Genomic DNA, 288,358 nt, shown 5'->3' with positions numbered 1-288,358 from the left:
CTTCTTTTTAATAAGGAAAGAATAACATCCGTTGAAACTAGATATAATGGAAACAATATGGTAATTGAATAAGTTATGTTTTACTCAACGTAGAAATCTTAGTCAAGAGATTTAAGACATGTGGCTATTGTACTTTTAATGACCATCAGTGTTAATATGAACTCCACCACTTGATATTTTAGATTTTGGAGGTACGTTGTAGAGACTCACATGTTCGAAATTTGTAAGAAAAACCGTTTATAAAATCACCGCTCTCTGATAAATATTAATGATTGCATATACCACCTTCTTCGTTTTCATAGTTTCACTTCTCTAATAAGTGTCACTGAAGTTTTTATCTCGTTTTCACTTAACATATTAAACAGGCAATAGCATCTCTTTTACCATCTCTCGTGAGCTGTATGCATTATTATCAAAAATAAAAAAAAAATGTTCTCCTTGGAGTGGATGCCAACTGACTTCCTTTGCATTTGTAATCTAGCACCTTAACCACTACACCAAAATTATTGCTTAGTAAAGATCTGGTTGTCGGCGTATTTGTTCATATTTGTATTTTATGTTTCCACGTCGACAATGTTTACTCCTTTATTTCCGTTTAGCAGCTGATTCTGGCTTCCTCTTCCCTTGACATCCTTTATTTGCACTATGTACTGTTTGTATTCACAGCTTGTGGTCCTGTGCAATGTCTTACTCAGGTAAGATTTTTTCCTTACCGTTACTACACATTTGATTGATTTAATTCCCATACTCTTCATGATTGGAGCCCAGGAGTGCCAGGCGCAATAAACAGATGTGCATTTACTTTCCTGACGGACGGTATATAAATATACACATTTGAAAATGTTGCAACATATGAAAACAATATTTCTTTGCTCATTTAAATGGCACAAAATTAAAAATTTATGTATGTCGCACAGTAACTAAATAACCCTTTGTAGTTTATTCAAATGGTAGAATTTCTTGTTAGTGGTATAACATGTATAAACATAGTAAAAATTTAAATTTAAAAATGTTGCACCATAACGAAATAAGCCACATATATTTATCCCTTAGTTTATTTGAATAGCGCAGAAAGATATAAAGTTCTGTGGTAATAAAAATGACTCTTCTTTGCTTGTTTAAATAATACATTTTTTCTTGTTGGTAAATAATTATACAAATTTCAAAATGTCACGCTACAACTAAATAGGACACCTGGATTTAAGAATGACTCTCCTCTGTTTATTTAAATGGTACAAAATTCAAATTTATAAATGTCGCGTTAAAAATATTCAAAGTAGCTATTTTTGTTTAAAAATATGATTCACCTTCGTTTTGTAAATAGTACATTCTCTTCGAATTACATAAGTTAATTACATTTTGGATTAAAAATTTGCACCACAAAATTTTGAGATATGGAAATTTTGAATTAGAACTTCGCACCTCAAAAATTGTTCTGCAAATTTTAAAATGCCCCATTGTCGTTTATTTAAATAATGCAATTTTTATTGGTTTGGTAGAAAAGGCCACCAATTTGAAAATGAGGCACCATAACTAAATTTTAAAATTAATTCTCCTCAGTTTATTTATGTTGTAGAAATTTTCATGGTAGCTCAAAATGCTGTAAAATTTAAAAATTTCGTTGTATAGGTAATTAAAGTGATTAATTTTAAAATGGGTCTCCTTCGTTTATTAAATAGTACAAAATTCCAAGCTAGTTAGAATTGTACAACAAAACTGAATGTTTCTCGTTGGTAGAAAAATGTACAAAATGGAAGAAAGAACTTTAAATTTGAAAATATAGGACTATTAATAAATGTTTTCATATTAACCCGTGAACGGTCGACTGTTGATTTGTAACGCGAGCGATCAACAGGTGAACGCGGCGCTCACTTACAATAAAATCGGTTCTATAGCTGTTTATGACTTTATACGAGATTTATTTTCAACACATTTCTAAATGTTGTCATTTTGTGATTTATTATTATTCTTATTATTAAAATAAAATCGCAAATAAAAGTATGATGCGTGTATATATAACCATTTCTTATTACCAATTATTCTTAAAGTTATATATATATTTATTATCAATGTTTTTTTTTATGAAATCAATATCTGTTATCCCATAAACAATACAATCAGTTGATTATCATTGTCGCATAAAATTATATTCTTATTATCATTATCACATATATCACATAAGGATTACATTTTCTCTAAAAAATTATTTAATTAATTAGAGCGAGTTTTCAGTACATGCTCTTCACATGTTCATACTATTCGCATTTTGAGTTGGAAATTTATAATGAAATTAAAGATATAAATAACTTAGTGTAAACACTGTATTTATGACTCTTGATACATATAGTAGGTATTTCAAAAAGCCGCTGTTCTATTGCATGTCTTATCACTGTACTGATGTCACCCATTAAACTTCCGGAAGATACTGACAGTGTGTTTTTTTACAGAATAGCACTTGACAGGAAGCATATCGTACCGTTTGCTTCTGTTTTTCGCAAGCCGTAGTTGAACCTGCTCCTTGTTTTTGTCACGAAAAAATCATGATCTCGAAAAAATTCACTCACGCCGTCGGTTGACAGCTGAGCGTGGCGCTCACAAATTACGCCAAGTCACATTTATAAAGCCAGTGCTACTCAAACAGAAGAGAATAAAAAGGTTACACTTGACTCTCAGACGCAAAACACATCAAGAGACAGCTAGACGGCGCCTCAAGTCTGTGAACCCACTAGGTCGGCTTTGAAACGAAAACATAATGGGTGTGTCTAATTTACTGACCACAACATTTTCTTGGCCACCGCCAAAACTATGAGGGCCACAAACTTCAAATTTTTACCAAATACATTATCCACCACCACCAATATATCCACCAATTTTCATTGAGATAATTCAATATTTACTTCATATCTATATAAAAATATTTAAAAGTTTGGTATAAAAAGGCCACCGCCAAAACTATGGGGGCCACCAACCTGAAACGTTTACCAAATACATCTCTCAACACCACCAATATATTCACCAAATATCATTGAGATATCTCAATATTTACTATACGATCTATATCAAAAAATGTTAAAATTTTGGTATAACTTGGCCACCGCCAAAACTAGACGGGCAACAAACTTGAAATTTTCACCAAATATATCTCTTAAAACCGGCAATATATATACCCAATATATACTTGAGATATCTCAGTATTTACTACATATCTATATCAAAAAAATATTCAACTGTTGGTATAAATTGGCCACCGCAAAAACTATGAATGTCACAAACTTGAACTGTTCACCAAATATATTCCTCAACACCACCAATATATCCTCCAACTTTCATTGTGATATTTAAACATTTACTATATATCTATATAAAAATTGTTACAATTTTGATTTAAAGAGGACACCGCCAAAACTATGAGGGCCACCAACTTGAAACTTTTACAAAATACATCTCTCAACACCTCTAATATATCCACCAAATATCATTGAGAAATTGCAATATTTACTACATATGTATATCAAAAATTGTTTAAATTTTGGTATAACTTCGCCACCACCAAAACTATCAGTGCCACAAACTTCAAATTTTCACCAAATATATCACTCAACACCACCAAAATATCCACCAAATTTCATTGAGATATCTCAGTATTTACTACATACCTATATCAAAAAATATATTAAAATTTGGCCACCGCAAAAACTATGAAAGTCACAAACTTGAACTTTCACCAAATATATTCGTCAACACCACCAATATATCCACCAACTTTCATTGAGATATTAAAACATTTACTATATATCTATATAAAAATTGTCAAAATTTTGGTGTAAATTAGGCACCACCAAAACTAAAAGGGCCACCAACTTGAAAACTTTACGAAATATATCTCTCAACACCACCATTATAACCACCATATACCATTGAGATATCTCAATATTTGCTATAGATCTAGATAAAAATGATAGAATTTTGTTATAACTTGGCCACCACCAAAACTATGATAGCCACCAACAAATTTTTAACAAATATACCACTCAACAACACCAATATATCCACCAAATATCATTGAGATATCTCAATTTACTATAGAACTATATAAACCAATTTTTAAAATTTTGGTATTACTCTGCCACCACCAAAATTATCAAGGTCGCCAATTTCAAACTTGTTAAGTGTTTGGTATAAACTGGACATCGCAATTACTATGATAGCCACCAACTTGAAGTTATCACCACATATATCTCTCAACACCAAAAATATATCCACCAACTTTCATTGAGATATCTCAATATATATTATATATCTATATAACAATTGTTAAAATTTTTGTATAAATAGCCCACCTCAAAAACTGTTAGGGCCACCAACTGAAAACTTTTACCAAAAATATCTCTCAACACCGCTAATATATCCACCAAATATCATTGAGATATTTCAATATTTACTACACATCTATATCAAAAAATGTTAAAATTTTCTTATAACGTGGCCAATGTCAAAATTATGAGGGCCACCAACTTGAAATTGTCACCAAATATATCTCTCAAAACCGCCAATATATCCACCAAATATAATTGAGATATATCAACATTGTTAACAGTTTGGTATAATTTCGGCACCGTCAAACATATGAGGGCCGCCAACTTGAAATGTTTACTGAAAATACAATTCAACACCACCAATATATTCCCCAACTTTCATTGAGATATTTCATTGTTTACTACACTTCTATATCAAAAATTGTTAAAAGTTTACTGTAAATTGGCCACCGCCAAAACTATGAGAGCCACCAACTTGAAATTTTCACCAAATATATCTCTCAACACCGCGAATATATCCGCCAAATATAGTTGACATATATACATTTTTGCTTTATATCTATATTAAAAATTTTTAACATTTTGGTATAAATTGGGCATCGCCAAACCTTGAGGGCCGCCAACTTCAAATTTTCAGCAAATATATCACTGAACACCACTAATATATCTACTATCTCTCATTGACATATCTCAATATTTACTACAAATCTCTATAAAAATGCTAAAATTTTGGTATAAATTGCCCACTGCCAAAACTATAACAGACAGCAACTTGAAATTTCCCCCAAATATATCTCTCAACACTGCCAATATATCCACCACATATAGTTGAGATATCTCGTTATTTACTATATATCTATATCAAAAATTGTTAAAATTCTGGTATAACTTGGCTATAGCCACAACTATGAGAGCAACCAACTTCAAATTTTCACGAAATAAATAACTTAATACTACCAGTACATCCTCCAGCTTTCATTGAGATATTTCATTATTTACTACATATCTATACAAAAATTGTTAAATATTGGTATAAATAGGTAACCACCAAATCTGCGAGCCCAAAAACTTGAAACTTTTATCAAATACGTCTCTCGACACTACTAATATATCCGCCACATATAGTTGAGATATCCCAATATTTACTATATATCTATAAAAAATTGAATTTTGGTTTAAGTAGGCCACCGCCAACACTATGACGGCCGCCAACTTAAAATTTTCACCAAATATATCACTCAACACCACCAATATATCCAACAACTTTCACTGGGATATTCAATATTTACTACATATCTAATTCAAAAAATTGTTAAAATTTTGGCATAACTTGGCCACCGTCAAATCTATGAGGGCGACAAACTTGAAATTTTCACCAAAAATATCTCTGAAGACCGCCAATATGTCCACCAATATAGTTGCGACATCTCAATATTTAATATATATCTAAATTTAAAAATGTTCAAATTTTGGTGTAACTTGGCCAACGCCGATATTATGAGGGCCGCCAATTTGAAATTCTCACGAAGTATATCTCTCAACACCAAAACTATATCCAACGACTTACATTGAGATATATCAATATTTACCAAATATCTATATTAAAAATGTTAAAATTTTGGTATAACTTGGCCACAAAGGTATATCAAAATTCTAAAAAGTTTTCTGATATAGATATATGTTAAATATCGAGATATGTGAATGAAAGTCAGTGGATATATTGGTGCTGTTGAGAGATATATTTGTTGAATTAATAAATTTGGTTGCCCTCATACTTCTGGCAATAGCCAAGTTATATAAAAATTTTAACCAATTTTTCATATAGATATATATTAAATATTGAGATATCACTATGAAAGTCGGTAGATGTATTAGCAGTGTTGAGAGATACATACGGTGAAAAATTGTAGTTTGTGGCCCTCGTAGTTTTGGCGGTGGGCTATTTATACCAAAATTTTAACAGTTTTTTATATAGATATATAGTAAATATTGACATATAGCAATGGAAGTCGGTGGATATATTGGTGGTTTCAAGTGATATATTTGGTCGAAATTTCAAGTTGGTGTCCCTCGTAGCTTTGGCAGTGTCCAAGTTACACCAAAATTTTAACGATTTTTTGATATAGATATATAACAAATATTGAAATATCACAACGAAAGTCGGTGTATATATCATAGGTGTTGTGAGCTATAATTGGTGGAAAATTCAAGTTGGTGGCCCTCGTAGTTTTGGCGGTGGCCAAGTTATAGTAATATTTTAACAGTTATTAGATATAGATAAGTAGTAAATATTGAGATTTCTCAACGAAATTTGTTTCCTATATAGGAAGTGCTCAGAGATATATTTGGTGAAACTTTCAAGTTTGTTGCCTTGATAGTTTTGGCGGTGGCCAAGTTATACCAAAATTTTAACAAATTTTGATATATTTATATAGTAAATGTTGAGATATCTCAATGAAAATGAGTGGATATATTGGCGGTGTTCATAGATTTATTTGGTGAAAATTTCGAGTTAGTGGCCCTCGTAGTTTTGGCGGTGGCCAAGTTATACCAATTTTTTAATAATTTTTTGATATAGATATATTGTAAATATTGAGATATCTCAATGAAATTCGGTCAATGTGTTGGTAGTTTGGACAGATATATTTGGTGAAAATTTGAAGTTGTTGGCCCCCACAGTTTTGGCGTTGGCCAAGTTATACCAAAATTTGAACAATATTGGATATGCATATATAGTAAATATTTGTTGTATCTCAATGAAAGTCGATGGATATATTAGTGGTGTCATGAGATATATTTGATGAAAATTTCAAGTTTGTGGCCCTCATACTTTAGGCGGTGCTCAATTTATACCAAAATGTTAAAATTTGTTTACAGATATGCAGTAAATATTGAGATATTTAACTGAAAGTCGGTGGATATATATTTGGTAAAATTTCTCTGTTGGTGGCCCTCATAATTTTGGCGGTGGCCAATTTATACCTAAATTATAATTTTTTTACAGATATATAGTAAATGTTGAGATATCTGAATGAAAGTCGGTCGATATATTGGGGGTGATGAGGGATATATTTTGTGATAATTTTAAGTTGATGGCCTTCATAGTTTTGGCGGTGTCCCATTAATACCAACATTTTAGCAATTTGTTTTATAGTTGTATAGTAAACATTGAGTCTTTTGATTTATTGGTGATGTTGAGTATAATTTCTTAAAATTTGAAGTTTGTGGCCCTCATAATTTGGCAGTGGCCAAGTTAAATCAAATTTGTAATAATTGTTTGATATAGATATATAGTAAATATTGAAGTATCTCAATGAAAGTCGTTGGATATCTTGGTGGTGTGGAGAGATATGTGAGGTGAAAATTTGAAGTTAGTGGTCCTCATAGTTTTTTGGGTTGGCCAATGTATACCAAAATTTATTTTTTATAAATATATAGTAGATATTGAGATATCTGAATGAAAGTTTGTGGATATATATGCGGTGTTGAGAGAGATATTTTGTAAAAATTTGAAGTTGGTGGTCCTCATAGTTTTGGCGGTGGCCAATTTTCACCTAAATGTTACACCTCCTTACAGATATATAGTAATAATTGAGATATCTGAATGAAATTCAGTCGATATATTGGTGGTGTTGTGAGATATATCTGGTGATAATTTCAAGTTGGTGGCTCTCATTGTTTTAGCGGTCCCAATTAATACCAAAATTTTAACAATTTTTTTATAGATGTATAGTAAATATTGAGATATCTAACCGAAATTGGGTGGATATATTGGTGGTGTTGGGAGCTATATTCGGTGGAAATTTCAAGTTGGTGGCCCTCATAGTTTTGGCGGTGGCAAAGTGATACCAGAATTTTATCAATTTGTATATATATATTTATAGTAAATATTGAAATATCTCAATGAAAGCCGCTGAATATAATGTTGGTGTTGAGAGATATATTTTCTGAAAAATTCAAGTTGGTGGCCCTCATAGTTTTGGCGGTGGCCAAGTTATACCAAAATTTTAACAATTATTTGATATAGATAAATAGTAAATATTGAGATATCTCACTGAAATTCGGTTCATATATTGTTGGTGTTGAGAGATATACTTCGTGAAAATTTGAAGATGCTTACCTGATAGTTTTGGCGGTGGTCAAGTTATACCAAATTTTAACAATGTTTGATATATATATATATATATAGTAAATGTTGAGGTATCTCAATTAAAGTCGGTGGATTTTATTGGTGGTGTTGAGAGATATATTTGGTGAAAATTTCAAGTTGATTTCCCTCATAGTTTTTGCGGTGTCCAATTTATACCAAAATTTAATGTTTTATAGATATATAGTAAATATTGAGATATCTGAATGAAAGTCGGTGGATATATTGGTGGTGTTGAGAGACATATTTGCTGAAAAATTCAAGTTGGTGGCCTTAACAGTTTCTTCGGTGGCCAATTTAATCCAAAATTTTAGCAATTTTTTATATAGATATGTAGTAAATATTAAGGTATCTTTATAAAAGATGGTGGATATTGTGGTGGTGTTGAGTTATATATTTGGTGAAAATTTGAAGTTTGTGGTCCTGATAGTTTTAGCAGTGTGTAAGTTATACCAAATTTTTAAAAAAATTTGATATAGATATGTAGTAAATATTGAGATATCTCAATGATATTTGGTGGATGTGTTGGTGGTGTTGCGAGATATATTTGGTTAATATTTCAAGTTGGTGGCTCTCATAGTTTTGCGGTGGCCAAGTAATATCAAAATTTTAACATTTTTTTATATAGATCTATAGTAACCGTGTAACATGGGTTCCTGTCACCACGGCATGGCGCGTCCTCAGATTGCGGTTCAAGAAGAAGGCCTCTAAATATAGAGGTTAGCTACGGATATACTGAATAAGCAGTCGCAGACAGCCGACTATGAGTGGTCCTCCAGCTTGGGGGTTTGGGTAGAGCTACCAACGTCATCCTGTAAACAAAAAGCACTTGTTCAGAAATATTCACAAAAGCCTCGAACAAGGACTGATAACTTGGCAGGACCTCAGCAAAACAAAATGGACATGAGATTTGGATTAGGAGTCTTTATACGGTAGGCGCGTTAAAATCCGTAACGAGTGAGTTAGAGAAATACAGAATGGACGTAGTAGAAGTTCAGGAAGTTATGTGGGAAGAAAATAGATCTGTAAATTCCGGAAATTTTATGTTCTTTCACGTTGAAGGAAATAAAAATCATCAGTTAGGAACAGGGTTTTTCGCTCATAAACGTATATTACCAGCAATTAAACGGGTTGAATTTGTTACTGACATACTTTCTTTTTTCTTTTTCTTTTCTTTTTTTTTTTTTAATCTTAAGGGACGGTGGTGTGATATTGTTCTAAATGTACATGCCTCAACTGAAGATAAGGATGACAATATAAAGACAGTTTTTACGAAGAAGTGGAACGGATATTTGACTAACTCCCGCGATACCGTATGAAAATTCTATTAGGGAATTTCAATGCCATGGGAGGACGAGAGGATGTTTTCAAACCGATTATAGGGAACGAAAGTCTGCATAAGGAAAGTAACGACAACGGTGTTAGACTCGTGAACTTTGCAAAACCCAAAAACATAATCATGAAGAGTACAAAATTCCCACATCGCGACGTTCATAAATACACTTGGACATCATCAGACGGGAAAACACATATTCAAATTGATCACGTTTTAGTAGATAGAAGAAGGCAATCTAGCATAATGGATGTCCGCTCGTTTAGAGGGGCCGATTGTGACACTGACCACTAACTGGTAGCTGCGATAATACGAGAGAGGTTATCGTTGAATAAAGTTAATATTCATTGTGCGAAATTAGAGAGATTCAATTTAAAGAAATTAGAAGAGAGCCAGATAAGAGAGAAATTCCAGATTGAAGTTTCGAATAGATTCTCGGCTTTAGAAGATTCGGAGTGCAATAGTGTTGTTGATGATACCTGGATTGAAATTACAGATAGCATTTAAATTTCAGCAAAAGGAAAATCGGGACACGAGGAAATACGTAGGAACAAACAATGGTTCGACGAGGAATGCATAAAACTAGCAGATAAAAAAATAGGCAAAATTAAGCTGGGTACAATATCCAAATGCATAAATACACAAAATTGCGCAGATATCAGGCGGGAAACTTCCAAAACTTTTAGAACAAAGAAACGCGATTTTCTAAAAGCTAAAATTAAGGAACTTGAAGATAATAGTAAAAGTAAAAACATCCGGGACATGTATAAGGGAATAAACGAATTTAAGAAAGGCTATCAACCTCCTGCTTATATATTAAAGAAATCTGACGGTACAGTTCTCACTGACATGTATAGCATCTTAAATAGATGGAAAGATTTCTTTGACAATTAGCTTAACACGCACCAAAAACTGTGGAGAAAAGGAGATACACACCGCAGAACCGTATATTCCAGAACCCAACCGAATAGAAGTAGAAACCGCTATAAAGAAATTAAAGAAACACAAATCTCCGGGTGTAGATGAAATTCCGGCTGAGTTAAATTTAGCTGGAGGCGAGAAATTGTAGAACAAGATACACAAACTCATTCTCCTTATCTGGAACAAGGAAGAATTGCCACAAGAGTGGAAGGAATCAATCCTTGTTCCAATTCACAAGAAAGGCGACAAAACTGCTGTAATAATTATCGAGGCATTTCTCTTCTGTTAACATCTTATGAAATCCTTTCAAATATTCTATTAGCAAGATTGACCCCATACGCAGATGAAATTATTGGAGATTATCAGTGCGGATTTAGACGAAATTTATCAACTATCGACCAAATATTTACCATTTGCCAAATACTCGAAAAAAATGGGAATACAATACCCCGGTACATCAACTATTTATTGATTTTAGAAAGGCGTACGACTTGGTTAGGAGAGAAACATTATAGAATGTTCTTACGGAACTTGGAATACCGAGAAAGCTAATTAGATTAAATAAGATATGTATAAATGAATTCCAAAGTAAAGTCCGGTTAGGAAAATTTTTGTCCACGAGCTTTCACGTCGAAAATGGCCTGAAAAAAGGAGATGAGTTGTCGCCATTATTATTTAACTTCATTCTTTAATACGCTATAAGGAAAATCAAAGATAGCAATCAGGACCTACAGTTGAACGGTATTCACCAGTAATGACATATGCTGATGATTTAAATTTAATAGGGGATGATACGAGAACAATAGAAAGAAATGCTGAGATCTTATGCTTCCAGGGACATGGGTTTAGTAGTAAATGCAGATAAAAATAAATACATGGAAGTGCTTCTGGACTGGAATACAGCAAATTATGGATGCGTTAGAAGAAAACTTTTGATAAAGTGAATAGTTTCTAATATCTAGAATCAATATTAACAGAGGAAAATCATATTCACGGAGAAATTAAATGTCGACTAAAAGCAGGGAATTCGTGTTACTATTTGGTTCAAAATCTATTGTCGTCGCGAATTCTGTCCAGGAATTTGAAGCTTAAAACATGCAAAACTATAATCATGCCTGTTATTCTATATGGCTGCGAAACATGGCCACTTACTTTGAGGGAAGAACATTGACTGAAAGTATTTGAGAACAAGAATATTCGGACCCAAGAGGAACGGGAATGGGGAATGTCGGTAACTTCATAACGAGGAACTACATAATTTATATGGTTTACACAACATTGTTAGGGTCATCAAATCTAGGAGGCTTAGGTAGACGGGTCATGTAGCTAGAATGGAAGAAAGTGGAAACGCTTTCAGTCTTGGCTTGAAGACCAATCGGAAAACGACCATTAGGAAGACCTAGGCGCAGATAGGAGAACAATATTAAGACGGATCTCGCAGAGGTTGGAATACTAAGTAGAAACTGTATACAGTTAGCTAAGGATAGAAGTCAGTGCAGAGCTTTTCTGAACGCAGTGTCGAACCTCCGGGTTCCATAGGCTATAGAGCTAGTTAGTTAGTTAGTCAGTTATAAATCTATAGTAAATATTGAGATATCTCAATGGTGTTTGGTGGATGTATTGGTGGTGTTGAGAGGTATAGTTGGTGAACATTTCAAGTTTCTGGCTTTAATAGTTTCTTCTGGTGGCCAAGTTATACCAAAATTTTAACAATTTTTGATATAGATATATAGTAAATATTGAGATATATTAATGAGTCGGTGGATGAATTGGTGGTGTTGAGTGACATATTTGGTGAAAATGTGAAGTTGGCGCCCTCATAGTTTTGGCGTTGGGCAAGAAAATGCTTTGGTCAATAAATTAGACACATCACCCATAAACCAGGGTGAGCGCTGCGCTCATGTGTCGACCGTTTTCGGGTTAAATGAATTTAAAATTACGTAATGTTAGGAAGCATAAGTAGCATTTGCTTTGTGGTTACCGTTTTTGTAAAGTGGTTTACTACGTTGGACCTTTTATCTTTGACCTATATAAAGCGTATCAAAATCTATAAAATACATTTTGTGGTGGTTAAGGAAAGAAGTCATGTTTTTTTATAATACTTACATAGGGATCAATCTTTCTTTTGTAATTCCCGATAGAATAAAAAAGTGAGATACACATACGACGTTCATGTAACCTTACTCTACGGTTCTGCTATGTTAGTTAACATTAAACAAAACTGCTATTCTCTTATAAATATTGCTCTTTTTTCACATATACTCTTTGCTGTCTTCATACTAGCAACTTCAAACAGAATTTTAATAAGTTGTTCTATTTACTGGTTATACATGGTTAAATATCTGAGTTTTGAAATTTTGATTACAAATATTATGGTATGTGGTAGTCAATGTTCCATTGCTAAATGTGACAACATAATTAAATATGTTTTGCGGTTTTCGAACTATGTATAAAACGCAATTAAAATACTTCAATTTTCGTAAAAGGGCGTATACCACATAATCTGTTCGGCGTACGTAAAAAAGATATGATATTCGTAATTAGAATGTCGGAAAGCCTCTGTATACCGACTTTCATCCAAATCGGTTAAAATGTTATAAAAGGGTGTATCATATATAAGCTACAGGACTTAGGTGAAAATGAGTAATATACTAGTAATTAGCATGTTCTAAAACCCCAATATACCGAGTTTTTATAATACTGCTTACTTGTTTTGTAAAAGGTCGTTTCCAACATAAACTATAAGGTTTAGATAAAAATATGCAAATTATTTTCCGAATGATCATTTCGGAAAACAGTTTTTTCAAGTTTTATGCGAATTAGTTAAAATTATTATAAAAGGGCGTATCCCACATAACGTATAGGACATAGGTAAGAACAAATGTATTCGTATTCATCATGTTCGAAAAACCCTATATACTGAGTTCTATGCAAGTTGGTTAAACTTATTATAAAGCACGTATTCCACATAAACTAATATAATATTCATAATTGTCATGTTTCAAAAACCTGTGTTCGAAGACCTGTGAAAACGAGATCTCATCTTCTATATTAAATAGGATTTAATAAACAGATCTTGTTGCCCTTGGCAATAGGGGTTAAAAAATCCTATAGTATTTTATAATATCTGCTATGTTTATTTGGGTTTGGAAAAAAAGGTGCCATAAGAGAGAACGAGTACACACTTATATGCTAAATAATAGTGTGAAGATATGTGTATTTGGACATATGGAAAAGTTTCTTATTTTGAACAATGGGACATTTTATTTTAAAAGAACATTTCAGTCAAAAGCATCATCATTCGTTTCAAATTAAATCACCTATCGACTTTTTTTTCTAACTTCATTTGCCTTTGCTGTCTGTCATTCATTTCTTACGTTGTACATTTTTCAATTAATAAAATAACAGATTGCTTCCCCGTCCGCATTCCTATCATCACTTTACCTTGGTTAATCTACGAGCATGCACTTTTTTCATCGAGACACAAATCAAAGTGAATAACCGAGGATATGAACCCGGAAGGAACGCCAGACAAAATGGATTGAGAGACTATTGGAAGGGACAGTCGACATGGAGCGAGAGACGAGTTAGAATGTAGACCGCTAGCTTCATTTGAAGTTTACGATTAATAGCCTTGCTCTGTCTTAGAGAGCACCTTTGATTCAACGACGATGTATTGCTTTTTAAGAAGAAGTTTTAAGTTTATCTAAAGTTGCGGACTTCGTGAAGTTGGTTACTCAGTCCGGGTTTCGCCAACTCTTAACCTTGGTTACTGGAACGACCAGCCAGCCAAACAGAGGGATGGACGGACGTCGGCCCGTTGGAGGAATCGTGGAGAGGACAACGATCAGACCTGCAAGTAAGTGCGAGTAGATTAACCTATCCCGAAAGTTACTCCCTTCTTGCCCCTTTTCACCCCCTTTAACATCACAGTCTGTTTCTTTTGTACGTGTTGGATTTCATTTAAATGCAATCCAGGTTAGATCCCGTACCTCATGTTTTGTTAAGTTCTATATTTACAAAATCCTGGGCGCAACTTGTCGGATCTGACATCCTCAAACACGTCAATTATTAACACATCATCTGAGCTCTCAGACCGACAAGGGGCGACTGCACATGGCGGAGATGTGGTTTTAACTTGTGTGAATGCACACATGTCAGCGACCCTCGATTCACTTTGCATTAATTTGTTTGCCGCCCACCGTTAGAATTTGATGAAATTCTATTTGGTTTACCACCCTCCCTCCACCCTCTCAATTTGTTGTGTTATTTTGTTTTATGGGCTTTTTAGTTACATTATTCAGATATATTTCGAGAAAATGGTGAATACTAACATTATGGCACAAGCTCGTCTTACGTCTCTAGATTCTATTGTGCGCCCCACATTTTTTCACGGCAAGTATGGGGAAGACGTCATTCGTTTTTTTGAGTATTTCGAATCTTACTCCGTCATTTATGAGTTCAATGCAGTAAAAAAGCGTCATTTGCTTCCATATTTATTACGGGACGGAGCCTTTGCGTGGTTTCTAGCCTTAACTAGGACAGACGAATTTGTGAACTTGTCGTATGTAGATATAAAGAGACGAATGATCACATTATTTGGTGGTTTTGTAGTTAAGAAGGTGACGGAACACACCATTCGTTCTAGAGATCAAAAAGAAGGGGAACCTATTATGACATATATTTATGAGAAGCTAGATCTCATACTTAGTTTTGATAAAGCCATGCCTATTCAACAACAAATTAATTTCCTTATTGAAGGGTTATTGCCTCAGTATTTTAAGCTTACATGCAACAAATCGTTTCCATCTGTTGATGCGTTATGTGAGTTTTTATTACAAGAACAGTCAGCTGAGTTAATAGTAAATTACAAGACGCTCATTAAATCTAATTCGAAAGAACAAATCTTGCAGTTTAGTACACCGGAATTTATCGCTAAGATAGCTGATGTTTCATTGCGCGATAATTCTCATGTTTCATTTCCACTCGAAGAACAACGGGAAAAAAGAGAAATGCTTGCACGTTTGCATTATGATATCTTATCCGCTGAGAAAGAATGCGGTGATCAACAGTCTGTAGATTCTATTCCGTCTCATCAACAGAAATGTAACTCTTTTTCTTCTTTTTGTTCCTCCGAATGTAAGAGTGCCAAGAATAATAATAATATGCATGATAGAATGGGCTCTGCGACGAATACCTCTGTTATGGTTAAGAACGAACAGAACAAGTGCAAACAGAATCATAGTACGTCTCCCGCGAATAATAAAATACACTGTCCGGCCAAAGCATTAGAGTGCAACATGGCGCAAGTCAGGAGAAGTAATAATTGTAATGGTTTACATAGCGGAAATAGTTCAGGGAATAGTGAAAGACCTGTTTTTAAGACCCACACGATTACTACGCCTATTGTTAGGGAGAGGATTCTGCCTTGTATCAAAATTAGTATTGGCAACAAAGAGTATAAAGCGTTGTTGGACTCTGGGACTCAAATTTCAATTTGTACTAGAGAGCTCCTTCCTCCGAACACTAGACTTGTTAAAAGATGTACTATTATCCGTGGCATCTCGGGTAAAGGACTTGAAACTAACACGTTAGCTGTGCTGAAGTTCAAAATTGACGGCTATTCATTTACACATACTTTTAGAGTTGTTGACAAATTTGCATCTTCTGTTTTGTTGGGAAATGATTGGTTACTTCATCAACATGTCACTATTAACCAGGATATTCACGTAGTTCACATAGTTAGGTTTGGAAAACCTACTGATCACGCGCTACCTGAAAGTCATGCTATAGGCACAATTTCTGAACAAACAGCGAACCTTATGCAAGCGTATTTCATAACGGCGAAATCTGTTACTTTGCCACCAAATTCCAGTGTTTCAGTACCTGTTCGTAAAATTAATGATTTAGTGGGACTTAAAAATGTTTTGCAACCCAATGAGAAAATCTGTTCTAAAGCCGAAATTTTTGTTAATGAGTCTAGAGTGGATCCTGTTAATCCTGTCATTAGAGTAGTCAACCCAACCAACAAGAAGTTGTGTTTAGAGAAAAATCTTCATTTAGGTGAAGCCATTGACATTAGGCCGGGTGCTCATTACCCAAATTATACAGATAGTGTTCAAAATAATGGTTTAGCCAGTAAACAAGACAGCAATAACTTTCCTGCTGGATTTGATGTCAAGCGTGTGGACATTATCCCTCAACTTTCGGACGATCAGAAGAAAATGTTTTATTCTGTTATAGAGGAGTATAAGGATTGTTTTTCTTGGTCAGAGGATGATTTTGGAGTGGCCAAGGGCTACGTACATGAAATTAAAATGCTAGATAACGTCCCAGTTCACACCAATCAGTTTCCTATCCCCTTCCATTTAAGAGAAGAAGTTAAAAAACAGATTGATACTTTGCTCAAACAAAAGGTTATTAGGAGGTGCATCTCGAGTTATAACTCGCCTATTCTTCTCGTGAAAAAGAAGTCTGGATCTTATAGATTTTGTTTGGATTGTAGAGCGATCAATTTACACATTGCACCAGACAGTTTTCCTGTACCGTCGATAGAAGACATTTTTTCGCGTCTTAGTAAGTGTCGCTACCTGTGCTGCTCGGACTTGCTCAGTGTTTTTTTCAAGTGAAAATCGCGGAAAAATACCAACACGTCACTGCCTTTTAAATCCCAGGAGCGGGTTCTTTTTGTTTTACAGCACTTCCTCAAGGCCTTATCACTAGTTCCGCTGGTTTAAACAGATTAGTAAAAATGACATTGGAAGGATTAGAATCTGAACAAATTTTCGGGTACCTTGATGATTTTTTTTGGGGTGGGAACACTTTTGAGGATGTTATCAATCTCACCAAGAAGTTATTTCAACGAATTAGAGAGCGTGGTCTTAAACTTGCACCAGAAAAAACGAAATTGGCTTATTTTTCATTAACAGTTTTGGGACACGATATTTCGTACGATGGCTTGCGAATTTCCAAGAAAATAACTGACTCCATTAGTAGTTATGAACGTCCGAAGACGAAAAAACATGTGAAAATTTTTCTAGGATTAGCTAGCTTTGTAAGACGATTCTTACCTAATTTTTCTGAAATTGCGGAGCCTTTGAATTCACTTCTCAGAAAGGATGTACCGTTTAAGTGGACACAAAAACAACAAGATGCTTTTGAGAAAATTAAAGATCTTATCATAAAATCGCCATATTTGATGCATTATAATCCGAAACACCCTGTATACTTGTTCTGTGATGCATCAACTCGCGGTCTGGCTGCCGTGCTCAAACAACCTATATCCTCTCCAGATGACCAAGAGTTAGCACCCATTGCTTATTGTAGCCGTAGCTTAAATAAAAGCGAGAAGTCTAGACACCCTTATGAACTTGAACTTTTGAGTATCATATATGCCTTTAGATCCTTTCGTTACTTTTTACTAGGACGTCATTTTTTTTGAAAGCCGATTGTAAGAGTCTTTTGTTTTTGAAGCAGACAAAAAATGTAGGTAAATTTGCTAGGTGGCTTAGTTTTATTGAACAGTATAACTTTACTGTGACACACATATCTGGGGTATCTAACATAGAAGCCGATGCACTTTCACGTTTTTCTCGTGCCCCCAGGGACATTTCTGATGAGCAACAAAATGAGGCAGACCCTCGAGTATTGTCTTCCACTGTTACAGAGTGTAACAATATGCTAAGTGACGAGCCTTCTCTTAGAGATGAACAAATGAAGGACCCGTTTTATAAGGATATTTTTGATTGGTTAGAAAACAAGGAAAAGAAAAATCCCAAAATTAAAAGACAGGCATTTTATTTTACGGTTAAAGAAGGAATATTGTATAGAAAACAAAAAACAACTAGTGGTATGAAATTTTTAGCTGCTGTACCTGTTTCATTACGCTATAAAGTTTTTGATGCGGCTCATACTTCTGCCATTGGTTCAAGTCACGGAGGCTTTTCTAAGACATATGATCTTTTAGTGAAATCTGTGTATTTTCCTAATATGAAACAATATATCTATCAGAAATGCCAAGAATGTTTAATTTGCCACTCCAGCAAAAATAAACCTGGTTCTGCTTATGGTACATTGCAAACGTATCCTCAAGTGCCGCCCTTCTATCGCATTTTTGTAGACATTGGAGGGGTGTACTCCTCGAGTAATATTTTGAGACACAAGTATTTGATTGTCGTAGTCGATGCAGCTACTCGGTATACTATTTGTGGTTCATTAGCAGATATAACAGCGTCTTCTGTAAGTAGTTTTCTTTATGAAAATGTAATTTTGAAATACGGTATTTTCAAAGAATTAGTCACAGACAAAGGTCCATGTTTTACAAGTAACCTATTCAAGGAGTTGTGTGCAATGATTGGAGCTAAGATTCGATTTGTAAATGTTCAAGCTCATTAAACTAACGGGACTGCTGAGATAGCTATCCGAAACATTGAACAGAGACTGAAAACTGCGTTGTGTAATAAAGATCAAAATAAAAGGGGTCGAACTGCTGCCATCTATTGTGTTAGCCCACAATTTAACTGTTAACTTATCATCTGGATACAGCCCCTTTGAACTTTTGCATGGATTCAGATGTAGAATGCTACAGGAAGCAATTTTGGACACCCCTTGTCAATTTCAGGACAATGCTGAACGTTTACAGCAACTTGGAGAAATACGAGACAAAGCCCATGATAAATGGTTCCAGAGACATAAGACGGCAACGAAATTTTATGACAAACGTCATTCGAAACCCAATTTCAAAGTCGGAGACAAGGTATGGATTTTGGACAGCACCATGAAGAAAGGATCCACCAGAGCTTTCAGTGGACGTTATTTTGGTCCAGGAATCATTCAAGATATTGACCACCCAAATTCCTATTTTGTTAAGTTCAAGGCTACGTGAGGAAGATTCAAGGTCGATTGCAGTACAAAGATTGAAGAAGTACTACGAGAGACAGGAGAAGGAAAACGAGGGAGAGGAAGAAGAAGATGATGTTGACTTGGATATACAAGACGTTGTCGAGGATGCTACTGCGAATGCCTGCTGTGCAGAAGAACAGGAAGGAAGAAATAAGAGAGAGAGAAAAAAAGAAGAACACTATGAGATTATTTTTAATCCTGCGGTGAACATGATAGAAAAAGAAGAAGATATTCCATCTGTGAATCTTCGTGAAGTTGTGATTGCCAACCAATTACCCACTTGGGCTAAAATAGGGAAGAATTGTTCTGGTTTGAAACCGAAGTTTGGTGCCAATTCTGCAATCAACAAGAAAATCAGTGTTTTTCGAGGAGATATCGCTATGATTAAAGCTGACGCCGTTGTTAACCCTACGAATGAATTACTTATTCCATTAGGAGGAGCAGATAGAAGTATCCAAGAAGCTGCAGGAGAAGAATTTCGTAAAGATTGTGAGAAAGTACGTTCTTTAAAACCAGGACAAGTGAAGATTGCTCCAGGCTATAATCTCCCCGCTGATCATGTATTATTGACGTGTGGTCCTAGAGATGTGAACAAGAAGACTTTGGAGAATTGTTATAACAATTGTTTTGATTTTGTGTTGAAAAATCAGTTTTCAACTGTGGCTTTTCCTTGCATCGCTGCTGGTGCATTTCATTTCCCTAAGGAACCTGCTGCGAGAATTGCATTGTTGAGTACACGAAAATTTTTAGAGGATCATGTGGACAACGTAGAACGTATTGTATTGTGTATTTTCGACAAGGAGAATTGGGATCTCTATCAGCGTTTTTTACCTGTGTATTTTCCCTTAGAAGAAGGAAAAGTAGCGGAAGCTGTTTCTCTGCTATGAAGTTTTTTTTTAAAAAAAAAAGAGGAAAAAAGAAGACGGTTCTCAAAGGAAGATTTGATGGATTAGGAACATCTGTGCAGTTGGTGACGAATTTTGTTTTGACACTGGCCATGTCATTATGGAATTTGTTTTGGTTTGTTTGTGTTTCTAAGTCTTGCCGGCAATAACAATTACAACGAAGATAAGGAGAAAAAGGAGTACTCATATAGACATCATTGTTTTTTCAGTTACTTAGAACTGTTGGTTAACCTTGTAGAACACGTTCTTTTTCCTAGTCATCTTATCAACAGCTTATAAACTGTATAAATTAGTATCTAGGCGCCAAATCAACATCTTATTGATACTTTGTTTTGTAGAAGAAAACTAGGGAGATAGACGCAACTATGAATTGATATGTGTTTACTATCTATGTTATGATAGTGATGAAGAAGGAATTCCTACCTTTTTTTTTGCATTTTTCAAGATGCATTTTATAACCCAAATGTGGATGTAAAGAAGAATGAAGTTTTTCTTTCCCTGGATTTTTGATTCGATACTACGATTTGTTATTAGTTATTGGGAACATACTCAGTCAATGTATTCTTTTCAAAGGAATATACACTGTTATAACCTCTTGTGTGATTTTAGTGATCTTTTGGAATGATCAATTTTTCATCGTCTGCAGTGTATATAGTAAACTTGCGTATTTCATCATGAAGATGACTTGGGATTTATTCATGACGAAGATTTGTACTTACTTGATATATACTTTTGTATATTTGTAGATTTGACTTAATTCCACATTTTCCTGTCGGTATACGTACTTTTACTTTCATATAAGAAGAAAGAAATTTCTTTTCTTTTAGCGCATAATTAGTTAGGGATTTAGGAATATGTTTGGTGATAGTCTGTCATGTTGATTTCTTTTGAGGTTTTAATAGCCAGTGCAGAGGGCTATAACTCTGCCAATACGTCGGTCATTGTGGAACTAAATTCTCCACAATTCGTTTTTCTAAAACCTGAAATCAACATTCTTTTGTGTTGTTTTATCTGTTCTCTCTATGGGTAGCTAGATTAATTTTTCTTCTACGGCGTAATGATTATTTTGATTATAGAGTTACAATTTTATTGGAATTGGAGTTTTTATTTACTATATATAGATATATACGTATGGATTATGGTTTAGTTATTACTTTTGCTTTTTTCCCCCTGATTTTTCGTCGATTTTTATTCATTCCATCATTTTATCCAATTATTGTCCCTATTCTCATATCTTACGTGTTTTGGGCAGTCATTGACTGTATCCCCTAAATTTTGTAATGTTACTATCATATACCTGTCTACCCTACTCCTATAATCTACTTGTACTCAATGAACTTTCCAGTTATGTGATGTGTAAGGACATTGTACCTGTGATTTCCAGATCTACATTTTGTGCTTAGTGATGCTGTGTTTACAACATCGACCTTGCTGTGCTTACGTCATTTGGCATTGACTGTTCTGCTGTCAACTGTGTTAGTGTGTGAACATTTCTGCTGTACTCATCATTTCTTATCATATGATTCTTTCCAGACTATATTTGCTGCTGTGTTTTTATCATGAACATTGAATGAAACTACAAAGATGCTTAAGTTTTTTTTAAACAGAAATTCTAAAAAGTGATTTTTTTGTTTGTCTCCGAAATGTTTTCATTCGGGACTTTGATTTCAGGGGGGGATGTGAAGATATGTGTATTTGGACATATGGAATAGTTTCTTATTTTGAACAATGGGACATTTTATTTTAAAAGAACATTTCAGTCAAAAGCATCATCATTCGTTTCAAATTAAATCACCTATCGACTTTTTTTTCTAACTTCATTTGCCTTTGCTGTCTGTCATTCATTTCTTACGTTGTAAATTTTTCAATTAATAAAATAACAGATTGCTTCCCCGTCCGCATTCATATCATCACTTTACCTTGGTTAATCTACGAGCATGCACCTTTTTCATCGAGACACAAATCAAAGTGAATAACCGAGGATATGAACCCGGAAGGAACGCCAGACAAAATGGATTGAGAGACTATTGGAAGGGACAGTCGACATGGAGCGAGAGACGAGTTAGAATGTAGACCGCTAGCTTCATTTGAAGTTTACGATTAATAGCCTTGCTCTGTCTTAGAGAGCACCTTTGATTCAACGACGATGTATTGCTTTTTAAGAAGAAGTTTTAAGTTTATCTAAAGTTGCGGACTTCGTGAAGTTGGTTACTCAGTCCGGGTTTCGCCAACTCTTAACCTTGGTTACTGGAACGACCAGCCAGCCAAACAGAGGGATGGACGGACGTCGGCCCGTTGGAGGAATCGTGGAGAGGACAACGATCAGACCTGCAAGTAAGTGCGAGTAGATTAACCTATCCCGAAAGTTACTCCCTTCTTGCCCCTTTTCACCCCCTTTAACATCACAGTCTGTTTCTTTTGTACGTGTTGGATTTCATTTAAATGCAACCCAGGTTAGATCCCGTACCTCATGTTTTGTTAAGTTCTATATTTACAAAATCCTGGGCGCAACTTGTCGGATCTGACATCCCCAAACACGACAATTATTAACACATCATCTGAGCTCTCAGACCGACAAGGGGCGACTGCACAATAGTTTAGAGTTTCGTACCCTTTAATCTCTGCGATGCTATATAGGGGTTTGAATTTCTAATTTATGTCATAACCTTATGTAATATCTGGTATGTTAAATAGTGGATGAGTTCAGAAATTGAGTACATTCTCATTATTCTTTACTATGTGTTCACAGTCTGTTGTTAGTAGCTTCTCTGATGTATTTGTTTTGCTATGTTACATAAGAGTTAAAATGGTGGTCATACTCTTTTATCAACTTTGCTGTGTTACATAAGTGTGCCGAAAATATGTTATAGTCTTATGCAATAGATGTTCGTAATCATTTATGTTCATAGTCTTGTGTAATTTCTGTTATGATAAATAGAGATTAAAAATGTGGTCGTAAAAGAGAACGAGTACCCCGTCCGTACTCTTTTATCAACATTTAAGAACGGGTTAAAAAAGAGAACGAGTTTCCGGGCTATTCAATTTTCCATAGCTGGCGATAGGTGTGACACGGTATATCTTGCGACACTGGAAAAACGAGTCCTTCGTACCAGCCGGGACTTGCGAAAAGTGGAAAATTCATCGCAAAGTGGGATCAAGTGACGGTATTATTACTCATATCCCAAACAAGAATAGTAGAATTAAAAATATTTGACATTAAACTGAGTAACCTGCAAATCTTTCATCACAGGAAGGTGAAGCGCAGCATAAAAACTTAATCATATATATTTATCCACTTGGTTCGCCGGTTTTGGGCGTTTCGCTTATAGCAGAAAATGAGGCAACTGCCACAGTATATTAATTTACCATTTTAATGCTTTCTTCTTATTCTTCCAGTTGAAAGATCAGAAATCTTAATCAGTTAGTGTTTTATAGATGTCCCAAGAAAATATTCTTAAACTAATTGTATATTATATTTCCTGATAATTAGAATACATTTAACAATATTTTAACCCCATATTAAAACCTTGATAAAACATATTGTTACAATTTTTGGTACCTAAAGATCAAAAGTTTAATTATGGCTCACAATGATTTAACGAGGTTTAGCCAGATTTGAGACTTTGATGTATTTTTGTGTTCATGTTGAAATTGTTCCATCGTGTTTCTTTAAAATAACTGAGACCCATCACAGATTATAAAATATAATTACTTGAAATCTATGAGCTACACAATTATGGGTTTGTTTTTTATTATGAGGAATCTATCTTCAGCTTACTTTAGATTCTGAAACAAATGGGGTTCCTTCAGAATCAATCTCTTGGTAGAATTCAATAAATAAAATTATCCGTTTCGTTTCTATTTCGCACGAATATCCTTAAACAGAATATAAAGTACCAGGGTATATACAGTCATCTACTGGGTAAGAACACTAGTTTATACTACATAATCTGATTAAAGAGTATAATATATATATATATATATATATATATATATATATATATATATATATATATATATATATATATATATTGAAACATCCAATAATAAGAATATAATATATTAATATTTTTCTTCACTCTTATCTTCACTTCTTAGCGCACACCATCAAATTAATTTATTCAGTGGAGTATTTTGTGTATGGTTTATTTGTGTAAGAAAAAATACCTAAAAATAGAATAATGAATCAGGGTATATTCAGACAGTGGAGGCGTGCATGTTCGCCACGCTACAAAAGAGGTCTATGAGCGGATCAATATGTTAAGCAATGACTATTGATTTCTACGATATCCGTGGCATTGTAAGCTATAATTGGTGCCTGAAGGTCAAACTCTAATATCGATCGATCGTTATATATTACTTTTATGTATCTCCTCCCATTCTCTATATGTGTGTTGCCCCTTTTCCACACTCTAAGTATCATGTATAGGAAGTTTGGTTAAAATTAATCCAAAATTACTTTAGTTATGTTGGAACACACACATTACTTTCATTGGAGCATGTACTCTAGATATAACCAAGCAGCAATGTGTACTATCTGACACATATGAGGGCAGTTTTTATCTTAATGTTAAGGCAAGGCCAAATTTGTTGGAATATGCGAGGGTACATCCAATGTTAGCAGATTCGAAACAACGATGGGTACACCTATAAAGTATGGCAATTTTGATAGGAACTCACTAACCTGTGCTATTTAGTAACTACGTTCTATATTTCGACATTTTCAGTTAACCCTTCGAGTATCAAGACTGGGTCAATTTTACCTAGACGATCTTTTATAAAGAAATGCTATAATTTCAAAGATACGTAATTGGCTAATATTTTAGGTGTTCCTCCATTAACAACCATTTTCACTTTTGGAAACCACTTCAGTAGAATTCATATACAAAATAAGCACAAAAAACAAAAAAATATGGCAGAAATTGTACTTGGTTCTATTTGAACCAGCCTTGGCACTCCGCGGCACGAAGCACCAAATGACATACTTATTATTATTATTATTATTATTATTATTATTATTATTATTATTATTATTATTATTATTATTATTATTACTATTATGCTGATTGTTTTTTTCTTTTACTTGCAACAATCACTTTCACGTCCTACCGAGCTTTGACTGAGGTGAGAATAATAGAAAGTATTATTTTAGCAAACTCATTTTACCCACCCTTTTCCTCCTCCACACTTAACGCTGTACATTTCTTTTTCAGCAATTGCTACATTGTTGTTCAGTTTCCTACAATATCTGACTTTATGTCCAGCAAGCCACGTGATTTTTCATCCCTCAAAATTATGCAATCTGTCACAAGTTTGTATGTAAAGGACACTCCCACAGCCAGTCGCTCTGTAAGAACTGTCAGGTGTAATCAAAATACCATGTGTGACAGGAATTACCTCTAAAAAAAGGTAGCGTACTTTTATGTATATTTTTTCATGTGACAGTACTATACTTCAGGTATTGTTTGAGAGTGTCACGAGCCGCCACTGTCAGTTTATGCAACGTACGAAGTTTACTGTAATATAAAGAATGAGCAGGTGCATTGTCCTTTTTATTGAACGTTGGAAATTTTAACTCCTTGAATCAAACTTGATATATTTTTAACAAAAATCTCGCCTGGGTCAAAATGACTGGTACTTTAAGTAATATTTTAGGATTGGTACTCTAAGGGTTAATCTCATGACGAAGGTGGGTAAATGAGCTGTTGAATACGTTTGATTGAATTCGGTGTTTGCTTTCGGAAGCTATTTGCTGTTTGCTTTGATGCCTACCTCTATTATACATTCTAATATCCCACGACTATGAACCGACGCTAAAAGTGGCCGTGCTAATTGGAGAAATGAAATAGTAGAAAGCAGCGGTATAAAACGTGAATACGCCGCTTGCGTGCAAACGATGATTGTCCATAAATAACTTGGAGTCGAACCGAACTCAGTTCCTCAACAATGAAGGGTATGAGAGCTTTGTTAGATATTAGGAAATGTCGGTTTACGAAACAACGAATCATGTGGCTCTCTTTCAGTCGGTCACTTTGAGCAAGTACATACTACTTTTTGTTCGAAAAATTTATATAGTTGTTAATGTGAACCTTATTATTCTTCGTGCAACCATATTTAATTTCATTTCGGAAAGACACACTGGAAAAAGGATTTATGTGCATCGCTGTGTTGGCCAAACGTAAGAGAAAAACAGCTAGAAAATTCAATTAATATTGTTTGTAATCGAGATCCGAACTCAAAACCCTTCCTTCTCCGACAGACAATAATGAGTTGTTTATTTGGTAGGTAAATTAATGACTAATAGTTTTAGGTTAAACATATCTGGATAGTTATAGTCACCTAATATAAGGATGATGTAAATTTAAGAAAGCTTAATTGCTAGCAATCAGAACGTATTATTATGAACGCTTGCATAAGGTAGCAGTAGGATTACAGACTTGCAGCATTCCTGGTGTTGTCAAGAATATAATTGTTCTCGGGTTAATGTACGATGATGTGAGAAAAGTGTTGTCATTTCTCGAAACGTAAGAAAAATTGGAATTCATGTGATTGTTAGACGAATAACAACTATAAGTATTAAATAGAAATACAGTTTCAAACTTTCTCGAACATTTCACTGATATGTAATGGAAATTATCCTGGAATGAAAGGGGTAGACGAATAAAAATATTATACAGTAAGATTGGATGAGACGTTTAAGAGATATGTTAAGCTTCTTCAACACTACTAGTTTCTACCTAGCTGAAACAAATTAGGGACTAGTTAGTTAATATTTGTTTTTTAAATAGGAAATAGTAAGGGTCCGTGTATTCGTTTTGCCGATGGTATGGCTCTTATATATGAATCTCATACGAAAAATGACAGTGTTGGAAAATGCAAGGCGAGGTTCAGAGCAATATGAGATGAAAGTAAATGTTACGTATGCTGGAGGGTCAAAGGAAAAGACTTGAAAAATTTTGTCTATCATTTCACTAAATCATGTTCCAGGCCAATACACACAGATTTATTACTATTACGTATACTAGTACTTTATATTCTCCATCATTCCATAAAGGTTATCTAGAACAACAATCTGCAAAATTTACTCTTTTTGAAGCCATGATATATAAAACATTTCTTCTTTTGTTCCATCTGTATTTGGCGGAAGCATAGGGAACATAATTAACCATAACATGCTTTGTTTCGGTTCTTGGGTACAGCATAGAACGGATAAACATCCGGAATCAATAACTCTTTGCGTTATGATTAAAAGTATATAAATAAATAAATTGTCCGTTTAAATACACAACGAGAAACAGAAAACCATAATTTAAAAGGTTGTATTACGTTTAAAAAAAGACTTGCAAAATTTAAAATTTCTTTTGTGCTGTGAAATAGTTGAGTTCAGTTACAAAGGAGTAGTCCTACTCATACAAGGAAAATTCTACTCGTGCAATGTTCGTTTGGCTATAACTGAAAATTCATCTAGTCATACTCGTATTAACAAATTGTAAGGGAAAATAGACTTTATCCTCTTGTAGTTACTATTCAAGATTGAAGACACAGAGACTGAGGGCCGAAAGATTTGCAGGCCTTATCCTATTCGTTAATATAAACAGATGAGGTTACTGTAGAAGAGAACAGTTCGAGATGATTGAATCAGCTCCTTGAGGATAAAGAACAACCAGTACCTCTAAAGACATAAGAAAGCTGTAATAACAGAGAAAGCGTTACTAACGAGAAAATACGTCAATAATCTGAAGTTTATTCTTAAAATGACATAATCATTTTTAGAGTTTACGATTGTTCCTGAACAACAAGTCTTATTAGTTTCAAGAACAAAGTTGTTTGTGTGAATTGAAAATCGAAGAAAGAAGTTTAGTTTACAAGCTGAGTACATGTCTGCAATTGTTGTTAACTATATAGAATTCAAATAGCGAAGGTTTTAAATTTCAACGCAGAATTCAAATTGTGAAGCAGATGTAAGTTTCAACGCTGGTCATAACTTGAAAAGATACTTGTTTTCTGTTGTAACTCAGAAAACACTAAAACGTGTGGCTGTTGGTTATAGTCTTGATACTATTTTTGACTGCATTGACAACAAACAAGTTGCTTCCACTGGCATTTCAAAAAATGATAATAAAGATAGAGTTTGATATTGCCCACCGAGGAATGAGATTGGTGATTTATAAGACGGCCGGTTAGTTTTCCGGTAACTTAATTGATAATTTTGTGCTGAATACATATTTTTGACATATATAACAAGTTTGTGTTTTGCAGATCTTTAAGTTTGCAGGATCAAACATGGTGTTCATTTTTGATGCGAAATGAATACTTTTTTTTCAACTCAAATCGGTCTCTTATATTATTTTGTTTTTATATTATAATAACATATTTTGAATAAATTTTCCTTTGTCGTGCTGCTGGATGTATAGGGGATTGATCTCCCTACTCATCTCATAGTTTACTCATAAATAAGTTCTTTGCTCTACAGGAGTTACAATAACAAATAAATAGCTTTTATCAAATTAAACCGAAGGGCCTATACACTCCAATTAAAAGTAACCTTTCTATGTGCAATTTAAGATGTCTTCTCAGCATTAAAGCTAACTACAAAAGTTCTGACATTTTAAAATTTTATCTCTGTTGCTCTCAAAGATAACAAAGCGATGAATCTCTTTTATATGGTGCTTGTGTGACGAAAGTGACAAATGTGTTGGACGTGTAGCGAAGGATAGATCAAAAGGTCTGAATTATGTAGGCGAAGATGTCGCCTATATTATGTAGGCGAAGAAGAACGGTGATAAGAAGAAAATTGTTAGTGATATATTCTGCGGACGACTAAAAAGGATTTCAACCTAACGGGGTACGACTGCGGTGTAAGTGACCTACAAACACATATCGAACAAATAATCAAAGTAACACTCCAGCTATATGGATTGGACATATCGTTATAATTCAATAGTAATATCACTGGCACTGGAACATTGTGCTTTAGCATAACAGCAATACCCCCAATAATGCAGTATTGATTGCTGATAACTGGGAATATGTGATATTGTCGAATAAGTCATCCTCGTCTTATTTGAAAGTAAGTACTGTGTTTTTGTGTGGCGAACACACACATAATCATGTTGTAATGATTTTATAGGTAGAGGGTAAATGACGGTCCGGACTAGTCTTTTCCCCTTCGCCAATTTATTATAAAAATGTTAAATATAAATGTCTTTGATCACAAAAAGTAAATTAGTGACTATCTTGTTATTGACCATATGAGAGGAAATAGGTGTTTTGCACGGTGCCCCTTCTCTTAAGGCAGTCTCCAGGGCACCTGCTGGTTCTGGTGAGTCTTGAAGGATAGTCCCCTCAGCCCAAGGCACCTTCGCGAGGCTTGGTTGTAGTAAGGACCCCTAGCCCAATGCGACCTCGGGTAAGAATAAGTGTACCCCTAGTTCAATGCGACCTGAGGGCAGGTGTTGGTCACTTGATCAGTTGGTCGACTGATGCCAGGTTCCTCGGTCGTCGGGCTTTTATCTGTCCTCTTCGGGTCCTTTCGTGAGGCCCGTTTCCTTTCGGCAATCCTATGTGTCTTTCGTGTCAGCTTCTCGTTTGCTACGCTGTTTACAATCAATATCACGTATTGTGTTGACATATGCATTTATCGTGATGTGGGGGTCCTTAAAATATGTTCCGTAGTGTCTCCACCCAATCATGGAACATTATAGTGGTTTTGTGATGTTGTGGTTGGAAATATCCTAGTTATTATTGGGTTACAATGACGCGTACTTTTCGCTCTTTCCATATGATTAAGTAACTAGTTTTTGGAAACTGTGTGACCCTATGATTCAGATGTTGTTTCGGGGTAATTGTGCCATTTGCCAGAATGATAGTCCGTCAATTCACATAGCTATAGCTGTTCCAGCGTGGTTTGATAAACATTATATTAAATTTGAATATTGTGAAGACACCTTTCACGAACTGAACGTCATTCAACATCTGTAGTCCGTTTTTTTCACACGAATACTTCATTCTGTCTCTCAAGATTTTTTTTATGTGGAATGCTCTAACCTCCCACTTGCTATCGTTCACAACTTCTATGACTCCATACTACGTTGAACCAGAGCAATTCTGAATGGGAGTCGGCCGCGGTGGCTCAGTGGTAGAGCGTCCACCTCTGATACATGGGATCACTGGTTCGATCCCAGCTCGCAACTAGTGAAATTTGTATTAGAAAAACACCATTGTGTTTGGGTTTCCTGGGGGTTCTTCCGTTTCCTCCCACTTTCTTCATTTCATTCATTTCTCATAATCACCGTCTCCTTTAGTCTAACGTGCATAAACATGGGACGTAAAACTCAAATATTTCTCAAATTCTGAATAGGAAAGGTGGTCTAACACTGAATTAATCTGGTAAGTATTTCTCAGGTGTTCATTTTGATTATTATACGCGCAGCAAAAGAATGAAAAAGAATACATCTTAATGATCGTCTGGTTGTCTGACAAATTAGTGAAGCCTAAACTCCAGGGGAGGTAATGAGAGCATACTACTTAATTTGTAATCGTTCGTCCCTATACTCTACAGTACAAATTGTGTCTATTTGTATGTATTCCAGTGGTACTATGTTTTCCACGTTTGATATCCTGCCTTGGCCAAAGTTACTTCTCACTTATGTGAAACCTTAATAGCTTTAATTTATTTACATTCACGTTAAATAAAACATGAGCCTTGTTAGAAATAGTAATATTAATTATAATATATGAATATTACATACAGAAATTTTCTTAACAAAAGCAGTCATTCTTTTTGCTAAGATTGGCACTAAGTACGGGTATTCAAGTGCATTAATACACTACAATTCCTCCATCAAGACATTTTTCTGAGTCATTTGATGTGATAGAGTGATCCTCAATCTTGTGCTTCAGTACAGAGCGAAGCTTTTCAATAGGGTTCAAAACCTCCGGCAACGAGGAGCTCAATCCAACGACCTGATCCTACTGCCTTTGAACCACAACATCACTCCGTCCTATCTATCAGCGTGTTGTCTTGCTGGAAACAGACGTTATCCCTATTGGTGTCACCAAACTTTTTATTGAAAGATGGTTCCAATTTTGTTTTCCGTAGCTTTATGCACTATTTTGTAATCTTCTGTACCCTTACCCACCACTATTTTGTCAACTGTATGTGCCAACATTGAACATATTATACATTCTCATCTATAGTTTAAGGTTTCTGCTGCATATTCAGGTTCATTTTTCTCCACTCTTTGTCTAATTCGTGACGAAAAAGCAGTTCTTAACACCTGAAAATATGACTAAAATCATATATGTTGCTGTTCAAAGTAAGATTTATAAAGTGTATAAACTAGGTATCACTGACTTTGATATTCTGTCAAAACCATATAATGACATTTCAACGTTTCGTACAAGCCTGTGTGTGGTATTATAAAATTATATATAACAACCAAGTTTTTTCTCCTCGTGGTTAACCCGCCATATTGAAATCCGCTTTTTATACTGGCATAATTCTTTCACTGTTTCGTATTAAGTAAACAGCCATTTCATAACACATCTTTAGTCGATTAAGTAATAAGCTACGTAACAACTTTTAGTCTTGTCAACCTGGTGCGATTTGCTTTCTCCCACTTCTTTCTAAATTTTCAAGATTTTACTTTGTTTTCAAATTATTTACTGTTCTATTGCTTAACACTATGAGAAAACTTTACCACTTTTGCGTTTTATATTTTATTTTGCTTCCTCTCATCAGGTAAAAGTGGATTTTTCTCTTTTCTGCCTAAATTTAATTCAACGTTTTGGGACTTCCTATAGATAAGTAATATATTTCATAGTTCAGCCTAATATAGGTTCCTGTCATCACGGCACAACGCATCCTCAAATTACGAATTGAGAAGAACCCATCTACATTAAGTTTTACGTCTTACACTTAGGCCGGTAAGTTTAAACGAGACGTGTACATGTTGATATCAGGCATGAATATAAGTAGTCGCAGACAGACGAGTATGAGTGGTCCTGCAGCTTGGGAGTTTGGCGTGAGGTTAACTTCATCCTGTAAAAAAAAATATGAGCTTGTTAAGAAAAAAATCACAAAAGCATTGGACTAGGGCCGATATCTCGGCACACGACCTAACAACGAAGTAAAAGGGACATGAAATTTGGATCATGGAATATTAGAAGTATTTATAGGAAGGCGAGTAAAAATATGTAAGGAGAGTTACAGAAATATACGATGGACCTAGTAAGAGTTCAGTAATTTTCTAGGGAAAGAAAGGGAGGAGTGATGCGCAGAAATGTCATGTTCATTTTCGTGCAAAGAAATAAAAATCACCAACCAAAAGCTTTTGTTCAGAAAGGAATAATACTAGCAATTAAACTGATTGAACGTATTAATGATAAGTTTTTTTAATTCTTTTAATTGTTGGTGATGTGTTATGATTTCTTTTTAATGTTAATCCCCGAACAGAAAATAGGCATGGTGATGTAAAAGTAATTTTTATGAAGAAACAGAGACTATTCTTTGATGTAGTATTTGACCAACTCACGAGATATCATATACAAATTGAATAAATGAATTAGGATTAGACTAGGCGAGAGGGGAATACATGATTGATATCCCAAAATAGGTTCTCGATTTCAGAGGGTTTAGTTTTCACTTGTGTGGATGATAGTTGGATTTAAATTACGAATGACATTCAAATCTGTAAACAAGCAAATGTGGGCACTCAGAGATACATAGGAACAAACTATAGTTTGATCACGAACGCACTAAAATAGTGAAGAAGCAAACATTTTCCAAACTGCAATGGCTGCAAAATCCGAATGATATAACACAACATTTTGTTGTTACCAGCAGAGAAACTTCCAGTTTTTAGAAAGAATCAGGGCTATTTTTTAAAGTAATGAATTTGTAGAAAATAATAACAACAAAAACATTCTTTGCATGTATAAGGCCGTCAAAGAATTTACAAAAGACTATCAACTCCGTTATTTGTATATGCGAGAACGAAGACGAGACAATCCTCACTGATAAAGATAGCATTTTGAAAAGATAGAAAGAATTGTTTAACGATTTGCTTAACATGCACTCAAAAACGGCTGTTCTTGGAAAAAGTGAAATGTACACCGTAGAAAACTATATTCCAGAGCCTAGCCAAGCAGAAGTTTAAATCGCTGTAAAGAAATGAAAGAAACATAAGAAAGTTAATTTTTGTTAAGGTCGAAAAATTGTGGGAAAATATACATTCCTTATCCTTATCTAGAACAAGCGGGAATTGCCTCAAGAGTGCAAAGTGTCAATCTTTGTTCCAGTTCACATCAAATTCGACAAAACGAGTTTAATAATTATTGAGAAATATTTCTTCTGTTGATTTCCTACAAAATCCAATTAAAATCCATTAGCAAGATTAATCCCATATGGAGATGAAATTATTGTAGATTACCAGTGTAGATTTAGTCAAATTTGATCAACCCCGATCAGATATTTACCATTAAATACTCGAAAAGGAATTTGAATAAAGGTACATTATACAATATTCCAGTACATCATCTATTTGTTGATTTTAGAAAGGCATATGACTTAGTTATTAGTGATCATTGTACATCGTTCTTACAAAATTTGGAATACCTCTAAACCTAGTTTGATTATTTAGTATGTGATTAAATGAATCCTAAACTAAACTTTGTTCAGAGCTTCAGGTTTGAGAATAGATCGAAACAACGGATTGCGATGTCGCCATTATTGTTCAACTTTGGTTCGGAGTATGTTATAAGGGAAGCCAAACATACGAACCAAGGCTGAAAGCTGAATGCTACTTATCAAATTCTGGCGGTTCCTGATTAGGTAAATTGGATAGAAGATGATAGAAGAACAACATAAAGAAATTCAGAGCTTTTACGAAACGCTTGCGGCGACATTGGATTAGAAGCTAACCCTGAGAAAACTAAATACATGGAAGTTCACCAGGATCTACAACAGCGTATTGTAGATGTATCAAAATAGCAAATAATATTTTCGACAAAGTAGATGTTTTCAAACATCTAGGATCAATATTAACAGGCAAAAATCATATAAAGAAACAAATTAAAAGTACATTAATACAGCATTTTTAAATTATTCTGTTCGAAATATTTTCAGCTGACGATTTCTATTGAGTTCTTTGAAGCCTAAAATGTACGAGATGATAATCATCCTTAGACGAATATTTGAATACAAGAGGAACGGGAAAGAGAAATAGTCGAAACTTCAAAAGCACAGCACAATAATTCATACTGTTTACCAGACATTGTTAGAATCATCAAATCCAGGAGGCTTTGATGGGCAGGTCATGTAATCAGAATATAAGAAAGTATGAACGCTGTCAGTGTTTTTACTATATTCAGCATTTCAATCTTGTTACCTTGAGACCAGCTACCACTCATCTTCTGAAATCATCTAGGATTTCCGTTAATTCCACTGCATCTTTTCTCTTAACGTGAACATTACGCTGTTGGTGCATCTGGGTCAATGTCATTGCAGAAAATAAGTTGCCGCCTTTGTTAGCAGTAAACGTCTCTGGTCCAAACTCCTCATTATTACTAAAGTTCATGTTTTGCAATATCTTAATGTCTCGCATGTGCAGTAGAAATCTCGCAGCATTGCTTTCGTGATTAAACGCAAGTTATCAGGAATGAAATCTTGTCAGAAAAATAATACAAGCTTAAAGTTGGAAATAAAGATTTATGTTAAGGTTCGTTCGTTAAGTGATTCTTCATGCTGCACTCCAGTACAATACTAGCACACAAAATGCTTCCCACAGTTCATTCTGCGTACACTCTTGAGCATCTAAGATCTCACAATGTACATTTTTGAGTCAACTTTTCTCTCTTGCCGTTGAAAAAGTTGATATGTACTGGCTCATTATGTTTGGCCATACTTGTTATATGCTAGTTTTAAAGACTGGTGTAATCATTATATAGCTTCCAGAAAGATCTCACACTCTTCTAGAACTTGAATCTTCTTTAAAAGTAGTATAATATTCCATTAATTTGCCTTTATCCTGTCCAAAATGTTGTTGGATTGAAATATCCGTCGTACGGAAAGAAGTAACAGATCTTGTGGATGAAAGACTGTGTTCTATAATATCAATATCACCTGATGCATTTATTCCTTTGTGAATATAAGGGGGACGAGTAATTCATATTTGTAAGAAGAAAGAAAAGAAAATAAGAGATAAGAAAAAAAAAGAAAGAAACTTTCGGTTTGCACTCAGCTATATGATTCTGATCGTATTAGACAATATGAAAAATTGAAAATTAAAAAAAAATTAAACTACTTTACGTAACAATTCCTGTTGAAGATAGTTGTTCTTGGTTTAGCCCTTCTAGCGTATATATGACATATTCAAAGTACCACTGATAATCAAAGTAGAGGTAATTTTTTAAACAGAATTTCCGAAATTACAAATAAATATGCTTTTACTATTTAAAATAAAAGATGGCGCCAATTATTCAGTATGGATGCTGAATTCTTTAGGTTCCATCTCCATATTTAGTTTAGCAATTGTAGACAAATATCCCTGAAGGTATCAATTTTTTCCAGAAGTGGATAGTTTTGATTCTAATATATTCGATATGTAGGGTCATTTTCTGTAAAGAATTGATCTGGAAATGCTACATGTTCATATGGGCATTAGAATCTGTTTTGTTTCGTTCGTGGTGCCTAGCCTAAGATATGATCCCCAGTAATTGTTCCAACAGTCCTTTGAAAATAGGTTATGATTCAAATTGACTGGACTTTACAAAATAACCTACATTTAAAATATTTGCACTCTATGTTTGCCAGAAATGTGAGAACTTTTAAATAATCAGAGAAAAAAAAATTAAAGAAAGAAAATGAGCGTTTAAAAGGATAGCTCTATTTATGACATACACATGAAGAAACAAAAAATAAAAGCAACAGTGATCAACTAGGGTTAAGAAACATTTTTACTTTGCTCCTTCTCTTTTCGTAGCGTCAATAATAACATTACAATAGCACGCAATCGGAATACTCAGTATGATATTGTAACGGCACTGAAAGAAAGAAAATGAGTAGGTTTAAATCGATAACTATATTGAAAAAAAAAACATACACGTAAAGAAACAAAAACTAAAATAACAGAGGTCGCACAGAGTTACGAAACATTTCTACCTTGCTCCTTCACTTTTTTATAGCGTCAATATCATTACCAATGCACGCAATCGAAATTCCCAATATCATACTGTCACGGCACAAAAGCAATAGTTGGTTCGATTATCTGGCTTTCACGCAACAAATCGAAAGGCTTCATGTAAATGTACTTGTCAAATTAATTTCAAAGGCAAATGCCACTTTTCTGTGAGCTAAGGTTTGTACTGTATGTACCATAATAGTGAGTTCTTCTCAGAGTTGTTTCTAGGTTTTCTCATTGAATTAAACGATTGGAGGAGAAGTGGCTTAAAGTATATTTTACAAGGCATTCTTGGATATACATAAGAATTACAGAAATGTAAGAACAGGTAATTCGTTTTCCCTTTTCTTCTGCAAACAAAACATTTCTACCTTACTCTATTTGAAATAAAATTAGGACTGACATGAATGTGATAAGGAAAAAGGAATATTTCCCAGGCTAGAGCTGTCAAAGTAAAAGTAATACTTACTTTTTGTTTATTAAGAGCTAAAATACGATAAGATTATTCCAATTTCACGTATTTTATTATAAATAAAATTAATAATATAATCTACATCTATATACAGAGTGGAACATTTCTCTTGCTACACTTTAATAACTTTTGAATTAATACAACCACTTAAGTCTTTCGCTATGCAAACCTAGGTAAGAGAACATTGCTTTCGGTGCACAATGATACCACCAACATCAAAAGATTTGAGAACCCTATATAAAGTTGTACTTTTCTCAAACACTGATAGGATTATTTCATATTTCAAATCAACGTATTCAACGGGAATTTACGTACACTGCGTGTCTAATTTATTGTTTTAACCTACGACCGGTATTTTATCACCGAGATCCCAGTTTTAGTCACCTCTACAACAATAATAAGGCGAATGAACAGCTGGGAAATATGGAAATAAAGTACTATAGTTTATTATCATGAACACACTATGACAGATTTCGAAATGATCCAAATAAATATAAAGTATATCCGAATTTTGTTTCTCTGCAAAATTCTTAATTCCAAAAAGACTGATTAGATAAGCATCTTACCTAATTGCATCGATGTCTTTCAATAGATATGAGGATTGATAATGCCCTTTACAGCAAACATGTTAAAGTTTGAAACAATGTCTAAAAAATTTAATGCCGAGAACTTATTCTAACCACATACTAAAAGCAAAGTAACTATTTTTCAATGAAACTTACCACAAATACTCTATTTCAAGCAATATATATTTACATCAGCTAATGATCATGAAACAAAACACTATTCGAAGCTTTCACGAACCCACTGGAAAACGTGAAGTATATTAATATTTATTTGCATATATTGTTATTGTAGACTGTTCCCATTATGCCCACCGACTTCGATTTCACAAAATTTGGGAAATAAATTACAGTTTTTATTTTGTGGACATTTTGAAGGCATTTTGTTATAGTACCATTATGAAAACCATATATATCCTATTACTAATAAATCATTATGTAACAATTTCATGTGTTAGACGCAGCAATGGTACAAATCTTTGAATGTTTCATTTACAACTTTTTTTCCTTTCTCTTTTTTAGTTGATTTTGTGAGTAATGGTGCATTCAGTAAAAAGGTACAACAACATTTTCTCTCTCTCTCTTTCTTTCTATATTTCCTTCTCTCTCACTCTTTCTCTCTGTCTGTCTGTCTCTGTGTGTGTGTGTGTGTTTCTAGTTTCCGGCGTAAGCGTGTGGATACTACCAGGTATACTCTCGTGTGTACATATGCTAATGTGTGTGTGTGGCGAGGGTATTTGAAGTATTACTTGGGATCGCGTAGTGGAATTTATCGATATTATTATGTGCATGAGAGCGGCCGTTACTTCACACGATAACTTTGGACGAATGCGATTTTTTAATTCTTCTTTTTGCAATAAATACGTAGAGTAATTCCTCTCGATGGAGTTCTTTAATGGAGGTGAATCGCCAACTGGCAGTGGTAGAAAAGGGTAATTTCCAATTTTAACGTTGATCACTATAGAGCTTACAAAATTCGTACGATCACTGTGTTAGAATTTCATCATAATCTTTGAGTCTACGTTTCATATAACCTCGATACAGAAAGGAAATCCTAAACTTAAATAATTAAATTACTCGAAACCGATGAGAGTACAAAATTCAAGGTTCCGGCAGAAAACTAGCACACAAATTTGGAATAGAAAATGCATCAAGTTTCCAGTTGGAGGGGGAGGAAAAGGATGGGAACACGGACATAAGACCATAAAACACACTATTGAAATGGCAGTCAGTGATGATTATAGACGTGGCTCTTGGACCTAGCGTTTCGAAATTCCCTCTATCGCATTTCCCGAGCGTGCACAATCTGCACACACCTACAGATTGCACACAGCGCGCAAACAACTACACAGCGCGCACACAGCACAATCTGCACACAGCGCGCACACAACTACAATTCTCACAGTACTATATTCAGCCATCGTTTATTCAATTCCCCACTCCCTTGAAAATCTAAAATGAAATGCCTCCTATCGTGCTCAATATGAATTACATGTATTTTTGCAGTATAGCTTTAGACAGTTCCCCTTCACATTTCAAGACTCAATTTGAAATGGTCTCAAACATTTGTACATCGTTTATACAGAAATGTGAAAGCGAAATCTTCGTTTGTACACAATTAGGGGCGCCGCGAGAATGAAAACAACGTGGAGGGCTGTCCAAATGGTAGCCCCTCCACCATGTCCAATTCAATCACAAATTGACGAAATCATTTGTACATCGTTTCTACAGAAACGTGCAGGCGAAATTTTCGTTTGTACACAATTGGGGGTGCCGCCAAAAAGAAAACAAAGTAGGGGGCTGTCTAAATGATAGCCACCCACCATGTACAATTCAATCACAAATTGTCGCAATCGTTTGAACATTGTTTGTACAGATATGTGCAGGTAAAAATTTCCTTTGTACACAATTAGGGGTGTTGCCAGACCGAGAACAAAGTGGGGGCTGTCTAAATGATAGACCCCTACATGTCCAATTCAATCTCATATTGTAGCAATCGTTTGTACATCGCTTGTGCAGAAATATACAGGCGAAATATTTGTTTGTACACAATTAGGGGCGCCGCCAGAACGAAAGCAAAGTGGGGGCTGTGTAAATGGTAGCCCCCACCATGTCCCATTCAATCACGAATTGTCGTAATCGTTTGTACAGAAATGTGCAGGCCAAATTTTCGTTTTATGTAATTAGGGGCGCCGCCAGAACGAAAATAAAGTGTGGGCTGTGCAAATGGTAGCCCACCACCATGTCCAATTCATTCAAAAATTATCTCAATCGTAGGGGCGCCACCAGAAGAAAAAAGTTGGGGCTGTGTAAGTGTCAGCCCAAACCATGTCCAATTCATTCACAAATTTTCGCAATTGTTGGTACATCGTTTGCACAGAAACGCGAAGGCGAAAGTTTCGCTTGTACACAATTAGGGGCGCCGTGAGAACGAAAACAAAACACGCAGCCTTTCTAAATTTTAGCCCCCCACCATGCAAATTCAATCACATATTATAGCAATCATTTGTACATCGCTTGAACAGAAATGTACAGACGAAATTTTCGTTTATACACATTTAATAACACCGCTAGAACGAAAACAAAACTGAGGCTGTTTAAGTGGTAGCCCCCACGATGTCCAATTCAATCAAAAATTGTCGCAATCGGTTATACAGAAATGTGCAGTCAAAATTTTCGTTTGTAGACAATTAGGGGAGCCGCCAGAACGAATCAAAGTGGGTGGCTGTCTAAGTGGTAGCCTCCCACAATGTAAAATTCAATCATAAATGCTCGCAATCGTTTGTACATCGTTTGTACACAAATGTGCGTGCGAAATTTTCGTTTGTACACAATTATGGGCGCTGCCGGAACAAAAACAAAATGGGGGCTATGTAAATGGTAGGCCCCCACCCAGTGATGAAAATTTTCCGGAAAATTTTCAAACGGAAAATTTTCCCGGAAAATTTTCCGATTCATAAAAACATACTCCACTTATCCCTACATCGTTGTCTAGTTGAGAAGTGAGATGAAAAAATTTCTTCTTTATTTTTTCGGAAAATTTTCCGTTCTTAACAAATATCAGTGGTTACGTAACAATTCGTCAGTATTCATAAATTTGATTGAATTCATATATAGAAATGTTAAAAAGTGAAAGATCGTTTAAAGAATCTGAAATTTTTCATAGCTCAGACAATTTTCAGTACGATGTAGGAACTAGTGGAACAATTTTTCATGAACCGAAAAATTGTCTGTCCTGTACAATGAAAATTTTCCGGAAAATTTTCCGATTCATAAGAAACATACTCCACTTATTCCTATTATACATCGTTGTCTAGTTGAGATGTGAGATGAAAAATTTTCTCTATTTTTCCGGAAAAATTTCCGTTCTTAACAAATATCAGTGATTAAGTAACAATTCGTCAGTATTCATAAAATTGATTGAATTCATATATAGAAATGTTAAAAAGTGAAAGATCGTTTAAAGAATCTGAAAACTTTCATGGCTTAGACAATTTTCAGTATTATGTAGGAACAAGTGGAACAATTTTTCATGAATCGAAAAATTGTGTCCTGTACAGTGATAAAAATTTTCCGGGAAATTTTCAAACGGAAAATTTTCCGATTCGTAAAAATATACTCCACTTATTCCTACATCGTTGTTTAGCCGTGATGCGAGGTGTAGAATTTTCTTCTATATTTTTCCGGTAATTTTTCCGTTAACAAATATCAATGGTCGAGTAACAATTCGTCAGTATTCATAAAATTGATTGAATTCATATATGGAAATGTTAGAAAGTGAAAGATCGTTTAAAGAATCCGAAAATTTTCATGGTTTAGATAATTTTCAGTACGATGTAGGAACAAGTGGAACAATTTTTCATGAATCGAAAAGTTGTCTGTCCTGTACAGTGATGAAAATTTTCCGAAAAATTTTCCGATTCATAAAAATATATTCCACTTATTCCTACATCGTTGTTTAGTTGAGATGTGAATTGGAAAATTTTCTTCTATATTTTTCCGGAAATTTTTCCGTTCTTAACACATATCAGTGATTAAGTAACAATTCGTCAGTATTCATAAAATTGATTGTATTCATATATAGAAATGTTAAAAAGTGAAAGATCGTTTAAAGAATCTGAAAACTTTCATGGTTTAGACAATTTTCAGTATTATGTAGGAACAAGTGGAACAATTTTTCATGAATCGAAAAATTGTGTCCTGTACAGCGATTAAAATTTTCCGGAAAATTTTGAAACGGAAAATTTTCCGATTCGTAAAATAATAGTCCACTTATTCCTACATCGTTGTTTAACCGTGATGTGAGGTGAAAAATTTTCTTCTGTAGAGAGAGAGAAACACTGTGTAAAATTTTATTTCCCAACTTGAAATAGAAAATTTTCCGGTTCCCGAAAGCTAATTGGAAAATTATAATTTGTTGCTGACTAACTTTCCTCTACTGAAATTCAATTTTTTAGCTCTATGTGCAGTTAAATATAGTGGAAAATTTTCCACCTAAAATCACTATACATAATATCCAAAATTGTCAGGCCTATGAAAAGTGTTTTCCACTTGTTTCTACATCGTGATGAAAATTTTCCGATCTATGAAAATTCCTCTGACTTGTTTCTACAGAGCAATAAAACTTTCCGATTCAGAAAAGAGTTGTTTTACTTCGTGCTTCGAAATGATGAAAACTTTCCGACTCATAAAAAATTCTTCAATTTTTTTTTTTATAAAGCAGAAAATATTTCGATTCATGAAAAATTGTTTAACTTGTTCCTACATAGTACTGAAAATTGCCTGAGCCATGAAAATTTTCAGATTCTTTAAACGATCTTTCAGTTTTTAACATTTCTATACATGAATTCAATCAATTTCATGATTGCTGAGGAATTGTTACTTGATTACTGATATTTTTTTAGAACGGAAAATTTTCCGGAAAATTATAGCGGAAAATTTTCCGCCTCATATCACTACCCCCACCATGTCCAATTCAATCACAAATTATCTGAATCATAGGGCGCTGCCAGAAGGAAAAAATTCGGGCGGTCTAAGTTTTAGCCTGCCATCATATCCAATTCAGTGACATATTATAGCAATCGTTTGTACATCGCCTGATCAAAAATGTACAGACGAAACTTTCGTTTATACACAATTAGTGGCGCCGCTAGAACGAAATCAAAGCTGGGGCTGTTTAAGTGGTAGCCCACAGGATGATCAATTCAACCACAAATTGTCGCAATTGTTTGTCCAGAAATGTACAGGCAAAATTTTCGTTTGTACACAATTAAGGGCGCCGGCAGAACAAAAACAAAACGGGTAGACTGTCTAAATGATAACCCTCTACCATGTCCAATTAAATCTCATATTGTAGCAATCGTTTGTACATCGTTTGTACAGAAATGTACAGGTATTAGTTTTGTTTGTACACAATTAGGGACGCCGCCAGAACGAAAACAATGTTGGGGCTGTCAAAGAGGTGGCCCCCCACAATGTCCAATGCAATAACAAATTGTCGCAATCGGTTTACATCGTTTGTACAGAAATGTGCAGGTGAAATTTTCGTTTGTACACAATTAAGGGCACCGCCAGAACGTAAACAAAGTGGGGTCTGTCTAAATGGTAGCACCCCACCATGTCCAATTCAATCACAAATATTCGCAATCGTTTGTACGTCGTTTGTACAGAAATGTGCAGGCGAAATGTTTGTTTGTACATAATTACGGACAACGCCAGAACGAAAGCAAAGTGGGGGAATCTCTGAATGGTAGACACATTGATCAAATGTGTTGCATACTATGGAGATTTTTTTCTAAGAAGACTTTGTACACACCATTCTGTCGATTGGTATGTTAACACTTAAATGTGATTCACTACATTGATCTTATTCTAACGATGATGGAATTATATTTGTTGTTTTTATATTTACATTTATACTTAAAATCATTATTGCTGAGTTAGTTATGACTCCTCGGCTCTTTTTATTAAACTTGTTCATTATTTCTTACGTGAGCTGAATCCTTATGGGAAAAATGCATCTTTTTCTTTCTAACTTGCGCAGAAACCGTTATTCTTATCTCGTACGGGAAATTGATAAGTGGAAGATATAACAAATTCACAAAGTAGACTGTTAAAGGGAAAATTATAACACAGTATATTGTTTTATTTGAACATCTTCATTAAACTCATTTTGCAGAAACTATAGAATGCATGGTGAAGTATTTTGGTGGATTCAGCATTCTGAATTACGTGTAGGGTTTTTAACTGACCGATATTTCACCGGCCTGTCCGGGAATATTGCTGTGATTTTCATTGGGGCCGGTGACCGGTACCAACTTCTTATTAGCCCCCTTCTGACCGGTATTTTGGAATCTGCCATTCAGAATATAACATTGAACATCGAAATTTTTCAACAGTGCCTTTACAAACACAAGCTTCCGTTGTATTACACATTATCGCTATTTTTTTTTTATCTATGGCAGTTATTTTTATTTATTTAACAAGTAATTTGAAAACACTTAGATTTTATTGTAAAATAATTTTATACATTTATTGAGAGTAGAAAATTACTTTTAAAGCAATTTCCTATGTTTGAAGTGTAAGTTTATAGAGTATATTTCATTTTATGAATCAACAATTGTTACTTAAATATTAATATCCAATATTATTCATCCGTTTCGACAATTTTAAAGAAGTGGCAATTGCTGGTAAGTACAATAACGATCAATACAGTTTTCAGTTTCTCATTTGTACAGATAATTTTGAGGGTGTGCCGGAAATAAATTGTACCCCTCTGATAGTGCTCTCAAACGGGTCGGGTCGTCACATTCTTATTTTGAAATACTATAACGAGCTTTGTTGTAGTATTCAATTCGAAGTTGGTGAGTGAATGATAATTGTGACTAATTGTAGCTGAAATAGTAATAAAATTTTAATTTAACCCTATATTAACAAATTGGCATGGTGATTTTAATTAATATTACGACTGTCTTTTTACCTTTCTGCGTTTTTATGTCAAGTTAAATGTCACATTCAGTGAAATTGAAAGGAAATATCTAGTTAACGTGCCACGTTATGCACCAACGCTACGAGAGACAGTGATGATGAGAAATAATGAAGTGGTTGAATGACGAAAGTCGGATGAAATGGGAGAACACCAAAAAAAACATGCACATGGTGTTTGTGCACCAGCAAACTTACTTGGTACGAGCTGGAATCAATACCCATGGACCTTCGGGTCAAACATCTGCCTTTGGGCAGGACACATTATTATTATTATTATTATTATTATTATTATTATTATTATTATTATTATTATTATTATTATTATTATTATTATTATTATTACTTTAAGAGTGACCAAGAAATGTCCACCTCATTTTCACCTACACCTTCGAACATTGATATGTAACCTAAGACCTGGAGTATCAAAAATAGTCTCCATCAGCATCGACGACCTTTCGCCAACGTTCTGGAAGGCTCTGGATTCCATCGCAGTCAAACTTGGTGGGACGTGAAGCGAAGAAGGTATCAAGTGCATATTGAACCTCTACTAGCGATTTGAACTGGTGTTCTCTAAGATGATTGTCCAAGGAATGGAACAGGTGATAATCGGACGGTACAATGTCCGTGGAGTATGGCGGATGCCGTCCAAGGCGTCGAATGATGTCCTGGGTCATTTTAGCCACGTGGGGCTTAGCGTTACCTTGTAACAGGAGGACCCATTTGCGATTCATAAGTGCTGGATCCAGAGAGTGACAGTACAGAGTTGCTTTGATGCTCTGACCAGCTGGTAGCAGTTCCGGATGGACGATGCCGCGAGCAGTCCACAAAATGAACAGGAGAACCTTATTCTTGTGTAGTGTTGGCTTGGGCTGTTCTTGAACCGGTTCATGGGCCTAACCAACGATGAAGGCGCCGTGGAGCTTCGTACAGGACCCACTTCCCATCACATGTCATCACCCTGTCCAGAAATTGTTCCTTCCTCAGACGAGACACCAAAGAAACACAGGTGATTGCTTGCCTTGCTTTCTGGACCCAAGTCAAATTATGTCAAATCATGTAGGACCATCAACCCAACTTGCAGTGCTTCCCAAGTTGATGGTGGTGGTGCCGAATGGTTTCTCCACTCACACTGAATTGTAGTACCAAGTCCTCACATGTCTGTCTTCGCCTCAATTGCTGCCTGAAGATCTTTATTTTGAACATCTATTTGTCTTCCGGCACGTGGTGCGTCTTCGATTGTTTCGTCACCGTCCTTAATCCGTCCTACCCTGCACTCTCCACGTAGTCACGACACCCTCACCAAGGTCCTGTCAATGTCCTGCGGAGCAGCAATTTGAACTCCCACAGCAAACAAGCCCTTATGATGCTCTGTGAAGGTCTCATGTTCACTCTGTCCTTACGCACGTTCACGGTGTATCTGAACAGCCACAACCAGGTAGTATGTTGGATATACTTACTAGTGTTGCTCACGAGACCAGGTTTGGGGATTCTCGTCTCGAAAATGTGTCGTGAAGTTAGTCTCGTCTCGAAAAGTACATATGTTTCTATTGAAAGAGCTCTGCCTCAACTCCCTTCATGAAAATTCTGTCTCGTCTCGTCTCGTCCGACAACTGACTTTCGACTTATCTCCATTCGCATTCAACTCACGGTGTAAAGGCCAATTTAACACAAACCTCCACAAAAGGAGACAGAACTTTCTTGGTCACCTTCAGATTATTATTAATATTATTATTATTGCTGCGGTAGCGATTTGACTTTCTCGGCACCAAATTACTCGCTGATTTTATATAACGTTGCAAATATCTTCTAGATAAATTAATCAAGAAAAAAATTGAAAGGTAATCCCCTACAGAATGATATTTCAGTGCAATTAGTTCCTTATGATTCTATCAGAAAGCAACGCTGTTTCTAAATAGAAAATCGGAATGTTCACGTGATGAAATTTTTGTTTATTGCACAGCAAAAAATATTAAAAGAAATTCTATACATACATTCCTTACTAGAAAATCATGTTGTCTTCAGAACTTCAAATTTTATTTTGAATTTCGAAGTTGATTGCCTAAATTTTAACCTTCGAAATTTGGTGTGGAGGAAAATAGAGAAGGTTAGCAGGGTAGAGAGGAAATCGAATTAGGAAATGCTGAAAAATGCAAGAGACGAGAGCAATATTGGACGATATAAGGAAGTGCGATGGACGGATCACAAGTTTCGATCTTGCAAAGGAATTGCATTCTGAGAGATGTAGTAAAGGGGGTGATATCAGGAGAGCGAGAGTGTGCAAGAAGGTTGCAATTGATAGATTGTAATAAGGAGGGTGGTACATTGGGTTGCGAGGAAGATATTAGCGGGAAATCGCAAAAATGGAAGCTTCTTACCTATTTCACGAAAACTGGCCTGCCATTAATGGCAGAAAACTGAGGAGAAAGAGGAGGAGGAGGAGGAGGATAATTATACTACAAATAAAAAAGCGGAAACAATGGTTTATGCATACGAATTGACCAGCATTTTCTTTTCAGGTGGCAGCTTTGTAAGGTTCTAGTTCTCTCACACTGGTTATATTCTAAGCTCAGGTCACTCGGGTCGGTTGTCGGGTTAGGTCAATCGAGTCGGGTCAATCGAGTCGAATCACGGGTCTGTTCAGTCAATTCGGGTCACGGGTTGGGCCGGGGCAGTCTTCAACACATAATTTCCACGAAAATTACAATATATCAGGGTTTATACCTCATTGGACTTCCAATAAAACATATTTACAATGATGTGTACACGACGTAGCCATTTTTGTATGAGGGAATTTCTACAGGGATTTTGTGGGAATTTGATTATTGTAGATTTCTGTGTGTATGTGTGTGTGTGATATCTTACAGGATACAACATGCCGAGGAAGTGTGTAAATCAACCGGACAATTTCTGTTATGTATGAGGGGAGCTGACATTTAAATCGCAACGTTGATGTTTTACACTACCTGTGAGGAAGTGTTATCAGTTATATTTTGGATGCTCTGTAGGAGACCAAGATAAGAATTTCGCTCCTCACTACATTTGTTGTACTTGCGTGAAACATCTGACTGGGTGGGCAAACGGTCAACGAAACATGAACTTCGCAGTACCGATGATCTGGATGGAGACAAAAGATCATTCTTCAGACTGCTACTTTTGAATGACACAGATAAAAGAAATAACCAGTAAATCTAACCACACAGTACAGTACCCTAAGCTGCCATCAGCAATTAGGCCAGTTCCACACAGTGCAGAATTAATTACCTGTACCAGTATATCCTGCTCATCTTACGGTAAATGAGGATTACGTACTTGATGCAACTACTGAAGTTCCAAATGAAGAAGATCATCCTACTTATGTAGGAAGCATATCGACATTGGATTCCCATCTGATAACTCAGGGTGAACTAAATTATCTCGTACGGGATTTAAAATTCTCCAAGATAGAGACAGAACTTCCTGCTTCTAGACTTAAAGTCTGGAATCTGCTCCATCGTGACACTAGATTGTGTATTTTTCCAAACCTTCATACAGAGATTCAAAACTATTATTCTCAAGAAAATGATTTAGTGTATTGTAATAATGTCTGTGCTGTGATGGATACACTTGGACATGCACATATAAGTACAGAGTGGAGATTTTTTATTGACTCTTCCAAAACTAGTTTAAGGCTGTCCTTTTGCACAATGCAAACAAATTTCCTTCAGTGCCTTTGGCTTATGCAACTAATATGAATGAAACCTATGAAAACATCGAAATAGTGTTAGAAAGAATTCAGTATGCGAAATACAAGTGGATCATTTGCTGTGATTTAAAAGTCATTTCTTTGTTAATGGGTTTGCAGCTTGGTTATACGAAATATTGTTGTTTCCTCTGCGATTTTGACAGCAGGAATAAAGCGGAACATTACATCAAGAAGGAATGGTCAACGCATGTATTAACTCCTGGGAAGAAGAAGGCTGTTTATTCCTCACTGGTAAGCCCAGATAAGATAGTTCTACCTCTTCTACACATAAAGTTGGGGTTCTTCAAAAACTTTGTAAGGCAATGGACAAAAGTAATGCAGGATTTTGTTACCTCAAGGAAAAATTTCCTCGGGTTAGTGACGTAGGGATTTTTGTAGACCTCCAAATAATTTGTTTGATTCGTGACCAAAAATTTGAGGATCTATTAACTCTGATTCAGAAACCAGCTTGGTGTTCATTTAAATGTTTAACAGAGATTCTTTTAGGAAACAAGAAAGCCCCAAATTACCATGAAATTGTGAGTGATTTACTGCAATCATTCAAAGAAATGGGTTGCAACATGTTCTTAAAGTTCACTTTTTAGACTCCCACCTGCATTTCTTTCCTGATAACCTTGGTTCTGTTAGTGATGAGTATGGGGAACGCTTTCATCAGGTCATTTCCTCCATGGAGAAGAGATACCAGTGACAGTGGAGTTCAAAAATGCTAGCTGTTACTGTTGGACGCTCAAAAGAGATGTTCTATAAGCCAAACACGGAAGAAAGTCGACAACTAAAACAAATTAGTTGAGGTAAGTAAGTGTTCATTTATTACGAAGATATCACCCATTTCTTTTGTATTATTTATTAAGTAGTTATAAAATGGTGACACGATGTATACGTCATTGAAAATATGTTTTATTTCAAATCCAATGAGGTATCAACTGTGCTAATATTCTAATTTTCGTGGAAGTTATACGTGATTTTATCTGCACTAATGAATATGGTAGGATGAACAGTACACACAACATATTTTTTATACAAATATGTTTATTTCTTTAGAAAGAATAATGCTATTCCTATGAAACTTAGAAGTCCTACTAAGTATAAATTAAGCTAACAAAGAATATAATTTGTGCGTTTATATACCTAAGGTACCCGAGCTACAGGTATGAAAATGAAAAAAAAAAGGAAATTTGAGGGGATATTTCCCGAAAATCCCTCTGTCACGAGAAAACTGACGGTGATGGAAAAAAAACTGATTACAGGTTCGAATTCTACGTGAAAAGTTATATTAGAATCAGCTATCTTCTTCCGTGTGCCAGAGAAAAAAAAATGTCGACTAGTGTAATAGGTATCATTTTCAATCTCAGTAACCGTAATTCAAAACCGGTTAACGGTGATCGCTAAACAGCAAAAAGGGTAATACATAGATGTAGCTCCACCCCCATAATTAAAATAATTACAATCCCATCCCTTTTCTTCAATTCTAGGTCAAATATTGAAAATACTAACATCCGTATATTATTTAGTACAAACGAAATTTTACCTGGACATTTCTGCACAAAGGATGTATAAAGGATCGCGACAATTTTTGGTTCAATCGAACCTGGTGGTGCTAGCACTTAGAGAGCTCCCCTTTCTTTTCGTTCTGTCGACGCACCTGATAGTGTAGAAAAAAAAACCTTCCCTGCGCATTACTGTACAAACGATGTATACACGACTCCAAAAGTGCATTACCACCTGCAATTCTCCTTTTCCTGCAATAGCCTGGCAACCCAAAAAGCTCAGCGCTTCGGTTGGTTGCGAATTCGAAAGGCGTTGGACTAAACCTCAATTTTGTAACAAATATATCAGTATGGCAAACTGCAAATAAGAGAATAAAACAAATTGTTAAGAATGACAATTTTATTATTGTGACGGAGTTGGATGACATCAAAAGTTACAAAATGACTTACTTAAGCAGTTCAAACAAGATGAATGGTAAGGAACAGATATAAGAAGAGAGCATTTCTCTTTTTCCCCCTCCCCACCCAATAAAGGAAACGTATAAAAAGAAAAAGTTATATAATATAAAGGTTTCATATAAAAGCCTAACAGTACAAATACAAATAGCTAAACGAAACGAAAAAGAGACAAACACTGAAAGGGGACTCCAGTAGCGTAGCATACTTGCGGCCCTCCCATGCAAGATAAAGAAATGGGACCCTACTTGTAAATCCCATTGTTGTATTATTATTATTATTATTATTATTATTATTATTATTATTATTATTATTATTATTATTATTATTGTTATTATTATTAAAAAGTCGTTTCCTTTTCAAAATCTCTGACTCTGTCTTAAAGCATGAATTCATATAGCGATCATGTGTGCACGTTTTGTCAATGAGCTGTCCCAAAGGTCAAAACGGGTGCAAATCTCCAAGAGAGAAATAAAAAACTTTCTTCTGGTAAATTCTAGTTCAAAGTTCGGAGGACTTGCTTTTGCACGTGATTTTTATGTTTCTTTTTTCAGGGAACAGAAAAGTTGTGGCCCCTAAGAAATTATACCATATAATATTACGAATTTGCAAGTGGATGTATTTACATTGCAATCTGTGGTAATAAAGATATGATTGGAAAATAATATTGTAAAAAAGTAAGTTTAATTTCTTCATCCATCGCAAGCTTTACGGGTCCCTTATACCTTGCCGCCCCCCGAATATCGATATCGAAAATTTAGATTGATATATTCATGTCTATATATTCGCGATATCGAATGTTGATATATGATAATATAGATATCGACGATAGCGATGTATCGACATATCACAGGCCCAGGTCCGAGAAGTGATGCTTGCAATATACTGGAATCAACAATCAAATACTAAATAAATTCTCCATTTCCGTATTCAATGTTGAGGGGAAAGGGTGTGAACCCGAATAGAAATTTTAAGAAAAACAAATGTTAAGATAAAAATAGGTATTCCGTCTCCCCTTGAATGCGAAAAATTAACAGAAAACTATTACTATAATTTACCTTTTACTTCTGTTTCTGATTGTTATCACAAATCAGCGACAGTACCCCGCCGGAAGATGAATTTCCTGTGATATTAAAATGGAATGTTCTACAAAATAGTCATAATTCATTGGCCATATTTCTATCAGTACTTTGGTACGGACTAAGAGCTACAAGACTAACAGAACTAGAAATTAAGGATTTCATTCCTTTTTTTCTCTCAGACTAAAAGACTTATTCATTTTCCTGAGATTTTCATTTTCTTAATATAAGTCTCCTATCCTGGGCTAATTCTGGCTACCGCGGTTTCGAGGTAATCGATAAACGAAAGAGTAAAGTTTGTCGACTCTTACCCCCGCTAGTTTGTGAGAAGATATGTCACAGTTCATGTTGTTATTTCTTCGTTGCAAAAACACTTCTAGTTGACTCTGTTCATGGTAAATTACTGAACTTATAAACATTTACAATTATTGAAAAATGAATAGTTATTTTTAAACATAAAAAGTCGTTACAGTTCAGTAGAATGCAGAAGTAGATGGAAATGAATGAAAATATTGTTAATTTGTTGACATGTGAAAACTGAATTAGAATAATAAGTGTTTCTCATCCTCTTGTACAGAGGCGGATCTACGATGGACCTCTGGGGGCTCGGTGATTGATAATACTCCTACTTAGAGCTACTTTTAAGAGCTACAAACTCTGGAATGGGTTTTTTATAAAATAATAAAATGAGAAAGCTTCCCTTTCAGAGGGGCAATCACCATGTTCGCCGCCTGGATCCGCCCATGCTCATGTGTAGCAGACTTTGAAGACATTTATTTCGTGTATGCTTCTGCCGATGCTGATTAGGGATGGCCACATCTGGATAATTTTTTATTCTGATATCGGATAGAAACTTATCCGGATTTGTAATATCCGGTTGACGGATAACAAAACCGATGATGGATAACGGATGATGGATAATGTCTGACTGACGGATAATATCCGGATAACGGATGACGGATAAGATCTGGATAACGGATGATAATATCTGGATGTCGGATAATATTCGGATAATGGGTATATCCGGGTAATTTATAAAATAAAGATAAATAATAAGATAATATCTTGAAAATCGATCATTCGGATATCGGATTACATACGGATCACAAATAAAGGGTAATATCCGGATAACATATTTGGTATTAAAAAGAAATAATAACAGAGGGACGTATCAGTCTTTTTTGCTCATGGAGTTGTTAAAAGACGATCATAAGGCAGTGGTCTTTACCATTGAAAGATATTGCTTCTTAAAATGTTTCCTTGTAACTTCCAATTTTCTTGTTCTTGTTGTGGAGCGTGGTGGCTCAATAGTACACCGCAAACTCTGGTGCGTGGAGTCCATATTATTTCAATCCCCGGTCAAGTAACTTTGCGGTGGACAAGATCGTATCCGTAGATTCTCTCAAGGTACTACTTTCATTCTAGTGGGGTCCATATTTTTTCGATCCCCGGTCAAGTAAGTTTGCCGTGGACAAGATCGTATCCCTAGGTTCTCACAAAGTACTCCAGCTTCTTGCCACTTTCATTCTACCAATTCTTCTATTATCGTTTACTGGCTGTAATCATTGGTCGAGGTAGCTCAGAGGTAGAGCATTTCCTCTGGTGCGTGGCGTCCTTACTGTTTCGATCCCCCGCCTGAAAATTTGTGTTGGACAAGATCGTATCCGTGGGTTTTGTCAGGGTATTAGCGCTTCATCCCACATTTCATTCCACCAATTCTTATATTATTATTAATTTGCCTTAATCATTAGGCGCGGTTCCTCAGTAGTAAAGCCTTTTCTCTGGTGGGCCAAGTAAGTTTGTGGTGGACGAGATCGTATCCATGTGTTTTGACAGAGCACTCTCGCTTCCTCGCACATTTCATTCCACCTATTCTTATATTATAATTTACTCTCTTCAATCATTGTGCATAGTGGCTCAGTGGTAGAGAGTTTCTTCAGGTGGGCCAAGTAAGTTTGTGGTGTACAAGATTGTATCCGTCGGTTTTGTCAGGGAACTCCCGCCTTCTCCCAAAATTCATTTAACCAATTCTATTATCATTGACTTACTTCAATCATTGGGCGTAGTGGTTCAGTGGTACAGCGCTTCCTCTGGTTGGCAAAGAAAGTTTGTGGTGGACAAGATCGTATCCGTGTGTTTTGTCAGGGTACTCCTCATTCTTCCCACATTTCATTCCACCAATTCTACAACTATAATTCACTTGCTTCAATCATTGTGTGCAATGGCTCAGTGTTACAGAGCTTCCTTTGGTAGACCAGGTAAGTTTGTGGTGGACGAGGTCGTATCCGTAGGTTTTGTCAGGGTACTCCCGCTTCCTCCCACATTTCATTCCACAAATTCTTCTATTATCATTGACTCTCTTCAGTCATTGGGCGCAGTGGCTCAGTGGTAGAGCCTTTCTTCTGGTGGGTCAAGTAAGTTTCTGGTGTACAAGATTGTATCCGTGGGTTTTGTCAGGGCACTAACGCTTCCTCCCACATTTCATTCTACCAATTCTATTATTGACTTGCTTCAATGCTTGGGCGCAGTGGCTCAGTGGTAAAGTCTTTTCTCTGGTGGGCCAAGTAAGTCTGTGGAGGACAAGATCGTATCTGTCTGTTTTGTCAGGGTACTCCGCTTCTTCCTACATTTCATTCCACCAATTATTCTATTACTGTTGACTTACTTCAATCCTTGGGCGCAGCAGCTCAGTGCAAAAGCGTTTCCCCTTGTGGGCCAAGTAAGTTTGTGGTGAACGAGATCGTATTCGTGGGTTTTCATACGGCATTCCAGCTTCCTCGCACATTTCATTCCACCAATTGTTCTATTATCATTCACTCTCTTCAATCATTGGGCGCATTGGCTCAGTGGTAGGGCGTTTCTTCTGGTGCGACAAGTAAGTTTGTGGTGCACAAGATAGTATCCGTGGGTTTTCTCAGGGTTCTCCCGCTTCCTCCCACATTTCATTCCACCAATTCTTCTATTATTATTGAGTTAATTCAATCATTGTGCGCAGGGGTCAGTGGTACTGCGCTTCATATGGTTGGCCAAGTAATTTTATGGTGGACAAGATTGTATCTGTGGGTTTTGTCAGGGTACTCCCGCTTCCTCCCCATTTCTTTCTACCAATTCTATTATTGACTTGCTTCAATGCTTGGGCGCAGTGGCTCAGTGGTAAAGTCTTTCCAGTCGTGGGCCAAGTAAGTTTGTGGAGGACAATATCGTTTCCGTGTGTTTCATTAGGGTACTCCGCTTCCCCCCACATTTCATTCCACCAATACTTCTATTACTATTGACTTACTTCAATCCTTGGGCGCAGTGTCTCAGTGCAAAAAACGTTTCCTCTGGTGGGCCAAGTAAGTTTGTGCTGGACAAGATGGTATTCATGGGTTAGCATACGGCATCCCAGCTTCCTCGCACATTTCATTCCGCAAATTGTTCTATTATCATTCACTCTCTTCAATCATTGGGCGCAGTGGTTCAGTGGTAGAGCGTTACTTCTGGTGTGCCAAGTAAGTTTGTGGTGCACAAGATAGTATCCGTGGGTTTTGTAAGGGTACTCCCGCTTCTTCCCACATTTCATTCCACCAATTGTTCTATTATTATTGACTTACTTGAATCATTTTGCGCAGTGTCTCAGTGGTACAGCGCTTCCTCTGGTTGGCCAAGTAATTTTCTGGTGGACAAGATAGTATCTGTGGCTTTTGTCCACCAAAAAACTTACTTTGCCCAGCAAAGAAGTGTTGTACAGCCGAGCCACTGCCCCAAAGGATTCAGAAAATTCAATGATAATAGAAGAATTGGTGGAATGAAATGTGGGAGGCAGCGGGAATACCCTGACAAAACTCACAGATACGATCTTGTCCACCATAAAATTACTTGGCCAACCAGAGGAAGCGCTGTACCACTAAGCTACTGCGCACAATGATTGAAGTAAGTCAATAATAATAGAGGAGTTGGTGGAATGAAATGTGGGAAAAAGCAGGAGTACCCTGACAAAAACACGGATACTATCTTGTGCACCACAAACTTACTTAGCGCTCCAGAAGAAACGACCTACCATTGAGCAACTGCGCCTAATGATTGAGGAGAGTGAATGATAATAGAACAATTGGTGGAATGAAATGGGCGAGGAAGATGGAATGCCGTATCAAAACCCACGATTACGATCTCGACAACCACAAACTTACTTGGCCCACCAGAAAAAACGCTATACCACATAGCCACTGCGCAAAATTATTGAAGTAAGTCAATGATAATAAAAGAATTGGTGGAATTAAATGTGGGCGGAAGCGGAAGTACCTTGTCCAAACCCACTGATACTATCTTGTCCACCACAAACTTACTTCGCCCACAAGAGGAAAGGCTTTACCATTGACCCACTGCGCATAAGGATTGAAGGAAGTCAATAATAATAGAAGAATTGATGGAATGAAATGTAAGAGGAAGCGGGAGTACCCTGACAAAACCCACTGATACGATCTTGTCCACCACAAACTTACTTGGCCAGCCAGAGGAAGCGCTGTACCACTGAGCCACAGCTCCGAATGATTGAAGTAATCAATAACAATAGAAGAATTGGTGGAATGAAAAGTGGGAGGAAGCGAGGGTACCCTGACAAAACCCACGGATATGATCTTGTCCACCACAAACTAACTTGGCCAACCACAGGAAGCGCTGTACCAATAAGCCACTACGGCCAATGATTGAAGAAACTCATGGATAATAGAAGAATTGTTGAAATGAAATGAGGAGGATGTGGGAGTACCCTGACAAATCCACGGATACGATCTTGTCCACCACACACTTACTTGGCCAACCAGAGGAAGCGCTGTACAGCATAGCCACTGCGCCCAATGATTGAAGTAAGACGATGATAATAGAAGAATTTGTGGAATGAAATGTGGGAGGAAGCCGGAGTACCCTGAGAAAAAGCCCGCTGATACGGTCTTGTCCCCCACAAAATTACTTTGTCCAGCAAAGAAGTGCTGTACCACTGAGCCGCTGCGCACAATGATTGAAGTAAGTCAATAATAATAGAAGAATTGGTGGAATGAAATATGGGAGGAAGCGGAAGTACCCTGACAAAACCCACGGATACTATCTTGTTCACCGCAAACTTACTTGGCCCACAAGAGGAAACGCTTTTCCACTATGCCACTGCGCCCAAGGATTCAAGTAAGCCAATAGTAATAGAAGAATTGGTTGAATGAAATGAGGGAGGAAGCGGAGTACCCTGACAAAACACACGGATACGATCTTGTCCTCCACAAACTTACTTGGCCCACCAGAGAAAAGACTTTACCACTGAGCCACTGCGCCCAAGCATTGAAGCAAGTCAATAATATAAGGATTGGTGGAACTAAATGTGGTAGGAAGCGGGAGTACCCTGACAAATCCTACGGATACGATCTCGTCCACCACAAACTTACCTGGTCTACAAGAGGAAGCTCTGTAACACTGAGCCAATGCACACAATGATTGAAGCTAGTCAATTATAGTTGTAGAATTGGTGGAGTGAAATGTGGGAGGAAGTAGGAGTACCCTGACAAAATACGCTGATGCGACCATGTACTCCACAAACTTACCTGGCCCACCAGAGAAAAGACTTTACCACTGAACCACTACGCCCAATGATTGAAGTAAGTCAATGATAATAGTAGAATTGGTTAAATGAAATGTGGGAGAAGACAGGAGTACCCTGAGAAAACCCACGGATAGAATCTTGTACACCACAAACTTACTTGGCTCACCTGAAGAAACTCTCTACCACTGAGCCACTACGCACAATGATTGAAGAGAGTGAATCATAATATAAGAGTTGGTGGAATGAAATGTGGGAGGAAAGGAAATACCCTAACAAAACCCACGGATACGATCTTGTACAACACAAATTTTCAGGCAGGGGATCGAAACAGTAAGGACGCCACGCACCAGAAGAATCGCTCTACCCCTGAGCCACCGCGACCAAAGATTAAAGCAAGTAAATTTTAATACAGGAATTGTTGGAGTTAACAGTGCGAAAAGCGGAAGTATCGTGAGAAAACCCACGGATACGATCTTGTCCACCAGCAACTTACTTCGCCGGAGATCGAAACAATAAGGACCCCACGCACCGGAGGAAGCGCTCTGCCACTGTACCACCGCGCCCAATGATTACAGCAGGTCAATGATAATAGAAGAATTGGTAGAATGAAAGTAGTACCTTGAGAGAATCTACGGATACGATCTTGTCCACCGCAAAGTTACTTGACCGGGGATTGAAATAATATGGACCCCACGCACCAGAGTTAGCGGTGTACCATTGAGCCACCACGCTCCACAACAAGAACAAGAAAATTGGAAGTTACTAGGAAACATTTTAAGAAACAACATCTTTCAATGGTAAAGACCACTGCCCAATGATCGTCTTTTAATTACTCCATGAGCAGAAAAGACTGATACGTCCCTCTATTATTATTTCTTTTTAAATACCAAATACGTTATCCGGTATTAACTTTTATTCGTCATCCGTATGTAATCAGCTATCCGAATATTCTATTATCAAGATATTATCCGTTATCTTTATTTTATAAATTACCCGGATATATCCATTATCTGTATATTATCCGACATCCAGATATTACCCGTTATCCGACATCCGGATATCATCCGTTATCCAGATCTTATCCGTCATCCCTTATCCGGATATTATCCGTCAGTCAGACATTATCCGTCATCCGTTATCCATCATCGGTTTTGTTATCCGTCAACCGGATATTACAAATTCGGATAAGTTTCTATCCGATATCAGAATAAAAAGTTATCCAGATGTGGCCATCCCTAATCAGCATCGGCAGAAGCATACACGAAATAAATGTCTTCAAAGTCTGCTACACAAGAGCATGGGCGGATCCAGGGGGCGAACGTGGTGATTGCCCCTCAGAAAGGGAATCTTTCTTATTTTATTATTTTATACAAAACCCATTCCAAAGTTTGTAGCTCTTAAAAGTACCTCTAAGTAGGAGTATTATCAACCACCCTGCCCCCAGAATTCCATCGTAGATCCGCCTCTGTACAAGAGGATGGGAAACACTTATTATTCACATTCAGTTTGCACATCTCAACAAATAAACAATATTTTCATTCACTTCTATCTACTACTGCATTCTACTAAAAGGTAATGACTTTCTATGTTTAAAAATAATTATTCATTTTTACCATGAATAGAGTTCAGTATTTTACCATGAATAGAGTCAACTAGAAGTGACAACAACGAAGTGACAGCAGCGAAGAAATAACAACATGAACTGTGACATATCTTCTCACAAACTATCGAGAGTTGAGAGTCAACAAACTTTACTCGTTCGTTTACCGATTACCTCGAAACCGCGGTAGCCAGAATTAGCCCAGGATAGGAGACTTATATTAAGAAAATGAAAATCTCAGGAAAATGAATAAGTCTTTTAGTCTGAGAGAAAAAAAAAAGAATGAGATCTCTAGTTTCTAGTTCTGTTAGTCTTTTAGCTCTTAGTCCCTACCAAAGTACTGATAGAAATATGGCCAATGAATTATGACTATTTTGTAGAACATTCCATTTTAATATCACAGGAAATTCATCTTCCGGCCGTGTACTGTCGCTGATTTTTGATAACAATCAGAAACAGAAGTAAAAGGTAAATTATAGTAATAGTTTTCTGTTAATTTTTGCATTCAAGGGGAGACGGAATACCTACTTTTATCTTAACATTTGTTTTTCTTAAAATTTCTATTCGGGTTCACACCCTTTCCCCTCAACATTGAATACGGAAATGGAGAATTTATTTAGTATTTGATTGTTGATTCCAGTATATTGCAAGCGTCACTTCTCGGACCTGGGCCTGTGATATGTCGATACATCGCTATCGTCGATATCTATATTATCATATATCAACATTCGATATCGCGAATATATAGACATGAATATATCATTCTAAATTTTCGATATCGATATTCGGGGGCGGCGAGATATAAGGGACCCGTAAGGCTTGCAATGGATGAAGAAATTAAACTTACTTTTTTACAATATTGTTTTCTAATCATAATATCTTTATTACCACAAATTGCAACGTAAATACATCCACTTGCAAATTTGCAATATTATATGGTATAATTTCTTAGGGGCTAGAACTTTTCTGCTCCCTGAAAAAAGAAACAAAAAAATCACGTGCAAAAGCAAGTCCTCCGAACTTTGAACTAGAATTTACCAGAAGAAAGTTTTTTATTTCTCTCTTGAAAATTTGCACCCGTTTTGACCTTTGGGACAGCTCATTGACAAAACGTGCACACATGATCGCTATATGAATTCATGCTTTTAGACAGAGTCAGAAATTTTGAAAAGGAAACGACTTTTTAATAATAATAATAATAATAATACGTATTATTATTATTATTATTATTATTATTATTATTATTATTATTATTATTATTATTATTATTATTATTATTATTATTATTATTATAACACCTGGGTTTACAACTAGGGTCCCATTTCTTTATCTTGCGTGGGAGGGCCGCAAGTCTGCTACACCACTGATGTCCCCTATTATGTGTTTGTCTCTTTTTCGTTTCGTTTAGCTATTTGTTTTTGTGCTATAAGCCTTTTATATGAAACCTTTATATTATATAACTCTTTCTTTTTATGATTTTCCTTTTTTGGGTGGGGAGGGGGAAAGAGAGAAATGCTTTCTTCTTATATCTGTTTCTTACCATTCATCTTGTTTGAACTGCTTAAGTAAGTCATTTTGTATCTTTTGATGTCATCCAACTCCGTCACAATAATAAAATTGTCATTCTTAACAATTTGTTTTATTCTCTTATTTGCAGTTTGCCACACTAATATATTTGTTACAAAATTGAGGTTTGGTACAACGCCTTTCGAATTCGCAACCAACCGATGCCCCGAGCTTTTTAAGTTGCCTGCTATTGCAGGAAAAGGATAATTGCAGGTGGTAATACACTTTTGGAGTCGTGTATACAAACTATTGAGATAATTTAATTTTGAATCGGACAAGAGGAGGTGCTACCAATTTGGCAGCCTATGCTTTGTTATCGTTTTGGCGCGCCTCTAATTGTGTATAAGCGAAAATTTCGCCTGCAAATTTCTCTACAAAGACGTACAAACAAGTGCGAAAGGTTGTGGTTGAATTGAACATGTCGGGAGGGCAACCATTTAGACAGCCCCCACAATGTTTTCATTCTGACAGAGCTCCTAATTGTGTACAAACGAAACTTTCGCCAGCACGTTTCTATACAAACAATGTACAAACGATTGCGGCTATTTACGATTGAATTGGACATGGTGGGGGCTACCATTACACAGCCCCCACTTTGTTTTCGTTCTGGCAGTGACCCTAATTGAGTACAAACCAAAATTTCGCCTGCACATTTCTGTAATAAACCATGTACAAACGATTGCGACAATTTGTGATTGAATTGGATATGGTGGGGGGCTACTACTTAAACATCCCCCAGTTTGTTTTTGTTCTGGCAGTGACCCTAATTGTGTACAAACGAGAATTTGGCCAGCACATTTCTGTACAAACGATGTACAAACGATTGCGACAATTTGTGATTGAATTGGACATGGTGGAGTTGCTACCATTCAGTCAGCCCCCCACGTTGTTTTCGACCTGGCGGCGACCATAATTGTGTGCAAATGAAAATTTGGCCTGCACATTTCTGTGCAAGGGATGTACAAGCGATTACGACAATTTGTGATTAAATTGGACATGTTGGAGGGGCTACCATTCAGCCAGCCCCCACTTTGTTTTCGTTGTGGCGACGTTTCTAATTGTGGAAAAGCTAACATTTGGCCTGCACATTTCTGTAAGAACGATATACAAACGATGGCGATGGTTTTTGATTAAATTGTACATAGAGAGACTACCATTTAGGCCGCTCCCCCACTTTGTTTTCGTTCTGGCGGTTCCCCTAATTGTGTACAAAGGAATATTTCGACTGCACATTTCTGTACAAACAATTGAGACCATTTCCGATTTAGTCAATAAACCATGTACAAACGATTGCGACATTTTGTGATTGAATTGGACATGGTGGCGGGCTACCACATAGACAGCCCCCACCTTGTTTTCGTTCTGGCGGCGCCCCTAATTGTGTAAAAAAATTGCCTGCACATTACTGTACAAGCGATGTACAAACAATTGCGATAATTTGTGATTGAATTGGACATGGTGGGTGGTTACCACTTAGACAGTCTCACCTTTTTTCGTTCTGGCCGCGCCCCTAATTGTGTACAAACGAAAAATTGGCCTGCACACATATGCACAAGCGATGCACAAACGATTGCGACATTTTGTGATTGAACTGGACATGGTGGAATTGCTACCATTCAGTCAGCCCCCACTTGTTTTTGTTGCCCCTAATTTCGTACAAACGAAAATTTGGCTTGCACATTTCTGTACATCCGTTGTAAAAGCGATTGCGACAATCTGTGAATGAATTGGATATGGTGGGGTGCTACAATTTAGACAGCTCCCCACTTTTTTTCGTTTTGGCGGTGACCCTAATTGTATACAAGCAAACATTTGGCCTGCAAATGTCTGTACAAACGACATACAAACGATTGCGACGATTTGTGATTGAATTGGACATGGTGGGGGGCTACAATTTAGACAGCTCCTCACTTGTTTTCATTCTTGCGTCGCCCCTAATTGTGTACAAAAGAAAATTTTAACTGCGCATTTCTGTACAAGCGATGTACCAACGGTTACGCCTATTTCTGATTGAATTGGAAATGGTGGGGGTTACCAGTTAGACAGCCCCCACTTTGTTTTCATTCTGAGGGCGCCACTAATTGTGTACAAACGAAAATTTCACCTGCGCATTTTTGCAATAAACCATGTACACACGATTGCGACAATTTGTGATTGAATTGGGCATGGTGGGGGCTACCACTTAGACAGCCTCCACGTTGTTTTCGTTAGTTTTACGTCCCTAATTGTGTACAAACGAAAATTTGGCCTGCACATTTCTGTACAAGCGATGTACAATCGATTGCGACAATTTGTGATTGAACTGGATATGTTGGAGGGCTACCATTCAGCCAGCCCCCAATTTTTTCGTTCTGTCGGCGCCCCTAATTGTGTACAGACAAAACGTTCGCCTGCGCATTTTTGTACAAACGATGTACAAACGATTGCGACGATTTGTGATTGAATTGGACATGGGGAGAGACTAACATTTAGACAGCTCCCCCACTTTGTTTTCGTTTTGCCGGCGCCCCTACTTATGTACAAACGAAAATTTCGACCTACACATTTCTGTAGAAACGATTGAGACCATTTCCGATTGAGTCTCAGAAGTTGAGGGGGGGGGGTGCTCTCTGAATGGACGTCTGCTTTTCACCTCTAGTATAATGAAATTCTTCCACGAGAAAATGTGTAATCGACAATGTCAGTAGCTACTTCTTCGACTAATATACATTTACAAGTACAGCTTTATTTTCGCCCCTTTTTTCGACAGCTAATCAATTTAAAACCGTGTTCTAATTCAAAGTACTTAACATATTTCTATCGTAAACAAGAATATGTAGTCAACTTTTTAAATATATCGCCCCGCAGAAACCTGTTCAGCGCGTGCAACAAGCAAAAACAACATGTTTGGCGTCTGACAAATGACAAAGGTAAAAAAAAAGCAAAAGCAGCATCGCAGCGCCTTATCGCAGTCAGAGCTGACAACATAGTTTTGATCGTCATTTACGGAAATACGCCTACAAGCGGTGTACAAGAGTTATACAGTTACAATATACCCTGTGCCATTGTAGCGCTACAGGCGGAATGTGCACGAACTACAAATGAATATCTGTCTTACAAGTATGAGTCACTGTTGCACCCTCTTTACATTCTACACATCCTTTTTCTCGCACTTTGTGACTTTGACAAGCAGAAGTAACAGGCTTTCCGAATTCACAACCATAAACTGTTTGTGTACAAAGTACGTTTTCAGTTCTTCGTTCCAGTGAAGTCACATTGGTAAAATTGATATTTAGTATTTTCGAATGACTGTGCGCGCGAAGTACAAGGGTGATGATCGGACAACCGTGTACGGCAGCCAGAAACACCCGCTTGCAATTTTAAATGTAAAATACAAATATAGAGCCTTTACAATGCCGTGAGGATATATATATATATATATATATATATATATATATATATATATATATATATATGACGTTGTGTTTGTAACAGGTTTGGAAAAGAAAACGATTCGGTTTAACTTATCTTACACCAACAAAATGCAAAATTTTAAAGTTATGACAATCTTTAACAACCACGAAGTATCTGTTGTTCTCGCTGTTGAATTTCACTTGTATTTAATGTTAATGATAGAATTATTATTACTTCTTTATGTAGGTTTATATATTAGTTGAATTTGGAGTTGAGGAAAAATGTGGATGCAATATTCACCCGTTAAAAACCAGTTGCTTTTTTCAAGATGTATATCTTTAGAATCAGGTTAGCTCTAAGCAGGAAGAAGCTCCAACGGAAGAGGGCAAGATGACTCTTGTAACTCTGTGATCTCTTAGAATGTGGTTTTACTAGAGGCAAAAAGTGTGTTGTGACCTTGAGTGAAGTCACATTGGTAAAATTGATATCTACAAACCTGTACAAATTAAAAGAAAATTAACGTCTGTTCTAACCTCCGAATATGAATAAGATGGGTCAACGAAATGTGTAGTGCTTTCCTTAATGCAAGAGAATAGCATTTATTTTCACCATGGTGAGATTCTGTCAAGAATCTCCAATGTTCAATTGTTTCCTTTTTAAAGATTAATTATAGATTGATTATAAATTTAATATTTAGGAGTATTTAAAGTTAATCACATTTTTGTGTTAGGTTTAATTCCCGTCCAAGAGATAAAATTAATTTGGGTTTCGTAGGATGGGTGCTGAATTTGATGCTAGCTTCAATTTCCTTTAGAGATCAGATGGTATATTGTAGGAAAACGACTTACATTTAAATTGCATTTATTCTTTCAATGGCACTAAACCTAGGTATTGCAAAGGATAAGAACTTTCAAGGAGGCGTCTTCCCTATACCAGTAGAATTCCCTTGTCTTATGGGCTAACATTATGTCAGGCATCATTCCTATCGAAATTAAATCTTTATTGATTTAACTACTACGAAACTACTTTCAACGTATTTCCTAGTTCAATGTAATTTAATTTATTATAATCTAAATCAGAAAAAGGAATAACCTGAATATTGTACATATTAAATTTGAATTCGGCTCAACAAGGGAAAAATTAACGAGTTGTTGCTATTTAAGAATGATACGGCATTGCAATTTAACATTTCGTTCTCATAAGTTGAAATAATTAATAAATATTTAATAGTTACAAACTTGTTGAATAAAAGCAGTACATAGTTTTAATTACCTCCGATTAGATCCTAGCAAGAAATGTGTAATTTTTACAGATATAACTTATTTCAAAGCGCAATTCACCTTTCTACACTTTCCTAGTCCAGCACTAGGATATAAGTTAGCAGTTCTTCTTCAAACCAGTTCCCGGTTGATCCATATCCATTCTGTTCCTACCTCAACGGCATTCTAAAATAAACATCACACATAAGATTAACGCTCGATTGTTCTAAGGAAAAACATTTAATCAAACTTTCATATGATCAAAGCCGATTTCTCTATCACTATTATTACCCTTTAACTGGTGAATTCTAAGTACGACGTAAGCTAAAACCTCAAAACAGTTTATAAATACATTCCTCTACAAGAAAATAAAAATATTAACAAACTAGCCAAAATAATGAAATAGAAACAAATGATCTACAGTAATAGCCCGCGCGACTATCCATGTCACGAAAATCCGCGCGACTATTGCAGGGTTAATGAAAGTACATAAAATAAAGTTTAAATATAAATGAGCTTTTTCATGTTCTTATAAAATTCATGACAATGTTACATTTATGATCCTAATCTAAGGTGAAGCTAAATTTTCGATAAAAATCATGTGACTCGTATAAGTAGTGGTTTTTGAAATGCACATTAAAGCGCACACATTGGTGCGTGTTTAATTCCAATGATGGGCAGAACAGGTCTTAATTCTTTTGGGTGAAAACGAACTGAAATAAAATGCATCTTTATGTTGTTTCTGTGATAAGATTTTTTTTTTTTTGCCAGAACACGTAGCACTTGTACGTCTTCAACGCTATATATTGAATCTTCAGTTTTGAATTTAAATTTTATATTGACATATACGTATATTTAAAATGTCCAAACTTGTTTTGTTGTATTTTCATATTGTCCACTCCAAACTATCGTACGACATATTAGTGTTTGATGTTCAGAAATGTGAGATAAGAAATTGTTGGATGAGCTGTCTTAGATAAACGTTTTTTGCAAGATATTCATCGTTCAAACATTGGGTGTGTATGATGTTTGGTGGATATCATCGTGACTGTAGAATTTCTCGGAGTTATATAATTTTCTCTTTCATAATCATTTTCTTTCATTAATTAAACATGAATTGATCTACAATGCATAAGCGAGGGCACAAATTTTGAAATTTAATTCCAGGTTTATTTTCGATTTTTATTTCTATTTTTCATGTTTTTTTAAACAATAGTAATACCCAAAAGTACTTTGAAGCATGGACTTCCATACAAATATACTATTTAACACTAGAATTGCTTCCTCTTTCTTGTGTTTAACAACTGCTATTCACTGCTGTAAATATATCATAATCACAGGGCGGAACCAGTAATTTGGTTACCACAACAAATGATTATTATTATTATTATTATTATTATTATTAATAATAATAATAATAATAATAATAATAATGTAACGTAACCGAAATTTACGTTCCAGAACTCCCCATGACATTCTTATTTTAATATTACATTGATAATGTTATTACTAGGAATTTCTCTGTTTCCTTTTTAACGGGTTAATTTCTTTCATTGGTTGTAAAGGATTTAATACCTATCAATTTATTAATTGTACAGTACGTCACGCCTTCACTTCTGTACAAGCACCACAGTCATTCGTTTTTCAGAAGTACTATTTTATGCAAGTCCCGATTATTAGATGGTATTTATGTCCATGTTAGATCGGAAAATCATTTATCTACTGTACTATTTTATGTTTAAGTAAGTAGGAAATGTTTACTGATTCCTTTACATTAAATTATTAAACTGTTGGTTTGTAACATGGAGTTCTCTCATGATCCATCAATTCTCAGTTGCTTCTTTCCTTTGTATACTTTTAGTATTTAAAAATATTTAATCCAATTTCTGAGTTCTGGCGCATTTCGGACTTTTCTTCATCGCTAATATATATATATGTCGAATTCTTTAAAAAAAATATGCATCATTTTACAAATATTTTACAAACAAAGCTTACAGATAAACGTATTATCGACTAAACATATACCTTTTCAGTGAAATATTTTTATGATTTCTTGCTATCAAAAGTTTGATTACGATTTTGTATAATTATACATATGTTATTTACTCACATATATTTTTACTTTTCTGTTTTCCTACTCAAGTTCCTCGAAGCATGTTCTGCACACAAGGGGTTGAATGATGCCTGCACTCCAAGCATTTTCCACTCATCAAAAGTATCAAAATGTCAAGAAAGGCACGTTTCGTCTGTAAGTTTTCCATCCCGGTCACGTACAAATCTCTTTCTAACACTGTCAATGTAAATATTGCTACAATCAACTATAAGTCTGAAAATGTTTGCATCTAAAAGGAATTCTATACATTCAAGTTACGGCAACGCAGACCTGGCCTCACCTTTAGGTCCAGGAAAACGAAGCAAAATGTTATGGGAACGAGTGCAAATATTACAAGTAGGACTTTTTTCTCATCTAAAATTTTCTTTTGCTACATAATAATTTACTTTACAACTGTCCTTCCTACCATTATCATCAACAGGTATCAGTGATTCCTGCCACGCGGAATTCTCAGTAATGTGTTCTGAATGTTCAATACTTCTGTGTCCGAAAAATGTGGTTCTTCCGTCTCAAAATGTTCTTCCCATCACTATTGCAATCAAGAAAACATTCCTCATCAGAACTGGCATTTCGCAAACTCATTGACCATCTAATCAACACTCAAACTATGATAAAAAAAAACTGTTGACGTTTTGGAACACTTATGACAGCAATAGTCGCGCGGGTTATAGATGTAGCCCATCAAAATTTCAAGTAGAATAACAATGAGCTCGTATCGATTTTACGTTGTACCACACATTAAGCACGCAGAATGTTAGTTAATAGAAAGGTACACACACACCGTTTGTTTTAGCATCTCAAACTACTTTGCGGCAAGGAAAACAAAAACGCTGGGCTACAATAGTAGCCCGCACGCGTATTACAGGGTTAATGTGTTTTATGAAATTTCAGAAATAACTTGATATTTTCAAATGCTATTAAGTCGTATTCTTTGTTTAGTAATAATTATGTAAAATGTTTTCTGCACATGAGCTACTACTTCATATTCATTTACCTGCAGCTATTGCAGCAAATAAACAGCCTTCTTTGGAATAGTAATGTGCATTGTAGTAAGGTTTATTAGTGGTGAATGCTGTGAAGATTATATCAGTATATTTGAATTTTTTCCTTATGTGTTATGATACCGAATTTCTTAAACATACAGGTGTTTTAATATGAACCGCGGGATTTCAATGCCTTGCATTTATTACATTTAAGGTAGCAATTCAAACAGTGTTTGATAAATGTGTTCAATGTGAGCACTATTAGTAACGGTTCGAGTGGACAGGCGTTCTTCAAAAACCTTGAGCAGCGTTCTTTGGATTATTTAACGCAACAATTGCTTTAATATTCTTTCCCAAGTCGACTAGGTCACATGGTTGCGGAGGCACATGCAGATGACCTTTTGTAAATCCCCAAAGGTAAACATCATGTGGCGTCAGATTTGGGGGACGTGGAGACCTTGCGAAACAAGCTCTGCCATTCGGAATTTCGGCCAATCAGGGTGGGGTATCAATCTCTTCTAGTGGTAAACAGAAAAAAAACAGTATGTAGCCATGTATACGTACAAATGTGCTGCAGTAGCTCTTTCATTGGGTGTACTATTTATAATTGCGACTTAATAGTAGTAAATACTACAAAACTTTACAACTCCGATATTTTCTTTCAAATACCTTGTATAATACATGATATAGTTAAAATAACAGTTACAATATTAGACAATTGCAAACCTTATCGTCTCTTAACGATACCAATATATTTATTTTAAAGGTATAGACCTGAAGGACAAATACAAAAGTGTGAATCAAATGTTATCCTATATAGTGAATTATAGACTCCTGACGTGTTTCTTACTGTCAGGTGTATATACAAGTAATTATTTTCTTAACTGTTTACTACCATAGGCAAAATACACCGTAATGTACCAAAATTTCTATTATCGTTAACGAATCAACTCTAATTAAGAAAACGTTTACTTTGGCTTTACTGTAAGCTATTTTATTCGTCTGAGAGGTATATGTTAACATTGCCATTAACATCGCAATTCCCACCCAGTACCTAATCCAGAGAACATTAATTATTAGCAAAGAGTTAAAATCAGACATTTTTGAATTCACAGAAAACGGTAATGAATAATTTCCGTGCAACAATTACATCTTATTATTGAGTTTCAATATTTATGATAATACTGAAATTTAAAATATACGTTATTTCAGTATATTCATAACATTCTTACCAAACATTCTATCATTGGGTGTAGTAATATCTTAGTAATATAAGAAAGTATATTCATAACATACATAATAAGAAGACGACATGAGTTAGAAATGGAAACTGTTCTTCACATCTTTAATCGATATGAAAATCGCTATGTCAGTATCGTAACCAAGGGATTTAATATTCTTACAATATATACTCTTAAATTAAAACAATAAATGCTGAGACTACGTCGGAAAATATAAAAGTTTGATTCACTCATATATTCCTTTCCGTCGTCGATATCTGGTATTCAAACCGAATGTTGTAGTTTATTTCTATTGCTTTGTCTTGCAATTGCGGAATAAGGTTAGTAAATTAAACATGCAAACTGAACTTATATATATGAGCGACTTTAGCAAATATAACTGTAAGACTCAGTTGCGGTGAAATTCATTTACTAGATGGAATGGATCGCAGAATATTATGAAGGTAATTGAAATTGAGAAATATTCTCTAAATGTCAGAGGTGGGTTGTTTGGTATGTTTCTTGCATTGAATTTTCATTGGTATGTTTTATCCTCTTCCCCAGTTAACCCGAAAGTTAGAGAATGTGACATATCATTATGATTCCCCAAGTCGCTCACATATAAATGTATATATAATTGTTCTTTTGTAACATCCTACTTGTACGAAACAGTTCAGTGTTCAAAAGTGAATTAGTAGTTTCTATTTTCTTATGGTTTCAAAAGATGGATAAAGTCTAAAGAGGCATGTTCTTTGGACGCTCTATAATTTGTAATCACCGCTTTCCATCTTAGAGAAACTCAAATATTAGTAGAAAATCAAAATTGGCACCTTTTACATTCCATAGTTATAAGAAAAGCAAGTAAAGGATCACATCTGATTATTTGGTTCTGTATGATTTAGTAACATGTACCTCTTACTCCTTGATTTTTTTAAAATTATTAAAATAAGTATTATTTTTACTTTTTAGGACTATTTATGTTGTATAGAAATGCATATTCAGACTGACATATTCGTTCATTTTATCATATTTGGAATTATAATAGAGAAATACATGGGCAAATAGCTGTTTAAGCGGTTGATAATTATATTTTAAAAGGCAAAGAACTCTTTAAGGGGTTGATAACCTGTTTTGGAAAAGCCACTTATGTTAGAAAGTTAGTTCCCTGATTTTATGCATCGATTTGAAAACTTAAATTATTTGTTTTTACATCTTTGAAGAAGAAAAGTTAAGAAATACGATGGAAATCATGATGAGACGTTGAGTCAATTAAATATAATAGTTTTCTTATATTTATATTCTCGTTATTGTTCTGATACCTTAAAAAGGAAGATAGATTGACAAACAAGCATAATAATTCTATAAAATTCTGAATACATATACTGTACATATAAGAGTTGCGTAGTCTCAAACCTCAGACCAGATATATAAGAAAAACATATGGAAAAATATTACTTGTGTTTAACGTGAACCTAGTATAGGTTTAAATATCATATTAAAAAGTGTTATTAAAAACGTTGCAAATCCAAAATGATTTTAATTAGATTCAAACAAGCATACTTGTTTTCATTCGGAATGAATTATCATGAAACGGGAAATTTATTTAGAAGGAACGTGCATGTGATAAATATTCTGCCAGTTGTAATTTAAATAACCCCATATTTACAGTTGTGGATAAAGAAGTATGTATAATTCATCCCTTGATGTTCGATTCTTGGAATGTTTTCAATATCTTGACATTTGTACGCGTGAAATATAGTTACGGACGTACTTACGTCATATTTACTTCTACATAAAAACATAGAAAATGACTCAAAATCAGAAACAATCTTTTACTAGAATGTTTCTATATCTAGGACATAGCTGCTATTAATATTATCTAGGAATTTAAATAATGTCATTTCTACTGGAGTGATTGTAGAAGGGGTAAGTTGAGTAAAATTACATGTCCATAATACGATTTATTTACTGCGAGCAGTTCCATTAATTATTCCCTGTTCAATTTTATTTAGATAGCAACAGTGGCAATCCAGTTACAGATTTGATTAACAAAACTCATCAATATCGCATTTAACAAAATATTATTATACATGATATTAGTCTTTTCATGTACCTGATCTTTACAGGAGGCAATCGAAATTTAGTGTAAATAGAAAGTTTATTTCGTTTCAATACGAAATAGCCTAGTATGTAAATGTCTGAGATACAGCATTATTTTCGTAAAGTTGTGGAATAATATTAAGTTGTGTTGATTTTGATATAGGGTTTTTGTTAGTGATGAGTGTTGTCTGTGACGCTCGAAGTACGCTAAAAACTAAAATATGGAATGCTGCTGCCGTTCCTAAATATAAACTTGTGACACATATTCGTCGCTCCAAAATGTAGCAAGATTTATTGAACTTTAGAAGTTGAACTAGGTTCATGGAGATAATTATGTTCCTTTTTAGTTAACTTTTGCATGGCACAATAATTTCTTGCTGTCAGGAAGGGTGAGAAAAATAGCGAGAGCCTAAGTCCGACATTGCTGTCCATGCAATCTATATACGAAGTTAGATGTATCGTTAGGAAATAAAGCATACATTAAGTATCTTGTTTGTATCAGAACTCAAAGGTCTGAATAACGAGACAGTTCACCAAATATAAATGGGAAATTTAAAGTAACGTAATCTCTGTGCAGGTTTCAGTTCATTTTCTTATGAAAGGAACATAACTAGGAATTGATGTACTTTCTTATGACTGAATTAGAAGCATAATTATTGGGTTGAATATTGACTATATTTCAGCCATCTATAAAGCTGTGGCAAATACCTTAAAAACATTTAAATTTTCATTAGACCATCTAAAGTTTCCTGTTGCTACAGGAGGTTCTATCTTTGAGTAAACAAATATACGTTGTAGTACATTTATTTTTACATACACAGACCTATTTCCCATAACGACACCGTTTATGCAATGAGACTTCACTTTCCTCTTTACCGTTAGTTCACTGCGGAAATAGCATTTAAATAAATTACACGAACTATTCTACAGCCTGGTTTACTTTATTCTTTTATTCGTAGTATTATATAACATTGATGTTACGTTCTTCGCATCCAAAAAGCAACATATAAACGTACGAGGTACAGTCCACATGTATACAATATTATTATTAAAATGGAAATCTTAACATTAACAAAGTTTAACTTTCTCAGATTTCCAACTCATACATCGCATTTTCGGTAATCTTGTTTCCAGTGAAGAATCGGACAGGAAAATTAATGAGGAAGCTCAATTTTGTTCTACTTCACATCAAGCATGAAAATCTCCTTCTTTTCTCTTGAGGTAATTACCTCTTATTATTGTCATGCTGTCATGATGCAATACGTGATCCTATCACATTATATAATGTGTTTTATCTAATACAGTATATTTGATGATTGTACAAAATACAAACTATATTTAGATACTTGTCACTTTCTCCTTTTACTATTTTCTTATCACCCATAACTGAGGCAATAAGGAAAGTATATAAATGTCTGCTACGAAGTGTGTTTAATAAAGAGTGATAATAAAGCTGTCATGTCAAAATTACATATGTTTATCCTGTAATACTCGAATTACGTTCAATAAAACCAGTACGCAAAGCAATGAACTTCGACCAATATTAATGCACTGAGGAAACATCTGTGTAAGCAATATTTTAGACATACGGACAAAAATCATCTCGTAATTTTCACAGCTTCTAGACAGTTTGGAAAACGGCGTGCTTTGAGATGGAGCTATGGGCGTACAAAAACGTAACTAGGAGCAATTTCTAGACTACGAAATATTCAAGATTTGGGACCGTCTCAATGATCTTATTGGAGATAAACACCATTACACTTATGTAAGTAACAAGGTCATGCACAATATTGTTAGTTTCTAGTGCTTGACGTGATTTGTTTCTCTTCTTAGGGAGACGACCTTTTAGCATTAGATTCAAAACATTGATTTGATACTCTCAGTTTATAGCCTTGTCGGCCTGGACCATACTTGTGGAAACTGTGCAGGAAGAAATTTCGAGGTCGTAAAGAGGAATGTTCATTTTAGATGATGATTGCAGTTGCTCTACAATTGAGGCATACATAACGTTCAGATAGTCAGTTGTGCACGTCCATATACGAACTACCAATCGCATCGCGTCCTTGTCGCAATTACCAGTGGTTGCAGTTTTTATTGAACAGCCTTATCTTTTTCGTATAAATATCTTATTAACATTGCTTGACGAATATTAGCAGTAGTAAATACTTGGTGTCCTTATTACCAAGAACGTACACTAAAAGGCTTGTTGCTCTGCGTTAAGAAAGCCCTTTTCATAACTAAAAATCTTATTAATTCTAAATTTTGTATGAAACTTTACATTACAAACTTTATGTAGATCTTATAACCTTATATCTTCACATGTAGGATACTCTTATTATTTCTTATATTCTATTTCAGAGATGCTTCGCTATTTTGAGAAAGTATTTTCTGAGACTAGCTTCCATGGACTAAAGGAGTCCTCAAAGAGAAAACATGGAGCAATGCCAAGGTAATCCATAATATTTCTCTTTCAAACTTGCTGGACTACTCCCATTGTAAAAATTGGATATTTGAAGTAAGGAGAAATATGTAATTTATTATTAGTATATTATATAGTATCAATAACTCCTAAATATATATACCTTTGCATGATTATTGGTAAAGATGTATCAAAAAGGGGTAGACTGACTGAATCAAAACGAACTATATATATATCCCTCTACCAATATGGAGACCGTCACAAAACGTATCCTTTTTGCAACCGGTAGAACGGCTGGAGTATAGAATATTTGTTTTGGATATGTCGTCTCTAGACATTGAGGATGACACCGTAGTCAACTTTTTTTCTTCAAAATTGATGTATTTCTGTCTGTTCCCAAACTGGCGTTCTTCTGGAGACAATTCACTCAAGTACCTCTTCGGAGTACAGTATAGATGCTTTTTTGCGTACAGTTCAGGCAATTTCTGCGCCCATTCAAGCAGAAGTACCAAAGTTTGCTTGGGCGTCCAATTAGCCTTACAATGAAGCGGACTTGCGGCGAAGCTGTGTATAGATGTTTTACGCACCTCTAATTATGGTAACAGATATATATATATATATATTGGTCTGATAGAGCGACGAGCTCTTTATTCTGTTCGTTCAGCTTTTTACTATATACAAGGAGTATCAGACCACCAGTCCCTGGCACTTTTCTCGCCTCGTAGTGCACGTAGACATTTCAAACAAAAAATGAACTACCAAATCGTACGTGAAGAAGCAAATAGGTTTGCTTCTGTATCCAGTGGCTTAGCGGGAATACTTCCACGGGGGACCAACTTCAAAAATTTTAAATGGAATACTTCCACGGGTGATCAACTTTAAAAAATGTATGTGGAAAGTGGTATCAGTTTCGATTTTTTTGGAAGTATTATTGAAAAAAAAGCAATTTTGCAGGAAACACTTTTCGTTAAATCCTATGGTTTGGCATCTATGTGTGCTATATGTTGTTGAATTGCTTTCAGACCACCCGTCCCACGCACTTTTCTCAGTTCGTACTTCGTAGTGCAGGTAGACACTTCAAACAAAGAAAAAAATGAATGACCAAATCTTATGTGAAGAATCAAACTGTGATTGTTCCATATTCAGTGAGGTAGCGAGAATACTTCCGCGGGGTATCAACTCCAAAATTTCAAATGAAGAGTGGTACCAATTTCGATTCATTTGGAAGTATTATTGAAAAGGAAAAAACTTTACTTTTACTTTTACATTTTTCGTTAAACTCTACTGTTTTGCATCTATGTATTATTTGCTGTTGAATTGCAACTAAGAAAAACAGTTTTAGTTGGTAATGACTCCAAACGAACATCAGATAGCACATGTTCTATTAACAAGTTGTTGAAAACTCTTTACTGCATTCAGTATCAAACGTTGGGGCATATCTCGTCTACTTATCAACAAACGAAAACAATATTACAGGACAGTACTAGTTTAAATTAGGAATCTAAATCAATTTAAAACAAGAACAGAGAAAAACACTCTTTGGTTTTAACTACGTATGAAACAAATTTTGATTTAAAGTCCAACAACAACCCCACTCCCCAACAAAATCAAACTTACGAAATCACTGTCACTCTCTTAGTCTTCTTAACGTATGTAAACATTTTAATAAGTCACTTTTCGGAGCTCATTGCACAAACAATTGTTCAAGAATAGTACAAATAAACAAACTGACGATAATAAATAAAATAAATAACATGAACTGCAAGTTCTGAACATTCTCACCAAAATATCGTACCCCCCTCCAAAAAAATAAAACTCACAATAAATGTTCAAATGTTCGTCCAGCACGTGCGATACACATTCGAATGCGCACCGGGACATTGTGGATTGCTCTTAATACTTCATTTCCTCTTAGTCCATGGCTCATTATGTCTTAGCTTGTAGTAGGGCGCTCTTGTTAAACCAGCTCCTTGACACGTCCCCAAAAGAAAAATCGAGAGGAGCCAAGTCCGGAAAACGAGCTGACCAGGAAACGGCCTCCTCTTCCGATCCACCTGTTTGGAAATAAATAAGCAACAGTTTGTCTGGCAACTCTTGCAAAATGAGCAGAGTAACCGTCTTGTAATCACATTATTTCACGAGTTTCTAATGAGACCTCTCCCAAGAGCCCACAAAGAACATCTGACAAAAAATTAGCGTATCCTACTTCTGTTAATGTACCTTCGAAGAAATAAGGACCAATTTGGCCTCCCAATATTCCACATTAGACATTTAGACTCCAGATATGTTGATTGTCGACTTCACGTTCCCAGTGAGCATTCTCGCTGGACTAGTAGTGAGCGTTGTGTACTTTGACCTACATTAATCTTGAAGGTCGCCTCATCCGTACACAGAATTTTCTGGTGAAACATGGGTTCCTGGCGCTTACCCATTGACAAAACTCCAGATGGTTATGGAAATCTTATTCTCGGAATTTTTCGTGCAGACGAACATGATAAGGATTTAACGCGTTATTGTGCAGAATCCGGCAAACCATTATGTGGCTCAGAGCAGCATCCCTAGGTAATCGTCCTGTTGAGATTTGGGGAACCATATGGACAGCATCATGGATGTCGGGAGATCGTTTATCCTGAACATGGCTCCTGATCTGCAGACGTTTGTTGTGGTGAAAGTGGACGTGCCAAATCCTTTTCACACAAAGTGCCGATCAGATACTCGTGGTTGTTTGCGGACAGATAGTTAGTGTCTGTGAATATCTGAGGGTTCAGTGAATATATTCTGGTGAAGGCAAATCGGATGAGAGCTACGTCCATTTGACATATCTTTTGGCAAGCCTCTGAAACAAGATGCGCTACATCGTATTCGGATGTCTTTACTCCAGCATTCTTGCGCATCCACAGTGAACGAGCATCAATGTATGCGTCTTGAAATGGTTTCATAAAACACCCATCAATGAGTTGAGTCTTGTGAGTGATATGTGGAGGAGTACTGAGCAGTGAATCCTGTGATCCCTCGCATATTTAATCACTTTCAGTTCTTTATGGTTGCCATGTCCATCAACAATTAGCAGAACTGGGATGTGAGGGGAAGGATGACAGAATTTCACAAAGTGGTGCAACGAAGTTGTTTTTTTTTTTTTAAAAAAAGTATCACTCTTTATCCAATCAGTATTTTGTGCTACAGCAATACTCTCAGGTGGAGCATCAACCAACAGTCCCTCACTCATTCTCTGGCGCGGAAACACGACTATGAAGAGGGGTAGTACAAACTGACCAGTAACACTCATGCAGAATATCAATGTTATATTCCGACCTCTTTCGCCCGACGTAGGATTTTCAGATTTTGTAAGCGAAAGACCGGGACACCAATCTGACGCTATATAGCCATTAAGATAGACAGTTCCTACTCATTTGGTAAGAATCGATTATACCTGTATTTTTCAGATTAGTAGCTACTTACAATTTTCAAGTTTATTCTTTTTATATACAGTTAGCACAAATGAAGCCCTACAAAGAATGTATAAAAAACGTGAGAGGTTACAGGAGAGCTGCCTGGGGACCCTTATTCCGAATTTCGAGCTTTTGTGTTTAACAGGCCCTAAATATTGCGCCAATTACGACACACTCTCCCATTTATGATTGAAGAGATGCTTTTTTCTTTGTTGCGTCATCATTTGAGTCAGAAATACTACCTTCCGTTTTCAGGTGAGACATACTAGTTCTTGCGGGCTGATTATTTTTTTTAATCTGAAGAGCAAAAACTGCCGTCCTGAGAGCCTTTTTCGGGACAGTTAGTTCTTTCGTTGAAAACCGGGACGTCTGGCAACCCTAGCCCGACGCCAACTTGCCCAGATCTCGTTTCCGTTTTTCACATATCACTTTGGGATTAATATGAACACACGACACACCAATCTCATGAGCGTTCAATATTCGTGAGTGTGGAAAAGAACATTTCTTCATCAGTGTGCACTAATTTGTATAGAACTTTGCAATTTTTTCCTTATTGAAAGTTCTTGTCTACAAGTATATTGAAATCTTTGAGTTTTATTCCCCACGCTTATGCCGGCTAGGCTAACGGAGATGGCAATGATGCGAAATGAATGAAATGGTAGAATCAAGAAAGTGGGAGAAAACGGAAGAACCTGGAGGAAACCCACACACACGGAGTTTGTCCACCACAAAGGTCACTTGGCAGAGCTGTGATCGAAGCAAGAACTCTATTCAGCAGAGGTGAACGCTCTACCACTGATCCACCGCGGCCCTTACATATATCAAGCTATACGGTCGCGACTGTCGCGCACCTGCCGATGAAACTCTGAACTGCAGTTATACAAAAATAGTTATCTCAGCACCGTTGGGACCACCAACGTCTATTTTCAAAGTTCATTTCTATGCACTAGTGGTGGTGAGAGGAGACCATCCAACACGGTTTCCCATTGGACGAGCATATAGTGTCGCCTGATGGAATGCAAACCGCCAAAGTATGGTCGTTCCATCGGTATCAGGATATATATATATAAGCAATAAATAAAAGTTTGTTTCAATATTTTTTCTTTCATTTATGTGTGAATACTTATTGTACTATCAGCTGGCCAATCATACGTATGCATACATATGCGCAGAGTAAAACACAGTCAAACTTTCAACTCTGAACCACTGAGGCTACTCATATCTTAGTACTTATTTTCAACTTTTATGAATTTTCCACTTTATGTGTATGTAAAATTAGATGTTATGCTTCGTACACATAAAATGATATTAAAATTAACAGAAATATGGTAGATCACAAATCGTATATAAATATAAGTCACACAATGAAAATATATTACTGGTTGAAGGTCTCTCCTAAATATGATCTTATTTTCATATTTATTTTGAGTTTATATTTTTCATCATGATATTGCGTTCTTGTATGATCTATTACGTATCTAAGTTATTGTTTGCGAGAGGAATGATGTTGTGAGCAAAATAAATATGATTCAGTGTTCCAGCATTCATATGTATTCTTTTATGCTTCGTTTAGAGATCTAAGCACGTACTAATCCAAGATCGTAAACAGCTCGAGAGAAATTGCTTCTCCCAGTTATAGATATCTCTTTATTCTTAAACTCTTTGTATATCCAAACATTTGATTATTTGCACTCCATTGTATACAATTATTGTATATGGGTTTTCTTAGAATAGTTTAGTACAGTACTTGCCTTAAGAGCCTTAATGACTTTCTATTTCTTTACAATATCAAACGATTTCTCATAATCAATTAATGGAGAACAAAGAGATAATAGTATAATTTTGAACTTTCTATTAGGTCCTTCAGTTGCTGAATATACTCTCCTGTGTTGTAACTACTTCTAAATCCACATATAATAATATCTTGCTAGTACGTGAGGTAGAGCAATTAGTACAAGAGAATTTCGGACTTCCCTCGCACAATCTTTTATTATGAAAATCCGCTTATATAGAAATATAACATAAATTAATATAATTGGGTTCCAAAGACCAATAGGGCCTACTATCTGTTCTATGTTGAAAATTTTTGGTCTGAAAACCCAGGCAGCAAAGAGAACTACACTCCAGAATTCCAAGTAAGACAAAGAGTTAAGTTAAGAAACAACAGAGGTCAATTCTACCTAAGAGGATTTCCAAGGTTTAGGATCTTCCAGAGCTTCAGGCAAGCAAACATAGGTATTATAAACCTAGAGAGCTCTGACAAGCAATATAGTTCAGGTTTGATTTTCATTGTGCTCCAGGCAAGCAATCGGAATCATTAAGGACCATCGGGCCTCCAGAGAAGCAAAGTGGTCTGCAGCATAAAAGCTCCAGGCAAGCTAAAAGGCTTAAGTTAGGTTAAACCATTCAGGGCTCCAGACAATCAAAAACAGGAGAGTTGACCAGCCAAAACTGATGCGGTTCTTGGTCCTGACACATCCTCCCTCCGTGAGTGGTGGCGAAATTGTTCATTTTTGGCCACATGCTCTACTGGTTGTTGCATTTTTGCTGTATGCTCGCACTAGTAGTATTTGCAACTTAGTTTTTTTTTTTTTTTTTTTTTTTTTTTTTTACAAAAATGAAGCACACTAATGGGCTAACATCCGAGGCAAGCTTTGAAAAGTTAGGAAAAAGTTTCCTCGAAGAATTGCATTGACTTTGAGGAGGCAGTTCTTGAAAGCACTTATAGTGCACTAAATATTCAAACATATTACTGTACTAAATATTCGAAATTAACACTGACGAACACTAACAGTATTGTGATAGAATGAGTGTTTTCAGAAAGTAAATACTAAACCATTAGAAATTTTGCTGAAATCAGGATCTGCAACACACACACTTCACTTCCTTGAAGGGAAGCATAATCCAGAACTCTAGAGGAATTACGAGTGTAGGTTAGGAACTCATAAAAAATACAGGAAGCTAAATAGTTGCAGTTCAGGATTTCCCAATGTTACATGATAGTATAGAAACGGATTATGATTTCACAGAGCTCCAGGGTAAAGCTAATTTGTTGTGTTAGAAATTCACAGCCCTTCATACGTACAAAAAGAAGTGGCCTAAGTCCGCACAGAACTGTAGATAAACAAAATAGGCAAGGAAAATAAGAGCTCCTGGAAGCTTAGAGGTTTGCTTCAGGATTAATCTCTTAATTGCAGACAAACTTGAGGAGGTGTTTACCAACTGAAAGTAATGCCGTTGGAGGTCTTGCTGCGCCTTTTCTTGTTTGTGGGTTGCACTGTCACGGTGTTTATCTTTGGTCACGTGTCTTGTTGTTGATGATGTCTGCAGTCTGCAGTCCTAGTAGTAGTTCTAATGGAGCACATAGGTTTTGTTATAAACGCGAAGCATGCATGGAAAATAATATTCTTTTGGTTGAGCGAAATCGTACTGTCTTTTTGTTCTTAACTCAGCATCGGTAACTTCTATTTCGTAACGCGATCGGTAAATTGTGAGAGAATCTCTCAATATTGTTTTATTTCGTTTCTGTGTTCTAACGCTTTGTCTATCGTCCTCGTACGTATACGATATTATTATTATTATTATTATTATTATTATTATTATTATTATTATTATTATTATTATTATTAATATTATTGTTATTATTATTATTATAATTATTATTATTATTATTATACTTTCGGTCTTCGTCGAATTCTAATAGGAGATTTCTATTTTCGTCTTGCTTACAGGTCACTAGTTTAATACTGAGTTTTCAAATACCTTTTTCTTCCTATTTTGCCTTTAAACCTCTCATAATTACATTAACGTAATTATTTCGTTTGTTACTGAAATATTTAATATCACTTGTCCAGGGTGGTCCGGAAGTAGGTGTACCCCCATTAGTTTCAACAATATAGTCTTAGTTATGGTAGAATGTCTGTACGCAGTTACCTTAAAGTCTTGGAGTATTTAGAGTCATAAACATCAGTATGATCACCTTCCATGTCGTAACACAGTTGAATTCTGCGCCAAATCATCGCAGATGTTTTGTGGAGATATTTCGCAGTCACGAGGGTGAAGGCGTGTTCCGCAGCTGCTCGCTGCGTGTTCCTGTGTTGTATGATATTGAGTGTTTCTTACTTGTTGTTTTATGAAACCCCAGACAGCAAAACCTGGTGTCATCAGATAGGGTAAAACGTAAAACTATCAAGAAACACCAATTTGGGGTGCGTCCACTTCCGAACCACGCTGTGGAATTCTATCAATTACTCACGTAGAGAGTTTTTTATAGTAGCAAACTTGTATATATCTGAGAAAGGTTGACAAGCCCTGTATTTAATGTGATATATGCAATATCTATCTTCATGGTTTTGAAATGATCAGTTCATAAGAATCAAAACACTACCCATTTTACCACAATTGTATCCTCCACAATAAAATAGGCATCCACTCTTCAATTAGTTCCTTTTTTTATTACTACTTACCTTAATTTCACTATATCGCAGATGATCTTTTAACTCCTGAGATATGGTTTCTTTTACTATAGAACTTGCATTATACGGAAATGTGGTCAGTTTTATGTGGTAATTCGGGGATTCTTAACACCTTTCTTCCTAAGTGTGATGCTAAAGGGATTTAGTCCAGGCACAAGAATGCGGACCATAACTTATTGTGACCATAATTCATGGTTCTTAAATAAAGTAGAACTTGGTTGGCCAAAATGAATGTGCTGGACAGATTATGTTTGTGAGAACCTACCCTGTCTGATCTTTTATCATTAGTGAAACCTAATGCTGCACCACATAAAGAATTTACCATTCGTTACCCGTGTGAAGGAGGGAGAAGACTTAATTGGGCAATTTTGCCAGTTACACACCTTCCACTCATTCTCAGTGGGTAATTCTTTTTCCCTTTGGGTTTGAGACTTAATTTTAAGCCTTGACCACAGGAATGGCGTTTCTGTTCCTGCTTTAATTATAGCATTTTTTATAGTTGTAAAAATCCTATAGGAACACGATTACGACTGGTGTACTGTGTTACAAGTTGGAATTGTTCATTCTTCTATTGTTCTATATGATTCAGATATTGCAAAATGTTCAATGAAATAACTGAGTTTCGTGTCGCTTTATAAATCTACGGCGACTACCAAACTGTGTGAATCCAGTGCTATACTGGGAATAATACATATAAATAATCCTAAATTCTAGCTCCAAAGAGGCATAAGATAATTGCTAATTCCACTTCAAGGAGTGAATGCTAGTAATCTCTTTATGTTTTGTCTTTTATGTAGATTACTAGTTGAACTGGAAGTAGAAGTAAATTTCAAGCACACTAATTTTTAGTGGTGTTATATTGCAGGTGAAGATAGTATATTTTGGTCAGACGTCGAATCGATTCAAACTTGGATTGTAGTTCTATGTCGATCAATAAAGGTTTAAACAGCCGGTTAGTTTAGTAGATTAATCTTGGGACGATGGACTCATTCTAAAAGTCTCTTGTCGATAGTTCTTACTCTTCACGTTGGCCAATGAGATCAACATTCGAAGCAGTATTGTCGTAAATAATACTACAGTAAAATCTACGGATGAAATTGATATTTATCCTTTAAATGCTAAAGCGTTCTAAATATTCCTTTAATGTTTAAAAACATCTTTCACTCTTTCTGTTCTGTAACGAGGAATATTGGAATAGAAATTAGGTAATTTCCTTTTTGAATAAAGGATGAAAGATTGAGATGTAATAAATTTATATTCTGCACTGGGAATTGATCAAAAGCACTTTGCAATATCTTTATCACATTGCTCTTATATCTGCCGACAGAGGATTGGATTTACTTACAAATTTAGACGCTCTGGAAGGCTTCAATATCTATGCTTCAATTAGTTTGGAAATCTATTATCATTAAATATATTTATATGAAGTACTTGAAATGGAGTGCTCCGAGCACCCCTACTTAATTAACAAAATTGACAACATAGAGTTGGTACATTTCAGGAAATAACACTAAATAAATGATATAATGTTTCATTTTTAACAGGATTTTGTGGATTGCTTTCGTCATTCTTGGACTAGTTGCGACAGGAATCTTAATTTTACGATCATGGACAAAATGTCAAGAGAACCCAACAGTTTTGGTTATTGAAAGAAATAATTTGGAATGGAAGGTTCCATCGCCGTCAATGGTTGCTTGTCCTCCAAATATTCTTCCAAAAGCTTTGAATAAAGTACTCAAAGAGTAAGTACTTCAAAGTTCATTGACAAATATATCTACAAGGTAAGAATAACACACACACACACACACACACACACACATATATATATATATATATATATATATATATATATATATATATATATATATATATAACGGAGTACATGTTCTATTAAGTGATCCATTATTCTGAGTGCATCTTGTAAATTTTGTTATTGTCCTTGGCTCATTTCTCATAAAAAATAAAAATCTTTAAATATTGAATAATACGGTGTATGTCTATGCACTAATAAAATTGTTTATTTTTAACTTCGCTTTATAGTAAGTTTAATTTATAATATATTGCAGATTGTTTGGAAAATTTGATAAAGGGAAGAAGCAATATTATAAGGATTTTGTAACTCTTGTGTCACATGCAAATGAAAAGACAATCAGTAATTTTGAAGAATACGTTGATGACCATGAACTGACGAAAATGGATTTAACAGTTATTCAGGAGAAGGTAATCACTAAAAATATTCAAAATAGTGTGAATAAATTCCAGATCTATATTAAGTTTTTCTCCTTGAGAATGTGGCTAGTTTAAGTGCATTTTAGAATGGGCAATGCTTTAGTGCTACTGGTTGACATTTGGACTGATAACTATAGATTTGATCCTAACCATTGCCAAATCTACGTGGAAAATTATAATGTATTTCTTCACTATTCTTAAAAATTAATGTATTGTAGAGATTAATTTCCCACAATTATGCTTCCGTTCATATTATTATTACTATTATTATTATTATTATTATTAATATTATTATTATTATTATTATTATTATTATTATTATTATTATTATTATTATTTGATTTAGGCATTTAAATAGCTCTACAATAGAAGTATGAATGCGTTGTTGAACGTAACTGGTTATTCAGAGACTAAAAATTCATAGTCAAGGATACACCATGATATTAACCTTCAAAAATATGTACGGGAATCTAGCATACCAGATTCTCTTACTCTATTAGGTGACACTTATTCGCCTTATCTTCAAGGTACCTAGATTACAAAATTGATTTACAGAAATCATTTTACATACATTTCCAGTTTTTTATACTATTTCTACTTAGAATTACAGAAGAATCATACCCATAAAACGTATGATAACATATTTAGGATTTTTTATGAACTATACGGACCAACTGTAAGAGGTAATTCCTCCCATCAAAACGGGACAAAAAATTAATGTGGACCTGTATGATAAAGTGCATAATTCCAGAGGTAGAGCTGTTGAGAATCGTCAGATAGTTAAACTTCATACGCGTTATTTCGAATTCGCTAAAATGGTGGTAAACATAATGAAAGTAATACATACATAATCCATAAATGCATATTTCATCAAACTTGAACGGACGTATAAGGAATTCCCTACGTGGATAACTTCTTGAGCATGCTCCAAACAAAATTCTCCGGTATCCTCTTGATTCAAGCTGGGTGCAAAATATGCAAATGGTGCGTTTGACAACAGTGGACAAGGAATGATTCAGGGTCAAGTGAAAAGGGTTTTGTCTTCGAAATAGTGTGTACTGTACATACGTTTCACGGTATTATTTTTTAAGTCTTGTCACTTATAAGTGGGAAACAAAGTATTGCATCACGCGTTATTCCGAACAAGTTGAACCGTAGTGTTGTCGTTCCCTAACCTTAGTGGCTTCTGACTTCCAGCTAAAGAATTATGTGTTCAATTGATTATTTCCACGTTGGAACATCTTGAAATTCGATGTCGTCTGAGAATTAGGTTGGCAGCACATCTGAGATAGTTTACCATAAAAACTGTCCTAAATTTTGAGGATTCCTGTACTTCCGCCATTACATGCAAGGGCCATGAAAAGTGGTATCATGAAGCATGAGTCATTTCTTGATGAGTAAAAGAAGGAAGTGTAAAGGCGTCACTCTTAATTTATCAAGTTAAAATGGGATGAGTATGAAAATCGTGTGGCAATGATAGCGTTGCACAAGGTAGACAAGGAGAGATTTTCGAAAGCATTCCGAAGCTAAACAGTAGTAAATAAATTGTTAACCGCTATATAGCGTTTTGTTAAAATGGACCCGTGAAGGATCGCCAGTGGCAACAGAGACTACGCTAGGAGTAACATTGGAACTTGCGAAAGCAGTGGCGGCCGTTTGCAGACGAAATCCTTTAGTGAAACAGTCAGCGGTCTCTTTGAAAGGCAGGTGCAGATTTTTCAGTTGTTGTGTTGTGTACTGCAATTGATGAATGACTACAAGGATTTAAGTCTGTGTGCACTCTAATGGCGGCCATTTTGAATAATTAATTGTGATTTTCGTTCATAATGCATTCATTCAAAACATGTTATTAGAATATTAAAATTACCTTTAATCATTGTGTATCAATGTACTCAATATTTGAGACAGTATGTATGATACGACTAACTATATACGTTGAATCAATTGAATCTTGCATGCATATTTACTATGAAATGTGCTCTGGGAACAAAGTGATAAGGACATAAGAAAGGTACCAAATTTTGCTATGTGAAGCAAGCGCCTCTGGAGATCCAATAAGGAAGACCGAAAACGAACTATGTTTTAAATGGTAATATGATTCGCGTGATATCTCCAGCAATACATCTTGGAAAACAAAACAACTATGGGAATTATTTCCAAAATGACTAACGAAAAATGTATCAATTTTCAGATAGATTGCCTTAGTAGGTTCCAATAGTAGGAACACAGTGCCAAATCAATCAATCCAACATGTATTGGAATAAGGTACCGTAATCTTGTTTAAGGACAATAGAAAGATACGATGGGTACAACATAGTAATAACATCACTTAGCATTTAGCACATTATGCTTAGTCTGTGTTTCATTCCGTTCCACAAACCTCCGTGTACAGCGCCCTAGGGATCCAGGGTACATTATGTAACCTTTCTATGTAGGTACACACTCATGAGTAATAAGCTCCTTTGTATCATCAACAGTTTTTTTTTACTTTGAACATTACACGGTTTTAATGTGACCATATATTATAGGTTCAAGATGGTTATGTCAGAAGATCATGAAGGTGAGTAAGCAGAACCTCCATTGTAAATCCATCCATCAGATATACTTCATTCAAGAGGTCTCTGATCTAACGTGCGTTGCATGAAGGAGCTCCATTATGTATATATCTCATAAGCCTACATCCATCAAGAGAAAACAGGTTAAGCAGCTATGATAACATATCACTGACATGTGTGGCACACGTCTTACCTGTAAGCTTTTCACCAAACGAGCTTTTTCGTAGTTAAGTGGTTAGCGTACTCGTCTTTGCATCGGAGATTCGGGCTCAATTACTGGCGGGAGATCGCCTGGTTTGGATTCCAAGTTAATCAGTAGGTCCAGTCTCATATAACCTCACTGCTGAAAAGGACGTTAAACTCACAATCATATAAACATTACTCAACTTTTCACCAAGGAAATATGGCCCAATATTTAAATAACTAAGAATGATATAGAAGATATTGAGTCAGAACAATACTGATGAAGCAGTTGCTACGATACTTGATTGCCTCTAGCCCAACAATGGGCATTATGTCATGCCTGTTTTCTCAAATATTGCTTCATTGCAAAAAAAAATATAATCGATACAAAGTTCCGCTCTATCCCTCTTAATGTCCATCAATAGACAAAGTTACTTACTAGAATGGGGATCATTTATTGATTCTCCACTATATAATGTAAGATGGCATGAATGGAGCTTGCGCTCAGGTAAGATACACACTTTAGATAATCCACGAAGTATACTTCAGATACTCCAGCTATTAAGCAGATTTCTGGTACTTACACAAGACTACTTTAACTGCGGTCAAAATTGATATTGAACGTTTTTGAATTGCATCCGAAGGGTAACGACCCAAACATCCTCATCGCCAATACTATCATATGCAGCAGACGTCTCTTCAATCCCAAAAATAAAACATGAGAACGTTGTGGGTGTTGTGAGTTGTTTCGTTCATAATCCGCTTCTCAAGAACTTTGTCTACATTCGCCTACTACTAATAACACATCCACACAGATAACAAATAAAATTTTCCTATTTGTACGTAGCTCACACTATTATTAGCAATATTGAATTGCCTTCCAATATTGATGTAATTATGTGCATTTTTCTTTGTGAGCAAAGCTGTTTCCCAATGTACTTAAAACAATCTCTTCGTTTCCTTGTTCGTGATGCAATTTACTCAACTACAATGCGAATACACTATTTCTATACATGTATCATTATTGTCACTTCTAGTTTAAGTCACAGCCACCCTCACTAACAACTTGCAAATGGGATAGTCACGAGGACCTAGCCCTTGGATACTACACTCGTCGATGAAGTAAAACATTTAAGGTGTTGCTGGACGTACTATTGGTGGACTAATCTCAATTACTCACTGTAATACATACTGAGTTTCTACGCGCCGTACCTAACAAAATTCTCGACGTTTGATCATAGAATATGATAACCGTTTTCAGAAACCATGTTAATTAGAAATAACTCTTTCTGTCATTCTAGAAGAGGGTAAAGTTAAAATGCCATGCCACACTGACGGCGGCTAAATTGACACCTGAAAAAAATATAATTTACTACTTCGTACAGTACGATGTCATTTATTGCTGCAGACCACGTAATTTTACCTAAAACTTACTCTTAAGGTTACTGTGCCCACCCCCTTGTCCGAGCACTTCGCCTTTTCGCCACCAGATGCTCACTTTTTCATTTAGCAATCACTGCTGGCGCCTCTACTGGGAAGAACTGAAAGATCGTACCGCTCAGTTTAAATGTGTCCAGGATATCCACAATTGAAGTGGGCGGGGAGAGGAATCCAACAGTTTTTTTTTCCTTCGTGCACCTGCAGTCAGTCAGAGTCTAGTTTTACAAGCCGTATTGTTCAGCCGCAGGGCAAAATCTCAACCATTGACGGGTAACAGAAATCTTTTCTTTTTGCAGGTAGGAATAGAGTTTTTGTACGAAAAACGTGAATTAGGTTGCAGAGAACGTCATTCGCATCGCGTTGACAAATTTTCTTTCGTCCGTTTATCACATGAAGCTCTTTTTTTTTTTCGATTATTACCAGAATATGAGATAAAAAATCTAAATGGTTCTTTGTATACAGAAAACAAACAATACAATTTTTTTTTTTTTACATATCAGTATTATATGATTTTTTTTCTGAAGTGTATGATGCTTGAAAAATGGACAGAATGAATTTTGATTTTTCTATTTGTCCCTATCCTTCTGAGTAGAGAGAATGCTGTGGCGCAACTAAAGGGCCTGCAGGGCCCGCAACTTTGAGAGGCCCAGAACAGAAAGAGGCCCATTTCAGTTTCGAAGTTAAACTTTAAAATGTTAGGATGTTAAAAATTATGTGATGTTCCAACTATATCTCATTTTTACCTGTGAAGACGGTAACACCTGAGCGATTATTTAGTAAATTAAATGCCAACAAAACTTATACTGACCAGCGAAAACATTATGACCACTCGCTACTTTTTGAACGAAATCATTGTGCAGAGATAAGAGCTACATGGCATAACATAACCGCGCGCCAAACGTGACAAGAATCTCACTCGATTAGTCAGTGTGGTGCTTGTGCCTTGAATGGGGAAGGACGACGATATATCAGGGTGAGTAAATGGCTGGGAGCTTCATTTCGGAAACAGCGCGACTTGTCGAGTTTTCGCGATCTGCCGTGCTTATGTATTTCAAAGGTGGGAAAAGGACAGGGAAACCAGCATCGAACCAAACAACAGAAAGTGGGGCGACTACACCTCATTAAAAATGTCGGATGTCGTAGACTCTTGAGGTTGGTACAACAGAATAGACGAAATCTATAGCACAATAATAATAATAATAATAATAATAATAATAATAATAATAATAATAATAATAATAATAATAATAATAATAATAATAATAATAATAATAATAATGTGCATTTTTTTGCATATGAGCAAGTTGTGACACACTAGATAGAACATAGAAAGTCAAAACTGTTCTCTGCAAATTTTACGTGACTCATGGATGTGGATAGAGGGGGTCCGTTTAACATTTTTGCGGGGAGGCCCATTCGTCCTTACTTACGCTATATATAAACTCCTGGCGCAACAGTCCCTTGTGATCTGAGTCTGCAGCGGGCTTATGTTAGTGGTCAGCACAACTACACCCAACGTAGCCGGCTGTCTAGATTGAAGTCCGCTATCTTTTAGTTTCCCAACTTTTCTCTCGATGTTTGGTCAACACAGCAATGTTTGAGTTCCACACCGGGAATTAAACCCTGGACGACGCACACCGTATCACTTTCGCTAGTCTTTTGGTAAAATTCAGGTTAGGGTGGTACTGAATTATTTTTGGAATATGCCATTTCTCATAAGGTAAAATTCAAAAGTATTGTGACATAATTAAAAAGCTCATTATCAACCACGTATTCTTGCCTCTAATATCACTAAAAGTTTTCGAGATATGTGTCAAAAATGGTTGAAACACTTGAAGTTAGTTTAGTAACTTGAAGAAGATAGTGGCCTTATACATACATAATTGCTCCAATTTTTATTTTTATTCTTCTTTCTCGTAAAGAAATACAAAATCATAATTTCAACCATTTTGGTACATTTTTCACAATTTGAAGGCCGAACAGCCGGTTTCTTTCCTTACGTTTTGAACTTGGGATTTATATTCTTCTTGTCACTTATCGTGAATGTCATATAATGACATGGGTCCCAAAGCTAGAATATATTATGCGACAGAGGTAATGACAATTTCATCTCTAAGATCTTTTAAATTTGACATTTATTGAACGATAGCGGTTTTATAATACGAATAAATTTTTCGCAATAAGGTGCATATAGTGGTCGTAAGAAATTACAAAAACTACCATTGACCTTTATAGTTTGACTGATGCTTTTTCGATCATGGTCTTCCCCTTAAATTTTGTAAAGGACAGTATCATTTTAATTATCTTGGCCTAATTTCCTAAAGCCTCTCATTCGTACGCTAAAAGAAAGATTTCTATTTTTTATGTATAAGAATTCAGGGAATGCAAATTTATTCAAAATTCGTTTACAATTAAAGTCGGCTAAACAGATATTCCTTCGATATTTCTGTATTTTGAAAACAAATTCACAATTTCAGTTCTTTGTCTTTACTTGTTTCCATTTTTTTTTAATATATATATCAATACTGTATGATCAATTCCAAGAATTATTTTAGTTCCCCGGTAAATCCATTTATAACAAGCTCCAAATACTGCTACAATTTTAATGCGGTTTCAGGAGAATCTGCATATCTCATCCTTTTGTTACTCTCTATATATTCATCTACTATGTAAACAAACATCAGTGAAAGAAAGAGGCTGAGAGCTAACACGTGCTCCGTGAGGAACGTTGTCATTCCTTTTACTGATATATCTAGAGAGTCTAGTGTTGCCACGAGACAAGACGAGATTTCTGGCTGTGTCGTCTCGTCTAGAAAAGATGTGCCCGTCTCGTCTCGTATCGAATGGTTCTGTCTCGTCTCGTGGCAACACCAGAAAGGCTGAGGCCCACAAAAAGAGCTGTTATACCAAGTGGTTAAAATTACAACTTTTAACCAAGTTTTGTTTGGTAGCACAACACACAATACGACTGCAATCTTCCAGCAACGACTGCTTAGATTCGACTGAACCAGTAATTACTTCGATAGGAACATTTGTCAATACCGTCAGTAACGTCGAAAGGCAAGATTTCCCCATTTATTCTGATATCTTTTTTTCAGAACCCCTGGCGCCACTTCAACAAATAAGGAGGCCTATGTAACTTTCCCATTTAAAAAATGGTTTAGCTTCGAATAACATCATAAAACAATAAAAAAGATAAATTTTGTTGTCAAATCAGCATCTTTTCAAAACTCAGTATCGAGAAAGGCTGACACGTTTCTGTCTTGGTTCGGAACGAGAAAGACCATGAAACAATAGTTATTTACTGATAAAATTGCCACTTCTACTTGTACTTCTATACCAGGATTTTTATACGTAGATATCTCCACCAGGCCCCGGAATAAAATCTTCTGAAACACTGATCTCAATGAACGCTTTACATTTGTATTTGAATCTGGAGCACTATCACAAAATAATTAAACTTGAATCGATTGAAAAATGGAAGTGAAAGCTGTTTGTAAGAATCATTTTTAAAAAGTGCTTTAGGTATTCCCTGTTCTTTGTAGGATTTGAAACATTGAATCATTTCGATCATTTGAAATAATAAAAGATGGTATACATTTCGAAGGCAAATAATTTATTCCGAGTTAATAAATTTTTAAGCAAATTCAGAAACTGTGTTTGTATTTTTCGAGACACGAGACGAGACATTTCACAAAACGTTTCGTATTGTATCGTGTCTCGCTTCAAAGAGTCCTGTCTCGTCTCGTTGCAACACTAAGAGAGTCTTACGCATTCTCTTTCCAAGAAAGTGAAACTTGAAAAGCACATTCAGTCAATTGTTATCATAGAATATACTATGGGCATAGCCACTGATGTGTAGAAGGTGACACAGGCGGAATTTGTTCTTATGGAACCCTTGGCGAGTTGGAGCCGTGGGGCTCTATTATTTGGATTGGAAACATTGGTTCAAAAATATTTTACATTTAGCATACATATATACACACATATATATATATACATACACACACACACGTACATGTGTGTTACATATACTTTAGTGTGGACCTGCGGACAAGGTATAGTTCGCCCGCTCAAAACACCGCCTCTGGGGGGTGGGTTCGAAGCGCACTCCTGAAACATAGAATTATGCTAATCGTAATTTTCTGAGATAGACTATCCCCGAGGAATAAGTAAATAAATAAATAAATAAATAAATAAAAATAGTTTCGTAATGTTTATCTTCCGTATACGAGTAATTGAAAAATTTTAGTGTCTCAACAATGAGAGCTGTATACAGGTGATTCTGCGTTCCTGGCGGAACTTCCCTAGTTCCGGTCCAAAATTTCACACTATACCCTCTTTCGGCTCTCACCCCCACGGTAGTTTTAAGAATTTTCATCTCTTATCTACTCCCTTGGAGTAACTGTTGCTCTGTATTTTCACGGGCTTGCAACCGTCAGAATGAATATCCTGGCTGCTTTCCCAGCTAGCCATTCAGCATGCAATAGATACATGCAATAACAATCAAATCCCATACAAACTACTCTACCCATCAAATATTTTAACATGGAAAGTTCTTTTGCGGAACGTATTTCGTTTATTTAAAATGGAATAGACCTAAATACAACTTTTTTTTTAAATGGTCTTCTGGAAATTCGATAGCGAGACCGCTCACATCAAAAAATGCTCTGACAATCTAGTAGAAATACAACATGCCATATATACACATTACTGTGATTACATTGCTATTTATTCAATGATTATTTTGCTTAGAGCTTTCTTACTCTCCAGGGTACTCTTCAAGGGTATATAATTACTCTTCACTTATGTCGCGAAAAAATATTCAGCTTGCAAATTTATTTCGAGAACTTCTCATTCCCTAATACATGTTTATTCCCTGAATTTGTACGTACAGCCAACAAACTTACATAGAATCTCAACAGAGTTCAAATGTGAGGTGTCTGCTGGGAAGCACAGGTCAGTTGTATGGGAGGGGCTTTTAGAGTGCAATTCTAGGAACACTGTGGGCTTTTAGAGTGTAATTCTAGGAACGCTGTAGGGGGCCATCCCGCTCCACCTGAGACAAAAAAAAAAAATCTGGAGGCACACAACTAGTTCACACTGGTTATAAAACATGCGCAACCAAGTTCTGAATGAAATATGTTTATTTTTTATTTATTTTTTTTTTTTTTACTATTCCCTTTTCAGAACAATAACATTTACCGATGACCTGTTAGCCCCTCCACCACAGCCACCATGAAAACAAATTCAATCGGAATTTGTCCAGCTCGTTTGATCACGAATAATTATCGTTTGATCCCAACGCATACTGATGTATTACACACAATTTGGCTAGGGCTTGTTAGCCCTTGATAATCGACATGTATCATTCCATAGATATTTCAATCGTAAATAGGTAGGCAAAGTTTGCTTAGTTTCTGGTTGCAAGTACGGAAAATAGTTTACTGTTTATTTAAAAATGGAGGCCTCCAACAATGAAACTAAGAACAATATGTGAAATCAACACGTACTATTTCCTACATATTTCAATCTTAAATGGGTGTGCAAAGTTTGGTTAGTCTGTGGTAGAAAGTATGGCAGATAAAGTTGATCGTTTATTTCACAATGTAGAAATCCAAGGATTGTGTATTTAACAATGGTGGTCTTCAACAATGAAACTAACAACAATATGAGAAATCGACACATATATTTCCCTAGATATTTCAATCTTAAATGAGTGTGTAAGGTTTGGTCAGTTTCTGGTAGAAAGTATGGCACATATAGTTGATTGTTCATTTAACAAAGCTGGCCTCTAACAATGAAATTAACAACAATAAGTGAAATCGACACGTACTGTTCCATAGATGTCTCAATTGCAAATGAGTGCGCCAAATTTGGTTAGTTGTGGTAGAAAGAGTGTAAGATAAAGTTGATTGTTTAGGTAACAATTTAGAAATTCAACGATTGTTTATTTAACAATGGTGGCCTTCAACAATGAAAGAACAACAATATGTGAAATCGACACATACCATTCCATAGATATCTCAATCGTTCATGAGTGTGCAAAGTTTGCTTAGTTTGTGGTAGAAAGTATGGCAGATAAAGTTGATCGCTTATTTAACAATGGAGAAATCCAACGAATGTTTATTTAACAATGGTGATCTTTACAATGAAACTAACAACAATATGAGAAATCGACACATATGTTTCCCTAGATATTTCAATCTTAAATGTGTGTGCAAAGTTTGGCCAATTTCTGGTAGAAAGTATGGCACATATAGTTAATTGTTCATTTAACAAAGCTGGCCTCTAACAATGAAAGTAACAACAATAAGTGAAATCGACACGTACCATTCCATAGATATCTCAATTGTAAATGAGTGTGCCAAGTTTGGTTCGTTTGTGGTTGAAAGTATGGCAGATAAAGTTGATAGTATATTTAATAATGGAGAAATCCAACGATTGTTTTAAAATGGTGGCCTCGAACAGCGAAACTAACAACATGTGAAATCGATTGGTACCATTCAGTAGATATCTCTGTGGTAATCCGATGGGTGTGCCAAGTTTGACCAGTTTGTGTTAGAAAGTGTGTTAGATAAAGTTGACTGTTTAAACAATGTAGGCCTTCAGTAATGAAACTAACAAGAATATGTGGAATCGACACGTACCATTCTTTAGATATCTCAATCTTAAATAGATGTATAAAGTTTGGTCAGTTTGTGGTAGAAAGTACGGCAGAAAAAGTTGATTCTTTACTTAAAATGGTGTCCTCTAACAATGAAACTAACAACAATATGTGAAATCGACCCATACCATTCCATAGATATCTCAATCGTAAATGATTGTGCAAGTTTGGTTAGTTTGTGGTAGAAAGTGTGGCAGAAAAACTTGATTGTTTATTTAACAATGGTGGCATCTAACAATGAAAGAACAATATGTGAAATCGACACGTACCATTCCCTAAATATTTCAATCTTAAATGCGTGTGCAAAGTTTGGTCAGTTTCTGGTAGAACGTGTGGCAGACAAAGTTGAGTGTTTTTTTAAAAAAATGGTGGCCTCTAAAAATGAAAGTAACAAAAATAAGTGAAATCGGCACGTACCGTTCCATCGACATCTCAATCGTAAATGATTGTGCAAGTTTGGTCATTTGTGGTAGAAAATATGGCAGATAAAGTTGATTGTTGTTTACTAATGAAGAAATCAAACGATTATGTATTTAACAATGGTGTCTTACAACAATGAAACTAACAATAATATGTGAAATCGACACATAGCATTCTGTAGATATTTCAACTTTCAATGGGTGTGCAAAGTTTGGTCAGTTTCTGGTAGAACGTATGGCTATTAATGTTGATTGTTTGTTTAACAATGGTGGCCTCTAACAATGAAACAAACAACAATATGTGAAATCGACCCATACCATTCCATAGATATCTGAATCTTAAATGATTCTGCAAATTTTGGTTAGTTTGTGGTAGAAAGTGTGGCAGAAAAACTTGATTGTTTATTTAACAATGGTGGCATCTAACAATGAAAGAACAACAATATGTGAAATCGACACGTACCATTCCCTAGATACTTCAATCTTAAATGCGTGTGCAAAGTTTGGTCAGTTTCTGGTAGAAAGTGTGGCAGATAATGTTTTTTTTTTAACAATGGTGGCCTTTAAGAATGAAACTAACAACAATAAGTGAAATCGGTACGTACCGTTCCATCGACATCTCAATCGTAAATGATTATGCAAGTTTGGTCAGTTTGTGGTAGAAAGTATGGCAGATAAAGTTAATTGTTTATTTAATAATGGAGAAATCCAACGATTGTTTAACAATGATGGCCTCGAAGAATGAAGCTAACAACAATATGAGAAATTGATTGGTACCATTCAGTATATATCTCTGTGGTAATCCGATGGGTGCGCCAAGTTTGGTCAGTTTGTGTTAGAAAGTATGGCAGGTGAAGATGATCGTTTATTTAACAATGTAGAAATCCAACGCTTGTGTATTTAACAATGATGGTCTTGAACAATGAAACTAACAACAATATGAGAAATCGATTCATATCTTTCCCTAGATATTTCAATCTTAAATGAGTGTGCAAGGTTTTCTCAGTTTCTCGTAGAAAGTATGGCAGATAAAGTTGATTCTTTATTTAACAATGATGTCCTCTAACAATGAAACTAACAACAATAAGTGAAAAAGACACGTACGGTTCCATAGATGTCTCAATTGTAAATGAGTACGCCAAGTTTGGTTAGTTTGTAGTATAAAGTATGGCAGATAAAGTTAATTGTTTATTTAACAATGGAAAAATCCAGCAATTGTTTGTTTAACAATGGTTTCCTCGAACAATGAAACTAGCTACAATATGTGAAAGCAACAGGTACCATTTGCTAGATGTCTCTGTGCTAATCGGATGGGTGTGCCAAGTTTGGTCAATTTGTTTTAGAAAGTGTGGCACATAAAGTTGATTGTTTATTTAACAATGGTGGTCTTCAACAATGAAACTAACAACAATATGTGAAATCGACACGTACCATTCCCTAGATATTTCAATCTTAAATGGGTGTGTAAAGTTTGGTCAGTTTCTGGTAGAAAGTACGGCAGATAAAGCTGATTGTTTACTTAACAATGGCGGCCTCTAACAATGAAAGTAACAACAATAAGTGAAATCGACACGTACCATTCCATAGGTATCTCAATCATAAATGAGTGTGCCAAGCTTGGTTAGTTTGTGATAGAAAGTATGGCAGATAAAGTTAATTGTTTATTTAACAATGGAGAAATCCAACGATTGTTTATTTGACAATGGTGGCCTCTAACAATGAAACTAACAACAACATGTGAAATCGACTGGTACCATTCAGTAGATATCTCTGTGCTAACTCGATGGGTGTGCTAAGTTTGGTCAGTTTGTGGTAGAAAGTGTGGCAGATAAAGTTGATTGTTTATTTAACAATGGTGGCCTTCAACAATGAAACTAACAACAATATGTGGAATCCACACGTACCATTCCCTAGATATTTCAATCTTAAATGGGAGTGCAAAGTTTGGCCAGTTTCTGGTAGAAAGTACGGCAGATAAAGTTGATTGTTTACTTAACAATGATGGCCTCTAACAATGAAACTGACAACAATATGTGAAATCGACACGTACCATTCCCTAGATTTTGTAACGTCCATTAACCAGATTATATCCGTTTTTGCTTAATTTTTGAATTGTTCATTTTATTTTTGATTGTTTTAATTTTATTAGTTGCATATGTTAACATTGGTGACGGTGGCGCCATCTACCGTTTTAGAAACAAACTATTTGGACGTAATGAATAACCTTAAGGTGGGTCTTACTTGGAAAGCAGTTCTATTTTTAACATGGGTCCCACAACAAAGTTATTTCGATTTCCAAGTTATAACCCTCGCTCGGCCAAGTGGGGTATCTAAGGTACCACAGATTTTTATTTTTTGAAATCATTTTGTGTGTTATTTTCTTAGCGCGTTGTTTCTTTAGCTACGTTAATATTATCGAAGTGTGCATATGTTCACGTGATGGTAATTCCCACGAGCTAATGGTTTATTTATTATAAGCGTTAGGGGGGCCTAAGGCCCCCACTGTATACCTTCGCATCTCCTAAAATGTTGTCTTCATTTAGTTATAGTGGGATACCATAGGTACCCCATGAATATTAACGATCTTTATGAAAAATTATTAAGTTGCTGATAAAAGGAATTATTTACATTACGGAGTACCCTGATTGGAGTCAGTTTCGCAGTTTCCGTCAGAATGTTTTACTAAAGGAACTTAGCAAGAAATTAGTTCTTCCACATGATGTTTACCGCTTCAAGTCACTCCAAATTTACCACGGTAAGGTTTTTTATTATTTTATTATGAGTTTACTTTTTAAGTTACGTAAATATTACAATAATTTTTTAAAGAAAAATATTGACGTATCTATATACTCAGTAGAAAGTGCATAAACGCGCTTGTTGTATAATCCAGGAGTTCAAGATTCGAATTCCAGGATCGGCCATCATTACTGAGACTTTCCTTCTTGTATTCAGTCTCTCACAATAAATGTCAAGAAGGTATCTTTCATTAGAATTAGCAGTATGTCTTTATTCCCAAAAAATAACTAAACCGTGTTGACTGATAATACCTGTACGGCAGACATATACAAACAGGTAGAAAGATATATAAACCAAACCACATGGCACAACAGACATAAAGGGTTAAGGCCTGTCACGCGGCTTTTTGAGGGTGGCACGTGGTCAGCGTACTGTTTTCCCAGCAGCTTTATGAGTATCAACTTGGCCCTAGGGTTGCCCCCGGTACTCATTTCTAGAAGTTTCTTCTATTCACTCACCGGAAAACTAACCCAGGTCGCTTGATTGCTAGTCGGACGCTCTACTTACTTTACTACATGTCAGCTCAGATAGATATACATATATATAGAGATAATATGTATGGATGGATGGGCGTAAGAACGTATAAATAGATAGGAAAATATCGATAAATGCAAATCATGAACTGTTTGCATATAATATATAAACATGGCGTAATATAGAAATAGCCAGCTATTGTATATATATATATATATATATATATATATATATATATATATATATATATACAGAGAGAGACAGAGAGAGAGAGAGACATAGATAAAGACATATAAATGCCTTTCCTGAGGCTTTGATAATCCTTTTAGTGGAACACTCCTTAAATGTTTGTCTGATTATGAAACTGAAAAAAAAAACACACACACACAGAAGGAGGTAAAACGAGGAATGTGTTTCATGTGCGACAGAAAGCAGGATACAAAGTCAAAGGTTAAATGTGAAACCTGTTAAGCGATGGAAATGTGGGAAGCACAGAAAAACTGTAACAATTGTTATGTGTAACAACTGTCCATTAAATCTGAATGATAAAGAATAAATTGCAAAAAAGGGATGTAGTGAAACATACAGTATAGATAGGATCACAAAACGTTGTGTTACTATAACTTTCTTATGAAAGCAATGTCTTGAGTTGCTTGTGTATTTTACCAGTATGTTATCAAGACAAAATAGACATATAGCCACTGTAACAGTAGTTGTGTAAAGAAATGCAAGAAGAACAAAATTAATTACAATTTCTAATGGGGTCACTTAGGTCCACTACTTCATCGTTTATGTCATGATTTTGATCTTGGCTGCGCCAGGGTTAAACGAGGTGTCATTCCATATGATGTCATTTCAAAATTTCAAGAAGTTCGGCGGATGTCTCACTTTCGTCAAACTTATATTTCTGAGCTGTACATTTTTGGTTCCCATCCTTTCCTTCTCCGCGCCATATTTTACTAAATTGGATTATAATACTAAGTATGATTTATCCCATATCTGCAAGTAGTAATCATAAAATTATTGAGCCTTTTCCCACAAAACGGCGTGCATGTAACAAGCATCTATGAGTGGCAGCGGATAATTTAGTAGCTGACAGTTAAAAGTAAAGGTGTAGGAATTTTTTTAATTTGGCATGAAGTTTTGCACCATCAAAATGAGCGAACCTTCTCTAAACTATGTTTAAAAAATAAAATAGAAACTATGTTTAATTTTAAAATATTATTTAATAAAGTGCAAGTATTGAGCACGTCAGTTAAAAGGTATGTATTCTTATGTCCAACATACGTTATCAAAGGTAATGGTTCTAAGGTTGTTCAGTTTCTTTTGTTCTGAAAACTTCAATGACAAATATTCTACTCTCAGTAGACGACATGCCAAAGAAGAAGCTAATTGTAATCTTGCAATAATCCAGCAACTACAGCGTGTAGTCAGTCATGGCATATCCAATTACTAAACAGTATTTAATACTTAAGGGAAACTGAGACAATTGCAAGTTTGACTTTTAGGTTCCTGATGATCTGACTCAAAAACATTTGTTGGATTTAATTCCTATTCGCTAATCTCTATTGAAATGTATTAAAATTGAAATATTTTGTAACTAGTTCATAAGTGATGAAAAATGAATAACGTATGACAAGAATATACTAGAATTATCGTGGCAGAAGTGAGTAGCATTATTTGCTTGAAATAACTTCTAGGATGGTTATGGACTGTGTTTCGAGAGACTCGAAAGTAATAGACATATTATGTCTAGAGCTACTTCCCCTGTCCAAAAACGATACTACACATACTTCCGCCTAGCAATTCAAGAGAAACTCCCGTAACTGTTAAAACAGAATAGGTAACTCATACCATACCTACAACGCCAGATCTCATAAATTTTAACGACGCTTAAGACATTAAGATAAATTTTCTAGTTACTTTTACTGCATCGAGTATTTAGCCCGGAGGTGGTATTGCATGAAAATAATTTCTTTTCTTCTAAAGAATATGTTGCGTTAATATTGAAAAGGCATGTGTAAGGCACATATCGCCATTGTTTGACCAGAAACCAATTACATTCCACAGCAACGGGCCTATGTGTAGAAGTGGAAAGAAAAGATTTGGCCATTATAAAAACAACAGTTTTTCTAGAATTTTACCCGAAGGTTTACGAGATCAGTTTCAAATGCAAATGATTCAAATGTTTATTTTCATTAATCCTTCTTCTTTTTGACAAAAATAAAAATTCAGATAGGTACGAAGGAGGTTCTAACACAAGATTATATATTATAGTCGTGTGATCCACTAACGAATTTCTGTCATATGCTTAAAATATGGGACTTGTAATACGTTTGTCTTTTAAACCTTGGCGATAAAGTTACAAATATATTAAGACTAATTAAATTACGAATTGGTGCAGACCATGTGAACAGTTTTTTCATAACATTCATTTCAGGAATAGATAAAGAACGTAACCCTACGAAAAAAAAACTCCATGTGAAAGATTGTAATTTTCTATTCTTCCACACGAGGCGTTCCTTTTAGATTTGAACGCAATTGATTGATTCCCACCAAGACACAAGTCTTTCAGAAGAAAAAGTAATATTTGGTCACACTCACGCATAAAAAGATTCACGTTCAAACTCTGCTCCACTCTATTTTTTATTGTTTATTTGCCTAAATGTATATTTAACTCCATTTACCATATGATTTTTTATTCAAGCATTTATAAAAATATAAGTCTTCGCATTTATCATTGGGTATAGAACAAAATTCAAGTCGTAACATTTCACCTTCCTGAAAGCTGCACTTGATGATAAGACACCACTCAATGTTTTCTCTATCTCGAGTTTATGTAAGTCCAAAATTTATGTGAGTCCATTATTGGGTTGATATGATTTTTTAATAAGCAATGACGTCGGCATTTTCTAGTGACTTTAATAATACAGAGGGTGTGTAGCAGCAGAGAAATAGCGTAAGTTGGGTGTTAAATTAAATAACATCGTACACAATAGTATGAGCGAAATAACTTTCTTTTCAAGCATTTTTTTAAATTTCTGAACGATTTGAAAGACCCAGAGAAGTGATTTCTCTCTGTCTCTCTCTCCCTCTGTCTCTCTCTCTCTCTCTACATATATATATATATATATATATATATATATATATATATATATATATATATATATATATATATATATATAGATATAGATATAGATATAGATATAGATATAGATATAGATATAGATATATATATACAAAGTTAGGAATAGCTCTCATAAAATATATATTAAATTATTGCGTAATTGAAGTATATAGAATCTTTTCAAGCCAGGGACGGTACTATGGTTGAGCGAGTGGAGCTGCTGCCTAAAATTTTCTTCAGGATAACTCAGTTGGAAGTATATCGGCGAACCATCAAATGTACGAATGTTTCCAAACTTAAGCGAGTGCCATGAAAGTGAATATAATAGGAAAATCCGTACACATAAGATCTCTCCGTTTAAACGATTTTAGTTTGAAGGTTACCTTATCATATCAGAAATTAATTAAGTGTAAATTCCTCTAATATTCACTTACAACTTCAATGTTATCTTCTTTGAAAAACTTGGGCTGTGGAAGGACCTGCACAAATTCACTCTCTCAGCGACCTCATCACCTTGCACCATCCTAACGACTCAGACGTATATATGTTTGACTAATATACATATTTTTTGACAAAATTTTCAACGCTAAATAAACCAAACCTTGGTTACAAGTTACCTACTTGCTAGGATAAATTAAACCATACGAAACGTTCGACTACTAGCAACCGAACACTAGATGACAAACTGTACTTTGATAATTTTATTATGCGGATAACAAAATACCTTTCAATCGAGCATTAGAAATCGCTTAACGACTCATTCGTCTTCACGTAAGTAAATGAGAAAATTCAAGGTACACTTTTCCCGATTTTCTTGTAACTAATATCGCAAAAATTGGTTTAAAAAACAAAATATGATTTAAGTGACTACTGCTCAGTTAAAAATTACCCACAAAATATTTTAAAGTGGGTTGTTCTAGCCGAGACTTGGTTAGTTGAACCTTGTTTCGGCAAGTTGGAAATTTCTTTCTTCATTTCTGTTTTTTTTTAAATAATTTTACTTTTCCTTCTTTCGCTTGTTTTCATTTCATGAAGACACCTATCAAGTTAGGAGAATAGTCGTAGTGGAAGAATAGCCGACGTGTTATAGAAAGTATACTAATAATCTTGCAGCATTTAGTTTAAATCTTATATACTTCAAAATAATAATTTGCATTTAATTTACTCTCAGAAGGTGAATGATGCATTCTGTTTGCTCAAATTTCTTAATCTAGAAATGAGATGTAAGAATCATGCACACACTAACCGAGGAAAATAGAGATTGGAAACAGATGTTAAAATATTAAAACGAATTATCAATCATATTCAAATTTATTTACGTTTTAGTTTATTTTTTTTAGTTCGTTACAGTTCCAGACTTTTTAGAGTACAGCAAGGAATCTCAAAGATATACATTTTTACTATTTTTCATATTTCAAACAAATGAAACATTTTATATTGATAGAATAGTTCTCGCAAATTAACCTTCAGACATTTCACATTTTGTTTTTTACTTTCTTAGAAAGTCCTCTTTTGCGACCCCATTTCCGAAACACACTGGAAACCAATAATGACTTCGTAAAATATTCGTATTACCTTTAATGTTGCAACTGTCGCATAATAATAACTATAATAATAATAATAGCTTTGACCAACTTTGCTAATGTATGGTATGTTAATGCACTTGCACCTCAAACATCTAGCAATACTTCTTAGCATTGTTTTGTATTCCTAACTCTAGCGCGTTTAATTTTCAACTCGCTCCTCTGATCTGGCTTCGTAAACATGACTGTATTGCGCGAGCATTCACGCAGCATGACTGCAGTTCACAGGCACTCACTCAGAACTGCCTTCTAACTGCTGGCTCTGCGCGTGCATGGTGGGGACGGCAGGAGAGTACATGTGCTCTGAGCTGCGAGGAAGAGTGGGCATCTAACATACCGCTGGTAAGAATTATATTGGATTGCATTGTACAATGTATAGGAGTATGTATAGGAGTGCTGCTATTAATAAAAGTCCAACTTTTGTATTAATGACAAGAAATAACTTAAAATAGCTGACCAATTCAAGCAAATAATAATACACGCGCACTAAAAGTGATAAAATGCAACAGGAGCAGAAGCTTGTCTACAATCCTACTGTGCATTTAGTTATTTATATCATTATATAAAGCACTTTTGTTTAAGCTACTTCCACCAGTCCTAGAAAATTAGTCCAACTTGTCGCCTTTTATTTCGCGCATTTTAGAGATGAATCTGCACTGTAATGGTCTTCTCTTCTTGAAATACATTTTCCCTACCATACACGTCTCAATTACATTGAACTAAGTGCGTATTTGTTTGTACAACCCTGTCGATTGGCATGTGGAAACGTGTAATACTTCACCAGTGCAACGAATCAAATCCCAACAATAAGTTAAGTTGTCACAGTAATAACATTCTTCATTTCACCATTGCATTTTATTTCATCTATCACATTTGTTAGAAATACTAATTTCGTACCAAACATTAAAATATAGTTAGTTAATTTTAAGTTTCTCCCAGCTCAAATATGTGAAGAATTTAAAATGGTAAGATTTATTTCTTGAATGAAAACATATCTTAAGTTTTCTTTAGAAATTTTCTACTAATATTCAAGCATAATTGCGGGACTGATACGATAAATCTTTTAATTGCCTGCCAGCATACTGTACATTTATGACGTAATATGATTTTTCTAATATTATTTCTCAAAAACAGATTCCTTCAAATATTGTTTATTCATATAACAAAACGAAATTTCAAAGAGTATGTCCAAATGGTGTACTTCTAGCTTTAAGTTTTAAAAGGAAAAATCTTCAAATCACCACACGAGTAATAACATTTTTAGAAAATATATTTTAAAACTACTTATAATTTTATTAATGTAGTAGATATAAATATATTTAAATATATGTTCAAGTTAATGAATATAATTTATATGTCGCTATTGTATTTATACTCATCAGGCACGGAAAATGCCTAAAATGGTGTATATGAATATTTTCACTAACGAGACTACAACTGGCGATATCCTTAACACAGCTTTAGGACCATGCATTGCGTACGACTCTGTTTTACCAACAATAATCAAGTAAGTTACACTTGTACTTTCTAGCCTGACTTGAGCACGTTCTAGTTCAAATTTATATCGTTGTTTAATTCAATATATTTGGTTAGAAATTCACACTCAAAGCAATTCAAATTCCTACGTTCCTTTCATTTTTCTATCAACTTTGATAATTTTCTGACGTATCTAAATTTACTTTACAATTGAAACTGTCAAATGATACTCTTACAAACAATTATGGAACAGTTAAATATTACAAATTACAACTTGAATCGTTCAATAATGATGTTATTGTAATATATCGATCCCTCCAGTTGTTTCAACTAAGTGCTTCAGTTCTTTTCTCAATAAATCCTTTTCCTCCAATTAAATGTTATTTGTTTGTCTTTCTGTTATCTGATTGTTATAGTTATATATACATATTTACATATAGACTGTCAAATTGAGTTTCATGATTTAAGTTCATTCGCTTGTGATCTATTATATGCGTTCAACAATTTCAATGCATTCTGTTTAAGTTAAGAAGCTACTCCAGTTTCTTCTCGTACTGGTTCTATAGTATTTTCAAATGGTGTCAATAAGTTCTTTATAGATTTATCTGAATACATTATGCGATGGTGAAGTTACAAAGAAATATGAACATAATATGTTTGAAACAGTACAGAAGAACATTAAGTTTGTTTTAACACAATTTTGGTTTTCAATACAATTGACAATTGAGTAGCTGAGTGTAATAGGACCCCATACTAGCTTAGGTCTCTTTTAGGGAAATTGCATTTTTAAATTCTTTGACATCTGGAAAATTTCATTTTTATATCTTAAGTCTTAATGTTGCTACAGTAGAGAAATAGAGGGCGTCGTGAAATGAAAGCGAATATCTGCTGTAGTTATGTTGGTAGCAAAGTTGTTTGGAGAACGTTTCACATGCCACAGGGTGCTAGCACGAATTGGATTATAATCCGAAGAAAAAGAAAAGACAGTCAAAAACGATCCTAATACAAAGAAAAAAGAAAAGGAACTTAAATGAGAACTATACAACCATTAGTGGGAAAAATATTAGCGAAAGGCAGTTTCCATTAGTGGACAGGTGCAAAAATTTAAATGCTGAGGAAGAAGAAAAATCATTTGCTCAATTATAGGGAAGTGGTTCACAGGAACAAACATATGCCCTGCTGTCAGGCCTACTACAGAGCAGACATAACGGAGCCAAAGAACGTTAGATACGGAGCTTTTTTCTGGACCTAGAAACTGTTGATTGGTAGGAGTGAGTGCTCCGTTAATTCCAAACCGTAAACCAAGAACCAAACAGCGAGGATACAGATTATCTTCATGAGTATGTTTTACCAGCCCTACATAATGAATAAAATGTTTCTAGTGTTCATGACTGTTACATATCCAGCTTCTACAAAATAAATTGACTAATATAATGTATTACTGTTGAACATATATCGTTCTTTTTACTTTATACTGTGTTTTTTACTTTTCAATTATGTTTCTCTATCCATTTTTACAAAGTGTATCATACGGCTGCTGCGATACATATATGTGAGAATCCTGTAACGTCGTTCTCTTTAAAAAGTACCTATGTAAACTTCTTATAAAGCATTAATATTTATATTATAGTGAAACAAACTGTTAGTTCCTTTGTATTTTGTACAAGAGAAAGAATAAGTATATGATTCTCTTGTAGAGTGGATATGTAGAAACGTTCAATAACAAATATGTCTATATTGGAAACGTTTACACGCGGTTTCCTGAGAACATGGTTTCTAGTTATGGGCCTTTATTACATAGAACTCAATTGCTAAAATGGAAATTACTAGAAGAGAATTCAGTGATTACCTTAAACTGCACATTTCCAATACCTATAGCAATAAACACAATTGTCCTCAAACATCTGATTTTCCCTTACATCATTTAGGCTGATCTGAAAATTATGATGAAACATTATGATCACCAGAGCACGTATTAAGTTTCGTGTTAAATAAAATACAGACGTGTACTAAAACCAAAATACAATTTCAATCCTCTCGTTTCATATGTTGATACTGATTGCGCATGAACGTAACAAGTTTGTTCATGGAGTGCAAAACGACTGGTATAAGTTACATAATATAATGGCTGCCATAGTGGCATAGGAAATCTGCTTTCTAAAAAGTGTTCTCTAATTTCTATGAAATTGTGTTTTAATCTACTACCTTCACAAGTCATATCAAGTAATAATTCAGCACCAAAAGTCAACAGTAAAGAAATACTTGTGCGAAGATATCGTGTTGAGCACAATGAATAATATAATATTGATACTAATAACAAAACACAAACAAGTTTTGTGCATATTACATTGGACTGAGATCTTATAAGAATTATAAACTTGATTTGTATGAAACCAGAGTCTGTAAATATATATTATCAGATCAATCCTCATATTACATTTATATTTTCCTTCATTTCAGCTTAACTCATAACTCATTTGGACGTTTAGCAAAATGCAATTTCAACTTCGTGTTGACTCTTTACTTTAGTTTTTCTAATAAATAAACACACAGTTTGTTCCTTTGTTCGCGTTTCTAAACCTCACCTTGTCTTACGTTAACGTACACATTTTACATTTCATCAGCTGACCTTCTATTCTTCGAAGTAAGAATTCAATGAACGATGCCTTAGGGGAAAACGACAGATATAACAGTTCGTTACACGGATTTAACCAACGATGATGATGTAGAACGAAACCCACCGCCAATCTTGAATTTGAAACCTAAACTTTACCCATGCCGATAACGGATGTAGCTTATAGATATGTATTGCTTCTTCAATGGCGGTGCCACGGTAGTTAAGTGGAAGAGCGTTTAATTCTGGTACCTGGGGCTCTTGGTACGATCTCAGTAAGCGCCAAGTAAGCATTGTACTTGACAAAAACCGAGTGCGTGAGTTCTCTCGGGTTCTCTCATATTTCCCAATTACTTCATTCGATCATTTACTTTATTTCTTACCATCACCGTCTTGTTTACCATAGTCTGCATATCCGTGGGACGTGAAACGTGAAGATTTCATTTAATTTCAAATATTTTCTATTTTCAGCGGCAAGATTATTTTCTTGTAACAGACAGTTCTTATTCGGAGTTATTCCAGGCTATATGATTATTATAACTGTTGAGTTTCCATCAGAAGTAAGTGACTTTCGACACCCGAGGTTTCATGTTCCTGAAGGGCGACTACAAAGCACCCTGGGAATCAGTGATAGAGGATCGTCGAATACATTGGAGTCAAATGATGTATAGATGTTTACCTGCCTTTAATTCATACTTTCACTTTCTTACATCACAATTTCCTTCGATTTGAAAAGTGCTCAATTTTACTCCTTACACCTTAAAGGGCAACACGAGTCCAAGGGACTCATCGCGTATACTTTTTTATTATTCTGGTATTGATTTCTTGCTCAATACATGTCTCTTTATAGATCTGTAGGTAATGCAAAGTTTGAATAAAATTCGGAATTGAAGAAATATACGCCAGAATACGTTTATATAATATTTTGTTTAATTTCATAGCACATAAGACCAACGTGAGTCCAATCGACTAGTTAGTAATTTGTGTTATATATTTGAGTGGTAAGAAAGGTTGAATGTATTTAAATGATTAATTATATGGTACGATAATATCAATTGATTTTTGCGGTGAAGCTAGTGAAATTGTTAGTGTGTGTTTATGTAAGTGAAAGTCAGAAATAATAGCTTCTTCTTCTGAGGTTGTGCTGTCTAATGAAGTAATTAGCTAGTTGTTCGAGGATGAAGATGAGGATATTATGTGCAGTGAAGTTGAAAGTAGCAAACGTGATTGGGAAATTGAAGCATCAGAAGTTTCTGATATGATTAGTGATTCTGAGATTGAAGATGTAGGAAATCAGTCCAGAAATAATGAAAAGGTTTTCCATGCAAAGGACAAACCTATCTGATATTCTGAACCTTCACGACCACAGAACCATATAGTGATGGAGAGCAGATTAAAAAGCGTACTACCCATTGTACGGTGTGCCTTATATTGGGATACAAAATAACACCACAACTAAAAACGTAAGACAAAATATGGTCTTGCGTTTGGCGGAGAATTATTTTGTTATTAAAAGAAATATAACGTGTGTTAACTATATCACACATTTTGATCTTGCCAACACACTTCCTCGAAATGGCCTTACACCAATAGAAAGAGTGAAAAAACGAAACGTTCGTTCCACTTGAATTGTTACCAAACAGAGGAGGAAGTGAAGACATCAATGTTTGATTTCCAAAAAGATTTACAATAGGTCTTAAGTAGTATAAAATTCCCGATCTGGGCTATAAGAAGCCAATCCAGGTCCCACCTGATACGATATACTCGATAGTCCAGTGTAGCACGATACGCCATTACCCACGTAAAATCCAACTATGGAAAATTGAACACCCTGAAAATTCGTTTTCTTTTATGACCACTTTCTAGAGAATATGAACCAATAGCAGGAGTGTTTTCGCTCTGTTTAACAAACCTCTATGTAACATAGCAGAAATTACACAAGCATTCATCTAGTACTACGTGTACCAAAAGTACTGACTATCGAGGTCAACATCAAAAAATTACACGGGAATATCTTTTAAACGTAGCAACATATTGAGGTGATGTTTATTCATTTATTAATAAATCATCAAATACTATATGTTCCCAAAGTATTTACCATCGTGGACAAACATCAAAGATCGAATAAGTCGTAAACAGAGCAACGTTTTGAAGTGTTGTTTCCACATTTAGTAATACGTCATCAAGTACTATATGTCCCAAAAGTACTGACCTTTGAGGTAAAAGTAAAAAAAAAAATAAACCCGAATAACTTGCAAACAAAGAAACATATTGAGATAGTGTTTCCTCATTTAGTAAGGGGTCATGAACTACTAAATGTTCCTAAATATTGTTCATCGAGAACAAAGGTCAAATATTTAAACTCGAATAACTTGTAAACGGAGCAACATATTGAGTTAATATTTCCATATTTATTTATAGGTCATTAACTGCTACATGTCCCAAAAGTACTGACCATTGAAGTCAAAGGTCAAATATTTAAACTCAAATAACTCGTAAACGGTGCAACGTATTGGGATGCTGTATCCTCATTTAGTAATAGGTCGTCAACTGCTACGTGTCCCAAAAATACTGACCATCGAGGTGAAGGTCAAATAATGAAACTAAAATTACTCGTAACTGGAGCAACATATTGAGGTGTTGTTTCCCTATAGGTCACAGACTACCACATGTACCAAAAGAACTGACCGTCGAAGTCAAAGGTTATATATTTAAACCTAAATAACTCGTAAACGAAGCCACATATTGAAATGTTGTTTCCTCATTTAATAAGAGTTCGTCAATTGCTACATGTCCCAAAATTACTGACGATCGAGATCAAAGGTCAATATTTAAACTGAAACAACTTGTAAATGGAACAACATATTGATGTGCTGTTTCCACATTTATTAATAGGTCACAAACTACTACATGTCTGAAAAGTACTACACATTAGAATGTTCTGAAAGAAACTTCTTATTTTAAGTCGCTATAGCGAGGAAAAGTTGCCTTTGGTACTGATTAGAAAATTAGGAAAAAAAATTAAAATCGGTTAACGAATTTAAAGTTTACCAAAAATGACGAAAATCTTGTGATTTTAAATTTCTTTTATCTTATAAATAAATAATATTTAATCGATTCCATGATTAGTTTCTCTAATATAAATTGTATTAAACTGTAAGAAATTGTTGTTGTATTTTTTTGGATTCACAACATAACTTAAAATTATTTTCCAAAAAGATAACATTTTTCATTTGTATAACATAGTTTGGATTATTTAAATTAAATGACTTGTTTAAAAAGCAAAATGAACATTGTAAAACCGTTCATGCAACTCTTTTTATTTTTTTAAAATTGTACTTAAAATTAAAATAATTTCATCTGTAGCTCCTCGCCAATTCGTAAACAGGAATGACCCAGAACTCACCACGAGGAGGTGGCTGTTGTTCGAGTTCCACCCACACCCTTCCCAACCAACCGTCCAATGCAGGTGTTTTTTTACATAGTTTTAGTTAATATTTGATTTTTGTATTTTTTCACTTGTTTTAACAAAGAGGATTCACTTCAAAATGATATTTTTGGCTGAAGTGTGGCATAATAGTCCAGGATTGCAGAGTTGCCCTGATAAATCCATCTCTTGACTGAGCACCACATACTTCATCTAGCTTCTGTTACCCGTTTTACATGTCTCTCGAGTCGAGAGTCTCGACAGCATGTGAGTGGCAAGGGAATCCTCTTACAACTTCCCAATCGGGTGCCTCGCCACTCTGTATAAGGAGTGTGATTTCATCATAATTGATAAGACGCAACAATGGAGGAGAAGATATTTTGCAGGTCGACCACTCAATCATTTCAGTATAATCTTAAGCACTAAAATTGAGTTTGGGTGGTATGAATTTCCTGATTGTCTTTCCTTTAGTTTTTGCCTGTCTTGCATTTACTATTCACCTAACCCTTGTAAGAGCAAGTTCTCAAATATATTTCCTTTCGTCCGTTATCGTAGCCAAGAGCAAGTTTTCTGGGCGGGCAAAAAATGCGTTTCTCTCAATTACAGGCTCTACCACTTGCCGAAGAATTTCAGGGAGGTATCTTGTTTTAGCAATAGCTTTAAAAAGATATTTCGAACCATCTGAAATACAATGGCTTGTTTTGATTTTACAACACAAAGGCACGTACGAACGCAATATAAAAAGTACAAATTCTTTAAGACATTCTGAGGGATTTTCAGTATAGATGTAGAACCTAAGAATTCTTTTTGCGGTTGTCAGCCATCTTAAATGTGACATAAGGTCATGGTCCCGATAGGACAAGTCTTTTGGACATTCCCCTGCATTTACTGATCTTGAAATATCCAAAAGGTACTGCTGGTCTTTGCTGCGAATTTCACGGTCTACTTCAGGGATTATGCAGTCAACTTATTCAAATTCAGAAACAGGTAATCTTTCACAGCCATTAAGCAGTTGACCGATCGACCCACTAAAGGTTTTAGGACCAGTTGTTTCCCCATCAACGTGTTGAAATAAGCGACAGAGAGGCAACTCATTAGAATAGAGAAGACATATAGGCCACAGCAACGGTCTACCTATAAGAAGTTTAAATTAACGAATTGCACCATTCCTCCATCCTGTATTGGTAAATGTATCATCACAGCCAACAACATCTAATTGGTCCAAAGAAATGTCAACTTCAGTCAAGTAGGAAATTATCTGCAAGCGATATCAGTAGAAGATCCCAATGATGAAGAATCGTGGCCAATATATGTCGACCCAGGCTCTTGATTGATAATGTAGTGCTCCTCGTTTTGAAGGCTACGAAATAACTTAGAATTACGTTCTTCAACTACCAAGGTATCATATTTCCGCCCATCACGGTATATACCACGAAGCAAAGTAACAGGTTTACACTGCAAAGATTTCCTGATACGCCTCCTCTCTCTGCGTATTTTATTCTTATCGACCATGTGAGAATAGTTCGTGTCTGTCACCATTCCAATATCTTGTAGAACGCTGGAAGCAATTGCAGCAGTAGCACTGTCAGATACACCAAACCCATCAAAATTTAGTGCCGTTGTCTTCAGCTTTATTCTCATTTTCCATTCTGACGGAGTTTTGGTGGGGGTACATGGGACGAACTCATCATTTTCACTTTCACAAAACTCGGAAGTGCCCGAACCGTCTTGTTAAAGTCTTGAACTGAAACAATCTGTAGGGTCGTTTTCAAAAATGGTTGATGATGTTTGTGGTTCCTTCTTTTCAGTCTTGAAGTTAGCCTCTTAGTTTCTTGAAGATCTATTGATCCAATTTTGCGCAAACCACAATTCCTTTGCAAATAGATGAATCGTAACTCAAGGACAAGTATCTTCTTAGACTTTTCACACTTGCACTTGACAGAAATTAAAGATTATCATAAATATCCTGTCTTACCAAACGTACAGTTCAAAATGATAATGCATTTGCTTGCTGCCACATCAAATAACCACAATGATCTTTGCTTGAAGTCTGCAATCTTTAGTTAGGCAGTTTCGTTAGTGGCAAATCTCTGGGACGACCAAAAAGAGGACATTCAAAGTTTTGCCTTCTAATCATCTTCGAACCTTCCATTGTAGCCCTACGTAAGATCACCGCACGGAATGCAATAAAAATACTAAGCATTATAATTCAAGATTATAATGAACAACTCATACAAATGTAATAGCACAGCTAACACTGAAGAGGACTTCTGCACAACGCCTCACTAAATGAGAAAATTACAACGACGCGACGGACACGGAATATTTGTCAAAATTTACAGCGTTCAGCATTCAACACCAATGCTCAAACACTCTCAAAGTCAAGCTATTTTGCAGAAGGGGAGGGGAAGTGGGATTAAATCCAGTAAATTTTCGGACTGCGGTGAAATATTTCCCTGTTAATCTGCTTATTATTTAAACAAATCATTTAACTCATATCTGCAAAATTACCCCAGACATAAAGTATGAAAAATAATTTTTTGTAAAATAAAAGCTTTTTGTAAAGTTGTGCAATTGGAAAACATAAAACAAAACAACACACTGTAACTATTTTTATACTTAAGCAGATTGACCACAAATTATATAACGAGAATAAATCAAGGACTCGATTAAATATTATTTATTGATAAGACAAAAAGAGATGAAATATCACAAGATTTTCGTCATTTTTGGTAAATTTTAACTGCGATGCGCGAACGGAAGATGTTAACCGATTTCAATTTTTTCTTAATTTTTTAATCAGTACCGAAGGCAACTTTCCCGCGCTATAGCGACTTAAAAAAAATAAAAAGTTTTTTCGGCCCACCCTACTGACCATCGAGGTCAAAGGTGAAATATATAAACTCAAATAACTCCTAAATGGAGCAACATGTTGAGGTACTCTTTCCACATTTAGTAATATGTCACCAACTACTACATGTCCCAAAATACTAACCGTCGAGGTCAATGGTCAAATATTTAAACCTTAGTATCTTTTGAGGCTAGCGAGGGATACAATTGTGTGATCTATTCACTTTTGTACCCAGCACAAAAATGAAGAATGAATAAATTTGTGTATCCTATTTACTACTGTACCAAATTGGAAAAAGTAAAGATATGCCATTTTAACTATTTGAAAATTTTATATCATCTTAAACTATTTAAACGATTCCATGTCAGAAGGGCCCAGACAAAAGGGCGAGGACAGAAAGGCCCGAGTCAAAACGGCCCCGCGTCAAAAGGGCCCCGGTCAAAACAGCCCCTCGTCAAAAGGGCCCGGGTCAAAAGGGCCCCGGTCAAAAGGGCCCCGCGTCAAAAGGGCCCCAGTCAAAAGGGCCTGGGTCAAAAGGGCCCCGCGTCAAAAGGGCCCCGGTCAAAAGGGCCCTGCGACAAAAGGGCCCGGGTCAAAAGGGCACCGCAACAAAAGGGCCTGAGTCTAAAGGGCCTCTCTCTCAAAATGGCCCCGCGAGAAAAGGGCCCGAGTCAAAAGAGCCTCATGTTAAAAGGGTCCCACGAAAAAGGGCTTGAGTGGAAAGAGCCCGGGTAGAAATAGTCCCACGGCCAGAAAGCCTGAAATCAAAACAGAAGTGGAAATCAAAGATGCACGAGTGGATAGTGGCACCTTAGTAAGTAGAAGTGATTGTCTAATAGAAGGTAGAATATCAGTGGTTATTAGAGACAAAAGGAAACTTGAATGATGATCTTAATTTTGTTTGGTTGCTATTTGTTCTGCAACAATCCCTATCGCTTATGTCGTTTCTCGATGAAAGTTTGCTTTCAACCGCGTCTCTCTGAGTTTGTAGACGTGGAAGACCCGGGTTCGATTCCCGGCGGGATTTCATGTGGTTCGAATTCCACGTTAAACAGTAGGTCCACATCTCATACAGCCTCGCTGCTGAAAGGGATGCTAAAGTGAAAATCATATCATATCATATCTCTAAGTTTGTATTCTCGAGACCTAGCCCAATCAGACTATCTATTAATGACTGTTCCCTTAGTTCTAAAATTCAATTTCTGCCCCTGAATCAAAGTAGAAAAATACGTATTATATGAATAATATTATCTTGAAAACGTTTCTTTAATTTTGGTGTAAGAACATACATGCCGATCTCCATACAGGCTTAGTCAAAAGTATTGGGACAGAACAATAATAACGACACGCGTGGACGGGGGAAAATCAAATGTTGCAATTGGTGTTATTGCAAAAACTGCATTGGCTTGGAGTGTGGTCACCGTGGAAGCCATTTTGAATTACACTATATTGCGGATCGTACATTTTTTAATGGAAAAGGCTATGATCTTACACTTCCGTTTAGGCTTTATATTTCCACAAATGTGAAGGTGAACTCATTTTTGACACATTACCATTTGTTTATGAGACAGGGTGTTTGACATATGTATCTAATAGTAAAAAAAGTATCATGACAGGGCAGTAACAAAGAGACAAATGGACAAAGGAAAAGTAAATGTTACAGATTGGTATTGGTGTTAAAACTGCGTTAAATGATCATGGCACCCAACTTGAATTCCGCATATTATATACCATAAAATATTTTCAAACAGACAAAGGTACTTGTGTCACATAAATTTAGGCTAGAATCTTGCTACAAACGATAATCTAAATTAGGGATGCGCACGAGACAAGATTTGAGGCTGTCTCGTCTCAAAAATGTACTGTAAATGTGATGTCTCGACTCGAAAAATGTGCATTTTTCTATTGGAAGAGCTGTCTCGACTAGGATATTCTCAGGAAAATTCTGTCTCGACTCGTCTCGTGCGCATCCCTTACTGAGTGGACTTTTGACCGATCTCTATTCATTTACGCGATAGTGTGTGCTAAGTTTGACATTTGTTTCTAGTAGAAGAAAGTATTTAGACAGGTAACTAATAAATAGTACTTTATTGTGTTCTTAACGTTTCTGTTCGTTTGCTTACGTTTGTAAAATATTGAGAAGTTACCACGTATGTATAACATATTTTAATACTAAGTATATTTGCGATTAATTGTTACTTTACGACTATAAAGCAATTGAATGCTTTTAATGTGCAGTTTCGAATATTTGGTAGAGCTCAACAACGTCGTTAAAATAGTAGTGGGTGATAACGATGTTTCTTCTGGTCAGTGTATTGTACCATGTATAGTTAATACGGGAAGGATATAATGGTAGAGTTGCTAGAAAGAAACCATGTATTACCCAAATTAGAAAATATAAGATACTTAAATTTTCTAGAGCTTTTGAAAATAAACCCAAAAACTGCTGGGAATGTTTTTATCGACGAATTTAAGTTAAACCTGCATGAATATGATGGTAGAATAATAGTGTTTCGACAAGTAAATACAGAAATAAATGTTAAGAACTTCCAGCCCGCTTTAAAATACAGAAGAAATATATCTTAACGTTCTTATAAGGACTTCTAATTTTATCAAGATATTGATCCCAAACAAAGTATATGTTGTAAAGAAAAGATTGCTTTAAAATTGCCCAAAAGTTCGCTAAACCCCACCACACAGTACCGGCTTTAATCCCATTGAGAATCTTTGGAGCGAATTGCAACGTAAGGTCAATATATACGAGTTACGGTGAAAGAATATTTGAGAAAAAAATTACATACAGATTGGAACAATATTTCCCCACACTACACCAGGAAAATTGTAACAACGATGTCGAAATGCTTAAAGAAAGTTATAAATCGTTGTGTTTTTGCTATTAAATACTAACTGTATTAACTTGGAGGAATGAAATAATTTTAGAAGACATTTTATAGTAGTTTTTTAATAATATCTGAATATTTATGTGATCCACAGTGTCCATATCCCCATTCAATGTAGTTTTTGCAACAACACACACTTGCAACATTTGCTTTTCCTCCGCCATTATTATTTTATTGTCCTGATACTTTTTTCTACTACACACTAATGTCAAACATAGCACACTTTCCTCGTAAAAGAATGATGATTGGTAAAGAATGAATCATATTCTCGTTTGTAGGAAAATTCAATCTTAAATTGATGTGCTAAAAATACTCCTTTCCATTTAAAAATATTATGTGATATCCAATATGGCGAATCTAGGATGGCTGTCATTATGTCCACACCCTCACTCAGTGTTGTTTTCGCATCAACCTGCAACCTTTTACTTTTCTACGTCTACGTGTCTCTTTGCCTGTCCAGATACTTTGGTCTACTAGATACAGATGTCAAACGTAGCACCTTATCTCGCAAACAAATGAAGATAGATTTTAAAAAATGAGTTCTTCTTCTCATCTGTGGGAACATTCTAGCCTAAATTGATGTTTCAAACCCACCTCTCTCCATTCAAAAGATATTGTGTGATATCAAATATCGCAGAATCCACCATCTGCAATATTTACTTTACCTCCGTCTACGCGTATCGTTATTACTGGTCTGTCGTAACATTTTTACTAACCCTATATTTTTTCCACGTGTATGTTCTTTCAACACAAATAAACAGGTATGTCCACGTAGTGTTGTAAATAGAAAAAAAAACGTTCGTATTTTTTTTCCAGAAATGTACGTTTTTTAGAAAAAAAACAATGCCTCTCGTTTTTTTCTAAATTTCGTTTTTTTTCAAATAGTCATTTGTTATGCATTTTACGTCTATTTAAGTATGAAATATTTTTATGTAGGTGTAATCACCGTAAAATGCAACATAAATTAAACGCTAGATACTGATACGCTGCAAATATTTTACAATTTACATGAATACCATAACTACTAACAATTCGGGTTTCAGCTGTTTTCATCAATATCAACTAAGAAATAAAAGTAGAAATGAATTTTTTTTCGTGAAAGCAGGCCTTTAATAAATACAAAAATAATGTCACGAATAGTATAAAATTCAAATAACTTGTCTAAAGGTAAAAACTAATACTAATTTGCCTAATAGTATTTTTCTAACTCTCATATATAAATAATTTGTCGACTAGATATATATGATATGCAGAGCCGGCTCTACCACATATGCAACACATGCATTTGCGTGGAGCGGCAAGTTTGGAGGGTACGGCAAAATCTGTCATAAGTATATTATTTAGATATTTCTTGTTGGAAACAGACTTCACGATGATGGTAGTTACATTTACTAAACTGACCTTCTATTTGAATAATACATTCATAAATTATGTTTAGGTTGCATTAGTTTAAGATCACATGGACAATGCTAAATCAAATGGTCGAATAAATCCAAGCATAAATTGCTTGACTGTTGTCAAATGCAAGAATTCAATTCTCGAATAGTAGCGAATATCTGCTTCATTTAGTAAGTTATCAAAGTTTTGATATGACAACTAGTCATGTTTTTATCAGAAACAGGTTCCTTATCATTGAAGATAGAAAGAAGTTTTTTTTTAATGTTAACAGATGTAGAAGAAAAATCAAGAAATAAAGATGAAAGAGCTACTTGCACTGGAATTCCAAACTGATACATTGCGATTGAAGCTCGGTATTGAATTCTATAAACAGGATTACCATCTTTCCTCTGCAAGTGTGTTTGCTTTATGTTTCACTAACATAATAGATTAATATTTAAAGAAAAAACAGACACAACGGGATTGCATTTTTAGTAGGTATTTAAGCCTTTCTAAGTACAACTGCACTTACCCTCCCCTTCGTTGTTCATGCTGGAGTACCATACTTAAAATCATAACTTTTAAGATTTATTCTTTCTGGAGAAAGAGGGAGGCGGCAAATTATGCCAATACACGGGGGGACAAATTGCCTAGGGCCGGCTCTGATGATATGTATATACAAGACATGATTATAGGATGTCACAATTTGAAGTAATGCAGGGTGTTTCAAAATTAATATTAGGGTTTTAAAACTTTGTAGTATCTATTACAGTTAACTTACAATTATAAATATTATATCAAATGGAAGAGCAACTCAAACAGTTTTGTACTCACGCATGTACATGCATTGTTTCTTCTGTCTGCCGTTAGAAAGAGCAAGTAGCAAAGATGGAGACTAGAGAGCAGAAAGCTTTTTGTGTTTTAATAAAGACTGAATCTGTAGTTACAGTGCAACCGTCTGGGTGAAGATTATTAAGGATACGCTTGCAACTATGTCCTTATCGTTTGCAGTTGTTACAGGTTTAAAGCCTACAGATTACGGTTTACGTGCCAATTTTGCAAGTGAAATATTGCTGCATAACAATGAAGATTTTCTGGATCGTGTCGTCTTCAGTGATAAATCGATTTAGATGTGCGTCGTGTGACGAATGAATCTCCCATCGAACACTTGTAGCAAATACTATTTGTGGTGCTCTTTTACTTGATGCATTGCTTATAATTGTACGTAAAATGTAATAAGTACTACGAAGACTTAAAACCCTGATATTTATTTTGAAACACCCTGCATTTCTCACCAACAGTGTTGGAACTAAGATGTAAAAATGAGAGAAAATTTTCCTTATAAAGTTATTGTTTACAGCAACGATATTATTATTAGTCGAGACTATAACAACAACAACAACAACACGGATTAGTATTCAAAAAATGTAATCAAATGTACACTCGGTGGCCCAGTTGGCCAAAGTGGCACACACGGGTGTGTCACTTTTTTAATCTGCTCCTGTGTGGACACTAATTAAGATATCGGAATATTATTGTTGCCAAATATGGTTGAACCATAGATTATCATATTAATTTCTTTTTCTTCTGGTGTCGAATTTCCTTCTCAAATTTCACCCCAGTCAAAAATTCGAGAATTTTCTAATTTCGAATTTCCTTTACTTATTTTTTTCCTGTAGCTTCCTTCGTTGTAAAAAGACCTCCTTAAGACTTGCCCGGTAGATATCTCGAATACATACCTAACTGTTTACATCAATTGGACTGGTCTGCGCACAGTGTTGCCAGTTAGGGAAATTAAAATTTCTTTAAATTTGGGCGAAAAATTCTAATTTTTTTTATAAATTTGTACCTATACGTCCGAGTGCAAGTCAACTTACGCCAATCGAACATTTGTCCTTACTTACCAAACGCAAGTACAGATCGTTAGAATAGGGTAATTAGGGGACACACCAAAAATTCGTATTTACGTTCTAACCCTTGATTTCTCTAATTTTTCCCTATTTTTCTGTGTACCGTAATATATTTTTGGTAATTAGAAGCTTTGTTCCTTAAATATCACCATAATACTTGTAGGATATATTAGTGGTGTGCCAATGTTTAATTTAAGATAGTTTGTGTCTGTCTGGTAGCATGTTGCCAGCTACAGAAAATTTTAATTCCAGATTTTAGGGGGAAATTTTGGGAAAATTATGTGTTTTGTCTCTATTATTTCCCTCTTGTTGGCTATATCGGAATACCAGTATCTGAAAGTATCGTCTTTGCCCTACACAACGCACTATAGAAAGTTTCAATAGCATAATTAGTGGAAGTACAGTTGAGGTTTACAGTAACTTTGTTGTCTAATTGGAAAGATAACTTGTGATTTTTTAAAGGTAGAATGAGATATTGTTATTGACATGCTTACTTTATTAGATATCGTCACAATACTTGTAGGATAAATTAGAGGGATACCAAAGTTTATTTTAAGATAGTTTGTGTGTGTGTGTGTGTGTGGTAGCAGTGTTGCTAGCTACAGAAAATTTTAATTCCAGATTTTAGGGTCAAATTTTGAAAAAAAATCCCTTTTTTCTGTTATTTCCCTCTTGTTGGCTACATTCGAACAAACGTACCAGTGTCTAAAAAGCCTCGTCCTTGGCGTAAACAGCGCACCATAAAAAATCACTAAAACAATTAGGGGAAGTACAATTGAGGTTTATAACAAACTATGTTTTGGAAATGGTAAGAAAATGGTAAATTTCTGAGGTAGAATGAGATATTTTTTTTTAAATTTAGGCTTACTTTGTTAGATATTGCCATGATACTTGAAGGATATATTCTTGGAGTACAAAGGCTTATTTTCAGATAGTTTTCGTCTGTCTGATGGCAGTGTTTCCAGCCAAAACAATTCCGATTTTAGGTGAAAAATTCAGAAAATTTCTCTTTCCCCTCTATTAATTCCCTCTTGCTAGCTACATTGAAACAAATGTACTACTATCTAAAAGATTCATCTTTGCCCTACAGAACGCACCATAAAAAGTTTCAATGGGATAATTAGAGAAGCTGTAGCTCCGACATATCTGTTGATTTTTGCTTCTGAGGCGTAAAAGTGTCAAAATTTCGTGTGTATGATGACAGAGAATTTTTTCTTTCCCTCTTTGAATGGAAGCCAGCGAGTTCAGGATTTCACTGTACCTTGTCAACATGCCAAAGAAATTTTAGGTGCCTTGAACCCATATAGCAGCAGTGGTGCTAGATACAAAAAAATTTGAAATTCGGTTAGGGAATTTTTCTGTAAATTTTCAGCCTTACATTTCCCTCAATAATTTCCCACCTGTTGGCAACACTGCAATGCAACTTACACCAAAACATAGCCACGTCCATTTTCCAAAAAACAAGGCTTTATCTATATCAATCGAATGAATGGTTTTTGCGCAATAAGTCACTAACTGAAAATGTAGGAAAACGCCAAAAATGGCCTGGGTCCGAAAGGAATAATCACATAATTTTTGCTCGTATAGGTACAAAGAAACAAACGATTTGTAAGTTACGAGGGCTTCGACTCAAGTTCTGTTGATTATTTCAATAATCTGCAACATAAATCAATAAATAATAGTTGTCAGAAAAAAACAGACATTTGAAAAAAAACATGAAAAAGAACCATGTTTTTTATCGAAAAAAACTTCACAGAAAAAAAACGTTTTTTTACAACACTATGTCCACGTAATATTTTTCATCTATTAAGTATTTTTATACTTCTGAAGTTTTGCAGGCTATATCTCAGATTTCTTGACATGGGGCCTTTTTGTTAGGGTGCCCGTTTGACCGGAGCCTTTCTGACCAGGGTCCTTTTGACTCAGGCCCTTATGACTGGAGCCCTTTTGACTAAGGCCTTTCTGCCCTCGCCCTTTTGTTCGGGCCCTTCTGACGTGACACCGGCTACAGGATAGGAAGAGATCATATACAGAGGTACAACAGTTATTTAATGCTACATTTTCCGACCATAACCCAATTTCGAAGTCAACTGCCTAAGAGACCATTGAATATTTTGCAGAAAGGTACCGCATGCGATCAGGAAGGCCGAAACAATGTAGCAATTTGGCAGTTTCTTTCAATTTACAATCTTTTTGTGGAAATTCCGCATTCATTGATAACCAGAGTTGCTAACAAGCTAGGCGTTTCCCAGAGTTCAGCACAATGAATTTTTGTACAATATGATCTTTATGTAAAGTCATTCTGAAGTATGATTAGTACCATACTAAAGAGTTCGATTAACATATGTTAATTGCAGTAGTCAAACCTTTAGTATGACGCTAATCATACGTCAAAACGACTCTGCATAAGGCGGTATAAGTTGAAACCCTAGGAGAATGCGTTTAGTGCATGAAATAACGCGAGACGACTTTGATCACCGCATTGAGTTTTGCGAAGTAATGATATGAAATATCGATGACAGCAATATTGTCCTAAATGACATGGTATTCTCTGGTAACTTTCAGACTGTCAGTTTAACTTCCCACATTATGCCCTTTAGGATGACGATGATTAAAGCAAGTGAATGATGATGAAAGAACGGGTGAAATCAAAAGGAAACGAGGGTACCCCGGGAAAACTCACCTATACAATATTGTCCACCACAACCTTACTTGGCCGGGAATCGAACCAGTAGTCCTACACACCAGAGCAAAGCCTTCTACCACTGAACCACCGTGCCCCTCCCTCCGGTATTCTTTGATGAAGTGATATTTATCTTATATGGTCTGGTGAACCGAAAAAATTATCACTATTGGAGCGATGAAAACCCACATTGATGGGATGTTATTTCGAAGAACAGAAGTGCAGAAGCTACTGACAGAAATAAACTACATTCTTAACGGGATGATCTACCTTTTCTCGGCACAAAAATTTTTATATTGGACCTTATGGGGAGAAAATGGTTACCGAATTTCCTCAGTTTCTAAGGAACTAGGTATCTCTAATGGGAAAGAAAAATTTTGCAGCATTCTACAGAAGTTTATTAACGGGTTGAAATACTTAAATTGTATATTTGCCTGCTAGTTTAGCAGAAATAAATTATTAAAAAATAAATAAATTAGTTTCTTTTTATACAAATTATAATATGTCTAACTTTGGAACCAATTATGGTAGAAAGATCAACTTTTTTTGTTTTATTCCTTGAGAAGAAACGACTCTAATAGTTTTAATCACAACCATATCTGATACGCCAATTAAAAAATAGTATTTTAATATAAGTATTAAAGTCCACCTGTCAAAGTTTGACGAGAGTATGTCAGGCCCCACTCTAAGCTTGGCCGCGGAAAGGGCGGGGGTTGATGAAATGGAGGGGGAAGGGGGTGGATGTCCGAATGAAACAGGTTCTCGACCAGTTTCTGAGATTACCTGTCAGCTGCCAAATACTGTTAGCTTTATAGAGTTTGTCTCCCTCAATGGTTCCATACTAAGAGACTGGACGATGTGGTGTGAAGTATCCTCTTTTCCCCGTTACCTCTGGAAGTTCATCAAGATGCATTCTAGAGTGCGCGGGAAGAACAGTATATATCAGAAAACGTTGTTATTTTGGGAATTTTTTCCCTTTCGGACAAATATTATAGCATACAGTAGAGAAGGGAAGGGGGACAGGAGAAGGGAAGGGGGACAGAGGGGTTCCCCCACAGGATTCCGACAGTGTAAATTCCTGGCCCCCATATATAGGTGTCCTTAAAAAAATGTCCTCTAAGTTCTTTTTAAAATCATGTCTTGGGAATATATTTCAAATTTAAGGTGTTTTGCTGGTAGCCGTCATTTTCCAATATGGCCGCCGCCCTACGTAAATCTCTCTCTCTCTCTCTCTCTCTCTATATATATATATATATATATATATATATATATATATATATATATATATATATATATATAAAGAGAGAGATCGTGAACTAAGGCACCTAGAAAGATAATTTTGGTGTCAAACTATAGGTTTTTCAGGCCGATGAATTTAAATATGGCATTGTTTATTGCCACTTCGAAAACTTACAACCGGCCAACACTGTTGTCTAACGATTAACTGTACAAAGTTACAAATGCGTATATGCACGCATTAGTCTAGGATGTAGCGTACTTCCTTAGGACTAAACGAAACCTACTTTTCCTGGTAGCTTTCATCTCAAGACATATTTTACATGGTAACATGAGAGAACATTTGTCTAAATCCAATATGACAGCCAATATGATGGCTAATTACTAGGCAACCAAGTAATGGACTTATTCAAATGCCTGTCAGTCCTAATTGGCCTAGAGTATAGAGAATGGGAGAAAGAGGCAGCATACGGTCTCATTGAAGAAGCGTCTCCTGAGGGGCCGAGGGAAATTTAAAATACTCAATTTTTTAATGAAAAAAAAAGGTTTTGCCTCTTGTTCGCAGACAACACTGCACACCAAATGTTCTATAAGACGTTCTGTAAATAGTCCTGTTAGATCCAACCTGTATTGTGTTTAAACCGTACATTTTCACGGGTGAACAGCGGAGAAAAGCCCTGTTTTTTGTGATATTTCTGGTTTCTCGTGCTTACTTCGCTAAGACTAAGCACTTTAAGCCAATCTCCAATTATCCTATAGCAGTGTTAATTTCATATCATTTCCTCCGGAGGCACCACGCACAGGGGGGAAAGCGACTAAAAATTGCGTGCTCCACAGAAATTTCTGCGAAGATCTCAAGCACCCGAGGGTGAATTTCGTAGCTCTTGGGAGAATTCCCCCCTGAAATCATCATTGTCCTAGGGAGTTGAAACAAGAAGCAGGATACGCAAAAAAGAACAAACTTCCAAAGCATTTAAAGTTTAGGCTCGTTGCGCTAAGCGCCTTCTTAGGACGAGGATATGGGAATTGAAAAATGCACGTTTTCTTTCTGTTATTTATTTATTTATTTATTGAAAAACACGCCGAGTTTTTTATACAGCCCGCGAAATTGCCCGTTATTAAATTATCCGATAATTATTTCTTGTGAAAATGTCATATATTACCTTTTACAGCCCGTGACAACAGTAAGATTTCTGTGATTCGGCCAATCCCTGTTCCTACTTGCAAATGCCTGATTTATAGCATTTACGCTATTAGTAAGCGTTACTGAGGTCAATAAGAGTTGGATTAGATTTTTGCGAGGGGCGCATTATTATAGCATATTTTCTAACGCACAAAGGGATGTTCTGAATGGGGACAGCTATGTGTATGTTTAGCCTATGGAGCCATTTGTATCTTCGTGCCTTTGCACTCTAATTCCAAATAATAATAATAATAATAATAATAATAATAATAATAATAATAATAATAATAATAATAATAATAATAATAATAATAATAATAATAATAATAATAATATAATTTTGCCTCCTGAAAATAAGCAGATGGTAAAGTTATGGTCGATACATTTTTGGAATTCGAAGGCATTTTAGAATGCTTGTCTATTATCTGGCTATCAGAAATAATTGATCACCATTTTCTCTACATATCTATATTTTTCTTACAGGGTAGAAACACCTCCTCGGAAGAGAGAGAGAAAAAAAAGAGAGAGAGAAAGTGGCCGAACTTTGGCTATTGAACGTGAGGGCAGGATGTTTACATTCGCATTGACACCTGCTGTGAAAACGGTCCCTTCATATCTCTCGGGACGAAAACAGAAGAAAAGGGTGGGCGCGGATGCGTTACCCTCGTCAAACTTCTTGACAGGTGGACTTTAATACTTATATTGAAATACTATTTTTTAATTGGCGCATCAGATATAGTTGTGATTAAGACTATTACAGTCGTTTCTTTTCAAGGAATAAAACAAAAAAAGTTGATCTATCTACCATAATTGGTTCCAAAGTTAGACATATTATAATTTGTATAAAAATAAACTAATATATTTATTTTTTAATAATTTCTTTCTGCTAAACCACCAGACAAATATACAATTTAAGTATTTCAACCCGTTAATAATCTTCTGTAGAATGCTGTAAAATGTTTCCTTTCCATTAGAGATACCTAGTTCCTTAGAAACTGAGAAAATTCGGTAGCCATGTTCTCCCCATAAGGTCCAATATAAAAATTTTTGTGCCGAGAGAAGGTAGAAGGTCCCGTTAATTAGAAATATTACGAATGATATAAGATATATGTTAAATTAAAAGTAGGAATGCAAAATATTTTTTGAATACGAACTGTGGTTTAATTAGGAATACAGCTGGTAAATAATAATATTGGACTACAAAGGTATTCAGAAGTCTTGCTAGAGGAAATATAAATATATTGAGATTATTATTATTATTATTATTATTATCGAATTGAAAATTCAATGGTGTATCTAAAATCAGTTAAAAGATCAGAAAAAGTACGTGTAGCCAACAAGCGGTAAGAAATGTGTGAAGTATTAAGGGCTTGCATTGAGGGTGCCAGGTAAACATGATTGGTAGCCACTGATATACGATATTGCATTAAGGACGACCCCTTCTGTACACGTCGTTCTTTGTCTAGGCCTTACTGACATGGAATCAAATAAAAAATAATGAAACAAGAAGTATATTATAAACAAAAAACCCTTACTAAAACTATTGTATATATTTTCTCCACTAAATCTCATCAAATTATATATATATGTATATATAATATTAACAACTTGACTTCGGTGAACATTACATTATTCTTATTATATATTAACGGTGCTAACCTAACACGAAACCTTATAATAAGGATTTATAAACAGCTGAAAGACAAATTACAAACATTACAAACAAATAGCATTTGTTTGTATTTTCTGTTGCATCTGATCAGATTTTATACGTATATAATTATTTTACATTACAGTATATTTTTTGAACAACTTGACTTTGATTAACATTACACTATGATCATTATATTTTAGAAGTACCAATCTTGCATAAAGCCTTACAGTAAGATAAAAAGAGTGAAAAAAGACATTACTAACAAAAAGTATTTTTGAGATAAACATATTACATGAAAAGTACTTACTTAACATGAATCCTTAGAAAGAAAAATCTTCATATCTTGTCGATTAAATTGGGTCTAAAAGGGCCAGTGTCACTTTTTGGCAAAAAAATTAGATGTTCGTCAAATTTTAACGCCTATGAATGGATATTTTCTTTTGCAAGAAAAGCAAATGTTAATATGAATAGTATATATACTCCAAACTACTTCGTGTTGACATTAGCCCTTTTAGTCCCAAGTCGCAGATATATAAAGTATGTGAACTTACATTGAAAAATTCTGGCTACTTTAATCTGTTTTGAAATTCTTCCAACTTATATTGGACATAAGTTTATTATCATTTTAGCTTAACTTTCCAAATGCCAAATACGGTTGACATTTGTCTCAAACTGCCTGCGTAAATTGCAAATTAATATTTCGAACCAAGCCACAAAGGTAGTTCTCTAAAGGTCTTTGAGTATACTCCTGTACAATAGTACGTATTCGACTTGCAGTTACTCTGTATTTTTTTTTTTTTTTTTTTGCCGGTGGTAAATACTTGTCTAGCAACTTCTAGTAATTTGATCAACAGAGTGCTCCTTTAACCGTGTATATTCGACGATAACCGTTTACGATAAGATAAAATTCGTTGTGCCATATAATTTTATGATAAAATTACGGGCATCTCTTTACTTTATTTCATAGTTCTACCATATTCACTTTTTAATATTCGGCGACAGTTGCCATCGAAATTCATCCAGTTATACGCATAATAATAATAATAATAATAATATTAATAATAATAATAATAATAATAATAACTAATAAATAATAATAATAATAATAATAATAATAATAATAATAATAATAATAATAACAGAATTACAATATCAATTACATAAACAATACCTCCGAATAAAGAAAAAATAACTGTTACGCTGGGATTCGAACCCGAGTCACTGAAATGGCAGTTCTCTGCATTCACACTTGATACAAAGATAAGAAAATAAACTAGTAGCTATGTTACATAAACATAGCACACACTATTTCTACAAGTGTTGATGCAATTCAAAGAATGCGAAAATAATGTCTGCCGGCTGAGGAAGAATTGCAGTAATATAAATCGGGACCAGTTAAAAACAATGAGGTCGCCTCATCTTGAAGAACGCTTCGCGATATTTTCCTCATTGACGAAGGTCTATATCACTTGTTTTTGAGTTAAAGAAGGAAACCTCGAGTAAGTCATTGTGACACTCATAAGGAACACCTCCTTATACGAGTATTAGTACGGGTATTTTTTGTATAGTCTTATATGCAATGCTTTTAACTAGCTAATAGTTTAGGCGGAAGATGAAGTGACGAGGTGGGTAAGTTTTTAGCGCATTGAACTTATATTCGGCGGACCCGCGTTCAAATCCCGGTCATTTTCTAACTTTTTCAATTGTTTCAATTTCAATTTCAATACATACTCAGTGCAACAACCAAGATTTTCTCTCCTCCAGAAAGAAAAAAAAATATTGGAATGAGGAGAATTGGAGAAGGTCTCTCAATGAAGGCAATCATTTACTAACTTATTTCCAGCAGTTGTTCTAGATTTGATATTTTCGTCTACTTTCAAGCATTTTCTGATTTATGTGTGACCAGTGTTATTTCTTTGAATATACAGTATATAGTGAAATAATACATTACATACACAACAATATTGAGATTAACATATGATGTTCATTGGACAACAAGCTCTAAACCAGAGAGGTTCATCTCAGAATGGAGAAATGTTTCGTGCGTCATCTACTTACAATTTTACTTGCATAAAGACTGGATTCAGTGCTACCAACTGTTGTCAGTGCCGAGAAAAGTTACGTGTAAATTGGGTTGCATCTGTCCAGGCTTTCTCACAACTGCAAATTACCTGGACCCCAAATTATGGAATTAGAGCACTTAGGGTGGAGAGACTTTTGTTGTTGGGTGTACATAGATTTTCCTAACACGAGTAACACTATCTGCTATTGGTCTAAAATATTCCAAGTAACTTTTCCTCTTTCTCTTTCTTTCCTTTTATTTCTTAATCCCGAATTTTGCGCCAGCTTACTTCGGCAGCCAGGGTCGTTGTCCCGCTCACCCGCACCATGACACGGCACTGATCAATACCTACCTGCAACACTTTTCTCTGTTCACATGAATCGTAACTGGGCTGTCGTAATAACTTTGACCAACACTGTTTACAGATCCACATGTACGTTCTTTCAACACAAAGCAGGTGTCCACTGGATACTTTTAATCTAATAAGCATTTTTATATTTCTCATGCCTCTCACGCTATATCTCAGGCTTTTTTGATGTGAGGCCCTTTGATCGAGGGGTCCTTTTGACTCGGGGCCCCTTTTAGCTCAGGGCCTTTTTGACTCGCGCCCTTTTGCCGGGGACCTTTTTGACCCGGCATCTTTGGATGCAGGGCCCTTTTGACTCGGGCCCTTATGACCGGGGCCCTTTTGACGCGGGGCCCTTTTAACTCGGGCCCTTATGACCGGGGCCGTTTTGACGCGGGCCCCTTTTGACTAGGGGCCTTATGACCGGGGCCCTTTTGACTCGGGCACTTATGACCGGGGCCCTTTTGACGCGGGGCCGTTTTGACTCGGGCCTTTTTGTCCTCGCCCTTTTGTCCGGGCCCTTCTGACGTGACACCATTGAAACAAACGAAGGGATACATTTAAGGGACCTATTCAATTTTGTACCAACGAGAAATGTCTTCTTAACTAGCTCAGAATTCATGTACCTTTTGTACTACTTCCGTTATCGGAAGTATAAATATAGGTGTTCTGCATTCTATTCCAACGAGAAACGCCATTTCTACTGGCTCAGAATTCCTGTAACTACTTGTGCTATTCAAATAACGAAGAAATATATTTGAGTGCTCTATTTTTTGTGTCAACCAGAAGAAGGTTCATTTATATAAATCAGAATCTCTATACCTATTTGTACCATTCAAATAAATTTGGATGGAGTATATAGTTTTGTACCAACCAGAAAAAAGTGAAGAATGAATAAGATTTGGGTGGACTATTTCCTTTGTACCAACTTGAAAAAGTGAAGGGCCAATATAACTTTTGTACTCTGAAATAAACGAAGGAACATATTCAATTTTCGTGGCCTATTCAATTTTGTACCAAGTAGGAAAAGGTAAAGAAGGTTCATTTTAACTATCTCGGCATTATACAAATTTTCGTACCTTTTAAATAAACTGAGGATAACTTGAGTGGTCTATTCAGTTTTGTAGCAACCTGTAAAAAGCGAAGAATGACCTTAGAATTTTGTACTCTGAAAAAAACAAAGCAATAAATTTTAGCGGGAAATTTAATTTTGTAAGAACTGGGAAAAACGAACAAGTTCCTTTTTATATAGGTGAGAATTTTATACCTTATGTACTCTTTAAACAAAGGAAGGAATAAATTTTTACTAATCTAAAAAATGCAAAGAAGAAACATTCTGACTAGCTGAAAATTTTATACCATTTTGTACTATTTAAATAAACAAAAGAATAAATTTCATATCTCTGTTTATTTGTGTCAACCAGAAGAAGATTCATTTTAACTAACTCAGAATTTTTACATCATTTTGTACCATTCAAATAAATGAAGAAATAAAATTGGATGGGATATTTAGTTTTGTACCAAAACAGACAGAAAGTGAAGAATGAATATAATTTGGGTGGACTGTTTGCTTTTGTACCAACTGGAAAAGTGAAGCGCCATTATAGCTTTTGCAGTATTAAAATAAATCAAAGAATAAATTTAGATAGAGTATCCAATTTTGTGCCTACGAGAAAAAGTAAAGACATACCATTTAAAGTAACTGATAATTTTATAACTTCTGTACTGTTTAAACACACGAAGGGATAGATTTGAGTGACCAATTTTTTTGTTAACCAGAAAGAGGACAATTTTAAGTAACTCAGCCTTTTATACCTTTCTGGGGATTCAAATAAACGAAGGAAAATTTGAATAGTCTAATTAAATGTTGTACTAGATTTTGTACTATTTTGTATATTTTGTGTCAAACAGAGAAAGTGCCATTTTAAAATTTTGCATACCAATTTTTGTACAAGGAGGACCATATTACTATGTTTGTGCACTTTTTGTATACCATTCAAAATAAACGCAGAGGGGCCAATTTTGAGTTTTGAATATTTTGTCCCAACAGCAAAAATATTCCCTTTTAAATAAGCAACACATTGTTGTGACACTTCTTCTGTGGTAAAACTCTAAACTCATAGAACAAAATACTAAACAAGTTGCATTTGTAAATAAATTTTAATTGCCTCTGTCGTCATGTAAAAGACATTATAAAATTAGCTTTTCCTTAATGAAATTACAGCATAAAACTAATGTTAATAGCCCTACAGCCCTTTGTCTTCCACACTAGTAAGGTGCCCTATTTTATATAAAAAAATTGGGCTCAATAGCCTTACCTTAGGACCTCACTATTCTAACAACACAAATGTTACGTAACGCATACGTAACTTTTCTTTTTCCGCTCTATTTAAAGTGTTAATATTCAGAAGCTTAAATGTCTGCAGCAACACAAAGAATAATGGTTTTGAGAGTTAAGAGACATGTTCACAGCTAATAATTCAGTACTTCTTATAGATGGTGGGCAACACGGAACTATGGAAAGTTTTATGTTCCTTGGTGAGCTGATTTTTACTCTGATATGATCTCTTCTTCGTCTGGTTCTTCTTTCGTTCTTCCTTTTCTTCTATCAGTACGATGATCAAAAACGGCCAATCATGCTCTTTCTTCTTTTCTATTGTCGTAATAATTAGTTGTCATCATTAGTTTTCTTTAGTACGTCTTCATCCATTAATAACGCTAGTTGCTATGAAGTCTGCTATACAGAATTAAGCTAAAATTGAATGTATGCCGCTAGTCTCTTCTAATTGAATATTTTTTCTTAACTAATGGCAGCTCATGTTGGTTAAATCTTACGTAAAACTATTTAGTTAGTGGCAGAGAAACTTTGAACTTAATTAGCTAAACGCATGTCCATTACGCATATAACTATAAGCCAGGGAATGACGGGAGCGGCAATTAAAATATATTTTGCAATGCAAAATTTGTTTAGCATTTTGGTCTATGATCAAAGAGTTTTCCACACACGAAGTATCACAAGAATGTGTTGCTTATTTAAAACCGGAACCTTTTTTCTGTTGGTGCAAAAGATTCGAATTTAAAAATTGGCCCTTTTTCGTTTATTTTGAATGGTTTACAAAATGTGCACAGAAATAGTAATATGGCACTCCTTGTACAAAAATTGTTCTAATAAACTTTAAAGTGCCACTTTCTATGGGTGACCCAAAAATATGCAAAATAATACAAAATCTAGCATCACAACAAAATAGTCCACTGAAATTTATACCATCGTTTATTTGAATCCCCCAAAAAGGTATAAATGGCTGAGTTATCTAAAATGGTCTTATTTCTGGTTGACACAAGAAAAGGCCATTCAAATTTATCCCTTCGTTTGTTTAAAAAATAAGAAAAAGTTATAAAATTCTCACTTAGTTAAAATCTTATTTCTCTACTTTTTGTCGTAGGTATAAAATTGAATACTCCAGCTAAATTTATTTTTCGTTCATTTGAATAGTACAAACACTATAGTGGAACGGTAGTGAAACAATGGATGTGCATACGTCATTACAAAACTGTTTGAGATGCTCTTTCATTTGATAACATTTATAATTTTAAGATAATTGTAATAGATGCTAAAAAGTTTCAAAATCCTAAAATTCATTTTGAAACACCCTGCATTGCTTCAAATTGTGTAATCCTATATTCATGCCTTGTATGTACAAATCAGGGCTGGCCTTAGGGAATTTGCCGCTCAGTGCAATTGCATCAATTGCGGCCTTCCCATTTCTCTAGAAAGAACAAATCTTAAAACTCACGATTTACGTATGCTATTAAGGGGAAGAAAATGCACTCGCACTCAGAAAAGGATTAAATACCACAAGTACAATCTCGTTGTGACGGTTTTTTTCTTTAACTAATAATACTAAAAGATCATTAATCATGTTACTAAAAGATAAAGCAAACACACCTAAAAAATGGTAAACTTTTCTATAGAATTTAATATCCAGCTTCAATCTCAATATATCAATTTGCAATTAAACTGCAAATAGCTTTTTTATCTTTAATGCTTGATTTTACTGCTACATCTGTTATTAAAAAAAAAACGTGTTTCCACCTTAAGTGATAAGGAACTTTCTTGTGACAAAGAAAATACTAGCTATCATATCAGAGCTGTGATAACTAACTAAATGGAACAGGTTTTCCATAATTGAGTTCTCGCATTTGATAAGAAACAAACAATTCATGCTGGGATTTATTTAACCATTTGGTTTAGCATTCTCCATGTGACCTTAAACTAATGGAAATTAAACATAAATTTATAAATGTAGTATTCAAATAGAAGGTCAGCTTAGTAAGTGTAACTACCATCATCATGAAGTCTGTTTCCAACAAGAAATATTTAATGTAAATAAAATACTTATGACAGATTTTGTCGAACCCTCCAAACTTGCATCTCCATGAAAATGCAGGTGTTGCAGATATGGAAGAACCGGTTCTGCATATCATATATATCTAGTCGACATATTATTTATATATGGCATTTAGAAAAATACTAGGCAAATTAGTATTAGTTTTTACCTTTAGACAAGTTATTTGAATTTTATACAGTTCCTGACATTATTTTCATACTTATTAACTGACTGATTTTAGGAAAAAACAGAATTTCATTTCTACTTTTATATCTTGGTTGATACTGATGATAACTGGTGAAACCCAAATTGTATGTATACTAATATTATAAATTTTAAAATATTTGTAGCGTATCGGTATCTAGCGTTTAATTTATGTTGCATTTTACGGTAATTACACCTATATAAAAATATATCATTCTAAAATGGACGTAAGATGACTTACAGTTGACTATTCGAGAAAAAACGAACTTTAGGGGAAAAACGAGAGGCCATTTTTTTAAAAAACTCACATTTTTGAAGAAAAATACGAACAGTTTTTTTTCTATTAACACACACTACTTTTGGGAGATGTAGTAGTTGATGACCTATTAATAAATGTGGAAACAGCACTTCAATATTTTGCTACATTTACGAGTTATTTGAGTTTAAGTATCTGACCTTTGACCTCGATGGTCAGTACTTCCACGACATGTAGCAGTTGATGAACTATTACTAAATGAGGGAACATAATCTCAATATATGTCTCAGTTTATAAGTTTTTTACGTTTAAATAGTTAACCTTTGACTTTGATGGTCAGTACTTTGGGAACATGTAGTAGTCTGTGACCTATTAATAAATATGTGAACAGCACTTCAATATCTTGCTCCAGTTACGAGTAACTTGAGTTTAAATATTTGACATTTGACCTCGATGGTCAGTACATGTAGCAATTGACGACCTGGTTCTAAATGAGCAAACAGGATCCTAATATATTGCACCGTTAACGAGTTATTCGAGCTTAAATATTTGACCTTTCACCTCAATTTTGAGTACTATCGGGACGTGTAGTACAAGATGGCCTATTACTAAATGTGAAAGCTCCATCTCAATATGTGGCTTCGTTTATAATATATTATTGTTTAAACACTTTAGCCTTGACCTCGATGATCTTTACTTTTGGGACATGTAGAAGTTGATGGCATGTTAATAAATGTGAAAACGGCACCTCAATATGTTGCTCAATTTACGATTTTTTTAGTTTAGATGTTTGACTTTTGACCTCGGTGGTTAGTACTTTTCGGACATGTAGCACATGCCGACCTTCTACTAAATGAGGAACCAGTACCTCAATACATTGCGCCGTTTACGAGTTATTCGAGATTAAATATTTGACCTTAAACATTAATGATCAGTACTTTTGGGGCATGTAGTACTAGAAGACATATTACTAAATTTAGAAACACCTAAATATATTGCTCCACTAACGAAGTATTCGAGTTTAAATATTAGACCTTTAACCTCGATGGTCTGTACTTTTGAGACATGTAGTAGTTGATGACCTATTAATAATTGTGGAAATAGCACCTCAATAGGTCGTTCCATTTACGAGCTATTTGAGTTTAGTTATTTTACCTTTGACCTCGTTGGTAATTATTTTGGGACATGTAGCAGTTGACGACCTGTTACTAAATGAAGAATCAGTACTTCAATACGTTGCACCGTTTAAGATGTATTCGAGTTTAAATACTAGACCTTTAACCTCAATGGTCTATAATTCTGGGACATGTAGTACTAGATGACGTATTACTAAATGTGGAAGAGTCACCTCAATATTTGGCTCCGTTTATGAGTTATTCGATTTTAAATATTTGACATTTGCTCTTTGGTCTGTATTTTTGGGACATGTAGTAGTTAATGACCTATTAGTAAATATGGAAACAGCATCAAAATATGTTGTTCCATTTACTAGTTATTTGAGATTAAATATTTGACCTTTGACCTCAATAGGTCATTAATTTTGGGACCTCTAGTACCTGATGTGTTACTAAATGTGTCAACTACACCAGAATATATGGCTCGAATTACGAGTTATTCCTGTTAAAATTTTTAAATTTTGTCCTCGATGGTCAATACTTTTGGGACATGTAGTACTTGATGACCTATTGCTAAATGAGGAAACAGCACCTCAATATGGGGCTCTATTTAGAAGTTAATCTGAGTCTAAATTATTGAACTTTGACTTCGATGGTCAGCACTTTTTAGACATGTAGTACTTGATGACCTCCTACTAAACGTGGAAACACAACTTCAATATGTTGCTCTGTTTAAGATTTATTCGATCTTTGATCTTTGATCTCGATTGTCCATATTTTTGGAACATCTAGTACCTGATGACCTATTACTAAATGAGGAAACATAACCTAAATATGTGGCTCCGTTTAAAAGTTTTCCCGATCTCTACCTCAGTGGTACCAGGTTTCATCAGTCTGCACAGAGGATGGTGGTGTTAAATATTCTAATACACAGAACAATCCAAATAGCTGATGCAGATAATATAAGCATAGTACTATCTCACCTGGAAACAGTATTCAGAATCAACGGATATTCGTCGAAACAGATAAAAAAGCCATGAAAAAACAGTATGAGAAATTGCAACACAAAAGAGGACAATACGGAAGATAAAGAAAATATTGCAATTATTCCATACATGAGAAAACATCCAATCAACTAGCAAGACTACTGAAGTAATTCAACTAGAAGACGGTACACTGCCCCCACCGAACTACAAGATATTACTACCAACCGCAAAAGCGCCATTGGGATTAAAGACACCGGGCATCTATAGGATCACATTTGAATGTAACGACACTTACATCGGTGAAACGGGAAGGAATATTGAAGACAGAGTGAAAGAACACCAGCGACTCACCAGAGTGAAACAACCTGAAAAATCGCCAATAGCCCAACACTGCATACAATAGAATCATACGGCTACGTGGGACCAAATTGAAGTTCTACAGAAATACAAACAGTTCTGGGAAAGGAAAATACATGAAACTCTATTCATTCGTACACACAAGCCCTCCATCAAGAGAGACGAAGGTATCATCTACTTGACATCTGGCATCTGGCATCATCTGACATCTGGCTGCAGCTGCTCAGTAAGAAAAGGACCATCAGCCAATCAGAGAACAGTTTCCACCGGCAACATCAGAACACGCCATTCGCCAATAACAACAACCAATAGAAACCCAAAAATTCCTTAAGACTACAATATAAAGTATATGACCAACACACTCCAACTCATAGTTATGAAGAATTTACCGCTGTGTGGTAACGGAAGCTCAGCACAGGAACATCCACTCTGGCAGCAATCCCGAGAACATTGGATTAATTTAGCTCCATTAACTTGGAACACCACCTTCCCAAAATTCATTGTTTTGTATCTCACCGTTCTGCACCCATTTTGCACCGTTTTGCACCTCCATTTAAAAATTGTGTATCCTCACCATTACTGAGAGATTCAAAATTCAAAATGGTGTTCCAAGTTAATAGTATTTCAGCCACTAACTCATTTCCAAGATCTAACAATACCATCATCATCTAATAGTTTTGCACCGTTTTGCACCCTCTTTCAAAAATTTTCAACCATCACCCTAACCGAGAAAATAACATTTCAAAATTCAAAATTCGAAGTTTGCCACAAAAACAGAATTTAAGTTTCAACCTGCCATAAGTTTTGCACCTTGCGAAAATACAAATATTTCATTTTGTACTCCCACAATTACCGAGAAATTTAAAATTCAAAATGCCGAATTACCATTAACGTGGAACGCCACTATTTTGTACTGAACAATTAAGAACACTAGCGTCTTCTACGAGTTTTGCACCCTCAGAAAATGTCGATATTTCATTTTTACCCTCACCGTTAATGAGAAATTCCGAATTCAAAATGCCGAATTTCCATTAACTTGGAACACCACTACTTTGCACTGAAGAATTAAGAACACCGGCGTTTTCTACGAGTTTTGCACCCTCAGAAAATGTCGATATTTCATTTTGTACCCTCGCCGTTAATGAGAAATTCCTAATTCAAAATGCCGAATTACCATTAACTTGGAACGCCAATATTTTGTACTGTAGAATTAAGAACACCAGCGTCTTCTACGAGCTTTGCACCCTCAGAAAATGTCGATATTTCGTTTTGTACCCTCCCAGTTCATGAGAAACTCGAAATTCAAAATGGGGAATTACCATTAACTTAGAACTCTACCAACTCATATTGAAGAATTAATATCAGCGTCTTCTATTATTTTTACACCCTTAGAAGATGTCACTATTTCATTTTTTACCCTCACAGAAATTCAAAATTGAAACTATCGAATTATCATTATCTTGGAATGCAACGTACACATTTTGAAGACATAATAACAGCGGCGTTTCCAATGATTTCTGCTCCGTCAGAGTATGCTGACCTTTTGTTTGGTATAGTCACAGTTAACGACTAATCATAATTCAACATGCCAAAAGTGATGGCGAGTCTACAGTAAAATCTCATATTACAGCAATAGGATAGTTTAGTAGTGAATAATAAATTACACTGTGCTAATAGGTAGTGCTTGGGGTACCTGATTCGATCCCAGCTCGCTCAAAGTGAAGTTTGCGGTGGGCAAACACCGTGTGCGTGAATTTCCTCGGGGTTCTCCCGTTTCCTCCCACTTTCTTCATTCCACCATTTCGTTCATTATTTCATCATCATTGTCTCCTTTAACCTAACCGACATAACGTGGAACTTAAAACTCAAATATTTCATTTCACTTTTTTGCTAATAGATAATCGTAGACACCTTCGAAAATATTTAATAATATGATACTTGAATATAATCTGTTAAAATGTGACTAAGTATACTGACGATGTACATTATTTCTATATTAGTAGTAAATAGTTACATTAATGTGGAAATTTATAGTCAGAAAAGGGAGGGATAAAGTAATGAAACCATATAGAAAACATAATCAAAATGCTGATAATATATTATTATTTTTGTACAAATACATTACATTAACATTCCATACTCAGCAATAGTAAATAAAATAACATACAACTTTATTTTGGATAACATTTAAACAACATTCAATAGCTCTTGATTTGTGGCAGATATAAAAGAAGGAATTTTAGCGTCTATTCAAGACTGAAAACTGTTTATCCGTGTTCCCACTTCCTTTGTAAAATAAGGTAAGAAAGGCGAGGAGAAAATTGCTGGAGAATTAAAAAATGGAAATGATGCTAAAAATAAAAATTATTGAAAAGGGAGCTAATGTGTTAAACCTGAGTAAAAAGTATGCATAAGTGCAATACTACGTCTTCATTTTGCTTCACTTTCAGACACAAAACGCATATCTTGAACTCTTGCTTTGGAAATATGCATACCCTTTGGGAAGGTTTGCATCTTAAAATAACTCATCACTTTGTGTTAATATTCTATTGAGACAATAACCCCTGTTTATTGCATGGCTGTATGGAAACCATAGCCTATCACAACACTGACAAAATCAAAATTACACTCAAAGCTCTTAGCGCCCTTAATACACATCGAAGACAGGTTAGGGTGACAATTATGTAATAAATTTGCTTCTAAAAGCTATTTTTTATAACCGAAAAATAAAAACAAGTATACTTTTGTTCAAAGCCAAGCATTGTTCCATTTACCGTAAATATTTGTTTGTCCTTAACAGCCTTGTTCGTTCTAATTAACTGTGAGGGTACAAAATAAAATATCGACATTTTCTGAGGATATAAAACTCGTAGAAGACGCTGGTGTTCTTAATTCTTCAGTACAAAATAGTGGCGTTCCAAGTTAAAGGTAATTCGGCTTTTTGAATTCGGAATTTCTCATTAACGGTGAGGGTACAAAATAAAATATCGACATTTTCTGAGGATATAAAACTCGTAGAAGACGCTGGTGTTCTTAATTCTTCAGTACAAAATAGTGGCGTTCCAAGTTAAAGGTAATTCGGCTTTTTGAATTCGGAATTTCTCATTAACGGTGAGGGTACAAAATAAAATATCGACATTTTCTGAGGATATAAAACTCGTAGAAGACGCTGGTGTTCTTAATTCTTCAGTACAAAATAGTGGCGTTCCAAGTTAATGGTAATTCAGCTTTTTGAATTCGGAATTTCTCATTAACGGTGAGGGTACAAAATTAAATATTGACATTTTCTGAGGGTATAAAACTCGTAGAAGACGCTGGTGTTCTTAATTCTTCAGGACAAAATAGTAGCGTTCAAGTTAATGGTAATTCGGCGTTTTGAATTAGGAATTTCTCATTAACGACGAGGGTACAAAATTAAATATCGACATTTTCTCAGAGTGCAAAACTCGTAGAAAACGCTGGTGTTCTCAATTCTTCAGTACAAAATAGTAGCGTTCCAAGTTAATGGTAATTCGGCATTTTGAATTAGGAATTTCTCATTAACGACGAGTTTACAAAATTAAATATCGACATTTTCTGAGGGTGCAAAACTCGTAGAAAACGCTGGTGTTCTTAATTCTTCAGTACAAAATAGTGGCGTTCCAAGTTAATGGTAATTCGGCTTTTTGAATTCGGAATTTCTCATTAACGGTGAGGGTACAAAATAAAATATTGACATTTTCTGAGGGTATAAAACTCGTAGAAGACGCTGGTGTTCTTAATTCTTCAGTATAAAATAGTGGCGTTCCAAGTTAATGGTAATTCGGGATTTTGAATCTTAAATTTCTGGGTAACTGTGGGAGTACAAAACGAAACATTGGTATTTTCGGAAGGTGCAAAACTTACTCTATCTTATGGCAGGTTGAAACTTGAATTCTGCTTTTGTGGCAAATTTCGAATTTTGAATTTTGAAATGTTATTTTCTCGGTTAGGGTGATGGTACAAATTTTTTGAAAGAGGGTAAAAAACGGTGCAAAAGTACTAGATGGCGATGGTATTGTTAAATCTTGGAAATGAGTTAGTAGCTGAAATACCATTAACTTGGAACACCATTTTGAATTTTCTATTTCTCAGTAATGGTGATGATAGCAAATTTTTAAATCGAGGTGCAAAACGGTGCAAAATGGGTGCAAAACGATGAGATATAAAACAATGAATTTTATGAAGGTGGCGTTCTAATGTAATGGAGCTGATTAATTTGACATAGTATACTAAAGTGAGACTTAGAAATCTATTGAAAAATCAAGTCGAGTCCATCAAGATATTCTAAATACACGTCTAAAGAATAACTAATTATCCATTAGATTGAAGCTTCCTGTTTTACATTAGAGAACAATAAGAAATTCCATACTTATGGCATATAGAGCTCTTTCACTCTCCAAAAATATTTTTCAAACCTCATTCTGTCAATTGAATGATTTTCACTATCCAGAATATTAAATTTGAGTGTCTCGCACACCATTCCTGTTCTCCAGTTCTCAACACTATTTTCATACTTTGAGAGCATTCAAAGAGGCTATGCAAAGCAAACACTCCCATGAACTCAACAGTTGAAAACCGTTGTGCAGGAGTTTTTAAAAACACAATTGGCTCCTTTGTTCCATGAGGTACAAGAATGTGCCAAAAAATAAACTATGTAGGAGTATACGCTAAATCATGTTGTATCGATAACAGCTCCGTTTTCTTTGTATTTTTAAAACGTTTGAAGGTTTCAATAGTAGAACAAATTATTAAAGAATAGTATAAAATAACTAAATTAGACGCACTATACTTCAATATGGGCTAACTTTCTTTAACTGCCAAAACTGTATAAAGGAAAGTTTTGAGTCTTGAAACTTAACTCCCCGAAGCACGATCTTAGATCACATAAAGGAATCTTCTCAGATTTTATTTACTTCTTTTTCGTCATAAAATTTTATAAATACAGCATGCAGCAGAATACTATTTGTATCTAAACATAGATATTCTTGTGCATGAAATTAACAGGGGAATTCAAAGAAAATACAACACAAACAATTTTTGAAACAGTCCTCCTATGAAAGTAACAAATGGTCCCTTATAATAATCGGCAAATAGTCTAATGGCAAAATAAAACTAACAGTACGTATCATTTTCGAGTCAGAAACTATGACTTTCAAACTATACGAATTCAATGTTCAAACTTGCAGTAGTGCACCTATGTGTATTAGTTGCATATAACGTAACAAGAATAAATTCTGTTCCTCGGACGTTAAATCCATATAAAAGCCATTACTCCTTATCCATTACTGTTTTAGTTCTTATACTGCATTCCTATTCGAAATGTCTATTCGAAACTAATTTCAAAGGTTCAGAACTTAATAGGATCATATGTTTCATACGAAATTTTGGGTCTAGGTCAAAACCCAAACATCGAAAAACCCCACACTCAAGAAATGTCAAAACGCCCACACGATCGGTCATAACTCCAACACAAATGGACAAATCTACCAAACGCACGAACGGTCAAAACCCCCACAGTCAAAACTCCCACATTCAAGAAATGTCAAAACGCCCACACGATCGGTCATAACTCCCACACAAATGGACAAAACAGCCAAACATAGCAACGGTCATAATCCCCAGATAAATGAACAACTCTCCCACACAAATGGTCAAAACTCCCACATGCAGAAATTGTCACAACTGTCACACACATAGAGAAAAAACCGACACAATCGGACAAATCCCCCACACTCTGAAATGATCGTGATTGCACGTCTTTGTTGCGGCTCTTTGTGACACCCACTTTAGTGTTTCTGTCATTAGAATACAGTGGAAGAAGAATAGTTGCAACATCAGTTTAAGTGGAATAAAAAAAGGTTATTAAAAAGTACAAGGGCAAGACATGCAACCAGGATCATTTCAGAGTGTGGGAGATTTGTCCGATTGTGTGGGGTTTTTGTCCATTTGTGTGGCACTGGTGACAATTTCTGCATGTGGTAGTTTTGTCCATTGACGTGGGGATTGTGACCGTTGCTATGGGTGGGAGTTTTGTCCATTTGTGTGGGAGGTATGACCGTTGGAGGTTATGACCGATTACCAGTGTGGGGGTTTTGGCTGTGGGAGTTATGACTGTTCGTGCATTTGGGAGATTTGTCCGTTTGTGTGGGAGTTATGACCGATTGTGTGGGCGTTTTGACATTTCTTGAGTGTGAGAGTTTCGGCTGTGGGGGTTATGACCGTTAGTGTATTTGGGAGATTTGTCCATTTGTGTGGGGGTTGTGACTATTTGTGTAGGCGTTTTGATATTTCTTGACTGTGGGAGCTTCGGCTCTGGGAGTTTTGACCTGTTCCCGAAATTTTCTTGTTACAGTCTTTTGCGTGAACGAAAGTACATAGTTAAATTTTTTGCTCCCAATTTAATAATTTTATCTTCTTGTTAAACAACAGTACTGAAAATAAATATACAGCTACTACTACCTCCTTTTGAAATCTAATTATGAAGAGCAAAAGGGATCTTTTTTTTTAAATTCCGTTTACATGGTAGGTGATTTTTCTTTACAGAAAGTGGTAATTATGTAACTCCAAAGCACTGCAATACATGCAATACATGCAATACATGTCTCGAACTGTACGATAAAACAATTATTTTGCCGTATGGAAGTAAGGTTCCAGTTTTGTTCAATATTGTAGCTATTTTCGGGTTCACCTGTAAATGGAAATTGTCTTTGTGTTATCGTTGACAGTAAGCTTACTTTTGCGGAACATATAATCTCAATATCTTGTACAATATCTGTATCTTGGGCATTCCGAAGACAAATTAAACTTAATGCTTTCCGTTCACATTCTTTATTGATGCGCAACGTTGAAACTAGAACAAGAAATTATTCTACAGATTCATGGAATATTCTATTTATCGAATGTTAATTTAAATATTTGACTCGTACTCGACAATACCATATAAATACGCCTATATGCATAATATTATTTTGTGTTCCAGGAGAGGATATGCATATGGAGAAGAAGTAATAGCTAATACATCGGTGAGAAGTCTTGACAAAATAAAGTACAAAGCTCTTTTATTTATACCACTTAAGACCCAGGTAATTTATACATCTATATTTCATTTTAGAAGATTGACCTCCTTTTTTGCAATATGTTATAATCAAGACTATTATTTTATCTAGAATTACAGCACTATTAGAAATTTCAATACTTTATCTTTAACCTTTATATTACTACTAAATACTATTTTTTTTTTCAGAATAGAAATGGTCATCCTGTCAGATAAATCTTACACACAATTTCATGATGCGTTAATTTGTATCACACTTTAATTCTATTATGTAGAAATGTGTCATATCCATTTGTCATTATCTATAAGTTGCTAAAACAGTCATAAAATATGTAAATAAATCAATCATAAATGGGATTAAATGTATTACATCATACATGGCGTTTCCTCTCTGAACAAATCTGTTTGACTCTGAAAGGAATATGACACTAACAGCTATATTAATTCGACGAAGTAATTCATGTTACAGTCTTATAATACATTAATATTCTAATACATTATGGCTGTGAATGTCGAAATTATTGTTGAAAGCTTCGAATAAACAAGATTAGTGTACGACATTTATTTTACATATTTAATTCATACCCTTTTGAATGTGACGCGAAGTTATTTCGATATAAAGAATCGTGTCTAAGCAGACGAACTACATCTCACGTATGTGGTGTATAGATTGATGTGAGTGTATATAATGAGGTGGCAGCACCACAGACTTCTGGCGATGTTTAAAGGCAGCTCGCGATGCGCCTGCAATTACCATGAAGTTTCTCTCAATCTGTACTTCATTATGTACTCAGTTCACATGATGGAAGGTTATATGCTAGTCTTCCCTTCTTCTTCAAAATGCAATGTGTGTTAAACATTTATATTAATCAAAGATGAGACCAACCCTAGTTTTTCACAAGAAAATTTCACCGATTTCTGCATGACATATGTCATTTTCTTTTATTGTTAACAAGTGTAATGCACGTCCCTTATACGGTAAAAATAATATTTATTGGAAACATTTGAAACTTTTATACACTTCTTATACGTAATAACACATCTTTCTAACTTAAAATATTTTTCAATGGATTTCTACTTTGCAGAAGCTACGCTGAATAAACTCAATAAATATCTCGCAAAGAACTTTTCGCGGTTAAGTCCAAATCAAACCGCTTTCTCGTCTCCAACAAAAATTGTTTAAAGAAATCCATACACGTCATTGTTCCAATTTTTAATCAATCAACGACAGCTTGAAATAAATATTCTTTTGTGTACGTTATGTTGCAAAATTACTTTCTTACATTCGAAACCGGAGAATATGCTCCCTTTCATGCAAACTGTTCTGCAAGATTTGTGACCGTGAATCAGAATTATCCTAAAGTTACCTCAAGCGTTCTCCTGGTATCTATAACTATCCAACTTGTCTTGCTATATGACATTCCGTATTGTATATAAAGTATAAAAAATCATGATAGTCCGTTCAACGTTTCAAATAAACCTAGGTACGCCCCAGAAGAGAATTACTCAGCGGTCTGTCTTAAAAATTTCAGTTCCTAACTAAAGGAAATTTATAACCGTTTTCAGCATTCCTAATTCATAAATTCCAAATTTTTGTGTATATTGTTTGTCTTGTCTATACTCTCAGAAAAAATGAACATCAGTTTTCTAAGCATAACTGTTTTACAGCTCTGGTTAAAGACGAAAATCAGTTCAAGGCTGTTTCTCCCGTTTGTTTCCCTTTTCGTAAAATTCCACTGTATCTTCAGCCTTGGATTCAATGAACGAATTTATTCAATTTATATTATTTATTACAATTCAAAATTATTCAACATTTGAATAAAATAACAACATGCATTAATGAGGAATGGAACAATACTTGCTAACAGAATAACAGAAAATATAATAATCTGAATAAAATTGTAACATTCCATTAAATACACTAAATTTATGAAATAATTGGGAAAATTGGGGATTAAATCAGCAAGAAATATATTTCGATAGTCGAACCAAAGGAAGGGGTAGAGAACCACCCTCAACGGCATCATATCTAGTGTACTGTCTTTTCTAGCTTCATCTAGCTTCATCTAGCTTTTCTACGCCATCCAACGATATTACAACTTATTTCTATAGTATGTAGTCAAGTTGTATAAATGTTCAGTGTTGTCCTTTGTGTTAGAGAAGAAACACCTCATCTTGTTCTTTTCCATGTGGTAAGGTGCCAAGAACAGGCGACACATTGCCAGGTTGGATAACAATAGATATGCGTTGAATTAGGAAAGATGTTGAACGAATATGTCCAGTAACGATAGAAATGCGTCTGCCTACTTCTCTAATAAAATCAAGGCTTACAGATCCCCTAGCACCACTAGTCTTCGATGGCAATTGGAGCAAAAATAAATTTATCTAGGAGGTTGTTATATTTCCTTTGCTTTTCAACTTCTCTACGACTAGCAACAACCCCAGCATTCATAACAGCTAAAGGGAGACTTGAATGGGCAGATGTATCTGAACATGTAAAGTCCTATACTAGTGATTTGGCTTTCAAGGAAGGAACTAATGTCATGCCATCAAGTAGTTTACCATCTCAATGAGAACATCCTTAAGGTTCACGTTGGAAGGAATTCCAGGTGAGGTAAGGACTCGTAAAATGATATCATTCACTGAGGAGTGTATAGCGTGTCTACCCATGCTCTTCATGCATGAAAGGCCATGCAGGTCGCGTTGGTTAACTTGATCCCCGCAACCTGGACAGCGATGTGGCTCACAAATATCTGCACCTAATCTTAAGGCGACAGAGATTCGAAACGCCTCATTAGTCATCTGAAGACCTAATGGTGGGGAGGGTATTGCATTCAACCCTGCCCCAGCATGTAGGGATGCGTCAGCACGAATCGTGCCTTTATCCTCTGGAACAATAACTGATTGTAAAAGAAGTTCATGAAAATGCGATGCAATTGGTGTGTACCAAGATGCCTGAGAACCTCATTTGCTAATTTCTGGAAGATCTGTATCTGTTATTTTTTCGTTCTTGAACTGTGCCATCTGGGTCTAGGTGGTAACCTTGCGGAACAAGAACCTGGACTAAACGAAGAGATCCGAATACGATGACCCCCTAATCTCACAGGTGGGGATGCTCGAATCCAAGATTCTTCGCTTAAGTAGCAGTTTAAAATTGACTCCAGACCCATTTTAAGGATATGATCATATTTCTCCAGTAGTGGAGTCTCATTCCAAGAGGGAAAGCATCGTAAAAAGGAGTTTAAACGAGGGATCAACAACGAGACACGTAGAAGAAAGAAAGCTGCTTGGACAGAAATTGAGGCGAGTCGAGGCAAAAAATATTCTAACTTCAATATTTTGTTTATCAGGACATTGGTAAAAGCTTCCTTTGTGAGAGCGGCAACTTTTTAAATAATAGGTCAAACTTGGCTTCGTATGACCCAATAAAACCAACTTCACAGTTTGAAAAATTCAAATATAGGCCAACTGCAGATATTTATATTATTATTTATTTAATTTATTCAAAATTATCAGTTATATATCCAACAGTTCCAAACATCTAGTAGTAGTTAAAAAAAGTTATTAAAGACCATCTTTTGAATTTTCTGAGAGAGACACTTCGTAATCCATCTTAACTTCTCATACTAGGGTGCATGGTAAACAAGTTTCTAAGTTCTACGTGTAATAGTTTCTGAAATCAGAGTAATGGCAGAAAATATTTCAACTGCACTATTCCTCTATATAACCACATTTAGAAAAAAACGTTTTTATTTAAGAAATACAGTGTAAGTAATAGTAGGTTTACACATACTTTCAAGATTCTATTTTTGAAGGGGGCTAATTTTTCACAAGACTCCGTTACCTGTACATTAGAGTCCAACAATATATTAAGTTTATTGGGTTAAATTGTTTTGGATATCTGGCAAACAGCATAACATACTCATCCCAGCGTAACGTAACAACATAACATACTCAACTCTGATCCCATACGTAACTTACGAATCACATTTAGAAAGTCCCGACTTAACTAAAGTGGAGGAACATTTGCACATATTTTTAAAGGTGTGCATCTAACAGTTTCGGAGATGTAGCAAACGATAAACAATGTCAACTACCGTTATTTCCCCTTAGATCCCAAATTGTGACAATTTTCGCTTTATATACAGCACAGGACACAAGGAAAACATATAACCAAAGAGTATCTTAGCATAAAAGGTTTATATATATACATACATACATACATATATATATATATATATATATATATATATATATATATATATATATATATATATTTACATCACCTAATGCTTATGGCAACAAATACTATTCGAAGCTTTCTTGCACCCACTGGAAAACGTGAAGTATATTAGTATTTATTTGCATATATTGTTATTGTAGACTGTTCCCATAATGCCCACCGACTTCGATTTTACAAAATTTGAGAAATAAATTTCACTTTTTATTTAGTGGTCAATTTGAAGGCATTTTGTTATACTACCATTAAGAAACCCATATACATCATATTACGAATCAATCATTATGGAACAATCTCATGTGTGACACGGAGCAGTGGTACCAATCTTTGAAAGTTTCATTTACAACTTTTTTTCCTTTTTCTTTTTTAACTGATTTTGTGAGTAATGGTGCATTCAGTATAAAGGTACAACAAGATATTCTCTGTCTCTCTCTCTCTCTCTCTCTCTCTCTCTCTCTCTCTCTCTCTCTCTGTGTGTGTGTGTGTGTGTGTGTGTGTGTGTGTTTGTTTGTTTCTAGTTTCCGGCGTAAGCGTGTGGATACTACCAGGTATACTTTCGTGTGTACAAATGCTAGTGTGTGCGGGTGTGGCGCGGGGATCGCGTAGTGGAACTTATCAATATTAGTACGTACATACAAACGGCTGTTACTTCACACGATAACTTTGGACGAATGCGAATTTTTAAATTCTGCTCTTTGCAATAAATAAGTAGAGTGATTCCTCTCGAGGGAGTTCCCCTAAATGGTAGCCCCTACCATGTCCATTTGAATCACAAATTGCCGCAATCGTTTGTACATTGTTTGTACAGAAATGTGCAAGCCAAATTTTCGTTTGTACACTATTAGGGGCGCCGCTAGAACAGAAAAAATGGGGGCTGTCTAAGTGGTAGCCCCCCACCATGTCCAATTCAATCACAAGTTGTCGCATTCGTTTGTGCATCGTTTGTACAGAAATGTGCAGGCGAAATGTTTGTTTGAACAAACTTAGGGGCGCCGCCAGAACGAAAACAAAGTGGGGAGCTGTCTGAGTGGTAGCTCCCCCCACGATGTCCAATTGAATCACAAAGTATCGCAATCGTTTGTACATTGTTTGTACAGAAATGTGCAAGCCAAATTTTCGTTTGTACACTATTAGGGCCGCAGCCAGAACGAAAACAAATTGGGGCTGTTTAACTGGTAGCCCCCCCACCAACATGTTCTATTCAATCACAAATTATCGCAATCGTTTCTACTTCGTGTGTACAGAAATGTGCAGGCAAAATTTTCGTTTGTACACAATTAGGGGCGCCGCCAGAACAGAAAAAAAGGGGGCTGTCTAAGTGGTAGCCCCCCAACCATGTCCAATTCAATCACAAATTATCGCAATCGTTTGTACTTCGTTTGTACAGAAACGGGCAGGCAAAATGTTTGTTTGTACACAATTAGGGGCGCCGCCAGAACGAAAACAAAGTGGTGGCTGTCTAAGTGGTAGCCCCCGACCATGTCCAATTCAATCACAAATAGTCGAATTCGTCTGTACGTCGTTTGTACATAAATGTGCAGGCGAAATGTTTGTTTGTACACAATTAGGGACGCCGCCAGAACAAAAACAAAGTAGGGTGCTTTCTAAGTAATTCCTCCCCACCATGTCCAATTGAATCACAAATTGCCGGAATCGTTTGTACTTCGTTTGTACAGAAACGAGCAGGCGAAATGTTTGTTTGTACACAATTAGGGGCGCCGCCAGAACGAAAACTAAGTGGGGCTGTCTAACAAGGAACCCTAGGTATCTATCAGAGCCCGATTTTCATGAAACTCTGTACATAATTAGAGTACCTCGGGAAACACGCACAGCCAAAATTGTAGCTGCAGAGTCCAAGACGTTGGAACACTAGGGCTCGAGAAAGATCAAATGTGGAACGTCAGTACATTAAGGACATGGTGAGAAAATCCAAGGTTTTCTTTAAAACTCGTCATTGTAACCACATGAAATGAACATACATGGATACGAGATGGTAGATATCATCTGTTAAAAATGATGAAAAGAATATCTGCCATCTTGAAAGAGGCTATGTTGAAACTGGTGCCATTGCTGTAAATGAGAAGAGGGTCATGCGATGCATCAATTTGAACGTAAATAGACGCAAAAACCCGTTGGTGAAGTCTGTTGTGGGATTACATTATTTCTGTGCTTCTGGTAGAGTGGTTTATGTACAAAATGAGCAAAGGTATCTCATGACACTCGAACAGATGGTGGGTATGGAGCGCTATGAGTGAACTGGTAGGCGTTCTGATTTCTGTTCGAATTAATGGAAATATAATAAACAGTTACAAATTAATGCTAACCATGGCATTATTATGAAGAACCCGTTGTATCAGCACATCCACACCAATTATATGTTGACTCTGACACAAATCATGTACTGCTAAAATTATATTTCGCTCTGTTTTTCTAGTTGCACTGATCCCACTCATAGCGCACCATAACCTGCATCTGCTCGAGTGTCATGAGATACACTTTGCTCATCTTGTACCTAAACCACTCTGCCAGAAGCACAGAAATAACGTAATCCTACAACAAATTTCACCAACTGTTTTTTGTGTATATTTATGTTCAACTTGATGCATCGCATGACCCTCTTCTCATTTATACCAATCGCACCAGTTTCAACATGGTCTCTTTCAAGATGGCGGATATTTTTTTCATCACTTTTAACAGATCATATCTACCATCTCGTATCCATGTATGCTCATTTCGTGTGGTTACAATGACGAGTTTTAAAGAAACACTTGCATTTTCTCACCATGTCCTTAATGTACTGACGTTCCACATTTGATCTTTCTCGAGCCCTAGTGTTCCAACGTCTTGGACTCTGCAGCTACAATTTTGGCTGTGTGTGTTTCCCGAGGTACTCTAATTATATACAAAGTTTCTTAAAAATCGGGCTCTGATAGATACCTAGGGTTCCTTGTAAGTGGTAGCCCCCGACCATGTCCAATTCAATCACAAATTGTCGCAATCGTTTGTACGTCGGTTTTACAGAAATGTTCAGGCAAAATTTTCGTTTGTACACAATTAGGGGCGCCGCCAGAACGAAAACAAACTGGGGGCTCTCTAAGTGGTAGCTTCCCACCAACATGTCCAATTGAATCACAAATTGTCGCAATCGTTTGTACTTCGTTTGTATAGAAATGTGCAGGCGAAATGTTTGTTTGTACACAATTAAAGGCGCCGCCAGAACAAGCAAAGTGGGGGCTGTCTAAGTGGTAGCCCCCGACCATGTCCAATTCAATCACAAATTGTCGCAATCGTTTGTACGTAGTTTGTACAGAAATGTGCAGGCGAAATTTTCTTTTGTACACAATTAGAGGCGACGGCAGAAAGAAATTAATGTGTGGTCTGTCTAAATGGTAGCCCCTCCATCATGTCCAATTCAATCACAAATTTTCGTAATCGTTTGTACATCGTTTGTACAGAAATATACATGCGTAATTTTCGTTTGTACACAAATAATGGCGCCGCCAGAAGGAAAACAAAGTGGGGCTGTCTAAATGGTAGCCCCCACCATATCCAATTCAATCACAAATTATATCAATCGCTTGTACATCATTTCCACAGAAATGTGCAGGCGAAATTTTCGTTTGTACTCTATTAGGGGCGCCGCCAGAACGAAAACAATGTGGGGGACTGTATAAATGGTAGAAGCATTTAAAAAAATGTGTCACATTTATGGAGTATTTTTCTAACAGGACTTTGTTCACACTATTGTGTGGTTTGGTATGTTCACACTATCGTGTGATTCACTATATTGATCTTATCCTAACGATGATGGAATTAAATGTTTTTTTTTTGTTTTTTTTTATATTTATATTTATACTTACAATCATTATTGCTGAGTTAGTTTATTAAACTCGGCTTTTATTATAAACTTATTCATTATTTCTTACGTGAACTGAATCCTTATGAGAAAAATTTATTTTTTTCTTTCCATCTTGCGGAGAAACCGTTATTCTCATCTCGTACAGGAAATTGATAAGTGGAAGAAATAACAAATTCACAAAGTAGACTGTTAAAGGGAAAATTATAACACAGTATTTTGTTTTATTTGATCATCTTCATTAAACTCATTTTGCAGAAACTATAGAATGCATGGTTAAGTATTTTGGTGCATTCAGCATTCTGATTTACGAGTAGAATTGCTAACTGGCCGGTATTTGCTGTGATTTTGATTAAGGCCGGTGACCGGTACAAACTTCTTATTAGACCCCTACTGACCGGTATTTTGGAATCTGCAATCCAGAATATAACATTGAACATCGAAATTTTTCAACAGTGCCTTTACAAACACAAATTTCCGTTGTATTATATATTATCGATATTTTTTTAATGTATGGCAGTTTTTTTATTTATTTAACATAACAAATTTGATAACACTTATATTTTATTGTAAAAGAATTTTATTCATTTATTGAGAGTAGAAAATGACTTTTTAAAGCAATTTCCTTTGTTTGAAGTAGAGTAAATTTCATTTTATGAATCAGCTATTGTTACATAAAGATTGATATCCAGTATTATTCATCTGTTTCGATAATTTTAAACAAGTGGCAATTGCTGGTAAATACAATAACGATCAATACAGTCTTCAGTTTCTCATTTGTACAGAGAATTTTGAGGGTGTGCCGGTAAATTTGTTTTCCTGAGTTGGCAACCTATTTACGAGGTTTTGTTTCAACTCTGCTACATAGTGGCTCCGTACTGACACTCCGCATGCAAATAAGTATGTAAGGCTACCATACGCCCCGATTTCTTAAAATTTGTCCCGGTGTGCAGAAATTCTTGTCCTGTTTTTTTCTTTATTATTATTATTAATTACATATCAAAATTTCTGAAAAGATAATAAAATCGACTTATTCCTTTTGCTTTCAATTCCGACAATACTATAGGAACAATTTCATTCTAATCTTTATTATTATTCCAATCCCTGCTTCCCCGGATATAACATGCTATGTTTAAATCCTCCTAAGTAGCACTCTTATCACTGAAAGTAAGAATGTATACCCTGAGGTGGCAACAAATTCTTGTGACGTTGCAGACCAGCCCCAAAAACACATTTTTTTTCTGCTTCAGAAAAACAATTATGCAAATTGCTTTCTTTTAGTTCGCATTTTAGGTTAACAAAAATAAATCAGCCTATTGAAATTTTGAAACAACTTCATAAATCTGGATATTTTTCTTTATAGACATGTAGAGCATGTAAAGGTGGTATGCGTAATAATATTGAAAATATAATTTTTGCCTAAATATTGTATGTTCACTGATTGCGTTTATATTGTATAACAGCTTCTAGCTTCTATAATAATTTTTAGCACTGTTGATTAAGTATGGACTATATTAATACATTATTTTAAGTTGTATAACTAGTGCGATACTGTAGTAAAATTCGAAAGATAAAATTAATACAAAATGCAATATTTACTACTAAATTGTAAGATGTCCCGTTTTTTCTGTTTTCAAAAAGTATGGTAGACTTAAAGTATGCTAAACCATACAAAATAAATTGTACTGTAAATTGTACCCCTCTCATAGTGCTCTCAAACGGGTCGGGTTACCGGTCGGGTTGTCGGGTCGGGTCACTCGGGTCGGATCGTCACATTCTTCACTTATTTTCTATACGGAATACTATAAAGAGCTTTGTTGTAGAATTCAATTCGAAGTTGGTGAATGAATGATAAATGTGACTAATTGAAGGTGAAATAGTAATAAAATTTTAATTTTACCCTATATTAACTAATTGGCATTGTAATTGTAATTAATATTAATACTGACTTTTTTCCTATCTCCGTTTCTATGTCAAGTTAAATGTCACATTAAGTGAAATTGAAAGGAAATATCTAGTTAACGTCCCACGTTATGCACCAACGCTAAGAGAGACAGTGATGATGAGAAATAATTGAAGTGGTTGAATGCAGAAAGTGGGAGGAAATGGGAGAACACCGAGAAAACCCATGCACATGGTGTTTGTCCACCAGAAAACTTACTTGGTACGAGCTGGAATCAATACCCATGGACCTTCGGGTCAAACATCTGCCTTTGGGCAGGACACATTATTATTATTATTATTATTATTATTATTATTATTATTATTATTATTATTATTATTATTATTATTATTATTATTATTATTATTATAGCTTTAAGAGTGCCCAAGAAAGTTCCGCCGCCTTTTCACCAACACCTTCGAACATTGGTATGTAACCTAAGACGTACCTGGAATATCAAAAATCGTCTCCGTCAGCCTCGACGGCCTTCTGAAAACGTTCTGGAAGGCCATGGATTCCATCGCAGTCGAACTTGGTGGGACGAAGGTATCAAGTGCAGAAGGTATCAAGTGCATATTTAACCTCTACTAGCGATTTGAATTGGCGTTCTCTAAGGTGATTGTCCAAGGAATGGAACAGGTGATAATCGGACGGTACAATGTCTGTGGAGTATGGCGGATCCAATAGTGTTTTCCATCCAAGGCGTAGAATGATGTACTGGGTCATTTTAGCCACGTGGGGCTCAGCGTTGCCTTGTAACAAGAGGACCCCTTTGCTATTCAGAACTGCTGGATCCAGACAGTGCACAGTGACAGTACACAGTTGCATTGATGATCTGACCAGCTGGTAGTAGTTCCCGATGGACGATGCCTCGAGCAGTCCACAAAATGCACAGGAGAACCTTATTCTGGCGTAGTGCTGGCTTGGGCTGTTTTTGAACCGGTTCATGGGATGCTAACCAACAATGACGGCGCCGTGGAGCTTCGTACAGGACCCACTTCCCATCACATGTCAACACCCTGTCCAGAAATTGCTCCTTCCTCAGACGAGACACCAAAGAAACACAGGTGTCTGCTCGCGTTGCTTTCTGGCTCCAAGTCAAATCATGTAGGACCTATCAACCCAACTTGCAGTGCTTCCCAAGTTGATGGTGGTGGTGCCGAATGGTTTCTCCACCTACACTGAAATGTAGTACCAGTTCCTCACATGTCTGTCTTCGCCTCAATTGCTGCCTGAAGATCTTTATTTTGAACATCTGTTTGTCTTCCGGCACGTGGTGCGTCTTCGAGTGTTTTGTCACCGTCCTTAAACCGTCATACCACTACACTCTCCGCGTAGTCACGACACCCTCACCAAAGGCCTGTCATATCTTCCGCCCCGCGGAGCAGCAATTTGAACTCGTACAGCAAACAAGCCCTTATGACGCTCTGTGAAGGCTCCATGTTCACTCAGTCCTTACGCACGTTCACGGTGTATCTGAACAGCCACAACCAATTAGTATGTTGGATATACTTACTAGTGTTGCTCACGAGACCTGGTTTGGGGCATTCTCGTTTCGAAAATGTGTCGTGAAGGTAGTCTCGTCTGGAAAAGTGCATATGTTTCTATTGAAAGAGCTCTGTCTCATCTCGTACCCCTTCATGAAAATTCTGTCTCGTCTCGTCTCGTCCAACAACTGACCTTCACCTTATATCCATTCGCATTCAACTCACGGTGTGAGGGCCAATTGAACACAGACTTCCACAAAGAGACGTAACTTTCTTGGTCACCTTCAGATTATTATTATTATTATTATTATTATTATTATTATTATTATTATTATTATTATTATTGCTGGGGTAGTGATTTGACTTTCTCCGCAATAAAATACTTGCTAATTTTATATAACGTTGCAAATATCTTCTAGATAAATTAATCAAGAAAAAATAAAAGCTAATTCCCTACAGAATGATATTTCAGTGCAATTAGTTCCTTATGATTCTATCAGACAGCAACGCTGTTTTTAAATAGAAAAATTGGAATGTTAACGTGATGAAATTGTTGTTTGTTACACAGCAAAAAATATTAAAAGAAGTTCTATATACATTCCTTACTAGAAAATAATGTCTTCAGAACATTTATTCTTTTAGTCTTCAGAACTTGTCTTCAGAACTCAGTCAAATTTTATTTTGACTTTCGAACTTGATTGCCTAAATTTTAACCTTGGAAATTTGGATGTGGAGTAAAATAAAGAAGGTTAGCAGGGTAGAGAGGAAAACGAATTAGGAAATGCTGAAAAAATGCAAGAGACGAGAGCAATATTAGACGATATAAGGAAGCGAAAAATGGACGGATCACAAGTTTCGATCTTGCTAAGGGATTGCATTCTGAGAGATGTAGTAAAGGGGGTGAGATCAGGAGAGCGAGAGTGTGTAAGAAGGTTGGAATTGATAGATTGTAATAAGGAGGGTGGTACTTTATGTTGGGTTGCGAGGCAGATATTAGCGGGAAATCGCAAAAATGGAAGCTTCTTACCTAGTTCACGGAAACTGGCCTGTCATTAATGGCAGAACACTGAGGAGGAGGATAATTATACTACAAATAAAAAAAGCCGAAACAATGGTTTATTCATAAGAATTGGTCAGCATTTTTTTTCTGGTGGCAGTTTTGTAAGGTTCTAGCTCTCTCAAACTGGTTAGATTGTAAGGTCAAGTCACTCGGGTCGGTTGTCGGGTTAGGTCACCTCGGGTTGGTCCACTCGGGTCACTTTGGGTCGGGCCAATCGGGTCAGCTCGGGTCGGGTTGTCGGGTCGGGTCAGTCAATTTGGGTCACGGGTGGGGTCAGGTCGGTCTTCAACACATATAATTTCCACGAAAATTACAATATACCACGGTTTATACCTCATTGGACTTCCAATAAAACATTTTCAATGATGTGTACACCATGTCACCATTTTTGTATGAGGGAATGTCTAGAGGGATTTTGTGGGAATTTGATGGAGTGTAGATTCCTGTGTGTGTGTGTGTGTGTGTGTGTGTGTGTGTGTGATACCTTACAGGATACAAGGAGTCGAGGAAGTGTGTAAATAAACCGGACAATTTCTGTTATGTATGTGGGGAGCTGATATTTAAATTACAACGTCGATGTTTTACTCCACTTGTGAGGAAGTGTTATCAGTTACATTTTGGTTGCTGTGTAGGAGACCAGGATAAGAACTGGGTTCCTCACTACATTTGTTGTACTTGCGTGAAACGTCTGACTGGGTGGGCAAATGGTGGACGAAACATGAACTTCGCAGTACCGATGATCTGGAGGGAACCAAAAGATCATTCTTCAGACTGCTACTTTTGTATGACACAGATAAAAGAAATAAGCAGTAAATCTAACCACACAGTACAGTACCCTAATTTGCATCAGCAATTAGGCCAGTTCCACACAGTGCAGAATTACCTGTACCAGTACCTCCTCCTCATCTTACGGTAAATGAGGATTACGTACTTGAGGCAACTATTGAAGTTCCAAATGAAGATGATGATCCTACTTATGTAGGAAGCACATCTACATTGGATTCCCATCTGATAACTCCGGGTGAACTAAATGACCTCGTACGGGATTTAAAACTCTCCAAGACACAGACAGAACTTCTTGATTCTAAACTTAAGGCTGGAATCTGCTCCATCGTGACACTAAAGTGTGTATTTTTCGAAACCTTCATACAGAGTTTCAAAATTATTATTCTCAAGAAAATGATTTAGTGTATTGTAATAATGTCTGTGCTGTGATGGATACACTTGGACATGCACATATAAGTACAGAGTGGAGATTGCTTATTGACTCTTCGAAAACTAGTTTTAAGGCTGTCCTTTTGCACAATAGCAACAAATTTCCTTCAGTGCCTTTGGCTTATGCAACTAATATGAAGGAAACCTATGAAAACATCGAAATAGTGTTAGAAAAAATTCAGTATGAGAAATACAAGTGGACCGTTTGCTGTGATTTACAAGTCATTTCTTTGTTAATGGGTTTGCAGCTTGGTTATACGAAATATTGTTGTTTCCTCTGCGAATGGGACAGCAGGAACAAAGCGGAACATTACATCAAGAAGGAATGGCCAACGCAGGTATTAACTCCTGGACAGAAAAATGCTGTTTATTCCTCACTGGTGAGCCCTGATTAGATAATTCTACCTCCTCTTCACATAAAGTTGGGGCTCTTCAAAAACTTTGTTAGGGCAATGGACAAAAGTAATGCAAGATCTTGTTACATCAAGGAAAAAATTCCTCGAGTTAGTGACGCCAGGGATTTTTGTAGACCTCCAAATAAGATGATTGATTCGTGACCAAAAATTTGAGGATCTCTTAACTCTGGTTGAGAAAGCAGCTTGGTATCCATTTAAATGTTTAACAGAGAATTTTTTTAGGAAACAAGAAAGCCCCAAATTACCGTGAAATTGTGAGTGATTTCCGGCAATCATTCAATGAAATGGGTTGCAACATGTCCCTTAAAGTTCACTTTCTAGACTCCCACCTGCATTTCATTCCTGAAAAGCTTGGTGCTGTTAGTGATGAGTATGGGGAACATTTTCATCAGGACATTTCCTCCATGGACAAGAGGTACCATTGACAGTGAAGTTCAAAAATGCTAGCTGATTACTGTTGGACACTTACAAGAGATGTTCCAGAAACCAAACACAGAAGAAAGTCGACAACTAAAACATATTAGTTGAGGTAAGTAAGCAGTGGCGGCGATTGGATGTTAAAAGTGGGGGGGGCAAGATATGATCTGAATATTTGTATATCAGTGTTAGTTTTCCTGGTTGTTTCTAACAATTTGTCTGGCGAAAGGTTGTATAACTAATAGGATACTATCTTTATCAGTCAAAATACCGTATATCGTGTTTCATATTTAATAAAGTAAATTCACAAGAGCAACGCGCATTAGGTACTAAACCTTCATTCCTTGCTCATGAACATCATTAAATTCTGTCTGGAAAATTGTGTGATCAGATTACCTAATAACATATTTGCAAAACAAATAAATAGAAAGTATAATATTAATCATACTAAGGAATAATGAGGCTTGTTTTGTAGAAGTTATATTGAAACTGGGGATTAATAAACAACTTACATTTTTAGTTCCACACTTGCCATTAAATGTGTCATTACTTTTAGAAAATGAAAGACAGTAAATACTACAAGCATATGCTACGACACAATTGTAATATTAATTTCTTTGAATTGCAATTAAAACGTAATTCCTGCAGCTGTCTTAACTCCACGGGAAGACAAATAACCAATACCCACTTACGCAACGACAAATATTATATGGTACAACTTTTTCTATGAACCAGTAATATATGCAAAAACTTTCCATTTCCAAATTAAACTATATATATTAACCAGTTTAGATTATGGCTCTATAAAGGTAAATTATTGAATTTCAGTCAATCAGCTACAGCATCATCCCTATTTATCCTAGAATCATGGTTAGTACCTCATTCTCTTCAGAATAGAACAACCTTTCAAACGGTTCCATTTACGTTTTCCTATCATGTCCCTAAGGCGGGAAATTTTCAGGGAAACATGAATTTTTCTTATTTTTTTCAAACTTTTATCCCCTCTGAACCCACTATGTTAACACACAGATCTCAAAATCAACTGAAAAATAAGAAAGGGGTGTACTAAATGTGTATATATAAAAAAGCTTCTATCTTGAAACTTAAGTGCGGGAAAATGTTTACCAATGAGCTAAGAACATTCCCACAATGCCCCAGATGTAATATAAAATTTTCCTGAGACATCCCTATTTATCCTAGGATCATTGTACGTACATCATTCCCTTCAAAATAAAACAGACTTTTAAACGGTACCACTCACATGTCTCCATCTTGTACCTGAGGTTGGAAAATCATGAAAAAATGGATTATTTGTTTAAAAAGTATTTCTTCTTTGTACTTTTTTGCCCCTCTCTACCCCCTGTTTTAACGCAGAGATCTAAAACAAATCTGAAAAATACTAAAGGGTGTAGTAAATGTGTGTGCAAAATTTCAATCTTCTAGGTAGAAAAGTAAGCCCGCAAAAAGTAATAAAATAATCATAACAAAAAATGTTTTTTTAAGTTTTGACGTAATCACACTACATCTCGACGCAGAAAGGCGTGAAAACGTATGTAAGGTGTTCTACAATGCCTCCAGTCTATATATCTCTATAATACTCCAGATTTTAGTACAAGAAAAGATCTCAGGTAAAAATTCCCTGAGACATCTCTATTTATAATAGGATCATGTTTCGTACATCATTCTTTTTAGAACAGAACATTCTTTCAAACGGTACCACTTACATGTCTCCATCATGTATCTGAGGAGGGAAAATCACGAAAAAAGGGATCTTTGTTAAATTACTTTTTTACCTTTTTGCCCCTCTGGACCACCCCGTTTTATCGCAGAAATCTGAAAAGGATGTGGAAAACATTAAGAGGTGCACTGAATGTGTGTGCAAAATTTCAATCTTCTAGGTGCAAAATTAAGCCCTGCAAAAAGTAATAAAAAAGTCATAACAATTTTTTTTTTAAAGTTTTGACGTAGTCACACTACATCTCGACGCAGAAAGGCGTGAAAGCATATGTAACGTGTTCTACAATGCCTCCAGTCTTGAGAAAGAAACAGAAGTAGAAAGCTTTTTTGGTACTTTTTAAATCGAATAATGAAGATTCTAGCCTATCACAGAAAAATAGATTATATAATTTAAAAGAGTTAAGTGGTCACTTTTAAAAAGTGGGGGGGCAACTTCCCCCTCTTGCCCCCCCTAATCGCCGCCCATGTAAGTAAGTGTCCATTTATTAAGAAGATACCACTCACTTCTTTTGTATTATTTATTAAGTAGATATAAAATGGTGACACGGTTTATACATCATTGAAAATATGTTTTATTTCAAATCCAATAAGATATAAACCGTGCTTATATTGTAATTTTCGTGGAAGTTATATGTGATTTTATCTGCACTAATGAATATTGTAAAATGAACAGTACACATAGCAAATTTTTTATATAAATATGTTTATTTCTCTAGATAGAATAATGCTATTCTTATGAAACTTAGAGGGCTTACTAAGTATAAATCAGGCTAACATACAATATAGTTTGTGCGTTTATATACCTAAGGTACCCAAGCTACAAGTATGAAAATGGTTTAAAAAAAGAAAAAAGAAAAAGAAAAGAAATTTGAGGGGAAATTTTCCGAAAACACTTCTGTCACGGGAAAACTGAGGGCGATGGAGAAAAACTGATTGCAGATTCGAATTCTACGTGAAAAGTTATATTATAATCAGGCATTTTCTTCCGTGTGCCAGAGAAAAAGAATTTTTTTTCGACTAGTGCAATAGGTACCATTTTCAAACTCATCAACCGTTATTCAAACCGGTTAATGTTGATCGCAGATATTAAAAATACTCACATCCGTATATTATTTAATACAAACGAAAATTTTACCTGCACATTTCTGCACAAACGATGTATAAACGATCGCGACAATTTGTGGTTCAATCGAACATGGTGGGGCTAGCACTTAGACAACTCCCCTTTTTTTTTCGTTCTGTCCACGCATCTGATAGCTTAGAAAAAAAATTTTTCGCCTGCGCATTACTTCTCAAACGATGTGTAAAGAATTGAGATAATTTTCTTTTGAATCGGACGTAGGGAGGTGCTACCAATTAGGTAGCCTATACTTTGTTACCGTTTTGGCGCGCCCGCAATTGTGTACAAACGAAAATTTCGCCTGCAAATTTCTGTACAAAACCGTAACAAACAAGTGCAACAGTTTGTGGTTGAATTCGACATGGTGAGAGGCCTATCAATTAGAGAGCCCATAGTTTGTTATTGTTTTGGCGAGGCCACATTTATGTGCAAACGAAAATTTCAGCTGCACATTTATGTACAAAGGCGTACAAACAAGTGCGACAGTTTGTGGTTGAATTGAACATGGTGGGAGGGCTAACATTTAGACAGCCCCCCACTTTCTTTTCGTTCTGGCGGCGCCCCTAATTGTGTACAAACGAAAATCTCGCCTGCACATTTCTTTATAACTATATTCAAACGATTGCGACAATTTGTGATTCAATTGCGCATGGTGGGGGGCTACCATTTAGACAGCCCCCCACTTTGTTTTCGTTCTGAGGTCGCCCCTAATTGTCTACAAACGAAAATTTCGCCTGCATATTTCTGTACAAACGATGTACAAACGATTGCGACAATTTGTGATTGAATTGAACATGGTGATTGGGCTATCACTTAGAAAGCCCCCACTTTGTTTTCGCCCTGGCGGCGCCCCTAATTATGTACAAACGAAAATTTTGCATGCACATTTCTGTACAAACGATGTAGAAACGATTGCGACAATTTGTGATTGAATTGGACATGGTGGGGGGAAGGGCTATCACTTAAACAGCCTCCACTTTGTTTTCGTTCTGGCGGCGCCCTTAATTATGTACAAACAATAATTTAGCCTGCACATTTCTGTACAAACGATATAGAAACGATTGTGACAATTTGTGATTGAATTGGAAATGGGGGGGCTACCATTTAGACAGCCCCCACTTTGTTTTCGTTCTGGCGGCGCCCTTAATTATGTACAAACGAAAATTTAGCCTTCACATTTCTGTAGAAACGATGTGGAAACGATTGCGACAATTTGTGATTGAATTGGACATTTGGGGGGGCTACCATTTAGATAGCCCCCACTTTGTTTTCGTTGTGACGGCGCCCCTAATTGTGTACAAACGAAAATTTCGCCTGCACATTTGTGTACAAACGATTGAGACCATTTCCGATTGAGTCTGATAAGGGGGGGGGGGGGGCTGTCTAAATGGACGTCTCCTTTTCACCTCTACTGTAATTAAATTCTTCCTCGAGAAAATCTGTAATCAACACTGTCAGTAGCTACGTCCTCGACTAATATATCTTAACAAGTACAGCTTTATTTTCGTATATTTTTCAACAGTTAACCAATTTAAAACTATCGCAAACAAGAATATGTAGTCAACTTCTTAAATACTTCGCTCGCCGAAACCCGTTCAGCGCGTGCAACAAGCAAAAACAACATGTTTGGCGTTTCACAAATGGAAAAGGGGAAAAAAGAAAAGGAAAAGCAGCACGGCAGTGCCTTATCGCAGTCAGAGCTGACAACATAGTTTCGGTCGTCACTAACGCGAATAGACCTACTAGCGGTGTACAAGAGTTATACAGTTACAATATACGTTGTGCCACAGTAGCGCTACAGGCGGAATGTGCACGAACTACAAATGAATATGTTCCCTTACAAGCATCAGTCACTGTTGCACCCTCTTTACATTCTACACATCCTTTTTTCTCCCACTTTTTGACCTTGACAAGCAGAAGTACCAGGCTTTCCGAGTTCACAACCATAAACTGTTTGTGTACAGAGTACGTTTTCAGTTCTTCGAATGACTGTGCGCGCGAAGAACAAGGGTGATGATCGGGCTACCGTATACGGAAGTCAGAGACACCCGGTTGCAATAATAAATGTAAAATACAAATATAGAGCCTTGACAATGCCGTGAGGATGAATATATATATATATATATATATATATGATTTCCTTCGTTTTAGGTCAAAGGAAGGAATTTGTGTTAAGCAAATAATATTTATAAACTAGTACAAGGGAATATTCACCTTAAATTTCCAAATTGGCATACAATGGTGGTTATAGACTTCTTCAGTTTAAACTATGAAATCTTAGGTACAACTTAAAATTACAATAAATACAAATTGCAGAAAGCAAGTGCTTTATGAACTAAAGAACATTTGTGGCATACGAAAATGATAACCCGAAATTTGTCGCATTTTCTTTTAGTATTTTTTTATTTTAAAAATACACGTTAATAAGTTAATGGTGGCTCTTACACAAATCGGGAATTTTATCAATTTGTAAGAGAAGGTTGTTTCTAAAGCCTAATTAATATTATTAGGTCCAATGCTTACATTTTACTAGATAGATTTGCGGAGATTCCGTGGAAGGAAATGTGGGAAAATGTTTCGTCTTTCAGTATGATTCTAAGAATAAAGTTTGTCAATAAGCACTTTCTAATGTTAAATGCATACGATAATGCATGTGGTGATATTTTTAAATAATTGTTCGTTTACCAAGAAAAAGAATGATATGCTACATTATCATTTAAGTTTATCATTTTAGGAAACAGGTTTAATATACGTTTGAAGAGCTATATAACAAGATAAGGACTTGTGATAATACAGTTTCGAAAATACATTTTCATCGTTGAGAGAGAACTTACTAAGAGGTCTATAAACCTTATAGGTATACACACCAGCAAAAGTGCATTCACACTTCCATTTTTCATATCCTGTAACGTTAGACCACCAACAATACTGTTAAGGCTGGCTGGTTGAGAACCACATAAGGAGTTCAACAAGTATAATAGTTTTTTTCGAAACATGCCAGTGTTCTGAATAACAAAAGAATAAAAAAATATCGATGGCTCTGCTTCGAAAAAAATGGATAGAGTACGCTGTTTAGTAACTACATTGCGATTAATATCATAACAAAGTCATAAACTGTCCTTATTTAACCTTATACATACCAAGGAAAATCAGTGTTGACCAAACGTTTATTTTAGTTTACAGGCTACAATATTTTTAAAAAATGTGTGCATATTTTACATTATTTGTTTCAACGTTACCTTCATTTTGAACTTTATTAGTTTTCATATCTCTAGTAAAACTTTATAAAAACCATCAGGTCAACGTCTTTTATCAGCAAAAGCATCGTAGTATTTATTTCTTTAAAATGTATTATTATTATTATTTATTTACACAACAAAAGCTAATAAGAATATTTTATGTAGTTACATTACTAGTTTCTAGTGTGTTTCTGTTTCTTAAAGAAGAAGAAAAAACTATCTAACAAAGTAAAAACATGATATACATTGTGTGTCAGTTCTATTTGCGAAAACTATTGCATCAGTAGAAGACATGTCATATGTTTCAAATGTGACAAATAGTCATATTTAGGAGCGGATTAAGGGCGAAAAGAATGGAGTCCAGGCTCCAGCGCCCGCAAAAATGCCATCTCTAATACAAAAACATAGCAATAAACTGTTTAAATTATATGCTTCAGACCCGTGCAAAGTTTTTTCCGCTAACTACGTTCGCCGTATCGCTATAGTTAAGTTGCTCTCCATTAGCGTCTTCACGACACGTATTTTGTGAGGGAGTGAGCTATTTTGGCCTTCAATTACAAACCAAATTATTAGCTTGTGCCAATTCGTTTGAAATATCTCTATCATTACTGTCAATATGTCTGTCAACACCGTGCTTGTGGGTTTTCTCGGGGTTCTCCCGTTTCATCCCACTTTATTCATTCTACCATTTCACTCATCTCTCATCATCACTTTCTCCTTTAAGCTAACCTGCATAAGCGTGGGAGGTAAAACTAAAAAAATCATTTCAATTCAATTGTATTGTGCATTTATATATTACAGTGCAGTATATGGGCAGTTAACTGTTAAAAATGAATGTAATTAAACTAATTATTGTACGTTTGGAGCTTATTAAAATATTACAGCATAGTTCTCGTTGTTTCGATTAGCTTACGAGGCTGTGGAAGGCACCAAAAATATGCGCTGGATTTATTCTGAACATTGAGCCCCTTGAAATAGTCGGCTCCAGAGCCCCAAAAGAATTTATATGGACCTGATTATAGTTTGTGTGCATATAACATGAGAGTTTGTAATTTAATCCCCAAGTAATGATACAAGCATGCTTTTATTAGAGGCATATACTATAGCCAAAAAATACGAATTCTCTCTTTTATTACGCCGTAATATACCATTAACTATCCATTGCTATATTCTAAGTAACCGTGAACTGTAATTTCGTGAAGAACAATAAACAAAAAGAAAATGAAACATAATCAAATATGAGTATCGATGAATGTTTCGGATAATGTTTCAATTGGAGATATCTACAATCTCTCTTTCTTTCGGTTAACATGTTCATGATTCTTGAATCTCATCTCTAGATGGAGAAATTTGTGCAAAGAGAAGTCATCACACCTCTTGTTGCAAAAACAATTAAATTTAAAAGTATTAAATAGATTTTCAGTAGATTCGAACAAACGACTCCACGATTCCTAACCTAGCACCTATAAGACTTCGACTATTCTTTCACTACTGCCGCAATCTTCTGAATTGAGAGTAGTGTCATGAAATGATGATCGGAGGGAGAAAAATGAAAAAAACTTTTTGATTTAAAAAAGAAAACAAAAATAACATAGAAACTTTCGGTTTGCTGAATGAAGGTTTAAGTAGCCAACTCTTGGTTAGGGCAACCCTTTTCAAGAAATCTTGAATGTGACACACTATTTCTTTTCTACAATAGAAACTTGTGTGTCTTTGTATGTATTCAATTAATTACGTTGAAATTTAAAACAAGCGGTTGTGTGGTAAAATAATACATTACTATCTATCAAAAGAATTTTGACGCGGGTATACATTGATTAATCCATGTTGGGATGTTAAGAGCAGCCAGTCCATTCAATACTCATCCAGTTCGTAATTTCATTATATTTAACATTGTGGACCCGTTTCAAGTAGCAAATATGAATGAAATAGATAGATATATGTACTTTTATTTTGCTGTTGCAGATCACACAACAAGGTGTAAGAAAAAAAACAGAAAACCCTTCATAGGTTAAAACCTAACGTTAATACAACAAAAGTATTATGACTAGTCCCAGATATTACGTTTGTTACAGAAAATTTTGTTGTTTATTGGTGGGTGAGTGGATATCGAACTTGACAACGGAAATAACCATTACGTGTCTTGGGTTCATGTCTCTGCCACACCTGGTTTATGATCTTTTTTTCTAATGCTTATTAAAAATAGAACAATTAATAGAAGGCAAGACTTCAATCATTTCCATTTGGAGCTGACCACGTGTCTCTTTTGCTTCATTACTATGTATAACTAACGTTTGTCTAGTGGCGGACATAAGTGGTTGACCAGGCAATTGCGATTGCTTTGAAACAAAATGAGCACTTAAGCTGTGATATCTGTAGTTTGGTGTGGAGACAAAACAAAATTGAGGACCAATTTTATAAAAATAGCTGAAGTTATTAACATAAAATATGCCAAAGATTTTTGGCTTATATCATCATAAAATAAATACGAAAGCCGTTTTGAATTGAATAAAAATTACGTAGGACTTTATGAGCGGAGCAAACAAACACGAAGATATGATAAAATAATTAAAAGTATAATCTTTTTACGTGTAAATTGCTAATGTTATGATTTTATAACAATTGGTACTTACTGTTTATATTGCATGTTTGTTTACATTTTTCCAGAAGGAAATATTTATAAGATTTCTCAATTTAATTTTTTTTAGAATAATCAGTGACACTTCGATGGGTGACACTAAATTAAAATAAATGCAAATAAGCATACTGCAATTGATAGGAAAAAGAAAAAATGTTTCTTACACTGTCTAAGGGTGAATTGCTGTATAGCAGATATTTCGTAAGGATTACTGTCTAAGCTATAAGCCCAAAGGATGAGCCTTATACATTCATGAATCGATTGCTAAACACGTAACTTTCTCAGAGAGTATGAATCAAGGTTTTAGACATGTTATATCATGTTGTTAGCATCTGTATTGTGAACAAAGTCGTTTCAATTTTAAGACCGAAAGAAATTAAATATTTTTCATGTCATTATACATGAGAAGTACCAATATTGTAAATTGTAAAAAATACCCTAATAACCTAAATGGAAATTGAACAAAGGACTATTTAATTACGAAACGAATTCTCACGCCTCTATTCTAAGACAGGTCTGTTAAGTAAGAGGAAAATACACCAGTTTATGTAGCAAATTGAGCACTTTACGTTTCAAAGGTTCTAAATAGAAGAAATACTCTGATTTCAGTCACGATAAAATACTAGAGTGCATAGAATTCAAATTTAAATTAGAAAACAAAAGAAGATACAGAGATGCGCAAGAACACAAGAGAGAAAGAGGTCTTGAATGTCATTCGAAATCTTAACTTGAAGCTGGTGTTTCATGCCACTTCCTTCTTTGCTTTTCTGGCTCCCCGAAAAATCTCCGAAATTTGTTTCAATTTTCTACTATCTTAGACGTGTTTTACATTTCTCTTAACCCGGAACGGCAGGAACATGACCATAGACATCGAGAACATTTAAAATTTCAAACTCTCTCTCACCGGGAATCCAACGCCGGACCCCGACTAGTGAACAATCTGATGGGTGGGATATCTGGTTCGTTGCCAAAGCTTTTAAGCTTATAACGACTCTATAGAAAAGCGTCGTTAACCTGGTTCGTCTTGTAAAATATAAGTTACGAAGCGATAATTACTTTTCTTTATGCAAGAATCAACTCAGATATTCAAAGATCATTAGTCTCACCTTTATTGCTTGATATGTCTTAAATATTCCTTTTTAAAACCGTGAAATACATAAATTCACTTGACTAGGTCAACACATAACATGTACATAGCCACAACTATCCCATAATAATCTCTTACATATATTAAAAACATTCTTCTTTTCTGTTAATTTAAAATGAACATTCTACTAAGTATATTACATATTTATGAGCACTTTTTGCCCACGGTACAGGTAAATATTATACAAACTAAAGTATTTCGTTATAGAAAATGTCGCCCGACAAAGGGACTGAATATAAAAGTCATGAGTAGGCTTGGCTTTTATATTCAAGAACCACTGGTCTGATTAGATTAATGTTCGTACATTACATATGTTCTTTATATTTTGATCACACCTCGTATATATCTTCATTACTTTTTGGTTAACCCTCATATATATATAAAATATTAGTTATTATCATTCACATAAATACATTTACAATAAATCTTTGATTTCATTAATATTTCTCTTTTATTACATTATTATTTATTCTTTATCATTAAAAACATCGTCGCTTAGAAATATAATTAACGAGGGTGAAACACAAATTATCAAGATTACTAGTTTCGATCATTATTACAAACGATGATGTGACAAATAATATTTGTTCTTTTCGGGCGCATTGTATAACAAATAAGTTAGATGTTGCAATTGTAATGTATACATAGTAGCACTAAGATGTCCAAAATAAAGAAGAATTTCACTCAAGGTAGTCATTGAATAATTGATTTTATAGAATGGATCTTATTCTTAACATAATCTTTGATAATTAAACACAAATCAATCTGATATAAAATAATTTTTGCCTTTAACTAATTATAAATTGAATTATGATTCTTCACATTAATAAGAAAGAATAAAAATTAAACATAACCTACGTTTGAATAATCAAATGGAAGTAAATAAATTTATTTTACAGAAACAAAAGACACCTTTTTGTTATTAAATAAACACATTTTTCATTATTATTGTTATTTTTCATTCTTATTTATTTGATCAAGAATGTTGGGTGCTACTAACTCTTTAACTAGATGCATCCATTTTTCCTTTGTATACGGAGTAGGCTTCCAAACCTTTAACTCATCTATGTTGCGAAGTCCAATTGACATCCCCGTTTTAGCGTTTAACAATTCGAAGACTTTAGGATTTATCTCCTTAAAACATAAATAAGGGCCTGAAAAAATGTCACAAAATTTATAGATTTTCTTTAACAACATATTACTCTGCGGATGTTGTTTAACGAAAACTAAATCGTTGACCTTGATCCGATATTTTCCTTCTTGTAAAGACTCTACTTACGAATTACGTTTCAAAAACTTGTTGTGTCTTCGGATCTTAACCATGTTCACTAAATTGGATGAGTCTATAATTGTCGAATCTTCTAATTTGACATCAAAATGTTGTTCCACGGGGAAAATTACATCAGAGCCATTATGCACCTTGGCCGGAGACACACCTAAAGTGTCTGATATAGAATGGTTCAAAAGGTACGTAATTTGGTTGACATGCTTAATCCATTCAGCATGTTTATCCTTACAAAAGTGCCGAAACAACATACCGAAATTGCGATGTACATTTTCTACTACGGAGCTACTTGGGTGGTACGGAGTCACAAAATGAATTTTAATGTTGGCCTTATTCATGGCTTTGAGAAACACATCACTTTTGAATTGTGAGCCGTTATCGCATAATATATGCTCGATAGGGCCACAATGTGGAATATATACATTTAGAATTTTATTCACTATAGCAGCGGAGGTTGCTTTGCGCAAGGGGTAGGCTACCACATATCGTGAAAAGATATCCATTGTTGTTAACAAATAAACTTCTCCAGTAGCTGCTCTGGGTAACGGTCCATATAAATCAATCGATAGGAATGAATGTGGTCTTTCCGGTGTTATTGAAAGCATTGGTTTTTGTATAGCCTGATAATTATGCTTAATTTGCATACACTCGATACAGTCATTGATATAATTTTTGACCTGAGCTCGCATTCCTTTCCAATAAAAAGATTTATTAATCAAGGCACATACCTTTACATACCCAAAATGTCCAAAATCGTCATGGTAGGCCTTTAAGATGCGTGCTGTTAACGTAGGTGGAATACAAATTTTGTTCCTAGATTTGAACTTAAAATCCTTAATGAGTAAAATTCCGTTATTTAATTTAAATCTGGAATTCCAGTGCTTGGGACAACTACATCCATCGCCACATGAAGATAAATGTTCCATGATTTGTTGGTATTCATGATACTTCATTTGATGTTCTCTTAAATCTTCTATTGAAATGGTAGCTATTTCATCTTGTAAGATCTTAAATTCATTAATAGACAAAATATGTTGCTCTTCTCCAGGAAACAGGCGTGATAAAGTATCTACGGGTCCATTATCTACTCCTTTAATGTGTTGCACTTCGAAATCATAAGCTTGCAGATCTAACGACCAGCGAAGTAATCTGTTATTATACCCCTGTACGCTATTAAGATATCGCAATGAATTATGGTCGGTAAGTACTATGAAATGACATCCGCTCAGATAGGGAGCGAATTTTTGTATAGCAAAACGTACAGCCAAAAGTTCAATTTCTGTTGTAGTGTATCCCTTTTCAGCTTTCTTTAAAGTACGGCTAGCGCAATGTATAACAGCTGGTTCCTGCATAGTTGGGTTAGGCTGCCAGAGTACTGCAGAGATTCCAAGTTGGGAACCATCACATTGTACGTAAAAAGGAACGTCGTATCTGGGGTGATTCAAATGGATATTTCGTTTTACGCACTCCTTCAATTTATTAAAACTGTGTTCCTGGATCGGACCCCATTGCCATGTTATACCCTTCTTGATGATCATAAATAAAGGCTGGGCTATCTCAGCAAATCGCGGGATGGCTTTGCGAAACCAATTGAAAAGTCCTAATATTTGTCGTGTCTGTTTCACATTTACTGGAGCAGGCAGATCTTCTATGGCTTGAACTTTAGATTGACTGAATTGCAAACCAGAGGCATCAATTTGGTACCCAAGAAATTCTATAGAATTCTGCAAAAACTTGGATTTCTGTAAATTGATAGTAAGGCCTGAACTTTCCAATCTGTCTAAAACTATATCTAAATACTTCAAATATTCATGTGGATTTTTCCCCATGATTAAGATATCATCAGCATACGTTATCACGTTGCTACGCAAGTCTTGACCTAGAACTTTGTTCAAGCAGGATGCTAATGCTGCACTACCATTGATAAGCCCAAAGACTACACGATTGTATTCGTACAAGTGACCTTCAAAACTAAATGCTGTAAATGGTTTTGAATCTTCGTGTAACTCGACCTGATTATACGCCATTACTAGGTCTAAATTTCCGAATACGGTGTTCCCTTGTAAAGAAGCTAGTATTTCTTCTACTGGAGGATACCTCACTTGTTCCAGATCAATGTGACCGTTAGTTCGCCTCAAATCTAATACCACACGTAGAGAACCATTTTTCTTTGGAACAACATGTAATGGATTAAGGTGGACGCTCCTCGAAGGCCTAATGATCCCATCTCTTAACATATCTGCTATTTGTTGACGTACATTCTCTCTGTATCTATATGGAATTATATAGGGCTTGGTTACTATAGGTTTATCAGTTTTAACTTTAAAAGAATAAACAAAATCCTTGCAGCATCCAGGACGTTCTGAAAAGACCTTTCTATGTTTATATAAAATGTTCTTAAAGTCTGCTATTACGGTATTATCAGCAAAATCAAGGCTGCTTTCGAGAGATTTAACATGTTCAGAAAATACTACATCATCCTTTACATTCATCAAATTTTGTGTCTTTTCCAATCGTTGATCATTTAATTTATCACCTTTTTCACTAATAGAAACATTATTCACTATAGGAGACAGATCATTATATTGGCAAGCGCTATTATCTAATTTTGGAAGCAGTTTCTGAACAATTTTCTGAGGTATACCCGGTATCGTCAAAGTTTGGTTTTTAAAATCAAGCATGACTCGTAATTGGGATAGTAAATCTAAGCCCATAATTAAGTTCTCGTTAAGATCTTTTATAACCAGAATAGGGATTGATATTTCGAAATCTTGGATAGATATTGACACACGGGTAATTCCTGCTACTCTCTTTTTATGTTTACCGGTAAAATCAACTATAATAAGGTTCTCAGCCTTTTGTAGCTTAGGATTCGAATAATTACTAGTGATTACTTTCCACCATGAATACGATAATAGAGAGGCGTTTGCTCCCGTATCGAGTAAAGCTTCGGTACTTAATCCATTGACTTTAATAGGTATTTTAGCAGTACTATATGATTTTAAAAATACAAAATTTTCTTCGATATTAAAACCATCATTGACAGTATCATCTTCAAACCAACAACGATTTACAACAGGTATAAATTGATATTGACACCTGTTAATTGCTATTTCCGAATAGTTATTCACAGAAACGTCATAGGAAAGATCATTTTCATAATTAGCATGAACCGGTAAATTGGAAGATAAATGTTCATAGAAATCATCGCTTAAATTTTTAGATAAATGCTCATGAGAACCTACAGCTGACATGGGTTTAACCCCTACCATATCAGCCGCAATTAGTTTAAATTCATACTCGAGTAGGGTTCCAATAGGGTACACTGTACAGCACAATCATGATTATGTCCTGTATTATTGTTTTGTACAGAAATTACTTCAATACCTGGATCTTGATGTGAAGTGCCATCTCTTATCCTTCCATTACTTCTATCCACGTAGTTCGCGGCGTTGGTGGAATTTCTCCATACATTTCGTCTATTTTTAAACCTATTTTGACTATATGGTCTAACATAGGAATTATTACGATTAATTAGGTTAGGCGGATTCCCTACATAACCTTGTCTATTTTGTTCATTTTGATTGCTAGAGTATACTCGTCTTAGGTTCGGTTCATTATTATTCACACTTCGGATATTCAAATTCCGAACAGGGACCAAATGATCTGAATTATTCTTATTTTTACCCATTCCTGGTTGTGTTAGATTCATAGCATGATATTGAGTTTCGTAGCATTGTACAAGCATCAATAAATGACTGAAACTCATACACTGAGTGGAAAATAAGATCTGCTGTAATTTAAATGGAAGCAAATTGCGAATCGATGCAATTATTCTTGATTCCGATTGCAAGGGATTAACGACCTTTAATTCATTATAGACATTTACAACAAACTCTACAATAGATTTGTGCAATCGAGGATTGAAATGTTGATTTCTAAGAGTGGCATCTCTGTTTGCCAGCAAAAAGTCATTTTCGTAATTCGCGATCAATGCCGCTTTAAATTCCTCATATGTACTAATGTGATCACGTATTGCCTTAAACCATAAGGAACAAGGTGGGAGTAATACATGGGGTATTAATTTCATGTATTGTGATCGGTCGATAGACATTATATTGCATTCGTCTTGGAACTTCTCTAAGAAAGAACTAGCATTTTCATTGCACTTACCACTAAATTTACTCATGGCTTTGATTTCGCTCATCTTGACACTTAACTTTACCTTTCTTTTCTCACTCCTTGTTCTTGTGGTGTGATTGTTCCGGTCCGTAGCGTGCTGTGTCATGATACCATTTATATTTCGTTCATCAGTGATCTTCGGACAATTTTCCTCTAATATAATATCCTCCTCAGATTCCGGCGAAGGCGTATTTATATCCGGTGATTGGGGAAACTCGAAGCGATCACTGCCCAGATTATTGCGATAAATGGTGTCTCTAGCCTGTAACGTTTTAATTTCTTCCTGCATAGTAGCCAACTGGATCTTTTGATGTTTAACGGAAGATTCTATTAACGTTAAATCCTTTTTTACAGCACAGATTTCATGATTTTGATGATCGTGCTTTTCTTGACACTCATCGGCTAACCTTTTTAACTTCTCTTCAAACTGCGAGGATATGTCGTTCATCACCTGGACGATTGTTTGTTTCGTATCGTCTGATTTCAGTTCTATCCGTTCTATTCGTTTACTTAATTCTTCATACTGCTTGCTAGCTTCGTTGAATTTCAATTCTATCTTCTGTTCCATGGTCTGGTTAGCTTCATAGAACTTCTGTTCCATGGTCTTGTTAGCTTCGTTGAATTTCAATTCTATCTTCTGTTCCATGGTCTGGTTAGCTTCATAGAACTTCTGTTCCATGTTTGTGTTAGATTCATTGAGCTTCTGTTCCATGGTCTGGTTAGCTTCATAGAACTTCTGTTCCATGTTTGTGTTAGATTCATTGAGCTTCTGTTCCATGGTTTGTTTTATCTCAGTCGTCATTTGCATAATTTGTCGCTGCACAGCTAACAAAAGTCGATCCTCAGATGACAAACTTGGTGTTGCACTAATTTCACCTGGATTACTGGTATTAGATTCCTGTTGCCCTATTTCACTATCCATTTTTCTTTTGATGACCTTACCGCTTCGTAATACGGTTAAGTTCGTATTCATAAATGGTAATATCCAAGTAAATTCAGCCCTACTTTCCTTCTTCGGGAACTGAATTTTCAAAAGTCCCGGGTTTGGTAAACCAAATTTTTATAACGACTCTATAGAAAAGCGTCGTTAACCTGGTTCGTCTTGTAAAATATAAGTTACGAAGCGATAATTACTTTTCTTTATGCAAGAATCAACTCAGATATTCAAAGATCATTAGTCTCACCTTTATTGCTTGATATGTCTTAAATATTCCTTTTTAAAACCGTGAAATACATAAATTCACTTGACTAGGTCAACACATAACATGTACATAGCCACAACTATCCCATAATAATCTCTTACATATATTAAAAACATTCTTCTTTTCTGTTAATTTAAAATGAACATTCTACTAAGTATATTACATATTTATGAGCACTTTTTGCCCACGGTACAGGTAAATATTATACAAACTAAAGTATTTCGTTATAAGCTTTAGGTGCACATGGTGGTACTCTTTGATTTTCTCGGGACACTCCTATACTCCCGTTTTATCCCAGGTCTCCCTTAACCTGACAGGCATAATCGTGAAGTATTAAGCAGAATGAATTTATTTCGTTAATTTCTCAATGGTTAATCGAAACCAAAACTAGCCGTAAAACTATTGTATTTTCTATTGTTCATTATAAAGTTCTCAAAAAATATATAGAGAAAAAACATGTGAAACCATAACTCATTTTAATATTGAAACATCAGATTTATAATATCTTAACCTAAAACGAATTCAATACATATCTTTCGCAAGTTTTTCAGAATATAAAGCTTCAATATAATATCTTTCTTCACATAAAACTGAGCCAAATTACAATTCGGTTTTTGAAATGAAGCGAAATATTCTGCTAAACGGAACCGAAAGTAATTAATCGGGTTTTGGAACGCGTGTTGTAGGTGGACTGTGGTTGATGTTTGCATCATCTCGTGAGATCAACTGCCAGTATATAGTTTAAATTTGAAGATTAAGCCCGCATAGTCCCCTGTTTCCGACTATATATATATATATATATATATATATATATATATATATATATATATATATATATATATATATATATATATATATCCACTAGAGACCAGATTTGTTTACTGTACCGAAAAATATTTCTGAATATTTTTAGTTAGTTATAGGTATTCTGGTGCATTAAATGAAATTTCTTATTTAAAAGTACCATAGGGGCACAGGTAGGGAATGTGCTCATTTAAGTACTTTTGGGCCATACCACATATATTTATCCTAAATATAAAAATAAGTAAAAGATGTTTTGGCTAGTAACAAAGCAAATATTAGCAGCTCCCTATCAATAAAGATTTATTTGTTTTTGTTTTCACGCATTTTTTTCTTTTAACCCTAGAAAGGCAAACTTCACTATCAACCCATTAAAGTAAACATACGTAATATTTACGTACACACTAAATAATGATCTATAAATATACGATTCATATAGAAACTATTATTGTTGCTTTGCTCAAATTTCCAAAATTGAAGTTTTATTGTTTAGATAGTATTACAGCGCAACTATTATCCAGGGCCGTAATTTGTGGGGGCAGGGGTGACAATTGCAACCTAGGTAAGCTACCCGCCGTTTGAGAGGCCCCATTTTATGAGAAAATTTTCTAACCTCATATACGGTACGAACATGAAATTGTAAATGAAGCATCAAACAGGTTCGCTACATTACATAAAGAAAAAAGCACACAAAAGGTAAATAAAACAAAAATGAGTCGTGAGCCTATTTCAGTAAACAAATATTTACTATTAGGGGCCCTAGAAATAATATTTATTAGTGTGGCTTTGAGATTTGTCAATATTGTCCTCTTAATTAATTTGTCATGTATGGAACGGGCCCAGGGGGTAAGTAACGGCCCTGCAGATCTTGCCGTGTGGGAGAGCCCACAGGCTCCGGGGCCCATAAAGAGTAAGAGAAAATGGAAAGAGAAAGGGCACAAGAATTATAAAAACAACTTTATCTAGGGGGCCCACATACACATTAATGTTTGCCCTCCCTCAGAAAAAATCCAAGTTACGGCGCTTCTATTATCCTAAATCTTTTAGAAGTACATAGAAAAACAAGCGAAATAAACATTATTAACATTTAAGAACAAACCTCTGAGAAATTCTAGATATATCACTTGTTACTAGGAAATACTGAATTCATATTGAATAGTTCTTTTACATTATAATTCAGATTGGTTTGCAAATCACACACACTTATAACACATTTTGATCTGATGTTCACTACATACTGGGTTATTGCAGTTATAGCAATGTTCCTTCTTGGGATCTTTCCACTTGAATCTGTCATTGGATTTGTGTTCCAGGGACCATTCTTTTCTAGCAATTCAGTAACACCACTATCACTTGCCTTTCATCAATTGGAAGTTCACAGGGGGCGCGGTGGCTCAGTGGTAGAGCGTTCACCTCTGGTGCTTGGGGTCCCGGGTTCGATCCCACCCCCGCCAAGTGAAGTTTGTGGTGGACAAACACCGTGCTCGTGGGTTTTCTTGGGGCTCTCCCGTTTCCTCCCACTTTCTTAATTCCACCATTTCACTCATCTCTCATTATCACCGTCTCCTTTAGTCTAACCGGCATAACCGTGGGACGTAAAACTCAAAGATTTCATTTCAATTGGAAGTTCATTTGCCATCAAATCTCTAAAATATGCTGCCCTCTGTCTAATTTTATCCAGATTCTTCTCTTGAATGCGTGGCGAAACTGCTATTTTCGTTTATACTACATGTGGAAACTTTCCGCTTCTTTGGTTGAATTTGAGGTTTCACATTCAACAGTTCGAATTGCTGACAGAAAATGTTGTTCAATATCATTTACACTGAGGTAGTAATCTGGATCTTTGTCGGAGTCATCTACCTCTTCTTCTCATCTCACTTCAAATTCAGCGTTATCTTCCTCCATTTCTGAATCTGAGGTTCCTCTAATATCCATAAAAATAGCTTCCTCGCTATTTAAGGAACCACACTCGTCCATTTTTGTAGTAATAATTAAATATTTACCAATGACAATGATCCATTGATGGTAAACATACGTAAAAAAATGCGTGCAAGAAAACTAACGCTAAACGTAAACACACGCTAAACTTACGTGTAAGATTTTACGTTAAAAGGTATACATACGCCAAATTTACGTATAAGGTTCTACACTCAATCGTTTGGCACAGACAACATAACACCTACCGAAGTAATTAACGTCGGAACTTCAAGCTAACTAACCCGCGATAGCATATCTAGAAGTTTGTATTTCTACACACAGTTCCTGCTACGTCACATCAGTGTTTCCAACTCGTACACGTAAAATTTACGTAGTTTACCTTTCTAGGGTTTAACATCATTTATAATCCATTCAGTGTGACAAAAATTACTTATGAGAATTTTGTTGAATTTACACCATACCATAAACGTTTTGGAATTTTTAATTGAAAAACGAATGCTAATGGCAAAAATATTGTTGTAGTGGTTTTAACATAGTTAGAACAAAGACTATATTATTGTGATGTATCTTAACAAAATATGAAACAGAGGAAAATATATTAGTTGTATAAGTACCTTATAAGATAAGCTGCTAATATAATCATGTACACCTTGTCTCAAAAAGGTTGAGCGATTCTTTATTGGTGTTTTGAGGCAAAAAATTTCTAAGTCCAGCTTCGGGTATCTTCCGGAAAAAGTAAGCCAGGTTCGAACCTCCAAGCCAGCCTTTGCAATCGGGAAAAAGTTTGCAGATGTGTTTTGCTTCTTTTAAATATAATAAGACTTGTTACCAAGTGTTTAAAAAAGCAACATTGATTGAAATACTTAATGATACTATATTTCGAAAACTTTCATTAATGTGAGCACATGCTTGTTTGTCATTTAGCTCTCTATACGTAATGGAACATTTAAATACGTTGAAGAATCTTTCCATATGTAAAAGAATGCTCAAAGTTAAGAAATAGAACATAATTATCGCCTGAGTACTAAAATAAAAGTCAAAGTAGAACAGAAACAGCGTTTGTAATGGATATGAATGTCATAATTATCTTGAGATCCGTTATACATCGCTAGAAGCTTAGTTCTAGAAGTCCTTGTGTTAGCTCATTGGTAAGCTGTCGGATTTCAAATCATAAGGTTGTGAGTTCGATTCCCATCTGGGTTAATACTTTTCTAAAATTATATTTTCCGCAATGCATGAAAAATTATTATATAATAATTACATTAAAATACATAAGTTGTTTATATATAACATAATAATTGCAGAACATAGTAATTATTATGTTTAAAAATATAACATCTGAGATAATTTTCACAGTAGGTCGGTATTATATATGAGAATGTTAAATACAAGTTAGGAAAATCGTTTAATGGGAATAAATAAGTTATGTAGTGTATTTATTTGCAGCTATTTTTCATACAGATTTAACTTCTCAATATTCTCATTACAGTTTGTTATTTATATTCGTGAAATACAGTATATTCCTACGGATATAGAAAGTGTATAAACAGAGTATCCAAAGTCGTATCCTGCTTCAAGACACATAACTTTTCCCGATCTCCTTAACGTCACGGGAAGAAACACAAATTCTCTTTAGAACGGAATGTCGTTACTTAGAGTCTAATTCGAATACGTTGAATATGCTTTTGTGTATTCATCTCTCTCTCTCTCTCTCTCTTTCGCTTTGTTTATGTGTGTGTGTGTGTTGCGGAATATCCCAAGGTGAATACAATATTTGAAAAGTATATGAGCATCATTGTCATCGAATAATAGAAATTGAAAGTCGTGTTTCTTCAGGTTGGGTTTGCGTGTTCATGTTAGCTCACTGGTAGAGTACGGACTTGCCATTGAAGAGGTCTTGATTTCAAGGCCTACAGCAAATTATCATTCTTTTGTTAGTAGGATTGCACAAAAATCGGATACAAGGAGTGGTTTACATCTAGAAATATTTTCAGAATCGTTTAGGTAGCTCTGAAAAGGGCTGTTTTCGGGAGTTAAGGCGGGGACATTAATATTGCGTCCAAGACCCTTCTGAATTTATTACACGCTCCATTCTTCTGGGCATGGAATCTATTTCATGGGTGACAAATCTATCTCCTTCCCCTACCTCCAGCCATGCTTCGGAAACAAGATGCCACAGGTCATCCTGAGTTCTTGGTGGATCTGCCTCAGGCCAACTTTCCCTTAGAGTACGCTTCACTTCTGCCCACATATTTTCCATGAGATTGAGGTCTGCTCCACGAGGCGGCCAGTCGATTAAATCAATCTCAGGGTGCCCTGCGAACCATTCCTGAACCACACGGGAAGTATGTATTGGCGACTGGTAATGCTGGAACTGAATTACACCATCAGGCTGAAATACTCGTACAGGTGGCACCATGATATTACTGATAATGTCTAAGTACTGAGCATTGTCTAGATGTCCTTCAATTCTATGAAGCTGTTCTGCTTCGCGACTGGAAATCCAACCCCAACATAAAATAGATACATGACCACTGCGATTGCAACCAGCCACATATCTATGGTCATATCGGGTGCCTCTCGGACGATTCACAAATCGGCGTCCCTCCTTTGATGTTGTGAATATGGATTGATCTGAGAAAACTACGTTTTCCCGGGAACCGGTCAAAACCCCCACAGCCAAAACCCCCACACTCAAGAATTGTGAAAACGCCCACACAAACGGTCATAACCCCCACACAAATGGACAAATCTCCCAAACGCACGAACGGTCAAAACCCCCAAAGCCAAAACCCCCACACTCAAGAAATGTCAAAACGCCCACACGATCGGTCATAACCCCCACACAAATGGACAAATCTCCCAAACGCACGAACAGTCATAACCCCCACAGCCAAAACCCCCACACTGGTAGACGGTCATAACCTCCAGCGGTCATAACTCCCACACAAATGGACAAAATACCCACACATAGCAACGGTCACAATCCCCACATAAATGGACAAAACCCCCACACAAATGGACAAAACTCCCACATGCAGAAATAGTCACAACTGCCACATAAATTGACAAAAGCCGCATACTCATGTATTGCCCTTGTACTTTTTAATAACATTTTTTATTCCACTTAAACTGATGTTGCAACTATTCTTCTTGGGCGTCATAAAGAGCCGCAACAAAGACGTGAAATGACGATCATTTCAGAGTGTGGGGGATTTGTCCGATTTTGTGGGAGTTTTGTCCATTTATGTGGGGATTATGACCGTTGCTATGAGTGGCTTTTTTGTCCATTTGTGTGGGGGTTATGACCGATTGTGTGGGCGTTTTGACATTTCTTGAGTGTGGGGGTTTTGGCTGTGGGGGTTTTGACCGTTCGTGCGTTTGGGAGATTTGTCCATTTGTGTGGGGGTTATGACCGTTTGTGTGGGTGTTTTGACATTTCTTGAGTGTGGGGGTTTTGGCTGTGGGGGTTTTGACCTAGACCCGTTTTCCCAATAGAGACCCACATTCGTCTGTGCAAACGCGAGACGGTAAATTTTGTGGTCGTCTGAGAGTTTTTCCTTCACGGCAGCAACACGGCCACGTAACCCAGCATGACGAAGCCTTCGCAGAGCTGTATGCTTACTACCAGGAAAGAGACAAGCTTTCCTTAGCTGTCTAGACGTCCTTAGTGGGTATAACTGGGCTTCGTTTACTAATCTCGGATCTTGGGCTTCGGTTGACACATGCGGACGACCAGGAGATCGTAAATTACCAGTCTAACCTATAGCACCATATTTCCGAATCCATCGCCTTCCTGCAGAGGCCGGGACATCTACTCGTCTGCTAGCTGCAGTTGCAGAATATCCTTCCAACTCCCATAAAGAAATTACTGCTGTACGTCTATCCATAGTTATCAATGTTCTGAGCTGTGAGAAGGAAGCAATAGGTAAAAGCTAGTACATAACGTGTGATTGGTTACTTGCACGACACGCCTATTGTGGGGAACAGCGTTGCCAGATCTAGCATAATGATGCTAGATCTAGCATAATTTGCATGTCTCTAGCATCTAGCATCTTGCTTTTAGCATCCTGCCCAAATCTAGCACAATTTCAGCAAGTTATGAAAAGTTGTAAAACCTGGAGATGAGAAAGAAGTTGGTCGTGGGAAGAAAAAGAACAGCAGAAATGTATCCTCTTCCATTGATTCATACACTCGGTAAACCATACAGGCAGTCTTATTTTCCGAAGTAAGTTCGGAACGGCTTTGGGCTTTTTTTTTTTGGCTCCACCCAGGGTTTTCTAATCCTTTAACTCCGAGGCATGGGCGGAGCTATGGGAGCCATTCTCCCCCCAACTTCTTGACAACATCACCATCTTTATTTCTGACTTCATGGTCATATTTATTCCTGAAATGACAGCTCCGAGACCGACCAAAAATCTGCCCCTCCCCAGCAGACGATTCCCAACTCCGCTTATGCTGCGAAGTAATTTTCTTTCAAAGTATGTAAACAAAAACGTTGCATTCATTTATACGATATATACGCCATTGAGTCTGGCAACGACTGCAGTAAGTTAGTTGAGTTAAAATTTTGGTGCGTGAAGTATTGAGTTCTATCCATGCATTCTTGCTCTCTGTGTATTTTAAGTTATGTTATCGTATCTCAACTTCGTTTTTTTTAACTGAATTAGTAATTATGAGGATCTAGCATAATTCGACCGAGTCTAGCATAAGTTCGATCAGGTTTTGGAATAATTCCGAGCTGTGAGTCTGGCAACGCTGGTGGCGAACGACTTGGTCAACGACTCGCGAAAGAAATCTGAAAGTGATGCGCCGTAATAATAATATTAAAAACAGCTTTTATAAAGGAATTTTAATACATACGAAAAGCTGTTTAAAGAATGAATTGTTATACTGACTTTACTCGTAGAAAAACATATACCATATACGAAACAGATTGAGCGATATGATGATAGCTGTTTTGAGACGAACACTTTCCAAGTCCAACTTCGGGTATCTTCGGAAAACAGTAAACTAAAGCTGCTGGTTCGAACCTCCAAAGCCAACCTTAGTAATCGGGAAAAGATGTACAGATATGTTTTTCCTTCTGTTAAATATAATAAGACATGCTGAAATGGTATTAAGTGTAGAGAAAAGTAACATTGATTGAAATACTTAATGATACAATATTTCGAGACTATGTATTCACACTCTCGTTTCGTCATTGTGATTTCCATACGGAAAAGAGCATTTACGTATGAGCTCAGTTATATTTCAGAAGCAGCTTCCGAAAAGCGGTCATGTTAGCTCAGTGGTACACCACCGAGCGTTTAAATCGTGAGTTCGATACCCGTTCAGGTGAGATTCTTTCATGGTATTCTACTTTCCTCAATGCATTAAAATTATGTAAAATAGTTACATTACAATTCATCAGTTGTATATATATTTTCATATCATCAGTTGTATATATGAGTTGAATATATATATTCATATCATCAGTTGTATATATCAGTTGAATATATATATTCATATCATTTCACGACATAAGTAATTCTTATCTTTAAAATATAACATCTGAGGTATTCACAGAACGTCGGTGTGTTATGTGCGAATATTGAACACAAATTTAAAAAATCGTGTAACAGCAATAAACAAGTTATGTAATGTATTTATTTGCAGCTACTTTCATGGCAGATAAATTCTCAATATTCGCATTCCAGAATTTAGGTAGAGCATATCGAAAATCGGATCGTGGTACAAGACAAAAAACTAGCTAGCCCCAATCTGTCAGGTAAGAAATTCACGAATCGCAAAAGTAAAGTGAAGAGATTGAGACTGGTAATTCCTTAATCGCTCTCTCTCAACTCTCTCTTATGTGCATTTATACATATAAAAGTGTATGTATGTATGTTCCATCATAACTCATGTATGCCTAGAGCAGGGTTTCTCAACCTGGGAGTCGCAGCCCCTAGGGGATCGCGAAGATAGGCGGAAGAGATAAATATAGTTAGAATGCAATACCAGAAATTATTTTTTAATATTATTTTTAAGTTTGTTCTGATAGGCATACTTTTATTTTTTATACACACTGTAAAGGACAATAAAAAATAAGTCTACTGAACATTTTCAAAGGGTGTAGAATTCGTGTTACTATTCGGTTCAAAGTCTATTGTCGTCGCGAATTCTGTCGAGAAATTTGAAGCTTAAGATATAGAAAACGATAATCAGGCCTGTTGTTCTGTATGGTTGCGAAACATGGTCGCTTACTCTGAGGAAAGAACATAGTCTGAAAGTATTTGAGAACAAGATCCTAAGACGAATATTCGGACCCAAGAGGAACGGGAATGGGGAATGGCGGAAACTTCGTAACGAGGAACTACATAATTTATACGATTACCCAACATTGTTAGGGTCGTCAAGTCTAGGAGGCTTAGGTGGGCAGGGCATGTAGCTAGAATGGAAGAAAGTAGAAACGCTTTCAAAGTCTTGACTGGAAGACCAAACGGAAAACGACCATTAGGAAGACCTACGCGCAGATGGGAGGACAATATTAAGATGGATCTCGCTCAGATAAGAATACAAAGTACAAACTGGATCCAATTGATTAAGGATACAAGTCAGTATAGAGCTTTTGTGAACGCGGCATTGAACCTCCGCGTTCCATAGGCCATAGAGTTAGTTAGTTAGTAGAGTTTAAAAATGAATTTAAATCAAAGAGGTATGATATAAAACTAATGAGAACTGTATATAGAAATACTAGAAAAATACACATGAAACAAAACCTGCACATTGAAATACAATTAAAATTAAAACCTAATGAGATACCTAAACATGGTGTAATTTCACTAGTGAAGCAATGCCCGGTTCAATCTTCATGACGAACATTATCAAGCCATTTTCAACTGATAAGCGATTTCGTATCTTTGTTTTAATGTTTACCATAAAAAAACACTTTCGCACAAGTACGATATAGCAAATAGAATTATTACTTTTAAAGCAGCAATCACTATACCAGGATATTCTTCTCTCCTCATCTGGCAGAACTTGTCCAAGTCTTCGTTACAGAAAACCAGTTGCAAAGACTTGTCGCATGATCATTCTATTATTTGGTCAAGAAGTTGTGGGCTTAGATCGGATACGTTAATGGCCTCTTCAATGAAGGAGTTTAACATCCATCTTGAACCAGCACCTTCGTCGTTGGGAATATAGATATTATAGTTACTGTATCCACTGTCAGTGCCGGGCGCCGAAAAAAGGGACCACACATTTCGGAGGAAGTGTGTTACTCATGTTAGGAAAGTGCATGTGCACATGTGTAAAATAGAAAGAAAAACGTAATAAAATGTGCTCAAAATTAAGGAAAGGTAGGGTTTATTTTGAAAATATTATTGAGCTTCGTGCCAACCATGGTGGCGATTCGTAGCTAGTCTGTCGACGTCACTCATATATACGATGACATCGTACTATATTCTCGCCCCGGGCAATGATTTTCCATGGCACTGTTCACTATAAACAAAAAAATGGATTCTAGTATTATGGAAATACTTATGTTCAAAATCCCACACAAGCTTATTATAAAACAAATGATAAAAGGGTCGCTGGCAAGAGCGTGTGAAAAAAAGGGGATCGTGATAGGAATTAAATTGAGAACCACTGGCCTAGAGTAATTTTAACTACATTTCTTATAGTTTCAAAAAGAGTGCTGTCGGGTTACCTATGGTGAATGGGAGGGGGATACATATAAAAGATTGCTAGAAAATGATCGATATTAGATTCATAGTTTTCAGGGTGGCTTAGATAAGTAGTGAGACTTTCAATTTCGCTTAACTCCGATTAAGCTCTCATTAGTAGGGATGGGCACGAACGACTTTTCTTTGAAACTCGCCTCGACTCGAAATAGACATCTTTGAGGTCTACTCTTGGACTCGGCGCGAAAAATATCTTCCAACTCGACTCGGATTAGAGTCAAGTCGAACCAAAACGAGCCAAATCTTGTGTGTAGTCCTACCTAGACAATACATAGACAATAATTATTCTATCATTAATTATACTACTGTTACTACAAATAATAATAATAATAATAATAATAATAATAATAATAATAATAATAATAATAATAATAATTATTATTATTATTATTATTATTATTATTATTATTATTATTATTATTATTATTATTATTGTTATTATTATTATTATGACAACACCGTGTACAAACATGAACGATAGATGGTTAGTAAAGGAATACTAAAAGCTAGTTGACTGCCGACGTTGGTAGTCATGAAGTCTACAAGGCAAGGACACCGTTCATTACCCTAAGCTGTAAGCGTCGGTGGACTACAGATGGCCAACTATTAACCTCTCGCCAGAAATTGGTGGCCCCGCAGCGACGATCCGTGATGGCCCAAGTTCCATTTTGAAAACTTTACTACCAGCGGCAGAGACGCGATGAAACGCCAACGAACCACAAAATTACTCTCCCAAAATATGTTAAAATGCCTATATTTGTGATTTGTTTATATTTAGGTGAATCTAAAAAAACACAAAACAAATACCCCTGGGTGGACGCGAACTATCAATATTACGATTACTAGGCACGTGTTCTTCTGACTTCCCCACGGAAATGATCATAAAAAGCTTGGTTGTTGAAGGATAAATCATTGGCGTGTTAATTTAGCCAATCAGACAAACCCCTACATCTCGAGTTCTAGGAGGTGATACCGTGAACTGTTTCAGATGTATTGCTTTCTGGTGGAGTACTATCCATGCGCAATTTATAGCACTTGTAATAAAACAATGTATGCTGTGAAATTATCACTTATCGGAGTTTGAATTTCTACCGTCATTGGCTCAAGCACCTCTTTGTTACAATACTGGTGGATCTGACCTTTACGATATATAATGGCAAAGTGTTTCTCATCTTCCGAATTAAAATGAATTTAAATTTATCATATGTAATTATTTCTTTGCTGCCTTACAATCACATTTCAGTAGAAAATATGGTGAAATTTAAAAGTTTCGAATCAAGGAAAAGTAGACCAACGTAAAAAAAAAAAAAAAGAAAAGAGAAACTAATTTTCTATATAATTAAGCATGCCGTACTAATTGAAAATGCCCATGTAATTAAGTTTAGAATACAAATTTTATGGACATTTTTCTCTATCTTTATGGCTTGATTGCCTTATGCTCGGAACGCTCCATATATTGAACACCAGCTTCAGCAATTATAAATAGAAAGCATTGGGTATAAAATTCAAAAAGATCTTAATTTGCATTACTCATTTTTTTCTCAACTAATATCAATCGTTTTCGATTATTTTTACAAATCAACCCACTACCAATTTCCAATATATAGAAAATGCACCCCCGTCCCCCCGCTTATAAAAGACAATTTTAAAAAATGCTAGGTCATATTCTCTTTATTTTTAATAAAGAGTTATATGCTGAATTTCAGCTCTCGGCTTGTGAGATACTAAATTTTTCGCAAAAATTCGAACTTTTACTCCCCCTAAGGATATGTATTATAATGAAAGTGACACGCGTATGATAACTTACCAGTTGGGATTGGAGCCTGATTATATACCAAACGTCAATTCATTTGACTTTGCAATTTGACCGTGATGATTACGCAGACATAGTTATTTTCAATTTTTTATGATACATATCCTTATTTCATATGTTACAGATGATTCAAAAATATTAGTACTTAGCTCCTCTAGAATCTCACAGGCTGCATCCCAAAATCCAACTCCTACTATCCTATGACAATCCAAAAGTGACTGAACTTTTTTTTTATTAGGAACAAATGACAAAAGAAAAATGGAGATCTTGAAAGTAAAATGTAGAAAAGCTCGGTGCCCTCAATAACTATATATTTCTCCGCCCTTTCATTCCGAACTTAAAAATAAAACTTAATTCGAATATGGTTAAGTGAATTTATTACAGTTAAATTCCACTCACTACATGCTACAGCTACAACTATGTAACAAAAAATAACAACTATGAAACATGTTCTGAATTACAATTACATTTCTTACGCTATTATTAAACATATTAGGATAGTAAAAGAGGATTGTTCGTGAAATAGTATATTTGCTCATGACTTTTAACTTTTCATACGGAAAAAATTAAAATATTATTCAAGTTTGAAAATTTGCACTCTCCAAATATGTTGCCCTCTAGGCAATGGGAGTAATGTGGACTAATGGGAAATGCTGCACTGTTAGCGGCGGTGAAAACTTACGATTCGATTCTACTATCGGTTGATTTCGATATCTTTAAGTCGCTACGTAACCACCCCGGATGCTAATGGGAGCTTAATTGGACTTGAATTGAAAGTAGAGCTATTCCCTAAGCGACCACGAATCTATGGATTCGATATTAATATCGACCCGTTTCTAGAATTTTTGATATGTATCCCGACAGTACTCTTTTTCCAGACTGTAAGAAATATAGTTAAAATTGCTCTAGATATATCAGAATTATGTTGAAACACACACATAAATCCACTTTTATATTCTGTATAAATAGAGAGTGAGCGAGCGAGAGAGGGCGACTCAAGCCATCACCACTTCCACATTCCAACAGCATATATCAGGAATTGAATTGAAAATCTATGTAAAGACTTTCTGCTGTGGCATGCTTCATAAGGTCAATTCCAGTCTGCTCACGTGACCTTTGGGGTTCATGAATTTTTTTGCGAGCGTTCCGACTTTGGATTCTCTGTTTATACCCTCTGTTTATGCATCGAATAACTTTTCAAGAACATAAATGACATTCTGTATTATGAATGTTGAGAATTACTCTCTATATGACAAATAGCTGCAAATAAATAATCTACATGATTTATTTATTCCTATTGAACGACTTTCTTAACTTGTATTTATATCCTCATATGTAATACCGACCTACTGTGAAAATTATCTCAGATGTTATATTTTAAACATAATAATTACTATGTTCTGTAATTATTATTTTATATATAAACAACTTATGTATTTTAATGTAATTATTTTATATAATTTTTCATGCATTGCGGAAAATATAATTTTAAAAAAAGTATTCACCCAGATGGGAATTGAACTCTCAACCTTATGATTTGAAATCCGACAGCTTACCAATGAGCTATAACACAAGGACTTCTAGAACTAAGCTTCTACCGATGTATAACGGATCTCAAGATAATTATGACATTCATATTCATTACAAACGCTGTTTCTGTTCTACTTTGACTTTTATTTTAGTACTCAGGCGATAATTATGTTCTATTTCTTAACTTTGAGCATTCTTTTACATATGGAAAGATTCTTCAACGTATTTAAATGTTCCATTACGTATAGAGAGCTAAATGACAAACAAGCATGTGCTCACATTAATGAAAGGTTTCAAAATATTGTATCACTAAGTATTTCAATCAATGTTGTTTTTTTAAACACTTGGTAACAAGTCTTATTATAATTAAAAGAAGAAAAACACATCTGCAAACTTTTCCCCGATTGCAAAGGCTGGCTTGGAGGTTCGAACCTGGCTTACTTTTTCCCGAAGTTACCCGAAGCTGGACATAGAAAATTTTTGCCTCAAAACACCAATAAAGAATGCGCTCAACCTTTTTGAGACAAGGTGTACCTTCAGTTTTTCATTATAACAATCATGCATTTGACATCAAAAGAATAACTTTACTTTTGCCATCTGTATAATTATCGAACATGCACCGGTATGGCTGCATACCATATAACTTTTTAAACGCGGTGGATGGATTCTTTTGCTATGGAATGCAAGAAAATAGCTTTTATTTTGCAAGCAAAATTAAAACGTTGCACTTCATGCATCTAATTCTTGTTCTTTCTTTGCATTTTTCAAACCTAGTTCGATATTTTGATTTACCAGTAACATTCTCTGGCCAGTGATTTACTGAATCATACCTTATATGCTATTGAGGCGTAGGCATAATATTTTTTATTCGTTTTTTCACAGGAAAAACATTACTGTTACTGTTATTTGGCCTGTCAACTTTGGGACTAAGTGCCACGCTTTCTGGGTCAGACACTAATAGTGAATTAGCAGTGTTTAATCTAATCTCTAACAAATCAAGAACATCAAGCTTACAATCTGTTTTATATAGAATCGAACTATTTACAACAGCGAAATATAAGAAATTAGTTAATATCTAACGAGTGCATTTCTTAGTATTAATGGAGATTCTGTAGTACGGAATCAATCTATATTGCAAATCTACACCCTCCCTCCATTTCCCATTATAATGTTTTACTACAGAAGGCCTAGGAATATAAATATGGCACTCCTTTGCTGTATCTTAGGACTTGATCTTGTGGTAATCTACCAAAAGCAATAGATAACAAGAGGATCCTATTATTGTACTTCAATTTAACTATCACATTGATCTAATTCATACATGCTGTGTTTCCATATCATATCTCTTGCTGGTGTTTCATTTGAACCACAAGAAATGGAATCCACGTTAGTCCGCTTAGCATCATATTATGATACAATACTGGTGCTGATTTCACTCAATGTGTAATCACTATCGCTGGCCTCATTGTCGTCTGATGTTGAAATGTCACTAGGATATTTTCAAAATTTATGGAATGTGATCAGGATCATGCAGAACTTTCCTTCTACTTTCAATGCAGTAAGGTCCGAAAATAAATTAAGAATAATTCCTTAGAATTTAAGTATCTACTGCTGAACATGAATCCATAAAGAATATTATTTGAATTTAGTCGTAAGCAGATTAAATGATGTTAAATTTAAAGCAAAGAAAGAGCACAGTTTGATATAGAAATATTTACAAATTATAATAGCGATCACCTTTCAAGATATTCCAACAGTTAAAACGTTTATTAACACTATTTAGTCGGAACACAAGTTAAAAGCATAAATAGAGAAAGGATAAAATTGATGTTATGATTGGTAACTGCAACTACAGCCTACGCTCGTAGCATAAATAGATATAATACTATTAGAAAGAGATTATTATCCTACATTACAAGCCTATTTTATTATATTATTTATATCTCACTTACTTTTTACACACCTTCTTAATCCAGCACATAATGCATCCTTATTTCTAAATGAAAGTAAAACAATACAAAACCTAAAATTCCATTTGAAAGATCAAAATATCCAGCAATATGAATAGTACTCAAATGACTACAAGGATATATATATATATATATATATATATATATATATATATATATATATATATATATATATATATATGTCCCGAGGTACTCATCTGAGTGCATGGCAATCCTGAAATGTGCACAACGTCCCAGCCACAAGTAATATTTTTATGTCAAGAAGTTGGTATTAAACTACAAGAAACTTTTTATAGCATAAAGAAGGTAAATAAAATAATATACTCACGTAGGACCATAGATTCTGTCCTCTCCTCCTACAGTCATTCTTCTTAATCTTACACTGTATGCTCAATACTGCCCTGTGATGGGCCCAGAGTGCACTAAGTTTCTTCTCAAATGTCCACTTGTGTAGCACAACGTGTAAGGATGCGATTGAAAGGAAACAAAATATATTTACGAAATATTAGACTGAATATACTAAAATGAAGACTGGGGACCGTAGAGTATATATATATATATATATATATATATATATATAAATTTACATCTGCTTATGATTATGACATCAAATATGATCCGAAGCTTTCTGGCATCCAGTGGAAAACTTGGAGTATATTAATATGTGTTTGCATATATTGTTCTTGTAGACTGTTCCCATAATGGCCATCAACTTTGATTTTATAAAATTAACTTTTTATTTTGTGGTCAATTTGAAGGTATTTATTACACTGTCGTTAAGAAACCCATATACATCATCTTACGAATCAATCATTATGGAAGAACTGCATGTGTATGTTGCAGCAGTGGTACCAATCTTTGAAAGTTTCATTTACAACTACTCTTTTTTTTTCTTTTTTTAATTGATGTTCCGAGTAATTGCGCGTTCTGTGTAAAGGTGTAATAAGATTCTCTCTCTCTCTTTCTCTCTGTTTCCAGCTACCGGCATAGGCATATGGGAACTACCAGATATACTTTCATGTATACATAAGTTAGTGTGTGTGTGTGTGGCAGGGTCGAGGGTATGTAGTATTTATTACGATCGTGGAACTTACCGTAACATTCCGCACGATAACTTTTGAACGAATACGAATTTTTTAAAATCTGTTTTTTGAAAAGATAAATAGAGTAATTATCTGGAGGGAGTTCCTTAACGGAGATAATTTAGTCAACAGAAAATGGTGCAAATGAGCCATTTCCGGTTTCTACGTTGATCACTGTAGAGCACATACTGTAATAGATAACGACAAACGGATCTCGGCAATCGATTAAACGTTTCAAGGACAACTCCTATATTCATTCTTAACACTATAGTAAAACCGGAAGTGGTATAAATGAGACATTTTCGGTTTTAATATTGATCACTATAGAGCAAAAACGGTAAAAGATAGCAAGAAGCAATTTTCGGCAATCGATAAAGCCTGTCAAGGATAACTTTCATCTTCATCATTAATCCTAGTAAAACCGGAAGCAGTAGAAATTAACTATAATTTCCTACTTCAAATTAATCTACATAGGGAGATAGGGAGAAGCTGTTTCGGGGAATCAGTTTAGCGTTGTGGGAATAAGTATCGTCTCCTCTCTTAAACTTCTAAATAAACCCAACTACTTCCGGTTTTAGTGTTGATTACAATAGATTAGAAAAAGTAATAAATAGCGAGAAGCGGTTTTCAGTAATCAATTAAGTGTTCCAAGAATTTTCTAATTCGACTTTAATATTTCTACTCAAACCGGAAGTGACATAAATCAATCACTTCCAGTTTAAGCATTGATTATTATAGAATATATAGCGAGAAGGGAATAGAATGGAAAATTTATTAATTACCCAAGAGTGTGTTCCATCTCGCCAGTAATCACTCCACTCAACTAGGAAGTGAAGAAAAAATATACTACAACTTCTGGTTTCCAAATCAATTGAGAAAATGTTACGTAAATCTTTACTGTTTTTACTATTAGAATTACGTAGTGAACCGTCTAACATCGTAATGCTTGTACATACGTTCGTCCGTTACTCCGTACGATGACATTTGGACGGATGCGAATTTTTAAATTGTTTTTGCAATAGAAAGTTACAATGATTATCTCGAGGGAGTTCTTTAATAGAGAAGATTCACCAACCGGAAGTGGTAGAAATAAGTCATTTCCGGTTTTGATGTTGATCATTATAGAACAAAAACGCTAATAGCTAGGGAAAAGCGGTTCTTGGCAATCCATTACACGTTTCATAGCCAACTCTCATCTTCATTCTTAATAGTCTAATAAAACCGGAAGAGGTACGAATGAGCCATCGACAATGGACAATCGAAAAAGCGTTTCAAGATTAATCTACGTCTTCACCCTTAACACTCTAGTAAAACATGAACTGATACAAAGTAATCATTTCCGGTTTTAACGTTGATCACTATAGAGAGAAAAGGGTAGTAAGAGGTAGTTTTCTGCAATCGATAAATAGTTTCAAGAATAACTTTCTTCTTCATAATTAACACCTTAGTGAAAAAGATGTGGCAGAAAATACCTATAACTTCCGGTGTCAATTTAATCTATATAGTGCAAAATCTATAAGTTATAGAAACTGTTTTTGGGAACTAATTTAGCGTTGTAGGAACAGGCATCATCTCTAGTAAAATTCTAATCGAACCGGAAGTAGCAAAACCTAACTACTTCCGGTTTTAGTGTTGATTCCTATAGATTAGAAACAAACTAGCGATAAGCTGTTTTCTGTAATCAATTAAGTGTCCCAAGAATATGTTCTATCTCGACTCTAATCTTTCTACTGAAACTTGAAGTGGTAAAAATCAATCGCTTCCGATTATAACATTGAGCGTTATAGAATGGATAGCGAGAAGGCTTTTTAGGTAATTCATTAAGTGCTCCAAGAGTATATTCCATCTCGGCAGTGATCCCTGTACTCAAATCGGAAGTGAAATAAATATATTAGTGCTTCTGGTTCCCAAACCACTACACAAAATATAACATGATCCTCTTTAAGATCTTATTATTATTAGGATCACGTAGTGGAACTTGTGATATCGTAATGTTAGTACGTACGTACATACATACGTCCGTTACTTCGAAAGATAACATTTGAAACGATGCGAATTTTCTATTATTATTATTATTATTATTATTATTATTATTATTATTATTATTATTATTATTATTATTATTATTATTATTTTCAATAAGTAGATAGTGTGATTTTCTCGAGAGAGTTCATTAATAGAGGTGATTCGACAAACAAAGTGGAAGAAATGAGTTATTTCAGGTTTTAACGTTGATTAATAAAAAACAAAAAGGATAATGGAAAGCGGAAAGCGGTTCTGGGCAATCGATTATACGTTTCAAGGGAATCTCTATTCTTATTCTTAATATTCTAGTAGAATTCGAATGGTAGAAATGAGCCATTTCCAGTTTTAACACTCATTACTATAGAGCAAAAACTATAATAGATAACGAGATGTTTTTGGCAATCAATTAAACTTTTCAAGGATAATCTTCTTCACATTTAACAAGCTAGGAAATTCTGAAAGTAAAAGAATTGAGCCTTTCCTGTTTGAACGTTGATCACTATAGGGCGAAAACGATAATAGATAGTAAGTAGCAGTTTCCGGCAATCGACAAAGCGTGCCAGGAGGAACTTTCATCTTCGTACTTAACACCCTAGTAAAAAGGAAGTTTAGAAATCACCTATAACTTCCGGTTTCAATTTAATTTACATAGAGCATAAACTATAAGATATAGAGAGAAGCAGTTTTATGGAATCAATTTAACGTTGTGGGAACAGGTAAGTTATTATCTCTCTTAAACTCCAAACCGGAAGTACCAAAATTCAACTAATTCCGGTTTTAGTGTTGATCGCAATAGATCAGAGAAGATAACAGATAAGGAGAAGCGGTTTTCTATAATTATTTAGTGTCCCAAGAATATGTTCTATCTCGATTCTCACCTTTATACTAAAAGCAGAAGTGGCATATATCAATCACTTCCGGTTATAAATTGAGTGTTATAGATTGGAGAGCTAGAAGGGATTTTATGTGATTCATTAAGTACCGCAAGAGTGTATTCCATCTCGACAGTAATCTCTGTATTAATACCAGAAGTGAAAGAAATACGATACAAATTCCAGTATCCATATTAATTGAGAACATATTACGTCATCCTGTTTACGGTTTTTACTAGAGTTTATTTCTAAATTAAATACTAGCCGGATGTTTACTAAATTTGGTGAGCTACTAGGACATTCCCTTTGGAATAAGTGCTGGCCTATTTTGTGGTCAAACTCGGCCAAGAACAGGGTGGACGCGGGTTGCGTTTCATACCTTATTTCTCGATAACTACTTGAGTAGCCAGCAGCATTTTCTTTATAACTATTGGCCGAATCGGAACAAAATTCGGTGGTGAGCAGCCCTCAACCTAGTTAAGATCTCTACATTTGCTGGACGAGTTTGGCCAAGTTTTACGCTTGATTTGCGGGTGGTAATTTATTTCTCGGTAATATATTGTCAGATCCAATCTAAAGGATTTGCCATTACAGAAAGCCGCTCGTAACTTATTTATCGATTTTACTTTATAGTGTTCAACGTAAAATCGGAAATGGTTTATTTCTACCAATTTCGGTTGGTAACGAAAGGAGATGAAAAATAATTTTGGAATGCTTAATCGATTGCCGAAAACCGTTTTTGTTTTATAGTGGTCAACGTTAAAACTTGGAAAATGTTGATTTCTACTACTTTCGGTTTATGGATCACTTCAGTTAACTAGCTCCTCCGAAATAATTACTCTACCCATAGTTTGCAAATAAATAAATAAAAAATTGATAAATAAAGAAATAAAATAAAAATTTGCTTTCTTTCAAGAGCTATCGTGCGCAGTAACTTAGTCGCAGCAGCTACCGTGGTCTATTATTATTATTATTATTATTATTATTATTATTATTATTATTATTATTATTATTATTATTATTATTATTATTATTAAGTATTCTACCTGTTGTTAGGTACTGGGACTAATGGGAGATGTGAGAGTGATTGTGTGTTTTCTTAGGTTCTGGTCTGGAAATTCTTCTTTCACCTTTCTCGGTCTTCAGCTTCCTCTTTTTATTCCCAATATTTGATACCATTTTTCAAACATCGACCAACTGCATTCTTCTTCTTACTATTCCTTTCTTATCTTTCATCTCTTACTTTCAACTTTTCTCTTCCTCAGTGGGTTGAGAAAACCTAATACGTTTTAATCTGGTTCCTTATAATTATTACCAGACTGCAGTTTCCTCTATCTATTTTTGAATACTATTTTTAAGAAATTGAATTATATTATTATTATTATTATTGTTATTGTTATTATTATTATTATTATTATTATTATTATTATTATTATTATTATTATTATTATTATTATTATTATTATTATTATCATTATCGAGTCTATGTTCTGTTATTCTCTTAACTGTTAGAGGAAAGGTTAATTTTTCCTACAGTCTCACTTAGGTATTATACTTAATGTTTAGTTAACTCAAGAAAAAGCGGATCTAGTTGTGTGAATCCTCCATTTCATGTTAGCTTTCGGTGATCATTTATTACTGTTCAGCGAGGTAATTTAACAGAAGTACAATGTTCTTATAGAGTATTCGTTGCAGTGTTATAAAGTAGGAAATGATACAAGACGCTGTGTTTTCTAAATTAAAGTTTTGGGATCTTCTACGGCAATTGCTCCAACATTTGTAACAAGCGCCCACATTATTAAACCCTACATACTTCATTCGCGATGTCTTTGACCGTTTCTGCAATTTTAGTTGCAGAATTGTATTCTCAAATCATCAGTAATAGCAACAAAAATAATAACAATAATAATAACCTATACTGTATATAACATAATATAAGTGAGTAACTCATTATCGACCAAGCCATAATGCTATAATTAGCAAAAATACTCTTTTTGACGAAAGCAAGGGATAAAGAAGGATTTTTGGAAATATGTATCCTTAGGGGCGCAAATAGGATAATGTATCTTGCTAATCTCTGAGGTAAGGAAGATGAAACTAGGCATATAAACTAACGATTAAAAATAACTGAACATGTTTCTCACAGTTTCTGAAAATTCCGCACCTAAACAAGAAAGGAGTAATTCATATAACATTAATTTTTCAACTCTATTTTATTTCATTTATTTTTAGAAAATGATAAATGTCATCATCATAGTTATTCTGACTTTATTGGGAGATCACGTTGCGCAGCTGAGAAGCTTCCATGCTCCACGGTCCACCGCTAACCTCTTCGTCTTCGCGTATGATCCTTCTGTTTCTATATCATCCACTAATTGTAGTCTCCTTCGCCCCCTCCCTCTCTTTCCCGCCACCATACCCTCTGGACGTCCCTAATGATACAATCTCTTCTTAGGCAATGTCCGAACCAATTTCTCTTCCTCCTCCTAATAATATTTAAAAGTGTTCTTTTCTCACCCACCATTTCTATCACACTCTCATTCGTTTTCCGCTCGACCCAACTAATTCTTTCCATTCTTCTCCACACCCACATTTCGAAGGCTTCCAGCCGATTTTCATCACCTTTACGTAATGTCCGCGTTTCCGCCCCATACAGTACAACACTCCACACGAAGCATTTTATGAGTCTTTTTCTCAACTCTTTATTCAAGGTCCCACAAAACAGACTTTTCTTCCTCCTAAAGGCTTCTTTCGCCATTCCTATCCTTGCTTTTATTTCAAGTTCGCACTTCATGTTATTACTAAAAATACTACCCAGATATCGAAAACTATTCACTTGTTCTATTTTCTTACCTCCTACTTTTATATTTGACACAGACCCCTTCGTTACAATCACCATGGCTTTTTTCTTTCTATCATTTTTTTTTCATCCCATATTTTTCAAAGCCCTTTCTCATTTTTTCTAACATTTTATTGATTTTCTTTTCAGATTCTGCAACAAGCGCCATATCGTCTGCAAATCTTACGCATTTTATCATTCTACCTCCTACCGAAATGTCATCATCATCATGTAAACTCTTTTTCACTATCTCTTCTAGATAGACATTAAAAAGTGTTGGCGAGAGGCAGCATCCTTGTCGAACTTCCCTTCCAATTGCACTCTCTTCCGTCAGTTCTTCCACTATCCTAACACTTACTTGTTGGTTCATGTATAAGTTTGTTATTAGTCTTCTATCTTTCCCTTCCAACCCTATCTTCGTTACAACAACCAAAAACAATTCCGAATACACGCGGTCAAAAGCCTTTTGTAGACCAATAAATATAACATCCAAATCTTCCCTTTTTCTATAAATCTTTCACCGATCGCCCTTAATAATACAATTGCATCTCTTGTGCCCTTGCCTCTTCTGAACCCGAAATACTCCTCTTGAACTTCTTTATTTGTTCTTACATATAACATTCTGTTCAGTATTCGAAGCAGAGTTTTAGCTGCATGAGATATGAGACTAATAGTTCTATAATCCTCACATCTCTTTCGGTTCGATTTCTTAGCCATCGGTACCATGATCGTTTTCAGAAAGTCTTTTGGACATTCTCCTGTTTTATATATTTCATTGCATAATCGGTACAATTCTTTCTTTCCCTTGTCTACTATATTTTTAATGAATTCGATTGGTATGTTATCTATTCCGGTTGCCTTTCCATTTCTAATCTCGGATATAGCCTTTTCAAACTCATCCCTAAGAATACTAAATTCTTTATTATCCTCGCCTACTTCATTTTCTACTTCCACATTTAGGCTACACGTTCTATTCCTACTCTCATATAAGTCTTCAACGTATTCTTTCCACCTTCCTATGGCCTCATTTCTCTCGCTGACTACCTTCCCATTCTTATTTACTACTGCCATCATAATACCCTCTTGATAAATGTAAGAATTCTTTATATTGGAGACGTGAAATTTCAAAATTAAACTCAATTAGAAACGAACCAATACATGTTTAGGTTTTCCGAAAATTCTGTCCTAAGATGAGAATGGAGAATAGTGTCTACCTATTAAAATTTCTGCATTTGCTTATGTTTGAAGTGTGAATTTTGGCTTTGATTTCTTATAATTGAACGTATGTTTCCGGAAATTCCCCTCTTAAGGATGGAGAAAAGAGACGATTTCTATAATATTAAAATTTACCACTATTTATTCAGAAAATGTCATGAAATGTGAAATTCTCTTAAATTCGTAATGTAATATTTCGTAAACCAACTCTGAAGTAAAAAGAATGGAATACGTATTTCAGAGTTTTCAAAATTCTCCTTTTAAGCAGAAGGAGGGAGGAATTAATTTACTTATTCCTCGACATTCAAATCGGCGTTCGCTGTCTCATCATCATAGAATGTTCGAGGATAATTACTGAACATATTTAGAATTACTCTAGAGCATGGTTTCATCATATCACTTTCACTGAAATGCGTATCCTAAGGGGAAGGGTCAAGGTCTAAAATATTTGATAAAAAATACAGTATCTTACAAATCTCTCATGTATGAAGATGAAATTTAATATTAAAACAAAGTAGACACGCAACCCAGAGTTCTAGGAAATTCCACTTCCGTTTCATCTCATGAAAAATGATTGAGAATCTTAGAAATGGTTAGCACTTGGCTGAAGCCATTTTTTAATCATGTCAGTTTCATTAAAATTCGTATCCTAAGAGGGTGGATGAGTTAATATATACGGCGAAAATTAAATATCTTCCAAGCCAAAGAGATGAAACTAGGTATATAAACTTTTTACTTAACGAGGTCACCATGTGGACATGCCCCAGCGTTTTCGAAAAAATCTGCTTCCAAAACAGGTTACAGGGTGACAAAGTGTTTGAAACGTCTGAAATGAATTTGTAAACATATTTAGCACGTGGGACATTTACAGTTTATTAACTCACTTTGAAAAAAATAATCGTAAAAGCAGAAGAGAATTTAGATTTCTTGCAGACAATAAATACTGCATAGTATGAAACACATTTTTGAACATGGTCGAGCTAGAGGTTTTATTTCACTTTTGTTCAAATAAGTTACGTAACGGGTGTAGTAGAAAATTTATCGATCTGGAACATATGAGTCCATACTTGGCTAACTCAGGAGCCCCTGGGAAATTGAGCACCTTGAACCGTGAACCCACGGTATTTTACGACCTCCATTTTAGGGGTGTATTTGTTCCCTTTTATGAGCACTTTTTAGGGGGTGTACTCGTTCTCTTTTACGAGCACTTTTTAGGGGTGAACTCGTTCTCTTTTATGAGCATATTTTCCAACCCCTATTTTAACATAGCAGATAACACATAAGATTACGAACACATAGAAGAGCAGATAACACGTAGCAGATAATACATAAAGCAGAGGTGTATTCGTTCCCTTTTATGAGCATATTTTCCAACCCCTATTTTAACATAGCAGATAACACATAAGATTACAAACACATAGAAGAGCAGATAACACATTGCAGAAAATACATAAAGCAGGGGTGTACTCGTTCCCTTTTATGAGCATATTTTCCAACAACTTTTTTAACATAGCAGATAACACATGAGATTACGAACACATATAAGAGCATAAGACTACGTAACATAGCAAGGGCGTATTTGTTTCCACCCCTAATTGAACATAGCATAGATTTAGACTCGTTCTCTTTTATGACCTCCGTTTTAGGGGTGAACTCGTTTCCTTTTATGAGCATATTTTCCATCCCCTGTTTTAACATAGCAGAAATTACATAAGATCCATACCTTTTTTCAACCCCTATTTTAGCAGACAATGAATACCTATGTAACATAGCAAAGGGGGTGTACATAGGACTATGTAACATGGCTTATTTTCCAACCCCTATTTTAACATAACAGAAATGACATAAGAATACGTAACATAGCAGAGCTAATAAAAGACTATGGCTTATTTCTCAACCCTTATTTTAACATAACAGAAATTACATAAGAATATGAACACATAGAGTAGCAGATAACACTTTTTCAACCCCTATTTGAACATTTTACCATAGCAGAGAATACATGGAGACTACGAACACATAGCAGGGATGTATTCATTCCCTTTTATGAGCATTTTAGGGGTGTATTCGTTCTCTTTTATGACCACTTTTTCCAACCCCTATTTGAATATAGCAGATAATACACAGACACTACGAACAAATATCTTAACAGCACTAATATGTAATAAGGGGGTGTACTCGTTCCCTTTTATCAACCCCTGTGTAACATAGCATTCGTCAATTACTGCATGTCCCAAAAGCACTGACCATCGAGGTCAAAGGTCAAAAGAAAAACCAATAACTCGAAAAAGGAGCCACATGTTGTGATGGTGTTTCCACGGTTCATCAACTACTAAAAGTTCCAAAAATAATAACCATCGAGGTCAAAAGGTCAAACTCGTAAACGAAGCCACACACGCAGCGAACTCTAGTTTTCATGAACATATTCAACACAACGTATATTTCAATCTTGTGTGAAGTTATGAGGAACACTTAAAAATCACCCGCCTTGAACTTTGAAAAAGTCCACAAATACTTAAATTTTTAACCGCAGCGAACTCTGGTTCCTCATTTAGTAACAGATCATCAACTACATGTACGAAAATATTGACTATTGAGGTCAAAAGGTGAAATAACTCGTAACAGAGCAATGAGTAAATTTGTGTGATCTATTCAATTTTGCACCAAGCAGAAAAAAGTGAGTGGCATATTTACTTTTGTATTAATGAGAAAGAAAACAATGAAACACAATTTCAACTAGTTCAGAATTTCTGTACCTTTCTGGGCTATTCAAATAAAGGCAAAAATTAATTTGGATGGAGTATCTATTTTTGTACTAACGAGAAAGAAAGGAAAGATATGTAATTTTAACTAACTGAGAATTTTAATCATCTTGTACTATTTAAACAGACGAAAGGATAAATTTGAATGACCTATTCAATTTTGTACCAACGAGAAATGCTATTTTATATCATTTTGTACTACTCAAATAAAAAAATCTAAGAAGGTTCATTTTAACTAACTCAGACTTTTATACCATTTTGTAGTACTCCAACAAACGAAGGAATAGAGTATTTGGTTCTATACCAACCAGAAAAAACTCTTTTGTGCCAACAGGAAAAGAGAAGAAATGTCACTTCAACTATCTCATTATGTACTGTTTAAACAAACTTAAAATGACAATTTTAACTAGCTTAGAATTTCTGTAACTTTGAACTACTGATATGTTCTATTTTTGTATCAATCAGAAAAAACCGAAGAAGGATCATTTTAACACATTCATAATTTGTGTAACGAAAGAATAATTTCGATGTTATACTTTTTATACCAACGAGAAAAAATGAACTAGCTGAATATTTTATATCATAAGAAGAATAAATTTAAGTGACCTATCCAATTTTGTACCAATGAGAAATGTCATTTTAACAGGCTCAGAATTTTACTACTCAAATAAACAATGGGGTATTTAGTTTTATACCACCGAAAAAAAACAAAGAAATTGTACCATTTTGGAGTATTCCAATTAACAAGGGACTTATAATTTGTGTCAACTCTAAAAAGGGCCATTTTAACTAGCTGAGTTTTTAATACCATTCTGTATGATTTCAACAAACAAAAGGAAAAAGCAAAAATGACCATTTTAAACTAGTCTAATAAAGGAAGGCATAAATATGAGTGAGACCAGAGAGAAAAACGAAGGAGGGCTATTTTAACTAACTGAGAATTTCTGTACCTTTTTGTACTATTTAAACAAACCATGGAATAAATTTGAGTGGCCTTTTTTTTGTACTAACAAGAAAAATCGAAGAAGGTCCAATTTAGCTAACTCAGAATTTATATACCTTTGTACTAACCCAATGAACGAAGGAACAAATTTGGGTGTTCTACTTGTTTATACCAAACAAAGAAGAACCATTTTAACTTGCTGAGTATTTTATACCATTTTGTACTACACAAATAAAAGAAAGAACAAAATTGTACTAACCAGGAAAAAGCGAAAAAGACCATTTTAACTACCTCAAAAACAATTTTAATTAGCGCAGAATTTCTGCACCTTTTTGGGCTATTCAAATAAACGCAAAAATTAATTTGGATGGAGTAACAAGAAAGAAAGCAAAGATATGCCATATTAAGTATTTAAATAAACGAAGGAATATATTTGAGTGGTCTATTCAATTTTATACCAATGAGAAATGCCATTTCCAGGCTTTTTTTCTATTTATTTTAGTTTTGTATGAAGCAGAAAAAAGTGAAGAAGTTCCATTTTAACTAGTTCAATATTCTGTACAATTTTGTATTACCCAAATAAACGAAATTTTATTTTTGTACCAATCAGAAGAAAATCAAAGAAGGGTCATTTTAACTAGCCAAGCAGAAAAAAGGAAAGAATTAACACTTTGTACTAATAAAGTAAACAAAGGTATAAATTTGTTCTGAAAAGAAAATGAGAAGAAGGATCAGCATTCTGTACTTTTGTGCCATTTATTGGGGTGTTCTATTTCCTTTTGTACGAATGAGAACCATTTTTAACTGGCTTAGAATTTTATAGGTTTTTGTAAAATTTGTACCAAACCGAAAAAAGCAAGGAAATACCATTTTAAATAGCTCAGCATGTTATAACTTTTTGTGTTTTTGGTCTACCCAATTTCTTAACCATGTTGTACTATTTAAATAAACAAAAGAATATATGTGTGACCTATTCACTTTTGTAACAAGCAGAAAAAGGAAAGAATAAATTTGAATGGCTTAAGCAAAGAAGGTCAATTTATACCTTTTTGTGCTATTAAATTTGAGCGACATATTCAATTTTGTACCAAGTACAAAAATTTTGTTTGCAATTAAAAAAGCGGAGAATGTCTATTTTTATGTACATTTTGTACTACTCAAATTCTACTTTCTGTACCAACCAGAGAAAAAAAAAGAAAAAAACATATTCTGCTACTCAAACAACGAAAGAATAAATTTGTTTGACCTATTTACTTTTGTAGCAAGCAGAAAAAGCCCCTTTTAGTTTTGTACCTACCACGAAAAAAGGGAAGAAGTCCCATTATAACAAGCTCGGTTTTTTATACCATTTTGTATTACTGTAATAAATTTGGGTGGTTTATTTCATTTTTGTAAATAATCAAAAGAAAAGCTCAGAATTTCATACCTTTGTGGTCCTACATTTTGAATTATTTTTGTGTCATCCAGAGAACAATTTAAATTGTTTCTCCCGTCACTAAGTAAGGCTCATAAAATATTTGAACGTGAGATTTAACAAACCAGAGTTGCGTCATAATTGTGTAGAACAGACTCCATAGCTATTAGCTCGTTCCAACTGAGTCGATGGCTCGTTCCAACTGAGCCGGCTCAGGTCATCGGCTCAATTGGGCCGAGTCGACAGCCCATCCCAACCGAGCCGACTAGAGCTGTTCGCTCAGTTGATACGAGCCGAGTCGGTTGATATCACTACCCGGGTTGGTTTTCTGCTTGGGCTCAAGAATTCGACCGTGCAGGTCTCAGCCTGGATTTTAAATACTACAGTATATACATATATTCGTGATTACGACATTTGAGGCTGTCTCGTAATAATAAAAAATATCCAGTCTTCTCGCTATCTAGACGAGACGAGACACACTAAAATTGCCCTACGAGATGCACTAAAATTACGGGACGAGATGCATCCTTGTCGTGAGTAACACTAAAAGTATTCCTCATTACTGCTTACATTTCTCATGCTTTCGCTTTCCAGTCTAATCAGGCCATTATTTCAAAACGAGTTAAAACGAGCTGAACGAGCGAGAGAGCCATTATCAAACTCGACTCAACTCGAAACTCGACCTCAAAAACAGAGACTTGGCTCGGAACTCAACTCAACAAAATTACCTTTGACTCGACTCGAATTGAACTCGAGTCGAGTCGAATTCTGGCTGGACTCGTGCTCATCCCTATTCGTATTTGTATTTTATGTTTCCACTTTGTATAATTTCTACTCTTTTTTCTCTGTTTACCTGCTCTTTCTGGATTTCTCTTTCGGTGTCGTCCTTTATTTACACCACGCACTATTCTTATTCCCAGCTTGTGACCCTCTTCAATGTCTTATTCAGTTTAGGCGTTTCTCCTTACCTTGACTACACATCTGATTTATTTAATTCTCACTTTCCGCGCAGGAGCGATGAAAAATTATTATTATTATTATTATTATTATTATTATTATTATTATACAATTGAATTTACAAGGCAAAATTACTGTATAATACGATATCATTTCTGTAATTTTACTCCATTGTATGTTATTTAGTATATTAATGGGCACTAAATAGTCTCTAGATCATCAAATAAATTAACTTCGGCATGCACTTTGCTCGAAATATCATTACAGGAACATTACCGTTTCGTTCCAAACATTCGTAACGAAATTGCCTATGAGATTCAGTCTACAGCCCAATTGTTACTTAAAGAATGAACATACACTATTTCGAGAATCGAGACAAGACGGGAAATGTTTACGATATTTTTCGTCTCGTCTCGATTCTCCTCTCCAAAGCGAGTCCAAAATTTTGAGTTAGCCTTGTCCCGTCTCGAATGTAAAATGTTAATTCTCATGTTATTTTGTTTGTTTTAGAAATGAGATGAGAAATTCCCCTTCGTGGGCAACATTAAACCAAACCGAAATATTCTTTCCAAATGTCACGTTTCTGCTTGTAATGGTATGACCTGATGCGATAATTAGCTCCTAGCTTTTAATCTTCTACGAGATAATAATAATTATTATTAATTTATTATTATTACTATTATTATTCCTGAAGATTTGATAGTTCAAGTATTCAAACATCCGAGTATTCAAATATCTGAATATAATAAAACGTATGTAATCACCGATCAATCGCCATCAAAAATCCTAAAGTAAAAACAATTAATTGCGACGTGCATTCCCACAAGCACCTTGACCAATGAACCGCGATCGCTACGCGGTGAACGATTCGTCTTTAGTCTGGTTACGTTAGGTTTCTTTGTCTCCGCTTGCAAACTTGTATGTTATATTTCTTCGATTCAAAATGTCTTTCGTATTTCTTTTATGATGTCGGCAAAGTTTACATTAATAACTTGAGTTGTTCTTAAAACGTTGGTTCACAAAAATGATTTTTCTCCACACGAAACTACAAATACGACAGATTGAATTTTCATACTCTCCATTTCTTTCAAAGCAGTCCCATTACGTGGTCAAAGATATATTTCCGCCACGATTCATATTAACCAAAATAAATTCATTTTTCTTAAGCGGAACTTTCACTTTCAGAATTTCCGAAAATTATGGAATTCAGTTAAACTCCGGAATTCAGAAGAATCCCGGAACTTGGAAAGAATCCGGAAATTAGACCATTCCGGAATGGAGAAAAAACTTCGGATTTCGAAAAAATCCGGATTTTTCCTAATTCCGAAATGTTAACGAAATCAGAAATTTCTAAATTCCGGATTTTTCGGAATTCCGGACATCTGCTTCTCCCTCTGTCAAATCTGGTCGATCTCGTTCATACGACATATTTGCTTTTTTTATATCCCTTTCTTCGTTTACTGAACTAAACTAACTATTCTGAAATATACTACTGCGCATGCCTCGTAGATAAATATTTCTGATGCCAATAGTTTCCGTTTTGTTCAAGGAATGTTCTTTTTCTTATTCCCAGCATGATCCATTTAATACATTATATGAATATCATGCAGGTCTAAATACCTCATGTATTACATAGAATGTAGGTTTAACTCTTCCAGCAAAGAAGGGACATGTAATCATTGTATACAACCCACAGAAGTGATAGCTGGCAATACAATGGTCGTAATCCCTAACGACACAGAAGGTGAGCCATGTCCTCCCCGCTGGTCTAGTGGTTAGCTCATTTGACTTTGGTGTATGGTGTCCCGGGTTCGATTCCCGACGGAAGAGCATTTATGATTTTTAACTGTCCTCGATGTTTCTGTTATCGTGTCCTTGACGTTATAAGTTGTTAGAAAAGCAAGTTAAACGGGTGAAGCAAGGAAAATTAGCAATAAGTAAGTTACAGAAACACGTTATGTTAAAAAAGTGGAGAAAGCACTGGCTTTATCGCGCCGTACATGCGAGTTCGAATCTATCTCGGCTTGATTTTTTGTCCATTTGAGAGAAAGTATTATTTCTTTTCGCTAAAGGTAGTCACTCTTTTCGTATTTTTCGCCGTCCTTCACAGTTTAAGTAACTGGCTATTCTTATTCTTTCTACGAATGACGAATATTCTCTTTGGTTTCATGTCAAATATGCACACATAATGAAAAGGCGCTGTTGATAATAATAATAATAATAATAATAATAATAATAATAATAATAATAATAATAATAATAATAATAATATGAAATAATACTAGCTAACTCGTGTGTGTATTTCCAGAATATAATTTTATATTATTATGTGGAAATAAGTAAAGCTGTCTGGCGCCCCCTCCCCTTAATTTTTTCGATGCACCTTATGGGTCCACGGTGTCCAACGTTGGTCCCATCCCACTACAACCTCCTGTTCTCTTGCTATAAGTTATCTACATTTTGCCTAAAGAGAGCTGTGCCGTGGCCCCATGACTCCCTATGACAATGAATCTTCGTTCATTTTGCTTTGAAATCGCTTATTTTTCTGAGTACTATGAATGCATTCTGTCCAACGTTACTCCAATCACAATTTTTCGTTCTCTCGATATAAATTGCTAATAGTTTGTTTGTAAGGCAGATATGGCGTTACAATCATTACGTTTGAAGGAGAATTGAGGAAGATATTGCCTTGCCTCAAAGAACACTTATTATTATTATTATTATTATTATTATTATTATTATTATTATTATTATTATTATTATTATAGTTGGTGTTGTTTTACTTACCACTAATGTTGCCTACCTTTATTTGAAATGCAATGTGTTACTAAAAAGCAAATGATATAACACTCCTTGCCATTTACGCTCCCGAACTCGAAATACATGATTTACAGTTCTCTGTTTAGGGGAAACCACATTTATTATATTATTCTTTCAAATAACACGTTCAACAAGTTACTTCACTTTCAATGTATGATTTCATATCATCACTAATAATCATCTTGTTCCGATAGGAAAATACCCCCCTCCTGCCAAAAAAAGCCTGACCGTAGCGAAAGGGCGTGAACCTTCTTTAGGCGATTAATCGGGTCCACTATTTCAATAAACGAGGATAAGTCCCTGCACACAAATATTTCAGTAAAAGAGGAAGAGTGATTCAAACTTTCTGAATACGTATTTATGGGCGAAATTTGGTTCCCTTGGAACTTTTTAAGGGTTTGAAGGGCCGCCATTTTGAACATTTTATCTGATTATTCTGGTTAACGAAATCATCAAGATATTACAACAATTAATGTTTGTGCCAAGATCGTCTCAATGCGCTGAAAATTAATGTGGTTATGGCATTCTCAAATAGCGTCATATATATATATATATATATATATATATATATATATATATATAGGGTGGTTCAGTAATGTTGGACAGCCCTGAATAAATCGGAAACCAGAAGAGATATTAGCAAGAGTTTGGTGGATCCAGATACTTGTGGAAAGGGGACGTCTTGTGAGGTACCACACAATGTTACCAGGTCAACAGTGTTGCCAGCTCAGTACAAAGTTTTATTTTTTTAAATGGAACATATAGAAGTTTATGCCATCAAAAGAATTAGTACAGAATGTAAATACCAACAAGCGAAACCGCACCTGTCAGTGTTGCCAAATAAGGAAGTTATAAAGCTTCAAAGATCAAGAAATTAAAGTGTCCGTAGAGCAAAACTAGCAAAAAGGCAAGAAAAATAATACTACGGAATGAAAAGGAGTAACCGAAAGAGTAAACCAAAGAACGCACAGCATCCAGTCAGTAACAGGGTTGCCACAGTAAAGGGGGAAAAAAATAAAATTTTGCAGTTGCTATAGGAGGAAAAGTGCCCATATGACATAATGCTGCAAACACCATAGAAAGTCTATGTAAGATTCAGGAATCCTAATAGCGTTTGTACGAAAGCGATATCTCTAACCGTTTTCGAGATACACCAAAGATGTGCGGGGTTTGCAACACTGCATAATTGATTTGACGATTAGACCCGTGTAGTTCTTACATTTTGTTGGGCGTATCATTATCATTACTCGTTCCTGTAGTTTGGAGGGCGAGGGAATTATTATGCAGTGTTGCAAACTCCGCACACCTTTGGTGTATCTCGGAAACGGTTAGAGATATTGATTTCGAACAAACGCTATTAGGATTCCTGAATCTTACATGAACTTTCTATGGTGTTTCCAGCATTATGTCATATGGGAACTTTTCCTCCTATAGCAACGGCAAAATTTTTAATTTTTTCCCCCTTTACTGTGGCAACCCTGTTACTCACTGGATGCCGTGCGTTCTTTGGTTTACTCTTTCGGTTACTCCTTTTCATTCCGTAGTATTATTTTTCTTGTCTTTTTGGTAGTTTTGCTTTACGGACACTTTAATTTCTTGATCTTTGAAGGTTTATAACTTCCTTATTTGGCAACACTGACAGGTGCGGTTTCGCTTGTTGGTATTCACATTCTGTACTAATTCTTTTGATGGCATAAACTTCTATATGTTCCACTTAAAAAAAATACAACTTTGTACTGAGCTGGCAACACTGTTGACCTGGTAACATTGTGTGGTACCTCACAAGACGTCCCCCTTCCACAAGTATCTGGATCCACCAAACTCTTGCTAATATCTCTTCTGGTTTTCGATTTATTCAGGGCTGTCCAACATTACTGAACCACCCTGTATATATAGATAGATAGATAGATAGATAGATAGACAAATAGACACACAGAGGGAGAGAGAAAAAGTGTTTTGCTCCGTTCTCCCTTCTCGCACCTGTGCTGCATCAGAGGTAAACCGGGTCTCTTTGCAAAGCGTATTGACCATCCTATCCTAAACACAAGCCTGTTATTTGTTAACGTAGAAACATGCTAGAGAGGTGTAAGGCATGTAGAGATTGTATTTTTAATAACCATGAGAATGGGTTCGAACCCCTCCACTTCCATGTTTTTTTTGTTTTTTTTTTTTGCAGCTACGTCGGAACGTTGAATTTTTATTCTTTATTAATTGCAAGTGGCGTTTACATTCAAAATAAGAGGAATTTTGGTGGCATTTGTTCGGATATTCTGCTCTTTCGAAATGAAGAAAACAATTAAGGCAATACACAAAGACCAAAAGTATTATCAGTACTAAACATTACCAACAATAATTGTTACGAAAGACTAAATACGACCTCTTTTACCATCTCTCATGAGCTATATGTATTATTAACAAAAATTTTTAAAAATGTCCTTGCCGGGGATTCGAACGGGCGTCCTTTGCATATGTAGACCAGCACCTTGACCATTACACCAAGATCATGGCGTGGTAAAGGTTTAACTGTCGGCGTATTTGTTGTCTTTGTGTTTTATGTTCCCATGTCGACAATTTTTACTCTTTTCTTCGTTTAGCAGCTGTTTCTGGCTTTCTCTTTGGGTGTCGTCCTTTATTTACACTATGCACTATTCGTTTTCACAGCTTGTGCCCCTCTGCAGTATCTTATTCAGATTAGACTTTTCTTCTTGTCCCTCAGAAAACATTTGATTGATTTAATTCTCATACTCTCCACGGATGGAGCGCAGGAACGCCAGACTCGAAAAATAGGTGTACATTTACTTTTCTGACAGATAATACCTATTTATAAATGTTGTTCTATAAAATGTCAAAATTCACCACCAAAAACGTCTATGGTTTTAGACGCTATCAAATCACAAGAAAAGCACGCTTCTATCACGTGCGTGAAATGAATCTTTTAGTTGATTTCCCAAAACTGCTTCTCGCTATATATTACCGTTTTTCCTTATTCAATGTTAAAGCGGGAACTTGTTTATTTCTGCCACTTTCTATTTCAATACAGTATTAAGGATGGAGTTGAAAGGTATTATTGGGATGCTAAATCGACTGCCGGAAACCGTTCATTGCTATCTATTACCCTTTTTGGTTTACAGGATCAACATTAAAAGCAAAAGTTGTTGATTTCTACCGCTTCTGGTTTTACCAAAGTGCTAAGGATAGAAATGAAAGGTGTTCTCTCTATATATTACTCTGCTTCTCTCTATATATTACAGTTTTTCCCCATTCAACGTTAAAGAGGGAACTTGTTTATTTCTGCCACTTTCTTTTTCAATACAGTATTAAGGATGGAGTTGAAAGGTATTCTTGGGATGCTAAATCGACTGCCGGAAACCATTTCTTGCTATCTATTACCCTTTTTGGTTTACAGGATCAACGTTAAAAGCAAAAATTGTTGATTTCTACCAGTCCTGGTTTCTGCTCCACAACCTCCTTGTTTATGATCCTCTACCAATGAACTCTTTCGAGATAATTACTCTAGCTATCAATTGCAAAATCAGAAGTTAAATTCAGTTTCGTTCAAGAGTTTCGTGCGGAGTAACGGACGAGATGGACCAAACCACTAACTGTACAATATTATTATATATCTTACTCTGTAATCCCAATAATTAGATACATATTTCAGCGTTTTTGATTCTGATCTAGAAGGGAAGAAAAGGGTTTGGAAAAGAATAGAGTTGGATATTACAATTAATATTATACGAAGATGTTCATATCTTGGGATCCTGTGAAGTTGAAGACATGAAACGTGGTATTTGAACTGAAATTGGTATGTTTCCAGATATATAAAGTAAGAGGCCATAGGACGAACAAACACGGTGGCCTGGGAGCTAAGGCCCCAGGTATTTCAACTGAAATTCAGTATACTTGCAGGTATGTGAGGTGCGAGGCCGTAAACCGAGCAAACACTGAAGATTGCAGGTTTGAGATGCAAAGCGTTAGAGTGAACAAATTTGTGGGTCTGAGAGAAAAGCCTTCAGCGAGACGAATACTTGTATTGAATAAACTCTGATGAAGACATTAAAAAGGCTCACACAATATTTTCTTAATTAATAATGAAATAGGGAGTGATAGTAGATTTATACCACTTCCGGAGTTAGTAGAGGGATTGGATTCGTGACACAATTATATTCTTGGGATGGTTAACTGATTGCACGAAACTGCGTCTTGCTGCCTACTTCCGTATAGAGGTTGATATCTACCAGTTCCAGTTTTAGTAGAGGGTAAAGGATGAAGATGAATTGTACTCTTAGTCGATTGTAGAAAACTGGTTTCTGCTCTGCAGTGATCAACGTTAAAACCGGTAAGGATTGATGTCTACCACCTCATGTTTTAGTATAGTGTTAAGAATGGAGATCAGAAGGGACGGTTAATCGATTATGGAAAACAGCGTTTTGTTATCTATTACAGTTTCTCTTCCATAGTAATCAACGTTAAAAACAGGAAATAGTTAATCGCTAAAATTTCCTGTTTTAGTTGTAGGTTAAGAACATAGATAATATGCACTCTTAGGACGCTTAATTGATTTTCAGAAACACCTTCTAGCTTTCTACTAACGTCTTTTGTTCTACAGTGATCAATCTTAAACCGGAGGTCGTCGATATCTGCCACTTCCAGTTCAAGAGCCACCTCCATTAATTTTAAAACACTTTTTCCGACATAGTTATGTAACACTTGGTTTAATTCCAACTAAACTTGATACATATATGTCTTACAATCTGCAAAGAAATACTCGGGAGGGTACGGAACCCATGGCATCCCAAGGAGTGGGGATGGGAGAGCTGACATTTTAAAAATAATTGTAATGATCGATATTCGTATAGAGTCCATAGTTTTCGGGTCAGTCGCTGATATGGATAATAACTGTTTCCATGCCGTTTAAGTTCATCCCTGATGAATCGGGAAGAGTGACATTATAAAAGTAATCGAAAATGACGGATATTAAAGGCGAATCCATAGTTCTCATTAGTGCTAAGACGAATAGTGGTACTTTTGATACAATTTAAAAAGAAGTTAGAATGCAACTTTTGAATTTAATTAATGCAAACTTATGCATTAATAAAAACTAGACTATTTGCCTTTCAAAGCTGTAGGTGCGACTGTAGAGTTTATTATTATTATTATTATTATTATTATTGTTATTATTATTATTATTATTATTATTATTATTAAAGTATACCTTTTAAATAGCAGCACGACATGGGAGGGAGAGAGAGTGAGAGATTTCTGGCCTTTTGAACATATTGTTAAGCGTTTATAAAGATTTTATTAAGATTTCCTTATAATTTTAATTTTTGTTTCTTTTTATATTGCAAGTACACACAACTTGCAACATGTAAATATAATTTAATTTTTAAGAGACTCAAAAATGGTGACGCCATTTCCGGTGTTCTAGTAGCTAGCACGCCCGCCTTTCGTCCACGTAGTCACACGTTCGATTCCCAGTGGGGTCTCTTACAAATTTTGTCGATTACTGTGTTTGAGTTTCATCATAATCTTTGAGTCTACGTCTCATATACAGAGATGGAGTGTGTCAGTGATTCGGTAGGTCAGTGGGTCAAGTGGGTCAAGTTTTCTCAGTGAGTCAGTGGGTCGTGGGTCAACAGCATGTGACCACTGTGACACACTACCCACCATGACCCACCACCCACCGTGACCCAATGTGACCTACCACCCACCGTGACCCACTGCGACCCACCATCCACGGTGACCCACTGCGACCCACCACCCACCGTGATCCACTGACTCAGTATGATTTACCGACTCTCTCTGCTCACTGCATTGTAGACAGTATCTTCTGAAGACTGGTAAATTTGTCTCCGTTTTACTTTTAAGACCTTCATTTCCCTTCCTTTTCCACTTGTTTCTTGTCTACTTACCTGGGGTGAGTATATCTAACCAAGTGAAAAAAGAACTTCAGGCACTTTTCGATATTGATATTTTTAATAGTAATAATAGCATTAGGATTTATACTACAACTTGGCTTTCGAGACCTGTGAGTTTTTAGAGTTAACTACTGGAAAAAATACACTTTTGAATCACTGGAATATATAAATTATTATATAAAAAAATTGAATGTAACTGTGTGTGCCTGATCATCACGGTGAAATTATAAGTCAAATGAAATTACTTTTGGTATATATTTAGGCCTTAATCCTAATTGGGATGTTATATTGCTTTTATTATAATGCATAATATCCTAAGGAGGTAGTGAGGATCCGAATTTTCGCAAAAAAAAGATAAAAAATAAATAAATAAAAATAAATAAATAAATAAATAAAAATGAGTATCTCGCAAGCCGTTAAACTTACGGAGCTGAAATTCAGTGTATTTACTCTTTATTGTAAATAAATATAATTTGTCCTAGCGTTTTTAAAATTCTCCTTTATGTGGGGGAGGGGGCACTTTCTAGATATGAAGAGTTGGTAGTGAGTTGGTTTGTAAAAATGATCGAAAACGATCGATGTTATTTAATAAAAAAGTCAGAAACAAAAATTACAGTGCTTAGCTTCATATATCCATTGCTTTCTGCTATAATAATTGCTGAAGCTTATGTTTATTATATGGAGCGCTTACAGCACAAGGCAATCAACCCATAAAGATGTGAGAAAAGTAGGGATAAAATTTGTACTGTAAGATTAATTACACGGAAATTTTAAGTTTGGATTGTACGCATAATTGTATGGAAAATTTTTACACTTTTTTCCCTTTAAGTTGGTCTACATACTTTGACCTGGAACTTTGAAATTTCGTCCTTTTTTCCACTGAAAAATATTGATAATTCAACAAGGAAACAATTATACTATGATAATTTAATTGAAATTCATCGTAATTTGGCACATGGCAAACAGCAGTGTGGTAATTGAAGTTGAAGAAGGAGGGAAATTCCCATAACACCTCTGAACACTTTCCAGGAACCTCGTTCCCTTTCGCTTTCTAGACGGGGGAGGGAACTTGGTAATGATATCAAACATCCATGTGTAATTACAAAAATTAAATTTATAAACAAATAAAAAATCATCAGTTTATCATGCTCTAATTGATAATTTATTCACAAGATTCCCTATCAAAGGCGTGGTAGATGAAGTTTGTTCTACATAGGTCGACATTGTCAACTGACATGGTCGATATGGAAAAGATGTATTGTGATAGAGAAATGATACTTCTTGCTGAGTATTTCAAACCTGACCAAGAAAAATCGTTATCAGACTTAAGTCTAACAAGTAGATTGTCGATAAGAAGTTGCAGAAATCGGGAGAAGTGTTATCAATTTCCACGACAGAGTGCGAACGGGGATTTCCCCTTATGAATTTACAGATGACTGATATTAGAAATAGAGTAAGTGCTCAAACATTGTCTAACTTGTTGCTCATCAATGTTAATGGCCCACCGCTAGACAATCTCAAAGTAGACGAGCTAGTTATTTCTTGGCTGAAGGATGGACATTATTCCACTGCGGATGATTTACCGCCAAAAAGTTACCAACAGGAAATAAATCAGATTTCAGATTTGTTTTAAGGTGGAAAATTGCGAGTTACGGAAAATGTATACTTGTATTACTAATGGCTTATTTGTGTTATTCAACTTTGTACCTAATTTTTAGTAAGTCTCTTCTTTGCTTTAGGTAACCTACTTTGAATAAATATTCATAATAATTGCAATTATGCGTATTTGTAACTTAAATTTAACGTGGTGTTTTAGTGATTACACAAATTACAATTATTAGCATACTTTATGGAGATGCTCTCACATAGTGTACCCGAGCACCTTTATACCCTATGAACAACTGATTTTTCAAGTCTTTTGTGAGAAAAATACTGTGAACTGAGAAACCATAACTTTTTCCATATTGTACAGGGGTATTTTCCTTGAGAATAGAAGTTTCAATTGGAATGCGTTGAGAAATTAACACTTGCAAGAATACTCTCTTAGTACAAGTATATTTTAGGCATACACTAATTTCCTCCCAACTCGAAGTGTTTCAATTTCCTCACTGAAAAACACTTTACCATTCTATATCGTAAAGGTCAGATCCACCGTTATTGTAACAGAGTGGTGGTTGAGCGATTGACTAGAAATTCAAATTCCGATTAGTGACAATTTCACAGTCTTCTTTTATTACAAGTGTAAACTCTTTAGTCAGTACAGAAGAGGCCGTGGATCGTATTCAGAGTTGATGACGATGGATTTTGGTGGGTCAGAGTAGGTCAAAGTGAATGAGAGTGGTTCATGGTGGGTGGTGGGTCAGAGTGGGTCGCGGTGGGTGGTGGGTCAGAGTGGGTCAGAGTGGGTCATTGTGGGTGGTGGGTCACTGTGGGTGGTGGCTCGTGGGTCAGAGTGGGTCATGGTGTGTGGTGGGTCAGTGGGTCGTGGGTAAAGTTTTCATTGACCCACACCAACTCTGCATATAGCCTCGATGGGGAACTAACTCGAAACCGATGAGAGTAAAAAACTCAAGGTTTCGACAGAAAACTAGCACAAAAATTTGGAATAGAAAAAGTATCAAGTATGCAGTGGTCCCATCAGGGAAAGGATGGGAACACGGACATAAGACCATAAAATACATGATTGAAATGGCAGTCAGTGATGATTATAGAGGTGGCTCTTCGGTCTAGAGCTTTGAAATTCTCTCTAGGGCATTTCCCGAGCGTGCTCAATCTGAGTTACCAGAATTTTCATAGTACTATATTCACCCATCGTTTATTCAATCCCCCCGTACTGGAAAATCTGAAATGAACATTGTCTCCTATCGTGCTCAATATGAATTACATGTATTTTTGCAGTACTGCTTTTCACCTATAGTGTAATGAAATTCTTCCACGACAAAATCTGTAATCAACACTCAGGCACCTAACCAAGGGGGATCTGGGGGATCCGGACCCCCCTTCGAGACCAGAAATGAGAAAATTAAGGAAGAATAAAACACAATGAAATGACAAAAAGAAGAATCAGCGTGAAAAATTAAAAAGAAAACTACAGGAAACTTTAGCTTACTCTTCCTTATGAGGAGATTTGTACTACTTGCAATATGGTGGCGAGGTAAGCGAGGTATTCTGGAAGAATCAGGAAATTTGAAAAATCAAGAAAAGTTATGGAATTCTCAGAATTACTGCTACTAGTCAGGGAGATTTCGAGCTTTCGAAAGCGTAAGTGCCGTTGTGTAACAACGTGGACATTTTTTTTATCATAACTTTTCGTCATCGCATCCTTGCAATATCAAACATGTTATTTCAAGGACAATTTTCTGATGCTCCTTTAACCTGTCATTTGGAACCGACAGTAGTTGAAGGAATAATAATAAAAAGAATTGTTGAAAGTAAGTTCTGTTAGCATTTGATTCAACAGAGAAAGGAATGCATATATTGTAAAACTAGTTGAATATACACATGCTTTGCTCAGGGGCTGTATTTGGAAGACCACGCCTGTGGGAGTATCACCATTGATCTTAGCGACCGCGAAAAGTATGGATTTGATACTAATATCGATCATTTTGTGCTATTTTTTACATCTCGGTATCCACCCCCCGCTGACTCCCGACCCGCATACTTCCAAGTCATCGCTAATGGAAGTGCCACCATTAATTTCAGCGACCGCGAAAACTACGGATTTGACACTAATATCGGTCATTTTGGATTACTTTTATATCTCTTGGTATCACACCCCCCCCCTCCGGTGAACCCGGCCCGAAGCCGAATAGCGTGAATTCGCAAGTTAATGCGACTGGAGTTTCACCATTGATTTCAGCGACCGCGAAAATATGAATTCGATACTAATAGCTCAAGTGGTAGAGCGTTGGCTTCGCATTCGGGAAGTCGTGGCTTCGAATGCCGCTGCCTACAATCCAGACTGAAGATTTCTAGGGTGTCCCTCAGTCCTAACAGGCAAATGCCGGGATGGAACTTACTTAAAAAGCCCTGGGCGATACCTTCCCAAATCCTTACCATTGTTAATGTTGTTTGATATTGAATGTCAAATGGCCTCTGAGCTGCATCTGGTGATTGTTAAATAAATAAATAAATAGATATCGGTCATTTTCTACTACTTTTACATGTCTCGGTAAACGCCCCCCTGAGAACCCCTTGTTCGAATTTCGACAAAAACGTTTACTCTGGTCTGGATCCTTGACCAAGGTATTCGTGACTAAAATTTGGTAACTCTCGGTCAATTTGTTTGGTTCCTATGCCGGTTCCGGTAAACGCCTCCGAGACCCCACTGTTTCGAAATTTGAAAAAAAGACGCTTCGCCTTGATCTGGGTCCTGGGCGAAGGTACCCCTGACCTAAATTTGGTAACTCTCTGTCCACTCGTCTGGTCCGCAGACCGCACAGAGACAGACAAACACACAAACAAACTTTTTATTTTATTTATATTAGAAGATAGGTTACAAGACAGTATTCAGTATGTACTTTTTATAATAATTGAGGTCGTAACGAAAGGAAAATTGTTATATTAGAATAAACAGGAGAAGAACGTAAATATTACAAAATCTTTTTCAATACTTTTTTTTATTACTCTTCATAGTTTGTTATTAAAATACTTGCCAACATATCCTCATTTTATTGTCCTAACAACCCAATATATGTTGATACTAAAGTAGTTTAGATTGATCGAGGTACTGGGCTTTCAGAATTTCATGTCATCCCCCCCCTTCCAGCGTTAAGAAATCCTGGCTAAACGAACCAATATATGTTCCAGTAAAACAGTTTAGAGTGATCGAGCCCCTTTTGTGATGACCACAGTATTTCATGTCACGGACCCACCCCCTTCACGAAAAACCTGGCTACGTGCCTGCAACACTGTCAGTAGCTACGTCCTCGACTAATATACATTTACAAGCACAACTTTATTTTCGTGTTTTTTTCAACAGTTAACCAATTTAAAACTGTATTATAATTCAAAGTACTAATCATATTTCTATCCCAAAACAAGAATATGTAGTTAATTTCTTAAATACTTCGCTCCGCAGGAACCCATTCAGCGCGTGCAACAAGTAAAAACAACATGCTTGGCGTCCCACAAATGGCAAAGGACAAGAAAGAAAAGCAAAAGCAGCACTGCAGGGCCTTATCGCAGTCAGAGCTGACAACATATTTTCGGTCGTCACTTACGCCAATAGAGCTACAAGCGGTGTACAAGAGTTATACAGTTACAATATACGTTGTGCCACAGTAGCGCTACAGGCGGAATGTTCACGAACTACAAATGAATATGTTTCTTACAAGTATCAATCACTGTTGCATCCTCTTTACATTTTACTCATCCATTTTTCTCCCACTTTTTGACCTTGACAACCAGAAGTAGCAGGCTTTCCGAGTTCACAACCATGAACTGCTTGTGTACAGAGTACGTTTTCAGTTCTTCAAATGACTCTGCGCGCGGAGAACAAGGGTGATGATCGGGCAACCGAATACGGCAGCAGGAAACACCCTTTTGCAACTTTAAATGTAAATTACAAATATAGAGCCTTGACAATTCCGTGAGGATGTATATATATATATATATATATATATATATATATATATATATATATATATATATATATATATATATATATATATATATATATATATATATATATAGTTTTTCCACAGCAATGGAAAGATATAAGATTTTCATACTATTAAATTGAAATGTGGCATTCTTATTGAAAAATGTCTTAACTTTTCAAATTTTAACAGTAAATTTGAGAGGAGGAAATAATTGTTTAGCCGCTGTTTTGTGAGCGTAAACACACAACTTCATTTTACTTATGGGGGACTCAATGCTGATTTTTTGAAGCAGGTTTCTTCTGTATTGATACGATTATTGGTAATGAATTTGGGGCGAATCAGTATTATTTGTTACAAAATGCAATAACACTCATCCGAAATGATAGTATTGTCGTATGGAACATTATTTTGGGTAGGGCTCTTCATTTGGGTGCCAAGGATTGTAAAACTATAGTGGGTGGAATGTCACATAAAACCCCAAATTGTATTTGGTTAACGCCAGTAAGCGTCACCTCAATAATAATGTAACATAATTAAAGGCTCGATTCTCGTTGCATATGCCAGTGACTGATATGAGGCTACAGATCAACTTCAAAACTTACATAAAAATCACCACAAATATCCTTAGTAGGGCTATCTACAGAGGTTATTTTCTATAAATCAATTAATATGAGATGCGGTGTTATTGTAGTAGAAAGGTATGCATATTAAAATGCAGGATGTTATTTTGATAAGGCATAGGGGTTGCACTGGGGGCGAAATATATGGTTGTTAATCTTTATATGATTTCGAAATTTTATTCTGAAAATGCCAGTGAGCTTCTGATTAATCATAAATTTCACAGAATTAATATTTCAATGCTTCTTGAATGTGTCTCAGACTGGTATGGGGCTATAGCTCCCTTTTAAAATTCCCATAAAAATTCACCCTAAATATCCTTAGCAGGGTCATATGGGAAGAAACTTTTTTGATCAATTAATGTGAAAACTGGCGTTATCTAGTATAAAAAGATGCGCTTTTTCGTACCCTGGATTGCGGTTTTAGTACGGCAGCGGCTTAGGGATCACATGGGTCGTAGCACATGATTTTGAATCTTTATAAAAACTCTAAATATTATTTTGGTAATGAGAGTGAGTGCCAGTTTAATCACAAGAGTCAAATAATTAATACTCCGATGCTCCTTGGATGTGCCAGTGACTAATGTAAAGCTACACCCTTTCTTAATAAACTCACATAAAAAAATTATCATAAATATCGTTAGCTGGAACATACTGGAAGAAGCTATCTTCTCGATGAATTAATGTGAAATTTTATGCTGTCCTACTAAGAAGGTATGACTTTTTCAAATTTGGATGGCATTTTAGTAGCGCACCGCCTTAGGGGGGCACAGGAAGAAAAGGAGGTGATCTTTTTTATAAAAATTGCCAACGTTTTCTAGAAATAAAATAAGCATAAGATTAGATACAAAAGTCACAGCTTTAATATTTTCATGCTTATTCCATGTCCATATGGGTCTACACCCGCCCCTTCAAAAAGCAATATCAAAACGCACGACACATATCCTTAGCGTGGATATACGGGAACAAAGTAGATGTCTTATGAATTTTATCATTATTGCAGAAAAATTTTGAGCTTTTTAAAATTTCATATCTAGTGTAAGTAATTATCTTCTATCACTGTAACAGATTGTGCATATAGCTTTGTTGTGATGGTGTCACTGGAATATAATAAAATAATTTACAATTCTTGAAAATCAATTTGGACTCTTAGCACAAGATGACACATTCAAGTCAGCAACTTATTTATTGTACACTTAATCAAAAGGAGCTCGAAAAAGGACATAAAGTGACAATGGAAACCCGAGAAAATCTTAAGGAAAGTATAATTTTAAAAGTTACAAATTCAGTAGGTTAACTTTACATTTCAATATTCTTTTCTTTATTTGCAAAACGTGGGTATCTCTTTCATACTTGTTACACAATAACAGTACGATTCCACTTTCCAGATAATAACCTACTCCTGTATACTGTGCATGTGAATGCATCAATTAATCGTATACTATGGGCCGACTTTTTAGGTGAAATAAATCCCTGAAACGCCACGCGAGATATAAGAATCATTTTCTTCAAAATTAGTCCTTTTTGAAAACAACAGTTTCTGGCTCTATTATCACTAATATTTAAAAATAGAATTACCCTAGGTATATGACACATAATATCAACATACATTTATGATTTCTATATACATATTTTCGCGAGAACATGGTAATGAGAAGCGGGAAATAGTTTCGGTTTGTTTCGGTTAAGCGTTAGAAAATGAAATAAAATACATTCTTCGCATTTAATGTCTCACGATTATGCCTGTCAGGTTAGGGGAAACAATGTTAAAACAAGTGAATTATGAAGAACAAATTATTTCACTGAGTGCGTGGAAGGTAACGGAAGTGTCCCGAAAAAACCCAGGTGCACCATGTTGTGCACCTCAAGTTTACTTGCCTTGGAAACGAACCAGGTACCCCACCGATAAGATATTTCACTAGCCGGGTTCCTGTGTTGGATCCCCGTGGGAGAGCCTTTGAAATTTCAAATGCTTTCTATGTCTTTCTTCGTGTCCCTGTCGTTCAAGATTAATCGAACTGTGAAACGAGTTTAACCTAGTAGAAAATAGACGCAAGTTACGAAGACATTTTCGGTGAACCAGAAAATCAAAAAGTGGTCTGAAGCATGAGTTTCTGGTTAAGGTAAAGTAACTCTCAAGACCACTTTCTCCTTCATTTTTTGAGTGCTTGAGTGTCCTTTTTTGATTCCTAACTTAAATTTGATTTTCTCCAGTATTGTATTTTCCATGACTGAAGTCAGATTGTTTCGTCCTTATTAACACTTTTGAACCGTAAGCGTGTGCAATTTGCTTCTTAACGAGTATATTTTCCTCTTACTTAACAGAGCCGTTTTATACTAGGAGCGTGATGATTTCTTTCGTCATTAAACAAGCCTTAGTTCGATTCCCGTTTAGGTAATTATAGTCTTTTATAATTTACACTATTGATACTTCTGATGTATAATATGAAAAATATTTCATTTGCTCTGTCTTAGAGTCGAAACGACTTTGTTGACAGAACAAATACTAACAATATATCGTCACATTTCTACAAACTTGATTCGTACTGTCTGAGAACTTAAGGTGTTTAACAAACAATTCATGAATACATAAAGCTTATCCTTAAGGCCTATGGCTAAGACACTAACCCTCCAAAAGTATCTCTTACAAGGCAATTCAACCATAGACAGTGTAAGAAACAATTTCTTTTTCTTTCTCTTGCCATTTTCAATATGCTTATTTTCACTTATTCCAATCTAATTTTAACCATCCAAGTGTCACTCATTATTCTGAAGATTTTAAGTCGAGAAATCTTATAAAGATTTCTTTTGAACTAAATGTAAACAAACATGAAACATAGAGAGTAAACACTATTTATATTATAAATTCATTATTTTGCAGTTTACATATGTAATATGTATTAGACTTTAAGTACTTGATCACACCTTAATGTTAAAAAATAAATAAAACATCTCAAACCTAGTTTCGAACTAGCGTTCTTCAAATTTCACAAGTTCTTTACGAGGACAGAGCGGCTTAACACCCTTATCTAACTCTTTTCTGAAAAGATAAATCGATCATACCTCATACCACAGGTTCCTGACCATCCCGAATTTGGTCGCATAAAATGCCTCTTTGACCTGTACTAAATTCGACACGGACAAAAACACATACATATTCAGGTCAGTTAAAATTCCAAAGGCTCTTCCACGGGAAAGGAACTCGTGAACCCGTATACGAAAGGCGGACTCGTGCTAACCACCAGAGTAGCGGTGAGGGCTACTGGCGATATATGTATGGCTTGCAGCTAGCACTTATAAAAATAACAATGAGAAAATACAATTTTATCTTCATATATCTGCGGAATTGTGACTGATCTAGGCTTAATGTTTTGAACTTAGTGTCTGAACAAGTTTCCAATATTTATGTGAAAAAGAATCTACCATTGAAACAGCACCAAAAAACCCTCTATCTTGTTGGAATAAGACGTAATATTTAGTTCTCTAATCTTTAGTAATAAGAATAATAATAATCAGATGAACAAGAACAAGAAGAACAAGAAGAACAAGAAGACGATAATCAATAAAGAATACAAATTTCATATGAGGATAAATTGTATTAAAATTTGTATAATCGCCCCTACCATTAGGTAAAGTTACAAAATAATCGAGATTGGAGAGAAGTGTCTGTATGACCAGGAAATATCCCCCACGTACTTTCCTTCAAGTAGCTAAATATTGAACGAAGTTTTTACGGTAAACACTTACGTAGAAAGTATAGCTACTGAACTCAGAAGGGCCATAAGAAAATTTATGTTTTTAAGGGTTACGTTTCATGGTTAAGACGACTAAGCTAAAGACGACGTTGCTGCGAATGAAAGAAATTGTTTAATGAAGAAAGTAGGAAGAAACAGAACCCCTAGAATACTCCCACACACGGCGTTTGTCCAAAACAATGTACGCTTGGGGGAAGCCGGCATAGATCGAGGGACACAAAGTCCAGAGCTGAGTGGGCTATGACTCAGTAACCATAAAGATAGCGCTTAATCTTTCTGGTGCAAAATGAACGAATTAATTCACAAAACTTCAGTAATAATAATAATAATAATAATAATAATAATAATAATACTGATAATAATAATAATAATAATAATAATAATAATAATAATAATAATAATAATAATAATAATAATAATAATAATACATTTTTAAAGTTTCCCTACCATTGGTAAAAAGTTACAGAAAAGTAGCGATTTCATGTATTGGGTTCGGACCTCCAGAACGCACCTCGGCAACTACCGAAATTTTAAACAAAGACGTTGCACTTAAGTTTCATGAAGAAGGTATTCTGCTGTACGTTTCAAGGAAAATATATGTAATAACAATACCTGAATATCAGTGAATAGTAAGGTCTATAATAAACTTGAACTTTAAGGATAAGGAGAAGTCATTAAAAAAGCTTTACTACAAATATTATGCACAGATCATAATTCGATGAGCTCGATGATACAGAGTAAAAATAGCATACAAAATTCAGTCTACAGACCAATTGTTACTTCAGCATGTAGATACACAATGTCGAGAATCATGTTAAGACGAGACACATTTACGATACTTTTCGTCTTCGTCTCGATTCTCATCTCGAAAGTGAGATGATAATTTCAGTTAGCCTTGCGCCGTCTCGAATCTAAAATGTAAAGTTTCGTCTCGATTTTGTTGAATGTTGTTTTAGTAAATAGAAGAGAAATTCATCTTCTCCTGGGTAAGACTAAACAAAACCGCAATATTATTGCCAAATTTCACGTTAGGGTTTGTAATCATATGAGCTGAGCGATAATAAGCTCCTAGCTTTTAATCTTTTACGAGATATTAATATTGCTGAAAATTAGATATTTCAAGTATTGAAACATTAGTGTATTCAAATATGTTAAGATAATAAAAGGTGTGTCATCGCCAAGAAAATTCTAAATTAAAAATCTTACCAGCTGGGGATGTGCCTTGAGTAAGTTCAGACTAATGGTCAAGCTCCTGGACTACTGAACCAGGATCACTACGCGATGAGTTGCGTTGATTTAGTGTGTTTACCTTAGGTTTCTTTGCCTATACGTTATTTTTCGTTTTTCGTATCTCTTTTAGTTAGTAATTTTTGATGTAGTTTATACTAGTAATTTGAGTTCTTATTAAACCGTCATTTCACAATTTACTTTCCCCCCACACTAAACTTCACACATAACAGATTTAATTCTCATCGCCCAAAGCAATCGGTATTACCTGGTCAAGGATTTTTATCCGACAACTTTCATAACATCAATTTTAAGAACGGTTTTAAACAATGTAGAAAATGAAGACCACAAAAAAAAAATATTTTAACAGATAGTACTGTATTATTTTACCACAGAAGACGCCCCTTTTAGATTTCAGTGTAATTAATTGAATACATACTAAGACACACAGGTCTTTATGGTAAAAAAGAAAAAATGTGTCACACACAAGATTTCTTTAAAATAGTAGTCCTAACCGAGACCTGAATACAAAAGTCTTTGTTAGGCATATAACTGTGTTTCTGTCGTTTTATAATGAACTCAAAATTTTGTTTCCGTTCTTTATCCCAGCGACAATCATTTCATGACACAACTCTCAAGTTAGGAGATACTTGAAATAGTGAACGAATAGTCGAGGTGTTATAGGAACTAGGTTAGAAATCGTAGGGTTGTGGGTTCAAATCCACTATAAATCAAGTTAAACTATTATTTTTTCTTCTTGTAAGGTATGTGATGTGTTCCCTTTAATCAAAGTTTTCCATCTAGAAATGAGATGCAAGAATCGTGTACATGATAGGCGAGAGAAAGAGAGAGTGCAGTCACACCTAATTGAAACATTATACGAAACATTCACCAATATTCATATTTGGTTATGTCATATTTGGTTATCATTTAAGGTATAGAGAGTGATATGTTATGTCGTATTACAAGAAGGACGTATTATTTTGATATCATAAATGCTTTTAATAAAAACAGGCTTGGATTATTAATCGGCGATTAAATTACACAAACTCATGTTATTTGCACAAAAAATATGATTATTTGTCATATTTCAAATATATGACATGTTTTCTACTGATACAATGGTTTTCGCAAATTTAACTGATACAAACTGCATATCACGTTTTTACTCTCTTAGATTGCGTTTCTTTTTTCGTCTTGTTCATTTTTCTTCTCTCTTTCATTTTCTGAACACACTGGAAACCTGTAATAAACTTTCAGAAAATATTCTTTCTATCCTTAATGTGTAAATGAATAATAATAATAATAATAATAATAATAATAATAATAATAATAATAATAATAATAATAATACGTTTAAAAGTATAAAAACCGCGGTGGTTTTGTTGATAAAAATATTCTCGGAAAACAAAAATGGCAGTCAAATAACCTCAACCTAATATTATTTCCAGAAAGTTTTAGTACAAATATTAAAACTGATAATTAACGAAAGTGAAGGTAACGTTGAAACGAATAATGTAAAACATCCAGAGATTTTGAAGAATATTGTAACCTTTAAAATAAAATTAATATCTGACCAACATTGATGTCTAAGGTTACAGAAGATTCCTTTGTAACTTCCTCATGATATGAATCGCTCTGCAGGTACTAAGCGGCATGCTCTACCTGATTTTTATTCGTTGCAGATGTATGGATATATTTCTATTTTGAGCTGTTTACAACATAGATATATTTCAAGCAAACCAGAGCACTTGTAGAACGCATTACGTAGTTCTCAACAATGCAACCTTAATAGTATTGTTGGGTGTCTAACGTTGCTGGATATGAAAATTGTAAATGTGTGTATGCACTTTTGCTCGTGTACATACAATGATTGGAAATGATATGTGTAATGTTCACAAGATATGCCACCTTACAAACGTTCTTACTTAAGCCACATACCACTGCTTCATTAGTTACACGAACGTGGGCTAGATTTGGGTAATACCAACTTGAACCTATGGTCAAGGGAAATAATTAAGTAAAAAAATGGAAATGGACTAATTCCAGCTCATTTGGAAATTATACTATCGTGAGCGTCCAATACAGTCACGGGTGAAGGGTTGCGTCAAACTAGTACTCAATAAAGCTAGTATGTGTTGACCCCATAGCACCGGATACTTTGCACAACGTTCCAAAGCATAATTAAACGATTGTTTTGTCAATGCAGTACAACCAATAAGGAAATGACAGATGTCACTGAGGACATCCCAACAATATATCCAGCAAATCTCTGGGGTTCGAAAGATTTTATTATATGTTTCACTACTTTTCATAAAAGGTTTGCGAGTTATTGACAGATTAACTTGAATTATAAATACCAAATATATTTAACTGAAATAATTCAGGATTTTGACATAATAAGTATCCATGGGGTTTGCTTAAAAAATATTGAGTGGTTAATGCAGTACTTTTTTGGAGCCTAAAATATATGTAGACCTATTATACAAGAAATCCAAGAGTCAACTCCGTTACCTTTGAGAGCCAAGAAAATCTAGAGTCTAATTTTATATTTCGGCCAAAGAAACATTCAAATATAAACTGGTAGTATTTAATAAAAGACTTACCTGGAATTAATATTGGCTTAGGTCCAGATTCAAATGCAGTCAGACGTGGATGCCAAAATTACATGAGACACGTCACTGTAAAAGGATGTCCATGGTTGCAATTATATACCACTCGTTAAGTATTCTTTGGGACTATAATTGTGGAGTAGTGGTTAGTCTGAAACATTGAATATCGGTTCTTTTCAAGCAATTAGTGACAATTCTGAGCTATGCATTATTTAACAACTGTTGTATTACAGGTGACTTTTGTGTTTGAACATGTTAATCACAGCATCCATAAAGGTTACGTACTCCCAGACATATTTATGGTATTAAAGTGCAAGTACCTTCTTCTTCACAACAGTGAAAACAGCTGTACTTACTGGTGTTAGGATTAGATTTAGTAAAAAAAAAAAAACTAACTGTCCTCCATCTTGAAGACGGATGAAGCACAATATTGTCGAATCTACCGTAACCTTATTGGATGTTCTAATAGAAGGATCCACTTATTAGAACGACTAACAAGGAGACGGCACATTAACATCTTGTGAGCTAAAAATGAACAAGTTATTAGTAGCTGTCGATCACTTATGCAATGATACTATATGTCTTCTGGAGTGACGTTGCGTTTATTTGGATGGAACACGCATGATACATCTATTTCCCATTCTTGTCTACTAGAAATTCACCTGTGAATGAAGCAAAAAAGTTTACTTATTATCTACCTACGTAAGAAAATACTACAGTAATATTTTTTATTAGTTTCTGTATAAGTCTTTTGTAATGCAGTCTAATTACTGCGATATCTACAAACTACCGGTATGTAGGTTGTGTACCTAGAAATGAATATATTTACCTCATTATCATTTACAGTATGTAACACTTAATTTGACATTGAACGTTTATATGATTGTATGTGGGTTTGTGTGTGAGAGAGAAGAGACTGAGAGAGAAAGGAAATGAGAGTAAGTTTTTAAATTCCGATTTATTTATATCTTTGTAACTTGACTCCTTTCTTTTAACAGGTATTTGTGCTTTCTCCATACGATTCTCCTCAAAGCATCCTTCAAAAGATAGTTTACGATAAAGCAGGGTACTTCAATGTGTTTACTTTAGAATTACTTGCTACTGTAAGTTCTCCGGATGTCCGAGGCTTAACACCACAGCAAAGGAAATGTTACTTCAGGGAAGAGAAAGAATTGACTGTTAGCCCTGTATACACGAAATACCAGTGCACACTTCAGTGTACATACGAACGAAGTATGGAAATATGCCAGTGTTCGCCAGTAATATTCCAGGTTCATGGTAAGTTTTATTAATAATATTATGAAACTGTGTTCTTATAACTTATATTATTCCTTTGAAATGATCAAGTCGCATATAAGTATGTTATAAGTTAATGTTTTTTTAGGGTTAAGCTTAGAAGCTCATCAAATTAACTTTGTTTCCTACAGCATAAACTAAAAATTAGCCACCCTGATCATATCACGAATCGATACGTATAAAAAATAAGCGTAAAGTATTGTAAATTTAAGAAATACATACTGGATTTGGAATAATGTTTTACCCAGCAATCATTGTCTAAGATGAAATTCCATCCTTTAAACACTTTTTGCGAAAATAAATTTACAAACTTATACTCATTTTCTGCGCAGCATGATATCCAGTAGCTGCGTATTATCAGGACTGCTAACACAACGTCGTACCTTATAAAATCACACAAGATCTTATAGTGAAAACTAAAAAAGTAAAGTAAAATGCACTTTTTCATTGCCTTTAAACCCTTTATTTCTGAATGTGCAGTCTCAAGTCAAGTGATATTAGCTTAATTTGGATTACATTTTCATTCAGATGTAAACACTCAAATTAATATTTTTATATAAAGATACACAAGTGTAATACGCAGAACGTTGCGTTAAATGCTAGAGGTAATCGATCGACTGAAAGGGGAAGAATTCGCCACTATGTTGTAGCAAATAGAACCATAATAGAGTTTAGATAAGGAAAATATGTAAATATCCAGAGTCGTAAGTAATTTTAAGTAAATTATTCATTTCTAAAAAGGGAGTTATGTTGCAAGAATCAGGCTAGGAAAGAGTATTGCTAATACGATCTCAACCACAGAATTGAAGTTACGTCATAGTTACGAGGAAGATAATACTTGTTCCATATGCTTTCAACATCAACTACATTTGACATATGTCGTTGTCAATGCCAAAAGCCAGAGCAAGCAGAGAATGCCAAAAGAATCCGAATCCATCTAAGTGTTGTCCCCCGACTCGTGTGTGATGTAAGATAGAAACGTCGGATAATTATGCCAGATGTGGCCAAAGTCACAATGGAATATTCCAATATACCAAATCAGCATTTTCTAATTCTCCTGATGCCCAAGTACTAAAGTCCTAAGTTAAGAGGATATGACAGGACAATCTTCTGGCTATGACAGGAAACACCTCAGACAGTCAGATGAACAGAATTTCAAGTTTTCCAGATCTGCCAAGCTTGTTTTCAGAACATCCTGTATAAATGGATAGGTTAATATCACAGAAGCACTACGTAGCATGATTTTGTAACACACGAGCAGGGAACATACCAGAGTAACTGAAGGCAACTAAGCTAAATTGCAAGGAACTGAATTAAAATTAAAGTTGCAAACAATAGTTGCAAAATAATAAGAAAGGTGAAGGTGAGGATAGTTCCTAGCCAAGGTTTACTTCTATAATGTATAATTCGTTAAATTCTTCCAATAACTTATTTACAAACACATAGGGAGACTTTGCTTACAAATAATGTCCTGTAGAGACCTCAAAGGTGGAAGAATTCAGTTTGTCGTCAGATGTAACACAGCTAAGTTCCCGCAACGTGTATTTGGACTCCAAAATAAAGATAATTACATTTAAGTGAGAAACCCTTTGTCCCATGGCCCTGAGGAGCTGATATGGAACACAAGGTTTCCATGTATCTGTGTGGAAAACGATACACATTTGAAAAATTAATGACAGCAAAATTAAGTCATAGAGAATGATTAATGTTATAAATACTGAGAGATGATATCTTAATAAATATATACAAGTGAATCTATACATAGAAACTTGAAATACCAAGAGGAAGTACTTCGCTTCTCTCGAAACTCAGAGTTTTAAACGAAAGGCATCTTATAATTTTTAAAAGTGTGGAATTTCAATTAGAATCCATGTGTGATCCTGAAGAACGAGGTGCTTACGGATGCAGGTTAACAAGAAGCGCTACTGAAATCCTTAATGTGATCCATCTACGCCAAAATTCGTGAAAGAAATGAATTATTGAAAAGTGTCACCTTTTGAATTTCGAAATAGGTGCACTAGAGTATGGGACAGTTCAATAATTATACAATTGTAGAAGTAAAACTGAATATGAGTCATTCCGCTCGAAATCTAGAACATTGGAAAAAGTAACGTGATGCATAGTACGATCAGTGACATGTTTTCTTTAATCGTGTGTGACGTACTGTTCAACATCATTTAACGTAAGGCTAGACGCTGCTATACTGAAAAAGGATAAAATCCACTATCTAAATGTCTATATGAGTCGATTTCAAAAGTTTGGTTGTTACATTTGAAACATCGCCCCAAACTAAAGATGTATATATTCTCTTGGTGGAGTGGCAAAATCAATTTTCAGACACTACAGTGTATATTTTCTAGTTTAGGTTCCATGAAAATCCTCCTTATCAAAAAATAGAGATTGCCTTTATTATCTGCTTAGTAGGGTGTATCGAAACAACCTTTTTCGAAATCTGGTTGCGGTTATTGCGGATATTCGGCCAGATTGCATCAATGAAACGCATAAAAAATTCCACCTCGATAAGACAAGTACTTTTGCTATTTAGTAGAGCCTTTCTAATAAATATTTTTATTTCAATAATTCCAACTTATAATTTCTTCCGCTGATGAATTCCGAATAGCTCCAGCAAATGGTGAAATATAAATAAATTAAGTTGTGAAGAATCTGCTCAATAATTCCACTGTTAATAAATATTTTTAAATTTACAAAGTCATTCCCCAAAATATATCTAAATAAAAATCAGATCAAGATGTTAACACCTGTGGCGTCTGTAATATAAATAAAACTCATTTTCTATAAAGTTCCGCAATAATTTCTAATCTCAAACAACAGTTCCTTTGCTATCATGATCAAAATTATCACAAAATACTCTTAAGATCATAAACAGAAAAGTAAGGCCAAAATTCGTATATTTAACAAGAACAAAACTTGTTTCCTACTCAAAAATATAACATATGGAAAGAATGGAAACTATTTTGACTACTTCTTGTTCTATTATGATAAATATTACAGAATTGACTACACCAAGTTTATTTCCACTTTCTTTAACCTTACTTTAATCCACATAGAATTCCAAATTGCTTCAAAGAATCAATTAATAGTTTGGAAGTTTAATCAAATAATTAAATGTTAGCATATTGCTAACTGATACAGTTTATTCTTATTTTCACTGCACTTGCAGATCACTATTAAGAGAAGAGATCGTAGTTACAAAAATTGATTTAACATACAATCCATTTGTCGTGAACTCCATTCGGAAAGCCTAATTCCGGAGCTTCTTTCTGACTCCTCGTTACCCGTGAAGTCAGTGTGATGAGGCACACAGCTAGCGAGCAAGACTTCTCGTAACCGCGCAAGCGAGAAACGAAGAAGCAGGACCGACCTTTCATTTATGGCCACACTTATATAGGAATTATTCTGACATTTAGCTATAATTCTTCTTTTTTGTGCAGACAGATTCGCTTTCAAACAGCTTAGTACAACATACTTTTTAGTATTCAATTTTTCGCTTTATTGTATCTTTTTTTCACAGACGTAACGATGCCGTTTAAAATTTGCCGTCCTTCAAAAGCAGTTGTCGACCCAAGAATTTTTCATCAGCAGCAATCACTCACAGCTAATAATATAAGAATATAGAATGCAAAATCTGGATTAAATTTTCTTTTTGGCATTAACAATGAAATATTCCTCCATAAATGAAGATATATGACATAAAATCTGAACCGTAGTTACTATGTTGTTGTTTCTGGTGACAATTGTTACACTTTCATCATTATGGCCAGCACAAGTTCTTGACCTCAATTCCTTAACTTGATAACTGTATTGAACCATCTTTTTATAATTCAGATTAACTCTCGTCTTTCCATCACGTAGAAATAAACAATTCCTTGCCTAATCAATATTAGAGTTTGTGAAGCTCAAATACGGAGTTCCAAACAAACACATGCATGGTAACTGCTCAACAATCTTGAATATTACTCTCTCGAAGTTACGTGAGACGTTAAGGGTTAACACTATTTCTTTGTTTCTAGAAAAAATCAATCCAGATGGCGCATTCACGAGTTTTTCTTAACTCATTCCATTAAATGTCTCTAACCCACAAATTTTAAATTGGTCCAGTCGCACAATATTGAAACTAGAACCACAATCCACACAAACATCGGTTAAATAATCATTGATTCTACGAAACACGTCGGAACGGTATTATCCAATTCACATGGAATAGGCCCAATTGCCGATTTCGATGCATACTGGTGAATAGACATTTTATTTGGAACACTTCATTTTCTACAACCACGAAATTCAATTCTGTTTATCTCTAACCTTAGAAGGAAATAAATTATTTAAGTTCTTTCCCGAAGAAGAATTTTGATAAGCAAATGATAAACCTGGATCGGATACATTCTGATTATAACTAGAAGTACCAAAATTTGTATTCTTCCGAGCAGAACCCTTTCCCTATTTCTTTTCGAATTGATTCCTCAAATTTAATTCCTGCGTTTGTGCTATATCCAAAAGATATGGTAGTCATTCCATTGGGTGTAAATTCTATGTCTGATTACTGACCTAAAAAACATAAATGTTAATAAATATTGTTATAGATTTCACATAATGATTGATTGCTGCCGATAACCTTTGTCTTCTATAAATTGTTTCAGAAATAAATGAGTGCAAACTAAATGACGTAATATAATTATTTAACAATTTTGATTTTAACTCATTGTATGACACTTAAAGATTTAGGGCAAATATTATTTCTCTAAGTGAAGTATCTCCACATTTCACAATGAACACAATTAAAATCATAACCAAAGAATAGCTAGTAACCATTAGAATTTCTTCAATTTTAACTGATAATTCCAACACTAGTAAATTAATAACTTCCATCTGTTGGCTTAACTTTTCTGAATTTACATTCAAGAGGTTCGTCTGTTCTTTGAAAGCTGCATTCCTCCAACAGATTATGCTACGTATTCAAGGATTCAAAGTTGCAATCTCTGCTACTACATAAATCTGAAATTAATTTCCTCAACAGTAGGAGGATAACTCCGATTCATAATAGCCTCTGGAGTGCAATTTCAAATCTTAGAAACTCTTGGTAGTAATGTCCAAGGTTATTAGACTAGATGTATTATAATTTGCCGCTCGATCGGATAAACCCCCTTCAGGAATTCAATTAAATTCATAACATCCTGAATTAACAAAAGGCTCATTAAATGTAACTTGAAGTTGGTCTCTAGAAGACTCATAAAAAATTCCAACATTAATAAATCTAACGACGTTATAGCTATTTGAACGAAAATTCGAAATACCTCAACTCCCCAGACTATCATTCGCTATTGTGAAGTGGCAAATTCAAATACTTGTTTGAATAGGCGGAGCGAATGACATATTCGATTGTCCGAAATCGGATGGAAAATCCGTTTCAAAATTCCCAGTTTAATCTAACGAAATGAACCCTGAATAATCAGATGATATATTAATCCTCACATACTCAATCTGATCACTCATTTTGACTGCTGACGTAAAAAATAATAAAAAGGCAGAGACAAGTGACAACATAAATATATAAAATAAACTATAAATAAAAAATAAGAACCACACTAACTACGGACATTACTACTACCTTTAAAAGGCCCAAATAGAAGTTCCGTTCTAAATACTATAAACAAATGCTACCCTCAAATTATATACAATATGTAACAGTAGACACAAACTTGAAAGTTTTTCATTAATGTCATTAATCTAATTATTAACAACCTCCTAACGTCGTGCCTATAGAGGATGGGGATATCCGAAGAGTGACGTTCAGAAGTTGCTACTACTCATTATCCAGAATGAGTAGGTTAATGTTAAGTGAGAGGAAATTATAATAAACACTATAATTCGTTTCATAAGTGGTATTGTTCTAAATAATGTCATGTCATGATGTATGAGTGTATGTTTAATGTAAATGTAGGATAACTAATCAGATCACAAATCGTAAACGACTGGAAATTGAATCGCGATCAACACACACATAGCTGAGGCACACATACCTTCTTTATGCGATGACAGTCTGGATTGATGGTTCGTACCCCTCAGCTCTGGACCTCCTGGACAGGATTGATGTCTGAGTGTCGCCTCCAACAGAATACCAACTACTGACCAACCATAACTAGCGGGCTATAGTTGGACTTCAGATGTAGAGTAGATCTCCCTTGATCTACTTATGGTCGTGATTGGTATCAGACTACTGCTCGACTACTAGTTCTGCTCTGATGCGTGTCTCATCTGTCTGATCCACTTCTGATCCAGATCCTCTCCAACAAGAGGTTTTTGTTCACCAATTCCAGACGCTGGAATTCGCGATGTCGTTCAATTGTGTTTACCTCAGCTATTGTTGAAATATTTGTTTCAACCCGTATTACATCGTGACCAAATTCCCAGACTAACAATCGCTGCAGATCTGAAAGTTGTTAAAATTGTGTCAATGTTAAAAAACTAGATTGCATATTGATGACATTACAATACTCGATTTCATCTTTACAAAACAAAACAAAACAAAACAAACAATCTGACGATTTAGCGTCTCGCCATGATTTCAATGACAACACAACATAAATACAACCATGTGTGGCAATTTACGTAAACAAAGAAATGCACGTGCTTAATATGCCATAACATAACATTATCACAGTATTTTAATCTTTTCAATTTTAATTCTAAAAATCTTTGTTTCCGTCACCAAAAATAAAAATCCTAAATTCCATATACCGCTACATAACCCTCCTTCAAAACGAGCGAACTCTGTTCTCGACTAAATTTCTGGATAGAAATTGGTTTAGCATTGAATACACAAATAGAAGAATCAATATTTTAAAATTGTACATATTTCCTTCACCTATATATATATATATATAATTATACACATATGATGCTTTATTTGATGTAAAATATTTCACGTTTTATTTAATAAACAAAAAATATATGTTCCCTATATCTTGTAGATTTTAATTCTTTTTCAAAAAACTTGTGGCATGAATCTGAATAATAAAATGTAGTCTTATGCCATCTAGAATTTCTTATATTACACTACGTGCTACTCAGTGCACTCGCAAAATTATATTCATCATATCTCTTCACAGTAATTTTCCGTTAAGTATGGTATCAAAGTTCATTGCATAATTTCTCAATGTAACAATTTGTTATAAATCTCAGTGTGTGATCATTGATTTATTTTACCAAAAAAATCACTCACTGAAACACAATTCACCTTTCTAAATGCATTTGTACACTTTTATGCTTCACAACAACGTCATTTTTACGTTGTTGTATTTTATTTCATGTTTGAAAAATGCTAAAAATAAAACACCACTAATTAATCACTTCACTACTGTTACAAGTTTCACTCCTGAGGATAGCAACTATGTTTCAAACTCGTTCTATAAAATGCTGATTCTAGAGTTTTTCGAGTGTCCGTCCCCTTGAACTTGAAGAACTTCCACGTTGCTTCCTCAGTAGCATCCTTTCAACGTGCGTTATTGCCCGTGAATTTCGTGCTTATGGTTATTTTCTCCAAAATTCAGTGATTTTTACACAATAACAATGTCGCATGGTCGAAAGTAAACTTTAGCATTGTTCGGTTCTTTGGTTAAAAGTTAGTGCTTATTTACGATATCGGCATCTTCGAAATTCGTGTTACTTTGTGCAACACCCTGGATTTCGGCAGAGTTCGTTACCATATGTGTACCCCTTATGGGTGTGTTTTCCCGTGCCAGTTCCACCGTTTCTTCATTGTGATCAAAAGTGTTTTCAGTGTTAGTGAATTACTGAATATATATCTGGGCTTAGGTAGTGACTTATTTGCCTTGGTTCTTCGTAGTATTCTTGTTTTCTAAACCATTAGCTTTTCCTCTCTTATTATCTATTTTCTGTAATTTATATATTACATATACTGCAACTATTAGAGCCAACCCAACTAAAATTTTAACGCAGTTAAAATTATTACTAATAACACTGTCTTCTTTTCCATAGTTCTGCAAAATATAAAATAACTAGGCATGAGATTTTATTATCGTCTATTTTATCTATTCTGAGCTATTATATTTCTATATGTGTGTCTATGGTTACCATTAGTAAAATCTTACGTTACGTTTACCATAGGCCTACGTTTATTGTTCTAAATTCTTTTCATTGTTACTTTTAATGCACAAGTAATGCATATTTCTTTACGATGAACTATTTTCCTACTGGTATGTAATCTGTTTTAGTGCTTAATTTACTATCATTACATATTAGTTCTCTTCTCCTCCTTTATTATGTTACTTTTTTGAAAAAAAAATCGTAGTACCGAGACATTTCCGCCCATATTTATGTACTTAAATACGCTCTCTAACTACTTATATGCATATATTTAGGCACTAATATGTGTATTGATCTTTCTTCTATCTTTCTATAACATTGCAATTCTTTATTCAGTTAGAATTTATACATATTGCATCGAAAATCGCATGACTGCTGTATTCATTATATGTGAGCGTGGCTTGCGGAGCAAGCTTCCAAGATGGTTGCTAAGTCCCGCCTCCTTGATGATGGGTGGTATATAGCGCTCGCGCTGTGTGAGATGGCGGCAATGTTGCCAATCCATACCATATTATGCACGGGAGCAATCAGCGTCTGTCGAGTTTTCCTCATAATTATAAACTTAAATATCTGATATGTTATATAATGAATACTTTGCTTCTTATTGATAAATGTCAATATGCCAATATATTACTATATCGATTATTAATTATTTATAAATTTCACTTCTTTTTAAAAAACTTTAGAAAATAAATTTGGTCCAAAATACATTAACATACCAATTTTGAATATTTTAGACAAGATGCAATACGCATGAATCCAATTCTGACTATTTTACTATTTATTTAACATTCTTTTAACTATTAATTTTACTATTTTTCTTCTCGGTCTTTATCTATTTCTCCAAATTTCCACATACTTTCTACGACTTATTCTTTTACTGGTAAACTTACTTTCTACATTTTTATACTTATATTATCTATTCTTATTCTCTATTTCATCTATTATCTAGCTCTATCACTATATTCATTATACTCTAATTTCTATTCATTATACTCTAATTTCTGTTCAAGTAGCTTTCAGCTAGTTGTCTCCTGTATGTTCTGATGTTACTAAACCTAGTTATTACTCTATTTGCATGATGTTATCTAGATCTTATCTATGATATTCTAGGCTATTACTATTACTATCCTTAATGTTTTTCTTTCATAACTAAAGTAGAGGGTGTTCTCATTTTACTTCGCGCGTGTTTCTTTCCGTTCGTTTAACCTTTCCGTTACACCAATCGATACTCTGACTCTTGGATGTGTAGGATTTTCCTATTACCTAGGCTTATTGGCTGATGTTTACCATCTGTTCGGTAAGTGTTTACACTAATTTGTCAATTGTTTATTATTCTAATATAGTGTTTCTCTTCCAGGTTACCGTTTTAACATTTTTTAAAATAATTTTGTTCTCCATACCTGTAAATGTTCCAAAGTTTTTTTAACCCAAGGAACAAAGAACATTCGTTTACGTCTTCGTTTACTATATCATTATTTACTTATTATTATTATTATTATTATTATTCTTGATTTTGAATTTTATATTGATGAATCGACTTGTAGAGTCTACAATATTATAAACAACGTAGTCGTTGTTATTAGTGCTATTATGATTCCACCTACCACTTATATAATGTAATCCGTTTTCAAATTTAATCTGGCATTGTCGTATCTACTTTTAATCTTATAAATTCTCAGTTAATCCATTTAATTCTTGCGTATGCAAGGAAAAAATTTATTTGTTTTTCCGTCCAATTTCCTATCAATTTAATATGCTTATTACGGACATGTACTATTTGTTTAGTCGGAATTTCAAATTCATCTATAATTATGTTATCAAATTTATCGTAATTTACAAAATATGATTTATTCTTCGTTTGTTCTAATTTTGTGGAAGTAATTTCCTGCTGCACACCTACCCTTTTCATATACGCATCCTGTTGAACAGATGAGTACATAACACCTGCATGTGTATATCGGAATATTACTTTTCCCAATTTTTTTTCTGAATTTTGTTGACATTCATCTAAAGAATTATTTAATACAATATTATTCAAACATTTTGCCTCATCGTTTGATGTAATACTTTCGCAAAAATATAGAAAACTTTTAAACTCGCACTTCGTTTTGTCCAATGAGTGATATTTAACTTCGGCCAAATATACAGCTTCTGGTAATTCATAAAATATTCTCGTATTATTAACTAAATAACCCATTGAAATTACATTGTACATAATAGAAATGCTACTATCGTATATGAGTGGCGTTTTTAACAACAAGTTGATATTATTTTCTTCATAATGGTACTTCATTAAATATATGTTAGACATCTGGTAGAATATTCCAATATCTGACCGATAAATAGTGTGTTTTAAAACATCATGAAGATTTACTAATCTTTTAAGACTTCATTTGATAGTATGTAATATGACAACTGATTATTTAATATGCTATATATGATTTTATTCATCCTTTTTTGAACTAAATGTGCAAATAAATTCGCAAGTATCTTGCGTTGAGATTGATGTAAATAGCAATAAAATTCATGTATTTTACTTTTAAACCCTTGCAGAACGTACTTTTACTATGATGCCATGCACCAAAGAAATTTCATTATTAAAGGAAGTTTTTAAGTTTTTAATTTCATTAGTTAGTAAGTTTTCATGCTTAGCAAGTTTTTCTATCGAAGATGACAATTGTTGATTATGAACCAAATTATACGTTGATAAACCAATAGATGACAAACCTAATAACCAAGAGAATATAAATCTTTTACTTCTATAATTCTGAATACGCCTAGTCTTGCCGTTTTCGTAAAAAAATGGCAAGACAATAAATTTATAATATTTCTCCTAAATTCTCGTTCTTTCGTCGCATATTCATTTAAAATATCGTACGCATCGGTACATTTATCATGCACCGGCACTGCTTCTTGAAAGTGTAAATGCAATTTTATAGTTGTATAGACCATGTTTGCTGAATGCACAGCATACGCGTCCTGCAATAATGCCAATCAAATCTCTGGCAAAGTGATCTGCTGCTAATCATCTTCTGCTACGCACACCGTCATCTCTATCATTCCCAAAATTATATTCGTCAATATGATGTTTACTGTAAATAATTAAAACCCGAAATTACTTATTCTCTTCTAAATACTGCATTACTTTAATTATTTTCATAAATTTTAAATCTTTTATTTAGCTATTATTTATACTGTTTACTCATTTATTTATTTATTTAATCCTATTTTATTTAATTTTTTATGTTGTATATGTACCTTAGATAATTTACTACACATATCAAAAGATTATGATTCTCTAATTTTTAAAAAAAAATACTCTATATTCCTATTTTCTCTAATTTCTGTAAACAAAACATGTTTACCAGTTCAGGATTTTCTGATGGAAACCAACATTTCCTTCGGCTTCGGACGGACTTTGGTTGTTACACTGCGCTCCAGCTCGCAGTTCACTGATAAAGGTATTTTTGTCTACAGATGACCTATTAAAATAATTCAAACTTCTAGATAATTTAATTAATTTACTTGTTATTTTTTTAACCTCAACAATCATAAAACGGTCGTGGTACTCGAGCCTGTGAAACCATTAGGTTCACCCTACATTTCCTGTTTTTCCTAGTTATCACTGTCTGAACTTGAATCATCCTCCTCATTGTCACTTTCTCCATTCTTCTGTCCAACGAAAGGTTTTAGTAGTCGAATGTCCACAGTATCAATTTTCTCTTGACTCTTCTTGGTTTTGTACTTCACCTTATATGAACTGTTATTCATTCTTTCTAATATAAAGCCTCGGATGTTAAACCTTCCCCCAAAACAAGCTGGGATTCCAGCTCTTGGAATTAATTTTATGCAAACTTTCTGTCCGATGTCAAACTTAGGTTAGGAAAATTTCTTCTCTATTTGTTTTTTCTGAGACAAATCTTTTTCGTTGATTTTGGTACGCTATTTTTCTTTCTTCCTTGACACCTCGGATTTCCGTCTCGTTCTCAACATACTCAAAGGGAATGTCCAGATCTTGTTCTAGGAACGTTCTAGGTTCACGCCCTGTTAGTACATAGTATGGCGAATGCTTCGTACCGTCGTGAACTTGAGTATTCATTGTAAACACAATGCATGGAAGAATCTCGTCCCAATTTGTGAATTCCCAATCAATATAGTGCTTCATTACCTGCTGAATAGATCCTATTGCTCCTTCAGCGGTACCAAATATTATAGTGAGCATCGGTATTTGCGAAGTTTAACTTCATACCGAAATGTTCTGCTAATTCTTACATTACTTTGCTGCGATGAGTACTATGTCTATCCATGAATAACATTTCGGGAATTTCATGATTTTGATTAATTCCAAAAAATTACCTGATCTATTATTTCGGCGGTAATAGCTGGAACTGCTTTAGAGAATAACGTACCTCGTAGCACTGTCAACGAAACCAATAACATACTTATTCCAGTGATTCTTTGAACGTTTAAAAGGTCCGATTTCGTCCATCGTTACATACTGAAAGGGAATGTAACTAGGATATGTCTGTGGGTGTAATGGCGTTCGACCAGCTTTCTGTTTCTGAATTTGGCAGTTCACACATTGACTAACGTTTTCTTGGAAGAACTTCTTCATGCTGGGAAAATAGATCGATTTTAATGCTCTTTTGTAACACTTGATGTAGGAGTAGTGACCTCCACCGTAGATTGATCAATTCAAGTTTCTGAAAAGTTGTTCCTTAACGCAAATGGAATGCACAAGAGGAACTTCGTTCCACTTGCCATCTTCTGCGTTCTATAGAGTTTTCCTTCCTTGATCACGTACCAACGTGCCTGCTTCTCTGCTCTTTCTGGATGTTCAATAGCACTCATGGTCGGTTCAAAAAACGTATCCTTCCTTTGGAGTTCCGCCACATCGAAGTCATCACTAAAGGTTATGTTTACTACTAGGTCTTCTTTATTAATGGGTAAAGCATCTAAATCAACATCTTCCGATGTAGGTTGGATATCGGTATTTCGTGATAACACATCACTAGGGTTTTTCTCGCCAGTGCAGTGAACTGTTGTGTATTGGTATTGAGCCATTTCAAGGCTGTATCTCAACAGCTTAGGTGATAGTTTCGGTGTAGTCTGGAGATATTTTATACACCAGCAGTCCGTGAATAATTCAAATTCCTTATTATATAAAGAGTAGTTAAAAGCTTTGAATACACTAACCACGGCTAAGTTTTCGAGTTCTACTATATGTCTTTTTGCCTCCTGAGGTCGCAATACTCTACTATAGCACGCGATCGGAGTCCATTCATTATTCTCTTGTTTTTGCATTAACACCGCACCTATGGACTTAGTCGATGCATCCGTATATACTCGTGTCTCTAAATTCTCACGAAAAGGTGCAAGAAGTGGTGCATTTATCAATGCATTTTTCAATTTTTCGAAACCCTTTTGATATTCAACTCTCCAAACGAACTTGTGATATTTTCTAAGCAATGGCTAGAAAATTGCTGCGATTTCTGCATATTCTTTGCAGAATTTTCTAACATAGTTCGTTAAACCTAGAAATGATTTCAATTCCTTAGCAGATTTCGGTGGTTTGCATGCATTTATCGCCTGAATTAACTTAGGACTGATTTCACATCCTGCTTCACTTACAATATGCCCTAGTGCCAAAACTTTCTCCTCCATGAATTGACACTTGTCAACAGATAACTTTAAACCATATTTACGTAATCTTTGGAAGATGGACTTCAACACCGACACCATTTTATCTTGCTCGTTAACGTATACAAAGACATCATCCATGTAATATGACACCGCCTACGGACTAACGTTAGCAAGTGTCATAGGCATGGTCTTTGTGTACACTGCGGGGGATTGGATGTATCCCATGGGCAGCACTTTGTATGGGCATGCGCCAACGCCTGGGATGTTAAGTGCCGTGTATTTCTTAGAGTGTTTCTTTACAGCCACTTGATGATAAGCACTTTTAATGCCCAATACGCTGAAAAATTTGTAACCCCTCATACACGTTAAAATTTGATGTATGGGCGGTATTGCCACGGAATGGAACCTAGCGTGACGATTGAGATGACGACAATAGAGACAAGCTCTGATCGCACCAGAGGGTCTTTTGACGAACAGCATAGGTGAATTCTATGAACTGTTACTTTCTTCGATAATATTTTGCTCTAACAAAATATTGACCTGTTCTTTGACTATTTCTCTCAGCGCAATGGGGATCGGATACTGCTGTTTTCTGAAATGCACTTCCGTCTCCAATTCTATATTGTGCTCTACACCTTTCACACGACCTAGATCATTATTCTTCCATGCGAACACGTCAGCGTAATCGAAACATAATTTTTCTAATTTACTTTTAATTTCTGGTTTGTCTTTACTCCAAATTTTAATCTAGATTTGTCAAACCTTCCTGCCTTAGCTCTCTCTCACTCATGCATTCTTCAGCATCACCAATTTTCATATTTTTAGCTAACATAATAACTTTATTGGAGGGGTTTATAATTTCTAATTTCTGATTTTCCTTAGACAAAATTGCTCTAAGTATTAATACGTTATATTGGTTTTCTAGTCGCCTATCCGGTTCCAATACGTATTCGTTTCTATTCCAAGAATTCACTAAATTCACTTCAACGGTCGTCCTATTTCTTGGTAATAATTTTTCTTTATGACTGAGCGCCCATTTCGGTCTTAAACTAGTTTTAATACTAATTGCAGTATTCTCGGAAACTGATATTGGTTCCTGATCGTTTTCGGTTTTCTTTTGGAGTCTTCCAAATCTTTGCATCAATATTTTACTATTACCGTAATCGATCTGGCAATCCTGAGTCTTCAGAAAATCGTTTCCTAACAACATCTGATAAGGAAAGTCTCTAATAACTCTAAATTTTTGATGGAATGTTTGATTTGAAATTTTGAACTTTACAAGAGCCAATTTATTATTTTAATTACAAGAACATTTTGGGTTATTCCACGTATTTTAGTTTGCTTTGGTATAACTTTCGCTTTAGGTGGTAGTAATGTTTCGTTAATAATTGATATTTGCTAATTGCTGAATTGATATTTCTCTAATTCAGCAAGCTGTGTCAAACTCTGCGGTTCTTGCTTTATATTATTTTCGTCTTTATTCTTTCGGACTATTACACGGTCTAATTCTGATTCGCTCTCATCGTCTTCATCTTCCTGTCGATTTTTTTAACCAAATCCTTTATCGTGACTTTACCCGTTTCACGTTTCAGCCGTTTCTCAATTTTACACCTATTACGTTCTCTTTTTTGTAAATCGTCAACCAATTTATATAAGCTTGAGTAGGCCATAGTCCCTACCTTTTCCATATAGTAAGTGTGTAGACCACTCACTATTGTGCTAATTTACTTTTTTGTCCAACATATTCTAGTCTAACCTTTCACATAAAATTAGCATATCATAAGCATTGCTTCGTCTTCTTGTTGCAACCGTTCGCGTATTCTTCTATATCATGAGTAACATTAGATCTTGTAAATTCTTCTACTATTTCGGCCGTTAAATCTTTGTATGAAATTTCGGCTAAATCTTTACGCTTAAGAAATAGTTTTATCCACTGTCTCTCAACTAATTTGAATATACTCAGAAGTAATTCTTTTCTTTTGTTTTAGGCGACGCCTGCCATCTGACATGCGTCGTCGAATTCACCGAAAAAAGAAATAATGTCCTCGTCATTTTTTAGATCGAATTTCGGAAGCTTATTGACATCAGCATAGGATGTAACATTCGACTCCATGTTTACGTTCTTATCTTTATTTATCAAATGTTCGTCTATATTTAAAAGTGATGGATAGTCTTCCGAAAAAGATGTCACCACCGGGCTACTCGGGAAATTGAAAACTTGGTCTTTCGTACTACAATTTTTGGACTCGCGGGCTCGACGGCTGACTCGTGACTACTTATCTGTCTTCGTCCTTCAGGTGTCCTCACACTAAATAAATAGTTAACTTCTATTCAAATTCCTTTGCTTGCTTTCTGTAAACTCGTTAACACTGTGTTTTCAGTCATCTAACAATATATTTATCTCTTAAAATTACTTACACTAAACTTAATCACTGAGTGAGGGAGGGTGGTGAGGGTTAACCTATTAACTTAAACAAAATATGAGTCATTCTTAAGCCAGTCGGGATTCGAACCAAAAATTCGCATCATACCAATGGTGAACGTAAGATTTAACTTGACTTTTCATTACCATAATACTAACTACTTAAACTTATTTTAACCGCGCTGGGACTCCAACCAAGTGTGCCTCTACCATAACAAGGGTTGGATATATTACTAAGACCTTTAGAAACGCACAGGGATCGAACCAAGAGCATCTCCACCATAACAACCGCCTAACGTCGTGCCTATACAGCATGGAGATATCTGAAGAGTGACGTTCAGAAGTTGCTACTACTCATTATCCAGAATTAGTAGGTTAATGTGAAGTGAGAGGTAATTCGTTTCATAAGTGTATTGGTCTAAACAATGTCATGATGTATGAGTGTATGTTTAATGTAAATGTAGCATAACTAATCAGATCACAAATCGTAAACGACTGGAAATTGAATCGCAATGAACACACACATAGCTGAGGCACACATACCTTCTTTATTTGATGACAGTCTGGATTGATGATTCGTACCCCTCAGCTCTGGACCTCCTGGACAGGATTGATGTCTGAGTGTCGCCTCCAACAGAATGTCAACTAGAGACCAACCATAACTAGCGGGTTATAGTTGGACTTCAGATGTAGAGTAGATCTCCCTTGATCTACTTATGGTCGTGATTGGTATCAGACTACTGCTCGACTACTAGTTCTGCTCTGATGCGTGTCTCATCTGTCTGATTCACTTCTGATCCAGATCCTCTCCAACAAGAGGTTTTTGTTCACCAATTCCAGACGCTGGAATTCGCTATGTCGTTCAATTGTGTTTACCTCAGCTATTGTTGAAATATTTTTTTCAACCCGTATTACATTGTGACCAAATTCCCAGACTAACAATCGCTGCTGATCTGAAAGTTGTGCCACATTCAAATTGTGACAATGTTAAACTAGATTGCATATTGATGACATTCCAATACTCGATTTCATCTTTACAAAACAAAACAAAACAAACAATCTGACGATTTAGCGTCTCGCCATGATTTCAATGACAACACAACATAAATACAACCATGTGTGGCAATTTACGTAAACAAAAAAATGCCCGTGCTTAATATGACATAACATAACATTATCAAGTATTTTAAGCTTTTCAATTTTAATTCTAAAAATCTTTGTTTCCGTCACCAAAAATAAAAATCCTAAAATCCATGTACCGCTATAATTAGGTACTCCCAAAAAGGCTCTCTTAACAAGTAATATTGATGGCAAGGAATATCTACAAAGTTAACATCAAAATTTAAAAACGTAATAATCATGTTAAATAGTAAATAAATATGGAATTGACTGTATATACAAGTAATGGAAACCGTAGTGGACTTCACAGATGACACTGTTTTACGAAAAAATAAAAAAATCTATTTCTGGGCAACAAAGTAGTGTTTCTGAAAGGATTTTCACTACTGAATTCAAATTTAATTGTAGTTTCTCTCCATCAGGAGTAGTTTTGGAGCAATCAGCACGTAATGTTTGTGTTTGTAAAGCATTACTATTTATTCTTGACAGTATACATTACATAGAATTGTTTGTATGGGTAACAGCTGTCGACCGTACATAATGGTTTACATTTTTTCTTTTGTACTGAGTGTCTCTCTTGTCTCTAATGATACACCAGCAATAATCTGACAGCATGGTGGACATCAACTTCCCTTCACAGCGTTTCTCAATGGTGAATATATCTTTATGGAATCTTTCTCCGTGTTCATCGGAAATGTCACAGCAATTACTGGGGAAATAATCCAGATGTGAGTCCGTCATATGCACCTTCAAGGACATTTTGCACTCTAAATCCTGATAAGCTGCAAGCATTTCATCCACCATCTCCTTGTATTTAGGGTCCCGTCTTCTCCCAACAAGTTTTGGGTTACTTTCGTAAAACTCATCCATGCGCTCTTTTCTTTCTCTGTGGGGCATGCATCAAAACATCTATCTTTCTGCAATTCTCGTATCTGCGGACCTACTAACACGCCCTCTCCTATTTGTGCAGCTGACAGTCGTGTAAATTCGTCAGCAAGTTATGCAAAAGCTGGCCCATTGGGATCCATTGCCTTCACAAGATGTTTAATAAGTCCACGTTTTACATGTAGTGGTGGAACAAGAACACTTCTAGGATCTACAAAACTGTCCCGTTGCACATTCTTTTCACCAACTGTCCAATTACGTTTAGGCCATTCCTTTTACCGACTATCCCATTCACACAAAAGCATGCATATTTGTGTAACCTTGTTGCATCCCTAATAATAATGCTATTACCTTGAAGTCACAACACAATTTTCACTTATGTGCACTGCACAAAATTAAGATCAATATCTTTTTGAAAATTTCATAATTCTCTTTGGTAAAAGTGGCATATGCAACTGGGTTTGAAGGCAGTTTATTCCCGATATGCAGCAATACACCTTTTAAGCGATTCTTCGAAGCATCCAAAGTAATCTCCATTCACCAGGATCATATGTTATGTGCAAGGCTGTCATTAATAAATGAACATCATTGGAGAATTTCACGGAACTATCACTGGCAAAATAAGACACAAAAGCGCGTTCTCTGTTCCTGAAGGTTATGTTGGTTGTTTCGTGGAGAAGGTTATGTTCCTGTAAACTGGAGCCTAAAAATTCTGATTTCTGTTTATTGAGTCCTAAGTCTCGCACTAAATCATTTAAATCATCCTGCTGTAATACACGTGGCTTGGGCGTACTCGTGCCTTGGTACGGGGCAACCCTTCTTTTTTCCGGAGAAGATGTAAGTTCTGTAGTGCTACTTTCTTCATTATCACTCATCTCTTCTATATCTGTGGGCCTTGAAGGAACGGATAGTTTCAGAATGTGCCACAGGTCGTCTTGCTTACGGCATATCCGGATATACTATACGTTTTTTTTTTTGATTTGCTGTTCGAGAATTCCTGAATTTTGGTTAAGCAGGAATAACAGTCTGTCAAATGGTCCCTTGGTTTCCTCCAAACCATCGGTACAGCAAATAATGAAACATTCTTTCCTTGCCACCACTAAATTAATTTACAATAACATGTAGAACAACAGATATTAGATGACCAGCTAGGACGCATAACTACTGTTTATATGCTCTCTTGATGATGGGTGTGTTTTTCTTCCTGTTCCTCACGAAGGTGAACTCGAAACAAACATAACAGAAGTTGTTAGCTGCGTACTTACAACCACGAGTGCGAGTGAAGTTTTTCTACTTCACTTAAACACATACAAAATGAATCCACAGCATTCAGTTTACATCACTAAGTAGTACTAACGTCCACTAAAATACCAGATTCCCACGCTCAGTTTAACTCACAAACTACTCCCAACATCACATTGCAACAACAAAACACTGTCGGGGAAGTTTTGCCAACCTCTGAAAAATGAAAGCTATCAATGTCGCAAGGTCTTACTTTCCAAATTCCCTTTTTTCACCATATGCTGTGTTTGGCATGTATATGAATATATATATTCATATATAGTACATGAACGCTTGAATTCCTCGTAAACTATCCCTGCCGGATCAAATCGGATGTCTCATTTGAACTTCCATGTCACAATCCTTAAATAGTACAAAATTTCATTTCAGAAATGCAATCCTTGTAAAACAGCCTTTAGAAACCTTACGAAGTGAACAACTCATTAATCTAATCTATCCTTGGAAGGAGATTACGCATAGAGAACCATAAGGGAGATGAGGTTTCGAATTAACCGATTGATATGCCAGTGAAAAGCACAAGTTCAAAAATATAACATAATGATGTAATAAATAACACACAAATCCAATCAGTATCTTTATTACAAAAATTACAATTCATGCAATTCTTCTGCTGACGAATTTCGAATCTCTCCAAGAAATGCTGAATAAATTCACTCGTGAGGTAATCTATTTAATAATTCCACAGTCAACAAATATTTGGAAATTTATAACGAAATTTCCTAAAGAAAATTTATCTTAATCTACTGAACTACTCTTCCCTTCGAACTCTGTAATTTAGGTAAAAATTAGGCCAGCTGTATTCTCCCGTGATAAGTTCTGATCTCAAAGATTAATTCCTTCGCTATGAGGGTCATAGCTATCACAATGTACTCGAAAAACCGTAAAATGAAAAGTGAAGTCAAGATTTGTAATGTTTAAATAAATATCCTCGTCTCCTAAACGTGCAAGCAATTGTGGGGCATAAAGCTTTCTATTTGGTCTAGGAATTAATTCGTGCGGGTGGACAAGAGATGGCGCAACGAACGGAGCGTCCCACAGTTCCGTGTATCCACACATGTGTTGCAAACCCCTGTCATCGCGTATCGTTCGTAGTATAGGGCAGTGGATTAAAGCGTGAACAACACCAGTTTGTAGTTAAGTGAACATGGCGCAATTTGTGCCTGATAAAGTGTTTTTGCGGGGTGTCCTGCTGCATTACTTTAACATGCAGAAAAGTGCGACTGAAAGTCATCGTATTTTGGTGGAAGTGTATGGTGACCATGCTCTAGCTGAGCGAACGTGTCAGAAGTAGTTTGCACGGTTTAGAAGTGGTGATTTCGGCTTGGCAGACCAAGAGCGACCTGGACAGCCAAAAAAATTTCAAGACGAAGAATCGACAGCATTGCTCGAGCAGGATTCGTGTCAAACGCAGGAACAACTTGCAGCAGCATTAGGCGTTGATCAAACAACAGTCTCCAAACGCTTGAAAGCCATGGGAATGATTCAAAAGATGCCACATTGGGTTCCATATGAATTGAAAGACAGAGACGTTGAAAGACGAAAAACCATTTGCGAATTGCTGCTTCAACGACAGAGCAGAAAGGGGTTTCTGCATCGAATTATTACGGGTGATGAGAAGTGGATCCATTACGAGAACCCTAAACGAAAAAAGGCCTGGGTGAAACCAGGTGAACCAGGTCCATCACAACCAAAACGAGATATTCACTGTGCAAAGGTTATGCTGTGCATATGGTGGAATATGAAAGATGTGGTGTACTATGAGCTGCTGCAACCGGGTGAAACTATGAATGGAGAACGTTATCGACGACAATTAATGCGTTTGAAGCAAGCTCTGGTCAGAACACGACCAGAATGGGAGAACAAACATGATAAACTTATTGTTCAACATGATAACGCTCGCCCACATGTCGCAAAACCGGTCAAAACCTATTTAGAAAATGTCGGATGGGAAGTTTTACCCCACCCGCCGTATTCACCAGACGTTGCTCCTTCGGGCTACTACTTGTTCGATTGCATGAACAACGATTTGATTGGACAGCGGTTTACTTCTTCAGAAGATATCGAAACATGGGTCTCTGACTGGATCGCTTCCAAGGATGAGGACTTCTTTCGCCACGGAATCCGTACATTGCCTGACAGATGGGCGAAAGTGGTGGCTAGCGATGGACAATATTTTTCTTAAGGTATTTATGTATTTTGTGTTTGTACTACAGCTTCAATGTGTGCGTACCAACCGCACGAATTAATTCCTAGACCAAATACTTTCCAAATATTAACGTACTAGGAATTGTTTAACAGATATATGACAAGGGAGAATCCTAGCGTAATTTATTGTTCGTGTGCTACGCATTGTGAAACACTTTTATATTTAAGCTCCATCCTTAAATCAAAATTAGAGACAAATTCTCCAATAGATAGAAATGGGCAAGTCACCAAATCAAGTAATGAAGGGGAAACATTTAAATTTATTACTTCAGAGGCATTAAGTTCTAGACTAGCAACCTTTCTTTGAATGGATTATCATTGCAAATAATATTATAAATTCCAATTCCAAAATCGTATAAAGAACAAACAACATGCGAAAAAGAACAACCCACATTTGCAATTAACACACACGTTGGACAAACTATCAAAATAAAATGAACAGAGACCCATCTTTGTTTTTGACACTTAGATTGTTACCTCCATTAATATCCTTGCTCCTCGTTAGATTTACTCTAATCTTGTCCGAAAGCAAGAATAAGAAATTTATTAGCAAGTAACTTCAAATCAAGGAATAACAATAATTCATTGAAATGTAGCTCTCCATTTAATCTTTCTAAATGGAATCCCGTATCATATCCTCTATACTTATTCTCCTACCTTTCAAATTACAACAAATACTTAGATATTCTTAATGCATTGACTTTAATCATCTACTTGTCTAAAACTCTGAAAACCAAATGATGGTACATCATATTTCAAAAAGAAACCACCTTAATCAATGGACTGTCCGAAATATAAATGTTAAGAGAGATACTATTAGTAGTGTAAGAAGAAACACACTTTCTTATAATAATAGAAAAAAACAAACGAGTCTAATTTTAATAGCAATAGTAAGAAGTAAAATCTCAGAATTAATCAAAAACGATGTTTAATTCTTCAAGCAATTTTAGATCTTGTAACTGTTACAGATGTAACATGAATATTTGTGGTGATGCTCAATGAGAGAATGAATTCAACAGTGTACGAAATTTTAGGCAAAAGCTCGTTGTTCAGCCAACCACAAAAGTAATTCCCCCTCTAAGCACTCTAATTTCATTATTTGGTGTCCAGGTAATTTGCAGTTGTGAGAACGCCTAGACAGATGCAGCCCGACTTACACGTAACTTTTCTCGGCACTGAGAGCAGTTGGTAGCCCTGAGTCAAGTCTGTACGGAAGTACAATTGTGAGTAGATGACGCACGAAACATTTCACCATTCTGAGATCAATCTCTCTGGTTCAGAATGTGTTGTCCAATCAACATCATAATCTCAATAATCTCAATATTGTTAATCTCAATATTGGTGTGTATGAAATGATTTTCTTCATTGTATACTGTATAATCAAAGAAATAAAAACACTGATCACATATGAAATGCTAGAAAATAGCTGAAAATATCAAATCCAGAACAACTGCTGGAGATAACTTTGTAAATGATTGCCTCCATTGACAGACCTTTTCCAATTATCCTCGTTCCAACATATTCTTCTTTCTGGTGGAGAGAAAGTCTTGCTTATCACACAGAGTATGAATTGAAATTGAAATTGAAACAAGAAAATTTCAAAAAGCTTCAGACCGGTCGGGACTGGAACCCGGGTCCACAAAACATAGCTTAAATACGCTAACCAACCATCCAACGCACCAGTTAAATTTTCTCCCAAAATAACACCTAGTTAAATCGTTTCATGGAAAGAATATAATCAAAATACTCAAATATAACAAAAAATATATAAATAAAAAGATAAATAAGAAAATATAAGAAACTTGTGTGAGTGTCTTAATGACTTACTCCAGATTTCCTTGTTTAACTCAATAACAAGTTATATACACGTTGCTCAATGAAGAAAGTATCACGAAATGATCTTCAGTTGAGCCTACGTCCTCGGCAGAGCCGTAACTTGTGGAGGGGGTAACTGCCCCCCAGAGAAGATTCCCGACGTTCGAGGGGACCCATTTTCAGACAAAATTTCTTACTCTATATACGATAGAAACATGAAATTAGAAATGACGCATCAAAGCGGGTCGCTACATTACATAAACAAAACAGCACACAAAAGGTAAGTAGAACAAAAATGAATCGTGGACCCATTTAAGTAATATTTATTCGTATGGATTTGAGATGTATCAATATTGCCCCTTAATAATTGTGCCATGCATGTAATGGGCCCAGGGAATAACTAATAGAACCGCAGACCTTGCCGTGCAGGAGGGCTCACAGGCTCCGGTGTGCCCATTAAGATTAAGAGAAAGTTGGAGAGAGAGGGCCCAATAATTAGAAATCAACTTTTTTTAGGGGACCAAAAAAGCTTATTAATTTTTGCCCCCCAGAAAAGATTTGAGTTTAACGTCCCGCTCAGCAGCGAGGCTATATGACACGTGGACCTACTGATTAAAGTGAAATCCTAACCACATGAGCTCCCGCAGCGAATTGAACGCAGGTCTCCCACACCAAAGCTCTCCTCAGAAGTTACGACGCTGGTCATAACTTGCAGGGATGGTCCCGACTTACATTACATTTCGTCTTTAATAACTTATACTTTCCAAAGAGGAAAAGACCACAGAAATTAATTTCACATTCTTTAAGTTGTACCAACACGTGTGGAAATAGACAGTTCTATGTTTATTTTCCATAACTAGTAGTTTGTTTTCTTATAGTTATAGGAGGAGTATATGGCAAATTGAGGACACAGGTAATGAGGGTGCTGATCATGTGGCGCATCCACTAAGGGTTCGAATTCCTCTGAAGAGCAAGGTCGGAATTTTAATTGTCCTCAGTATTTCTGTATTAGTGTTCCTGTAGTGTTTTGGAATACGTCGTAAGGAGATAAGGTGCCAGTGTCGAACAATACTTCCCTTGGGGCGATATCTTTAAAAGAAATTGTTAAAGAAGGAAACTTCCATTGCGGGAATATACCCCTGCCAAACACACACACACACACTAGCATATGTGCACAGGAAAGTATACCTGGTAGTATCCATACGCTTACGCCGTAAACTAGAAACACACACACACAGAGACAGAGAGAGAGAGAGAAAATCTTGTTGTACCTTTATACTGAATGCACTCTTACTCACAAAATCAATTAAAAAAGAAAAAGAAAAAAAGTTGTAAATGAAGTTTTCAAAGATTTGTACGACTGCTGCGCCTAACAGATGGAATTGTTCCATAATGATTGATTCGTAATATGATGCATATGAGTTTCTTAATGGTAGTATAACAAAATGCCTTCAAATTGACCACAAAATAAAAAGTGAAATTTATTTCTCAAATTATGTAAAATCGAAGTCGGTGGGCATTATGGAAACAGTCTACAATAACAATATATGCAAATAAATATTAATATACTTCACGTTTTCCAGTGGGTGCAAGAAAGCATCGAATAGTGTTTGATGTTATAATCGTTAGCAGATGTGAATATATATATATATATATATATATATATATATATATACATATATATATATATATATATATATATATATATATATCGACGAAGCGTCAAGAATATTTTTACACAACGACTGTATTAACCATACTGTAACTCGTAATATCAATATATTTAAGGAATAGGTTACATTTTGTTGCTAGATAACTTGGACCACTGCAAGGTTTTAAAACTGACTTGAATATTTCTTTTGTTTTATGCATTATAATAATTATATACATTAATAATATTTTACTTGTAATTGCAAATGGCTACTTTCTTGGTTAAAGCAAACAGATGAAAATATTTCAGCGGGAATTTAACTCTGGACTCTTTTCACATGAGGTGTAGATGCTCCTAACTGTACTATGCCATCATTTTATAACACGTTGTATCATATATGTGGCGAGTTGGAAATTTTAAGATTATTTTTGTCCTCTATTTCTGAATATTACACTCTCCCAGTTTCTAATATTATTATTACTTTGAATGTGAATTACTACCTCGCGAAAGATGGCCCCGAAGTCAACTTTCCAAAGCCTATTTTCCCCTGGTGAACGCTGAAGATGAAGAAAGAATAGAAACAACAAAAACATAAGATTGTATTGCGAAATATTGTATTGAATATTAACAGTAAAGTAAAAGACTGTGTACGTTTATTTACGTTTACTGTTGATTTGTGAAAGAAATAAGGAGAAAAAAGTGATACTGCACTGGTAATGTCTCCTCTTACATGACTGTAAACATTCGTTCAAAAATGCTATCTTCAATTTATTCCAATGCATTTTTCCTAAACACTGCAAGCACAATATACTTCTCTGCAGTGAATCTTAAGGGAGCTGCCATGGAATAGGGGAAAGGCACTGTACTTTTAATCAAGGTGTTCTGAGTTCTAATCTTCCCTTTAAGAAGGCATAGTTTCCTTAATATAGGGATTAAAACCTTTGCAAATCTTCTGGAATATATTTGTTAGCCTTGATAACGGCTCTTTATCCGATTAATAACATGTCTAACATTCCTCGGCATTAATAAACGACTGGATCACAATCGCCATAATATTTTCTGTTACTCTTCACAGCAATTAATACTCAGCAGGAAATTGATAGGGAGTTCGGATTCAAATTCAAATAAAATTGAAAGAATGATAAACCTTTCAATTGCCTTTTACGTATGCAATTCTACATTAAACGAAATTACATAATTGATAATGGAATCCATATAACCATCGGCACGGCTTTCACCCCGCACTTATTGAAAAAAAAACAGTGTATTTACTCCAAACTTTAAGCAACATATATAATTATTATATTATTCATGTGAAGGTAAAAATTATTTTTCTTGCTTCGCTCTGAACACTTTCGAGCTGGTGAAAAACATCGTTCTTATTTGCGTGTAGATTTTCTCCAGACTTACTGGCGTCGTCAATAATACAAAGAAATAACTCTTTACTGTACGAAACGCTTATCTCATTAGCAAAGTGCTTCGGAGAAGCATCCTTTCTTTTCTTTTCTTGACTGAAGTTACCAACTCATGTTTTTCGCTACTTGAACTATTTTGTATATACTATTCATATCAATAATTTTATTAACGCTTAGAAATCTTTTTAGACATCAAATTGTTACATTAAAAGTAGGTGCACATCGATAGTTGCAGTCTCAGACACTGATGCTTTGTTATCTCAATAATCGCGCCAACATTGCTAACTGTCTGTGTAAATTGCAGATAGAAAGGTTAATCTCCACAATTGCCAATGTGCATTCTTTTTACTAAACTGTTTGTATCGAACAATGAGGTGAAAAATACATCAGTTAGGGACTGAATTTTTAAAGTCGGTCTGCAACATTCATTTAATTGCAATCTCTAGTTTTTTTCGTTTCCACAAAATTAGAAGACGTGTTGCCTGAATTCTTAAATGTACCACAACTATAATGTACCACAATTCTTAAATGTATGAAGTATGGAATTACAAACTTATGTATTTCTCTTATTAAATTTTAAAAGTCACTGCGTGGGCTCAGCGGTAGAGCGTTCACCTCCGGTGCTAGTGGTCCCTGGTTTAATCCCAGCTCGCGCCATGTGCATTTTGTGGTGGACAAACAAAGTGCTCATGGATTTTCTTAGGGTTCTGCCGTTTCCTCCAACTTTCTTCATCTCATTTATCTTTTTAAATAAAAGATACTGCCAACCAGAGACACGACACTAGGGTTTTCCCAGGTATTGGCAGAAGCGGGAAATTGGCGCTTAGTTTTAATATAAGGAGAAACGAATAGTTTGCGTCAGGTGAACTTACTTATGTGCTAATATGTAAATGGCTAGGAATAAGTATTAAGTTTTTTGAGGTATCATAATTACAGTATCCACTGAAAAAGTGGACGAAATTTCGTTTATGTAATTTTATAAAGTGGATAATTTTTGTAGTTGCAGAGTCTCTTTGGAAGCTAGTGCTCTCTCCAATCCCCATACTCATTGCACCTATTACTCAGTGAAAGCCCAACTTACAAGTGAATAGTGATTTTGTGAATGTGATAATAGAAATGTCTAAAGAGTTGTATTCTCAGTGTTTTCATCTGCTCTCTCTCTTATATATATATATATATATATATATATATATATATATATATATATATATATATATATATGCAAAGAAATTATGCAAAGAATAAAAAAGAAAATGGCTCACATAAGCAAATGCTTGGGTGTGAGCCTGATTCTCGTGTTTTATTTATTTTCTTATCGTAACAAATGAGGTTTATTCTTACTTTTAACTAACAATAGTTTTTTAAACACTTTTTAATTCTTTTAACCATTGTAAAATTAACCTTTTATATGTTTTGAAATTACTTTCTTCTTTGATTCGGAGTGGGAGTTCATTATAGATCTTCGATGCTCTGTAATATGTTTGGTGTTGAGTTATAGATTTAGTCGTTGCTCTAATTTCTAAATTTTTGTTTGCCACATTTCTGGTTATATACGCATGTTTTATTACTTCCCATTTGTTTCTGTTCTTTTTAACATATATTAATACCTTCTGAAAATATGATTTTGAAAGTGGTAATACTGAGAATTGGTCATAGATTCTATCTAGTCTACTCTCAAGTCCCTTTTTTAAACATATTCTTACAATATTATTTTGCTGAATTCTTACAATATATATATGCCTGTATTCAATAAATAGGAATTACTTCAAGATAATATTCTCATTTTATTTATGTGTGTGCGAAAGCTTATGGAACATCAGCTTGCCAGTCGTATGTACTCAAGTTTGCGTACAAAAGTAAATAAGATTCAACCCGAATTTCCGAAACACTGAGGCTACTCATGCTGGTCATATCACTTATTTTATTTTATCGCTGTCAATTTGCGCTTGAACAAGACACGAGTTCTGAACCAGATTGTTAGCATCTGTTTCTTTAGGGACTACTCTGGAAACCAGATAACAAGGGAGACGGAAGATAGCAACATCGTCAGAAATGCCATTTGGCAAATATTTCTGTCCTAACGTAATTTGTGATTTTTTTTTAAAAAAAGGATATTTTTTGAAATATTTTAAAAAAATGATAAGATTGAGATGGACTCAAACTGCCACGTAAAAAACATGTAATTTATTAACTCGACCACACACTTAGGTTATACTGTTTATATTTTTTCTTGCTACCTAAAGCATAGAGTAATCTTCAATTCACCTTACCACTCTGGTTTTCTTATCAGAATTATTATGTAGCAACTTAATTTAGATGTAAATTCCTGAGTTAATAAGCAATTAAGTACGTTGCAATACTATATGCATTAAAGTGAAAACAGAAATTTGTTGAAATCTCAGTTTCAAAATTTACGACTATCTTAATTACAAATACTTATCCTTCCTCACTTCTCTGTTCATCCAATTTTGGTAGGAGCCAAAGTTGCTATTGATTTCTATTTTTGGCTTATATCATAATTTCTATTTCTCACTTATAAATGTTTGCATAAATTTAAGGAAATATTACTTACTAACTTTTTTCTTCCACGAACACTAAAAGGAATAACATGTTTGTTCTTTTTAAAAATATTCAAATAAATGCCACAATAATTACTCTTATTTTGAATGTAAGTACTATTTACAATTGATAAGGAAGAATTATTTCCAACACAACTATAAAACATAAAAACCAAAAGTGCAAGGTTTGGGGTTCGAAACCATACTAATGGATAACAAAAGTATTTTAACTGCATGCTTTGATATCCCTTTTCTACCGAACGTTTCTCAGTAACTTGATTACCTTCTTTCCATTACTATGATTTATATTAATTTTCCTCGCTATTCCACTAAGCTATAACGACAGGGACACGCACATACAAACATCGCAAACAGTTAAAATTCCAAAGGTTCTCTCCGCGGGAAGCCCCGCTGCTATGATGTTTAATCTTAGTAGGTCTCAATTTATCTAAGTTCTGTCCTCCTTATAGCAAATATTTGAGGATTATTTCCTTCATTATGCCAGAGAACCTGAAAATGTCGTGATGGTTTGCGTGCTAAGCGATCACTGGGAAACATCCGAATAAACACTCTATACGTTCATTATCATAATGAGCATTTAGTGTGCATTTTTTCATACGTCTTTGTCACTTTCTGTCTTTGATAACGTTTATTTATCACGTAATAGCTGAAATACTCATCCTTCACATGGAGCAGATGAAATATCTTTGTAAACAAACTGAAGAAGGAAAGGAAAAATATAAGTAATTTTCTACTATTTTAACATATTTAGTTAAACGGTCCCTGAAACGCCCTGGTTCGAATTAAAAAGCACCTCTGTCCCCAGCCAATGAGGGCTCCATTAAGAAGTCAACGCCTTTGGGGGTATCACCATTCAACTCAGTGAAACTGATGTCCGTAATTTCGTATCATTTTCACATGTCCCGGTAACTCCCGTGGGTGACCACCGGCCCGCATAATGTGGTAGCTGAATTTGAAAGTCATCGTATATAGAAGAGTCACCCTTGATCTCAACGACCATCAAAACTATGGAATTGACACTAATATCAATCACTTAGGATTATTCTTACATGTCTTGGTATCCCCCCGGTGCTACCCGACCGGCTGCCGAATGGTGTGAATTTGAAAGTTAATGCGATCGGAGTTTCAGCAATGACCTCAGCGAGCGCGAAATATATGAATTTGAGATTAATATCGGTCGCTTTCTAATACGTTTACATATCTCGGTAAACGCCTCCCTGAGACCTGGTTTAAATTTTTAAAAGAGCTCTTCGTTTTGGTCTAGGACCTGGAAAAAGTTGGAAACTCTCGGTGCACTCGACTGGTCCCCAGCCGAGACACAGATAAAAGACAGTGATACACACAAACTAACTCTTTATTTTATTTATATTAGATTAGATTCGAATCTGTTTGTTCATCTCCCTCTCCACTCATCATTACCTCTCAATGATTCCTTCTTCCTCTTACACACACACTCTCCCTTTTTGCACCTGTGTATATTCCAGACTTGATAACGGGCCGCTCTTCATGACTTATTGAAAAAGTCTAACCTAAACATAAAGGTCGGGCTAAAATGATCAACTTCTCTGAAGTTAGGAAAGCAAAATGAACATAAACTTGTTTTACTAGGAGCAGTACCTAACTTGAATATATTGACTGTTATTAAGCGAAATCCCAATTTTCAAGCGGTTTCAGACAAGTGATTGTAATACTTTGAATTTCCATGAGTATGGGTTCGAACCTCGAAACTTGAACTTTCGTTTCTTAATTTTTGCAGCTACGTCGGAACGTTAAATTGTTGTTCTTTACAATTGTAATTGGCGTTGACGTTCAAAATAAAAGTAATTATTGTGGCATTTATTTGAATACATTCTTAAAATTTAAAAAAGACAAAAGCAATACGCAAGGACAAAGCTATTATTGGTGCTAAACGTTATCAATAATAATTACTAGGAAAGACTAAACCTAACAGCTGAGCTCTTAGAGATGGGACTTACAATTTTGTCTGAAATATGTTAGGAACCACTGTGTCCTATAGTCCCCAACAAAGTTGAACCCATGTCGACGCGCACCAAGACCTGAGTAAATATTTTTGTAACGCTGCACACAACTTATTCGACAACTACATGTGTAGTACTGCTCCCGACTTTTATATATACATAAGACAGTTCGCTTCTCATGCCACACATGGACTTCATGATGATAAACACCACGTGACTGGATTTTCTGAAAACGGAAGAAAAAATTGGACAAATGCCTAACCTTCAAAGAATTTTCGCTAGATTGTTTTCGTGTAACGTACCTATACGTGGTAACGCACGTATAGAAATATATTGCTATTATTATTTGCTGAAGTGTCAATTATACATTGAGGATGAATATTTCTTCTTCTTCTTCTTCTTCTTCTTATTATTATTATTATTATAATTATTATTATTATTATAAATATTATTATTATTATTAGCCTACTTTTGAACAAGCACGGGCAAATTATTCCATAGTATGTTCTTGTTTATTTAATTTTTCCTGGATTATATGTTCTTTCGTTTATCAGTGGGCATTAATTTGTCTTCAGGTCGTGAATAAATGAATTTCGGAGTTCACATTGGTGCAAATCATCTTACAGGAAGAAGCCAGGTTGTTCAAAATAGAAGACCTGAGTTGCAGTTTTAGGTGGCAGGATTCTGTAGGAGTAATGTCCTGGACTTACAAGTAGTATATCTTCAAAACAGGTTCAGATCATGTTCAAGCCAAACGTTATTCTTTTTACAAAATGATCGTGAAGAATCGAAGAGTGACTTTTCATGCTAAACTAGCAATACACACGTTATGCCAAGGAAATATGGAAAATATCCTTTCTTCCTGTGGGTTACCGAGTATCACTTGAATCATTGTGTCTGCACGGATTTTAGTCGTCGATCCAGTGATGGTCCTAAATAGCACTAAATCATTTATTTTTCTTCTTTTCATTTCTTTTTTCTTCCGTTTGAATTAGTCCTCAGGAATTTGAGGTATAACTTTCTTTACCCACTAAGGTTATTATAATGTATTTCGGATCAGTACGTTTAACATGTTGAGTGCCAGATCGAAATTGCGTAGAGTACAGTGGGACCAGTTGTATTGGAGGACAATATATATCATAATGATCAATTAATTTATTTACAAAATTCATCAAAAGTCGGAAACCAAGAAACTGAATGTCATTCTGATTCGCTCCAATATATTTCACTATCTAAACCTTATAGGTTTGCCCATAACTGGTGATTCACACGCCTTCGAGAACAGGGATGCAAGCCCCACGAACCACATATGATGCATTTGGCTACACAAAGTACACCTACTGTGCATGGTTGGCGATCCACATGGTGGACAACATGTTTATAAAAACTTAGTGCTAGTAATTTGCAACCGTATTACTCTGAAAGAAAGGGTGTGTGTTGAATTATTGGCATGATCTTATATATGCCTCAGAACGCTACAGTTTCACTGTAAATTGAGTATTTCATTTGACCACCAACTGACAAGGAAGGGTCACGCAGTGGCTCCGCTGAAAACCGAACGAGACAATTGTGTTTGTACTTGATATGTTACAATTAGACGAATCCCAAAGTTATACGTGCCACCGGGCGGAATGTCGTGAGTTACAACATATTTTGTAATATAAAAGCTACAAAGCTGGCAGAATAGTTTGAATCGAGTCATTTGCTCGAAAACGGTTGGGTAAATGGAAAACTCGGCCAACACGTATCTCATCATTTTCAACGACAAGCTTAATTGAAAATCTATTGCCACCTTGAATGGACAGGGTTGTCGTAGAAAGTCGAGATGCGCTTCGTCTTCTTTCACTTAACAACAGCTTTCAAACGATGTTCTACCTCTCTTGCCATTTGAAACTTTTTAGTTGGATCCCACCTGGGACCATGTGGGGACCATGGGACAAGACGTTTTCACTTTAATCGTTGTACTTTGAAAATAATGCAACACATCCTTTCCTGTTTTCACATTTGTCTTACCGTTTCCGATTTATAGGGGTGACCATGGACTTTTCAATTAAGTTTTCGTTTACACTTTGACACATCGCCATTTTGCACAGGGTTGTTGTAGAGAGTCGAGACTTGCTGCATTTTCTTTCATTTTACAACAGCTTTCAAATGATGTGCCACTTAACCCTCCTTGCCATTTGAAAATTTTGAGTTGGACCCCGTCTGGGACCCTGCTGGGGACCCTGGGACAAAGTTTTTCCCCAAAAATGTTTGTCGTTGAAAATGATGGGATACGTGTTGGCCAAGTTTTCCACTGACCCAACCATTTTCGAAGAAATGACTCGGTTCAAACTATTATGCCAGGTAAATTTTTTGTAGTTCTTACATTACAAAATATGTTGTAACTGACGATATTCCGCTCGGTGGCACGTATAACTTGGGAATTCATCTAGTTATAACATATCAAATGGAAACACAATTGTCTCGTTCGGATCTCAGCGGAGCCACTGAGTGACCCTTCCTTGTGAGTATTTTGAAAGTGGCATAGTTAAGTTTTCACACATTCTCTGTATATCCCCATAGTCTCCAAAAATAAAAAAAACATTATTTTTGTATTATTGTTGGATTTCTGGAAACGGTAACTTTATAACGTTAGGTTCCTTTCTTACAATGTTTAAATCCAATATTTTTTGTATTACATTTTTCTTCTTCTATTTTCTTTTCTCTCTCTTTGTCCGACTTTTGTACATCCAACAGATATCTATTGATTTCAATTTTTCATTGAGATGCATTTAAGTTTCTCCCTACATCAACTTATGAGTCACTTTTCGTCTCATTTTTATTCTTTCACTTTATTGATATTAATATATGTATATTTTGAAATTAGAATTATGATCATGTTGCTGATTTAATATGGGAGAGTGAGAATGTCTCATTAGCATTGGAGCAAATCCCGGGGGATGAGGAGCACAATAACTCCTCATTCTTGGATCTGGGGGAATGTCCGCTAATAATCTGACTCTTTTTGCGTGGAACTGAGGCAGACTGCCACTTCATCTACATCGCCTGATACATAATATAGAACAGGTTCACCTCAGAAATCAGACTCATGTACCGTAATATGAATCTTTTCCCCCGCCCCAGAATAAGCCCCAACCCTGCCCGCCTACTGATGTTGTAAACAATTCTGATTCCCTGACCCTCCACAGTTTTGTTTTCAACTTCATAAATATTTTGAACATCGCGTTAAAAATATGGGAATGGTCATACACGTCTCCCACTGTTGAAGACAGATTTTCGAACCTGCTCTTTACAAGACATGATCATGGGATAACAAGGTATATATTACATGGAATAGATGCAAAACGTTAGCTGTCGCAACTTTTTAATACGGAGTGTATAATGCCCGTAATTCTCCACGAATAGTCAAACGAAACGTTGTTTGTAATTAAGAAATAACAACATAATTTGTAATATATCTGTGAATAAGCTCTCGAGATTTTAGAGTTGTCAAACTTTGCACTTTGGGTACCGATTACCTTGAAACCCCGGTCGGTTAAAAAACATTCGATATCGCAAATATATCGACATCGATATATGAAGATTCTAAATGTTCGATATCAATGTTCGTGTGTGCGAGGTATAGGGAGCCAATAAGACTTGCGATGTAAGAAAAAATAATACATAATTTTAACAATAATGTCTTCTAATGAAAATGTCTTTATTATTGCGAACTGGAATACAAATAAATCAACTTGCAAATTCCAATACTATATGCTAAAATTTCTTAGGAGGAACAAAAAATTGAAGCAAAAAGCATATGGCCAAAGCAAGTACTTCAAACTATGAGCAAGAATTAATCATCAGAAAGTTTTTTTGTGCCTCTCTCTCGTACACTTTTCGTTCCTTTTTTTCCTTTAGGACCGCTCATTGACAAAATTGCAGACATGATCACTACATGCAGGCATGCTCTTAAACAGGGTGATAGATTTAAAAGGAAACTAGTTTTTAATAATAATAATAATAATAATAATAATAATAATAATAATAATAATTATTATTATTATTATTATTATTATTATTATTATTATTATTATTATTATAACGCGCAGGTTTACAACTACGATCCCCACTCTGTATCTTGCATGAGAGTCCCGCTAGTCAGGTAAGCCACTGGCGTTTCTTATTCTGTTAGTCTCTCTCTCCGTTTCCTGTGGATGTTTGTTTTCGTGCTGTTAGGCTTTTGTCTTAAACCTTTACATTATTCACCTTTTTTATGAGTTTTTTTGGGAAAAAGGAGAGAAGCTGCTTTCCTAGTATCTCAATTTTTTACCATTCATCTTATTGAACTGCTTAAGTAAGATCATTTTGTAACCTTTGTCACACATTGCCCTCACGACAATAAAATGGTTATTCTAAATAATTTATTTTATTTATTATTTGGAGTTTGTCACACCGATATATTTGTAAAAAAAATTGAGATTTGGTCCAACGCGTTCATTGTTCTCAACCATCTAAGCGAGGCTGTTGTTTGGGTTACCTACTATTGCAGGAAAGGTAGAATTGGAGCTGCTAATGCACTTTTGGTGTCGTCACTACAATCAAATTTATAATTCCCATAAGTCCGAATCCAATTATGCAATGATAGCATTATATATATGCTATACTATGCATATACTTATAAGGACACAAGGTTGTCTCTGGTACTTTATGACACAATTCTTGTCGCCAGCCTTGTTTAAACTTCTTGTGTTTATGCTGTTAAAGATACAGTGTGAAGTGGAAAGTGTATTTTTAATTTCTGCAAAATGAATCGTAAGTTTCAAAGAATTACGAACTTCAAAAGTAACACAAAATAATGTAATCAATTTAATTTTATATGCGTGTGTTGCTGTGAGTTCGATTTCATTTCATATTATATTCCTTTACACTCTAGTAGTCTCAGAATCAAAAAGGTCTTAAACATTATTTCTTTAATATTTTTTTTCGTAGGGAAGTATAATCCATGCGATTTGAAGGGAATGGCTTGCATTTCTCGGGAACAAGGTAAGTTTAAATACAAAGCTTATAGAATCAAAGAGAAAAAATCATACTTTTACTTATAAAGTCTCGTAAATATATTACAGTTTGTAAAAAAAAAGGCATTTATATAAGGAATCTTCATATTATACAATTAGTAGAGTACTTACGCAGACTATCTGTGAAAGAAATAAGAGGAAATGACTGTGAAGAAATACAATAAGGTTTCACGTTGTTGAATTTAAATATTTACCATTGAGCAGAATGAATTTCTATATGATACTTCAGAAAATGCACAAATAGAGCGCATAATTCTTAACAAGAACTTCGAGTTTAAACCTTTAATCACTGAATTTGTTCTACAGGCCTGAAAAGTTATTTTGTACATTAGTTTGGCTTGAACCAACATAAAGCAGAAGGTAATTTAATATTTTTTTACTTTCTCAGTCTTGGTGGGAAAATATATCATGACCCTTCTGGTGGCCATATTTGTACTAAATAGGAAAAAAATCATTTTAGATATACTACAATGATTTACCTTTGTCATAAAGTTTTCACATTTATTTGCCTTAGCATGCTGTACCTACAATATTATGGTTGCATAACAAAGTACATATTACAATACAAAATTATTTTTTGCCCTAATAACAGTGAAACCTTGACAGAATAGTTATATTATATATGATAATTTTGATTCAATACACAGTAAAAGTTACTTATTTTTCAATAAATATTCCTATTTTATTTATAACATTATGAAAACAAACCTTCTGCTCTTTTCCTAAGATGAAACAAATATAATACGTATAAGAAATTAATATTCGTAATGTTCATGTCCTTATGGTCAATTGGACTCACATTTAGGTGCAAAATATCTTACGATAGTGTGGCTCGATTTCGAAAGTGGGTGCGGTACTCGGATTTTCTAAGGCAACGGTGAATCTTGAGTATCAGGATTCCGCTAAAACTTTACCCGCACGGGCAAACTACCGCTATCAGGGGCGTGTCGATAATAGTTGTAGGCGCCGACTAGCCCGCATCGTAACTGCGGATAGACGGGCCAGATTGCATCAAATCACGGAAAAAATCAATGCAGGACAATAGCGATGTGTTAGCAGCCACACAATTCAGAACCATCTACTACCCATGGGTTATCGGCCCATGCAAGTACCCCTTCTAACAGCACAACACAGGACATAGTGTCTAACATGGGAAAGGGAACACCACCACTAGACTTTTTTTTTTCATTCGCTCAGCCGCGTTACTGTCAGCCGGTGCCTTGAGCATTCAAAACCGGCGAAGTATCATCATTGCGAATGATTTCTCTTTTGGGTTTATTTATTTCATAATTTTGAAGAAGGAAAGGGAAGGGGAAAAGGACGTGAAACCTAAACAAGGGATTGGACAAAAAAAAAGATGAAACGAACAAAAAACAAAAAACAAAAAAAATAACTAAACTTAATATTTGCTTAACTCTACTCTCATTTCTAGTCTTGTGAGATTTTGTGTGTTTTTTTGTTTTATTGAGTTTAAGTTTGTTACATGTGTGTTGTTTTGAATGTCGTATGTTTTGTGTTTTCGTGTTTACCTATTGGTCATCTTCTTCTTTCTTCTTTTCTTCAGGTTTTCACTCTGTATGTTTGGTTTCTCTGGTTTCTGCCTGCATTTCTCTCCTGTGTGTTCTATTTCACATTTGCACTATTTACACTGGCTTTTCACCTTTATTTTTACCTCTTTTCACTATCCTGCATCAACACTACACTACACTCACTATTGACACTGACTACTTTTGATGAAATCACTAACCTTCACCAACTAGTACTTACACTATGAAACACACACGCTACACTTACTTTTATCTAAATTTTCACATTTTCAAAACTTTTAATTTTCTGATGCTTCTATATAGGCGTTTCCTGTTACTTTTGCTTTGATGCTTTAGTGTTCTCAGTTGCGTATCAATGCCAGTTTCCACCCATTTGTGCTGGCTTGAGGTCCAGGGCCCACTCAGAGCACTTAGTGCAGGCCCTGGTCCGTTTTATCCTTCGGCCGGCACGCCCGGGATGGGCCGTCCTATTGGCGAGAGTTGCTCTATTATTTATCTCTGAGACACTATCCTCGCTTCACCTCTACTCATGCACTCACGCAACATTCACTCTTGCACCGGAGTTCCTTTCCAAACCGAGAGGCTGGAGGTGCAGCACGCATTCTGGTCCTCGGCGAAAGCACGGTGATCCAGTGCTTGGATTCCAGGAGTCTTTTCTCCGGTCCGAGGACTTCTTCACACATTCTTCCACTTGCACTCATCCTTCTATTCTTCTTCTGTAAGTTTTTCGTCTTAGTTCGGAGTATTCATTTGTCAAATTTTCCAATTTCTTGCAGTCTTCCTCTACTTCTATTATTTCTTTCAGTGATTTTTCTCTTATTTGAGTTCTTAGTTCTAAAATTTCTTCTAATAATGGACACCACATGACATGGTGCTCAGGAGTTCCTTCTTCTCCGCATTCACACGTTGGGCTGGGTCTTAACTTGATTCTGTGGAGGTGTTGTTCGTATGGTCCATGGCCTGATAGATAATGAACCAATCCATATGTTGGATTTAAGTGGTTTATTTTTAGTCTATCGACGATGCTAGGAAAAATTCTATGTAATCGTTGCGCTCCACTGTATTCCTGCCATTCTTTATCCCATAGTTGTATTATGTTGTCGTTAATTTCTTTCTCATCTTTTAGATCCCTGTTAAAAATTTCTCTAATTTTCCTTTTCTCTTCTTTCCTTAACCAGTAATTAATTGCCCTTTGCAATAACACATAGTTCATTGGTTGGATACCAAGGATTATACAGAGTGCGCTATGCGAAGTAGTGTTAAAAGCTCCAGACATTCTGATTAATAGGTTTCTTTGTGGTCTATTGATTTGATTTCTGTAAGTCTTATTTCTTAATAGTCTATCAATCCAAACGCTGGATGCGTACGCCATGGTAGCTGACAAAATAGTTTCTTGGTATAGTCTTAGTATTTTTAATGGTAGCCTGTATCTGTTTCTTGCAATAGTAGTCAATTTATTCGCTACACTGTTTCCCCTTTTTACTATATATTTCAAATGTTCATCAAATTTTAGTCTATCGTCTAGCATTATGCCAAGGTATTTTATGCTTTGCGCTCGTTCTACTCCTACTCCATTTAATTTTATAGTCGGGTTTCTTTGTAGTTTTGTGCCGAAAATTAGATATTTGGTTTTCTTTGATGATATCCTTAATTTACTCTCCATACTCCATTCTTCAAGTGTTTCTGTTATCTTTTTAACTTTTTCTTCTAATTCCCTTCGGCTGTTTCCTGATGTTGTTATTACGACGTCATCGGCGAATGCCACTATTTTATCGACTTCTTGCTTTTTGTTTATTTTTTCCAAGCAAGGTTGTAATTCTATGTCCCATAGTAGGGGTCCTAATATTGATCCTTGCGGGCATCCTTTCTCTGTTTTAATTATTATGTCGCCCTCTTCATTGGGTATTATTATTTTTCTGTTTTCTAGATAGTTTCTTATCAAATTCAGTAAGTATGCTGGCATTTCCAGTTTTTTTACATTTTCAATTAAAGATGGAAACCATAAATTATCAAATGCTCCTTCGATGTCAATGAAGAGCGCTAATACATATTTGTTTTCGTATATCTTTTCTTTGATATCATCTAGAAGAGTATTTATGGCGTCTTCTGTTGATTTTCCTACTCTGAATCCAAATTGTAGTTTGTCTTCAGTTACGTTTCTGTATTTTTGAATTCTGTTTAATATTACTCTCTCAAAAATTTTTAATATATTTTTTAATAAGCATATAGGTCTATATGAGTTTACTTCTGATGGATCCCTTTCTGGTCCTTTTGAGAGAATAATTAATTTTGATGCTTTCCACGGCTCTGGAATTTCTTGTTTCTTTATTAGTAAATTGAAAAGCTTCGTTAGGTAGGGGACCCATAAATCTTTAGTCTTCTTGTATATTTCGTTTTTGATGCCATCTATACCCGGAGATTTCTTGTTTTTAAGTTTTCTAAAGATCTTTTCTATTTCTTCGTTAGTGACTTTGTCCGATTCTGGTACAGTTCCTGTATGTTGTTCACCCATTTTGTTTCTTAGTACTGTGTTTCTTTCTGTGTCGTTATTGTTTTCATCTCTGGGAAAAAATTTGTTCGCTAAAACTTTTAGAGTTTCTTCTCTGTTTGAGGTGTATGATCCATCTAATTTCTTGACTGTATTTAATACTAATGGGTTTATTTTTTGTGTTATGAGTTTGTATGGAACACCCCATGGATCTATTTCAATATTTTTCTTGAGGTAAAGATCCCAACTTCTTTTCTTAGCCTCTAATATCGCTTCCTTATATTTATTCTTTGCATTTCTATATTTTTCTAATCTTCTTTCCTTTAGTATTGGGTTATAAGTTGCTTGATAACTTTTCCGGGCTGACGTTGCAAGTCTTTTTAATCTTTGTAGTTTAGGTGTCCAAAAGTCTTCATATACTCTTCTTTCTTGATTTTCCGGAGTAGCCTCTTTGAAAGCTTTTTTTGTTGCTTGTTCAATTTCGTTGATTATTTCGGTCAAGTTTTCATCTTCATTTATTTGGGGTAGATTTAATTTGTTCTTGAAAGTAATCCAATTTGTCTTAGCTATATTAAATTTTTTTTGCTCTTTTCCATTTTTCTCAATTTTCATATCAAATAGTATTATTTCGTGGTCGCTGAGAGTGAGTTTATCTCCAATCTGCCAATTTTCAATCCTACTTGTTATTTCAAATGTTCCGCATGTCACATCAATATGAGAGCTGCCTCTATTCCCTACAAAAGTTGGTCTGTTTCCTATGTTTGAGATTACAAGTCCGTTTTGCATTACAAAATCTTCAACTATTTCTCCTCTATCATCTGTTTCCGGGCCACCCCATAAGATTGATTTTGCATTTGTATCGGCAAGGATTAATATTTCCGTATTATTCCTCTGCCATATTATCTCTTGAATTTTGTCTATGAAGTCACGTGTTTCTAAGCTGTATTGGAAATACGCATTTATTAGCCAGAATTTCATGTTTCCACACTTAACTTCAGCTGTTGTTATCCAATTGTTACTATATTGGGTTAGTTTAAGTACTTCAATTTCTCTATTCATGAAAACTATAGCTGTTTTAGATTCCTGTCCTCCGTACATTATTTTTGAGCTTGCTGGAAAGGTTGTTAATTTCCCTTTTAGTAAATATGGTTCTTGTATTGCTACGATATCAATCTTTTGGATTTCTATTAGTCTTCTAAGTTCCATTGTGGCTATTTTACTTCCTTGTGCGTTATTCTGCATAATTTTCAAATACTTCTGATTTTTATCCATATCTCGTATATATGTAGGCATCCGTTCCTGATTTCGTTGGGTCGAAGTATACTCTACCATGCGCACGCACCAGTTGTTTGTAAACATTTTCTAGCGTCCAGTATATCCCTCGTCTCTCAAAAACCTCATCCACTAGATCAAGTAATTCCCATCCGTTTGCTGGGAGATCATAAATTCGCAGTTCAATTCTATCGGCTTCCTCCAAGGTTGGAAATGTTATAGTTCTTCCATTTATATGAATATCTCTTACTATCTGTCTTAGTGCAGTCATTAGGATTTGTTTTTCTTCCAATTTTGCTAGCCTATACATATGGTTTATATTTTCGTATAATTGTACATTATTTATTAAAATTTCTTCATTTGATGTTTTTACTGGAGTATTTTCTGTACTTGAAACTTCCGGATCTTGGATTTGTTGTATATGTTCTTCTTGAATTGGGAAAAGATATTTTTCTTCACCGTGGACAAATGATTCATTAATGTTAGGAGTCTGTTGCATACATTTATAATTCTCTTCGTTAAATTTCTTTTTCCTATTCTTTTTTCTATTTTCTAGAAGTGTTTCTAGTTCTCCTTTTTCCTTGTCGTTTTTTGTTAACTTCCCCATTTCGTTTTCTTCAGTTTTTATTTTCGATTTTTCATTTTCTTTTGTATCATATGTTTGTGTTTCTTTATCTCTCTTTTCTTTAAGTAGTTGTCTTTTTCTTTCTAGAAAATTTTCCAATCTTTGTTTGTCCCTACGTTTCTTACTTGGGCTTTTTCTCTTTGTATTTACTAATTCTTTCTTTTTACTCTCCATAGTTTATTTTAGAAATTATCCTTTCTCTGGCTACTTTGTATGAGACACATTCTTCCGTTTGTGGGTTTTGACATATTTTGTGTCTTAGTTTACATGGTATACATATCTTTTTTCCTTTGTCTTCACATTCATCGCTTTTATGTTGCAATGAGCCACAATATCTGCATATCACTTTTTCCTTATTGTCGCAATATTTCGTAACGTGACCGAATTCTTGGCAAATAAAACATTGAGGAACGACCAGGAAATCTTTTATTCTATGTGCCTCATAAACGATGTAGACTTTTTCTTTTTCCACTAACAGTTTCCTTATCTTCGGTTCAACTTCTATCACCAAGTGGCATCGTTTTTCTTGTTTCTTTCCTGCTCGAAACCTTGCTTTACTCTTTTTGGCCTCTTCTATCTCGTTTTCATCGAAATTCTGTTCGATAAAAGCTTGGAGTAGTTCTTCATCCTTTAATTCAGACGGTACCCCATATATGATCATCAGCGGGTTTTTCTTCTTAGTTTCTTCGCACTTGAAGTTTTTCCTTATTTCTTCTTTAGCCATTATTTTCCTAATGTCTTCTTTCGTTGCGGTTTCAAGTACTACCATATCTCTGGTAGTTCTTAAACCAGTTATCTTTAATTTCTCTTTTCGTGGATCAATAGCCCCTGTTAATCTTTCCGCTGTCTGCTTTGATGTCTCTCCTTGATTCGGTTTTATTATCAATGCCGGTTTTGTTTTTGCTTGCATTTCCTGTATCTTCAGTTCTTTTTCAGTAGGTTTTCTTTTTTTAATTACGTCTGTCCATAGTTGTTGTTTGTCATCGGTTTCCGTTTTTTCTGTTCTTTCATGCCTTTCTTCAATCTTTTTGGTTAGCGTTTGTATTTCATGTATAACTATGTCTGTGTCGGTCTTCTGCTTTTCTGTTAATTCTTCGATTTTATCCCTATATATGTTTCTTTGTTGTTCCCATGATATCTCTGCTCGTCCGAAAGCTTGTTGTGTATTTATTAGTTCTTCTTTTTTTTCTTCAAGCTTTTTTGTTAGGTATTTATGTTCATCTTCTAATTTATTTAACTTCCTTGTTTTTTCTTGTAGTTGCTTTCTTAGTTCATTTCTGTTTTCTGTGAGTTCTTGAATTTCTGTTTCCAGTCTTTTATACTGCCTGTCTCTGTCATTCTTAATTTCTGCTTTTTCCTGTTTTAGCTCCTCTATTTCCTTTTCTAATTTCACGTTTATTTGCCGTAACTCTTCCATTTGTTTTTTCTCTTCAATGCGGCTGCCTTTCTGGCCTGACATCATTTCCATTTCTGTTATTAGTTTTTCTTTCTGGAGGTTGTCATATTTCTCCTGAAGTGTACTGTTAATTTTCTCCATTTGGCCTAGTTGCCCTAAAAGCTGTGCCCTGTCCTTAACCCATACTATGGCCCTCTTTTTTAGTTTCTCAAGGTGGGATCTTCCTATCTTTTTCCAATCTAAGAGATTTTCTATGTAATTCATTTCTTGCTCTAATTGCCCCATTGTGTCGAATCGTGTATCTTCCAAGGTGTTTTTCTTAGTTGATTGTTCGAATGTTGAGGATTCTTCTCTCGCTATTTTTCTTTGTTCTGTTTCTTCCGCCCTAGATTGACGTACTGTAGGATTTATTGGTGACTGGTCTCTAGCTGGCGTCCCTGGAGGGGAACGATACATCGCCATTTTTTTCCGTATTACGCGTTTATGTTTAAGTTTAAATCACTAAAATTATAAATACTATTACACTTAGAGTTTATTCCGATAGGCAAAAGTTTTTAGTTTATGGGCCGATTTGCACAAAACCACCACTAGACTGTGAAAATGTCCAAAAAAAAGTTGCATGGACAAACGAATCACATTACACATTGGTACGTGTCGATGGAAGAGCACGGGTGCGTCGCCAACCGCACGATTAAATGGATCTATCGTGCAAGCTGGGAACTGGCGTTGGTGCGCGTGATCTCACCTGCAGCATGTTTGCGTGGACTGAAATGAGTCCCCTAATATGTGTCACACGGTCCCTTACAGGTGAATGCTAACGCGATATTACGGGGGAACGTGTCCTGTCATATGCTGGTCTGCCACATCCGGACGGTGACTTTATATTTCAGCAGCAGAATGCGCTGTCCAACCACTCTATGATGGCAGCATACTAATTTGATGAGCACTCCTTATATCTGGGAACACTTAACTGGCCATCATGGTCACCGGACCTTAATCCGGCTGAACACACCTGGGACGCAATACAACGACACTTTTGGGTTGTGTATCCTCTGTTGCAGATTTTGCATTGATATAAACTGACATGCTACAAAAACAGTTCACGAGCCTCGTTGAGTCCATGAAGCCGTGGTCAGCCGCCGTCATCAGAGGAAAAAGAGGTGCTACACCTTATTAGGTCTCTAGTTAAACTGGTGAGCAGTATATCTATCCATTTCGCAGAAATATAGGCAGAAAAATGAATGTACTGCTCAATATTTTCTGTAAGAATCTTTGTAGCATATGCCCCCTCTAGGAGACATAGTATTTCATTCCATGAAACGAAGAAATCGAATCATATACTCTGAAGCAAAGATAGAATCTTTATTTTCCAGTTCATGACCATTTATTAGAATTTCTATTATGCGCATTTTAAATATTTTATAATTAAATTCAACGTACCTACCTTTATCTTCTGGCCTTCCGCCGTTTTATTTCCAATATAACCCTATCAGATCATGGTGGTCTCTTGGGTGCTTATATCGCTTCAAATATTTCTTATATGACCACCTGAATGCATATTTAATGAAAGGATGGGTATACGAGCGAGAGTTAAAAAGATGAGCATAGACATTGTGTCACGTCAAGGGGACACTAGTAGCGAAAGGGTTAAGATAAGGCATTGTATTTGAAAGCGAAAAGAAGTCAACCAGTAGACAAGAAACAATCCTGTGTGGCTTTGCTATGTTTAGAAAAGGACAGCTGAATACCACGTACCAAGCTCAAAGTAGTCCAACTTACCACAAATAATTTCATAGAGTTAAAACATAAAATATATATATGGTAAATATAATTATTGTAGACCAAAAAATAATCCAACAAACTAAAGTTAACTTATTTCTGGGAAAGTATGCGAAATTTCACAAAAGTGCAAACTCTTTCATTTTTGACATACAGTGTACAATAATGACGTATAATATGAGGTACGGTTAGTCAATATTTCAACAAGGATCCTGTGGTCCCCTCTTCCAATTTTTCATACTTCTTTGCTCTTTCCAATTGCAAACTTTGATCACACTATACTGTATTCCGTTGGAAAACAACCATAAAAATTGTATCGGAATATGAAGTCGTCAAACGTTCGTAATTACTAGGGCATCCATGAAGCATAAAAAGCAGTAGAAGCAAAATGGAAATTTTCGGAAATGGCAGATACCATATCTCTGATTTTGACCACTTTACATATCCAAATTTGCTAATCTTATAAGCATGATAAAGCATAATTTACAGAAATAAAGCATAAAGCATAATGCGTTTTATTTGAGAGTCCTGTGTATGTGTAAAAAAAAAGAAAAATACGTTCATATATTTTGTGACAAAGGAATAAATGAGCGACAAAGGTTGTTATCAATGTCTCTCCGCACTTTTCGCTCAAAAGGATTTTTTGTTTCCTCATTTTGTGTTAAGAGACAACCAAGACTGGTTGTGCGTATTTCAAGATGCCAAAATCAAGAGTATATGCAATTTCAAAGAATAGGTAACTTCCCAACTGACCAGTTCAAATCAGAAGGCGGTAATCTATTTTGTACTCTTTGTTCTGAATTCATTAAAGATGAGAAGTCTACTGTGCAGCCACATGTTTCAGATTGGAAACAACGCTTAACCCTACATCGGCCCACCTATTTTCCCAACATAAACACCCAAGTTGAGTCTAATGGACTCATGCTGTTGATAACATATTATCAGACCTTATATTGTGTTACGAAGTGTAATTTCGTATAACATTTTAAGTGCTTTCTTGACGGAAGACATAAGTATAACAACCACGTATTCTTATGGTATTTACAAGGTCGTCATTGTCACCATTTGACGTAAAGTTTTGGTGGACATTCATATTATTTTCCTTCTATTTGTTTAAAGATAATTTAATTGTAAATTTTAGTAAAAACGACTTATGCAAACTACACGATTTTCAAGGAATACCTTTCAGAAAGTACTGTCAGTTATTGGAAACTTAGAAACAATACAAGTAATGTAATTGTTGTTTTGGAAAGTTCCCGTAATTTCCTAGAATAACGAAGGACATGCTCCGTTTTACCTTTTTGTGATTTACGTTTTTTTTTTCATTATCTGAGTACAACATAAAGTTCATAACACTCATGGTTTTGGCAGGTCTTGCATGTTTATTTTGCATTCGACATTTTCAAGCATCACATAAGTAAAAATATTTTATTTCTTTTTCTCGAACTACATTCGTAACATGAATTACATCACTGCTTTTAAACTCTGCTGCTGCAAGCTGGATAGATTCGACAGCACTTACATTATCAATATGTGGCTAGTTGAGACTTTCTGCTATTGCAGTAAGAAAGCCCTTTCTGGAAGTCTTCTGAGTAGGATGTAATGTAATGTTGCACATAGGCTGCAACAGCACATATATCAAGCATATCCATGAAAAAAGTAAATGCACATATGTTGGTCTTTCCTTCGCATAAATATTCACGGACCAATTGGTTCAACGTGTGAAGACCTTTTCAGTAATTTTAATACAATATTATCTGTAGTTTGGTAGCGTTTGCTACGTCAATGTCTAAGGAATGGTGCATGCTTGAGAGAAGAATTACACACCTATCTTTCTTTGGGACATAAGAGACAAGTGTAAAATCTTTCTGAAAAGCAAACGTTGATGACTTCTTATCCTCAATTCTGTTTGGTAAGAATTTAAGTGGATCGAAAGTGCTTTTTCACTGTTTCCACTAGTATAAGACCATTGCAAGCACCCTTCCTCCGTTTCTACGCTGCTTTTATCACTTGTCTTTCGTTGTAGAGTAGAACTGTTAATTTGTATGACTCTATTATCTAGATCATGAATGTAACATACAGCTCATTTTCAGATTGCGGTGGTTCGTAAGTGGTGCAGATTGTAAATTATAGTCACTTGTTGTATAACTCATATTTCTTTGTCATTGTTGGTATTTGGAACTTGAAATCGAGTCCCATCATGTAAGAAAGTTTGCCATTGATGCCAGGAAAAGGAAAGAACAAAAAGCCGAAGCTGAGATTGTGAAGAAACTGGTAACAAAATGTGTATTTTACTTATACTCCATCGGTTACATTAGTGACGTTTTTGGTCAGCTAGAACCTCCTACAGCTCTTCCTACTTCATCTAAAGAATGTTTGACAACTTGTGGTGAACATGAAATTGTTCTGGAGCAGTATAGTTTAAGTGAGGTGATGTCGAATGCAAGTGTTAAGCTAGGCGATTAGTAAACCGAAACTGGTGATATTACTGACAAGAAATTAGTTAAGATCCCAACTTTGGATAAAAGTTAAGCGAAATGAAATAATGTGAACAACGAATTAAAGGAACTGTGCTTAGCAAATGGTTTAGTCTATTTTGAGAACAATTTAGAAGATCTAACTAAATCTCAACGCCGCAATAAATCACAAGTAAGGTACCCATCAAAAAAAAAAAAAAAACATTCTTTAGAAAACTAAGTAGAAAGACAAAGAGAATATATATATATCCTCACGGCATTGTCAAAGCTCTATATTTGTATTTTACATTTAGAGTTGCAACCGGGTGTTTCTGCCTGCTATATTCGGTAGCCCGATCATCACCCTGTTCTTAGCGCGCAGTGTGATTCGAAGAACTGAAAACGTACTCTGTACACAAACAGGTTATGATTGTGAACTCAGAAAGCCTGGTACTTCCACTTGTCAAGATCAAAAAGTGGGAAAAAAATGATGTGTAGAATGTAAAGAGGGTGCAACAGTGATTGGCACTTGTAAGAAACGTGAGCTCCCTCGTGGCTAAGCGGTAAGCGTACGCGCCTTCGGCGTGGGAGACCCGGGTTCGATTCCCGGCGGGAGCTCATGTGGTTCGGATTCCACGTTAATCAGTAGGTCCACTTCTCATATAGCCTCGCTGCTGAACCGGACGCTAAACTAAAAGTCAAATCAATCCACTTGTAAGAAACATATTCATTTGTAGTTCGTGCACATTCCGCCTGTAGCGCTACTGTGGCACAACGTATATTGTAAATGTATAACTCTTGTACACCGCTTGTAGGTCTATTAGCGTAAGTGACGACCGAAACTATGTTGTTGTGCATTAAGGCCCTACTGTGCTGCTTTTGCATTTCTTTTTTGTCCTTTGTCATTTATGAGACGCCAAGCATGTTGTTTTTGCTTGTTGCATGCGCTGAACGAGTTCCTGCGGGGCGACGTATTTTAGAAGTTAACTACATAGTCTTGTTTTGCGATAAAAATATGATAAGTACTTTGAATTATAATACGGTTTTAAATTCGTTAACTGTTGAAAAGAATACGAAAATAAAGCTGTACTTGTAAATGTATATTAGTCCAGGACGCAGCTACTGACAGTGTTGCAGGCACGTAGCCAGGAATTCGTGAAGGAGGGGTCCGTGACATGAAATTCTGTGGTCATCATAAAAGGGGCTCGATCACTCTAAACTATTTTACTGGAACATATATTGGTTCGTTTAACCAACATTTCGTAACGATGAGGGGGAGTGACATGAAATTCTGAAGACCCAGTACCTCGATCAATCTAAACTATTTTACTATCAACATATATTGGTTTGTTAGAACAATAAAATGAGGATATGTTGGCAAGTATTTAAATAACAAACTATGAAGAAATTTCGAGAAAAATAATAAAAAAAGTACCGGTATTGAAAAAGATTTTGCAATATTTACGTTCTTCTCCTGTTTATTCAAATATAACAATTTTCCTTTCGTTATGACCTCAATTATTATAAAAAGTACATACTGAATATTGTCTTGGAAATTATTTTCTAATATAAATAAAATAAAGAGTTTGTTTGTGTGTTTATCTTTGTCTGTCTGTGTGCGGCCTGGGGACCAGACGAGTGGACCGAGAGTTACCAAATTTTGGTCAGGGCCCAGGCCCCAGATCAAGACGCAGCGATTTTTTTTCAAATTTCGAAGCAGTGGGGTCTCAGGGGTCTTTTACCGGAACCTGCCTGGGAACCAGATAAATTGAACGAGCGTTACCAAATTGTAGTCACGAATACCTTGGTCAAGGATCCAGACCAGAGTAAACGTTTTTGTCGAAATTCAAACCAGGGGGTCTCAGGGGGGCTTTTTCCGAGACATGTAAAACTAGTAGAAAATGACCGATATCTATTTCTTTATTTATTTAACAATCACCAGATACAGCTCAGAGGCCATTTTGCATTGAATATCCAACAACATTAACAATGGAAAGGATTTTTGGGAAGGTATCGCCCAGGGCAAGTTTAGTAGGTGCCATCCCTGCATTTGCCTGGTATGACTGAGAGAAACCCTGGAAAACTTCAGTCAGAATGGTAGGCAGCGGGATTCGAAGCCACGACCTCCCGAATGCGAAGCCAACGCTCTACCACTTGAGCCATTAATGTCGAATTCTTATTTTCGCGATCGCTGAAATCAATGGTGAAACTCCAGCCGCATTAACTTCCAAATTCGCTATTCGGCTCCGGGCCGGGGGTCACCGGAAGGGGGTGAGATACCAAGACATATAAAAGTAATCCAAAATTACCGATATTAGTGTCAAATCCATAGTTTTCGCGGTCGCTGATATCAATGGTGATGCTCCCACAGGCGTTGACTTCCAAATACAGCCCCTGTGCAAAGCATGTGTATATTCAACTAGTTTTACAATATATGCATTTCTTTCTCTGTTGAATCAAATGCTAACAGAACTTTCTTTCAACAGAACTTTTTTTTTATTATTCCTGAACTACTGTCGGTTCCAAATGACAGGTTAAAGGAGCAACAGAAAATTGTCCTTGAAATGACATATTTGATACTGCAAGGGTGCGATGACGAAAAGTTATGATTAAAAATGTCCACGCTGTTACACAATGGCACTTACGTTTTCGAAAGCTTGAAATCTTCCTGACTAGTAGCAGAAATTCTGAGAATTCCATAACTTTCCTTGATTTTTCAAATTCTCTGACTCTTCCAGAATACCTCGCTTACCTCGGCACCATATTGCAAGTACTAGAAACCTCTTCATAAAAAAGAGTAAGCAAAAGCTTCCTCTAGTTTCCTTTTTAATTTTTAACGCTTATCATTCTTTTTTGTCTTTTCATTTTGTTTTTTCCTTCCTTATTTTATTTTTCATTTCTGGTCTCGAAAAGGGTCCGGACCCTCCAGAAACCCCTGGCTACGTGCCTGAGTGTTGATTACAGAGTTTCTCGTGGAAAAATTTAATTACATTATAGGTGAAAAGCAGTACTGCAAAAATATATGTAATTCATATTGAGCACGATAAGAGACAATGTTCATTTCAGATTTTCCAGTGCGGGGCGATTGAATAAACGATGGGTGAATATAGTACTGTGAAAATTCTGGTAACTCAGATTGAGCACGCTCGGGAAATGCCCTAGAGGGAATTTCGAAGCTCTATGCCCAAGAGCCACCCCTGTAATCATCACTAGCTAGAATTTCAATAATGTGTTATATGGTCTTATGTCCGTGTTCCCATCCTTTCCCTCCCCCTCCAACTGGATACTTGATACTTTTTCTATTCCAAATTTTTGCGCTAGTTTTCTGCCGAAACCTTGAGTGTTGAACTCTCATCGGTTTCGAGTTAGTTAATTATTTCAGTTTAGGATTCCATTTCTGCATCGAGAATATATGAGACGTAGACTCTAAGATGATGATGAAACTCAAACACAGTAATCGTCCAAATTTTGTAATAGACTCCCACTGGGAATCGAACGTGCAACTACATGCACGAAAGGTGCGCGTGCTAGCTACTAGAACACTGGAAATGGCGTCACCATTTTTTAGTCTCTTCAAAATTAAGTTGTATTGACATCTTACAAGTTGTATGTACTTGCATTATAAGAAACAAACATAAATTAAAATTATAAGAAGATTTTAACAAAATCCTTATAATAACAAATTAAGAATATGTTGAAAAGGCCAGAAATTTCTCAATCTTTTTCCCTCCCATGTCGTGGTGCTTTTTAAAAGTATACTTTAATAATAATAATAATAATAATAAACTCTACAGTCGCACCTACAACATTGGATGGCAAATAGTCTAGTTATTCTTAATGCATAAGTTTACATTAACTAAATTTAAAAGTTGCATTCTAACTTCTTTTTAAATTGTATCAAAAGTACCACTATTCGTCTTTGAACTAATGAGAACTATGGATTCGTCTTTAATGTCCGTCATTTTCGATTACTTTTAAAATGTCACTCTTCCTGATTCTTCAGGGATGAACTTGAACGGCATGAAAACAGTCATTATCCATATCAGCGACTCACCCGAAAACTATGGATTCAACACGAATATCGATCATTACAATTATTTTAAAATGTCAGCTCTCCCATCCCCACTCCTTGGGATGCTAGGGGTTCCTTACCCTCCCGAGTATTTCTTTCCAGATTGAGAGACATATCAATTTTAGTTGGAATTAAATCAAGTGTTACATAAATATGTAGGAAAAAATGTTTTAAAATTAATGGAGGTGACTCTTGAACTGGAACTGGCAGAAATCAACGACTTCTGGTTTAAGATTGATCACTGTGGAGCAAAAGACGTTAATAGAAAACTAGAAGCTGTTTCTGAAAATTGATTAAACGTCTTAAGAATGCATATTATCTCTGTTCTTAACCTACAAGTAAAACAGGAAGTGGTAGCGATTAACTATTTCCTGTTTTTGACGTTGATTGCTATAGAAGAAAAACTGTAAGACCTAACAAAACGCTGTTTTCCATGATTAATTAATCATCCGTTCTCATCTCCATCCTTAACCCTATTCTAACACCGGCGGTGGTAGAAATCAATCCTTTCCGGTTTTAACGTTGATCACTGCCGAGCAGAAACCGTAACCCGGTTTTCTATAATCGACTAAGAATACTTTTCATCTTCATCCTCTACCCTCTACTAAAACTGGAAGTGGTAGATATCAACCTCTATACTGAAGTAGGTAGCAAGACTCAGTTTTCTGCAATCAACTAAGCACCCCAAGAATGTAATTGTGTCACTAATCCAATCCCTCTACTAACACCGGGAGTGGTATAAATCTACTATCACTTCCTATTTCATTATTAATTAAGAAAATATGGTGTGAGCCTCCTTAGTGTCTTCATCAGAGTTTATTCAATACGAGCCTTCGTCTTGCTGAAGGCCTTGCCCTCAGACACGCAAATGTGTTCAGTCTAACGCTTTGCATCTCAAATCTGCAATCATCAGTGTTTGCTAGGCTTACGGCCTCGCACCTCATATACCTGCAAGTATACTGAATTTCAGTTGAAATACCTGGGGGCCCATGCCACCGTGTTTGTTCGGCCTATGGCCTTGCACCAGGAACGGCGCCAGGAACGCTTGATGGGGTGGGCGGAAAGAGGCGGACCTAGTTTCTGGGTGGGTGGACAAAGAAAATGTGAACTGGGCAATGTAGACATTTTTTGACAATTATTAAATTTCAATTTTTATACTCTTCAGTTAGCTAAGGCTTAGACCAAAATAGGGGAGAAACAAGGATGTGGAGAAGAGCTGTGTTAGCCTTATAGAAGGTGCCATTCCAGCATTCACCTGGTAAGACTGAAGAAATGCAGGACTTAGGATGGACTGCGGGAGTTCGTGGCAATATGCTCGACCTATCGAATTCCGCGTGGCACACACACTACCTCTAATTTCAGTTTTTTTAAACAATAATAACAGTGTGTTCTGTGTAGTCGAAGAAGTTCAAGACTGCTTTACCTCCTCTCCCTCCAAGAATGCACATGAATGCATAGAAATAAAAGAAGGTTCAAACAGCGCAGACTAACAGATAATACTCTACTTTTCGTTAATAACAAAAAATACACAATAAGTTGGTAAAGTAAAACAAGGATAAAATAGGCTCCTGCAAACATTTTTATCTTTGAAGTATTTATTACAAGAAAGCAAGAGACAAAAAATATAAATGAGTAACTTCAGAAGCAATGTTGTCGTCTTCGCTCTCTCCAACATCTAGTTCATTTTCACTTTCCTCGAAATCGAACACTTCAAATTGCGAATCCTGGTTGTCACCTGTATTTGTATTTTTCTTGTCTTTTTCCCCATTGAAGAAGAAGGATTATCAAAACATCAACGGATTGAAAATCGCGCTTCTTTGAACACGAGAAAAACACCGAGCCTGAGAAGAAATCGCTGAACAAGCACCGACCGCCAAGACTTCTGAAAACAACAGAGATCAACTCAACAATGTTATAATAAAGGTTTTTACAAATCTGTTTAATGCCACATGGGTAAGACCTTTCCAAGAACAACTTTCATTTCTATCCTTAACACATTGATAAAACTAGAAGCTGTAGAAATCAACAATTTTCCGTTTACTTTTCATTACTGTGGAGCAAAAGCTGTAATAGATAGCGAGGAGCTGTTTTCGACAATCGACGGAGCATCCCAAGAATACATTTGGTCTTTCCATAACATTCTAATAAAATCAGAAATGACAGGGTGTCTACTAAAATTACAAAATGAAATTTCATGACATTTTCTTTAACAAACCAATAAATTTAGTAACATTCTCAAAAGCGAATTTGAGTGCGACTTGGGCCAACTTTCACGCACGTGATAGAAGAGTGCTTTACTTGTGATTTGGTAGCATCTGAAACCATATGCGTTTTTGATGGTGAATTTTGACACTTTATAGAACAACATTTACAAGTACGTACTTAAATTTGTACAGATAAAATGAATCGTGACCCAAAAGCAAAATTTCTTGACTTTCATGACCATTTTCTGATTCCGTCAATTTCTTTATTCCTTTTCGTGACCGATAGACACCCTGGTAATCCAGTATGACATCCAGGATCAATGTAATATACATAGAACGGTGTCACGACAGAAGGGCCCGGACAAAAGGGCGAGGACAATAAGGCGCGAGTCAAAAGGGGCCCACGTCAAAAAGGCACTGGTCAAAAGGGCCCCGCGAGAAAAAGGCCCGAGTCAAAAGGGCCCCGGTCATAAGGGCCCGAGTCAAAAGGGCCCTGCGTCAAAAGATGCCAGGTCGAAAGAGCCAACGGCAAAAGGGCGCGAGTCAAAAATCCCTGCGCCTAAAGGGGCTCGAGTCAAAAGGACCCCGCGATAAAAGGGCATCACGTCAAAAAAGCCTGAGATATAGCCAGAAAAGCATGAGAAATATAAAAATGCTTATTAGATTAAAAGTATTCCGTGGACACCACGTGATTTGTGTTGAAAGAACGTACATGTGGATCTGTAAACAGTGTTAGTCAAAGTTATTACGACAGCCCAGTTACGATTCCTGCAAACAGAGAAAAGTCTTGCAGGTAGGTATTGATCAGTGCCGTGTCATGGTGCGGATGAGCGGGCCAAGAGCCCTGGCTGCCGAAGTAAGGTGGCGCAAAATTCGGGAGTAAGAAATAAAAGGAAAGAAGGAAAGCAAAAGAAAGAGGAAAAATTACTTGGAATATTTTTGGAATAATAGCAGATAATGTTACTCGTGTTAGGAAAATCTATGTACACCCAACCACAAAAGTCTCTCCCCCCTAAGTGCTCTATTTGCATAGCTTGGGCTCAAGGTAATTTGCAGTTGTGAGAACGCCTGGACAGATGCAAGCCAATTTACACGTAACTTCTCTCGGCACTGACAACAGTTGGTAGCACTGAATCCAGTCTTTAAGCAAGTAAAATTGTGAGTAGATGACGCACGAAACATTTCTCCTTTCTGAGATGAACCTCTCTGGTTCAGAGCGTGTTGTCCAACGAACATCATATGTTAATCTCAATATTGTTGTGTATGTAATGTATTATTTCACTATATACTGTATATTCAAAGAAGTAAAAACACTGATCACACATGAATCAGAAAATGCTTGAAAGTAGACGAAAATATCAAATCTAGAACAACTGGTAGAAATAAGTTAGTAAATGATTGCCTTCATTGAAAAACCTTCTCTAATTCTCCTCATTCCAACACTTTTTTTCTTTCTGGAGGAGAGAAAATCTTCCTTGTCACACTGAGTATGTATAGAAATTGAAATTGGAACATTTGAAAAAGTTAGAACCTGACCAGGATTTGAACGCGGGTCCTCCGAATGTAAGTTCAATGCGCTAAACACTTACCCACCTCGTCACTTCATCTTCCGCCTAAACTATTAGCTAGTTAAAGTATTTCATGTAAGACTATAGACAAAATACTCGTACTAATACTCGTATGAGGAGACGTTCCTTATGAGGGGCCCCATGACTTACTCGAGGTTTCCTTCTTTAACTCAAAAACAAGTGATATAGACCTTCGTCAATGAGGAAAATATCACGAAGCGTTCTTCAAGATGAGACTACCTCATTGTTTTTAACTGGTCCTGATTTATATTACTGCAATTCTTCCTCACCGTAACTTCTAATTTCTAAAGAAGAAGAGCCGGCAGACATTATTTTCGTATTCTTTGAATTGCATCAACATGTGTAGAAATAGTGTCTGCTATGTTTATGTAGCATAGTTACTAGTTTATTTTTTATCTTTGTATCAAGTGTGAAAGCAAAGAACTGCCATTTCAGTGACCTGGGTTCTAATTCCAGCGTGAATGTTATTTTTTTCTTTAATCAAAAGTATTGTTTACTTAATTGATATTGTAATTCTGTTATTATTATTATTATTATTATTATTATTATTATTATTATTATTATTATTATTATTATTATTATTATTATTATTATTATTATTATTATTATTATGCGTATAACTGTATCAATTTTGAAGGCAACGGTCGCCGAATATTAAAAAGTGAATATGGTAGAACTATGAAATAAAGTAAAGAGATGCGTGTAATTTTATCATAAAATTATATGGCGCAACGAATTTTATCTTATCGCAAACGGTTATCGTCGATATACACGGTTAAAGGAGCACGCTGTTGATCAAATTAATAGAAGTTGCTAGACAAGTATTGGCCATCGGCAGAAAAAAAAAACAGAGTAACTGCAAGTCGAGTGCGTACTATTGTACAGGAGTACGCTCAAAGACCTTTAGAGAACTATCTTCGTGGCTTGGCTCACAATTTTAATTTGGAATCCACGTAAGCAGTTTGAGACAAATGTCAATCGTATTTGGCATTTGAAAAGTTAAGCAAAAATGATAATAAACTTACGTCCAATATAAGTTGGAAGAATTTCAAAACAGATTAAAGTATCCAGAATTTTTCAATGTAAGTTCACATACTTTATATATCTGCGACTTGGGAATAAAAGGGCTAATGTCAACACGAAGTAGTTTGGAGTATATATACTATTCATATTAACATTTGCTTTTCTTGCAAAGGAAAATATCCATTTATAGGCGTTAAAATTTCACGAACATCTCATTTTTTGCCAAAAAGTTACACTGGCCCTTTCAGACGCGAATCACACACACACACACACACACACACACATATATATATATATATATATATATATATATATATATATATATGAATGCACGGACGCAATTCAAATTGCTGATGTAGTAGGGACTTTTAGCTCACTAGAGAAAAAGTCGAAGTTAATTGTATCTAGGTAAAAGATAATGTTGGATACAGCAGCGTTTGCTAATTTCTTCTTGGAAAGAAAGAAGCGGCGTTATGGAAAATATTAGGAATAGAGCATAGTCAGTAGTATGTATATAGTGAGTATTAATTATAGTTGTAAGTTTATAATATAGGAGTCGGGTACATATAGACGCAAGTAGTTAATTAGATTTATAGTTAGTGTAATTATAAGTAGTTTAAAAATAGGAATTATATTTAGTTTAGTAAGTAAGAATTATTATTATGGTTATATAGATAATAAGGTTGAGGATTTGTATATTATTGTAGTTTTAGGAAGATTTAAATAAGTAATTTTGAGTAAGATTAAAATAAAATGAATTTAAAATAAGGAAGTAAACATCAGAAGTTAAAATAAAAGTAAATAAACAGAAATGTTTTCAAGACATAGTAAATAGTACAGTATTGAAGTAATAAGAATTTTTAAAATTAATAAATAGGATTAAATAACTAGATCATGAAGGATAATTTTTAAGAAGCTATCTGGAAAAAAAAGAAAAATAGAAGAATAAGATCATGTTAGTAAATATTAGTAAATAGGGAGATAAAGGCAAGAAAGAAAAAAAAATGGATTGATGAAATTTAAATGTATAGTGAGTAAGTTTAAAAGTTATAGTAAATAGATTCAACGTAACTAGGACATTCTTTATAGGAAAACCTAGGTAGGTTAGAAATCACATTTTCGTGACGTTGAACTGGGAGTGCGCCAAACCTCTCACGAGAATTTGTAGGAACACATAAGTCTTCGGCGACATTAAGGCGGTACAGAGAGGAATTAGATACCCACTTGTCGTTTCGCGAAGCAGTGAATTTTTTTTAGTGAGTCTTACCTATTTAGTCGAGTACTAGGAAGATCAAAATTTTGAATTTTTTTTGTTTTTTTGTAATTGGATTTTAGGAATAGAAATAAGTTAGATGTTAAGAACATAAGTGTTAAGAAAATTAAGAATAGAAAATAGACTTGCTATCTAGCAATTAAGTTAGAATAGTTAAGTTCCTAGGATAAGGAAAGGTACAAAAAAAATTATACTGATCACATGCATTTAAATTAAGGAATGAGAAAATGAGATGGAAAGATCTGGAAAGAGGAAAAAGAGAAGGAAAATAATTAAAATAAAGAAATAGATAGCTAATGTAATAGTATATAGATTAATAAACAGAATATTATGGATTTGACAAGGCAAGATTTTAATTAATCTTGAAATATTTTATTATTATCACTAGATTTGACGGTTAAGTATTATTATGAGTATTATGTATTATTATGATTATTATATTTTAGTAATGTTAATGAAAAAAAAGAAGCTAGCTAGATAAATATATGAGTAAGCATTAAAGATAAATACTAGTTAAGATATAGAGCTCTAGAGATAGCTATAATAAAGAAATAAGCTTACTAAAAGAGATTTTAGGGGAAATAGGACTTTGCGATATGCAGTCGATTTAGATACCCTTAAATAGATATAGCACGCTATGAGACAAGTTATAGTATCATGTTTATTAAACTGATCAAAGCGTTCGTTTCAACGTTTAGGCCATTTGGCAAGAAAGGATTTAATTAATTATTATTATTTAGCGCTAGTTAACATTACTTTATTATTATATTATTATTAATTATTATTAAGATTATTATTATTAATTATTATCAAAATTATTATGATTGATTTATGATTATATTAATTATACCTGAATGTGACAATGGCTTAGATAGTTTTGGGTTACAAGGCCAGTAATTAAAGACGTTTGAGTCAAGATCTAGGAATAGACAAGTATGAAGTACAATTAATGTACTAGTTATTATCAATATAATATCGAGATATCGATTTTAGTTGATTCTTATACACGATAAATTCTTCTTTCACAAATTTTAATAGTTAAATAAATAAATAAGATTTTTGAGTATGGAGAAGAATGGAGAGTTAAAGTAAATAATTTTTTTGTTAAATAAATAAATAGTAGTAATGGAAGTAAATAAATAGATAAAGTAGCTGTATATAAAACGGATTTATAAGATGATCTTGCGAGTCTGGCCGCAAGAAAACAACAAAGACCTAGATCCCAGATTCATGGAAATATGAGTCTGCTTCAGTATAATTCCCCGAATCTGTAAATACGTTTTATGTGCAGTGAATTGTGATAAATAAGTAATTTAATAATAGGAATAACTAAAAGAAAATCGGTTACGGAACATAATTAATAATAGAAATTAAAATATTTGTGAAATGTAACATGTAAAGTATTATAAATAATGTTTAAATTTGATAAAGTAATTAATAAAATAGTAGAGTACTCACCATTAAAAGTAGAGATGATATATAGCACAATAAAAGGATGTTGAAAAAAATATATAATATATATAACACGTTCACACACGAAATCAAACATCACGTAATTTACACACTTCATTGGAAAAAAAAAGTAATATATTTGAATTTACATATAATTTGCATTTGAACTATGAATTGGTTGATCACAATATCAGGATGATATTGTATCATACAATAGAACTGTAAGAGTGAGTGCACGTAGACAGTTATGTATCGGAAGGACGCTTTACACGTAGAGTGAATATGTAATCGGTCAAGGTCAAACGGAAGTTACAGAAGAAGGAGGAGAGAGAGAGATGAAGTTTTAGCTGAGTTCAACAGTTTTTGCATAAAAGCGTTGACTCGAGATTGACATTGTGTTGCCAACTATGGTAATCAATTGGTGTCAAGGTTGCGGAAAACAGAATGCTGTTTATGTTTGTGTTTTAGTGTTGTGCTGAATTTAAATGGAAATCCATAGTGAAAGTGTATAAACAAATACTATAGTGTGTGTATATATATAGTGTGAATATGAATAGAGCTGTTTCAATTTTCCTAAGAAAGGACTTAGGTTAGAAACATTCATTATTGTGTCGACAACGAACAAAGTTCAAATAGTGTTGTGTTTTGTCAATAGATGGCAGACACATGCTGTTATCAAGCAGATGCAGTATGCTGTCATCAAACAGATGTGAATTTGTAAGTGAGAAAAGAACTAAATGAACTTTTGGAAAAGAAATCAGGAAAAAGAAAATTCGTGAAAATTCGTATCATTAATTTTTGTTTGTTTGTTTTAACAATAATTTGGCTTTCGATTTCAAAATAAATTATTTT

General features: G+C 35.2%; 1 protein-coding gene across 1 annotated transcript; it reads left to right on the top strand.

Annotated features, from left to right (window-relative positions):
• The first annotated feature begins 53,711 nt into the window (after positions 1–53,711).
• LOC145689270 (pickpocket protein 19-like) lies at positions 53,712–230,094 on the top strand. Its single transcript, XM_081763409.1, has 8 exons — positions 53,712–53,748; positions 73,649–73,739; positions 83,178–83,375; positions 83,700–83,853; positions 104,489–104,613; positions 143,132–143,234; positions 227,831–228,110; positions 229,994–230,094. Exons 1-8 carry the CDS (start codon positions 53,712–53,714, stop codon positions 230,092–230,094), a joined length of 1,089 nt encoding a protein of 362 aa, XP_081619535.1.
• Positions 230,095–288,358: the final 58,264 nt, after the last annotated feature.

Source organism: Thermobia domestica, chromosome 7 (assembly GCF_964235325.1).
Source record: "Thermobia domestica chromosome 7, izTheDome1.hap1.1, whole genome shotgun sequence".
Classification (NCBI taxonomy): Eukaryota; Metazoa; Arthropoda; class Insecta; order Zygentoma; family Lepismatidae; genus Thermobia; species Thermobia domestica.
The sequence above is the reverse complement of the archived record's forward strand: the minus strand, read 5'-3'. Positions and strand labels throughout refer to the sequence as shown.

Coding starts and splice junctions, on each gene's coding strand:
- LOC145689270 (XM_081763409.1), top strand. CDS start 53,712: ATGGCTCAGTGTTACAGAGCTTCCTTTGGTAGACCAG. Junction 83,376..83,699: donor TTGAATAAAGTACTCAAAGA/GTAAGTACTTCA, acceptor AATATATTGCAG/ATTGTTTGGAAAATTTGATA. Junction 104,614..143,131: donor GTTTTACCAACAATAATCAA/GTAAGTTACACT, acceptor TTTGTGTTCCAG/GAGAGGATATGCATATGGAG.